The sequence below is a fragment of the Heterodontus francisci genome, chromosome 10 (genome assembly GCF_036365525.1).
Source record: "Heterodontus francisci isolate sHetFra1 chromosome 10, sHetFra1.hap1, whole genome shotgun sequence".
NCBI lineage: Eukaryota > Metazoa > Chordata > Chondrichthyes > Heterodontiformes > Heterodontidae > Heterodontus > Heterodontus francisci.
In genome coordinates this window covers 21,768,421-22,056,778 of record NC_090380.1, presented here as the reverse complement: position 1 = coordinate 22,056,778, position 288,358 = coordinate 21,768,421, and the positions used below count along the sequence as shown (strand labels likewise).

At 41.1% G+C, this 288,358-nt stretch overlaps 4 protein-coding genes across 15 annotated transcripts; 2 read left to right on the top strand and 2 right to left on the bottom strand.

The window, feature by feature from the left end:
- Positions 1 to 86,281: 86,281 nt before the first annotated feature.
- On the bottom strand, positions 86,282 to 94,395 carry rgcc (regulator of cell cycle). Of its 5 annotated transcripts, none has more exons than XM_068040233.1 (5): positions 94,269 to 94,395; positions 92,968 to 93,138; positions 91,943 to 92,020; positions 90,285 to 90,347; positions 86,282 to 87,370 (listed from the first exon to the last, which is right to left on the bottom strand). In XM_068040233.1, the coding sequence occupies exons 1-5, from the start codon at positions 94,300 to 94,302 to the stop codon at positions 87,363 to 87,365; spliced, it is 354 nt and encodes a 117-aa protein (XP_067896334.1). In that variant the 5' UTR covers positions 94,303 to 94,395; the 3' UTR covers positions 86,282 to 87,362. The 5 variants fall into 5 exon arrangements, with proteins under 5 accessions (XP_067896334.1, XP_067896337.1, XP_067896335.1 ...); XM_068040236.1 differs by lacking the exon at positions 94,269 to 94,395 and adding an exon at positions 94,073 to 94,163; XM_068040234.1 differs by lacking the exon at positions 94,269 to 94,395 and adding an exon at positions 93,984 to 94,066.
- A 34,639-nt stretch (positions 94,396 to 129,034) lies between these two features.
- On the top strand, positions 129,035 to 149,142 carry prdx4 (peroxiredoxin 4). 2 transcript variants are annotated; one of them, XM_068040232.1, is made up of 8 exons: positions 129,035 to 129,263; positions 139,500 to 139,617; positions 141,645 to 141,761; positions 142,701 to 142,823; positions 145,965 to 146,095; positions 146,253 to 146,287; positions 146,517 to 146,563; positions 149,040 to 149,142. In XM_068040232.1, exons 1-8 carry the CDS (start codon positions 129,062 to 129,064, stop codon positions 149,041 to 149,043), a joined length of 777 nt encoding a protein of 258 aa, XP_067896333.1. In that variant the 5' UTR covers positions 129,035 to 129,061; the 3' UTR covers positions 149,044 to 149,142. The 2 variants fall into 2 exon arrangements, with proteins under 2 accessions (XP_067896333.1, XP_067896332.1); XM_068040231.1 differs by lacking the exon at positions 146,517 to 146,563.
- Positions 149,143 to 160,431: 11,289 nt separating this feature from the next.
- Positions 160,432 to 254,127, bottom strand: acot9.1 (acyl-CoA thioesterase 9, tandem duplicate 1). Of its 5 annotated transcripts, none has more exons than XM_068040223.1 (18): positions 252,430 to 254,127; positions 232,590 to 232,866; positions 212,632 to 212,732; positions 209,372 to 209,398; positions 208,851 to 208,896; positions 202,439 to 202,609; positions 202,287 to 202,324; positions 200,806 to 200,886; positions 197,139 to 197,242; positions 189,226 to 189,299; positions 188,436 to 188,503; positions 185,841 to 185,952; positions 181,569 to 181,659; positions 177,143 to 177,235; positions 168,246 to 168,331; positions 167,421 to 167,508; positions 163,721 to 163,871; positions 160,432 to 162,459 (listed from the first exon to the last, which is right to left on the bottom strand). In XM_068040223.1, coding segments are annotated over exons 2-18 (1,392 nt in total). In that variant the 5' UTR covers positions 232,592 to 232,866; positions 252,430 to 254,127; the 3' UTR covers positions 160,432 to 162,400. The 5 variants fall into 5 exon arrangements, with proteins under 5 accessions (XP_067896324.1, XP_067896325.1, XP_067896323.1 ...); XM_068040224.1 differs by having other exon boundaries at positions 252,967 to 254,127; XM_068040222.1 differs by lacking the exons at positions 232,590 to 232,866; positions 252,430 to 254,127 and adding an exon at positions 229,545 to 229,646.
- Positions 252,553 to 279,006, top strand: LOC137374333 (diamine acetyltransferase 1-like). Of its 3 annotated transcripts, none has more exons than XM_068040228.1 (6): positions 252,558 to 252,942; positions 260,462 to 260,513; positions 260,602 to 260,685; positions 273,525 to 273,626; positions 275,717 to 275,757; positions 278,367 to 279,006. In XM_068040228.1, the coding sequence occupies exons 1-6, from the start codon at positions 252,877 to 252,879 to the stop codon at positions 278,535 to 278,537; spliced, it is 516 nt and encodes a 171-aa protein (XP_067896329.1). In that variant the 5' UTR covers positions 252,558 to 252,876; the 3' UTR covers positions 278,538 to 279,006. The 3 variants fall into 3 exon arrangements, with proteins under 3 accessions (XP_067896330.1, XP_067896329.1, XP_067896331.1); XM_068040230.1 differs by lacking the exon at positions 252,558 to 252,942 and adding an exon at positions 254,137 to 254,259; XM_068040229.1 differs by lacking the exon at positions 260,602 to 260,685 and having other exon boundaries at positions 252,553 to 252,942.
- Positions 279,007 to 288,358: the final 9,352 nt, after the last annotated feature.

Here is a 288,358-nt window from a genome sequence, read left to right as displayed (position 1 = left end):
TGTATAGAGAGCACACAGTATTTGATCACCATTTATCAAGAGCACACAGTATTTGATCACCATTTATAAAGAACACAGTATTTGATCACCATTTATGGAGAACACAGAGTATTTGATCACCATTTATAAAGAATACACAGTATTTGATCACCATTTTTAGAGAGGACACAGTATTTGATCACCAGTTTTAGAGAACACACATTATTTGATCAAAATTTGCAGAGACTGCACAGTATTTGTTCACCTTGTGTACAGCGCACACAGTATTTGATCACCATTCATAAAGAGCACACAGTATTTGATCACCATTTATGGAGAACACACAGTATTTAATGACCATTTATAGAGAGCACACAGTATTTGATCACCATTTATAAAGAGCACACAGTATTTGGTCACCATTTATCTAGAGCACACAGTATTTGATCACCATTTATAAAGAGCACACAGTATTTGGTCACCATTTATCGAGAGCACGCAGTATTTGATTCCCATTTATATAGAGCACACAGTATTTGATCACCATTTATAAAGAACACATAGTATTTGATCACCATTAATAAAGAGCAGACAGTATTTGATCACAATTTATAAAGAACACACAGTATTTGATCACCATTTATGGAGAACACACAGTATTTAATGACTATTTATAAAGAATACACAGTATTTGATCACCATTTATGAAGAACACACAGTATTTGTTCACCAGTTATAGAGAACACACAGTATTTGATGAAAATTTGCAGAGACCGCACAGTATTTGTTCACCTTGTGTACAGCGTACACAGTATTTGATCACCATTCATAAAGAACACACAGTATTTGATCACCAGTTATAGAGAGGACACAGTATTTGATCACCATTTATAAAGAACACACAGTATTTGATCAACATTTTTGAGGGGACACAGTAATTGATTACCATTTGTAGAGGACAAAGTATTTGATTACCATTTATCGAGAGGACACAGTATTTGATCATTATTTGTGCAGAACACACAGTATTTGATCAACATTTATAACGAACACACTGTATTTGATCACAATTTATAAAGAACACACAGTATTTGATCACCATTTATGGAGAACACACAGTATTTAATGACCATTTATAGAGAGCACACAGTATTTGATCACCATTTATAAAGAGCACACAGTATTTGGTCACCATTTATCTAGAGCACACAGTATTTGATCACCATTTATAAAGAGCACACAGTATTTGGTCACCATTTATCGAGAGCACGCAGTATTTGATTCCCATTTATATAGAGCACACAGTATTTGATCACCATTTATAAAGAACACATAGTATTTGATCACCATTAATAAAGAGCAGACAGTATTTGATCACAATTTATAAAGAACACACAGTATTTGATCACCATTTATGGAGAACACACAGTATTTAATGACCATTTATAAAGAATACACAGTATTTGATCACCATTTATGGAGAACACACAGTATTTGTTCACCAGTTATAGAGAACACACAGTATTTGATCAAAATTTGCAGAGACTGCACAGTATTTGTTCACCTTGTGTACAGCGCACACAGTATTTGATCACCATTCATAAAGAACACACAGTATTTGATCACCAGTTATAGAGAGGACACAGTATTTGATCACCATTTGTAAAGAACACACAGTATTTGATCAACATTTTTGAGGGGACACAGTAATTGATTACCATTTGTAGAGGACAAAGTATTTGATTACCATTTATCGAGAGGACACAGTATTTGATCATTATTTGTGCAGAACACACAGTATTTGATCAACATTTATAACGAACACACTGTATTTGATCACCATTTATCAAGAGCACACAGTATTTGGTCACCATTTATAGAGAGCACACAGTATTTGATCACCATTTAGAAAGAGCACACAGTATTTGATCACCATTTATAAAGAGCACACAGTATTTGATCACAATTTATAAAGAACACACAGTATTTGATTATCATTTATGGAGAACACACAGTATTTAATGACCAATTATAAAGAATACACAGTATTTGATCACCATTTATAAAGAACACACAGTATTTCATCATCATTTATAAAGTGGCGCAGCATTTGATCACCATTTATGGAGAACACACAGTATTTCATCACCATTTATAAAGAATACACAGTATTTGATCACCATTTATAAAGAACACACAGTATTTCATCATCATTTAGAAAGAAGACGCAGCATTTGATCACCATTTATGGAGAACACACAGTATTTAATGACCATTTATAAAGAATACACAGTATTTGATCACCATGTATAGAGAGCACACAGTATTTGGTCACCATTTATAGAGAGCACACAGTATTTGATCACCATTTATGGAGAACACACAGTATTTAATGACCATTTATAGAGAGCACACAGTATTTGATCACCATTTATAAAGAGCACACAGTATTTGGTCACCATTTATCTAGAGCACACAGTATTTGATCACCATTTATAAAGAGCACACAGTATTTGGTCACCATTTATCGAGAGCACGCAGTATTTGATTCCCATTTATATAGAGCACACAGTATTTGATCACCATTTATAAAGAACACATAGTATTTGATCACCATTAATAAAGAGCAGACAGTATTTGATCACAATTTATAAAGAACACACAGTATTTGATCACCATTTATGGAGAACACACAGTATTTAATGACCATTTATAAAGAATACACAGTATTTGATCACCATTTATGGAGAACACACAGTATTTGATCACCATTTATAAAGAGCACACAGTATTTGGTCACCATTTATCGAGAGCACGCAGTATTTGATTCCCATTTATATAGAGCACACAGTATTTGATCACCATTTATAAAGAACACATAGTATTTGATCACCATTAATAAAGAGCAGACAGTATTTGATCACAATTTATAAAGAACACACAGTATTTGATCACCATTTATGGAGAACACACAGTATTTAATGACTATTTATAAAGAATACACAGTATTTGATCACCATTTATGGAGAACACACAGTATTTGTTCACCAGTTATAGAGAACACACAGTATTTGATGAAAATTTGCAGAGACCGCACAGTATTTGTTCACCTTGTGTACAGCGTACACAGTATTTGATCACCATTCATAAAGAACACACAGTATTTGATCACCAGTTATAGAGAGGACACAGTATTTGATCACCATTTATAAAGAACACACAGTATTTGATCAACATTTTTGAGGGGACACAGTAATTGATTACCATTTGTAGAGGACAAAGTATTTGATTACCATTTATCGAGAGGACACAGTATTTGATCATTATTTGTGCAGAACACACAGTATTTGATCAACATTTATAACGAACACACTGTATTTGATCACAATTTATAAAGAACACACAGTATTTGATCACCATTTATGGAGAACACACAGTATTTAATGACCATTTATAGAGAGCACACAGTATTTGATCACCATTTATAAAGAGCACACAGTATTTGGTCACCATTTATCTAGAGCACACAGTATTTGATCACCATTTATAAAGAGCACACAGTATTTGGTCACCATTTATCGAGAGCACGCAGTATTTGATTCCCATTTATATAGAGCACACAGTATTTGATCACCATTTATAAAGAAAACACAGTATTTGATCACCATTTATAGAGAGCACACAGTATTTGATCACCATTTATAAAGAGCACACAGTATTTGATCACCATTTATAAAGAGCACACAGTATTTGATCACAATTTATAAAGAACACACATTATTTGATTACCATTTATGGAGAACACACAGTATTTCATCATCATTTATAAAGATGACACAGTATTTGATCACCATTTATGGAGAACACACAGTATTTAATGACCATTTATAAAGAATACACAGTATTTGGTCACCATTTATAAAGAATACACAGTATTTGATCAGCATGTATAGAGAGCACACAGTATTTGATCACCATTTATCAAGAGCACACAGTATTTGATCACCATTTATAAAGAACACAGTATTTGATCACCATTTATGGAGAACACAGAGTATTTGATCACCATTTATAAAGAATACACAGTATTTGATCACCATTTTTAGAGAGGACACAGTATTTGATCACCAGTTTTAGAGAACACACATTATTTGATCAAAATTTGCAGAGACTGCACAGTATTTGTTCACCTTGTGTACAGCGCACACAGTATTTGATCACCATTCATAAAGAGCACACAGTATTTGATCACCATTTATGGAGAACACACAGTATTTAATGACCATTTATAGAGAGCACACAGTATTTGATCACCATTTATAAAGAGCACACAGTATTTGGTCACCATTTATCTAGAGCACACAGTATTTGATCACCATTTATAAAGAGCACACAGTATTTGGTCACCATTTATCGAGAGCACGCAGTATTTGATTCCCATTTATATAGAGCACACAGTATTTGATCACCATTTATAAAGAACACATAGTATTTGATCACCATTAATAAAGAGCAGACAGTATTTGATCACAATTTATAAAGAACACACAGTATTTGATCACCATTTATGGAGAACACACAGTATTTAATGACTATTTATAAAGAATACACAGTATTTGATCACCATTTATGGAGAACACACAGTATTTGTTCACCAGTTATAGAGAACACACAGTATTTGATGAAAATTTGCAGAGACCGCACAGTATTTGTTCACCTTGTGTACAGCGTACACAGTATTTGATCACCATTCATAAAGAACACACAGTATTTGATCACCAGTTATAGAGAGGACACAGTATTTGATCACCATTTATAAAGAACACACAGTATTTGATCAACATTTTTGAGGGGACACAGTAATTGATTACCATTTGTAGAGGACAAAGTATTTGATTACCATTTATCGAGAGGACACAGTATTTGATCATTATTTGTGCAGAACACACAGTATTTGATCAACATTTATAACGAACACACTGTATTTGATCACAATTTATAAAGAACACACAGTATTTGATCACCATTTATGGAGAACACACAGTATTTAATGACCATTTATAGAGAGCACACAGTATTTGATCACCATTTATAAAGAGCACACAGTATTTGGTCACCATTTATCTAGAGCACACAGTATTTGATCACCATTTATAAAGAGCACACAGTATTTGGTCACCATTTATCGAGAGCACGCAGTATTTGATTCCCATTTATATAGAGCACACAGTATTTGATCACCATTTATAAAGAACACATAGTATTTGATCACCATTAATAAAGAGCAGACAGTATTTGATCACAATTTATAAAGAACACACAGTATTTGATCACCATTTATGGAGAACACACAGTATTTAATGACCATTTATAAAGAATACACAGTATTTGATCACCATTTATGGAGAACACACAGTATTTGTTCACCAGTTATAGAGAACACACAGTATTTGATCAAAATTTGCAGAGACTGCACAGTATTTGTTCACCTTGTGTACAGCGCACACAGTATTTGATCACCATTCATAAAGAACACACAGTATTTGATCACCAGTTATAGAGAGGACACAGTATTTGATCACCATTTGTAAAGAACACACAGTATTTGATCAACATTTTTGAGGGGACACAGTAATTGATTACCATTTGTAGAGGACAAAGTATTTGATTACCATTTATCGAGAGGACACAGTATTTGATCATTATTTGTGCAGAACACACAGTATTTGATCAACATTTATAACGAACACACTGTATTTGATCACCATTTATCAAGAGCACACAGTATTTGGTCACCATTTATAGAGAGCACACAGTATTTGATCACCATTTAGAAAGAGCACACAGTATTTGATCACCATTTATAAAGAGCACACAGTATTTGATCACAATTTATAAAGAACACACAGTATTTGATTATCATTTATGGAGAACACACAGTATTTAATGACCAATTATAAAGAATACACAGTATTTGATCACCATTTATAAAGAACACACAGTATTTCATCATCATTTATAAAGTGGCGCAGCATTTGATCACCATTTATGGAGAACACACAGTATTTCATCACCATTTATAAAGAATACACAGTATTTGATCACCATTTATAAAGAACACACAGTATTTCATCATCATTTAGAAAGAAGACGCAGCATTTGATCACCATTTATGGAGAACACACAGTATTTAATGACCATTTATAAAGAATACACAGTATTTGATCACCATGTATAGAGAGCACACAGTATTTGGTCACCATTTATAGAGAGCACACAGTATTTGATCACCATTTATGGAGAACACACAGTATTTAATGACCATTTATAGAGAGCACACAGTATTTGATCACCATTTATAAAGAGCACACAGTATTTGGTCACCATTTATCTAGAGCACACAGTATTTGATCACCATTTATAAAGAGCACACAGTATTTGGTCACCATTTATCGAGAGCACGCAGTATTTGATTCCCATTTATATAGAGCACACAGTATTTGATCACCATTTATAAAGAACACATAGTATTTGATCACCATTAATAAAGAGCAGACAGTATTTGATCACAATTTATAAAGAACACACAGTATTTGATCACCATTTATGGAGAACACACAGTATTTAATGACCATTTATAAAGAATACACAGTATTTGATCACCATTTATGGAGAACACACAGTATTTGATCACCATTTATAAAGAGCACACAGTATTTGGTCACCATTTATCGAGAGCACGCAGTATTTGATTCCCATTTATATAGAGCACACAGTATTTGATCACCATTTATAAAGAACACATAGTATTTGATCACCATTAATAAAGAGCAGACAGTATTTGATCACAATTTATAAAGAACACACAGTATTTGATCACCATTTATGGAGAACACACAGTATTTAATGACTATTTATAAAGAATACACAGTATTTGATCACCATTTATGGAGAACACACAGTATTTGTTCACCAGTTATAGAGAACACACAGTATTTGATGAAAATTTGCAGAGACCGCACAGTATTTGTTCACCTTGTGTACAGCGTACACAGTATTTGATCACCATTCATAAAGAACACACAGTATTTGATCACCAGTTATAGAGAGGACACAGTATTTGATCACCATTTATAAAGAACACACAGTATTTGATCAACATTTTTGAGGGGACACAGTAATTGATTACCATTTGTAGAGGACAAAGTATTTGATTACCATTTATCGAGAGGACACAGTATTTGATCATTATTTGTGCAGAACACACAGTATTTGATCAACATTTATAACGAACACACTGTATTTGATCACAATTTATAAAGAACACACAGTATTTGATCACCATTTATGGAGAACACACAGTATTTAATGACCATTTATAGAGAGCACACAGTATTTGATCACCATTTATAAAGAGCACACAGTATTTGGTCACCATTTATCTAGAGCACACAGTATTTGATCACCATTTATAAAGAGCACACAGTATTTGGTCACCATTTATCGAGAGCACGCAGTATTTGATTCCCATTTATATAGAGCACACAGTATTTGATCACCATTTATAAAGAAAACACAGTATTTGATCACCATTTATAGAGAGCACACAGTATTTGATCACCATTTATAAAGAGCACACAGTATTTGATCACCATTTATAAAGAGCACACAGTATTTGATCACAATTTATAAAGAACACACATTATTTGATTACCATTTATGGAGAACACACAGTATTTCATCATCATTTATAAAGATGACACAGTATTTGATCACCATTTATGGAGAACACACAGTATTTAATGACCATTTATAAAGAATACACAGTATTTGGTCACCATTTATAAAGAATACACAGTATTTGATCAGCATGTATAGAGAGCACACAGTATTTGATCACCATTTATCAAGAGCACACAGTATTTGATCACCATTTATAAAGAACACAGTATTTGATCACCATTTATGGAGAACACAGAGTATTTGATCACCATTTATAAAGAATACACAGTATTTGATCACCATTTTTAGAGAGGACACAGTATTTGATCACCAGTTTTAGAGAACACACATTATTTGATCAAAATTTGCAGAGACTGCACAGTATTTGTTCACCTTGTGTACAGCGCACACAGTATTTGATCACCATTCATAAAGAGCACACAGTATTTGATCACCATTTATGGAGAACACACAGTATTTAATGACCATTTATAGAGAGCACACAGTATTTGATCACCATTTATAAAGAGCACACAGTATTTGGTCACCATTTATCTAGAGCACACAGTATTTGATCACCATTTATAAAGAGCACACAGTATTTGGTCACCATTTATCGAGAGCACGCAGTATTTGATTCCCATTTATATAGAGCACACAGTATTTGATCACCATTTATAAAGAACACATAGTATTTGATCACCATTAATAAAGAGCAGACAGTATTTGATCACAATTTATAAAGAACACACAGTATTTGATCACCATTTATGGAGAACACACAGTATTTAATGACCATTTATAAAGAATACACAGTATTTGATCACCTTTTATGGAGAACACACAGTATTTGTTCACCAGTTATAGAGAACACACAGTATTTGATGAAAATTTGCAGAGACCGCACAGTATTTGTTCACCTTGTGTACAGCGTACACAGTATTTGATCACCATTCATAAAGAACACACAGTATTTGATCACCAGTTATAGAGAGGACACAGTATTTGATCACCATTTATAAAGAACACACAGTATTTGATCAACATTTTTGAGGGGACACAGTAATTGATTACCATTTGTAGAGGACAAAGTATTTGATTACCATTTATCGAGAGGACACAGTATTTGATCATTATTTGTGCAGAACACACAGTATTTGATCAACATTTATAACGAACACACTGTATTTGATCACAATTTATAAAGAACACACAGTATTTGATCACCATTTATGGAGAACACACAGTATTTAATGACCATTTATAGAGAGCACACAGTATTTGATCACCATTTATAAAGAGCACACAGTATTTGGTCACCATTTATCTAGAGCACACAGTATTTGATCACCATTTATAAAGAGCACACAGTATTTGGTCACCATTTATCGAGAGCACGCAGTATTTGATTCCCATTTATATAGAGCACACAGTATTTGATCACCATTTATAAAGAACACATAGTATTTGATCACCATTAATAAAGAGCAGACAGTATTTGATCACAATTTATAAAGAACACACAGTATTTGATCACCATTTATGGAGAACACACAGTATTTAATGACCATTTATAAAGAATACACAGTATTTGATCACCATTTATGGAGAACACACAGTATTTGTTCACCAGTTATAGAGAACACACAGTATTTGATCAAAATTTGCAGAGACTGCACAGTATTTGTTCACCTTGTGTACAGCGCACACAGTATTTGATCACCATTCATAAAGAACACACAGTATTTGATCACCAGTTATAGAGAGGACACAGTATTTGATCACCATTTGTAAAGAACACACAGTATTTGATCAACATTTTTGAGGGGACACAGTAATTGATTACCATTTGTAGAGGACAAAGTATTTGATTACCATTTATCGAGAGGACACAGTATTTGATCATTATTTGTGCAGAACACACAGTATTTGATCAACATTTATAACGAACACACTGTATTTGATCACCATTTATCAAGAGCACACAGTATTTGGTCACCATTGATAGAGAGCACACAGTATTTGATCACCATTTAGAAAGAGCACACAGTATTTGATCACCATTTATAAAGAGCACACAGTATTTGATCACAATTTATAAAGAACACACAGTATTTGATTATCATTTATGGAGAACACACAGTATTTAATGACCAATTATAAAGAATACACAGTATTTGATCACCATTTATAAAGAACACACAGTATTTCATCATCATTTATAAAGTGGCGCAGCATTTGATCACCATTTATGGAGAACACACAGTATTTCATCACCATTTATAAAGAATACACAGTATTTGATCACCATTTATAAAGAACACACAGTATTTCATCATCATTTAGAAAGAAGACGCAGCATTTGATCACCATTTATGGAGAACACACAGTATTTAATGACCATTTATAAAGAATACACAGTATTTGATCACCATGTATAGAGAGCACACAGTATTTGGTCACCATTTATAGAGAGCACACAGTATTTGATCACCATTTATGGAGAACACACAGTATTTAATGACCATTTATAGAGAGCACACAGTATTTGATCACCATTTATAAAGAGCACACAGTATTTGGTCACCATTTATCTAGAGCACACAGTATTTGATCACCATTTATAAAGAGCACACAGTATTTGGTCACCATTTATCGAGAGCACGCAGTATTTGATTCCCATTTATATAGAGCACACAGTATTTGATCACCATTTATAAAGAACACATAGTATTTGATCACCATTAATAAAGAGCAGACAGTATTTGATCACAATTTATAAAGAACACACAGTATTTGATCACCATTTATGGAGAACACACAGTATTTAATGACCATTTATAAAGAATACACAGTATTTGATCACCATTTATGGAGAACACACAGTATTTGTTCACCAGTTATAGAGAACACACAGTATTTGATGAAAATTTGCAGAGACCGCACAGTATTTGTTCACCTTGTGTACAGCGTACACAGTATTTGATCACCATTCATAAAGAACACACAGTATTTGATCACCAGTTATAGAGAGGACACAGTATTTGATCACCATTTATAAAGAACACACAGTATTTGATCAACATTTTTGAGGGGACACAGTAATTGATTACCATTTGTAGAGGACAAAGTATTTGATTACCATTTATTGAGAGGACACAGTATTTGATCATTATTTGTGCAGAACACACAGTATTTGATCAACATTTATAACGAACACACTGTATTTGATCACAATTTATAAAGAACACACAGTATTTGATCACCATTTATGGAGAACACACAGTATTTAATGACCATTTATAAAGAATACACAGTATTTGATCACCATTTATGGAGAACACACAGTATTTGTTCACCAGTTATAGAGAACACACAGTATTTGATCAAAATTTGCAGAGACTGCACAGTATTTGTTCACCTTGTGTACAGCGCACACAGTATTTGATCACCATTCATAAAGAACACACAGTATTTGATCACCAGTTATAGAGAGGACACAGTATTTGATCACCATTTGTAAAGAACACACAGTATTTGATCAACATTTTTGAGGGGACACAGTAATTGATTACCATTTGTAGAGGACAAAGTATTTGATTACCATTTATCGAGAGGACACAGTATTTGATCATTATTTGTGCAGAACACACAGTATTTGATCAACATTTATAACGAACACACTGTATTTGATCACCATTTATCAAGAGCACACAGTATTTGGTCACCATTGATAGAGAGCACACAGTATTTGATCACCATTTAGAAAGAGCACACAGTATTTGATCACCATTTATAAAGAGCACACAGTATTTGATCACAATTTATAAAGAACACACAGTATTTGATTATCATTTATGGAGAACACACAGTATTTAATGACCAATTATAAAGAATACACAGTATTTGATCACCATTTATAAAGAACACACAGTATTTCATCATCATTTATAAAGTGGCGCAGCATTTGATCACCATTTATGGAGAACACACAGTATTTCATCACCATTTATAAAGAATACACAGTATTTGATCACCATTTATAAAGAACACACAGTATTTCATCATCATTTAGAAAGAAGACGCAGCATTTGATCACCATTTATGGAGAACACACAGTATTTAATGACCATTTATAAAGAATACACAGTATTTGATCACCATTTATGGAGAACACACAGTATTTGTTCACCAGTTATAGAGAACACACAGTATTTGATGAAAATTTGCAGAGACCGCACAGTATTTGTTCACCTTGTGTACAGCGTACACAGTATTTGATCACCATTCATAAAGAACACACAGTATTTGATCACCAGTTATAGAGAGGACACAGTATTTGATCACCATTTATAAAGAACACACAGTATTTGATCAACATTTTTGAGGGGACACAGTAATTGATTACCATTTGTAGAGGACAAAGTATTTGATTACCATTTATCGAGAGGACACAGTATTTGATCATTATTTGTGCAGAACACACAGTATTTGATCAACATTTATAACGAACACACTGTATTTGATCACAATTTATAAAGAACACACAGTATTTGATCACCATTTATGGAGAACACACAGTATTTAATGACCATTTATAAAGAATACACAGTATTTGATCACCATTTATGGAGAACACACAGTATTTGTTCACCAGTTATAGAGAACACACAGTATTTGATCAAAATTTGCAGAGACTGCACAGTATTTGTTCACCTTGTGTACAGCGCACACAGTATTTGATCACCATTCATAAAGAACACACAGTATTTGATCACCAGTTATAGAGAGGACACAGTATTTGATCACCATTTGTAAAGAACACACAGTATTTGATCAACATTTTTGAGGGGACACAGTAATTGATTACCATTTGTAGAGGACAAAGTATTTGATTACCATTTATCGAGAGGACACAGTATTTGATCATTATTTGTGCAGAACACACAGTATTTGATCAACATTTATAACGAACACACTGTATTTGATCACCATTTATCAAGAGCACACAGTATTTGGTCACCATTGATAGAGAGCACACAGTATTTGATCACCATTTAGAAAGAGCACACAGTATTTGATCACCATTTATAAAGAGCACACAGTATTTGATCACAATTTATAAAGAACACACAGTATTTGATTATCATTTATGGAGAACACACAGTATTTAATGACCAATTATAAAGAATACACAGTATTTGATCACCATTTATAAAGAACACACAGTATTTCATCATCATTTATAAAGTGGCGCAGCATTTGATCACCATTTATGGAGAACACACAGTATTTCATCACCATTTATAAAGAATACACAGTATTTGATCACCATTTATAAAGAACACACAGTATTTCATCATCATTTAGAAAGAAGACGCAGCATTTGATCACCATTTATGGAGAACACACAGTATTTAATGACCATTTATAAAGAATACACAGTATTTGATCACCATGTATAGAGAGCACACAGTATTTGGTCACCATTTATAGAGAGCACACAGTATTTGATCACCATTTATGGAGAACACACAGTATTTAATGACCATTTATAGAGAGCACACAGTATTTGATCACCATTTATAAAGAGCACACAGTATTTGGTCACCATTTATCTAGAGCACACAGTATTTGATCACCATTTATAAAGAGCACACAGTATTTGGTCACCATTTATCGAGAGCACGCAGTATTTGATTCCCATTTATATAGAGCACACAGTATTTGATCACCATTTATAAAGAACACATAGTATTTGATCACCATTAATAAAGAGCAGACAGTATTTGATCACAATTTATAAAGAACACACAGTATTTGATCACCATTTATGGAGAACACACAGTATTTAATGACCATTTATAAAGAATACACAGTATTTGATCACCATTTATGGAGAACACACAGTATTTGTTCACCAGTTATAGAGAACACACAGTATTTGATGAAAATTTGCAGAGACCGCACAGTATTTGTTCACCTTGTGTACAGCGTACACAGTATTTGATCACCATTCATAAAGAACACACAGTATTTGATCACCAGTTATAGAGAGGACACAGTATTTGATCACCATTTATAAAGAACACACAGTATTTGATCAACATTTTTGAGGGGACACAGTAATTGATTACCATTTGTAGAGGACAAAGTATTTGATTACCATTTATTGAGAGGACACAGTATTTGATCATTATTTGTGCAGAACACACAGTATTTGATCAACATTTATAACGAACACACTGTATTTGATCACAATTTATAAAGAACACACAGTATTTGATCACCATTTATGGAGAACACACAGTATTTAATGACCATTTATAAAGAATACACAGTATTTGATCACCATTTATGGAGAACACACAGTATTTGTTCACCAGTTATAGAGAACACACAGTATTTGATCAAAATTTGCAGAGACTGCACAGTATTTGTTCACCTTGTGTACAGCGCACACAGTATTTGATCACCATTCATAAAGAACACACAGTATTTGATCACCAGTTATAGAGAGGACACAGTATTTGATCACCATTTGTAAAGAACACACAGTATTTGATCAACATTTTTGAGGGGACACAGTAATTGATTACCATTTGTAGAGGACAAAGTATTTGATTACCATTTATCGAGAGGACACAGTATTTGATCATTATTTGTGCAGAACACACAGTATTTGATCAACATTTATAACGAACACACTGTATTTGATCACCATTTATCAAGAGCACACAGTATTTGGTCACCATTGATAGAGAGCACACAGTATTTGATCACCATTTAGAAAGAGCACACAGTATTTGATCACCATTTATAAAGAGCACACAGTATTTGATCACAATTTATAAAGAACACACAGTATTTGATTATCATTTATGGAGAACACACAGTATTTAATGACCAATTATAAAGAATACACAGTATTTGATCACCATTTATAAAGAACACACAGTATTTCATCATCATTTATAAAGTGGCGCAGCATTTGATCACCATTTATGGAGAACACACAGTATTTCATCACCATTTATAAAGAATACACAGTATTTGATCACCATTTATAAAGAACACACAGTATTTCATCATCATTTAGAAAGAAGACGCAGCATTTGATCACCATTTATGGAGAACACACAGTATTTAATGACCATTTATAAAGAATACACAGTATTTGATCACCATTTATGGAGAACACACAGTATTTGTTCACCAGTTATAGAGAACACACAGTATTTGATGAAAATTTGCAGAGACCGCACAGTATTTGTTCACCTTGTGTACAGCGTACACAGTATTTGATCACCATTCATAAAGAACACACAGTATTTGATCACCAGTTATAGAGAGGACACAGTATTTGATCACCATTTATAAAGAACACACAGTATTTGATCAACATTTTTGAGGGGACACAGTAATTGATTACCATTTGTAGAGGACAAAGTATTTGATTACCATTTATCGAGAGGACACAGTATTTGATCATTATTTGTGCAGAACACACAGTATTTGATCAACATTTATAACGAACACACTGTATTTGATCACAATTTATAAAGAACACACAGTATTTGATCACCATTTATGGAGAACACACAGTATTTAATGACCATTTATAGAGAGCACACAGTATTTGATCACCATTTATAAAGAGCACACAGTATTTGGTCACCATTTATCTAGAGCACACAGTATTTGATCACCATTTATAAAGAGCACACAGTATTTGGTCACCATTTATCGAGAGCACGCAGTATTTGATTCCCATTTATATAGAGCACACAGTAATTGATTACCATTTGTAGAGGACAAAGTATTTGATTACCATTTATCGAGAGGACACAGTATTTGATCATTATTTGTGCAGAACACACAGTATTTGATCAACATTTATAACGAACACACTGTATTTGATCACAATTTATAAAGAACACACAGTATTTGATCACCATTTATGGAGAACACACAGTATTTAATGACCATTTATAAAGAATACACAGTATTTGATCACCATTTATGGAGAACACACAGTATTTGTTCACCAGTTATAGAGAACACACAGTATTTGATCAAAATTTGCAGAGACTGCACAGTATTTGTTCACCTTGTGTACAGCGCACACAGTATTTGATCACCATTCATAAAGAACACACAGTATTTGATCACCAGTTATAGAGAGGACACAGTATTTGATCACCATTTGTAAAGAACACACAGTATTTGATCAACATTTTTGAGGGGACACAGTAATTGATTACCATTTGTAGAGGACAAAGTATTTGATTACCATTTATCGAGAGGACACAGTATTTGATCATTATTTGTGCAGAACACACAGTATTTGATCAACATTTATAACGAACACACTGTATTTGATCACAATTTATAAAGAACACACAGTATTTGATCACCATTTATGGAGAACACACAGTATTTAATGACCATTTATAGAGAGCACACAGTATTTGATCACCATTTATAAAGAGCACACAGTATTTGGTCACCATTTATCTAGAGCACACAGTATTTGATCACCATTTATAAAGAGCACACAGTATTTGGTCACCATTTATCGAGAGCACGCAGTATTTGATTCCCATTTATATAGAGCACACAGTATTTGATCACCATTTATAAAGAAAACACAGTATTTGATCACCATTTATAGAGAGCACACAGTATTTGATCACCATTTATAAAGAGCACACAGTATTTGATCACCATTTATAAAGAGCACACAGTATTTGATCACAATTTATAAAGAACACACATTATTTGATTACCATTTATGGAGAACACACAGTATTTCATCATCATTTATAAAGATGACACAGTATTTGATCACCATTTATGGAGAACACACAGTATTTAATGACCATTTATAAAGAATACACAGTATTTGGTCACCATTTATAAAGAATACACAGTATTTGATCAGCATGTATAGAGAGCACACAGTATTTGATCACCATTTATCAAGAGCACACAGTATTTGATCACCATTTATAAAGAACACAGTATTTGATCACCATTTATGGAGAACACAGAGTATTTGATCACCATTTATAAAGAATACACAGTATTTGATCACCATTTTTAGAGAGGACACAGTATTTGATCACCAGTTTTAGAGAACACACATTATTTGATCAAAATTTGCAGAGACTGCACAGTATTTGTTCACCTTGTGTACAGCGCACACAGTATTTGATCACCATTCATAAAGAGCACACAGTATTTGATCACCATTTATGGAGAACACACAGTATTTAATGACCATTTATAGAGAGCACACAGTATTTGATCACCATTTATAAAGAGCACACAGTATTTGGTCACCATTTATCTAGAGCACAGTATTTGATCACCATTTATAAAGAGCACACAGTATTTGGTCACCATTTATCGAGAGCACGCAGTATTTGATTCCCATTTATATAGAGCACACAGTATTTGATCACCATTTATAAAGAACACATAGTATTTGATCACCATTAATAAAGAGCAGACAGTATTTGATCACAATTTATAAAGAACACACAGTATTTGATCACCATTTATGGAGAACACACAGTATTTAATGACCATTTATAAAGAATACACAGTATTTGATCACCATTTATGGAGAACACACAGTATTTGTTCACCAGTTATAGAGAACACACAGTATTTGATGAAAATTTGCAGAGACCGCACAGTATTTGTTCACCTTGTGTACAGCGTACACAGTATTTGATCACCATTCATAAAGAACACACAGTATTTGATCACCAGTTATAGAGAGGACACAGTATTTGATCACCATTTATAAAGAACACACAGTATTTGATCAACATTTTTGAGGGGACACAGTAATTGATTACCATTTGTAGAGGACAAAGTATTTGATTACCATTTATCGAGAGGACACAGTATTTGATCATTATTTGTGCAGAACACACAGTATTTGATCAACATTTATAACGAACACACTGTATTTGATCACAATTTATAAAGAACACACAGTATTTGATCACCATTTATGGAGAACACACAGTATTTAATGACCATTTATAGAGAGCACACAGTATTTGATCACCATTTATAAAGAGCACACAGTATTTGGTCACCATTTATCTAGAGCACACAGTATTTGATCACCATTTATAAAGAGCACACAGTATTTGGTCACCATTTATCGAGAGCACGCAGTATTTGATTCCCATTTATATAGAGCACACAGTATTTGATCACCATTTATAAAGAACACATAGTATTTGATCACCATTAATAAAGAGCAGACAGTATTTGATCACAATTTATAAAGAACACACAGTATTTGATCACCATTTATGGAGAACACACAGTATTTAATGACCATTTATAAAGAATACACAGTATTTGATCACCATTTATGGAGAACACACAGTATTTGTTCACCAGTTATAGAGAACACACAGTATTTGATCAAAATTTGCAGAGACTGCACAGTATTTGTTCACCTTGTGTACAGCGCACACAGTATTTGATCACCATTCATAAAGAACACACAGTATTTGATCACCAGTTATAGAGAGGACACAGTATTTGATCACCATTTGTAAAGAACACACAGTATTTGATCAACATTTTTGAGGGGACACAGTAATTGATTACCATTTGTAGAGGACAAAGTATTTGATTACCATTTATCGAGAGGACACAGTATTTGATCATTATTTGTGCAGAACACACAGTATTTGATCAACATTTATAACGAACACACTGTATTTGATCACCATTTATCAAGAGCACACAGTATTTGGTCACCATTGATAGAGAGCACACAGTATTTGATCACCATTTAGAAAGAGCACACAGTATTTGATCACCATTTATAAAGAGCACACAGTATTTGATCACAATTTATAAAGAACACACAGTATTTGATTATCATTTATGGAGAACACACAGTATTTAATGACCAATTATAAAGAATACACAGTATTTGATCACCATTTATAAAGAACACACAGTATTTCATCATCATTTATAAAGTGGCGCAGCATTTGATCACCATTTATGGAGAACATACAGTATTTCATCACCATTTATAAAGAATACACAGTATTTGATCACCATTTATAAAGAACACACAGTATTTCATCATCATTTAGAAAGAAGACGCAGCATTTGATCACCATTTATGGAGAACACACAGTATTTAATGACCATTTATAAAGAATACACAGTATTTGATCACCATGTATAGAGAGCACACAGTATTTGGTCACCATTTATAGAGAGCACACAGTATTTGATCACCATTTATGGAGAACACACAGTATTTAATGACCATTTATAGAGAGCACACAGTATTTGATCACCATTTATAAAGAGCACACAGTATTTGGTCACCATTTATCTAGAGCACACAGTATTTGATCACCATTTATAAAGAGCACACAGTATTTGGTCACCATTTATCGAGAGCACGCAGTATTTGATTCCCATTTATATAGAGCACACAGTATTTGATCACCATTTATAAAGAACACATAGTATTTGATCACCATTAATAAAGAGCAGACAGTATTTGATCACAATTTATAAAGAACACACAGTATTTGATCACCATTTATGGAGAACACACAGTATTTAATGACCATTTATAAAGAATACACAGTATTTGATCACCATTTATGGAGAACACACAGTATTTGTTCACCAGTTATAGAGAACACACAGTATTTGATGAAAATTTGCAGAGACCGCACAGTATTTGTTCACCTTGTGTACAGCGTACACAGTATTTGATCACCATTCATAAAGAACACACAGTATTTGATCACCAGTTATAGAGAGGACACAGTATTTGATCACCATTTATAAAGAACACACAGTATTTGATCAACATTTTTGAGGGGACACAGTAATTGATTACCATTTGTAGAGGACAAAGTATTTGATTACCATTTATCGAGAGGACACAGTATTTGATCATTATTTGTGCAGAACACACAGTATTTGATCAACATTTATAACGAACACACTGTATTTGATCACAATTTATAAAGAACACACAGTATTTGATCACCATTTATGGAGAACACACAGTATTTAATGACCATTTATAAAGAATACACAGTATTTGATCACCATTTATGGAGAACACACAGTATTTGTTCACCAGTTATAGAGAACACACAGTATTTGATCAAAATTTGCAGAGACTGCACAGTATTTGTTCACCTTGTGTACAGCGCACACAGTATTTGATCACCATTCATAAAGAACACACAGTATTTGATCACCAGTTATAGAGAGGACACAGTATTTGATCACCATTTGTAAAGAACACACAGTATTTGATCAACATTTTTGAGGGGACACAGTAATTGATTACCATTTGTAGAGGACAAAGTATTTGATTACCATTTATCGAGAGGACACAGTATTTGATCATTATTTGTGCAGAACACACAGTATTTGATCAACATTTATAACGAACACACTGTATTTGATCACCATTTATCAAGAGCACACAGTATTTGGTCACCATTGATAGAGAGCACACAGTATTTGATCACCATTTAGAAAGAGCACACAGTATTTGATCACCATTTATAAAGAGCACACAGTATTTGATCACAATTTATAAAGAACACACAGTATTTGATTATCATTTATGGAGAACACACAGTATTTAATGACCAATTATAAAGAATACACAGTATTTGATCACCATTTATAAAGAACACACAGTATTTCATCATCATTTATAAAGTGGCGCAGCATTTGATCACCATTTATGGAGAACACACAGTATTTCATCACCATTTATAAAGAATACACAGTATTTGATCACCATTTATAAAGAACACACAGTATTTCATCATCATTTAGAAAGAAGACGCAGCATTTGATCACCATTTATGGAGAACACACAGTATTTAATGACCATTTATAAAGAATACACAGTATTTGATCACCATGTATAGAGAGCACACAGTATTTGGTCACCATTTATAGAGAGCACACAGTATTTGATCACCATTTATGGAGAACACACAGTATTTAATGACCATTTATAAAGAATACACAGTATTTGATCACCATGTATAGAGAGCACACAGTATTTGGTCACCATTTATAGAGAGCACACAGTATTTGATCACCATTTATGGAGAACACACAGTATTTAATGACCATTTATAGAGAGCACACAGTATTTGATCACCATTTATAAAGAGCACACATTATTTGGTCACCATTTATCTAGAGCACACAGTATTTGATCACCATTTATAAAGAGCACACAGTATTTGGTCACCATTTATCGAGAGCACGCAGTATTTGATTCCCATTTATATAGAGCACACAGTATTTGATCACCATTTATAAAGAACACATAGTATTTGATCACCATTAATAAAGAGCAGACAGTATTTGATCACAATTTATAAAGAACACACAGTATTTGATCACCATTTATGGAGAACACACAGTATTTAATGACCATTTATAAAGAATACACAGTATTTGATCACCATTTATGGAGAACACACAGTATTTAATGACCATTTATAAAGAATACACAGTATTTGATCACCATGTATAGAGAGCACACAGTATTTGGTCACCATTTATAGAGAGCACACAGTATTTGATCACCATTTATGGAGAACACACAGTATTTAATGACCATTTATAGAGAGCACACAGTATTTGATCACCATTTATAAAGAGCACACAGTATTTGGTCACCATTTATCTAGAGCACACAGTATTTGATCACCATTTATAAAGAGCACACAGTATTTGGTCACCATTTATCGAGAGCACGCAGTATTTGATTCCCATTTATATAGAGCACACAGTATTTGATCACCATTTATAAAGAACACATAGTATTTGATCACCATTAATAAAGAGCAGACAGTATTTGATCACAATTTATAAAGAACACACAGTATTTGATCACCATTTATGGAGAACACACAGTATTTAATGACCATTTATAAAGAATACACAGTATTTGATCACCATTTATGGAGAACACACAGTATTTGTTCACCAGTTATAGAGAACACACAGTATTTGATGAAAATTTGCAGAGACCGCACAGTATTTGTTCACCTTGTGTACAGCGTACACAGTATTTGATCACCATTCATAAAGAACACACAGTATTTGATCACCAGTTATAGAGAGGACACAGTATTTGATCACCATTTATAAAGAACACACAGTATTTGATCAACATTTTTGAGGGGACACAGTAATTGATTACCATTTGTAGAGGACAAAGTATTTGATTACCATTTATCGAGAGGACACAGTATTTGATCATTATTTGTGCAGAACACACAGTATTTGATCAACATTTATAACGAACACACTGTATTTGATCACAATTTATAAAGAACACACAGTATTTGATCACCATTTATGGAGAACACACAGTATTTAATGACCATTTATAGAGAGCACACAGTATTTGATCACCATTTATAAAGAGCACACAGTATTTGGTCACCATTTATCTAGAGCACACAGTATTTGATCACCATTTATAAAGAGCACACAGTATTTGGTCACCATTTATCGAGAGCACGCAGTATTTGATTCCCATTTATATAGAGCACACAGTATTTGATCACCATTTATAAAGAAAACACAGTATTTGATCACCATTTATAGAGAGCACACAGTATTTGATCACCATTTATAAAGAGCACACAGTATTTGATCACCATTTATAAAGAGCACACAGTATTTGATCACAATTTATAAAGAACACACATTATTTGATTACCATTTATGGAGAACACACAGTATTTCATCATCATTTATAAAGATGACACAGTATTTGATCACCATTTATGGAGAACACACAGTATTTAATGACCATTTATAAAGAATACACAGTATTTGGTCACCATTTATAAAGAATACACAGTATTTGATCAGCATGTATAGAGAGCACACAGTATTTGATCACCATTTATCAAGAGCACACAGTATTTGATCACCATTTATAAAGAACACAGTATTTGATCACCATTTATGGAGAACACAGAGTATTTGATCACCATTTATAAAGAATACACAGTATTTGATCACCATTTTTAGAGAGGACACAGTATTTGATCACCAGTTTTAGAGAACACACATTATTTGATCAAAATTTGCAGAGACTGCACAGTATTTGTTCACCTTGTGTACAGCGCACACAGTATTTGATCACCATTCATAAAGAGCACACAGTATTTGATCACCATTTATGGAGAACACACAGTATTTAATGACCATTTATAGAGAGCACACAGTATTTGATCACCATTTATAAAGAGCACACAGTATTTGGTCACCATTTATCTAGAGCACACAGTATTTGATCACCATTTATAAAGAGCACACAGTATTTGGTCACCATTTATCGAGAGCACGCAGTATTTGATTCCCATTTATATAGAGCACACAGTATTTGATCACCATTTATAAAGAACACATAGTATTTGATCACCATTAATAAAGAGCAGACAGTATTTGATCACAATTTATAAAGAACACACAGTATTTGATCACCATTTATGGAGAACACACAGTATTTAATGACCATTTATAAAGAATACACAGTATTTGATCACCATTTATGGAGAACACACAGTATTTGTTCACCAGTTATAGAGAACACACAGTATTTGATGAAAATTTGCAGAGACCGCACAGTATTTGTTCACCTTGTGTACAGCGTACACAGTATTTGATCACCATTCATAAAGAACACACAGTATTTGATCACCAGTTATAGAGAGGACACAGTATTTGATCACTATTTATAAAGAACACACAGTATTTGATCAACATTTTTGAGGGGACACAGTAATTGATTACCATTTGTAGAGGACAAAGTATTTGATTACCATTTATCGAGAGGACACAGTATTTGATCATTATTTGTGCAGAACACACAGTATTTGATCAACATTTATAACGAACACACTGTATTTGATCACAATTTATAAAGAACACACAGTATTTGATCACCATTTATGGAGAACACACAGTATTTAATGACCATTTATAGAGAGCACACAGTATTTGATCACCATTTATAAAGAGCACACAGTATTTGGTCACCATTTATCTAGAGCACACAGTATTTGATCACCATTTATAAAGAGCACACAGTATTTGGTCACCATTTATCGAGAGCACGCAGTATTTGATTCCCATTTATATAGAGCACACAGTATTTGATCACCATTTATAAAGAACACATAGTATTTGATCACCATTAATAAAGAGCAGACAGTATTTGATCACAATTTATAAAGAACACACAGTATTTGATCACCATTTATGGAGAACACACAGTATTTAATGACCATTTATAAAGAATACACAGTATTTGATCACCATTTATGGAGAACACACAGTATTTGTTCACCAGTTATAGAGAACACACAGTATTTGATGAAAATTTGCAGAGACCGCACAGTATTTGTTCACCTTGTGTACAGCGTACACAGTATTTGATCACCATTCATAAAGAACACACAGTATTTGATCACCAGTTATAGAGAGGACACAGTATTTGATCACCATTTATAAAGAACACACAGTATTTGATCAACATTTTTGAGGGGACACAGTAATTGATTACCATTTGTAGAGGACAAAGTATTTGATTACCATTTATCGAGAGGACACAGTATTTGATCATTATTTGTGCAGAACACACAGTATTTGATCAACATTTATAACGAACACACTGTATTTGATCACAATTTATAAAGAACACACAGTATTTGATCACCATTTATGGAGAACACACAGTATTTAATGACCATTTATAAAGAATACACAGTATTTGATCACCATTTATGGAGAACACACAGTATTTGTTCACCAGTTATAGAGAACACACAGTATTTGATCAAAATTTGCAGAGACTGCACAGTATTTGTTCACCTTGTGTACAGCGCACACAGTATTTGATCACCATTCATAAAGAACACACAGTATTTGATCACCAGTTATAGAGAGGACACAGTATTTGATCACCATTTGTAAAGAACACACAGTATTTGATCAACATTTTTGAGGGGACACAGTAATTGATTACCATTTGTAGAGGACAAAGTATTTGATTACCATTTATCGAGAGGACACAGTATTTGATCATTATTTGTGCAGAACACACAGTATTTGATCAACATTTATAACGAACACACTGTATTTGATCACCATTTATCAAGAGCACACAGTATTTGGTCACCATTGATAGAGAGCACACAGTATTTGATCACCATTTAGAAAGAGCACACAGTATTTGATCACCATTTATAAAGAGCACACAGTATTTGATCACAATTTATAAAGAACACACAGTATTTGATTATCATTTATGGAGAACACACAGTATTTAATGACCAATTATAAAGAATACACAGTATTTGATCACCATTTATAAAGAACACACAGTATTTCATCATCATTTATAAAGTGGCGCAGCATTTGATCACCATTTATGGAGAACACACAGTATTTCATCACAATTTATAAAGAATACACAGTATTTGATCACCATTTATAAAGAACACACAGTATTTCATCATCATTTAGAAAGAAGACGCAGCATTTGATCACCATTTATGGAGAACACACAGTATTTAATGACCATTTATAAAGAATACACAGTATTTGATCACCATGTATAGAGAGCACACAGTATTTGGTCACCATTTATAGAGAGCACACAGTATTTGAACACCATTTATAAAGAAAACAAAGTATTTGACCATTATTTGTGCAGAACACACAGTATTTGATCAACATTTATAAAGAACACACTGTATTTGATCACCATTTATAAAGAAGACGCAGCATTTCACATCCATTTATAAAGAAGACACAGTATTTGACCACCATTTATAAAGAATACGCAGAACTTGATCACCTTTTATAAAGAATACGCAGTATTTGATCTCCATTTATATAGAACACTCAGTATTTGATCACCATTTATAGAGAGCACACAGTATTTGATCACCATTTATATAGAGCACACAGTATTTGATCACCATTTATAAAGAACACATAGTATTTGATCACCATTAATAAAGAGCAGACAGTATTTGATCACAATTTATAAAGAACACACAGTATTTGATCACCATTTATGGAGAACACACAGTATTTAATGACCAATTATAAAGAATACACAGTATTTGATCACCATTTATAAAGAACACACAGTATTTCATCATCATTTATAAAGAAGATGCAGCATTTGATCACCATTTATGGAGAACACACAGTATTTAATGACCATTTATAAAGAATACACAGTATTTGATCACCATTTATGGAGAACACACAGTATTTAATGACCATTTATAGAGAGCACACAGTATTTGATCACCATTTATAAAGAGCACACAGTATTTGATCACCATTTATGGAGAACACACAGTATTTAATGACCATTTATAGAGAGCACACAGTATTTGATCACCATTTATAAAGAGCACACAGTATTTGGTCACCATTTATCTAGAGCACACAGTATTTGATCACCATTTATAAAGAGCACACAGTATTTGGTCACCATTTATCGAGAGCACGCAGTATTTGATTCCCATTTATATAGAGCACACAGTATTTGATCACCATTTATAAAGAAAACACAGTATTTGATCACCATTTATAGAGAGCACACAGTATTTGATCACCATTTATAAAGAGCACACAGTATTTGATCACCATTTATAAAGAGCACACAGTATTTGATCACAATTTATAAAGAACACACATTATTTGATTACCATTTATGGAGAACACACAGTATTTCATCATCATTTATAAAGATGACACAGTATTTGATCACCATTTATGGAGAACACACAGTATTTAATGACCATTTATAAAGAATACACAGTATTTGGTCACCATTTATAAAGAATACACAGTATTTGATCAGCATGTATAGAGAGCACACAGTATTTGATCACCATTTATCAAGAGCACACAGTATTTGATCACCATTTATAAAGAACACAGTATTTGATCACCATTTATGGAGAACACAGAGTATTTGATCACCATTTATAAAGAATACACAGTATTTGATCACCATTTTTAGAGAGGACACAGTATTTGATCACCAGTTTTAGAGAACACACATTATTTGATCAAAATTTGCAGAGACTGCACAGTATTTGTTCACCTTGTGTACAGCGCACACAGTATTTGATCACCATTCATAAAGAGCACACAGTATTTGATCACCATTTATGGAGAACACACAGTATTTAATGACCATTTATAGAGAGCACACAGTATTTGATCACCATTTATAAAGAGCACACAGTATTTGGTCACCATTTATCTAGAGCACACAGTATTTGATCACCATTTATAAAGAGCACACAGTATTTGGTCACCATTTATCGAGAGCACGCAGTATTTGATTCCCATTTATATAGAGCACACAGTATTTGATCACCATTTATAAAGAACACATAGTATTTGATCACCATTAATAAAGAGCAGACAGTATTTGATCACAATTTATAAAGAACACACAGTATTTGATCACCATTTATGGAGAACACACAGTATTTAATGACCATTTATAAAGAATACACAGTATTTGATCACCATTTATGGAGAACACACAGTATTTGTTCACCAGTTATAGAGAACACACAGTATTTGATGAAAATTTGCAGAGACCGCACAGTATTTGTTCACCTTGTGTACAGCGTACACAGTATTTGATCACCATTCATAAAGAACACACAGTATTTGATCACCAGTTATAGAGAGGACACAGTATTTGATCACTATTTATAAAGAACACACAGTATTTGATCAACATTTTTGAGGGGACACAGTAATTGATTACCATTTGTAGAGGACAAAGTATTTGATTACCATTTATCGAGAGGACACAGTATTTGATCATTATTTGTGCAGAACACACAGTATTTGATCAACATTTATAACGAACACACTGTATTTGATCACAATTTATAAAGAACACACAGTATTTGATCACCATTTATGGAGAACACACAGTATTTAATGACCATTTATAGAGAGCACACAGTATTTGATCACCATTTATAAAGAGCACACAGTATTTGGTCACCATTTATCTAGAGCACACAGTATTTGATCACCATTTATAAAGAGCACACAGTATTTGGTCACCATTTATCGAGAGCACGCAGTATTTGATTCCCATTTATATAGAGCACACAGTATTTGATCACCATTTATAAAGAACACATAGTATTTGATCACCATTAATAAAGAGCAGACAGTATTTGATCACAATTTATAAAGAACACACAGTATTTGATCACCATTTATGGAGAACACACAGTATTTAATGACCATTTATAAAGAATACACAGTATTTGATCACCATTTATGGAGAACACACAGTATTTGTTCACCAGTTATAGAGAACACACAGTATTTGATGAAAATTTGCAGAGACCGCACAGTATTTGTTCACCTTGTGTACAGCGTACACAGTATTTGATCACCATTCATAAAGAACACACAGTATTTGATCACCAGTTATAGAGAGGACACAGTATTTGATCACCATTTATAAAGAACACACAGTATTTGATCAACATTTTTGAGGGGACACAGTAATTGATTACCATTTGTAGAGGACAAAGTATTTGATTACCATTTATCGAGAGGACACAGTATTTGATCATTATTTGTGCAGAACACACAGTATTTGATCAACATTTATAACGAACACACTGTATTTGATCACAATTTATAAAGAACACACAGTATTTGATCACCATTTATGGAGAACACACAGTATTTAATGACCATTTATAAAGAATACACAGTATTTGATCACCATTTATGGAGAACACACAGTATTTGTTCACCAGTTATAGAGAACACACAGTATTTGATCAAAATTTGCAGAGACTGCACAGTATTTGTTCACCTTGTGTACAGCGCACACAGTATTTGATCACCATTCATAAAGAACACACAGTATTTGATCACCAGTTATAGAGAGGACACAGTATTTGATCACCATTTGTAAAGAACACACAGTATTTGATCAACATTTTTGAGGGGACACAGTAATTGATTACCATTTGTAGAGGACAAAGTATTTGATTACCATTTATCGAGAGGACACAGTATTTGATCATTATTTGTGCAGAACACACAGTATTTGATCAACATTTATAACGAACACACTGTATTTGATCACCATTTATCAAGAGCACACAGTATTTGGTCACCATTGATAGAGAGCACACAGTATTTGATCACCATTTAGAAAGAGCACACAGTATTTGATCACCATTTATAAAGAGCACACAGTATTTGATCACAATTTATAAAGAACACACAGTATTTGATTATCATTTATGGAGAACACACAGTATTTAATGACCAATTATAAAGAATACACAGTATTTGATCACCATTTATAAAGAACACACAGTATTTCATCATCATTTATAAAGTGGCGCAGCATTTGATCACCATTTATGGAGAACACACAGTATTTCATCACAATTTATAAAGAATACACAGTATTTGATCACCATTTATAAAGAACACACAGTATTTCATCATCATTTAGAAAGAAGACGCAGCATTTGATCACCATTTATGGAGAACACACAGTATTTAATGACCATTTATAAAGAATACACAGTATTTGATCACCATGTATAGAGAGCACACAGTATTTGGTCACCATTTATAGAGAGCACACAGTATTTGAACACCATTTATAAAGAAAACAAAGTATTTGACCATTATTTGTGCAGAACACACAGTATTTGATCAACATTTATAAAGAACACACTGTATTTGATCACCATTTATAAAGAAGACGCAGCATTTCACATCCATTTATAAAGAAGACACAGTATTTGACCACCATTTATAAAGAATACGCAGAACTTGATCACCTTTTATAAAGAATACGCAGTATTTGATCTCCATTTATATAGAACACTCAGTATTTGATCACCATTTATAGAGAGCACACAGTATTTGATCACCATTTATATAGAGCACACAGTATTTGATCACCATTTATAAAGAACACATAGTATTTGATCACCATTAATAAAGAGCAGACAGTATTTGATCACAATTTATAAAGAACACACAGTATTTGATCACCATTTATGGAGAACACACAGTATTTAATGACCAATTATAAAGAATACACAGTATTTGATCACCATTTATAAAGAACACACAGTATTTCATCATCATTTATAAAGAAGATGCAGCATTTGATCACCATTTATGGAGAACACACAGTATTTAATGACCATTTATAAAGAATACACAGTATTTGATCACCATTTATGGAGAACACACAGTATTTAATGACCATTTATAGAGAGCACACAGTATTTGATCACCATTTATAAAGAGCACACAGTATTTGATCACCATTTATGGAGAACACACAGTATTTAATGACCATTTATAGAGAGCACACAGTATTTGATCACCATTTATAAAGAGCACACAGTATTTGGTCACCATTTATCTAGAGCACACAGTATTTGATCACCATTTATAAAGAGCACACAGTATTTGGTCACCATTTATCGAGAGCACGCAGTATTTGATTCCCATTTATATAGAGCACACAGTATTTGATCACCATTTATAAAGAAAACACAGTATTTGATCACCATTTATAGAGAGCACACAGTATTTGATCACCATTTATAAAGAGCACACAGTATTTGATCACCATTTATAAAGAGCACACAGTATTTGATCACAATTTATAAAGAACACACATTATTTGATTACCATTTATGGAGAACACACAGTATTTCATCATCATTTATAAAGATGACACAGTATTTGATCACCATTTATGGAGAACACACAGTATTTAATGACCATTTATAAAGAATACACAGTATTTGGTCACCATTTATAAAGAATACACAGTATTTGATCAGCATGTATAGAGAGCACACAGTATTTGATCACCATTTATCAAGAGCACACAGTATTTGATCACCATTTATAAAGAACACAGTATTTGATCACCATTTATGGAGAACACAGAGTATTTGATCACCATTTATAAAGAATACACAGTATTTGATCACCATTTTTAGAGAGGACACAGTATTTGATCACCAGTTTTAGAGAACACACATTATTTGATCAAAATTTGCAGAGACTGCACAGTATTTGTTCACCTTGTGTACAGCGCACACAGTATTTGATCACCATTCATAAAGAGCACACAGTATTTGATCACCATTTATGGAGAACACACAGTATTTAATGACCATTTATAGAGAGCACACAGTATTTGATCACCATTTATAAAGAGCACACAGTATTTGGTCACCATTTATCTAGAGCACACAGTATTTGATCACCATTTATAAAGAGCACACAGTATTTGGTCACCATTTATCGAGAGCACGCAGTATTTGATTCCCATTTATATAGAGCACACAGTATTTGATCACCATTTATAAAGAACACATAGTATTTGATCACCATTAATAAAGAGCAGACAGTATTTGATCACAATTTATAAAGAACACACAGTATTTGATCACCATTTATGGAGAACACACAGTATTTAATGACCATTTATAAAGAATACACAGTATTTGATCACCATTTATGGAGAACACACAGTATTTGTTCACCAGTTATAGAGAACACACAGTATTTGATGAAAATTTGCAGAGACCGCACAGTATTTGTTCACCTTGTGTACAGCGTACACAGTATTTGATCACCATTCATAAAGAACACACAGTATTTGATCACCAGTTATAGAGAGGACACAGTATTTGATCACTATTTATAAAGAACACACAGTATTTGATCAACATTTTTGAGGGGACACAGTAATTGATTACCATTTGTAGAGGACAAAGTATTTGATTACCATTTATCGAGAGGACACAGTATTTGATCATTATTTGTGCAGAACACACAGTATTTGATCAACATTTATAACGAACACACTGTATTTGATCACAATTTATAAAGAACACACAGTATTTGATCACCATTTATGGAGAACACACAGTATTTAATGACCATTTATAGAGAGCACACAGTATTTGATCACCATTTATAAAGAGCACACAGTATTTGGTCACCATTTATCTAGAGCACACAGTATTTGATCACCATTTATAAAGAGCACACAGTATTTGGTCACCATTTATCGAGAGCACGCAGTATTTGATTCCCATTTATATAGAGCACACAGTATTTGATCACCATTTATAAAGAACACATAGTATTTGATCACCATTAATAAAGAGCAGACAGTATTTGATCACAATTTATAAAGAACACACAGTATTTGATCACCATTTATGGAGAACACACAGTATTTAATGACCATTTATAAAGAATACACAGTATTTGATCACCATTTATGGAGAACACACAGTATTTGTTCACCAGTTATAGAGAACACACAGTATTTGATGAAAATTTGCAGAGACCGCACAGTATTTGTTCACCTTGTGTACAGCGTACACAGTATTTGATCACCATTCATAAAGAACACACAGTATTTGATCACCAGTTATAGAGAGGACACAGTATTTGATCACCATTTATAAAGAACACACAGTATTTGATCAACATTTTTGAGGGGACACAGTAATTGATTACCATTTGTAGAGGACAAAGTATTTGATTACCATTTATCGAGAGGACACAGTATTTGATCATTATTTGTGCAGAACACACAGTATTTGATCAACATTTATAACGAACACACTGTATTTGATCACAATTTATAAAGAACACACAGTATTTGATCACCATTTATGGAGAACACACAGTATTTAATGACCATTTATAAAGAATACACAGTATTTGATCACCATTTATGGAGAACACACAGTATTTGTTCACCAGTTATAGAGAACACACAGTATTTGATCAAAATTTGCAGAGACTGCACAGTATTTGTTCACCTTGTGTACAGCGCACACAGTATTTGATCACCATTCATAAAGAACACACAGTATTTGATCACCAGTTATAGAGAGGACACAGTATTTGATCACCATTTGTAAAGAACACACAGTATTTGATCAACATTTTTGAGGGGACACAGTAATTGATTACCATTTGTAGAGGACAAAGTATTTGATTACCATTTATCGAGAGGACACAGTATTTGATCATTATTTGTGCAGAACACACAGTATTTGATCAACATTTATAACGAACACACTGTATTTGATCACCATTTATCAAGAGCACACAGTATTTGGTCACCATTGATAGAGAGCACACAGTATTTGATCACCATTTAGAAAGAGCACACAGTATTTGATCACCATTTATAAAGAGCACACAGTATTTGATCACAATTTATAAAGAACACACAGTATTTGATTATCATTTATGGAGAACACACAGTATTTAATGACCAATTATAAAGAATACACAGTATTTGATCACCATTTATAAAGAACACACAGTATTTCATCATCATTTATAAAGTGGCGCAGCATTTGATCACCATTTATGGAGAACACACAGTATTTCATCACAATTTATAAAGAATACACAGTATTTGATCACCATTTATAAAGAACACACAGTATTTCATCATCATTTAGAAAGAAGACGCAGCATTTGATCACCATTTATGGAGAACACACAGTATTTAATGACCATTTATAAAGAATACACAGTATTTGATCACCATGTATAGAGAGCACACAGTATTTGGTCACCATTTATAGAGAGCACACAGTATTTGAACACCATTTATAAAGAAAACAAAGTATTTGACCATTATTTGTGCAGAACACACAGTATTTGATCAACATTTATAAAGAACACACTGTATTTGATCACCATTTATAAAGAAGACGCAGCATTTCACATCCATTTATAAAGAAGACACAGTATTTGACCACCATTTATAAAGAATACGCAGAACTTGATCACCTTTTATAAAGAATACGCAGTATTTGATCTCCATTTATATAGAACACTCAGTATTTGATCACCATTTATAGAGAGCACACAGTATTTGATCACCATTTATATAGAGCACACAGTATTTGATCACCATTTATAAAGAACACATAGTATTTGATCACCATTAATAAAGAGCAGACAGTATTTGATCACAATTTATAAAGAACACACAGTATTTGATCACCATTTATGGAGAACACACAGTATTTAATGACCAATTATAAAGAATACACAGTATTTGATCACCATTTATAAAGAACACACAGTATTTCATCATCATTTATAAAGAAGATGCAGCATTTGATCACCATTTATGGAGAACACACAGTATTTAATGACCATTTATAAAGAATACACAGTATTTGATCACCATGTATAGAGAGCACACAGTATTTGGTCACCATTTATAGAGAGCACACAGTATTTGATCACCATTTATAAAGAAAACAAAGTATTTGACCACTATTTGTGCAGAACACACAGTATTTGATCAACATTTATAAAGAATACATAGTATTTGATCACCATTTATAAAGAACACACAGTATTTCATTATCATTTATAAAGAAGACACAGTATTTGATCACCATTTATAGAGAACACACAGTATTTAATGACCATTTATAAAGAACACGCAGTATTTGATCACCATTTATGGAGAACACACAGTATTTGATCAGCATGTATAGAGAGCACACAGTATTTGATCACCATTTATAAAGAAGACGCAGAATTTGATCACCTTTTATAAAGAATACGCAGTATTTGATCTCCATTTATATAGAACACTCAGTATTTGATCACCATTTATAGAGAGCACACAGTATTTGATCACCATTTATAAAGAGCACACAGTATTTGGTCACCATTTATAGAGGGAACATAGTATTTGATCACCATTTATAAAGAGCACACAGTATTTGATCACCATTTATAAAGAACACACAGTATTTGATCACCATTTATAAAGAGCACACAGTATTTGATCACCATTTATAAAGAACACAGAGTATTTGATTACCATTTATGGAGAACACACAGTATTTGATCACCATTTATAAAGAATACACAGTATTTGATCACCATGTGTAGAGAGCACACAGTATTTGATCGCCATTTATCAAGAGCACACAGTATTGGATCACCATTTATAAAGATTACGCAGTATTTGATCACCTTTATAGAGAAAACACAGTATTTGATCACTATTTGTGCGGAACACACAGTATTTGATCAACATTTATAAAGAACACACTGTATGTGACCACCATTTATAAAGAAGACGCAGCATTTCACAACCATTTATAAAGAAGACACAGTATTTGACCACCATTTATAAAGAATACACAGTATTTGATCACCATTTATAAAGAATACGCAGTATTTGATCACCATTTATAAAGAATACACAGTATTTGATCACCATGTATAGAGAGCACACAGTATTTGATTGCCATTTATCAAGAGCACACAGTACTTGATCACCATTTATAAAGAATACGCAGTATTTGATCACCATTAATAAAGAGCAGACAGTATTTGATCACAATTTATAAAGAACACACAGTATTTGGTCACCATTTATCTAGAGCACGCAGTATTTGATCACCATTTATATAGAGCACACAGTATTTGATCACCATTTATAAAGAACACATAGTATTTGATCACCATTAATAAAGAGCAGACAGTATTTGATCACAATTTATAAAGAACACACAGTATTTGATCACCATTTATGGAGAACACACAGTATTTAATGACCATTTCTCAAGAATACACAGTATTTGATCACCATTTATAGAGAACACACAGTATTTGATCACCAGTTATAGAGAACACACAGTATTTGATGAAAATTTGCAGAGACCGCACAGTATTTGTTCACCTTGTGTACAGCGCACACAGTATTTGATCACCATTCATAAAGAACACACAGTATTTGATCACCAGTTATAGAGAACACTCTGTATTTGTTCCCATGTAAAAGAGAACACACAGTATTTGATCACCATTTGTAGAGACCGCACAGTATTTGTTCACCTTGTGTACAGCGCACACAGTATTTAATCACCATTTATAAAGAACGCACAGTATTTGATCGCCATTGATAAAGAACACAAAGTATTTGATCACCATTTATAAAGAGCACACAGTATTTGGTCACCATTTATAGAGAGCACACAGTATTTGATCACCATTTATAAAGAAAACACAGTATTTGATCACCATTTATAGAGAGCACACAGTATTTGATCACCATTTATAAAGAGCACACAGTATTTGGTCACCATTTATAAAGAGCACACAGTATTTGATCACAATTTATAAAGAACACACAGTATTTGATTACCATTTATAAAGAGCACACAGTATTTGGTCACCATTTATAGAGAGCACACAGTATTTGATCACCATTTATAAAGAAAACACAGTATTTGATCACCATTTATAGAGAGCACACAGTATTTGATCACATTTATAAAGAGCACACAGTATTTGATCACCATTTATAAAGAGCACACAGTATTTGATCACAATTTATAAAGAACACACATTATTTGATTACCATTTATGGAGAACACACAGTATTTCATCATCATTTATAAAGATGACACAGTATTTGATCACCATTTATGGAGAACACACAGTATTTAATGACCATTTATAAAGAATACACAGTATTTGATCAGCATGTATAGAGAGCACACAGTATTTGATCACCATTTATCAAGAGCACACAGTATTTGATCACCATTTATAAAGAACACAGTATTTGATCACCATTTATGGAGAACACAGAGTATTTGATCACCATTTATAAAGAATACACAGTATTTGATCACCATTTTTAGAGAGGACACAGTATTTGATCACCAGTTTTAGAGAACACACATTATTTGATCAAAATTTGCAGAGACTGCACAGTATTTGTTCACCTTGTGTACAGCGCACACAGTATTTGATCACCATTCATAAAGAACACACAGTATTTGATCACCATTTATGGAGAACACACAGTATTTAATGACCATTTATAGAGAGCACACAGTATTTGATCACCATTTATAAAGAGCACACAGTATTTGGTCACCATTTATCAAGAGCACACAGTATTTGGTCACCATTGATAGAGAGCACACAGTATTTGATCAACATTTAGAAAGAGCACACAGTATTTGGTCACCATTTATAAAGAGCACACAGTATTTGATCACAATTTATAAAGAACACACAGTATTTGATTACCATTTATAAAGAGCACACAGTATTTGGTCACCATTTATAGAGAGCACACAGTATTTGATCACCATTTATAAAGAAAACACAGTATTTGATCACCATTTATAGAGAGCACACAGTATTTGATCACATTTATAAAGAGCACACAGTATTTGATCACCATTTATAAAGAGCACACAGTATTTGATCACAATTTATAAAGAACACACATTATTTGATTACCATTTATGGAGAACACACAGTATTTCATCATCATTTATAAAGATGACACAGTATTTGATCACCATTTATGGAGAACACACAGTATTTAATGACCATTTATAAAGAATACACAGTATTTGGTCACCATTTATAAAGAATACACAGTATTTGATCAGCATGTATAGAGAGCACACAGTATTTGATCACCATTTATCAAGAGCACACAGTATTTGATCACCATTTATAAAGAACACAGTATTTGATCACCATTTATGGAGAACACAGAGTATTTGATCACCATTTATAAAGAATACACAGTATTTGATCACCATTTTTAGAGAGGACACAGTATTTGATCACCAGTTTTAGAGAACACACATTATTTGATCAAAATTTGCAGAGACTGCACAGTATTTGTTCACCTTGTGTACAGCGCACACAGTATTTGATCACCATTCATGAAGAACACACAGTATTTGATCACCATTTATGGAGAACACACAGTATTTAATGACCATTTATAGAGAGCACACAGTATTTGATCACCATTTATAAAGAGCACACAGTATTTGATCACAATTTATAAAGAACACACAGTATTTGATCACCATTTATGGAGAACACACAGTATTTAATGACCATTTATAAAGAATACACAGTATTTGATCACCATTTATGGAGAACACACAGTATTTGTTCACCAGTTATAGAGAACACACAGTATTTGATGAAAATTTGCAGAGACCGCACAGTATTTGTTCACCTTGTGTACAGCGTACACAGTATTTGATCACCATTCATAAAGAACACACAGTATTTGATCACCAGTTATAGAGAGGACACAGTATTTGATCACCATTTATAAAGAACACACAGTATTTGATCAACATTTTTGAGGGGACACAGTAATTGATTACCATTTGTAGAGGACAAAGTATTTGATTACCATTTATCGAGAGGACACAGTATTTGATCATTATTTGTGCAGAACACACAGTATTTGATCAACATTTATAACGAACACACAGTATTTGATCACAATTTATAAAGAACACACAGTATTTGATCACCATTTATGGAGAACACACAGTATTTAATGACCATTTATAAAGAATACACAGTATTTGATCACCATTTATGGAGAACACACAGTATTTGTTCACCAGTTATAGAGAACACACAGTATTTGATGAAAATTTGCAGAGACCGCACAGTATTTGTTCACCTTGTGTACAGCGTACACAGTATTTGATCACCATTCATAAAGAACACACAGTATTTGATCACCAGTTATAGAGAGGACACAGTATTTGATCACCATTTATAAAGAACACACAGTATTTGATCAACATTTTTGAGGGGACACAGTAATTGATTACCATTTGTAGAGGACAAAGTATTTGATTACCATTTATCGAGAGGACACAGTATTTGATCATTATTTGTGCAGAACACACAGTATTTGATCAACATTTATAACGAACACACTGTATTTGATCACAATTTATAAAGAACACACAGTATTTGATCACCATTTATGGAGAACACACAGTATTTAATGAGCATTTATAAAGAATACACAGTATTTGATCACCATTTATGGAGAACACACAGTATTTGTTCACCAGTTATAGAGAACACACAGTATTTGATCAAAATTTGCAGAGACCGCACAGTATTTGTTCACCTTGTGTACAGCGCACACAGTATTTGATCACCATTCATAAAGAACTGATTCCCTAGCCAGCGGAAAAGCCCCTGGGAAGGACAGCATTACCCCTGAAATAATCAAGAGTGCCAAGCCTGCTATACTCTCAGCACTACATGAACTGCTATGCCTGTGCTGGGACGAGGGAGCAGTACCCCAGGACATGCGCGATGCCAACATCATCACCCTCTATAAAAACAAAGGTGACCGCGGTGACTGCAACAACTACCGTGGAATCTCCCTGCTCAGCATAGTGGGGAAAGTCTTTGCTCGTGTCGCTCTGAACAGGCTCCAGATGCTGGCCGAGCGCGTCTACCCTGAGGCACAGTGTGGCTTTCGTGCAGAGAGATCGACTATTGACATGCTGTTCTCCCTTCGTCAGATACAGGAGAAATGCCGTGAACAACAGATGCCCCTCTACATTGCTTTCATTGATCTCACCAAAGCCTTTGACCTCGTCAGCAGACGTGGTCTCTTCAGACTACTAGAAAAGATCGGATGTCCACCAAAGCTACTAAGTATCATCACCTCATTCCATGACAATATGAAAGGCACAATTCAACATGGTGGCTCCTCATCAGAGCCCTTTCCTATCCTGAGTGGTGTGAAACAGGGCTGTGTTCTCGCACCCACACTTTTTGGGATTTTCTTCTCCCTGCTGCTTTCACATGCGTTCAAATCCTCTGAAGAAGGAATTTTCCTCCACACAAGATCAGGGGGCAGGTTGTTCAACCTTGCCCGTCTAAGAGCGAAGTCCAAAGTACGGAAAGTCCTCATCAGAGAACTCCTCTTTGCTGACGATGCTGCTTTAACATCTCACACTGAAGAATGCCTGCAGAGTCTCATCGACAGGTTTGCGTCTGCCTGCAATGAATTTGGCCTAACCATCAGCCTCAAGAAAACGAACATCATGGGGCAGGATGTCAGAAATGCTCCATCCATCAATATTGGCGACCACGCTCTGGAAGTGGTTCAAGAGTTCACCTACCTAGGCTCAACTATCACCAGTAACCTGTCTCTAGATGCAGAAATCAACAAGCGCATGGGTAAGGCTTCCACTGCTATGTTCAGACTGGCCAAAAGAGTGTGGGAAAATGGCGCACTGACACGGAACACAAAAGTCCGAGTGTATCAGGCCTGTGTCCTCAGTACCTTGCTCTACAGCAGCGAGGCCTGGACAACGTATGCCAGCCAAGAGCGACGTCTCAATTCATTCCATCTTCGCTGCCTTCGGAGAATACTTGGCATCAGGTGGCAGGACTATATCTCCAACACAGAAGTCCTTGAAGCGGCCAACATCCCCAGCTTATACACACTACTGAGTCAGCGGCGCTTGAGATGGCTTGGCCATGTGAGCCGCATGGAAGATGGCAGGATCCCCAAAGACACATTGTACAGCGAGCTCGCCACTGGTATCAGACCCACCGGCCGTCCATGTCTCCGTTATAAAGACGTCTGCAAACGCGACATGAAATCGTGTGACATTGATCACAAGTCGTGGGAGTCAGTTGCCAGCATTCGCCAGAGCTGGCGGGCAGCCATAAAGACAGGGCTAAATTGTGGCGAGTCGAAGAGACTTAGTAGTTGGCAGGAAAAAAGACAGAGGCGCAAGGGGAGAGCCAACTGTGCAACAGCCCCAACAAACAAATTTCTCTGCAGCACCTGTGGAAGAGCCTGTCACTCCAGAATTGGCCTTTATAGCCACTCCAGGCGCTGCTTCACAAACCACTGACCACCTCCAGGCGCGTATCCATTGTCTCTCGAGATAAGGAGGCCCAAAAGAAAAGAAAGAGTATTTGATCACCATTTATAAAGAACACACAGTATTTGATCAACATTTTTGAGGGGACACAGTAATTGATTACCATTTGTAGAGGACAAAGTATTTGATTACCATTTATCGAGAGGACACAGTATTTGATCATTATTTGTGCAGAACACACAGTATTTGATCAACATTTATAACGAACACACTGTATTTGATCACCATTTATCAAGAGCACACAGTATTTGGTCACCATTGATAGAGAGCACACAGTATTTGATCACCATTTAGAAAGAGCACACAGTATTTGATCACCATTTATAAAGAGCACACAGTATTTGATCACAATTTATAAAGAACACACAGTATTTGATTATCATTTATGGAGAACACACAGTATTTAATGACCAATTATAAAGAATACACAGTATTTGATCACCATTTATAAAGAACACACAGTATTTCATCATCATTTATAAAGTGGCGCAGCATTTGATCACCATTTATGGAGAACACACAGTATTTAATCACCATTTATAAAGAATACACAGTATTTGATCACCATTTATAAAGAACACACAGTATTTCATCATCATTTAGAAAGAAGACGCAGCATTTGATCACCATTTATGGAGAACACACAGTATTTAATGACCATTTATAAAGAATACACAGTATTTGATCACCATGTATAGAGAGCACACAGTATTTGGTCACCATTTATAGAGAGCACACAGTATTTGAACACCATTTATAAAGAAAACAAAGTATTTGACCATTATTTGTGCAGAACACACAGTATTTGATCAACATTTATAAAGAACACACTGTATTTGACCACCATTTATAAAGAAGACGCAGCATTTCACATCCATTTATAAAGAAGACACAGGATTTGACCACCATTTATAAAGAATACGCAGAACTTGATCACCTTTTATAAAGAATACGCAGTATTTGATCTCCATTTATATAGAACACTCAGTATTTGATCACCATTTATAGAGAGCACACAGTATTTGATCACCATTTATAAAGAGCACGCAGTATTTGATCACAATTTATAAAGAACACACAGTATTTGATTATCATTTATGGAGAACACACAGTATTTAATGACCAATTATAAAGAATACACAGTATTTGATCACCATTTATAAAGAACACACAGTATTTCATCATCATTTATAAAGTAGACGCAGCATTTGATCACCATTTATGGAGAACACACAGTATTTAATGACCATTTATAAAGAATACACAGTATTTGATCACCATGTATAGAGAGCACACAGTATTTGGTCACCATTTATAGAGAGCACACAGTATTTGAACACCATTTATAAAGAAAACAAAGTATTTGACCATTATTTGTGCAGAACACACAGTATTTGATCAACATTTATAAAGAACACACTGTATTTGACCACCATTTATAAAGAAGACGCAGCATTTCACATCCATTTATAAAGAAGACACAGTATTTGACCACCATTTATAAAGAATACGCAGAACTTGATCACCTTTTATAAAGAATACGCAGTATTTGATCTCCATTTATATAGAACACTCAGTATTTGATCACCATTTATAGAGAGCACACAGTATTTGATCACCATTTATAAAGAGCACACAGTATTTGGTCACCATTTATAGAGGGAACATAGTATTTGATCACCATTTATAAAGAGCACACAGTATTTGATCACCATTTATAAAGAACACACAGTATTTGATCACCATTTATAAAGAGCACACAGTATTTGATCACCATTTATAAAGAACACAGAGTATTTGATTACCATTTATGGAGAACACACAGTATTTGATCACCATTTATAAAGAATACACAGTATTTGATCACCATGTGTAGAGAGCACACAGTATTTGATCGCCATTTATCAAGAGCACACAGTATTGGATCACCATTTATAAAGATTACGCAGTATTTGATCACCTTTATAGAGAAAACACAGTATTTGATCACTATTTGTGCGGAACACACAGTATTTGATCAACATTTATAAAGAACACACTGTATGTGACCACCATTTATAAAGAAGACGCAGCATTTCACAACCATTTATAAAGAAGACACAGTATTTGACCACCATTTATAAAGAATACACAGTATTTGATCACCATTTATAAAGAATACGCAGTATTTGATCACCATTTATAAAGAATATACAGTATTTGATCACCATGTATAGAGAGCACACAGTATTTGATTGCCATTTATCAAGAGCACACAGTACTTGATCACCATTTATAAAGAATACGCAGTATTTGATCACCATTAATAAAGAGCAGACAGTATTTGATCACAATTTATAAAGAACACACAGTATTTGGTCACCATTTATCTAGAGCACGCAGTATTTGATCACCATTTATATAGAGCACACAGTATTTGATCACCATTTATAAAGAACACATAGTATTTGATCACCATTAATAAAGAGCAGACAGTATTTGATCACAATTTATAAAGAACACACAGTATTTGATCACCATTTATGGAGAACACACAGTATTTAATGACCATTTATAAAGAATACACAGTATTTGATCACCATTTATAGAGAACACACAGTATTTGATCACCAGTTATAGAGAACACACAGTATTTGATCAAAATTTGCAGAGACCGCACAGTATTTGTTCACCTTGTGTACAGCGCACACAGTATTTGATCACCATTCATAAAGAACACACAGTATTTGATCACCAGTTATAGAGAACACTCTGTATTTGTTCCCATGTAAAAGAGAACACACAGTATTTGATCACCATTTGTAGAGACCGCACAGTATTTGTTCACCTTGTGTACAGCGCACACAGTATTTAATCACCATTTATAAAGAGCACACAGTATTTGGTCACCATTTATCTAGAGCACGCAGTATTTGATTACCATTTATATAGAGCACACAGTATTTGATCACCATTTATAAAGAACACATAGTATTTGATCACCATTAATAAAGAGCAGACAGTATTTGATCACAATTTATAAAGAACACACAGTATTTGATCACCATTTATGGAGAACACACAGTATTTAATGACCATTTATAAAGAATACACAGTATTTGATCACCATTTATGGAGAACACACAGTATTTGTTCACCAGTTATAGAGAACACACAGTATTTGATCAAAATTTGCAGAGACCGCACAGTATTTGTTCACCTTGTGTACAGCGCACACAGTATTTGATCACCATTCATAAAGAACACACAGTATTTGATCACCAGTTATAGAGAGGACACTGTATTTGATCACCATTTATAAAGAACACACAGTATTTGATCAACATTTTTGAGGGGACACAGTAATTGATTACCATTTGTAGAGGACAAAGTATTTGATTACCATTTATCGAGAGGACACAGTATTTGATCATTATTTGTGCAGAACACACAGTATTTGATCAACATTTATAACGAACACACTGTATTTGATCACCATTTATAAAGAAAACACAGTATTTGATCACTATTTGTGCAGAACACACAGCATTTGATCAACATTTATAAAGAACACACTGTATTTGACCACCATTTATAAAGAAGACGCAGCATTTCACAACCATTTATAAAGAAGACACAGTATTTGATCACCATTTATAAAGAGCACACAGTATTTGGTCACCATTTATAGAGGGAACATAGTATTTGATCACCATTTATAAAGAGCACACAGTATTTGATCACCATTTATAAAGAACACACAGTATTTGATCACCATTTAGAAAGAGCACACAGTATTTGATCACCATTTATAAAGAACACAGAGTATTTGATTACCATTTATGGAGAACACACAGTATTTGATCACCATTTATAAATAATACACAGTATTTGATCACCATGTGTAGAGAGCACACAGTATTTGATCGCCATTTATCAAGAGCACACAGTATTGGATCACCATTTATAAAGATTACGCAGTATTTGATCACCATTATAGAGAAAACACAGTATTTGATCACTATTTGTGCGGAACACACAGTATTTGATCAACATTTATAAAGAACACACTGTATGTGACCACCATTTATAAAGAAGACGCAGCATTTCACAACCATTTATAAAGAAGACACAGTATTTGACCACCATTTATAAAGAATACACAGTATTTGATCACCATTTATAAAGAATACGCAGTATTTGATCACCATTTATAAAGAACACACAGTATTTGATCACCATGTATAGAGAGCACACAGTATTTGATTGCCATTTATCAAGAATACGCAGTATTTGATCACCATTTATGAAGAAAACACAGTATTTGATCACAATTTATAAAGAATACGCAGTATTTGATCACCATTTATAAAGAACACACAGTATATGATCACTATTTGTGCAGAACACACAGTATTTGATCAACATTTATAAAGAACACACTGTATTTGACCACCATTTAAAAAGAAGACACAGCATTTCACAACCATTTATAAAGAAGACACAGTATTTGACCACCATTTATAAAGAATACGCAGCATTTGATCACCATTTATAAAGAATACGCAGTATTTGATCACCATTTATAAAGAACACACAGTATATGATCACCATTTATAGAGAGCACACAGTATTTGATCACCATTTATAAAGAGCACACAGTATTTGGTCACCATTTATCTAGAGCACACAGTATTTGATCACCATTTATAAAGAGCACACAGTATTTGGTCACCATTTATCTAGAGCACGCAGTATTTGATTACCATTTATATAGAGCACACAGTATTTGATCACCATTTATAAAGAACACATAGTATTTGATCACCATTAATAAAGAGCAGACAGTATTTGATCACAATTTATAAAGAACACACAGTATTTGATCACCATTTATGGTGAACACACAGTATTTAATGACCATTTATAAAGAATACACAGTATTTGATCACCAGTTATAGAGAACACACAGTATTTGATCACCAGTTATAGAGAACACACAGTATTTGATCAAAATTTGCAGAGACCGCACAGTATTTGTTCACCTTGTGTACAGCGCACACAGTATTTGATCACCATTCATAAAGAACACACAGTATTTGATCACCAGTTATAGAGAACACTCTGTATTTGTTCCCATGTAAAAGAGAACACACAGTATTTGATCACCATTTGTAGAGACCGCACAGTATTTGTTCACCTTGTGTACAGCGCACACAGTATTTAATCACCATTTATAAAGAACACACAGTATTTGATCACCATTGATAAAGAACACGCAGTATTTGATCACCATTTATAAAGAGCACACAGTATTTGGTCACCATTTATAGAGAGCACACAGTATTTGATCACCATTTATAAAGAAAACACAGTATTTGATCATCATTTATGGAGAGCACAGAGTATTTGATCACCATTTATAAAGAGCACACAGTATTTGGTCAACATTTATAGAGAGCACACAGTATTTGATCACCATTTATAAAGAGCACACAGTATTTGATCAACATTTATAAAGAACACACAGTATTTGATCACCATTCATAAAGAGCACACAGTATTTGATCACAATTTATAAAGAACACACAGTATTTGATTACCATTTATGGAGAACACACAGTATTTAATGACCATTTATAAGGAATACATAGTATTTGATCACCATTTATAAAGAACACACAGTATTTCATCATCATTTATAAAGAAGACACAGTATTTGATCACCATTTATGGAGAACACACAGTATTTAATGACCATTTATAAAGAATACACAGTATTTGGTCACCATTTATAAAGAATACACAGTATTTGATCAGCATGTATAGAGAGCACACAGTATTTGATCACCAGTTATAGAGAGGACACAGTAATTGATTACCATTTGTCGAGGACACAGTATTTGATTACCATTTATCGAGAGGACACAGTATTTGCTCAGCATTCATAGAAAGCACACAGTATTTGATTAACATTTACAGAGAGCACACAGTATTTGATCACCATTTATAAAGAGCACACATTATTTGATCACCATTTATAAAGAGCACACAGTATTTGATCACCATTTATAAAGAACACACAGTATTTGATCACCATTTATAAAGAGCACACAGTATTTGATCACCATTTATAAAGAACACACAGTATTTGATCACCATTTATAGAGAGGACACAGTAATTGATTACCATTTGTAGAGGACTCAGTATTTGATTACCATTTATCGAGAGGACACAGTATTTGATCACTATGTATAAAGAACAGGCAGTATTTGATCACCATTTATAAAGAACACACTGGTGATCAAATATTGGGTGCTTTTCATTAACGTTAATCAAATACATTTAAAGAGAGGGCACAGTATTTGATCACCATTTGTAGAGAGGACACAGTATTTGATCACCATTTATAAAGAACACACAGTATTTGATCAACATTTTTGAGGGGACACAGTAATTGATAACCATTTGTAGAGGACAAAGTATTTGTTTACCATTTATCGAGAGGACACCGTATTTGATCATTATTTGTGCAGAACACACAGTATTTGATCAACATTTATAACGAACACACTGTATTTGACCACCATTTATAAAGAAGACGCAGCATTTCACAACCATTTATAAAGAAGACACAGTATTTGATCACCATTTATAAAGAGCACACAGTATTTGGTCACCATTTATAGAGGGAACATAGCATTTGATCACCATTTATAAAGAGCACACAGTATTTGATCACCATTTATAAAGAACACACAGTATTTGATCACCATTTATAAAGAGCACACAGTATTTGATCACCATTTATAAAGAACACAGAGTATTTGATTACCATTTATGGAGAACACACAGTATTTGATCACCATTTATAAAGAATACACAGTATTTGATCACCATGTGTAGAGAGCACACAGTATTTGATCGCCATTTATCAAGAGCACACAGTATTGGATCACCATTTATAAAGATTACGCAGTATTTGATCACCATTATAGAGAAAACACAGTATTTGATCACTATTTGTGCGGAACACACATTATTTGATCAACATTTATAAAGAACACACTGTATTTGTCAACCATTTATAAAGAAGACGCAGCATTTCACAACCATTTATAAAGAAGACACAGTATTTGACCACCATTTATAAAGAATACACAGTATTTGACCACCATTTATAAAGAATACGCAGTATTTGATCACCATTTATAAAGAACACACAATATTTGATCACCAGTTATAGAGAACACTCTGTATTTGTTCACCTGGTGCACAGAGCACATAGTATTTGATCACCATTTATAAAGAACACGCAGTATTTGATCACCATTTTGAAGACCACTCTGTATTTGATCACCATTTATAGAGAGGACACAGTAATTGATTACCATTTATAGAGGACACAGTATTTGATTACCATTTATAGAGAGGACTCAGTATTTTATTACCACTTGTCGAGAGCACACAGTATTTGATCACCATTTCTAAAGAACAGGCAGTATTTGTCACCATTTATAAAGAACATGCTGGTGATCAAATATTGGTTGCTTTTCATTAACGATGATCAAATACATTTAGAGAGTGGGCACAGTATTTGATCACCATTTGTAGCGAGGGCACTGTATTTAATCACCATTTATAAAGAACACACAGTATTTGATTGCCATTTATAAAGAACACGCAGTATTTGATCACCATTTATGGAGAACACACAGTATTTGATAACCGTTTATAAAGAACACACTGTATTTGACCACCATTTATAAAGAGGACGCAGCATTTCACAACCATTTATAAAGAAGACACAGTATTTGACCACCATTTATAAAGAATACGCAGAATTTGATCACCTTTTATAAAGAATACGCAGTATTTGATCTCCATTTATATAGAACACTCAGTATTTGATCACCATTTATAGAGAGCACACAGTATTTGATCACCATTTATAAAGAGCACACAGTATTTGGTCACCATTTATAGAGGGAACATAGTATTTGATCACCATTTATAAAGAGCACACAGTATTTGATCACCATTTATAAAGAACACACAGTATTTGATCACCATTTATAAAGAGCACACAGTATTTGATCACCATTTATAAAGAACACAGAGTATTTGATTACCATTTATGGAGAACACACAGTATTTGATCACCATTTATAAAGAATACACAGTATTTGATCACCATGTGTAGAGAGCACACAGTATTTGATTGCCATTTATCAAGAGCACACAGTATTGGATCACCATTTATAAAGATTACGCAGTATTTGATCACCATTATAGAGAAAACACAGTATTTGATCACTATTTGTGCAGAACACACAGTATTTGATCAACATTTATTAAGAACACACTATATTTGACCACCATTTATAAAGAAGACGCAGCATTTCACAACCATTTATAAAGAAGACACAGTATTTGACCACCATTTATAAAGAATACGCAGCATTTGATCACCATTTATAAAGAACACACAGTATTTGATCACCATTTATAAAGAGCACACAGTATTTGATCACCATTTATAAAGAACACACAGTATTTGATCACCATTTATAAAGAATACGCAGCATTTGATCACCATTTATAAAGAACACACAGTATTTGATCACCATTTATAAAGAGCACACAGTATTTGATCACCATTTATAAAGAACACACAGTATTTGATCACCATTTAGAGAGAGGACACAGTAATTGATTACCATTTGTAGAGGACACAGTATTTGATTACCATTTATCGAGAGGACACAGTATTTGATCACTATGTATAAAGAACAGGCAGTATTTGATCACCATTTATAAAGAACACACTGGTGATCAAATATTGGGTGCTTTTCATTAACGTTAATCAAATACATTTAAAGAGAGGGCACAGTATTTGATCACCATTTGTAGAGAGGACACAGTATTTGATCACCATTTATAAAGAACACACAGTATTTGATCAACATTTATAGAGGGGACACAGTAATTGATTACCATTTGTAGAGGACAAAGTATTTGATTACCATTTATCGAGAGGACACAGTATTTGATCATTATTTGTGCAGAACACAGAGTATTTGATCAACATTTATAACGAACACACTGTATTTGATCACCATTTATAAAGAAAACACAGTATTTGATCACTATTTGTGCAGAACACACAGTATTTGATCAACATTTATAAAGAACACACTGTATTTGACCACCATTTATAAAGAAGACGCAGCATTTCACAACCATTTATAAAGAATACACAGTATTTGACCACCATTTATAAAGAATACGCAGTATTTGATCACCATTTATAAAGAATACGCAGTATTTGATCACCATTTATAGACAACACACAGTATTTGATCACCATTTATAAAGAGCACACAGTATTTGATCACCATTTATAAAGAACACACAGTATTTGATTACCATTTATGGAGAACACACAGTATTTGATCGCCATTTATCAAGAGCACACAGTATTGGATCGCCATTTATAAAGAACACAGTATTTGATCACCATGTATAGAGAGCACACAGTATTTGATCACCATTTATCAAAAGCTCACAGTATTTGATCACCATTTATAAAGAACACAGTATTTGATCACCATTTATAAAGCGCACACAGTATTTGATCACCATTTATAAAGAACACACAGTATTTGATCACCATTTATAGAGACGACACAGTAATTGATTACCATTTCTGGAGGACACAGTATTTGATTACCATTTATAGACAGCACACAGTATTTGATCACCATTTATAAAGAACACACAGTATTTGATCACCATTTATAAAGAACACACAGTATTTGATCACCGTTTATAGAGAGGACAGAGTAATTGATTACCATTTGTAGGGGACACAGTATTTGATTACCATTTATAGAGAGGACACAGTATTTGATCACCATTTGTAGAGAGCACACAGTATTTGATCACTATGTATAAAGAACAGGCAGTATTTGATCACCATTTATAAAGAACACACTGGTGATCAAATATTGGGTGCTTTTCATGAACGATAATCAAATACATTTAAAGAGAGGGCACAGTATTTGATCACCATTTGTCGAGAGGACACAGTATTTGATCACCAATTATAGTCAGCACTCAATATTTGATTACCATTTATAGAGAGGACACAGTGATCCCCATTTGGAGAGAGCACATAATATTTGATCACCATTCATGAAGAACAGACAGTATTTGATCACCTTTTCCACAGAACTCACAGTATATGATCACATTTATAAAGGAAACACAGTATTTGATCACTATTTGTGCAGAACACACAGTATTTGACCAACATTTATAAAGAACACACTGTATTTGACCACCATTTATAAAGAAGACGCAGCATTTCACAACCATTTATAAAGAAGACACAATATTTTACCATCATTTATAAAGAATACGCAGTATTTGATCACCATTTATAAAGAATACACAGTATTTGATCACCATTTGTTGAGAACACACAGTATTTGATCACCATTTATAGAGAGCACACAGTATTTGATCACCATTTATAAAGAGCACACAGTGTTTGGTCACCATTTATCGAGAGCACACAGTATTTGATCACCATTTATATAGAGCACACGGTATTTGATCACCATTTATAAAGAGCACACAGTATTTGATCACCATTTATAAAGAGCACACAATATTTGATCACAATTTATAAAGAACACACAGTATTTGATTATCATTTATGGAGAACACACAGTATTTAATGACCATTTATAAAGAATACACAGTATTTGATCACCATTTATAAAGAAGACACAGTATTTCATCATCATTTATAAAGAAGACGCAATATTTGATCACCATTTATGGAGAACACACAGTATTTAATGACCATTCATAAAGAATACACAGTATTTGGTCACCATTTATAAAGAATACACAGTATTTGATCACCATTTATAAATCCACAGTATTTGATCACCATGTATAGAGAGCACACAGTATTTGATCACCATTTATCAAGAGCACACAGTATTTGATCACCATTTATAAAGAACACACAGTATTTGATCACCATTTATGAAGAGCACAGAGTATTTGATCACCGTTTATAAAGAATACACAGTATTTGATCACCATTTATAGAGAGGACACAGTGTTTGATCAAAATCTGCAGAGACCGCACTGTATTTGTTCACCTTGTGTACAGCGCACATAGTATTTGATCACCATTTATAAAGAACACACAGTATTTCATCACCATTTTGAAGACCACGCTGTATTTGATCACCATTTATAGAGGACACAGTATTTGATTACCATTTATAGAGAGGACTCAATATTTGATTACCACTTGTCGAGAGCACACGGTATTTGATCACCATTTCTAAAGAACAGGCAGTATTTGTCACCATTTATAAAGAACATACTGGTGATCAAATATTGGGTGCTTTTCATTAACGATGGTCAAATACATTTGGAGAGTGGGCACAGTATTTGATCACCATTTGTCGAGAGGGCACTGTATTTAATCACCATTTATAAAGAACACAATATTTGATCGCCATTTATAAAGAACACGCAGTATTTGATCACCATTTATAAAGAGCACACAGAATTCGGTTGCCATTTATAGAGAGCACACAGTATTTGATCACCATTTATAAAGAGCACACAGTATTTGATCACTATTTGTAGACAGCATACAGTATTTGATCACCATTTATAGATAGGACACAGTATTTGATCACCATTTATAAAGATCACACAGTATTTGATCACCATTTTGAAGGCCACACAGTATTTGATCACCATTTATAGAGAGGACACAGTATTTGATCACCATTTAGAGAGAGGACACAGTATTTGATTACCATTTGCAGAGAGCACACAGAAATTAATCACCATTTATAAAGAACAGGCAGTATTCGATCACCATTTATAAAGAACAGGCAGTATTCGATCATCATTTATAAAGAACATACTGGTGATCAAATATTGGGTGCTGTTCATGAACGATGATCAAATACATTTAGAGAGTGGGCACAGTATTTGATTACCATTTGTAGAGAGGACACAGTATTTGATCACCATTTATAAAGAACACACAGTATTTGATCACCATTTATAGAATGCACACAGTATTTGATTACCATTTATAGAGAGGACACAGTATTTGATCACCATTTGTAGAGAGCACACAGTATTTGATCACTATGTATAAAGAACAGGAAGTATTTGATCACCATTTATAAAGAACACACTGGTGATCAAATATTGGGTGCTTTTCATTAACGATAATCAAATACATTTACAGAGAGGGCACAGTATTTGATCACCATTTGTAGAGAGGACACAGTATTTGATCAACATTTATAGAGAGGACACAGTGATCCCCATTTGTAGAGAGCACATAATATTTGATCACCATTCATGAAGAACAGACAGTATTTGATCACCTTTTCTACAGAACTCACAGTATATGATCACATTTATAAAGAAAACACAGTATTTGATCACTATTTGTGCAGAACACACAGTATTTGATCAACATTTATAAAGAAGACGCAGCATTTCACAACCATTTATAAAGAAGACACAGTATTTGATCACCATTTGTAGAGAGCACACAGTATTTGATCACTATGTATAAAGAACAGGCAGTATTTGATCACCATTTATAAAGAACACACTGGTGATCAAATATAGGGTGCTTTTCATTAACGATAATCAAATACATTTACAGAGTGGGCACAGTATTTGATCACCATTTGTAGAGAGGACACAGTATTTGATCATCATTTATAGAGAGGACACAGTGATCCCCATTTGTAGAGAGCACATAATATTTGATCACCATTCATGAAGAACAGACAGTATTTGATCACCTTTTCTACAGAACTCACAGTATATGATCACATTTATAAAGAAAACACAGTATTTGATCACTATTTGTGCAGAACACACAGTATTTGATCAACATTTATAAAGAAGACGCAGCATTTCACAACCATTTATAAAGAAGACACAGTAGTTGACCACCATTTATAAAGAATACGCAGTATTTGATCACCATTTATAGATAGGACACAGTATTTGATCACCATTTATAAAGATCACACAGCATTTGATGACCATTTATAAAGAACACACAGTATTTGATCACCATGTATAGAGAGCACACAGTATTTGATCACCATTTATCAAGAGCTCACAGTATTTAATGACTATTTATAAAGAATACACAGTATTTGATCACCATTTATCAAGAGCTCACAGTATTTGATCACCATTTATAAAGAACACAGTATTTGATCACCATTTATAAAGCGCACACAGTATTTGATCACCATTTATAAAGAACACACAGTATTTGATCACCATTTATAGAGACGACACAGTAATTGATTACCATTTCTGGAGGACACAGTATTTGATTACCATTTATAGACAGCACACAGTATTTGATCACCATTTATAAAGAACACACAGTATTTGATCACCATTTATAAAGAACACACAGTATTTGATCACCGTTTATAGAGAGGACAGAGTAATTGATTACCATTTGTAGGGGACACAGTATTTGATTACCATTTATAGAGAGGACACAGTATTTGATCACCATTTGTAGAGAGCACACAGTATTTGATCACTATGTATAAAGAACAGGCAGTATTTGATCACCATTTATAAAGAACACACTGGTGATCAAATATTGGGTGCTTTTCATGAACGATAATCAAATACATTTAAAGAGAGGGCACAGTATTTGATCACCATTTGTCGAGAGGACACAGTAATTGATCACCAATTATAGTCAGCACTCAATATTTGATTACCATTTATAGAGAGGACACAGTGATCCCCATTTGGAGAGAGCACATAATATTTGATCACCATTCATGAAGAACAGACAGTATTTGATCACCTTTTCCACAGAACTCACAGTATATGATCACATTTATAAAGGAAACACAGTATTTGATCACTATTTGTGCAGAACACACAGTATTTGACCAACATTTATAAAGAACACACTGTATTTGACCACCATTTATAAAGAAGACGCAGCATTTCACAACCATTTATAAAGAAGACACAATATTTTACCATCATTTATAAAGAATACGCAGTATTTGATCACCATTTATAAAGAATACACAGTATTTGATCACCATTTGTTGAGAACACACAGTATTTGATCACCATTTATAGAGAGCACACAGTATTTGATCACCATTTATAAAGAGCACACAGTGTTTGGTCACCATTTATCGAGAGCACACAGTATTTGATCACCATTTATATAGAGCACATGGTATTTGATCACCATTTATAAAGAGCACACAGTATTTGATCACCATTTATAAAGAGCACACAATATTTGATCACAATTTATAAAGAACACACAGTATTTGATTATCATTTATGGAGAACACACAGTATTTAATGACCATTTATAAAGAATACACAGTATTTGATCACCATTTATAAAGAAGACACAGTATTTCATCATCATTTATAAAGAAGACGCAATATTTGATCACCATTTATGGAGAACACACAGTATTTAATGACCATTCATAAAGAATACACAGTATTTGGTCACCATTTATAAAGAATACACAGTATTTGATCACCATTTATAAATACACAGTATTTGATCACCATGTATAGAGAGCACACAGTATTTGATCACCATTTATCAAGAGCACACAGTATTTGATCACCATTTATAAAGAACACACAGTATTTGATCACCATTTATGAAGAGCACAGAGTATTTGATCACCGTTTATAAAGAATACACAGTATTTGATCACCATTTATAGAGAGGACACAGTGTTTGATCAAAATCTGCAGAGACCGCACTGTATTTGTTCACCTTGTGTACAGCGCACATAGTATTTGATCACCATTTATAAAGAACACACAGTATTTCATCACCATTTTGAAGACCACGCTGTATTTGATCACCATTTATAGAGGACACAGTATTTGATTACCATTTATAGAGAGGACTCAATATTTGATTACCACTTGTCGAGAGCACACGGTATTTGATCACCATTTCTAAAGAACAGGCAGTATTTGTCACCATTTATAAAGAACATACTGGTGATCAAATATTGGGTGCTTTTCATTAACGATGGTCAAATACATTTGGAGAGTGGGCACAGTATTTGATCACCATTTGTCGAGAGGGCACTGTATTTAATCACCATTTATAAAGAACACAATATTTGATCGCCATTTATAAAGAACACGCAGTATTTGATCACCATTTATAAAGAGCACACAGAATTCGGTTGCCATTTATAGAGAGCACACAGTATTTGATCACCATTTATAAAGAGCACACAGTATTTGATCACTATTTGTAGACAGCATACAGTATTTGATCACCATTTATAGATAGGACACAGTATTTGATCACCATTTATAAAGATCACACAGTATTTGATCACCATTTTGAAGGCCACACAGTATTTGATCACCATTTATAGAGAGGACACAGTATTTGATCACCATTTAGAGAGAGGACACAGTATTTGATTACCATTTGCAGAGAGCACACAGAAATTAATCACCATTTATAAAGAACAGGCAGTATTCGATCACCATTTATAAAGAACAGGCAGTATTCGATCATCATTTATAAAGAACATACTGGTGATCAAATATTGGGTGCTGTTCATGAACGATGATCAAATACATTTAGAGAGTGGGCACAGTATTTGATTACCATTTGTAGAGAGGACACAGTATTTGATCACCATTTATAAAGAACACACAGTATTTGATCACCATTTATAGAATGCACACAGTATTTGATTACCATTTATAGAGAGGACACAGTATTTGATCACCATTTGTAGAGAGCACACAGTATTTGATCACTATGTATAAAGAACAGGAAGTATTTGATCACCATTTATAAAGAACACACTGGTGATCAAATATTGGGTGCTTTTCATTAACGATAATCAAATACATTTACAGAGAGGGCACAGTATTTGATCACCATTTGTAGAGAGGACACAGTATTTGATCAACATTTATAGAGAGGACACAGTGATCCCCATTTGTAGAGAGCACATAATATTTGATCACCATTCATGAAGAACAGACAGTATTTGATCACCTTTTCTACAGAACTCACAGTATATGATCACATTTATAAAGAAAACACAGTATTTGATCACTATTTGTGCAGAACACACAGTATTTGATCAACATTTATAAAGAAGACGCAGCATTTCACAACCATTTATAAAGAAGACACAGTATTTGATCACCATTTGTAGAGAGCACACAGTATTTGATCACTATGTATAAAGAACAGGCAGTATTTGATCACCATTTATAAAGAACACACTGGTGATCAAATATAGGGTGCTTTTCATTAACGATAATCAAATACATTTACAGAGAGGGCACAGTATTTGATCACCATTTGTAGAGAGGACACAGTATTTGATCATCATTTATAGAGAGGACACAGTGATCCCCATTTGTAGAGAGCACATAATATTTGATCACCATTCATGAAGAACAGACAGTATTTGATCACCTTTTCTACAGAACTCACAGTATATGATCACATTTATAAAGAAAACACAGTATTTGATCACTATTTGTGCAGAACACACAGTATTTGATCAACATTTATAAAGAAGACGCAGCATTTCACAACCATTTATAAAGAAGACACAGTATTTGACCACCATTTATAAAGAATACGCAGTATTTGATCACCATTTATAAAGAATGAGCAGCATTTGATCACCATTTATCAAGAGAACACAGTATTTGATCACCATTGAAGGGAACACACTATATTTTATCACCATTTATGAAGAGCACACAGTATTTGTTCACCATTTATAGAGAGCACACAGCATTTGATCACCATTTATAAAGAGCACACAGTATTTGATCACCATTTATAAAGAACACACAGTATTTGATCACCATTTATAGAGAACACACAGTGTTTAATGACCATTTATCAAGAATACACAGTATTTGATCACCATTTATCAAGAACACACTGTATTTGATCACCATTTATAAAGAATACACAGTATTTGATCACCATTTATAAAGAAAACACAGTATTTGCTCACTATTTGTGCAGAACACACAGTATTTGATCACCATTTATAGAGAGCACACAGTATTTGGTCACCATTTATCAAGAGCACACAGTATTTGGTCACCATTTATAAAGAGCACACAGTATTTGATCACCATTTATAGAGAGTACACAGTATTTGGTCACCATTATAGAGAGCACACAGTATTTGATCACCATTTATAAAGAGCACACAGTATTTGGTCACCATTTATAAAGAGCACACAGTATTTGGTCACCATGTATAGAGAGCACACAGTATTTGATCACCATTTATAAAGAGCAAACAGTATTTGGTCACCATTTATAGTGAGCACACAGTATTTGATCACCATTTATCAAGAGCTCACAGTATTTGATCACCATTTATAAAGAACACACAGTATTTGATCACCATTTATAAAGAGCACACAGTATTTGATCACCATTTATAAAGAACACACTGTATTTGACCACCATTTATAAAGAATACGCAGCATTTCACAACCATTTATAAAGAAGACACAATATTTGACCATCATTTATAAAGAATACGCAGTATTTGATCGCCATTTATCAAGAATACACAGTATTTGATCGCCATTTATCAAGAATACACAGTATTTGATTATCATTTATAGAGAGCACGCAGTATTTGATCACAATTTGCAGACAGCACAGAGCACTTGATCACCATTTGTAGACAGCACACAGTATTTAATCACCATTTGTAGACAGCACACGGTACTTGATCACCATTTGTAGACAGCACACAGTATTTGATCACGATTTGTAGGCAGCACACAGTATTTGATCACAATTTGTCGACAGCATACAGTCTTTGATCACCAATTGTCAACAGCACACAGTATTTGATCACGATTTGTAGGCAGCACACTGTATTTCATCACAATTTGTAGACAGCACACAGTATTTGATCACAATTTGTCGACAGCACACAGTATTTGATCACCAATTGTCAACAGCACACAATATTTGATCACGATTTGTAGGCAGCACACAGTATTTGATCACAATTTGTCGACAGCATACAGTATTTGATCACCAATTGTCAACAGCACACAATATTTGATCACGATTTGTAGGCAGCACACAGTATTTGATCACAATTTGTCGACAGCATACAGTCTTTGATCACAATTTGTGGACAGCATACAGTCTTTGATCACAATTTGTAGACAGCACACAGTGTTTGATCACGATTTGTAGGCAGCACACTGTATTAGATCGCGATTTGTAGACAGCACACATTGTTTGATCAGGATTTGTAGACAGCACACAGTATTTGATCACAATGTGTTGACTGCATACAGCAAAAGATCATAATTTGTAGACAGCACACAGTATTTGATCACGATTTGTAGGCAGCACACATTGTTTGATCAGGATTTGTCGACAGCACACATTGTTTGATCAGGATTTGTCGACAGCACACATTGTTTGATCAGGATTTGTAGACAGCACACAGTATTTGATCACAATGTGTTGACTGCATACAGCAAAAGATCACAATTTGTAGACAGCATACAGTGTTTGATCACCATTTGTGGACAGCACACAGTATTTGATCACGATTTGTAGATAGCACACAGTATTTGATCACCATTTGTGGACAGCACACAGTATTTGATCACCATTTGTGGACAGCACACAGTATTTGATCACCATTTGTGGACAGCACACAGTATTTGATCACCATTTGTGGACAGCACACAGTATTTGATCACCATTTGTGGACAGCACACAGTATTTGATCACGATTTGTAGACAGCACACAGTATTTGATCACCACTTGTGGACAGCACACAGTATTTGATCACCATTTGTGGACAGCACACAGTATTTGATCACGATTTGTAGACAGCACACAGTCTTTGATCACCATTTGTAGACAGCACCCTGTATTTGATCACCATTTGTAGACAGCACACAGTATTTAATCACCATTTGTAGACAGCACACAATATTTAATCACCATTTGTAGACAGCACACAGTATTTGATCACGGTTTGTCGACAGCACACAATATTTGATCACCATTTGTGGAACAATCACAATATTTGATCACGATTTGCAGACAGCATATTGTATTTGGTCACCATTTGTAAACAGCACACAGTATTTGATCACCATTTGTAAACAGCACACAGTATTTGATCACCATTTGTAAACAGCACACAGTATTTGATCACCATTTGTAAACAGCACACAGTATTTGATCACCATTTGTAGACAGCACACAGTATTTGATCACAATTTGTAGACAGCACAGAGCACTTGATCACCATTTGTAGACAGCACACAGTATTTGATCACCATTTGTAGACAGCACAGTATTTGATCACAATTTGTAGACAGCACAGAGCACTTGATCACCATTTGTAGACAGCACCCTGTATTTGATAACAATTTGCAGACAGCACACAGTATTTGATCACTATTTGTAGACAGCACACAATATTTGATCACCATTTGTGGAACGCACACAGTATTTGATCACGATTTGCAGACTGCATATGGTATTTGGTTACCATTTGGAGACAGCACACAGTATTTAATCACCATTTGTAGACAGCATACAGTATATGATCACTAATTGTAGACAGCACACAATATTTGATCACCATTTCTGGAACGCACACAGTATGTGATCACGATTTGCAGTCAGCATATGGTATTTGGTTAACATTTGGAGACAGCACACAGTATTTGATCACCATTTGCAGACAGCATACAGTCTTTGATCACCATTTGTCAACAGCACACAGTATTTAATCACGATTTTTAGGCAGCACACAGTATTTGATTACAATTGGTAGACAGCACACAGTATTTGATCACGATTTGTGGACAGCACACAGTATTTGATCACGATTTATAAAGAACACACAGTATTTAATGACCATTTATAAAGAATACACAGTATTTGATCACCATTTATAAAGAACACACAGTATTTCATCATCATTTATAAAGAAGACGCAGTATTTGATCATCATTTATGGAGAACACACAGTATTTAATGACCATTAATAAAGAATACACGGTATTTAATCACCATTTATAAAGAATACATAGTATTTGATCACCATTTATAAAAAACACACAGTATTTCATCATCATTTATAAAGAAGACACAGTATTTGATCACCATTTATTGAGAACACACAGTATTTAATGACCATTTATAAAGAATACACAGCATTTGGTCACCATTTATAAAGAACACACAGTATTTGATCACCATTTATAAAGAATACACTGTATTTGATCACCATGTATAGAGAGCACACAGTATTTGATCACCATTTATCAAGAGCACACAGTATTGGATCACCATTTATAAAGAATACACAGTATTTGATCACCATTTAAAAAGAAAACACAATATTTGATCACTATTTGTGCAGAACACACAGTATTTGTTCAACATTTATATAGAACACACTGTATTTGACCACCATTTATAAAGAAGAAGCAGCATTTCACAACCATTTATAAAGAAGACACAGTATTTGACCACCATTTATAAAGAATACACAGTATTTGATCACCATTTATAAAGAATACGCAGTATTTGATCACCATTTATCAAGAACACACAGTATTTGATCACCATTTATAGAGAGCACACAGTATTTGGTCACCATTTATAAAGAATACACAGTATTTGGTCACCATTTATAGAGATCACTCAGTATTTGATCACCATTCTGAAACAGTGCACAGTATTTGATCACCATTTATAAAGAACACACAGTATTTGATCACACTTTATCAAGAACAGACAGTATTTGATCACCATTTATAAAGAGCACACAGTATTTGATCACCATTTATAGAGAGCACACAGTATTTGATCACCATTTATAAAGAGCACACAGTATTTGATCACCATTTATAGAGAACAGACAGAATTTAATGACCATTTCTAAAGAATACACAGTATTTGGTCACCATTTATAAAGTACACACAGTATTTCATCATCATTTATAAAGAAGACACAGTATTTGATCACCATTTATGAAGAGCGCACAGTATTTGGTCACCATTTATAGAGAGGACACAGTATTTGGTCACCATTTATAAAGAATACACAGTATTTGGTCACCATTTATAGAGAGCACACAGTATTTGATCACCATTTATAGAGAGCACACAGTATTTGATCACCATTTATAAAGAGTACACAGTATTTGGTCACCATTATAGAGAGCACACAGTATTTGGTCACCATTTATAAAGAGCACACAGTATTTGGTCACCATTTATAAAGAGCACACAGTATTTGGTCACCATGTATAGAGAGCACACAGTATTTGATCACCATTTATAAAGAGCAAACAGTATTTGGTCACCATTTATAGTGAGCACACAATATTTGATCACCATTTATCAAGAGCTCACAGTATTTGATCACCATTTATAAAGAACACACAGTATTTGATCACCATTTATAAAGAGCACACAGTATTTGGTCACCATTTATAAAGAGCAAACAGTATTTGGTCACCATTTATAGTGAGCACACAGTATTTGATCACCATTTATCAAGAGCTCACAGTATTTGATCACCATTTATAAAGAACACACAGTATTCGATCACCATTTATAAAGAATACGCAGTATTTGATCACCATTTATAAAGAATACGCAGTATTTGATCGCCATTTATCAAGAATACACAGTATTTGATCACCATTGAAGGGAACACACAGTATTTTATCACCATTTATAAAGAGCACACAGTATTTGGTCACCATTTATAGAGAGCACACAGTATTTGATCACAATTTGTAGACAGCACAGAGCACTTGATCACCATTTGTAGACAGCACACTGTATTTAATTACCATTTGTAGACAGCACACAATATTTGATCACCATTTGTGGAACACACACAGTATTTGATCACGATTTGCAGACTGCATATGGTATTTGGTTACCATTTGGAGACAGCACACAGTATTTAATCACCATTTGTAGACAGCATACAGTATTTGATCACTAATTGTAGACAGCACACAATATTTGATCACCATTTCTGGAACGCACACAGTATGTGATCACGATTTGCAGTCAGCATATGTTATTTGGTTAACATTTGGAGACAGCACACAGTATTTGATCACCATTTGCAGACAGCACACAGTATTTGATTACAATTGGTAGACAGCACACAGTATTTGATTACAATTGGTAGACAGCAGACAGTATTTGATCACCATTTGTAGACAGCATACAGTCTTTGATCACCATTTGTCAACAGCACACAGTATTTAATCACGATTTTTAGGCAGCACACAGTATTTGATTACAATTGGTAGACAGCACACAGTATTTGATCACGATTTGTGGACAGCACACAGTATTTGATCACAATTTGTGGACAGCATACAGTCTTTGATCACCATTTGTAAACAGCACACAGTATTTGATCACAATTTGTAGACAGCACTCAGTATTTGATCACGATTTGTAGGCAGCACACAGTATTTGATCACGATTTGTGGACAGCATACAGTCTTTGATCACCATTTGTAAACAGCGCACAGTATTTGATCACAATTTGTAGACAGCACTCAGTATTTGATCACCAATTGTAAACAGCACACAGTATTTGATCACTATTTGTAGGCAGCACACAATATTTGGTCACCATTTGTCGACAGCATATAGCATTTGATCACGATTTGTAGACAGCATATAGTATTTGGTCACCATTTGTAGACAACATACAGTATTTGATCACCATTTGTAGACAGCATATAGTGTTTGGTCACCATTTGTAGACAACACACAATATTTGATCACCATTTGTAGAATGTACACAGTATTTGATCACAATTTGTAGACAGCATACAGTGTTTGATCACCATTTGTGGACAGCACACAGTATTTGATCACGGTTTGTCGACAGCACACAGTCTTTGATCACCAATTGTAAACAGCACACAGTATTTGATCACTATTTGTGGACAGCACACAGTGTTTGATCACCATTTGTAGACAGCATACAGTCTTTGATCACCATTTGTAAACAGCACAGTATTTGATCACCATTTGTATACAGTGCGCAGTGTCTGGTCACCATTAGTGGACAGCGCACCGTATTTGATCTCCATTTGTCGAGAGTGCTCTGTATTTGATCACTTTCTGTACAAAGCATACAATACTTGATCACCATTTGTAGAAAGAACACAGTATTGCAATAGTCAACACTGTCTATTTATTTGTGCAATGGTTTGCCACTGGCTCCTATGTGAACTCGAATAGAGCTTGGGAGAAATTTGTTCATGATGCTCAGCAGAACTGATTCAACTTCTAGCCGGTACTTGTGCTGCTGGTGCCTCCCACTTCTCACCTGCTAATGGTTCCTTCCTGATCCTTTGATCCTGCCATATTTGATACGAGTTAATAACCAACTACATAAATGAGAAAACAAGCGGGAAGACTTTGATACATGTAACTATAGGGCAAGAAACTCAACAGGATGCTGTCAATGATTCATCTGAGTGGTTGTAAGGAAAGACTGCACATGCTTACTTATTCTTCTGTCGGTTAAGTGTTTATCATGTTCAATGTATTTAAACGAAAATAATAATTAAAAGTCATTTGCACACACATATATCAGAAACACTGCAACCTTTTAATTAACTCAGTTTAACTCATGAGCGGGGCAATTCTGCTCCTGAACACTTACCAAGTACTAAACAGACATGGCTGATCTGCAGAATATGTTCGGAGTTCCCTTGTGTTATTCCAACTCCCTTTGCAAATTGACTGTAAATCTTAATTCAGTCACTTCAGATGTGAAATGGCCAGAAATCAGAAATGAGATAAGCAACAAAATTTAGATGAATGTATCTCTGATCCCAGCATAGAAATCCCAAATACTATTCCTATATCACGCAAGGTCTGATCCCTGTTACCTCGCCCGATATCCTTACTGCCAACTTACCATGAACTTCTGGTCCATCTCAGGGTGGACAGCAGTAGACATAGGGTTACCAAGCCTCCAGGATTTAAAGATTAATTTCCAGAACACTTGCTGCACTCTGGAGAAAATCAGAGGGGCATTTAAAAAAGTTTTTTTTTTCATTTTCTTTGAGCACTTTCATTTATTAGTTGTTCACGTATTGGAGATGGGAAAGAAGTCTGTTTGACTGAAGGTCATAAATCGTCCAGCTGGATAACAAAGAGTCTGTACATTTTATAATTGGCCAGGGGAAGGCGAGGCATAGCGAGGATGGACATGTCTGCCAGGAGAGTTGTGATCAAACCTCCAAGAATAGATGCAACCAGAATTGGCAACCCAAAGTAGAAGGGATGCAATAGCCCCAAACCTCTCCCACTCCTCCACCAAAATCCAGAAGTGATGTCGATGGTTTGCCTGGAATCAGCTGGTTGCTGCAGTTGTGAAAAGAGGAGGCCGGGGCTGAAGGCAGCAGGAGGTGATGGTTTGATTTCTGCTCTGTGTCGCCATTCCTCGTAAATCCCCATGGATAGTTTTAGTGTGTACCATTTACAAGCTGCATTGCAGCAACTCATCAGGGATCCCTCAAAAACCGCAATATCTGCCAAAAAAGAAAATCTTTCATGACCACTGGATGTCCCAAAGCACTTTACAGCCAATGAAGTACTTTTGCAGTGTAGTCACTGTTGTAATGTAGGAAATGCAGCAGCAGTAACCATTGCACACAGCAAGCTCCCAGAAATGTGATAATGATCAGATAATCAGTTTCTTTTTGTAATATTGATTGAGGAATAAAAATTGGCCAGGACACAGGGGAGAACTCCTCTGCTTGTCTTCAAAATAATGCCATGGGCTCTTTTACTGGCGAGGGCAGACAGGTCTTGGTTTAACATCTCATCCGAAAGACAACAGCACTCAGAACTGCACTGGAGTTCCAGCCGAGATTTTGTGCTTAGGTCCTGAAGTGGGACTGATCTCTATACTGGAGACAAGGCACCATCTCACAACACAATTCTGTAAAACGACCCTTTCATAATCTACAGCAAAGAAGGCTCTTAGCTATTAGCTTGGGTCAGTGGGTAGTACATTTGCTTCTGTTTGAATCCCACTTCAAGAGACTAGAGTGTAAAATCTAGGCTAGCACTTCCAGTGAGAGAGTGCTGTGCTGTTGGAGGTGCTGTCTTTCTGACGTGTCATTAAACTGAGGCCCTGTCTGCCTTCTCAAGTGGTAATAAAAGATTTCTTGGCATTACTTTGAAGAAGAGCCGGGACGTTCTATCTGGCGTCCAGGCCAATATTTGGGCACCAACTCTAAAACAGATTATCTGGTCATTACCTCATTGCTGTTTGTGGGATCTTGCTATGTGTAAATTGGCTGCTGTGTTGCCGACATTACAATGGTGACCACACTTTGAAAAGCACCCAATTGGCTGTAAAGTGTTTTGGAATGTCCTGAAGTTGTGAAAGGTACTATAGAAATGTAAATTCTTTCTTTACATGAGGTTTTGCTGGAGACAAATACTTTTCGGTCTGCTCAGCTAGAGTAAATTAATCCAGCACTAATGGTGCCTTATCTGCATCAAGTCTCCACATCTGCATCGGATAGAAGTTTCTCCTCACATCACTAAATTGCATGCAGATGGTATGGGAGCCCATAAACCACTGTGATTTATCAATTTTACATGCAGTCTTTCCCAGTTAATCCCACTATTTTCCCAGCCTGTGAACGGATGATGGGATAGTCCATTTGCCCAATCATGCTGCTTTAATGAGATCTGCAGCCTTCTACAGTCGAGTGATGAGCTGTGAATTTCTGTTGGACTGTGTTGGTACACAGTGGCCAAGCAAGAGGATGCCAGGGTCAGCCAAAGTTGTTTTCTGGAGGCTCATATTGTGCCTCTCTACAGTAGTTAGTGCTAACATTTTGTTGGAAGTCATTCTGGGATTTCTCTGTGGAATATGCATGCTGACCCCCACCATTTCCTATAAAGCTGAGATTCTGAGCTCAGTATAGTGTAGAAACAAGCTGAGGGGAGAGTGAAAGAGAGAGTGTCACTTGAGACCAATCTCAGGCATTTCTCGGCTCCTAGCTTCTGTGTGAAGTTGATGCAACCTTGGGAACTAGATCAACCACTCAAGTGTAGATTATGTGTGACATTGGAAAGTGAGACTGAGAGTGACAGAGAGCAGAAAGAGGGAAAAAATGATGCACATCATTCTCCTCGCCACAGATCTTTGTTTCTCGGATGCTTAGAAGGCCATTCAAAGCTCAAATATTAAATCAAAGTAAGGAAAGAAAGAGCTTTCTATCTAATGCAGATGTGGAGACTTGATGCAGTCAGGCACCATTAGTACTGGATGTTGAATTAATTTACTTTAGCCGAGCAGACCGAAAAGTATTTGTCCAGCAAAACCTCATGTAAAGAAAAAATGTACATTTCTATAGTACCTTTCACAACCTCAGGACATTCCAAAGTGCTTTACAGCCACCGAAGTACTTTTTGTGTGTAGTTACTGTTGTAATGTAGGAAATGCAGCGGCCAATTTGCATGCAGAAGATCCCCACTAACAACAATGTGATATTGACCAGATAGTCTTTTTTGTGTTGTTGATTGAGGGATAAATATTGTCCAGGACACTGGGGAGAACTCCCCTGCTCTTCTTAGAAACTGTGCCATGGGACCTTTTACATCCACCTGACTGAGCAGATAAAGCCTCAGTTGCCATCTCATTCCAAAAGATAGCACCTACAACCGTGTAGCACTCTCTCAGTGCAGTAGTGGAGTGTCAGTATAGGTTATCTGCAGTCTCTGAAGTATTGCTTGAACCTATGACTTTCTGACTGAGTGATGTAAGTTTTACCCACTGAGCTGCAGCTGGCAGGTCAAGCAGGAGCTCGATCATTCATGTCCCATCTTTGACCCTTAGTGAGTGTGATCCCATTAATACTCAGTGGGAGTTGCTCTTGGGATATTCCTGGTATATCTGGGCTCAGATTACAGTTTCTTGTTTACACAGATGATTGACATAACCTCGTGGTTGAAGAGACATTTCGAACTAGTGACTAACACGGATGCAGATTACAAGATGCTGAGTTCTCTGGAATTCCAGTTGACGCCTGATCAGTGGGCCTGATTTATGGGGACACTTGGAGGGGGGAGCTTAATATTCCTAGTGCATTACAAAGAAAAAAACTCTTGAATAAAGAGTTGTGTGACGTCAGCAGAAAGCACCAATGGAAAACTTGTGGTTTATGTTTAGCTGAGCAGTATATCCTTCAGAAGTAGAAGTGAGCCAGTGAAATTTTTTTCACAAATAGACTAATATAATTTACCTGTGCAACAACAACAAAACAACTTATATATCCACAGCAGTTTTAACATATCCCAAGGCACTTCACAGGAGTGTGATCAAAATTTGACACAAGCTACATAAAGAGATATTAGGACAGGTGACCGAATCGTGGCGAAAGAGGTAGGTTTTAAGGAGTATCTTAAAGGAGGAGAACGCAAGGCGGAGGGCCCTAGGCAGCTGAAGACATGGCTACCAAAGGTGGAGTCAAGGGGATGTAAAAGAGGCCAGAATTGACAGATGAGTATTTTGGCTAGATTTTATGTCCATTGATCGAAGTGAAAATCAAGGGAGAAGTTGTGAGTAAGAACTTACATTTGTATAGCACCTTTGGTGACCTCAGGTCATTCCAAAGCCCTTTACAGCCAATGAAGTACATATGAAGTTGTAGTTACTGTTGGGTGTAGGAGAAGCACAGCAGCCAATGTACACGTGAATCCGACAAATAAGATAATTAATTTAAATGATGTTGTTGAGGGATAGATATTGGCCTGAACATTGGGGCAAACACCCCTGTTCTCCTCCAGGATAGTGCTGTAGAATTTTTCAGATTCACCTGAGAGGGCAGACAATATTTCCAACAATGCAGGCCTCCTTTACTACTACACTGGAATATTAGCTTAGATTTGTGCCTGGAATGAACCGACAACCTTCTGAAATAGGAGTAGCAATGCAACTGCTAAACTCAGGTTGATACATTGCAACAGATTTCCACAAGATTTTGTTGACACAGAATATAGGTGACCTGCCAGTGTGAGGAAGGAGTTAGGAGAACAGGGGGCATCAGAGGCACTTTAGTCATGTTATCAGCTATAGCTCAATAGTAGTATTCTTACACCTTAGTCTACAGGTTCCAGTCCCGCCCGAGCATAAATTTAGGCTCTAGTGCAGTACTAAGGGAGTGCTGGGCTGTGTGTTGGATGAGATATTAAATCAAAATCCTATCTGCTCTCTCAGGTGAAATAAAAGATCTAATGCAATATTTCAAAGAGGAGCAGGGGAGTTATCCCTGGCCCCCTGGCCAATATTTATTCCTCAACAACATCACTAAAGCAGATTATCGGGTCATTATCACATTACTGTCAGTGGGAGCTTGTTGTATGCAAATTGACTGCTGCATTTCCTACATAACAACAGTGACTAACTTCAAAAGTCCTCATGGTACATTGGGGAGGTAATTGAGGATCGAAAAAAAAAGGATAAGGAGGAGGTTTTTAAAACGTTAGAAATACTCCAGGTTGAAAAGCCACTCAGTCCTGATGGGATTCCTCCTAGGTTGATGAGAGAAGTAAGGGTGGAAACAACAGAGGCTCTGGTCACACTCTTTCAATCCTCTTTTGATATGGGAGTAGTGCTGGAGGACTGAATGATTACAAATGTTGCACCCCTGCTTAAAAAGGGCAAGAGGAATAAACCGATAACTGCAGGCCAGTCAGCTTAACGTTGGTGATGGGGAAACTTTTAAATCGAATAATCTGGGACAAAATTGGGACTTGGATTTACAGGGCACAATTTCAAACTTTGCAGATAACATGAAATTTGGAAATGTAGTGAACAGTGAGGATGATAGTTGCAGACTCTAGGAGGACGTAGACAGACTGGTGAAATGAGCAGTCACACAACAGATGGAAATCTATTGCAAAGAAGTGTGTAGTGATACATTTTGGCAGGAAGAATGAGGAGAGGTAATATAAAGGTACATGGGACAATTTTAAAGGGGATGAAGGAACAGAGAGACCTAGGGCTTTAAGTACACAAATCTTTGAAGATGGCAGGACATGTTGAGAAGGCTGTAAAAAAAGAATATGGGATCCTTGACTTTAAACAGAGGTATATTGTACAAAAGCAAAGCAGTTATGCTAAACCTTTATGAAGCACTTTTTCACGCAGCGAATTATTGAGACCAGGAATGCAGTACCTGAAAGGATGGTGTTAGCAGATTAAACAGTAACTTTCAAAAATGAATTGGATAAATACTTGAAGGGGAAAGTTTTGCAGGGCTATGGGGAAAGAATAGTGGGACTAATTGGATAGCTCTTTCAAAAAGCCAGCATAGACGTGATGGACTGAATGTCCGCCTTCTTACTGTATGATTCTATGATTTGGCACTGTGTACTAAATTTCCATGAAGATTTCACACAGTGTATTATGTTTCCATCACGGTGTTTTTATGAGGTGATGAAGCCAATACAGGGCCAACACCTCCTGATTTGCCAACCAGATGATTGAGCCGATTTCTGCCATCAGACTGATCTGGGGAGGATCACTGACCCAGTCATAAATCAGGCTTGAAGTGACAGTATTAGTGCACAACAGGGTATGACTGCCATTAAGATAGTTGGTAGACGATGTCTTGAGTGTCAGCACTTATGTGAGCATTGGTCATTTCTGGTTGGTGATTGTGATTTCTAGACTGTATGGGGAATACAGCCCTGGTTTGACCTGACTCGTGTGTCACACCAGAAAGGCTGGTGTTAGCCAGATGGTGCACCCAGTTCTGACATAAATCTCATTCCCAACTAATGGTCATTCACATTGTTAGGGGAAGAGATCATGCAATGCAGCCAAATTAAACTTCTTTCTATCGTGGCACATTGCAAACCAAATCATTTCCTTTCAGATACTCAGGCCATGCAGATGTAGGTGATCAATCTGGACTGGCAGAGAAGCTTTCCCACACGACCGATTAACTGGCACTAATGTACATCACATGATAGAAATCAAGGGCACTGCATCCTTTTCATGCAATTGCGATTCAGTGACAAATAAAAATCCCCGGTTTCTCACACCCATTGCTTTATGTTCAAATCTGAGAGAATGATATTATGGTGCTGTTTATCTGACACTGGGAGAGGAAGCAAAGCGTAAACATCTGACTGTCCTGATGCACTGGTCCTCCATCATGCCCAGGCAGTTGACCTTATTGCAGCAGACACGCTACCTGGGGTAGTACTGCCTTTACCCTTCACACTCCCAAAATCACCCTCCTTTTCTCCTTCTCTACTGCTAGTGGACAGAAAACAACAACAGCAGCAACAATTCTTGCAATTGTATAGCATCTTTAAGATAGAAAATCATCCCAAGGCTGTTCCCTGAGGCTTAATCAGTATAAAATGAACAAGGGGAAGTGTGAGAGGTGAAGTTTAAGAGGGTCTTAAAGGAGGAAAGGAAGCCAGAAAAACAGAGGGGTTTATGACAGGAATTCCAGAGTGTGAGGTTTAGCCAATGAGTTATTGTGATCTGCAATGCACTGCTTGAAAGGATGGTGGAAGTAACTTGCAAAAGGTAATTGGATAAATACTTGAAGAGGAAAATTTTTCAGGGCTAAGGGGAAAGAGCAGGGGAGTGGGACTAAATGGGTCGCCCTGTCATAGAGCAGGCAAAGGAATAATGAGCCACATGGCGTCCTTCTGTGCTGTATAATTCTATGATGCTAAATAGGATATCTGCCAATAGTGGGGGAAAGGAGGGGTGCACAAGAGGCCAGTGATGGAGGAACGGAGAGTTCTCAGGGTTGTAGGGCTGGAGGACGCTACAGAAAGTTTAAGGAAGGGGTGAAGCCATGAAGGGACTGATATCAGAATTTTAAATTTGAGACAATGGGGGGAATGGGAGTCAATGTAGCTTAGCAATTAGTTTTGAACACCCTCAGGGAGTTGGAGAAGAATTTCCCAGATTTTTCTTTCCACCAGATTGACCTGTGATTTTATTTGCTTTTCACCTTTGCCAGGAGATCATGTGGTTTCAGCTGGACTGGGGAGTATATATATTGTGATGCACAAGCAAGCACAATTGTGTGGGACAAGCTGCAGGGACCAGAGGATCTTTTCCTGTCGGTCATTGTTCATACAACCATAATGGCTGGGGTGAAGGGCGAGTGGCACTTGGTGCAGGATAGGGTACAGGCAGTAGACCTCTAGATGAACTGATGTTTATGGAGGTTGGGAGGGTAACCAGGAGAGCACTGGAATAGTCGAATCTGGAGGTGAGATAGGCAGGGATAAGGGTTTCGGTAGCTGACGGGCTGAGACAGGGGGCGAGGAGGGCACTGCAATGAAGGTGGAAGTAGAGAGTCTTTGTGCTGGAGAGGATATGGGTTTCAGCCAAGAGGGTGGATGGGTAACTTGCTGCCCTTGAGCCAGTCATTAGACACAAAAATGGATCAGTTAAAGCTTGCTTGGATCAGTACTATCGATGGATTACTGAATATCAGTAATAGCTTTCTTGCTCCTCATCTTCATCCTTCACCCTGTGGTAGATGCTTGACTTTCATCTGGTGCCTTCTCCCAGGGCATGACTGAGACTGGGAATTCAGTGAAATGAAAGCTCTAAGCTGAACCCCTTCAACGGATACAGCAAGCCAACAATCCATTCAGTTCCATAGTGTTAATGTCTCCCACAGAGATGAAACTTCAAAACCTTCAGTTTCTTTAAGCTCTTAAATACTGGAGGAGATGGGTGGGGGGGGTGGGGGAGGTGGGTGGGAATGCGTTAGATTTTTGATTGGGATTCTCCCAATCTCCCACTATAAACTTAGTGGAACCAAGCACCCACCCCCCACCCCCCCCAATTCCCCCACCAAGAGAAACTGTGTAAGCAGCTGTTCTTGGGAGGTGCAGTCAAGAAACCTCTGCAGAAGGTTTTATTCCCAGATCTGACCTGACTGAAATGCTCACTGTTTGATTGTGGCCCACAATTCCAACTCCATACTTCCTGAGCAGGTTCCTCATTCATCACCTTAACCAGGACTTCTATACTTTTAACCATTTTTTGGAGCTCAGGAATTCCCAGAGCAGCACCATCTCTATCAACAGGACACTTCAGTCAAATCTACTCCTTGAAAATTAGCAAAAGACTGGGAAATTAGCCTCCATTATCTCTTTTAATCTGAACTCCCTCGGCTCCTGCAGCTGAAGGTTGTAGGCTTGGAGTTCAGCAGGGCATTGTGGGTCACTGCCCTCCATAATTGTGCAACAGTTCCAATTACTGTGAATGTTATCTCATTTACAACGTGTTCTAGTATTGTGCACTCCTATTGCAGTTAACCGTAAGGCTAGCTTTAATTATAACTCAACACAGACCAATTAAGTCAGCCAGGTCCAGTGATTCTTGCTCTGTGCGATTAAAGTATCACACTACATGGCCCATTTAGCCGTTAAGTTATTCGGGGATCCCTGCTAGGCACTTTCGGGGGTGAATTTCCTTCACCAGAAGTGTAAACAGGCTTGGGGCCAAGCAATGATTTCAGAGTAGGAGCTGCTCCAAGGAAATTCTCAGCCTTTATCATGAAGGCAGGGAAACTGGTTGAGGCCTGGGAGTAGAACAGTAACCTTGTCCTTTCTGCAGTAGAATGGTGCTATGTTTGGGAAGGGGAGAGGAAATTAAGTTAAAGTAAAGTACCCCACCCCACAGTGACTGAGGGAATAGCTGAGCACCACAGACCAGGAAGACCCCAGGTTCACCATCCCTTTAAGTCTACATTGCCTCTCCCTATCCCTTCTGCCAAAATGCATCACCTCACACTCCCCGTATTAAATTCCATCTGCCACTTGTCTGCCCACTTTGCCAGCCTCTCTATGTCCTTTTGCAATCGATTGGTTTCATCCTAAATTCTGCCACTCCTCCAGGTTTGGTATCATCGGCAAATTTTGAAATTTTACTTTGTATTCCAATATCCAAGTCATCTAGATTTTTTTTAAAAAGCAGTGGTCCTAGCACTGCCTCTTGGGGAACACCACTGTCTACCTCCTCCAGTCTGAAAAACAACCATTTACCATGATTTGCTGTTTTCTGGCCTTAAGCCAATTTTTTTTTACCCAAGCTGACACTCACCTTCCTATTTTATGAGCCTCAATTTTGTTAACCAGCCTTTTATGTGGTACTGTGTCAAATGTTTTCTTAAAATCCATATAGACAACATCCATTTCATTTCCCTCATCAACCTTTTCTGTTACTTCATCAAAAAATTCTATTAGATTAGTCAAGCATGATCTGCCTTTTACAAATTCATGCTGGCCCTCTTTAATTAACTCAAACCTCCCCAAGCTCCTGTTGATTTTTTCCCCTGATTATTGTTTCTAAAACCTTACCCATCACTAATGTTAAACTGACCGGCCTGGAGTTACTAGGACTGTCCTTACACCCTTTCTTGAACAAGGCTGTCACATTTGCCACTCTTCAATTCTCTGGCACCTTCCCCATATCTAGGGAAGATTGGAAGATCTATCTCCACTTCCTTTAGCAACCTGGGATGCAAGCTATCTGGACCAAGTGATTTATCCACTTTAAGCGTAGCCAGCCTTTCCAGTACATCCTGCTTTTCAATTTTCACCACATCCATTATCTCTACCATCTCCGCTCCTACCGATATTTTATCAACATCCTCTTCTTTAGTAAACACCAATACAAAGTATTCTAGTCCCAAATAGGCCAAACCCTGCTTCTTATGACCCTCTTACTAATAATGTGCCGGTGCAAGATTTTAGGGTTCCCTTTTATGTTAACTGCCATTCTATTCTCATATTCTCTCTTCGCCAGTCTTATTTTCCTCTTCACTTTCCCTCTCAAGTGGCAAGCATTCCATCACATTCTTGACTTGTACGTTGTAAATGGTTAACAGGGTTTGGGGAGTCAAGAGGTATGTTGCTTGCTGCAGAATTCCCAGCCTCTGACCTGTTCTAGTAGCTTGTAGCTCACACTGAGAGAGACAAGGCCAAATACAAATAATTCCATGGTTTTATTTTGCATCAGGTAGATAGAATGGTGAAGAAGGCATATGGAATGCTGTCCTTTATTGGCCAAGGTATAGAATACAAAAACAGGGATGTGATGCTGGAACTGTATAAAACACTGGTTAGGCCATAGCTGGAGTATTGCGTACAGTTCTGGTCACTACATTACAGGAAAGGCATAATTGCTCTGGAGAGAGCACAGAGGAGATTTACAAGAATATTGCCAGGGTTTGAAAGTTGCAGCTGTGAGGAGAGATTGGATCAGCTAAGGTTGCTTTCCTTAGAACAGGGGGGTGATTTAGTTGAGGTGTACAACATTGTGAGGGATCTAGATAGAGTAAACAGGAAGGACCTGTTCCCCTATTGGAGAGGTCAATTACCGGGGGCACAGATTTAAGGTGGTTGGTAAAAGGATCAGAGGAGACATGAGGAAAAACTTTTTCACCCAGAGGGTGGTGGGTGTCTGGAATTCACTGCCAGGAATGATCGTGGAGGCAGAAACCCTCAACTCATTTAAAAGGTACCTGGACATGCACCTGAAGTGCAAGGCTAGGACCAGGTACTGGAAGGTGGGATTAGATTGGGCGGCTAGTTTTATCAGCTGCGCAGACATGATGGGCTGAATGGCCTTTTTTGGTGCCGTAATTCTTCTATGGTTTTAAAGCACACACACACACACAAAGTACCCGTTATGACTACACATTCAATTCAATCCATATAACTTATTTTCATACAATAATGCAGAATGAAGAACTTCCCACTCCCCCACCAGTGAATCATCTTTCTTGACTTATACAAGGTAGCTTCTGATTATCTCCCAGCTTTTCAAAGTCTCTCTGCTTCAGTGAAAACCCACATTGCGTTTTGTTTAACAAACCTGATTGCCCTCACAGCCTTTCTATTTCCAAAAACCCCACTGCCAGTCTGTGGCCCAGGCTCTATCTTATATCATGGAATTTCCAGTACAATGGGTGTAAGATAATTTTTGATTGCTAAGACAAATGAACGAATTGGTGATTTACAGGTTATGGGGAAAAAACATCAAAGCTGCCTCATTAGCATCTCAACCAGCAATCATCTCACTCTTTCTTTCAACTTGATTGAGTGAAGTATACTATTAAAAATTCAACATTTAAAGTAACTTTTTATTCCAAATCTTTTCTGTGGAAAAATGGTCAAAATATTCCAAAGCATGATGTCGTGGGAGAGGAGGGGAAGGAGGGAAGGGAAGGAAAGGTGAAAGGAGAGATAGGGAAGGGGGAGGAAAGGAAAGAAGAGGACAGGTGGGAGGGGAGGAGAGGAGGGAACGGATGTTGAGAGGAAATTGAGAATAGGGATGAGAGGAAAAGAGAGCAGAGGAAGGAAAGGACAGGAGACAAGAGGAAGGAGGGAAGGATAGGAAAGGAGATGGAGGAGCAGGGAAAGAGTGGGGAGAGGAAGGGAGAAAAAAGCAGAGAAACTTGGTAAGAGAGAAAAATGAAAAATGTAATAAAAGAGATGACAGCCCCAAGTGTTGAGTGACAACAGATTAATGGATTTCCTTATTGGAGACAAAACGGGAAACCTGGTTCATCCATGGAAGAACAGTAAAGTATTATTTGGAAACAAAGAAAGGAAACCTGCAGGAGCAGTGACATTGGCACAGGTCAATTAGAAAACATCCAGATCTAAAGCAGCTGGAATGAGGGCCTCGGGAGAGTTACTGACAGCTTTCCAGAAGCAAGAGCCCTCAATGACATTGCATTGAAAGGCAGTCATTTAGGAGATAACAATATTAGGGCAATTACCTTTGCAGCTATAACCTGGCTCTGACCTCTCTAACAAAAGGCCTGGCCCATTAGTCGGTGAATGCAGGCGTTTTTCACACAGGCTGCTTGTGATCGTGGAGGAGGTAGCGTAGGAAAACAGCAGTCTAACCACAACAGATATTGCTTTCTAGCTCACATTCCCTTGGAGTGGGTTCATTTTGCCTTAGCCCAATTTAATATCAACAAGAACTTGTATTTATATAGCGTCTTTAACATAGTAACACAGCCAAAGTCACTTCACAGGAGTGAAACAAAATGTGACACCGCAACACGTAAGGGGATATTAGGAGAAGTGAACAAAATCTTTATCAAAGGGGTAAGTTTTCAGGAGCATCTTAAGGGAGGAAAGAGAGGCGGAGAGGTTCAGGGAAGGAATTCCAGAACTCAGGGCCCAGGCAGTTGAAGGCTCGGCCACCAATAGAAGAGCAAATGAAATGCACGAGAGGCCAGAATTGGAGGGTTGCAGATATATCAGAGGGTTGTAGGGTTGCAGGAGATTACAGAGATAGGGAGGAGCAAAACCATGGAGGGATTTGAAAACAAGTGTGAGAATTGTTAAATTGTGATGTTGCCAGGAGCCAATGTAAGTCAGCAAGCACAGAGGTGACAGGTGAACAGTAAAGGCCTGCTCGGGTCTGCAAATGAGACCCAACCCGAGCCCGACAGAACCACATCTGACCCCAAGCCCAACCCGGCCCAAGTCCTTCCATTTTTTCCCGCACCCGACCCTACCCGATCCAACCATCAGTTAGTTAACCTACCTTCTGTTTTTCACTTTGTTCCTTACCTGTACAAACTTAAAATAACTGTAGCAAAACCACCTTTAAAGTCCAAAAAGTAAATTAACATTAAAGTCACTTACCTGAGGTGGTGATAGAGTGTGTCCGATCCAGCCCAGCCCGAACCAAGCCTGAATGCCGGACCTGGAAGTGCGACCTTACCCGACTCGAACCCGACACATGTCGTCGGGTCCCGTCGAGTTCAGGTCGGGTAGCAGGCCTTTAGCGAACAGGACGTACTGTGAGTTAGGATATGGGCAGCAAAATTTTGGCTGAGCTCAAGTTTCCAGAGGGTGGAAGTTCACACTTAACCTGTTGACTTGCAAATGAGCGCACATCACATAAGCACAGAGAGAAGCACTGGATGGAGCAAACTGACACTTTCAACAGGCCCAATAAAGAATCTCAGCACAGGAAAAGGACTTGCTTTTGTTTTGATCAATGCAGTAGACAGAGAGATGTTAAAATGGTTCCTGATAGACCGGGCGCCAAATATAATTTGTTTAAATAAGGAGCATTAGGTACAGAAATTTTTGGAAATAATAGAAGTTAACAGGTTATCTGGAGATCAAAAATGGACTGTGTCTGCAGGGACACAATGTTTAAACCTCGAGATAAACGAGACCCACCCCGACCAGAATGTATGACCCCACCCCGACTGTGAGACCCCCCGACCGTGTGACCCGCAGCACCCATTGGTTCCATTGCCAGGTAATGTGTGTCAATGTCGCAGTGTGAACCCCGGATCTCTGAAGATGAGGTCCCAGAGGGCAAAGTTCATCCAGGATGGGGAGGAATATTATAGCAATATCTCAAATCGTCCCTTCTTCGCTCACAGCTCCTGGTGACTGCGTAAACAAAATATTAATAGTTGCAAAATGACCCGGTGGTTGAGTTTGCCCCTGTGAGGTGACATGGCGATTTGGAAATTTGAAATTAACATGATTCAGAGAGCACCTTGTGAGCAGAACCCTACCTGGTGAGACTGAGTGATGAGCCGAGTGGGAGATCTAATTAAACAGGATAAAGGATTTAATGGAACTAAGGAAGGCTATCAAGGTAATTGTAGGGAGAGGATGGGTTAAAGAGAGGTTGTAAAGGACAGTGTTTCATTCTCAGGCTACTGCAAAGTATTTAACCTAGTGAACAGACCGAAGACAGACCTGAACCATATCACTTTGAGCCTTTAGGGAGCAGTCGCAAATGGTTCCATTTCCACAGGAGAACAAAGCATTTTATCTTCATACTTTAATTAAAGTATGATGTATAAGATGGGGGTGCAGTGTATAGAAAAAAAGGGGCATTGGTTCAAATGGGCAAGAAAGAGGATTCCTCATCAAACAGAGAGTGATTGACATTTGGAATGGAGTCTGTGTCCAATATTAAGAGTGAAAATCCTGAAACAATGACGAGTCAATTTGATGCTGGGCTGACAGGTTCTCCTGGATGGATGGGCTGAATGGCCTTCTTCATCTGTAACGACTCAGTGAAGAGAGTAAAGCAGAAACTTGGAGCACAGAAATGTTACAAGTTTTGAAGATGAATTTCTTCTTAGAAAAGTTGCTATAAATAATCTTAACACGTGAGAAAGGAAATAAACTGAACAAAAGACTCCCTGTAAAGTATGTATCATAAAGGCCTCCAGTTTACATTCTTCCTTACCCACAGTCCCATTTCGCCCACCACATCCAAAAAAAGCACAATATTCAGAAGTTCCATTTGCTCAAATCCCATCCTGAGGGGGAATCCAACATACACGTTGTACTTAAACTAATCCAAGCACAGTGACATCTGGTAACAGATTTTAAACAGCCCGGTGTTGTTCTGGAATATTTTGCATCAGGCTTGCTTGGAATCTGTGTCATAAACAGTATGCAGTGGAAAACAACTTTATGATTTTTAATCTATTAAAAGTCTTCTATGATGTAAAGCTATATGATCTGATCTGTCTGCTGATCCAACACAAATGCCAGTTTGCTAGTTCCTGGTCTCAGTTTACCCAGGTTGGCTCCAAACTCAAAAGACACTAGAAATACTATGTGCTTGTACATGGACTGACAGCAACTGCAGGGTGGGTTTTGGTTGTCACTTTATAAACCCCTGACACTGTTAATGACTTGACTCTGCTTCTTCTCCTGTAAGACAAAGCAGCATATAACAGAAAAGACAGACTTCATTCTCTCATTTCTGGCTTCCAGTTAGGCCATTCACATGAGATGGTGTAATTTCTACATCCAAAGCACAAAGGGAGGAGGCCCATACTGCAAGGCCCCTGAGTTTGTTCCAAGTGGCCACACTGGGAATCATTGGCTTGGGGAGGGCATGAAAAGAACATTAGAGCATAAGAAATAGGAGCAGGAGTAGGCCATACGGCCCTGCGAGACTGCTGCACCATTCAATAAGATCATGGCTGATCCCCGACCTCAATTCCACTTTCCTGCTCCATTCCCATACCCCTTGATTCACTTAAAGTCCCAACCTTATTGATTTCAGCCTTGAATGTACCCAGTATTGAGTATTCACAGCCCTCTGGGGTAGATTCACAATCCTCTGAGTGAAGAAATCCAATGCCAGTGGCACTGAAGGTCACTGTTGCACTGAACCTCTACATAAGCCAACTCACCCCTCATGCCTATGAAATTGGCTTTTAAGTTTAATATACTAGTTTCACACTTATGTATGACACTCCTGAACTCAATATGAAATTCTATCATATTATGATCACTCTTTCCCAGAGGATCCCTTACTATGAGATTACTAATTAACCCTGTCTCATCAAGAGGCATCTTGACAGATACATGAATAGGATGGGAATAGAGGGATACGGTCCCCGGAAGTGCAGAAGGTTTTAGTTTCAGCAAGCATCAAGATCGGCGCAGGCTTGGAGGGCCGAATGGCCTGTTCCTGTGCTGTACTGTTCTTTGTTCTTTGTACACAAAACAAGATCTAAAATAGCCTCTTTCCTGGTTGGTTTTATGACATATCGTCTAGGAAACCATCTTCAATGTATTCCATGAACCCGACCTCCAAATCATTTTTGCCAGTTTGATTTGTCCAGTCTATATGAAGATTTGAAGACCCCAATGATTATTCGTTTGCCTTTGTTACAAGCTCTTCTTATTTCTTAATTAATACTCTGTTCAACAATACGGCTACTGTTAGGGGGCCTATAAACCACTCTAGAGAGCGGGTGAGGGTGAGGCTGGAGGCCTTCCCTAATCTAAGGCTCAAGTGCTTCCTTCCTGCTCACACACTGGCCCATAATCCACAACAGGTTATCTTGTCCAGTTTCAACATGCTAAGGGAATCAGATGGAGAGATGCCTCTATGAGACGTCACAATCCTTATGTATGAAGACTGTCATGTCTGCTTTCACCCAGGAGCTTAGCTTGAAGAGGTTGCTGCCTCTCAAAATGGAAACTACAATTGACCGGTTGAAAAGGGATTAACCAATATTAATCAAATTCTGAGATAAACCCGAATCGACTTCAACGTTATTAATGTGGCTGAGCTAACTCAGCACAGAACAAAGATCAAACTCTGCTCTTTCTGGTCTATATAGCTCAGCTACTCACTGAGTACCTCCTCCAGAGATAACCCTCAAAGACGCAGCGGTTATAACTGCAGCCTCTCAGCTCTAGCGACCCGGGTTCGATTCTGGGTACTGCCTGTGCGGAGTTTGCAAGTTCTCTCTGTGACTGCGTGGGTTTTCGCCGGGTGCTTCGGTTTCCTCCCACAGCCAAAGACTTGCAGGTGATAGGTAAATTGGCCGTTGCAAATTGCCCCTAGTGTAGGTAGGTGGTAGGGAATATGGGATTACTGTAGGGCTAGTATAAATGGGTGGTTGTTGGTCGGCACAGACTCGGTGGGCTGAAGGGCCTGTTTCAGTGTTGTATCTCTATAATAAAAAAAAAATCTCTGCACTACTTTAATTCTGGCCTCTTGCATATCCCTCTCACACTGAAGAGTGCCTGCAGAGTCTCATCGACAGGTTTGCAGCTGCCTGCAATGAATTTGGCCTAACCATCAGCCTCAAGAAAACGAACATCATGGGGCAGGACGTCAGAAATGCTCCATCCATCAATATTGGCGACCACGCTCTGGAAGTGGTTCAAGAGTTCACCTACCTAGGCTCAACTATCACCAGTAACCTGTCTCTAGATGCAGAAATCAACAAGCGCATGGGAAAGGCTTCCACTGCTATGTCCAGACTCGCCAAGAGAGTGTGGGAAAATGGCGCACTGACACGGAACACAAAAGTCCGAGTGTATCAAGCCTGTGTCCTCAGTACCTTGCTCTATGGCAGCGAGGCCTGGACAACGTATGTCAGCCAAGAGCGACGTCTCAATTCATTCCATCTTCGCTGCCTCCGGAGAATACTTGGCATCAGGTGGCATGGCCGTATCTCCAACACAGAAGTCCTCGAGGCGGCCAACATCCCCAGCTTATACACACTACTGAGTCAGCAGCACTTGAGATGGCTTGGCCATGTGAGCCGCATGGAAGATGGCAGGATCCCCAAAGACACATTGGACAGCGAGCTCGCCACTGGTATCAGACCCATCGGCCGTCCATGTCTCCGCTTTAAAGACGTCTGCAAACGCGACATGAAATCCTGCGACATTGATCACAAGTCGTGGGAGTCAGTTGCCAGCATTCGCCAGAGCTGGCGGACAGCCATAAAGGCGGGGCTAAAGTGTGGCGAGTCAAAGAGACTTAGCAGTTGGCAGGAAAAAAGACAGAGGCGCAAGGGGAGAGCCAACTGTGTAACAGCCCCGACAATCAAATTTTTGTGCAGCACCTGTGGAAGAGCCTGTCACTCTAGAATTGGCCTTTTTAGCCACTCCAGGCACTGCTCCACACACCACTGACCACCTCCAGGCGCTTACCCATTGTCTCTCGAGATAAGGAGGCCAAAGAAGAGCTGCATATCCCTAATTTTCAGCGCACCACCATTGGCAGCCAGCTCTTCAGTTGCCGAGGCCCTAAGATCCAGAATTCCCCCCAAACCTCTCTACCTCTCTCTCCCACTTCCTCTAAGTAACTCTTTAAATCCTACCACTTTAACCAAATTTTTGGTCACCTATCCCAATATCTCTAAGTGGCTCAGTGTTAGATTTTGTCTGATATACTCTTGTGTAGCGAATTTAGGGCATTTTAGTATGTTAGGGTTGGGTTGGAAGCCTTCCATCTACAAAAGATGATGAACATGCAGCAACAATCCATTTAGGTGGGGTGTCTTCTCTTAGTGCACCTTTGCTGATGGCTGTGAAGGCCAATCATTGAGAGGCAGGTTCTTCTACACGTGCCACATATGAAGCAAATGACACTGTGAGTTGTTGTTTTTGACATTGGCACCTGTTGCCAAGCTGCTGTAGCAACTGGTCATCATGGTAATGCACACCAGTCCACAGGATGTGTCACCATTTTCCTCGTTTGCCAGTTAGTGACTCCCAAGTGTGAAAGGCGACATTTAGGGCCTTCATGTCACACTTACAAGCATCCTTGAAGCAGAGCTTTGGGTGCCCCACTGGTCGTCTGGCCCCGGCTACCTCACCATACAGAAAGTCCTTGGATATACGACCATCTTCCATCCTGAAGACGTGTCTGATCCACCGAAGCCGCCCCTGTTTGATTAGTGCCAACACACTTGGGAGCTCTGCCTTTGAGAGGACTATTACATTTGTGATCTTGTCAGGATATACCAATAATGTGCCGCAAGCAGCGAAGATGGACATTATTGAGCTTCTTTTCCTGGTACCTGTAAGTCACCCATGTTTCATAGCCATACAGCAAAGTGCTGAGAACAGAGGCCTTATAAACCATTATCTTGGTCCTAAGGTTCAGCTTGGTGTTATCCCATGCAAATTTTGCAAGTCGGCCAAAGGTGGTAGCTGCTTTCCCTATGCGTGTATCGAGTTCTGTATCAAGGGACAGATTGTCTGTCACCATGGACCCAAGGTAACAGAATTTGCTAAGCACTTCCAGTGGGGTGTTATTTAAAGTGATCTGGGGCGGAGATGATCACGATTTTCTTGATGCTTATAGTCAAAGAGAACAAGTTACAGGCAGGGGAGAGACAGTCTATGAGTCTTTGTAGCTGGGTTTCGGTGTGAGAGACTAGTGCAGCATCATCAGCGTAGAGGAGTTTTCTGATCAGGATGTGATGTGTTTTTGTCTTTGCTTTCAGCCTTCATAGATTGTAGAGCTTATCATCTGACCTAGTGTGCAAGTAGCCTCCTTCCATATCAGCAAGAAAGGCAAAGGTCAGGAGATGGAGAAGAAGATACCAAACAGAGTGGGGACTAGGACACAGCCCTGTTTCATTCCATTCTTCTCTCCAAAACTGTTGGAAGTGGAGCCATCAAACTATACAGTGCAGTGTATGCTGTCATGACAAGAGCAGATGAGACTGAGGAACTTTGGTGACAGCCAATTTTTCCCAAAATCTTGTAGAGCCCTGCACTGCTGACGGTGTCAAATGCCTTAGTGAGATCGACGAAAGTCAGTTAACGGGGTATACTCTGTTCCCTACACTTCTCTTGTAGCTGGCGTATGGAGAAGATCATATCCACAATAGGTCTGCTGGCACGGAAACTGCACTGCGGTTATGTTAAAGGTGCTACATAATTGCAAGTTGTTGTTGATTGAAGCATTGAAGTTCCTGTCTGTGTTAATTAGCCTTATAGTCTGGAACTACAGTCTTGATAAGCAAGGGGGTGAAAGGTTATTGGGGGCATGCGGGAACGTAGAGTTGAGGTTACAATCAGATCAGCCACGATCTTATTGATTGGCGGAGCAGGCTCGAGGGGCCAATTGCCTACTCCTGCTCCTAATTCATGTGTTCGTGTATGGAACTAAATGCTAGAGCAGGGTTGTCCAACCTTTTCGCGTCGGGGGTGGGCACATTACAATTTTTGTCTTACATAGGGGGCAGGCGAGATAATTTCAGAACAATAAAGGTATTAAAAATTTATCTTACTATTAATCAAAACAACAAATGTACTTTTGTGAAGCTTTAAATCAGAAAAGTAATTATTGACTTACTTTCTCTTCTCTATGTTGGACACTGATATAGTGAGATACCTGGCATTTTTTTGCTTGCACAAGTAGCCAATGTCTGCCCGCACAATTTTGTAGCAATGTGGAGCATTCCAGATAGAAGTCCATCAGTCAGGAGTGATCTTGATCACTCTCTTTCCCTCAGTGTTGTGCCCCCCACCCATGTCATCCTTACTGTCATCCTCATTCTCCGTCCCCCACTTTCTCTGTCCCCTCTTCTCTCTCTGTTCCCCTCTTTATCACACTCTCTGTCCCGTTCTCTGACAGTTGCAGAGAGCAGATGATTGGTCAGCTTTTTAAAAAAAGATCGTAAGTCAGTTTCACAGCTGGTAGGCACTGACATTGGGAACAACAGTTTCTGAACTTCAGACAGATTTGGGGTTTTCCGGTGGGTTCTGACTTTTTTTTTAATAAAAGCCCACCAGAAAACCCCTGAATCTATCTGAAGTTGGGAAACTGCTGTCCCCGCTCCCAGCATCTGTCAGCTGTGAAACTGACTTGCGACTTTTTATAAAAGCCAGTCTGCAAGAAGACGACAAAGGGAAATTTCTCATCTACAGTCAGAGACCACTGGTGAGGATGAGGAACAGCCCCGGTAGTTTACATCGGCGAGCAGTTGGGAACCTTTGGCGTGCCAGATTCTGGCCTGCAGGCCGTATATTGGACAACCCTGCTCTAGCCTCATAATTAGGGTTTACTGGCTATTTCACATTGGAGGGATTTTCATTTTTAAGCTGCAGGCTTTTGATAAATGAATTCAGATTTGAAAATTTGAGGGTAAATGCACCAAGATTCAGCCTCTTCCAGCTGTTTTTAAACATAGGGAATTATTGGTAGTGCAGTGGTTATACCACTGGACCACTATGTCAAGTAATCCAGAAAATGCAAGCTCAAGTTTTACCAATTGAAAATTAGAATTCATTTTTAAAAAATAATTTGCAAATTAATAGACTGCTATTAGTATCAGTAAAAGTGACCACAAAGCTGTTGGGTCGTCATTAAAAACTCAACTGGTTCAATAGATAAGGCAAAATGCTGCCCTTACCTGGTTCGACCCATGTGACTCCAGTCCCAGATTAGACTGCACTGTCAGAGGTGCTGCCTTTGGACAAAGTCCTGTCAGCCCTCCCAGGTGCATGTAAAAGATCCCATGGCACTATTTTGAAGAGGAACAGGAGAATTCCAATATTTATCCCTCAAATTAATGTCATTAAAAAAGATTACCTGGCCATTTTCACATTGTTATTTGTGGGATCTTAGTGTACAAATTGGGTGCTGAGTTTCCTACACTATAACAGTGACTACAGCTCACAAGTACGTCATTGGTTGTAAAGTGCTTTGGGAAATCTGGAGGTTGTAAAAGGCACTATATAAATGCAAGTCTTTCTTTATAATGGGACATCCAAACATGCATGCAGCATTCTAACTGTGGCTTACAAAATAGCAAATATGCTTATAATCCCAGCTCAGTTAAGAAAACATTTTTTGACAGCAATATGATATGTTTTGACACCTTAAAATAGTTTGAATGAAGTGATTTTCTTATTCCTACATTATTCCTTCCTTTGCCACACAAGGCAAGCACAGTAATATCTGATGTTAGGAATGCTGATAATAGACAGACTTTGACTGGCAGGAAGTATTACTAGCTGTGAATTTGAAATATTGAAAATAACTCAGGGCAGTAACACTTTACAGTATTGACAGAGCATAGAGCCCTTCAGTGCAGCAGGAACCTGATACTTTGCACACCATATTAACAGTTTAACCACAGATCTCAAACTCGATAAGAAACAGCTTCACCTGACAGACAGCATTTTATGTTGCACTCCGATGGAAAAAATGAAAAACAAAATTTTCAAACAAATATAGAAGTTTATTTAATGTTCAGTACAGAAATCAGGAAGAGGAAGAGCAACACAACTGAAGGTTGGTTATCAAAATGCATTTCATTTTGCAACAATTTGCACTGGACATAGCAGGCTGGCTTATGGACGTGTACAAAGACTTCTAAAGCTTGTAAAATGTTTCAATATATAAAACATACATTTCAATGTGAAACAATCACTAGTCACAAAATTTGTAATTTACGACTATAAAATGGCACATTTTTATTTTCATTTTGCTGTGCTGTCAGAGATATCAGCCCAGAAATTGGTTCACGCAGTGTCCGTTCTTTAGGCGCTACTCGGAATACCAAGGCCCCAATATGTGGGCAGGAAGTGCGTGCACATATCCGTCTGCTATACTGAGTAAGGATAAACAAGACGCATACTTTATCCACACCTGAAGCAGGTGTTAGGCCCCTTTTTTACATATAAAAGGGCCGAACATATGTTTGAGGCTCTCTCTCCAAGATTGGACAGCCAATGCCATCACAGACTGAACTCAGGGAAACCAGGTCTAGGATTGCCCACAACAAAAGTTGGCAAGTAACTTAACTCAATGCAAGCAGTCCTGTTCCTCCCAACTCCAAATTTAATCTCCTTCCTGATAGTTGCTGTTCCCAACCCCCGATCCACACCTAGCCTCCTCTCCCAACCCGCAATCCTGCCCCATCCGCCACGAGGCACCTCTCCCAACCCACAGTAAAACCCCTGCCTGATTGCCACCACTCCCAACCTTCAAAATCAGATTCCAAAACCTCCATCCATTCCTCTGCCCGCTAACACCCCCATCCCTATATAAATGCATACTATACAGTATTTCTATACTGTTGAAATTAGATTCTAAACTTTAATTTAGTAAAAAATATATAGCATGCAAATATTAAAATGTATTTGAATAGAAATTGTTCTGAAAAGTATTTACTGATTGAGACCTGTCCCAAAGTCAATATGAAAACATGGTCATTCAGTAATGTCGGCAGATTGTAGACGTTCGTGTATTTTCTTCATGTGGCTGAACAAGACCATGGCCCAGACTTGCACCCTTCCTCACATACCTGCGAACCAATGCAATGCAGGCAACATAATTAGCTTTAGGATGAGATATGCGCGTTTGTCGATGTATTTAGAAGGCGACAGCATCACGATCTGTCTATCTGCTTTTTAGTTTTAGTTTTAGAGATACAGCACTGAAACAGGCCCTTCGGCCCACCGAGTCTGTGCCGACCATCAACCACCCATTTATACTAATCCTACACTAATCCCATATTCCTACCACATCCCCACCTGTCCCTATATTTCCCTACCACCTACCTATGCTAGGGGCAATTTATAATGACCAATTTACCTACCAACCTGCAAGTCTTTTGGCTTGTGGGAGGAAACCGGAGCACCCGGAGGAAACCCACGCAGACACAGGGAGAACTTGCAAACTCCACACAGGCAGTACCCAGAATTGAACCCGGGTCGCTGGAGCTGTGAGGCTGCAGTGCTAACCACTGCGCCGTCCTTTTATATGATTCTGGTAGCTGGCTTCTGGTATTTGTGCTGTTAAATCCCTTTGCATAGCCTGGCAGATTGGACTCATCATTACCCACGTCCATGAATTTGCCACTGGGAACTGCCTCAAAAGACAGGTCTCCAAAGCCAAAACAACAAACATAAAAGCAGCTGTCACATAATCATGGCAGCAGATTACAAGCATATGTATTACACATATGCACTCAATGAAATTCTGAAGGAATAAATCCATTTGTCGTTCGATTACATTTTCTTTTATTCATTCATGGGATGAGGGCATCACTGGCCAGGCCAGCATTTATTGCCCATCCATAATTGCCCTTGAGAAGGTGGTGGTGAGCTGCCTTCTTGAACCACTGCAGTCTGTGAGGTAGGGACACCCACTGTGCTGTTAAGGAGTTCCAGGATTTTGACCCAGCAAAAGTGAAGGAACGGTGATATAGTTCCAAGTCCTTCTAGTTGTCCTTCCAGTTGGTGGAGGTTGCGGGTTTGGAAGGTGCTGTCTAAGGAGCCTTGGTGCATTGCTGCAGTGCATCTTGTAGATGGTACACACTGCTGCCACTGTGCATTGGTGGTGGAGGGAGTGAATGTTTGTGGATGGGGTGCCAATCAAGTGGGCTGCTTTGTCCTGGATGGTGTCGAGCTTAGAGTATTGTTGGAGCTGCACCCATCCAGGCAAGTGGAGAACATTCCATCACACTCCTGACTTGTGCCTTGTAGATGGCGGACAGGCTTTGGGGAGTCAGGTGGTGAGTTACACACCGCAGGATTCCTAGCCTCTGACTTGTTCTTGTAGCCAAGGTATTTATATAGCTACTCCAATTCAGTTCCTGGTCAATGGTAACCCCTAGGATGTTGATGGGGGGGGATTCCACGATCGTAATGCCATTGAATGTCAAGGGGAGATGACATTCAATGGCATTACGATCGCTGAATATATATTGGAACCAATACAGTTTTGGGAGAGGACATTCTTGTGTCTTAATTCGTCCCCCAGAATTACTCCCATTACAGGCCCATACCCATCACAATACTTCACTCCAATGTTCCAAAGTTCAAAACGCTTCTGCTAGACAACCCAATTTGATAGTTCAATCTAGAATTGTACTGTTGGGTCTTTTCCACAGTTCAAGGGGATAGAGAGAATATTACTGCTTTGCATGAAATGGTAAACAAGATGTTTACAATTTGATTCATATGGTAAACAAGAAAAATCTTCTCCCGACATAAGTTTCACACACACCTGTCATGCTTTATTGAATTTTAGTGACAAATGTGTTCGATATATGTAAACTGTTAGTCATATATACAGTCTTATTGTAAACAATTTTTATCCATCCCAGCCTATTGCCTATAGTGTTAATATATTGTCAAGTGTGGTTATGAAAGGGACTAATGTGCTGCTATGTTCCACAAATTTGATGCACATGCAAGTAGCTAATGGGCAGTGGGCCAGTAGGTAGGTAGTGAACACGGAGCTAATGGGCAGTCAGAGTGAGCTATACAGCGAGCATCCAGCTGGAGGGAGCTGTCCTCATAGAAGGGCAATTCTGTGCAAACTGTTGAGCATAAGCGAAGCAGAAACAGGACAGGCATCATCCATTGAGAAAACATTTAGTTCTGAGGACAGGTCTGTACCTGAAATGTGGACTGACTCATGTTCTCTTCACAGATGCTGCCTGTCCTGCTGAATGTCTCCAGAATTTTCTGTTTTTTCTTTTAGATTTTCATCTTCTGCAGTATTTTATTTTTTGCCTAGAATCAGTATTGCTTGAAGTCCAATCTGCCTGATCCTCATTTTATTAAAAAGCGACTTTCTGATTTTACTAATATATGGTTTGCAAATATTTGATGCTCACATCTTTCATGAGATAGGTTAACCAGTTATGTGGATACTAGATTTTAAAAATCACTTGGCCTCAATAGTATCATGGTCCATTTAGGGTTTCTGGTGCAGCTGATGTAACATTCTTGATGAATGTGGTTTAACAGCATTAAATGGAAAACAAACTGTGGTGGTGCATACATACACATACAGCATCAGTTGTGTACATTCCAACCATGCTGCACTCAAAGTGCTGGGCTGGAATGTGCCAGTAAATAACACTACCAGTGTCCAACTAGTAGTCCAGACAACTCAGTGAATACAAGCTAACTGATCTCAAAATATAACAGAATGCTCTTTCATTTGGCAATCTCATTGAAACAGTCTGGTAAGGGGTTGGGTGGCGAAAGAAGTTTGCTGAAGCTTATTTTTAAGCACTTGGATCAGGTTAATATGGGGAGAATTGTGCAAAGCAATTAGTCATTTAACATGTGACTTGGAAACTGGAAAATGCTTTATCGCCTGCAGAGTCGTGGCTTCTATTCATCAGCATACTGCATGCACACAGTAGAAATGTTTTAGGACTTATTTCAGCTGCAGCGTCTAAAACCAGGGATGATACTCACTTTCTAACGTTCTGTCCAAATCAGCAATAAAGTCTTCCAGTTCCTTTGTATCTCCAAGCTTTGCTGTAAGGAAAAAACAACATTTGGAGCTTTTTATTGGAGTTTGGCAATTGCTAGTCTCTCCTGTTCATAAGAAGAGTTGCTGATTCAAATCCTCACTTGTTTAGAGAGATTATTGGTTATGGTACTAGAACCAGCAGCCTCAAAAAATAAATGACCATGAAGGCTGCCAGCTTATTGTAAAAACACAAATGGCCCACTATTGTGAAACAAATTTGCCATCCCTACCTGGTCTGGTCGACACAACTCCAATCCCACATCCTGCCAGTTCCGAAGAAGGGTCACTGACCCGAAACTTTAACTCTGCTTCTCTTTCCACAGATGCTGCCAGACCTGCTGAGTGGTTCCAGCATTTCTTGTTTTTATTCCAATCCCACATAAGTTGACTCCAAAGTAAGATTCATTTTTTTTTTTTTATAAAGTTGACCACTGGGAAGATCTAGTAAGCAACTAACTGCTGCATGAAACGCAGGTTGAAGTAAGGACGTACCTGCCAAGAATGTGCAGTCACTTGAACATCAACTACTGGCTTCATGCATCTGGCTGGGACCTTGCCTGTTACCAGGGTAAGATAACATCAGGACAGCAATCTGAGAAACAGAAGGCTGTCCTGAGAGGCCCGCCCTTGGCCAAATATTGGCAAGAGAAAGAGGGGGATGGTCATTTACATTGGCGCTGGTGACATTTTGCTCTTGGAGTTAGAAATTGAAATGACTTCAGCCTTAACCATGCATGCTAGTTCAGCTATGTCTACACTGCTTGTAAGTATGTTGCACAGCACACTGTTGTTACACAACCAAGTCATCACAGGCACAATCTCAAAATGTTTCTAGCATAAGGCACTTGCTAAAAGTAGCATCAAATTGTTATTAAATGACACAAGTTGCGCCATAGGACCCAGTTTTATTTTTAAATAGAGTCTACTTCACCCAACAGGAGCACTACATCCATAGGCCCTGCGATTCTCTACAAACTACAATGATAGCTGACCTTTCATTGTGGAGAGCTCCCATCTGGAAACATCTCTCCTACACCATGCTATCCTCCCAAACAAGTGAAGAGGGCTACAGGTTTCTTAGAGAAGAGAGGTCAGGCAGCAATCTACAGAGGACTCAGTCAGGTCAAACTCCTGCACCAGAACCTAAGAGTGCCACTTGATCCTGACTGATTGGTGAGAACAGCAGCCAAAGAGGCCCTCTACAAACACACAATCCTTCTAGATAAAGATCTGGTAAGCTACCAGGAGCACAATGGGACTCACCATCCCCTCTATTTGTCCTACTCCCTTTCAGAGAAGGATCTCCCACAGTATGTAAACTCACCCATACAGGTCAGGAGATTAATCCTGCATGCCAAAGCAACTGGGGGATACATCACAATCTCAAAGAAGAAAGCATGTAGTGTGAAAATACTACTGCAGTGAAAATACTTCTAACATTCACTATCTAGTGACAATTTCAAGTCTAACCCCTTGTTACTGATGGACCAATTTTATATTGTATTTTTCTGACACATATTGCTAGCGTGCAAGGCTCAACACAAACTCTGGAAATCAACCCTTGATTAGTCAGATAAGTGATAAGAGAAAGCAACAGTACCTTTGGAAGATGAAAGTGTGGAACTGTTAAGCTTCTCGTCGCTGAAGCTGAAACTGTTTCTCCGAAGTGAATCTGTACCTGTTGTTTTAAAAGTAAAAAACAGGAACTAATGCACTGAAACCACATGGGTGGAACATGTACATCAAAGATTTCAAACAGATGAGGAAGTTGAGGCTGGTTGTTGTGTCAAAGGTTCAAATCTCCACAAAGGCATCATGTAATTAGAAAAAGTTTAGCACATTTTGTATGCAGCAAAGAATTATTAATTTCACATTGAGTTTGATATTTGATTCTATTGTACACAATGTGAACAGTGGACAGATGGGAGGCCAATGCACAGCAACAATCTACTAAAGACATTACAATGTTGACCTACATAAGCCAAACAGTCAGAGGAGGTAGTGATCAGGGACATTAAAGTATTGGAGGCAGTACAGAATAGAAACATGAGGATGATCCCTTGTGTCAAGTTTGAGTTTTAAAGGAGGGCGGGAGAAACTTGGACTTTTCAGCTTGGAAAGGAAGGGTCAGAGAAGTGATCTTACAGGAAGTATACAAGAAAGTCAAGTGAGTGGAAAAGGTAAACCCAGCATATTACTTGGAGGATAAGGGTACACAAGTCCAAACCAGTAAAAAGTCAATTTAGGATTGATATTAAGAAATTCTTCATGTAGTGTGAACACTGTAAGCAACCAGTGGTGGAGTCACAAATGCTGGAATCATTTAAGAAACAATTAGATGCTGCAATTGGAGGTGGGGGGTTGGGGGGTGGGGGGAATGGGACTTTGGGACCTTTCTGGATAGATGAATTTAAATGGGCTCCATCACCTTCCTCATCCATAACTATCTTGTGATCCTGTGTGCACCATCAAGGAAGAAATTGTGTCAGATGTGTAATCAAGGTTCTGTTTGCCAAAATGATATAATCATTCAAAACTCAGTGTGGCACATCAATTCTGACCTCGCTCCAAAGATTGGGGATCGTCCCAACATTAGAGGCACCTTCCTCAGTATTCAATACTCACTGTCTGAATCACTAATGCCACAGTCACTGATGCTCGTGCTGCTCCTCCTTTTCATGCATCTCAAGTGTTCGTCATATCTGAAATGTCTCTTGTTCAGAGGAGAACTGAAATCCTCAATCACTGCATTAAATTCACATAGGACAGCACTCAGATCTTCATCTTCCATCCGTGCTGCAACACAAACAAGACATGGGTCAAGTTATAACCATTGGTATGGTGCTCAGAAAGGTTCATATTAGCAAAGCAGCCAAAGTCCTTGTCCAGTTACTATGGGTGCCTCCAATGTGGGATAACCAAATGATAAACTGCAAATATGGCAACTCTGAAACAAATGCAGAAGATTTGGGAGGTATAGAGCAGTATGTAAAAAAAAAAGAAATCCTTCAGGTGCAACTCATCGACCAGGGTCTACACCACAAATATTAATCCGTCACCTCCTTACTTCTCAAATAGCTTGGCACCCTTACTTCCAAATCAGAAGTTTGAGAGTTCAAATCCCACTCTAGGGCTTGAGTTTATAATCTTGGCTAAAACTTCAGTGCAGCACAGAGGGAAGTGTCCATTAGAGGGCTTATTTTATAGAGAAGATGTTAAATCAAATGTCAACCACCTGTTTAGATAGATGCAAAAGATCTCATAATATTAACCCGTCATCTCTCTCACTCCTTACAAAACATCACCTCCCCAAACATTAACCCGTCATCTCTCTCTCTCGTTACAAAACATCACCTCCCCAAACATTAACCCGTCATCTCTCTCTCGTTACAGATCACATCGCCTCCCCAAACATTAACCCGTCATTTCTCTCTCGTTACAAAACATCACCTCCCCAAACATGAACCCGTCATCTCTCTCTCTCGCTCCTTACAGAACATCACCTCCCCAAACATGAACCCGTCATCTCTCTCTCTCGCTCCTTACAGAACATCACCTCCCCAAACATTAACCCGTCATCTCTCTCTCTCGTTACAGATCACATCGCCAAACATTAACCCGTCATCTCTCTCGCTCCTTACAGAACATCACTGCCCCAAACATTAACCAGTCTTCTTTCCAAAGATTAGCCCGTCCACTCCTTCCACGAGGTCTACACCCCAAACATTACCCTGTCCTTTGCCAGTGGAGATGTTGCCCGATCTCCTGTGTATTTCCAGCAGTTCCTGTCTCTACAGTTACCCACAGCAGTCGCTCGCCGCCAGGCGGTGACGGAGCAGCAGCAGTAACCGGCAGAGTGAGCTTGCGAAGGGGCACGGGGGTCCTGCTCACCGCGCCCTGTCATGGCACTAGATACTGTCACTTACATCTCGCTGCAATCCTGCTGTTATGTGACTTCATCTTAGTGGCTGTGCTGGTAGCAGTGTGCAGAGCTGGAGCTGCCACGACCCTCAGCAGCTCTCTGCTCCGTGCTTGTAACTTTACCCTCTTTTATAGGTGACTGGCCGCCTCTCAATACGTCACCCAGGAGTTTCCCCCCGCCGCCAATGACGTGGGGGGAGGGATTTCCCTTTCGGCTTCAGCCACCTGCTGCTGCCCATCTGGTTGCTGAGGAGTTCGCACCTTAACCAGGAATAGTTCCACCAGGGCTCAGTGTCTGGCATTACTCAAGTGCTTCTGTAACCTGACTGGAGCACACGCTCAAGGGCTGATGTCCACAGCTTACAATGCAAACGACATAGTAACACTGCACAACATCGTGGCTGGGAGCTACTGCAACATTATTAACACTAATAAATAGCGGCACAACTATCAAGACTGAACAGATTGGGGCTCTTTTCTCCAGCAAAGTGAAACCCGAGAGGTGACCTGATGGTCTTTAAAATTATGCAGGGGTTCCATAGGGTGGAACTGGAGAAGATATTTCCTCTTCTGGAGAAGTCCAAAACTCGCGGCCATAAACATAGAATAGTCAGTAATAAATTCAGTAAGGAATTCAGGAGAAACTTCTTGACATAGGGGGTGGTGAGAATGTTGAACTTGCTACCACATGGAGTGATTGAACCAATAGTATAGATGCATTTAAGAGGAAACTAGATTAGCACTGGTAGGAGAGAGGAATAGAAGGATATGCTGATACAGTGAGATGAGGCCTGGTCAGAGGAGACACATGTGGAGCCGAAAGACCGACATAGACCTGATAGTCTGAAAGGCCTGTTTCTGTGCTGCAAAATTGTATTTAACTTTATGGTGAATCTACATAAAACCTTGCTTCTTCTTTATTTGAGAATCATCCACGAATTTCTATTCATATTAAATAAGAAGAATTGAGATTCGTGAAAAATAAAACAGGGACGAGTAAATGAGGCTCAAGAAACTAGGAACAACCACAACTGCCTCATTTCCATGTGAGTATTTTTGTTTATTTGTTCATGGGATGTGAGCATTGTTGGCAAGGCCAGCATTTATTGCCCCTCCCTAATTGTCCTTGAGAAGGTAGAGTGAGCCACCTTCTTGAACTGCTGCAGTCTGTGTAGTGTAGGTGCACCCACAGTGCTGTTAGGTAGGGAGTTCTAGGATTTTGACCCAGCAACAGTGAAGGAAGGGTGATATAGTTCCAAGTGTGCGACTTGCAGGGGAACTTGCAGGTGGTGGTGTTCCCATGCATCTGCAGCCCTGTTCTTTTAGGTGATAGAGGTCATGGGTTTGGAAGATGCTTTTGAAGGAGCTTTGGCGAGTTGCTGAAGTGCATCTTGTATATGGTGCACACTGCTGCCACTGAGCACCAGTGATGGAGGGAGTGAATGTTTAAGATGGTGGATGGGTGCCAATCACATGGGGTGCTTCATCCTGGATGTTGTTGAGATTCCTGAGTGTTGTTGGAACCACACTCATCCCGGTAAGAGGGAAGTATTCCATCATACTTTTGACTTGTGCCTTGTAGATGGTGGACAGGCTTTGTAGAGTCAAGAGGTGAGTTACTTGCCGCAGAATTCACAGCCTCGAAACTCGTCTTATAGCCACTGTATTTTGTGGCTGGTCCAATTATGTTTCTGGTCAATGGTGAACCCCAGGATATTAATGGTGGGGAATTCAGCATTCGTAATCATAGGTGCAGCCCTAGATATGCCCTTTTGAAGAAACACCAGAAAATCCTAGAAACAACATAACAGGGATAGAGACCCCACATTACACATCTCTTCCCTTATCTCCTGTCATTAGTGCCCATGCAATAGGTTCCCAAAGGCTACTGATAGAAAATTCAGCCCCTTAATCTTCATGTTATGGACAAAATGGCATCTACCTAAGGGTGGTGAAAAAGGTAAGGAAGGAAACGTACAAGGTGATGAATATAGCAATGGAAGTTACATTAGGTACTGGAGAGGGTCTGCAGGGTTATAATCAGATAAATGGAGTACCTGTATTTATAAAGGGGAACACCTGAGCCAGGGAATGACACTCTTGAGAAGCATCCTGCAGCATAGGGAGGGAGTTTCTAAATTCAGAAATATGGGAATCCTGGAACACATGTCAGAGTCTCAAAATCACGGAGCATGGGAATCTTGAAGTATTTGAGGCAGTTCCTGGAATATAAGGTATGCAACTACATCTCTAAGCAACTGTATATACATATGTATAAAAAAACAATTGGTCAGGTTAAACAATTGATTGATAAAGATGCAGGAAAAGCCAGTGCAAAAGACAAGGTTGAAACTTTTGCAATCATCTTTAGCCAGGAGCGCCGAGTGGATGATCCACCTTGGCCTCCTCCTGAAGTCTCCAGCATCATAGATGCCAGTCTTTAGCCAATTTAATTCACTCCACATCATATCAAGAAATGGCTGAGTACCCTGGAAACAGCAAAGATCCCAAGAACATCCTGGCTGTAGTACTGACGACTTGTGTTCCAGAACTAGCTGTGCCCAGCCAAGCTGTACCAATACAGCTACAACACTGGCATCTACCCAACAAGGTGTAAAATTGCCCAGGAATGCCCTGTCATAAATAGAACAAATCTAATCCGGCCAATTACTGCCCCATCAGTCTAGTCTCAATCATCAACAAGGTGATGGAAGGTGTTGTCAACTATGCTATCAAGTGGCACTTGCTCAGCAGTAACTTTCTCACCGATGCTCATTTTGGGTTCCGCTAGGGCCACTCGGCTCCAGACCTCATGACAGCCTTAGTCCAAACATGGACAAAAGGGCTGAATTCCAGAGGTGAGATGAGAGTGACTGCCTTGATATCAAGGCAGCATTTGACTGAATGTGGCATCAAGGAGCCCTAGAAAAATTGAAGTCAATGGGAACCGGGGGAAAACTCTCCACTGGTTGGAGTTATACCTAGCACAAAGGAAGGTGGTTGTGTTTGTTGGAGGCCAATCAATTCAACCCCAGGACATCGCTGCAGGAGTTCCTCAGGGTAGTGTCCTAGGCCCAACCATCTTCAGCTGCTTCATCAATGACCTTCCCTCCAATATAAGGTCAGAAGTGGGGAAGTTCGCTGATAATTATACAGTGTTCAGTAAAACTCACAACTCCACAGATACTGATGCAGTCTGTGCCCATGTGCAGCAAGACATGGACAACATCCAGGCATGGGCTGATAAGTGGCAAGTAACATTCGCACCATACAAATGCCAGGCAATGATCACTTCCAACAATACAGCATCTAACCACCTCCCCATGACATTCAACTGCATTACCATCACTGAATCCCCATCATCAATATCCTAAGGATTACCATCGACCAGCCCTATAAATACTGCAACTGAAAGAGCAGGTCAGAAACTGGGTATTCTGCGGCGAGTAACTCACCTCCTGACTCCCCAAAACCTGTCCACCATCTACAAGGCACGAGTCAGGAGTGTGATGGAATACTCTCCACTTGCCTGGATGGATGCAGTTCCAAAAGCATTCAAGAAGCTCAACATCATTCAGGATGAAGCAGCCCATTCACCACCTTAAATGTTCACTCCCTCCACCACCAGTGCACAGTGGCAACCATGTGTACCATCTCCAAGATGCACTTCAGCGACTCACCAAAGCACCTTCCAAACTCGCAACCTCGCCTATCTAGAAGAACAAGGGCAGCAAATGCATGGGAACACCACCAGCTGCAAGTTCCCCTGCAAGTCACACACCATTCGGACTTGGAACTATATTGCCGTTCCTTCATTTTTATTGGGTCAAAGTCCTGGAACTCCTTCCCTAACAGCACTGTGGGTGTACCTACACCACATGTACTGCAGTGGTTCAAGAAGGTGGCTCACCACCACCTTCTCAAGGGCAATTAGGTATGGACAATAAATGCTGGCCCAGCCAGTGCCACTTAGATCCCATGAATGAAAAAAAAGGGCCTGGAAACTAGTCCAATACAGCTTCCATTTTTGGGTGCTGCTTGGTCTACTAAGGCCACAATACAGTGGGCAGGAAGCATACACACATTTCCGTCTGGACTTGGGTAAGGGCAAAGAAGAGGCATCCTTTATGGCTGTTGGGGTAGGTCAAATAATGACTTAATTGACATGCTGCTGTTCTGCCTGTCCCGCAGACCATCCAACCTTAGAAAGTTCCCAACCACTATTGTAACTTGCATCAAGTCCAGTTTATTCATCACCCTCATGCTTGCTGATCTTTAATTCCCAATCTGCTTTTACTTTAAAATTCTCATCTGTGTATTTAAATCCCTCCATGATCTCGTTTCTCACAACCCTCTGAGATCCCTGTGATACTCCAATTTTGGCCTCTTGTGCATTCCCGATTTTCATCGTTCCACCATTAGTGGCCCTGCCTTCAGTTGCTTAGGTCCTGAGCCTTGGAAGTCACTAAAATAAAAGCAAAATACTGTGGATGCTGGAAATTTGAAATAAAAACAGGAGTAACAGCCTCTCAGCATATACCCTGTCAAGCCCTCTAAGAATTTTATATGTTTTGATGAGATCAGGGGAGGCGGTGGCATAGTGGTATTGTCACTGGACTAGTAACCCAGAGACCCAGGTTAATGCTCTGGGGACAAGATAAAAGGTGGTATGGCCAAATCTAGAGTCCCCTGCTTATCTAAAAGCATACAGGGTAAGTTAAAGCAGAAGAGGAAAGCAAAAATTTTAGTACTTTAGAAAGCCTAGAGGAGTACAGAAAGTGGAGGGGTGAAGTAAAAAAGGAACTTAGAAAAGCAAAGAGAGGACATGAAAAATTATTGGCAGGTAAAATCAAGGAAAACCCAAGATGTTTATCAATACATTAAGAGCAAGAGGATAACTAAGGAAAGGGTAGGGCCCATCAGAGATGTATAAGGGAACTTATGCATGGATGCAGAAGATGTGGGCAGGGTTCAGAATGTGTTTTTTGTCTCTGTCTTCACAAAGGAGAGGAATAATGCAGACAATGTAGTAAAAGAGGAGGAGTGTGATATATTAAATACGATAACCATAATGAGAGAAGAAGTACTAGAGGGCCCGATGTCCTTGAAAGCAGATAAATCGCCAGGGCTGGATGGATTGCATCCCAGGTTGTTAAAGGAAGCCAGGGAGGAAATTGCAAACGCGCTGAGGATTATCTTCAAATCCTCACTGGATATGGGCGAGATGCCAGAGGATTGGCCAATTAATTATAAGCCAGTCAGTCTGACCTCAGTGGTGGGTAATTTATTAGAATCAATTCTGAGAGACAGTGGGGAGTAATGCATTTGGGGAGGGCAAACAAAGCAAGGGAATACACAATAAACGGGAGGATATTGAGAGGGGTAGAAGAAGTGAGTGACCTTGGAGTGCATGTCCACAGGTCCTTAAAGGTGGCAGGACAGGTAGCTAGAGTGGTGAAGAAGGCAAATGGAATGCTTTCCTTTATTGGCCGAGGTATAGAATACAAAAGCAGGGATGTAATGCTGGAACTGTATAAAACACTGGTTAGGCCGCAGTTGAAGTATTGCATACAATTCCACATTACAGGAAGGCCATAATTGCTCTAGAGATAGTACAAAGGAGATTTACAAGAATGTTGCCAGGGCTTAAAAGTTGCAGCTATGAGGAAAGATTAGATCAGCTAGGATTGTTTTCCTTAGAACAGACGGCTGAGGGGTGACTTAATTGAGGTGTACAAAATTATGAGGGGCCTAGATAGAGTAGACAGGAAGGACCTGTTTCCTCTAGCAGAAAGGTCAATTACCAGGGAGCACAGATTTAAGGTGATTGGTAGAAGGACTAGAGAGGACATGAGGAAAAACTTTTTCACCCAGAGGGTGGTGTGGGTGTGGAATTCACTGCCAGGAACGGTGGTGGAGGCAGAAACCCTCAACTTATTAAAAAGGTACCTGGACATGCACCTGAAGCGCTGTAACTTGCAAGGCCACAAACCAGGACCTGGTCTGGCCTACAGGTGACTCCAGACCCACAGCAATGTGGTTGACTCTTAAATGCCCTCTGAAGTGGCCTAGCAAGCCACTCAGTTGTATCTAACTGCTACAAAGTCAATAAGCATTGAAACCGGACGCACCACCCAGCATCAACCTAGGCACTGGAAATGACAACGGCAAACCCAGCCCTGCCGACCCTGCAAAGTCCTCCTTACTAACATCTGGGGGCTTGTGACAAAGTTGGGAGAGCTGTCCTACAGACTAGTCAAGCAGCAGCCTGACATAGCCGTACTCAGGGAATCATACCTTACAATGTCCCAGACACCGCCATCACCATCCCTCGGTACGTCCTGTCTCACCGGCAGGACAGACCCAGCAGAGGTGGCAGCACAGTTGTAAACGGTCAGGAGGGTGTTGCCCTGGGAGTCCTCAACATCGACTCTGGACCCCATGAAGTCTCATGGCATCAGGTCAAACATGGGCAAGGAAATCTCCTGCTAATTACCACATATCGCCCCCTCTCAGCTGATGAATCAGTACTCCTCCATGTTGAACACCACTTGGAGGAAACACTGAGGGTGGCAAGGGCGGCAAGAATGTATTTATGGGTGGGGCGTCAAGGTCCATCACCAAGAGTGGCTCAGTACCACCACGACTGACTGATCTGGCTGAATCCTAAAGGATCCATCGCATTGTGTGGCACTATCACCGTACTAAATGGGATAGATTTTGAACAGATCTAGCAATACAAAACTGTGCATCCATGAGGCGCTGTGGGCCATCAGCAGCAGCAGAATTGTACTCAACCACATTCTGTAACCTCGTGGCCCGGCATATCCCCCACTCTACCATCACCATCAAGCCTAGAGACCAACCCTGGTTCAATGAAGAGAGCAGGAGGGCATGCCAGGAGCAGCACCAGGCATGTCTCAAAATGAGGTGTCAACCTGGTGAAGCTAAACCCAGGAATACTTGCAAGCCAAACAGTGTAAGCTACATGTGATAGATAGAGCTAAGCGAAACCATAACCAACGGATCAGATCTAAACTCTGTAGTCCTGCCACATCCAGTCGTTAATGGTGGTCAACAATTCAACAACTAACTGGAGGAGGTGGCTCCATTAACATCCCAGTCCTAATGATGGGGGAGCCCAGCACATCAGTGCAAAAGATAAGGCTGAAGCATTTGCAACAATGTTCAGCCAAAGGTGCCGAGTGGATGATCCATCTTGGCATCCTCCTGAAGTCCCCAGCATCACAGATGCCAGTCTTCAGCTAATTTGATTCACTCCGCATGATATCAAGAAATGGCTGAAGGCACTGGATATTGCAAAGGCTATGGGCCCTGACAACATTCTGTCAATAGCACTGTAAATCTGTGCTCCAGAACTTGCTGTGCCCCTAGCCAAGTTGTTCCATATACAGCTATAACATTGCCATCTACCCGGAAATGTGGAAAATTGCCCAGGTATGTCCTGTACACAAAATGCAGAACAAGTCCAACCTGGCCAATTACCACCCCATCAGTCTACTCTCAATCATCAGTAAAGTGATGGAAGGTGTTGTCGACAGTCCTATCAAGCGGCACTCGTTTAGCAATAACCTGCTCACTGACGCTCAGTTTGGGTTCCGCCAGGGCCACTCAGTTTCAGAACCTTGCTTCAAACATGGACAAAAGAGCTGAACTCATGAGGTGAGGTGACAGTGACTGCCTTTGACATCAAGACAGCACTTGACTGAGTATGGCATAAAGGAGCCGTAGCAAAACTGAGGTCAATGGGAATCAGGGGAAAACTCTCTGCTGGTTGAAGTTGTACCTAGCACAAAGAAGATGGTTGTGGTAGTTGAAGGTCAATCATCTCAGCTCCAGGACATCACTGCAGGAATTCCTCAGGGTAGTGTTCTAGGCCCAACCATCTTCAGCTGCTTCATCAATGACCTTCCTTCAATCATGAGGTCAGAAATAGAAATGTTCACTGATAATTGCACAATGTTCAGCACCATTCGCGACACCTCAGATACTGAAGCAGTCTGTGTAGAAATGCAGCAAGACCTGGACAATATCCAGGCTTGGGCTGATAAGTGGCAAGTAACATTTGCGCCAAACAAGTGACAGGCAATGATCACCTTCAACGAGAGAATCTAACCATCTCCTTCAACATTCAATGGCATTACCATCGCTGAATCCCCCACTATCAACATCCTGGGGGTTACCATTGACCAGAAACTGAACTGGAGCAGCCGTATAAATACCGTGGCTACAAGTGCTGGTCAGAGGCTAGGAATCCTGCGGCGAGTAACTCACCTCCTGACTCCCCAAAGCCTGTCCACCATCTACAAGACACAAGTCAGGAGTGTGATGGAATACTCTCCACTTGCCTGGATGGGTGAAGCTCCAACAACACTCAAGAAGGTCAACTCCATCCAGGACAAAGCAGCCCACTTGATTGGCACCCCATCTACAAACATTCACTCCCTCCACCACCGACGCACAGTGGCAACAGTGTGTACCATCTACAAGATACACTGCAGTAATGCACGAAGGCTCCTTAGACAGCTCCTTTCAAACCTGCGACCTCTACCACCTAGAAGGACAAGGACGGCAGATGCATGGGAACACCACCTGCAAGTTCCCCTCCAACCCACACACCATCTTGATTTGGAATTATATCACCGTTCCTTCACTGTCGCTGGGTCAAAATCCTGGAACTCCTTCATAACAGCACTGTAGGTGTACCTATCCCACATGGACTGCAGTGGTTCAAGAAGGCAGCTCGCTACCACCTTCTCAAGGACAATTAGGGATGGGCAATAAATGCTGGCCTCGCCAGCAATGCCCACTTCCCAGGAACGAATAATAAAAAAAATCTTACTCTTCTAATCTCCAGAGAATATAGCCCCCTTATACTCAATCTCTTCATTGGGCAACAACCTCATCCCAGGAATCAATCCCGCGAACCTTTGTTGCATCTCTTCCAGGCACATGTGCCTTAGGTAAGGAGACCAAAACTGTACACAGTACTCCAGGTGTGGTCTGACCAAAGCTATATATAATTGCAGCAAGACATCCTTACTCCTATACTCTAACCTCCTTGCAATAAAGGCTGAGACTTTTTGTCTTCCTAATTAATTAATTGCTGTACCTGCATGTTACGTTTTTGTGATTTATGTACAAGAATTTGCAAACCCCTCTGAATATCAGCATTTACGAGTCCCTAACCTCTTAAAAGATATTCTTCTTTTCCATTCTTCCTACCAAAGATAATTTCACACTTCCCCACATTATACTCCATCTGTCACTTCCTTGCCCAATCACTTAACCAGCCAATATCCCTTTGAAGCCTCTTTTCGTCCTCTTCACAGCTTACTTCCCCATCTAGCTTTGAATCACCAGCAAATTTGGATACATTATGCTCGATCCCCTGATCTAAGTCATTGCTCTAGATTCTATATAGCTAAGGACTAATCTCTGATCTCCATTAATTACACTCTGCCAACCTAAAATGCCCTGTTTATTCCTACTCTGTTTTCTGTCCGTTAACGACCTCACAATGTCTGTTAATATATTATCCCCGATCCCATGAGCCCTAATCTTGATTAACAGCCTCTTGAGTGCGACGTTATCTACTGACTTCTGAAAATCCAAATATATTGCATCCATTTGTTTCCCCTTATCTACCCTGCTAGTACACCCTCAAAAACTCCGAAAGATTTGTCAAATGCAACATCCTTTTCATAAAACCGTGTTGATTCTGCCTAATCATATTATGATTTTCCAACTGCTCTGTTACCACATCCTTAATAATAGATCCTAGTACTTTCCTTACTACTGGTATCAGACAAACTGGCCTATAGTTCCTTGTTTACTTTTTCCCTCCTTTCTTGAACAGCAGGGTTAAATTTGCTACCTTCCAAACCACAGGGACCATTCTAGAATCTAGGGATAAAAGCAAAATACTGCGGATGCTGGAAATCTGAAATAAAAACAAGATATGCTGGAAATACTGGAGAGAGAAGCAGAGTTCACGTTTCAGGTCAGTGACCCTTCTTCAGAACTGGCAAATATTAGAAATGTGAAAGGTTATAAGCAAGTAAAGCGGGGGTGGGGCAAGAGATAATAAAGGAGAAGGTGTAGATAGGACACGGTCACAGAATAGCTGACCAGAAGGTCATGGAGCAAAGGCAAACAATATGTTAATGGTGTGTTGAAAGACAAAGCATTAGTACAGATAGAGTGTTAACGGACTGAAAATTGAACAGCTGCAAGTACAAACATGAAAAAAAAGTGGGGAAGCAAACTGAACAAACTAAGATGAAATAAAATAAAATAAACACACAAAAAAATATAAAAAGGAAAAAGAAAAAGAACTAAAAATAAAAGTAAAATGGGGCCCATCATGCTCTGAAATTATTGAACTCAATGTTCAGTCCGGCAGGTTGTAGTGTGCCTAATCGGTAAATGAGATGCTGTTCCTCAAGCTTGCGTTGATGTTCACTGGAACACTGCAACAATCCCAGGACAGAGATGTGAGCATGAGAGCAGGGGGGAGTGTTGAAATGGCAAGCAACCGGAAGCTCGGGGTCATGCTTGCGGACTGAGCGGAGGTGTTCCGCAAAGTGGTCACCCAGTCTGCGTTTGGTCTCCCCAATGTACAGGAGACCACATTGTGAGCAGCGAATATAGTATACTACATTGAAAGAAGTACAAGTAAATCGCTGCTTCACCTGAAAGGAGTGTTTGGGGCCTGGGATAGTGAGGAGAGAGGAGGTAAATGGGCAGGTATTACACCTCCTGCGATTGCAGGGAAAGGTGCCATGGGAAGGGGACGAGGTGGTGGGGGTAATGGAGGAGTGGACCAGGGTGTCGCAGAGGGAATGATCCCTTCGGAATGCTGACAGGGGAAGGGAGGGGAAGATGCGTTTGGTGGTGGCATCACGTTGGAGGTGGCGGAAATGGCGGACGATGATCCTTTGGATATGGAGGCTGATGGGGTGGGAAGTGAGGACAAGGGGACCCCTGTCGTGGTTCTGGGAGGGAGGGGAAGGGATGAGGGTAGAGGTGCGGGAAATGGGCCGGACACGGTTGCGGGCCCTGTCAACCACAGTGGGGGGGGGAATCCTCGGTTGAGGAAAAAGGAAGACATATCAGAAGCACTGTCCTGGAAGGTAGCATCATCAGAGTAGATGCGTCAGAGATGGAGAAACTGAGAGAATGGAATGGAGTCCTTACAGGAGACAGGTTGTGAAGAAGTGTAGTCAAGGTAGCTGTGGGAGTCGGTGGGCTTATAATGGATATTAGTAGACAGCCTATTCCGAGAGATGGAGACAGAGAAGTCGAGGAAGGGAAGGGAAGTGTGGGAGATGGACCATGTGAAAGTGAGAAAAGGGTGGAAATTAGAGGCAAAGTTGATAAAGTTTTCCTAGAATCTAGGGAGTTCTGGAAGATCAAAACCAATGCATCCACTATTTCTGCAGCCAACTCTTTTAAAATCCTATGATATAGGCCATCACATCCAGGCTTTTAGTCCCATTAATTTCTTTAGTACTTTTTCTTTACTAATATTAAATAGTTTAAGTTTCTCACCTTCATTAGACCCGTGGTTCCCCACAATTTCTGGTATGTTCTTTGTGTCATCTACTGTGAAGACAGACATAAAATATTTGTTTAATGTCTCTGCCGTTTCCTTATTCCTATTATAATTTCTCCTGTCTCTGGTGCTTAGGTTGGAAATCACCTGTCAGTACACAGCTGGTGGGGTGGTCTGCACCCCTGGGGTCTACCTTTCTTCCACCACGTTACTGGGCTGCATCAACCCTCTGTTTCCCAGATTTTATAAGCTTCCTTCTTCCTTTGCTGGAACCATTTACACCTCCATCGGACCACCTTTTGTTTCTTTACTGGAAATAGAGTTAACATTTCAGGCCTGTTTCTTTTTGTCAGAACTGGAAAATGTTACAGATATAACAGTTTTTAAGTAAGTACAGCGATGGAAAAGGCCGAGAGGAAAGGAAAAAGCAAAAGGGAAAACCTGTGATGGGGTGGAAGGTAGGAGTGATTAAATGATAAAATGGATGATGGTTTAAGGCAAAAGGGGAAGTAATAGGACAAGAAACAAAAGAGCTGTGTAAGGGAGCTGTTAATGGAAACAGCAGAACCTGCACCTGCTGTCTGAAAAAATGGGCAATGTTTATGATCTGAAATTGTTGAGCTCAATGTTGAGTCTGAAAGGCTGTAAAGTGCCTAATGAAAAGATAAGGTGCTGTTGCTCAAGCTTCATTGAAACAGTGTAGGAGGTTGAGGACAGAGAGGGAGTGGGATGGAGAACTCAAATGGCTAGTGACCAGAAGCTCTACAATTTCAGATCAACAACAACATGCATTTATCAAACAATATGTCACACTGAGCCACATACAACAACAACTTATATTTTTATATGTGATGTGAAAGTGGAAAGGAACAAAGCTGGTGGCATGCATTGGGATGAAAATTGAGGATGACCCAGATGAAACTCCTCATAGTTTTAATTTGGCAAATAATATACACTTGGTACTTAAATTTAGCGAAGAAGGAGTAGAAATATACTTTATGTCATTTGAGAACATTGCCATGAATCTGGAGTGGCCTAAATCATCTTGGCCAATACTTCTACAGAGTGTTTTTGTGGGAAAAGCTTTGAAGGTTTACTCATCTCTTTCAGATGAACACTCAGGAGACTATGACAGAGTAATGATTGCTGTTCTCAATACCTATGAGTTGGTACCAGAGGCTTATAGACAAAAATTCAAGAAGTGAAAAAAAAGGGCCAGATATATAAGGAATTTTCTATGGAGAAGGAAATGGTGTTTGATAGATGGTATAGATCGATGAAGATTGTGCAAGATTTTGAGAGCCTTAGCAAAGTAATTCTGATGGAAGAATTCAAAAATAGTCTTCCTTCAGGAATAAGGTCCCACCTGGAAGAACATAAAGTTGGTAAAATAAGGGATGCTGCAGTAAAGGCACATGAGTAAGAACTAACCCACAAAAGCAGTAGTTACAAGCCCAATTTGAAAACTTTCAAAGAATATGACCATCGAATTAGGAGCAGGAGTAGGCCACTCGGCCCTTCGAGCCTGCTCCGCCATTCAACAAATTCATGGCTGAACTGATTACTCCACATTTCCACCTACCCCTGATAACCTTCTACCCCCTTGCTTATCAAGAATCTATCTCCCTCTGCCTTAAAAATATTCAAAGATTCTGCTTCCACTACATTTTGAGGAAGAGAATTCCAAAGACTCATGACCCTCTGAGAGAAAAAAACTTCTCCTCATCTCTGTCTTAAATGGGCAACCCCTTACTTTTAAACAGTGACCCCTAGTTCAAGATTCTCCCACAAGGGGAAACAACCTTCCCCATCCACCCTGTCAAGACCCCTCAGGATCTTATATGTTTCAATCAAGTCGCCTCTTACTCTTCTAAATTCCAGCGGATACAAGCCTAGCCTGTCCAATCTTTCCTCGTAAGACAGCCTGTCCATTCTAGGTATTAGGTCTAGTAAACCTTCTCTATACTGCCTCCAATGCATTTACATCCTTTGTTAAATAAGGAGACCAGTGCTGTACACAGTAGTCCAGATGTGATCTCACCAATGCCCTGTATAGCTGAAGCATAACCTCCCTTCTTGTGTATTCAATTACCCTCGAGATAAACGATAACATTCTATTAACTTTCCTAATTACATGCTGTACCTGTATACTAACGTTTTGCGATTCATGCACTAGGACACCCAGATCCCTCTGCATCTCAGAAGTCTGCAATCATTTACCATTTAGATAATATGCTTCTTTTTTATTCCTCCTGCCAAAGTGAGCAATTTCACACTTTTCCACATTATACTCCATTTGCTCGGTCTTTGTCCACTCACTTAATCTATCCATATCCCTTTGTAGTCCCCTTATGTCCTCTTTACAAGTTACTTTTCTACCTATCTTTGTTTCATCAGTTTTGGTCCCTTCATCTAAGTCATTTATATAAATTGTAAGAAGTTGAGGCTCCTGTGGCACACCACTCATTACATCTTGCCAATATGCCAATACGTTACCCCCTGCAGCATGAGCTTTTATTTTCTGCAATAACCTTTGATGTGGCAACTTATCAAATGCCTTCTGGAAATCTACGTACAATACATTCACTGGTTCCCCTTTATCCACAGCAGATGTAACTCCCTCAAAGAACTCCAATAAACTGGGTAAACATGATTTCCCTTTCACAAAACCATGTTGGTTCTGCCTGATTACTTTGTATTTTTCTAAATGCCCTGCTATAACATCTTTAATAATAGCTTCTAACATTTTCCCTAAGACAGATGTTAAACTAACTGGCCTGTAGTTGCCTGCTTTCTGTCTCCCTCCCTTTTTGAATAAAGAAGTTACATTCGCTATTTTCCAATCTAACAGAACCTTCCCCGAATCTAGGAAATTTTGGAAAATTAAAACTAACGCATCAACTATCTTACTAGCCACTTCTTTTAACACCCTAGGATGAAATTCATCAGGACCCGGGGACTTGTCAGCCCGCAGCTCCAACAATTTGTTCAGTACACTTCCCTGGTGATTGTAATTTTCTTGAATTCCTCCCTCCCTTCCATTTCCTGACTTACAGCTAATACTGGAATGTTACTTGTACCCTCAATAGTGAAGACCGATGCAAAACATCTATTCAATTCATCTGCCATTTCCTTATTACCCATTATTAATTCCCCAGACTCACTTTCTATACTCTTTTAATGCTTTTCTTTTTTAAATATTTATAGAAACTCTTACTATCTGTCTTTATATTTCTAGCTAGCTTTCTCTCGTACTCCAATTTTACCTTCCTTATCAATCTTTTAGTCATTCTTTGCTGATTTTTATATTCTGTCCAATCTTCTGACCTGCCTCCCATCTTTGTGCAATTATAGGCTTTTTCTTTAAGTTTGATACTATCTTTAACTGTTTTAGTTAATCATGGATGGCGGGTCCCACCCTTGCAATTTTTCTTTCTCATTGAAATGTATCTATTCTGTGCATTCTGAAATATCCCCTTAAATGTCTGCCACTGCATCATTTTTTTTTATTATTCATTCAAGGGATGTGGGCATCGCGGCTAGGCCAGCATTTGTTGCCCATCCCTAATTGCACATGAGAAGGTGGTGGTTAGCTGCCTTCTTGAACCGCTGCAATCCATGTGGGACAGGGACACCCGCAGTAATGTAACAAAGGGAGTTCCAGGATTTTGACCCAGCGACAGTGAAGCAACGGTGATATAGTTCCAAATCAGAATGGTGTGTGGCTTGGAGGGGAACTTGCAGGTGATGGTGTTCCCAACCATTTGCTGCTCTTGTCCTTCTAGGTAGTGGAAGTCGCGGGTTTGGAAGGTGCTGTCTTAGGAGCCTTGGTGTGTTGCTGCCATGAATCTTGTAGATGGTACACACTGCTGCAACTGTGCGTCGGTGGTGGAGGGAGTGAATGTTTGTGGATGGGGTGCCAATCAAGCGGGCTGCTTTGGCCTGGATGGTGTCGAGCTTCTTGAGTGTTGTTGAAGCTGTACCCATCCAGGCAGTAGATGGGAGTTGAGAATATTCCATCACACTCCTGACTTGTGCCTTGTAGATGATGGACAGGCTTTGGGGAGTCAGGAGGTGAGTTACTCATCGCAGGATTCCTAGCCTCTGAGCTGCTCTTGTAGCCACTGGCTACTTCAGTTCAGTTTCTGGTCAATGATAACCCCCAAGATGTTGATAGTGATGGATTCAGCGATCATCATGCCATTGAATGTCAAGGGGAGATGGTCATTGCCTGGCACTTGTGTGGCATAAATGTAACTGGCCACTTATCTGCCCAAGCCTCGATATTGTCCAGGTCTTGCTGTATTTCTACACGGACTGCTTCAATATCTGAGGAGTCGCGAGTGGTGCTGAACATTGTGCAATCATCAGCAAACATCCCCACTTCTGATCTTATGATTGAAGGAAGGTCATTGATGAAGCAGGTGAAGATGGTTGGGCCTAGGACACGACCATGAGGAACTCCTGCAGTGATGTCCTGGAGCTGAGATGATTGACCTTCAACAACCATCTTCCTTTGCACTAGGTATGACGCCAACCAGTGGAGAGTTTTCTCCATGATTCCCTAGTTTTGCTAGCATTCCCTGATGCCATACTCGGTCAAATGTTGCCTTGATGTCAAGGGCAGTCACTGTCACCTCATCTCTTGAGTTCAGCTCTTTTGTCCATGTTTGAACCAAGTCTGTAATGAGGTCAGGAGCTGAGTGGCCATGGCGGAACCCATACTGAGCATCACTGAGCAGGTTATTGCTAAGCAAGTGCTGCTTGATAGCACTGTCAATGACACCTTCCATCATTTTACTGATGATTGAGTGTAGACTGATGGGGCGGTAATTAGCCAGATTGGACTTGTCCTCCTTTTTGTGTACAGGATACACTTGGGCAATTTTCCACATTGCCGGGTAATGCCAGTGTTGTAGCTGTACTGGAACAGCTTGGCTACAGATGCGGCAAGTCCTGGAGCACAGATCTTCAGTATTATTGCTGGAATGTTGTCAGGTCCTATAGCCTTTGCAGTATCCAGTGCCTTCAGTTGTTTACTGACCTATCCCTTAATTTGATTTGCCAGTTCACTTCAGTTAGCTCAGCTTTCATGCCCTCATAATTGCCCTTATTTAAGTTTAAAATACTAGTCTGGACCAATTCTTCTCTCCCTCAAACTAAATGTAAAATTCAATCATATTATGATCGCTGCTACCTAGGGGCACCTTAACTATGAGGTCATTAACTAATCCTATCTCGTTGCACAATACCAGGTCTAGTATAGCCTGCTCTCCGGTTGGCTCCAGAATGTATTGTTCCAAGCAATTATCCCAAAAACATTCTATTTACTCATCATCCAGGTTACCTCTGCCCATCTGATTCTTCCAATCTATATGTAGGTTAAAATCCCCCATAATTATCGCCGTACCTTTCTGACAAGCTGCCATTATTTCTTCCTTTATACCCCGTCCTACAGTGTGGTTAATGTTAGGTGGCCTGTACACCACTCCCACAAGTGACTTCTTGCCTTTATGATTTCTCATGTCTACCCAAACTGCTTCTACATCCTGGTCTCCTGAACTTAGGTCATCCCTCTCTATTGTGCCAATACCATCATTAATTAACAGAGCTACCCCTCCACCTTTTCCTAGCTTCCTGTCCTTCCTAAATGCCATGCACCCTTCAACATTCAGAACTCAATCTATGTCGTCCTGCAGCCATCTCTCAGTAATGGCTATCAGATCGTACTTATTTATTTCTATTTGTGCTTTCAGTTCAACTGTTTTGTTTTGAATGCTACATGCACTCAGGTACAGAGCCTTTAGTTTTGTCCTTTTATTATTTTTGTAACCTCTAGCCTTATCTATTGATTTACTCTTAGATTTGTATGATCTGTCCCTTCCGTCACAGTCTGTTTATCATTTTCCATGTTAATACCTTTCTCTCTTGCCTTGTTTCTATTCCTTGATTTACCATATCTTCCCAAATTTGATCCCTTGCCCCCACTATTCAGTTTAAAACCCTCTCTACTTCCCTAGTTATGCGGCTCACTAGAACACCGGCCCCAGCACGGTTCGAGTGTAGACTGTCCCAACAGTACAGCCACTACTTTCCCCAGGTACTGGTGCCAGTGCCCCAGGAACCGAAACCCACTTCGACCACACCAGAATTTGGAGAGATAAGAAGGTTGATAATGAAGAGAAATTTGGTTCTATTGAGAAAGATGACAAAAGTAATGACATACATACCTCAGGTTCGTAAAAGGGAAAGCCAGGAGCTAAGTTGTGATTGAGGGGTTGATTCAGCTTTTCACTTGGTATGATTGAAATTCAGTCTGACCAGGCATCATATTTCATGTCGGGTATATTTCAGGAGGTCATGTGTGTGAAGCAGCTCAAATTGTCTGCTTATCACCTGGGTCCCAGGGTTCTTTGGAAAGATATCACCAAACCCTAATGAGCATTGTTTTGAGTTTCCCCATGATTGTGATAAAGGGATATAATTTCTACTATTTGCAACCAGGCCATATCAAATGAGTCTGCTGGTTTCAGTCCATTCAAATTGATGTGTGGGCATGAGGCTAGGTATCCCCTTAAACTCATTAGGGAGAGATTTTGGCATGGGAGGAGGAAACTACCATCGTGGACTATGGCCTGAATCTTACTGGCATGCTGCAAATCGCGGCGGCGCGCTCTGATCTTGGTGGCCCGCCCGCGCGGAGTGGCTGTTTCTGAGCCCCCGCGATATTTAAATGGAGGGGTGGAGCAGCCACTGCACAGGCGCCAGTGCCATTTTTAAAAGGCTTCAAGCCCTTAGAAGACATATGAATTTTTAAAGGCACATTATTTGACATTGTTCTCAAAAAATTAGATAAAAGCTGGAGGCCCTTTCCCACTACCCCTGCCCCCCAAAGTTTGTCTTTGGGCCTGTCGAACCAAAATAAATTTTATTCCCAACCCGAACTTCCTCCCACCCCCTCACCTCGTTACCTTTGCCCTTCAACCCCTTTCCACCTTCCCCTCAGCCAATACAAAATGTTTTCACCACTTCCCCTCCCCGCCCCGCCCTGATAATTTCATTCTTCTCCCCTCCCAATCAGTGCCACACCTCGGAACTCTGTACAGCAGCCAGAATATCGGCATGGGACAGCTGCCAGGATAAGGTAAGTTAATTTGCATGTTTTAAACTAAATTTTAATATTAAATGAAGACCCCGCCAGGGGCGCCACACTGCAGCCTCGCCGTCACTGGTAAAATGCGGCGGTGCCTTGTCGGTGTCGGTGCCGGAGGGCTAGTAAAATTCAGCCCTTTGTGTCAGAATTTCAAGAGAGAGTGTCAAAAGTTTGCGAAATGACCAGAGAACATCTCACGTCTTCTCAGCAGCTGATAAAAACCCAAGTGGATGGAACAGCTAAGGCACGTAGTTTTCAACCTGGAGATAAGAAGCTAGTTTTATTGCCTTGGCCGAGTGAACTACTTGGTTAGTATCCCAGACAGATGGAAAAGTCAAAGGGTGTGTCATGTGAATATGCTGAAGAGGTACTATGATCGTGAACATAGTCAGCCAGTAGGTGTAGCATAGGTGGTAGAGAATATAGATGCTGGTTCAGGTGCCCATGATAAATGAGAGGACGAGTCTGAGACTGTGTTCATGGATTGAGTTTCCTGTGGTGAAGCTGGCAAACATAGCTGACCTATCGAGGGAGTATAAGCCTGTCTGCGCAAGTAAACCAGGTCATACTTCTCTGGAGATTCATGAGGTTGATGTAGGGGAAGCTAAACCCATTAAACAAAAGTACTGTCATATTGTGTAATGAAGCAGGGTTAATTAGCAATGTTGTAGTAAAAGATCCACTGGGAGACAGTGATCATAATACCATTGAATTTCATGGTAAGTTTCACAAACAAGAATCTTAAACTTAAACAAAGCCAATTATGAAGGCATGAGGGGAGAACTGGCTAAGGTTAAATAGACTGGAAGGTATGGTGGTAAATGAACAGTGGGAAACATTTAAAAAAAACAATTCAAAAGGTTCAACCAAAGTACATTCCATTCAAAAACAAAAACTCATCAAGAAAGACCCATCTGTGGCTCACTCAGGAAGTTAAGGAGAGTATTAGACTCAAAGAAGAGGCTTACAATGTTGCAAAAAAAGTAGCAAGTCTGAGGATTGGGAGTGTTTTAGAAACCAGAAAAGGGTCACCAAAAAGTTGATAAAAAGGAAAAAAATAGAATATATAGCCAGCAATATAAAAACCGATTGTAAGAGCTTTTATAAATACATAAAAAAGGAAGAGAGTAGCTAAATTTGACATTTGTCCCTTAGAGGCAGAGACAGGAGAAATGAGGAAATGGCAGAGGAATGCAGAAATGGCAGAGGCATTGAACAAATATTTTGTGTCTGTCTTCACAGTGGAAGACACAAGTTCCATACCAGAAATAGGCAGTAATCTAGGGCTAAAAAGAGTGAGGAAATTAAGGAAATTGATATCAGCTGAGAAAAAGTATTGGAGAAACTTGAGGGACGAAAATCTGACTAGTACCCCGGACCAGATGGCCTACACCCTAGGGTTCTAAAAGAGATAGCTGCAGAGATAGTGGATGCACTGGCTATGATTTTCCAGAATTCTTTAGATTCAGGAATGGTCCCATCAGATTGAAATTTGGCAAATGTTACACCGCTTTTCAATAAAGGAGGTAGAGAGAAAACAGGGAACTACAGGCCAGTTAGCCAACATCAGTCGTTGGGAAGATGCTGGAAACAATTATTAAAGAAGTTGTTATGACCAGGTGAGAAAGGAGTCTAGGGGTTCCCTCTTCAACCTTTGCCTGGTTTAACCATAACAGGGTTTAATTTTAAAAACACCATGTTTTAGCTCCCCCTCAGTGAATCATTGTTCACCGCTTTCCAATTGTAAGGCCAAGAAATCAATTAGACATGTTTTTTTAGATTTAAACAAGAAAGGTGGAAGTTTATTAGCCTCAAACTCTAATCTAGTTAATGACTATGAATAGGCGTCGCAACCACATTAGCATGCATACGCAATAAACACACATGCAGATCGAGACAGGAAAAGTAGAAAGAATAAAGGGGACAAGTTTGAGGCAATAGCTGGGTTGTATTTACAGTCCTTTGAGTTCAATGTGGAGTCTTTGGTTGCCAGTAAGTCTTGCTGTTCATTGGGGCCCAGTGCACACTTCAACTTGTTTCGATGTAGGAGTCTTTTCTCTCTTGAGGTTTAAGCAACTTCAGGCTTGTGGGAAAGCGAGAAAGAGCCAGCCAGGAGAGAGGCTCTCTTGTTCCAGGTTCAGTTGCAATCTGCAGTCTGTCTTCAAACTGTCCTGTATCTAGTTCAAAAAAAGCCTGGGCCAGCCGGTTAGTCATGTGACCAGCTGGTTTAACCACTCCTGCGTTTGTGGATTCTCCATCTTAGCAGACACTGGAATGCGAGCTTCCTTACACCTTCAATGTCTAGTGATCAAAATCCATTTGGATTAATTGGACCAGGGATAGTTGCTTTGTCTCTCCAAGCACCATCTCTTAGTGTGCAAATATCCTCCAGCCAAATGTCTAGTGATCTCTTTAAACAAGTCATTTCTTCACTCCAGCAACAGTTTAAAATTAATATTCATATGACAAAATTAATATGTCTCATTCATGGCAGGTGGGGGTCTTCATGACAAAGTCTTAGCATTGCACTTGGAAAAGCACAGTATGATTAAAAGAAGTCAGCATGGCTTTACTAAAGGGAGATCCTGTTTGATAAATTTATTAGAGTTTTTTGAGGATGTAACTAGGAGGGTAGATAAAGGGGAACCAGTAGATGTAGTACACCTGGATTTCCAAAAGGCATTCGATAACGTGCCACATAAAAGATTAATAGGCAAGATAAGGGCTCATGGTGTTGGGGGTAATATATTAGCATGGATAGCAAATTGGTTAACAGACAGGAAGCAGAGAGTGGGCATAAATGGGGCAGTGAATAGTGGGGTTCCACAAATAGCAGTGCTGGGGGCCTCAGCTATTTACACTCTATATTAATGGCTTGGATGAAGAGACAGAGGGTAATGTATCTAAGTTTGCTGATGATACAAAGCTAAGTGGAAAGGTAAACTGCGGGGAGGCTGCAAAGAGATATAGACACGTTAAGTAAGTGGGCAACAAGTTGGCAAATGGAGTATAATGTAGGGAAGTGTGAAGTTGTTCACTTTGGTTGTAAAAATAGAAAAGCAGAATTTTTTTTTAAAAGGCGTGAAACTGGTAAGAGTTGATGTTCAGAGAGACTTGGGGGTACTCGAATAAGGAATACATAAAGTTAACATGCAGGTGCAGCAGGCTATTAGGAAGGCAAATGGCATGTTGGCCTTTGTTGCAATGGGATTGGAGTACAGGAATAAAGAAGTCGTACTAAAATTGTACAGGGCTTTGGTGAGACCGCAGCTAGAATACTGTGTGCAGTTTTGGTCTCCACATTTAAGAAAGGATATGCTCGCACTGGAGGCAGTGCAGCGAAGATTTACCAAATTGGTCCCTGGGATGAGGGGGTTATCCTATGATAAGAGACTGAGTTAATTGGGCCTATATTCTTTGGGGTTTAGAAGAATGAGAGGCCATCTAATTGAGACATATAAGATTCTGAAAGCACTTGATAGGATAGATGCTGAGAGATTGTTCCCACTGGTTGGGGAATCTAGAACACGGGGGCACAGTCTCAGGATAAGGGGCCGATCATTCAGGACTGAGATGAGAAGAAATTACTACACTCAAAAGTTGCGAATCTTTGGAATTCTCTGCCCCAGAGGGTTGTGGATGCTCCATCGTTCCATCCAGCTGCTCACAATATGGATAAATGATTTGGATATGGGGACCAGATATAGTATGTCCAAGTTCGTGGATGACGATGACACAAAACTAGGTGGGAATATGTGTTGTGAGGAAGATGCAAAGCTGCTTCAAGGGGATTTGGAAAGACCTAGTGAGTGGGCAAGAATGTGGCAGATGGAATATAATGTGGAAAAATGTGAGGTTATCCATTTTGATAAGAGGAACAGATGTGCAGAGTATTTCTTAAATGGTAAGAGATTAGAAAGTGTAGATGTACAAAGGGACCTGGGTGTCCTTGTCAGTAAGTCACTGAAAGCTAAAATGCAGGTGCAGCAAGCAATTAAGAAGCCTAATGGTATGTTAGCCTTTATCGCAAGAGGATTTGAGTACAGGAGTAGTGAAGTCTTGCTTCAATTGCATAGAACCTTAGTTAGACCGCACATGGAGTACTGTACGTAGTTTTGATCCCTTACCTTAGGAACGATATTATTGCCATAGAGGGTGTGCAACAAAGGTTCACGAGACTTGTTCCCAGGATAGCAGGATTGTCCTATGAAGAGAGATTGGGGAAACTGGGCTTGTATTCTCTAGAGTTTTGAAGAATGAGAGGTGATCTTATTGAAAACTACAAAATACTTAAAGGGATAGACAGGGTAGATGCAGTTAAGATGTTTCCCCTGGTTGGGGTGTCTAGAACCAATTTCAAAATAAGAGGGAAGCCACTTAGGACAGAAATAAGGAGAAATTTCTTTACTCAGGGTGTTGTGAATCTTTGGAATTCTCTACCCCAGAGGGCTGTGGAAGCTCAGTCCTTGAGTATGTCTAAAGCAGAGATTGACATATTTCTGAATACAAATGACATAAGGGGTTATGAGGATAGTGTGGGAAAAAGGCATTGAAGTGGATGATCAACCATGATCGTATTGAATGGCAGAGCAGACTCGATGGGCTGAATGGCCTACTCCTGCTCCATTTCTTGTGTGTTCTTGTGTGTACTACAGACTCAATCCCAATAATTTGGCTAAAGTCAGGGAGGAGGTTCATTACATGATGAGTAATGATATAATTGAACCTAGTCAAAGTAGTTGGAGTTCTCCTGTTTTGGTACCAAAACCAGATGGCTCTCAAAGATTCTATATTGATTACTGAAAGGTTAATGCGGTAACTAAGACGGATTCCTATCCACTCCCAAGGCTTTAGGATTGTATTGATAGGGTGGGGAACTCGACCTCGTCCTTTGTTAATAAGATTGATTTACTTAAAGGATACTGGCAAGCCTATTGACCGACCAGGCTGAAGAAATATCTGTTTTTGCTACACTTGATGGTCTGTTCCAGCATAAAGTCATGCCATTTGGTATGCAAAATGCACTGGCCACATTTCAAAGATTGACCAATCAGTTAATTGCCAAATTGAGTAATTGTGTTGCGATGACCTTTTGATGTATAGCAACACGTGGAGTGATCATGTCCAACATTTAAAAGCTATATTTGACAGGCTGGCCAAAGCTAACCTTGCATTAACCTGGCAAAGAGCGAGTTTGCCAAGACCAAGTTGACTTATTTAGGACATATCATGGGCCAAGGTCAAGAATTACGAGAGGCCAAGGTTCAGGTGGCAATAGATTTTCCTAAACCCAAGACAAAGAAAGAAGTGCTATGGTTTCTGCATATGTATGGGTTCGACAGGGAAGTTATCTGTAATTTCAGCACAGTAGTCACCCCATTGACTAATCTGTTAAAGAAGAACGTGAAGTTTGAATGGTCAGAGTCATGTCAAACAGCATTTGAGATTTGAGAAGTTAATAAAAGAACCAGTTCTTGCAGTCCCAGACTTTAACAAACCATTCAAAGTGGCTATTGTTGCCAGTGATGTAGGGGTAGGAGTGGTACTGCTGCAAGATGATGCTGGTATTGAATGGCCTATTAGCTACTTCTCTAGGAAGCTTAATAAACATCAAAGTACTTGACCATCGCAAAAGGTACTGGCTTTACAAACATACATAGGAACATACGTATTAGGAGCAAGAGCAGGCCACTTGGCCCCTCGAGTCTGCTCCACCATTCAATAAGATCATGGCTGATCTGATTGTAACCTCAACTCCACATTCCCACTTACCCCCAATAACCTTTCACCTCCTTGTTTATCAAGAATCTATCTACCTCTGCCTTAAAAAGACTTTGCTTCTACTGCCTTTTGAGGAAGAAAGTTCCAAAGACTCACGACCCTCTGAGAGAAAGAATTTCTGCTCATCTCTGCCTTAAATGGATGACCCCTTATTTTTAAATAGTGACACCAAGTTCTAGAATCTCCCACAAGGGGAAACATCCTTTCCACATCCACTCTTTCAAGACCCCTCAGGATCTTATATGTTTCAATCAAGTCGCCTCTTACTCTTCTAAACTCCAACAGATACAAGCCTAGCCTGTCCAAGGTCAAGTATTGACTGCACTCCTCTGAGGAACCATCACCCTCACCAGTATCCAAAATGGAAAACCGATTAGCACGTGAGATCATATCAGGGGACGCCTGCATCACCTGCCTGGTTCTCTTAGACTGCCTGGCAGTCACCAATCCCTATCTGCCTGCATGCTCCTAACCTGCGGTGTGACCACGTCCCTAAATTTTGGCAGGAAGAATGAAAAAGAAGCAGTCAGAGCCAAGTTTGTGGCACCACAGTTGGATCAGCTGCACAGGAGGGGAGGAAGAAGAGTGGAAGAGCAGTAGTGATAGGGGATTCATTAGTTAGGGGAACAGATAGGCGTTTCTGCACAGTAAACGTGACTTCAGGATGGTATGTAGCCTCCCTGGTGCCAGGGTCAAGGATGTCACAGAGCGGCTGCAGGACGTTCTTCTGGGGGAGGGTGAGCAGCCAGAGGTCATGGTCCATATTGGTACCAATGACATAGGTAGGAAGGGGGATGAGGTCCTGAAAGCAGATTTTAGGGAGCGAGGAAGGAAATTAAAAAACATGACCTCAAAAGCAGTAATCTCAGGATTACTTCCAGTCCCACGTGCAAGTGAGCAAAGGAATTGGAGAATTGAGTGATTGAATACGTGGCTGGAGAACTGGCGTAGGAGGGAGGGCATCAGATTTCTGAGACATTGGGACTGGTCTTGGGACAGGTGGGACCTGTACAAGATGGATGGGTTGTACCTTAGCAGGACTGGGACGAATATTCTCGCAGGGAGATTTGCTAGTGCTGTTTGGGAGAGTTTAAACTAAATTGTCAGGGGGATGGGAACCTGAGAGGGATTTCAGACTGGAAGAAAGCAAAACTGGTAACTTGTCAGTGATGTGAGAACCAGGAGCAAGTATCAGAGAGGAATACCAATGTGCACAGAATACTGGGGGAGATAGATAGCACAGGAATAGTAAGTTATTAGGTGGGGTCAGAGTAAGGGAGAAAGTAATAAAAGTCTGAATCAGGGTTAATGTCCATGCATGTGAATGCATGGAGTGTGGTTAATAAGTCTGGTGAGGTACAAGTGCAGATTGCCATGTGGAAATATGATGTTGTGGCTATAACAGAGACCTGGCTCAAAGAAGGGCAGGACTGGGTGTTAAATGTTCCTGGATACAAGTTGTTCAGGAAAGATAGGAAAGGGAAAAGGGGGGAGGCGTGGCAGTATTGATTAAGGAGAGCATTGCAGTGCTGGAGAAAAAGGATGTCCCAGAGGGGTCAAGGACAGAATCAATTCGGCTAGAGCTCTCTCTTTCTTTTTGGCCTCCTTGTCTCGAGAGACAATGGGTAAGCGTCTGGAGGTGATCAGTGGTTTGAGAAGCGGCACCTGGAGTGGCTATAAAGGCCAATTCTCGAGTGACAGACTCTTCCACAGGTGCTACAGATAAAATTGGTTGTCGGGGCTGTTACACAGTTGGCTCTCCCCTTGTGCTTCTGTCTTTTTTCCTGCCAACTGTTAAGTCTCTTCGACTCGCCACACTTTAGCCCTGCCTTTATGGCTGCCCGCCAGCTCTGGCGATCGCTGGCAACTGACTCCCACGATTTGTGATCAATGTCACAGGACTTCATGTCGCATTTGCAGACATCTTTAAAGCGGAGACATGGACGGCCGGTGGGTCTGATACCAGTGATGAGCTTGCTGTACAATGTGTCCTTGGGGATCCTGCCATCTTCCATGTGGCTCACATGGCCAAGCCATCTCAAGTGCCGCTGGCTCAGTAGGGTATATATGTTGGGGATGTTGGCCGTCTCGAGGACTTCTGTGTTGGAGATACGGTCCTGCCACCCGATGCCAAGGATTCTCCAGAGACAGCGAAGATGGAATGAATTGAGACGTCGCTCTTGGCTGACATACGTCGTCCAGGCCTCGCTGCCATAGAGCAAGGTACTGAGGACACAGTCTTGATACACACGGACTTTTGTGTTCCATGTCAGTGCGCCATTTTCCCACACTCTCTTGGCCAGTCTGGACATAGCAGTGGAAGCCTTTCCCATGCGCTTGTTGATTTCTGCATCGAGAGACAGGTTACTGATGATAGTTGAGCCTAGGTAGGTGAACTCTTGAACCACTTCCAGAGCTTGGTCGCCGATATTGATGGATGGAGCATTTCTGACGTCCTGTCCCATGATGTTCATTTTCTTGAGGCTGATGGTTAGGCCAAATTCGTTGCAGGCGGCCGCAATCCTGTCGATGAGTCTCTGCAGACACTCTTCAGTGTGAGATGTTAATGCAGCATCGTCAGCAAAGAGGAGTTCCCTGATGAGGACCTTCCGTACTTTGGTCTTCACTCTTAGACGGGCAAGGTTGAACAACCTGCCATCTGATCTTGTATGGAGGAAAATTACTTCTTCTGAAGACTTGAACGCATGTGAGAGCAGCAGGGAGAAGAAGATCCCAAACAGTGTAGGCGCGAGAACACAGCCCTGTTTCACACCACAGGATAGGAAAGGGGTCTGATGAGGCTGAAATTGTGCCTTTCATATTGTCATGGAATGAGGTGATGAGGAACAAAAAAGGTGCGGTTACATTGCTCGGTGTTGTCTATAAGCTAATGGGAAGGACGTGGACGAACAAATTTGCAAGGAAATTACAGAGAGGTGCAAAAATTATAGGGTAGTTATAATGGGTGACTTTAATTATCCAAACATAGACTGGGATAATAGTAGTGTAAAGGGCAGTGAGAGGCAAGAGTTCCGAGAGTATGTTGCTGGTCCAACGAGAAAGGATGCACTGCTAGACCTTGTTTTTGGGAATGAGGTGGGACAAGTGGATGAAGTATCAGTAGGAGAGCATTTAGGGGATAGTGATAATTGTATCACAAGGTTTAGGCTGACTATGGAAAAGGACAAAGAGCAATCCAAAATAAGAATAATTAACTAGGGAAAGGCCAACTTCAATGGGGTAAGAATGGGGCTGAGGCGAATAACTTGGAGAAAAAACTGGCGGGAAAACAGGTAGATGAACAATGGGCTACCTTTAAAGAAGAGATAGTTCGGGCACAGTCAAGGTATGTTCCCTCGAAGGGGAAAAGTAGGGCAAACAAATCCAGAGCTTCCTGGATGACAAAAGAGGTAGAGATTAAGATAAAGAAGAAAAAGTGTGCTTATGACAGATGCCTGGTAGAAAATACTATTGAAAACCAGGCTGAATATAGAAGGTCCAGAGGGGAAATGAAAAAGCAAATAAGAGAAGCAAAGAGAGAACATGAAAAGAGACTGGCAGCTAGCATTGAAAGAAATCCCAAAGTGTTCTAAAGGCATATAAATAGTAAAACGGTGGTAAAAGGAGGAGTGGGGCCAATTATGGACTAGAAAGGGGATTTACACATGGAGGCAGAGGGCATAGCTGAGGTATTAAATGAATACTTTGCATCTATCTTTGCCAAGGAAGAAGATGCAACCCAGGCAATGTTGAAAGAGGAGGTAAGTCAGACACTAGAGGGGTTTAAAATTGATAAAGAGTAAGTATTAGATAGGCTGTCTGTACTTAAAGTGGATAAAGCACCAGGACCAGATGAGATGCACCCAAGGATACTGAGGGAAGTGAGTGTGGAAATCGCAGAGGCACTGACCATAATTTTTTAGTCTTCCTGAAGACTTGGGGGTGGTGCCAGAGGACTGGAAAGTTGCAAACATTACACCCTTGTTCAAAAAAAGGGTATAAAGATAAGCCCAGCAATTAGAAGCCAGTCAGTTTAACTTCGATGGTGGGAAAACTTCTAGAAAAAAAAAAATGCGAGTTAATTAAGGAAAGCCAGCAGGGATTTCTCAAGGGAAAATCATGTTTAACTAACTTGTTGGAATTTTTTAAGGAAGTAACAGAGAAGGTTGATGAGGGCAATACCGTTGATGTGGTGTACATGGACTTCCAGAAGGCATTTGATACAGTGCCACAGACAGACTTGTGAGCAAACTTGTAGCTCATGGAATAAAAGGGATGGTAGCAACGTTGATATGAAATTGGCTGCCTGACAGGAAATGAAGAGTAGTGGTGAATGGATGTTTTTCGGGCTGGAGGAAGGTTTGTAGTGGAGTTCCCCAGGGATCAGTGTTGGGGCCCTTGTTTTTCCTGGTATATATTAATGACCTAGACCTTGGTGTACAGGGCACAATTTCAAAGTTTGTAGATGATACGAAACTTGGAAGCATTGTGAACTGTGAGAATGACAGTGTCGAACTTCAAAAGGACATAGACAAGTTGGTGGAATGGGCAGACAGATGGCAGATGAAGTTCAATGCAGAGAAATGTGAAGTGATTCATTTTGGTAGGAAGAACATGGAGAGACAATATAGAATAAAGGGTACAATTCTAAAGGGGGTGCAGGAGCAGAGGGACCTAGGTGTATATGTGTATCAGTCATTAAAAGTGGCAGTACAGGTTGAGAGAGTGGTCAATAAAGCATACAGTATCCTGGGCTTTATTAATAGGGGCATAGAGTACAAGAGCAAGGAAGTTATGTTGAACTTGTTTAAGACACTAGTTTGGCCTCAGTTCTGGGCATCGCACTTTAGGAAAGACATGAGGGCATTTGTGAGAGTACAGAAAAGATTCATGAGAATGGTTCCAGGGATGAGGAATTTCAGTTATGAAGATAGAGTGGAGAAGTTAGGACTGTTTTCCTTGGATAAGAGAAGGCTGAGAGGTAATTTGATAGAGTTATTCAAAATCATGAGGGTTCTGGACAGAGTAGATGGAGAGAAACTGTTCCCACTCGTGAAAGGATAGAGAACGAGAAGGCACGGATTTAAAGTATTTGGTAAGAGAAGCAAAAGTGACATGAGGAAAACCTTTTTCACGCAGCGAGTATTTAAGGTCTGGAATGCGCTGCCTGAGAATGTGGTGGAGGCAGGTTCAATTGAAGCATTCAAAAGGGAATTAGACTGTTATATGAAAAGGAAGAATGTGCAGGGTTATGGGGAAAAGGCAGGGGAATGGAACTGAGGGAATTGCTCTTTCGGAGAGCCAGTGGTGGGCTGAGTGGTCTCCTTCTGCACTGTAACGATTCTGTGATTCAGTGAAAATGGACCGTTTCACATTTTCCCACATTATACTCCATTTGCCAGATCTTTGCCCACTCAATTAACTATCTATATCCCTTTGTCGCCTCCATATATCCTCTTCACAATTTAATTTCCTACCTACCTTTTGTGTCATCAGCAAATTTAGCAACCATACCTTCAGTCCCTTCATCTAAGTCATTTATATAAATTGTAAAAAGTCAAGGCACCAGCACTGATCCCTGCGGCACATCACTCATTACATCTTGCCAACCAGAAAATGACCCATTTATGCCTACTCTCTGTTTCCTGTTAGCTAGCCAATCTACTATCCATGCCAAAATATGTTACCCCCTACACCATAAGCTTTTATGTTCTGTAATAACCTTTGATGTGGCACCTTATCAAATGCCTTCTGGAAATCTAAGTACAGTACATCCACCGGTTCCCCTTTATCCACAGCAGATGTTACTTCTTCAAAGAACTCCAATAAATTGGTTAAATATGATTTCCCTTTCACAAAACCATGCTGATTCTGCCTGATTACCTTGAATTTTTCTAAGTTCCCTGCTACGATGTCTTTACAAATAGCTTCTAACATTTTCCCTAAGACAGATGTTAAGCTAACTGGCCTGTTGTTTCCTGTTTTCTGTCTCCCTCCCTTTTTGAATAAAGGAGTTACATTTGATATATGTAACCAATAACCAGAAAAAGATATTGGTTTATACAGATCACAATCCACTTGTGTTCCTGGAGAGGTACAGAACAAAGAAACTCAGATTGTTCTGCTGGAACTTAATGTTAAACCATTTACACTGAATATTGTGCTGTACACAAAAAGCAGGACAAGTCCAACCCGGCCAATTACTGCCCAATCAGTCTACTCTCAATCATCAGAAAAGTGATAGAAGGTGTCATCAACAGTGCCATCAAGCAGCACTTGCTTAGCAATATCCTGCTCAGTGATACCCAGTTTGGTATCCAACAGGGCCACTCAGCACCTGTCCTCATTACAGCCTTGGTTCAAACATGCACAAAAGAGCTGAACTCAAGAGGTGAGGTGAGAATGACTGACCTTGACATCAAGGCAGCATTTGACCAAGTATGGCATCAAGGAGCCCGAGAAAAACTGGAGTCAATGGGAATCAGGGGGAAAACTCTTTGCTAGTTAGAGTCATACCTAGCACAAAGGAAGATGGCTGTGGTTGTTGGAGGTCAATCATCTGAGCTCCAGGACATCACTGCAGGAGTTCCTCAGGGTAGTGTCCTAGGCCCAACCATCTTCAGCTGCTTCATCAATGACCTTCCTTCAATCATAAGGTCAGAAGTGGGGATGTTCGCTGATGATTGCACAATGTTCAGCACCATTCACGACTCCTCAAATACTGAAGCAGTCTGTGTAGAAATGCAGCAAGACCTGGTCAATATCCAGGCTTGGGCTAAGAAGTGGCAAGTAACATTTGCGCCACACAAGTGCCAGGCAATGACCATCTCCAACAAGAGAGAATCTAACCATCTCCCCTTGACATTCAACAGCATTACGATCGCTGAATCCCCCACTATCAACATCCTTGGGGCTACCATTGACCAGAGACTGAACAGGAGTAGCCATATCAATAGCGTGGCTACAAGAGCAGGTCAGAGGCTAGAAATCCTGCGGCGAGTAACTCACCTCCTGACTCCCCAAAGCCTGTCCACCATCTACAAGGCACAAGTCAGGAGTGTGATGGAATACTCTCCACTTGCCTGGATGGGTGCAGCTCCAACAACACTCAAGAAGTTCGACACCATCCAGGACAAAGCAGCCGGCTTGATTGGCACTCCATCCTCAACATTCACTCCCTCCACCACCGACGCACAGTGGCAGCAGTGTGTACCATCTCCAAGATGCATTGCAGCAACACACCAAGGCTCCTTAGACAGCACCTTCCAAACCCGCGACTTCTACCACCTAGAAGGACAAGGGCAGCAAATGCATGGGAACATCACCACCTGCAAGTTCCCGTCCAAGTCACACACCATCCTGACTTGGAACTATATCGCCGTTCCTTCACTGTCGTTGGGTCAAAATCCTGGAACTCCCATCCTAACAGCACTGTGGGTGTGCCTACCTCACATGGACTGCAGCGGTTCAAGAAGGCAGCTCACCACCACCTTCTCAAGGGCAATTAGGGATGGGCAATAAATGCTGGCATAGCCAGTGACGCCCACATCCCATGAATGAATAAAAAAAATCATGTTGCAGGAAAAAGCAATGTAATTGCTGATGATCCAGGGTTTAAGAAAGGGTGTAAGAGTGAAAAAAAAGCTCTGAAATGTGAAAATTTTACAATCTGAATGCCTTTAACTTTAATGTTGTTTTTGGTTAAGCCTTATAATTGTGTAAATATCATGTGTAATTGTAACCTAGGAAAGTGTTACCTGTACAGTATACAATAAGCTATTTGTGAAAAAATTTTTTTATTCATTCATGGGATGTGGGTATCGCTGGCCAGGCCAGCATTTATTGCCCATCCCTTATTGCCCTTGAGAAGGTGGTGGTGAGTCTTCTTGAACCGCTGCAGTCCATGTGGGGTAGGCACACCCACAGTGCTGTTAGGAAGGGAGTTCCAGGATTTGGACCCAACGAGAGTGAAGGAACGGCGATATAGTTCCAAGTCAGGATGGTGTGTGACTTGGATGGGAACTTGCAGGTGGTGGTGTTCCCATGCATTTGCTGCCCTTGTCCTTCTAGGTGGTACAAGTCGCGGGTTTGGAAGGTGCTGTCTAAGGAGCCTTGGTGTGTTGCTGCAGTGCATCTTGGAGATGGTACACACTGCTGCCACTGTGCGTCGGTGGTGGAGGGAGTGAATGTTTGTAGATGGGGTGCCAATCAAGTGGACTGCTTTGTCCTGGATGGTGTTGAGCTTCTTGAGTGTTGTTGGAGCTGCACTCATCCAGGCAAGTGGAGAGTATTCCATCACACTCCTGACTTGTGTCTTGTAGATGGTGGACAGGCTTTGGGGAGTCAGGAGGTGAGTTACTCGCCTCAGGATTCCTAGCCTCTGACCTGCTCTTGTAGCCACGGTATTGATATGACTACTCCTGTTCAGTTTCTGGTCAATGGTAGCCACTAGGATGTTGATAGTGGGGGATTCAGCAATCGTAATGCCATTGAATGTCAAGGGGAGATGGTTAGATTGTTGGAGATGGTCATTGCCTGGCACTTGTGTGGCGCAAATGTTATTTGCCATTTATCAGCCCAAGCCTTGATATTGTCCAAGTCTTTCTGCATAAAAATGTATATGATGTTAAGAATTTATTATATTTTTGTGCACTGTTCGAAAGAAGACCTTACTACCAGTGAGGGGGGCAATTGTGATATTATACAGCTTGTGTTTGTGTTTTTGAGATGGTCCCTGGTTTAGGGCTGGGGCTTTGCAGGTTGGTAGTCAAAACCAGGTTAGACAAACAGTTCTGTGATTGAAAACAAAGTTACTTTTTTTAACCAAGGGCATGTGACCAGAAGTTTATAGTTTCAGTTTGTCAAGAAAACACCAGAGAGGGTTAAGCCAACAAAAGAGCTGGGAGTGATTTTAAAAGTAGGCTTTCAGAATTGTGAAGGTTTGTAGTAGTTGTTTAAAGAAGCCTACATTGAGGGCTGACCATGGGTTATCTATAGTGCTGTGCTGTCAGGATGGTGGTGTGAAGGCCGAGGTGCTTCAAGAGGTGACAAGACTAAATCGTTAAAGGAAAGATTGCATTGCTCGCCATCGACAATACATCATTACTTCCATATCTGCAACCTAATGGAGCAGGTTCCAGATCTTGTTGTACAGTGGAGGTGTTCAATGCCACCTGGCTGATAAGACGGTCCAGAGGATCTGTGAAGACTTTTCCTTGATGCATCTGCTCACCTTTGAGGTACATATATCGACTGGTATTTAACGTTGGTTTCAGTTTGAGTGTAAGTAAAATTTATAAAAGTGAAATCTTGTCCATTTGGTGTTTGTTTGATAAATTGGGGTCATTCAATGGAATCAATTTTTTTCATTTGTTGGTGGTCTCCACAGGGATAACATATAGAACCTTTAAAGTAATAAAATGTCCCAAGGCGCTTCACAGGAGCATTATGAAACTAAATTAGACATCGAGTCACATAAGCAGATATTAGGGCAGATGACAAAAAGCTTGGTCAAAGAGGTAGGTTTTAAGGAGTACTTAAGGAAGTGAGTTGGAGAATCAGAGAGGTTTGGGGAGGGAATTCCAGGGCTTAGGGTCTAGGCAGCTAAAGGCAAGGCCACCAATGGTGGAGCAATTAAAATTGGGGATGCTCAAGAAACCAGAATTAGATGAGCACAGATATCTAGGAGGGTTAAAAACAAGAAATGCTGGAAATACTCAGCAGGTCTGGCAGCATCTTTGGAGAGACAAGCAGAGGTAACATTTCAGGTCTTTGATCCAAGTCCTCAAAAAAACCCTTAACCCATGTTTTGATGAAGGGTCACTGACCTAAAACGTTAACTCTGCTTCTCTCTCCACAGATGCTGCCAGACTTGCTGAGTATTTCCAGCATTTCTCGTTTTTATTTCAGCTTTCCAGCATCTGCAGTTTTTTGCTTTTATTATCTAGGAGGGTTGTTGGGCTGGAGGCAAATACAGAGATAGGGAGGGGAGAGGCCATTGAGGGATTTGAAAACAAGGATAAGAATTTTTAAATCCAGACATTGCCATACTGGGAGCCAATGTAGGCCAGGGAACATAGGAGTGATGGGTGAACAGGACTTGGTGCCAGTAAGAACAAGGGCAGCAGAGATTTGGATGAGCTCAAGTTTACACGAATAAATAAATGCATTTTTAAATCTCTCACTCAATGTTTTTGACTGCCCGGCGCTGAAGGGGTTATCTAACCTTTGCCCTCCCTCCAGCGGGTCAGAGTTCAAGGGGAAACGCACGCGCACTAGCCAGCGAAATGGAGCCCAGGAGCCCTCACTGGTTGCGTGTTGCTCTTCATTTGGTGGTTGTCGGTCTGTTGGCGCACGCCATTACCTGTGATAAAGCCAGCAAGGAGCAGCAGCAAGAGTGCCACCGCTACGCGGGAGGCCATGTGTATCCGGGAGAGGCTTTCAGAGTGCTGGGCTCCGACCACTCGCTGCATCTCAGCAAAGCCAAGAGTGAGTAGCGCTGCTCGGTGGCGGGCGTTTTAAATCGCAACCGTTGCGCGGTGGAACGTCGGCTGAAGCGCGCGGCGCAGCACGTGGGGGGTGGAAGAGGGAGAGCTGGACTTGTCCCTCTTCGGGCTGCTTTCTGAGGGTTTTAATTACGGGGCGGGAGAGAAGCCCAGGGCCCTGTAGTGCTGACCGTGCGCCTATTAGTTTGTTTTTTGCGGAGGTGGGGTTGTGCCTGATGCATTGCTGAGGACACGTTGCACACCGCTGACTGGTCCAGGCGCTTCCCTCCTACCGAATGGATTTCCAGTTAGGAAATTGATCATTCAGCCCGATTGGTCCATGCAGGCGTTTTATGTTCCACACCCACCTCCTCCCACCTGCCATGTCTCACCCTGTCAGCGTATCCAGACGCTCTTTTCTCACTCATGTATTTATTTAGTTTCCCCTTAAATACATCCCTGTACTTTTAAAATCTGCAAACTGGGTCTCTCAAATCCATGCCCATCTTTCCTACAATTCCATGTTTAAATCACTGCACTCTTGTTTTCACCCATCCTATAGTACTCAAACAGCTCTTATCAAGAGTGACGGTCTATGCGACTGTGATAAAGGTAAATTATCTCTCCTTGGCCTATCTGCAACTATTGACACAGTTGACCACATCCACTGTCATCCAATTTCACTCTTATCCAGCTAATCATAGCCAGAGTATCACTTGTCGTGGCTTCTCCTCCTGCTCCTGCACAGTTACCTCTGGAGCCCCCATGGAAATATCCTTGACACCCCCCCCCCCCCCCCTTCCTATTTCTCATCTACATAATGCCCCTCAGCAACACAATCTTAAAAACACAGCATCAGTTTCCACGTGTATGCTGAAGGTACCCAGCTCTACCTCACCTCCACCTCTACTGTTTGATTTGTTATGCTCCAGTAGTGGGTGAACAGAAACCACCTCCAACTAAGTATTGGGAAGACTGAAGATGTCTTTGGTCCCCATCACAAACTCTGTTTGCTAGCTACTGACTGCATCCCTTCCCCCCTGCAACTGTCTGAGGTTTAACCAGACTGCTCGCAACCGTGGTGTCATATTGGACCCCCAATTGAGCTGCTGACCACAATCCACTCCATCCCGAAGACTGCCTACTTCCACCTCTGTAACATTGCCTGATTCTACCTGTGCTTCAGCTTGTCTGCTGCTGAAGCCCTCATCCAAACCCTTGTAACTTCTAGACTTGATTATTCTAATTCTCTCCTGACCAGCCTCTCGTATTCCACCCTACATAAACTTGAGCTCGTCCAAAACTCTGTATTGCCAAGTCCTCTAATTTGCACCAAGTCCCTTTCACCTATCACCATATTGCTTGCTGACCTACATTGTCTCCCTGTCCAGCAGCATTTCCGTTTTAAAATTTTCATTTTTGCTGGGGAGGTGGAGGAAGTGGGGGGGGGGGGGGGACAGCGGGGTTGGTGTGGGAGGGATTGATTTATGATTGTAAAAGATCGAAGAGATTTGGCCGTGTTGTTCTAATGTGCGTAACTCACTTGTGCCCAAAATTCTGCGATCTTTTAGGCCACGCATTTGATTTGTCCCCCTGATTGCACATCTATCTGGGATAAATACTCTGGAAATTGCAGGCCATAATGTCATAACATAATTGGGAACTAATTTCAATTAATTAACTCCACATTGAGAGTGCTTGTCATACCAGTACAAAATCCATACCTGCCAACCTACAAAACTCAGAAAAACTGACAATTCAAATAGTAATTGCACAGCTGAAAAATGTCCTGAATAAAGTCCGAGGACCAACTCCACTGCTTGATAGTGACGGAATAAGTTAAATTTGTTTTCATTAAATTGAATTCAGAACTTTTACTGGTTTGGGATCGTAATCTAAAATTCATAATTTTATGTGAAAATTGAAACCCATTGATTTATGTGTGATATATGAAAAGTTGCAATTTGACATAAAATTAACATGATTTTAAGCTGCTGCTTTAGACTGTAATCTATTGTATTATGGAGGGCAAAAAATGTATCGAGTGTAATTTTGCAGTGGTGCATTTAGAATTGTTTGAATACTGAAATAAGGAATCAAGAAAGAGGATCATACAGACTCAGAATGATAGGCTGGATGTACTTGCTGTAGAGTGAATGCAATGAAGGCTCACTAGACTGATTCCTGGGAAGAGGGAATTGATTTGTCCTAAAGGAGAGGTTTAGTAGACAAGGCCTATATTCCTAGAATTTAGAAGAATGAGAGGTGATTGCATTGAAACATATAAAATTCTTAAGGGACTTGATGGTGTAGACGCTGGGAGGATGTTTCCCATGGCTGAGAAGTCTAGAACCAGAGGCGGGGAGGAGAAATTTCTTTACAGAGTTGTGAATCTTTGGAATTCTGTATGCCAGAGAACTGTGGATGCTCAGTCGTTGAGTATATTCAAGGCTGAAATGGATAGTTTTTTTGGGGCAATAAGGAATTCAAGGGATATGAGGATAAGTGCTGGAAGGTGGAGTTGACGTAGAAGATAAGTCAGTGCTCCGATGAAGCCCCTTGGCATGTTTAACTATGTTAAAGGTGCTACATAAATGCAGGTTGTTTAAAAAGTGGTCGAGGAACATGTACATTTTGGCCCTCTTAATAGACTTGTCTGTCTTTTTTTCTTCACACAAGAACGTCAATAGAAGCAGGAGTAGAACATTCGGCCCCTCTAATCTGCTCCATTATGAAGTTAGGTCGCAGATCAGCCATGATCATAATGAATGGCGGAGCAGGCTCAAAGAGCTGAATGGCCTACTCCTGTTCCTATTTTCTATGTAGATCAGCTCTGATCTCATTGAATGGCGGAACAGGCTCAGGGCTTAATGTCTGACTGCTGATTCTAGGTTCCTAATAAGATCATGGCTGATCCTGAACCTCGATTCCACTTTCCTGCCTGATACCCATATCCCTTGATTCCCTGAGAGTCCAAAAATATTGATATCAGCCTTAAATGTGCTCAACAACTGAGCATCCATAGCCTTCTGGGGTAGAGATGTAAAAAAAATTCACAACCCTCTGAGTGAAGAGGTTTACAATATTATGAGGGGCCTAAATAGAGTAGACAGGAAGGACCTGTTTCCCCTAGCGGAAAGGTCAATTACCAGGGGGCACAGATTTAAGGTGATTAGTAGAAGGGTTAGAGGGGACATGAGGGAAAAACTTTTTCACCCAGAGGGTGATGTGTGTCTGGAATTCACTACCAGGAATGGTGGAGGCAGAAACCCTCAATTCTTTTAAAAGGTACCTGGACATGCACCTGAAGTGCTGTAACCTGCAAGGCTATGGACCAGGTGCTGGAAGGTGGGATTAGATTGGGCAGCTAGTTTTTTCAGCCAGCACAGGCACGATGGGCTGAATGGCCTCCTTCTGTGTCTGAAATGGCTATCTGCTTAACCTGACACTATATTCCCTAGTTCTAGACACTGGCTGTAGGGGAAACAGCCTTTTGGCATCTGCAATGTAAAATCCTCTCAATCTTGTGTTTCATTGAGATCACCTCTCATTCTTCTAAACTCCAGAGAGTACAGGCCCATTCTACTCAATCTCTCCTCATAGGACAACCCACTCATCCCAGGAATTAATCTAGTGAACCTTCGTTACATCCTCTCTAAGGTGGGTATATTTTGGCAATACCGAAACTACACACACTACTTTAGATGTGGTCTGACCAAAACCCTGTACAATTGCAGCAAGGCTTCCTTCCTCTTTACTCTAACCCCTTTGCAATAAAGGTCAACATACCATTTGTTGTCCTAATTGCTTGCTGTACCTACATGTTCACTTTGTGTTTCCTGTACAAGGATAACCCAGATCCCTCTGAAGACCAACATTTAATAGTTTCTCATTTTAAAAAAAATATTCTATTCTTCTTACCAAAGTGAATTACCTAATTTCCCCACATTTCCTCCAGTTGCCACCTTCTTTCCCACTGACTTAACCTGTCTATATCCCATTGCAGCCTCCTTGTATCCTCCTCCCTGCTTACTTCCCCACCGAGCTTTGTATCGCCAGCAAACTTGGATGCATAGGCTTTCTCTCCACATCTAAGTCATTAATATAGATTGTAAATAGCTGAGACCCCAACACTAATCCTTACAGCATCTCACTAGTAACAGTCTGCCAACCTCAAAATGATCTTTTTTCTCTATCCGTGCAAATATATTGCCCCCACTTCCACAAGCTCGAATCATGTGGTGAATTATCGAATGCCTTTTGAAATCCAAATATACTACATCCACTGGTTTACCCTTTATTTGACCTGCTAGTTACATCCTCAAAAATTTCTTAACAGATTTGTCAAACATGATTACCCTTCCATGATGATTCTGCTTAGTTGTATTGTGATTTTCTAAGTGCCTTGTTACCATGTCTTTAATAATGGATACCAGCATTTTACTGACAGCTGATGCAAGGCTAGCTGGCCTGTAATTCCCTGTTTTCTCTCCCTCCTTTTTTAAATAGCCATGTTATATTTGCTATCTTTCAATCCACTGACACCATTCCACAATCGAGAATTTTGAAAGATCGCAGTCAGTACATCCACTGTCTCTGCAGTGACCTCTTTTAGAAGGCAAGAATGTTGACTGTCAGGTCCATGGGATTTGTCAGCTTTTAGTCCAGTTAATTTCTTCCACCTCCCCTGCAAAAGAAAACTGCTTTGTTGCCAATTTCATTATTTCGGTCAAAAATCCTTGACTCTTTTAAGACAATTCAGCAATTGTGTGGAATCTAGTTTATTGTACCTTTGTAAGAAAATACCACTATCCAGCAAAAAAACAAAATTCTGGAACAAACGTTTCAGAGCTTAAGTGTTCTGACAATGGGATTTGAGATTCAAAATATTAACCCTTCCTTCCTCTCCACAGATAGCTGCCTGTCCAGCTGTGTTTCCAGCATTTTCTGTTTTTATTTCAAATTTCTAATGTCTGAGGTATATTTTTTGAACTATCAACTAGCAACCAAGATTGACCTGGTAGAAATACGCACAAACACTCTGCTGCATCTGATGGTTGCATTTATGCATTTTTTTGCTTAAGAAAAGATCGTGCTGCTGCCAGCTGGATCTAAACAGATTTGCACACATATATTGCACATCACAAAGACTTCATATACAATGAATTCTTTTAGTATAGTGACTGTTATATAAGTGACCTGGCAACTGTTTTCACAACAACATCACAGTGTGGACACTGCGTCTTAAGTCTGCCTGAGCTCATTGCTCCTGAATATCAACCTTGAATCTACTTGTTGCTTGGAGAACTCAACCATTCATTCTGACAACACATTCTGGTTGATGACTCTGCCCCTATCTCAGCCCAGCTGTTGCTGAAGCTTCATCTGTGCCTTTGCCACCTCCAGACTGAATTATTCCAATGCTGTTCTGGCTGACCTTCCATTCTCCACCTTTGGATAAACTTCAGCTCATTCAAAACTCTGCGGCTGTATCCTATCCCATGCCAAGCCTCATTTACCCATCATCCCTGCCCTCACTAAGCTGTATTGCCATTTAGTGTGCCTCAAATTTTAAATCTTTGCCTTTGTGCTTGGATCCCTTTGTGCCCTTCTCTATCTCTGTAACTATGACCCTCCCACGCCACAATTTCTCCCCCTCCCCTCACCAAACTTTCTGTACCTCCTACTCCAGCCTTTTGCTTGTCCAGCCCCCTCTGTTTGCCCCACCATTAGACACAGTGCCTTCAGCCACCTAGGCCCTTACCCTGTTATTGCCTTTCAAAGCCTCTTCATCTTTCTGTTTTCCTTTCGAGTCTCCTAATGGCACCTGTTTGACAAACGTTTGGTTACTCCTCCTTTTCTCTGCATTCATTTATTTCTGATTACATTTTAACTACATTGGGATGTTTTTCTACAATGTAAGTTGCTATATACATGCAATAACAAGTTGTTATTCATCACCCTTTTATAAGGGAATACTTCTGATATTTGTCCCACATTTGATTAGATTCCTTATTTGCTTCGTCACATGCAAGTTTGGCTGTTCTTCATTGGGTTTTCCCTTAAAGAATTAAAATTGGGGATGTGAAGAAGTTCTTGATCAGTCATATTCTTCCATTGCTGTCAAACAGGTGACGTATTCCTGCAGGAATTGCAGATGTCGAATGATGCCGTTAATTAGTATGAAAGCAAGTAACAGCTTTTGCCAGAAGGATGCTGCTTGGTTGTTGAGTTACATAAAATCAAAGATTGCAAAAGGGTATTCAGTTGTTCAAAAGAAGTCCACCATATAGGCAAATTTAGCCGACAATATTGCCTTTTTAAAAAAAAAAAGGGATGCGGACATTGCTAGTGATTATTGTCCATTCCCAGTTGTCATGGATGTGGTGGTCAGCTGCTGTCTGTGCTGTGAAGATGCTCCCATAAATGCTATTAGGAAGGGAGCTCCAGGATTTTGACCCAGTGATGATGAAGGAATGGTGATTATATGTCCAAGATAGTATGGTGGAGGAGAACCTGGAGTTTGAGTTCCCATGCACCTGCTGTCCTAGTCTTAGGTGGTGGAAGTCATGGGTTTGGGAGGTGCTGTCAAAGGAGTCTTGACAAGTTGCTTTTTGAGAGTACAACTGCAGAAATCTAAGGACGGAATGTTGCATTTTGCCCTGCAATAACCACTGAACGTGGCTGTGAAATAGGAGATCTCTCGTTATAGCTCCTAACTCTCATACCCAGTTGCTTGCAAGGATTTGACTTTGACACTCATCTATACCAGCACTAAAACAATATTGTGCAGGAATCTTCCATCTAATTATCCTGCTTGTATACTGTGTAGTTTGCACAAACTGATGACTTTGATGCATGTGGATGCTTCATGTGTGCACATGGAACCGCATTTGTTGCTGTCCAACCTTTTAGAGTGATGAAAGTTATCCTCTGTTGCAAAGAACCTCTGGTCTTCTGGAAAAACAACAAATCCTTTCTAATACTTCTCTATGTGTGGCACACGAACTCCATTGGCTGGCCATTGCCTGCAATGCCCGCCAAATCATCTGCCTGTATCATAGCCTTCACACCCTTTCAGGCAGCTTAGTAGCTGATTTCTGGATTTCTTTCAACATGGTTTTGATCCTCTGTGAGATGATATCATTGAGTGGATGCTACTTGGTTTTCAAGGGATGGGATTGTTGTGTTGAAGCTTAGAAGCAAAGAAGATTGGCCTCCTCCTGAAGTCCCCAGTATCACAGATGCCAGACTTCAGCCAATTCGATTCACTCCGCGTGATATCAAGAAACGACTGAAGGCACTGGATACTGCAAAAGCTATGGGCCCTAACAGTATTCCAGCAATAGTACTGAAGACCTGTGCTCCAGAACTTGCCGCGCACTTAGCCAAGTTGTTCCAGTACAGCTACAACACTGGCATCTACCCTGCAATGTGGAAAATTGCCCAGGTATGTCCTGTACACAAAAAGCAGGACAAATACAACCTGGCCAATTACCGCCCCATCAGCCTACTCTCTATCATCAGTAAAGTGATGGAAGGTGTCATCAACAGTGCCATCAAGCGGCACTTGCTTAGCAATAACTTGCTCAGTGACGCTCAGTTTGGGTTCCACCATGGCCACTCAGCTCCTCACCTCATTACAGCCTTGGTTCAAACATGGACAAAAGGTCTGAACTCGAGGTGAGGTGAGAGTGACGGCCCTTGACATCAAGGCAGCATTTGACCGAGTATGGCATCAAGGTGCCGTAGCAAAACTGAGGTCAATGGGAATCAGGGGGAAACCCTCAGCTGGCTGGAGTCATACCTAGCGCAAAGGAAGATGGTTGTGGTTGTTGGAGGTCAATCATCTGAGCTCCAGGACATCACTGCAGGAGTTCCTCAGGGTAGTGTCCTCGGCCCAACCATCTTCAGCTGCTTCATCAATGACCTTCATTCAATCATAAGGTCAGAAGTGGGGATGTTTGCGGATGATTGCACAATGTTCAGCACCATTCACGACCCCTCAGATACTGAAGCAGTCCGTGTAGAAATGCAGCAAGACCTGGACAATATCCAGGCTTTGGCTGATAAGTGGCAAGTAACATTCGCGCCATACAAGTGCCAAGCAATGACCATCTCCAACAAGAGAGAATCTAACCATCTCCCCTTGACCTACAACAGCATTACCATCGCTGAATCCCCCACTATCAACATCCTAGGGGCTACCATTGACCAGAAACTGAACTGGAGTAGCCATATAAATACCGTGGCTACAAGAGCAGGTCAGAAGCTAGGAATCCTGCAGCGAGTAACTCACCTCCTGACTCCCCAAAGCCTGTCCACCATCTACAAGACACAAGTCAGGAGTGTGATGGAATACTCTCCACTTGCCTGGATGAGTGCAGCTCCAACAACACTCAAGAAGCTCAACACCATCCAGGACAAAGCAGCCCACTTGATTAGCACCCCATCTACAAACATTCACTCCCTTCATCACCGACGCACAGTGGCAGCAGTATGTACCATCTACAAGATGCACTGCAGCAATGCACCAAGGTTCCTTAGACAGCACCTTCCAAACCCGCAACCTCTACCACCTAGAAGGACAAGGGCAGCAAATACATGGGAACACCACCACCAGCAAGTTCCTCTTCATGTCACACACCATCCTGACTTGGAACTATATCGCCGTTCCTTCACTGTCGCTGGGTCAAAATCCTGGAACTCCCTTCCTAACAGCACTGTGGGTATACCTACCCCAAATGGACTGCAGCGGTTCAAGAAAGCAGCTCACCACCACCTTCTCAAGGACAATTAGGGATGGGCAATAAATGCTGGCCTGGCCAGCGTTGTCCACATCCCATGAATGAATAAAAAAAGTGGTCAACTCTTACAGATGAGGGATGCAGAAACTCACTAACCCTATAACTGGAGCCTCCCTGGCAGGCCAATGGCAGCAGTGAGAAGTCAAGCCTGGGTGATTTTGGTCAATGTTTAACTTCTAAAAATCATATCCAATTGAAAGTAAGGAGCACTAAACACCGGAAGACGTTCAGATGATGCATTTTGTTCTTGCGTTTCAATGTTTGCACTTTTTCTTGTGTTTAATGCACACAACTCATGGCAATAGATTTCCTGATGGCTCAATGTCAAGCTGAGCCATTCAGACCAGGTAGGCCCAAGATTTGAGCTCAACTGAGAGTTAATCTTCACTGGGCCAAATTCAGGGACACTGCAGTTCTCACTTGGTGTGTCTGGTTCAGAGAGAGGAAAATTGGTCACGGTCCCTGGTGTGATTTTATTTTTGTGATCGGAAGGATTTTCAATATTTCAGTATGAACTTTTAATCCGTGTTTAAAGAAAACTAAAAAGATGGGTTAGAAAGTCTGGATTACTTGCAAAAAAAGCAGAATTTGGTTATAAGTATTAACAATAATTAAAACTGCTAAACTTGACTGAAATTAGAAGGCATGCTGGGCAGTTGACCAGGTTCAAAAGCTTTAATAGATATTATTGCTTCAGACTGTTGAAAGCTAACTGCTGTGCTCAAGAGACTTGCTGTACTTTTGGTGAGATAAGGGCAAGGTTATAGATAAAGTAAACAATAACAAAGACAGCTATCTTCAAGGATTGAGAAAGGGAAAAAAAAAGCAAGCTGTTATGCTGTAGCAAAGAGAAATATAAATACACCTATTTTTATAAAGATTTCTCGGAGACTGAACAAGAAGCACCTTAACGGAGACTCAATCTCCCAGAAGAAAGGAGTGAACATCCTTGCTTCTGTGTTTTATTTCCGTATAATGCAAGCATCTTTATAAAACAGTTTTGTCTTAAAGTCAATAAAACTAATTATGTAGAAAAAATTATGATTTTGGTTGCTTCTTGCCTCTCATACCCTACTTTGGCTGAGATTAACTCTTCCCCTGCTTTTCGTTCCCTCCTCCTTAGTCAAATAGCCAGCCCTCATACTCCATTGAGATTCAATCATGATTTAATGGCCACTCTAAATGAGATATCAGAGGACCCCAGGTACACGTAGAACTGTATTTTAGTAAGGCATCAATATAAAGACAAAATTGAGGCTTTCTTTGTGTACATTGCATGTAAGTTCATTGTTGGAGAAACAAAAGTGGACATGAATTTTATACTGAAATGAGTAATGACTATAAATTGTGTGTTGAATTTTTGAAATTCCACTAAAGCAGTTAACCTGAATTGTGTGCAAAATGAATCACATTTGTCTTTTTTAAAATTTTAGTTTCAAAGCCTGCACCAGACTGGGAAGGGACAGCAGTAATAAATGGAGAATTCAAGGAACTGAAGCTTACAGATTATCGAGGCAAATACCTTGTCTTCTTTTTCTACCCGCTTGATTTGTAAGTATTAAGATTCATACTCAAGAAAGATCAGTGAATCAGTGATAGCTGTTCCGAAGGGAAATTGCAAGCAGTCGCCATAAGACACATTCGGATATGTCACTGGTTAAACTATAGTTTAAAGCTCAGTCCACACTGCTATCTTGTATAGTCTTAACTCAGCACTATTGTCACTTTCTGCCTGACTTGTAATTGTTTGAAGAGAGTAATTGGCTGTTTATTTTCAATTCTCGAGCATTTTTGCCAGCTTACAAGTATGGTTGCTGGGGTTGAGCAGTCACTCCTGTTTTTCTGAGGTTTCTCCATATATACTTCGATGTTTCCAATTCTTGATGTCATCAGAGCAGCCCAGTGGGGCCTGAGGACTCTTTTTTTTTTAAACGTGGTGGTGCGTCCAGAAGAAAAGAGATGCTTTGAAGCATTCACCCTCCCATTCTTCCTGTTTTTTTGTCTCCCCTCAGGCCTGCCTTCCACTTTACGGTCTGCTTATAGACTCCAACCATCAGTATTTAGGAATTTTGGTTCAGAGAATGTTACTGTTCATGCTGAGTCTTAACTTGACAATGCCCCCACATTCCCCCCACCCCCCCACCCCATCCCTCCCTTGAGGGTGACTACAAGGTGGGAATCAACCAAGAACTTGGATTTTACAACCCCATGGCTCCCCTGCATACCCTCAAACATGAGAAAAGATTATTTTCAATTCCTTCTCCTACCTCACCTCCATCCAATTTCCCACCTTTACTTAAATTCTTGTGGACTGGGTGGGGAAATGATGTGGGTGCTTTGTCCAAACTTGCCAGTTTCTTTCAGTGGGTTTTAGTCTGTAGCTGTGTCATGTGTATTTTTCAAAACTGCATGCAATACTGAAACTGTGGTCTTACTAAGGTTCACCATTGCATCTTGACTTTTATATTCTACACCTCTTGCCTTAAAATTGATATTTTAATAGCTTTATTATGCCACTTAAGGTGCTGCTTTTAAGGTATTGTCAATCCCTCTGCTCTTGCACGTCAACCAGCTTTCCCCCATTTGAAGTATAATTATTTAACCAAAATGAACCACCTCATATATACTGACATTGAGTTCCATTTTGCCCATTCCACCATCTTACCAATATCCCTTTGTAGCTTCCTTTTGGTCCTCAGAATAATTCACTCCCTCCTATTTTAGTGTCTGAAAATTTGCACACCACTCCTTCTGGACCTAATATCTGAATTGTTGATGTACATGGTGAACAGAAGTGGTTCCAGAATAGAATTCCCTTGGGCATCGGTACCCACCTCCAACCATTTGGAGAAACTGTTAAGGGGGTGGAGAAACTTCCCTTGACACTTACTGTACAAAATGATGGACGGGCCTGTTACAGCACTGTGCAGATTTAGGAGCCCCCTTACAAAAGCATATTTAAAACATAGAGAACGTACAGCATAGATTCACCAGATTAATGAGAGGGATGGGAATCCATAGTTGTACGGTGAGCCTTGAATACTGGAACTGTTTCCATTGGAGCAGAGAGGCTAAGAGAATAATTAATAGAATTTTTAAATTATGATTATTACTCAAGATTGTGAAAAAGAAATGTTTACTGTACATGTTTTGTCAGCTGGTAGTTTTGCCATCCTACTGGGAGTGTAGTGCCTTTTCCTTGCCAGGAAAATGTGGTATTGGATTTTGTAGCTCTGTTTTACTGAGTTACCAACAATGAAGATTTCTGATTTTGTTATGAAGTGCTGTAACATGAACATATTGATTTGATAAACTTGTCAAAAGGCTTTTAAAACATGCTTCCTTTGAATTGGCACCATGATGCCAACCCGAACTATTTTAATGTGATAGATTTATTTTTGTAGTAATTGAGTGCTTTTCACATGCAATGCTCTTCCCCTTTGTCTCCTTTTTAAATAAAAAATCTGCAGTACTGCTTCTGTCTGTGATCCCTTACCATTTAGATGTGTTCTTGAAGCAAAGGTCTGAATCTATAAATGATCCATCATTCATAATTGCTTTGTTTTCTTAATTCACAGCACATTTGTTTGTCCCACTGAGATAATAGCCTTTGGTGACAGAATTGAGGAGTTCAGATCTATTAATACCGAAGTAGTGGCTTGTTCTGTTGACTCTCAGTTTACACACTTGGCATGGTAAGTAGGTGTGGTACCTGGTATAATGTAAACATCTCACTTTTAGAATAATTCATAGTTTACAACACTTCAATTCATCAACTGTAATGTTATCCTGGGCTTTTTACAGTAAATAATGTTCCAGATTATCTTTTCATTTAAGTAAATTCCCAAACAGCATAATTTTATAATCAAGGATAATTAAATTCATGAGCTAATACAACTGATTTTATTAAATAATATTTTACAGCACAGAAATAGGTCATTCAACCCATGCCAGTGTTTATGCTCAAGTCTCCTCCTACCATCATCTCATTCTATCAATATCCTTTTCTCCATCAAGTACTTATCTAGCTTCCCCTTAAATGCATCCAAGCTGATCGCTTCAGCCACTCCGTGTAGTACCAAGTTGCACTTTCCTACCACCAACCTCAAGTGAAATGGTCCCTGAATTTTCTATCTCCCTTTTTGAATATAGGAATAACATTAGCTGTCCTTGGTATTTAAATTTGTCTAATTTATCAGTTATCTCCCTCCAGTCTATCTTAATGATTTCTAATTATCCTACATGACCTGTTAGTTTGGCATGCCAATGTTCCTGTCCAGGAGTAAGCTGTGTGCATGGGTGCATACGTGCCTGCACAGAGCTCCTCTCTGGTTTTTGAATCTAACTGCAGGCAGGCTTAAGTGCTAAAAAGGGATCCCTGAGTACCTCTAAAACCTGGTTTGACCTGTATAGATTCCCTAAAATGTCAAATAAAGTAGAGTGAAATTTTATCCCCTCCAGAGAATCTTGTTTCATTTCTCCAATCCATAGTTGAGTCTCTACTTTGCACTTCTAGGTGCTTATCTGTGCTGATGAATTGCAGATATAAATAGTTTGTGCAAACAATTGTTTCAATATTGTCCTTTTAAGTAAAAGAGTACACTTCTTAAGGAGATCCTTTTGCTTTTATAAAGGATAAATACGCCAAGGAAACAAGGTGGACTAGGACCAATGAAGATCCCACTGCTGTCAGATCTTACACATCAAATTGCAAAGGATTATGGTGTGTATTTGGAGGACCAAGGACACACACTTAGGTAACCGGAGAAAATCCACGCTAAAAAACCTAGTATCCGTTTGTAATTTACCGCTATATACCACAACATGGTGTGAAAATGTGAAAACTACAAATAAGAATGGACTTGTAAATGCAATAAAACTTTATATATTTGTATTTATTGTGGTACAGGTATGTTAGAGATTTGTTGTGCAGTTTTGAAATTACTTTTAATGCTTCTAATAACATGACTATCTAAAGTGTTCTCTTGCTAAAGTGTTTAGAATTTTCTTTTGTTTCAACTCCGAAAGAACATTTAACCCAGGACTTCAGTGATTAAGTAATTTGTTAATGCATTTGGGATCGGCTGAACATATAACTACTGTGATTTTAATTGCAAGATGTAAGATCATTCTCTTCTGCAGTCTGTCCAACTGATGTTTACCTATTTAATGTAAGCAGATTTGCAGAAAGACAGTATGAACTTGTACAAATTCTATTCTGTATAACAATTTGTATTTGTGTAGCATTTTTAACCTGAGGAAATATCCAAGATGCTTCAAAAATAAGTTTTAAGAGATGTTACCAAAACATGATTTGAAGAGATTGTTTTGAAGGTGGAAAGAAGTGGAGAGGTTTAGCAGTTCCAGTGAGTTGACAAAGGTAGCTGAAAGCCCAGCCACCATCAATGATGGGATGATCATCAGGGCTTTTTAGAAGACTGGATACAGATAAATAGAGTTCCTGGAGGAGCAGCAGGGTGAGGTTTCATTGATAGAGGACTGAGGTAAGGGTGCAGATGGGTAATATTGTGGAAGTGAAACAAAGTGATCTTGGCGATAGATGGGATGTGAAATTTAAAGCTGAGCTCTTGGTAAAACAGGATGCCAAAATTGAGAGACCAGCTTATGGCCAGGGAAGGAGATGGGGTCTAGTGGTGACTGGAGTTGTGGTGGGGACCAAAGACAATGGCTTTGGGCTTGAGCTGAGAAAGTTGTGCCTCAACCAAGACTTGATGTCTGACCAGTAGGCTGACAGCATGGAGACAGTCAAGAGATCGAGAACTGGGTTGGAGAAATGGAGCTGGATATCGTCAGCATCTATGTGGAAATTAGCCCTGTTCCTGCAGCTGATGTCACGGAAGGGCATTGTGTATTCATGCATTGTGAAGGTGGTTAAGTGAAAATGTATGAGCAGGAAGAGCATGAGGTACTTTTTTTAAATTCAGTGTTATAGATGCATCTGACTGGTCAATGGAAGTTTAATCCTTGTAAAAATGGTTCATCTTTCTCCAGTGTACTGGTATGCCATCAGCAGTTACCTGTTAACTTCTACTTACAGATTTTTCCTCTTTCAGGCTTCTGCAATATAAAACAAAACTCTCTTCCCCTTTTAAATTTAATAAATACATTATCTGGATTAAAACAGCACTTCAGGAATTCTGACATCAATCACTGAAGTTGGAGTTTTTACTAAATTGTGCAAATACCACACTATCTCTCTGCTATCACTATATTTTACTTCAGCATCAGTTTGAAAGTTATCACCTTGCCTGTTAATAAAATCAATGTCCAAAATAATTCAGCTCGGGTTCCTTATTACGCCATAAAGCAGAGGTACTTAAATTCTTAACACTTTTCATAAACTTGCATCTTGCATATTAAGGTTTGCTGCAAAAAATTAAGTTAACCATTTTCTTGTATTGTTTCCTAATTTAGTTCTCTGTACCATTTTGAGAATCCCACTTCTTTCTGGGACATTGCATACCTTGCATTACAAGTGCTGTCTTTTTTTTTTCCTGTTTCTTTTGCTGTCTACTAGATTTTCTGCCGTGTCTGTATCATGAGGGTAGTTGATACTGGCTGATTACTTGCTGCATTTTAAAATTATAATCCATTTATAAATATATATACCAACCTGTTTTAAGTGTTCAACCTAGAGGAAATTATTTTGTCTCTTGGAAGTTAGGACAGGAATTCTGAGGAGTGTGTCAGTCTTTGCTGGGGATTCCCCCATGCAGAATGGTGTGAAACCTTGTTTTTGAGTGATAAGGAGTATATTATTCTGGTTCAATGGGTCTGTCGTCCATTGCAATTTCAAATGCATTCCTTCAACCCGATTGGCTGACATGAACAGAATTAGTTTTAAGATGGTCCCTTTCTATATTTTTGTTTTATCCTCCATTTTAATATTTGCCTCTGAGTTTCGTTACTATCCTTTGGCTGAATACTCAATCAAAAATGTGAGCCTAAACTGGTTAAATTTTACATTCGTGTTCTTGCAGTTGCTTGCGTTACTGTCCGTGTATACTGGATCACAACTGCTGTTTGATTCTGTGCTAACAGCACAAGATGAGCAAAGAGAACAATTAACTTTTTTTTTTAGATGTAATTGTACATTTACACCTAATCATCAGCTCTGCTGACTAAAATTTATAATGCTGCCTTCTGAAAGAAATTCATGCCAGGGCTATTGCTTAATTTTGTCTTGACCTTTTTATGTTGCTATTGGGACAGCAGAAGAGAGAACGTTGAGCTGAGGCCTATGACTGGGCTGCTCTTCTAATGTCCTTGTAGAATGCAGGTGTTCTCAATGTAGGTTTATTGGAGGCCCATGTTTTGTGCCTTTAATGCTTGTTCTCAGAACCCTTAAATTCATTTATACTGTAAGAGGTTCATAATTGGGGAGTTTTTATTGCCAGATCTGCTTCATTGATGGGCATCATCGACATACAATTTTTGTTGCTAAGTGTCCAGATGGAGCATACCTAATAGTATAATTAGAACTGTTTGAGTGGAAGAGGAACTGTGAAATGATGATCTATGTAGGTTATGGAGGATTATAATGCCAAAACTCCTGATTGCTGCCAGAAAGATTTTGCCCAATTTCGTAGCTGAATTCGGAAGAATTTGTCCTAACATCTGCTCATGTGGTTCAGCATTATATTTTGTCTGACGTTCCTATGAAGCGCCTTGAGACATTTTATTATGTTAAAGACACTATATAAATGCAAATTATTGAAGTAATATACCGAGAACAGCATGCCTCCAACAAAACAAATGCTTCTATAGCTCACCCTTGCCTTTTCTCATGTTTATTTTGTATACATAAATTACATTAAACGTACAGCTTCACCCGTCATGGAGAATAAAGTTGACAATACGTGCACTTTTTCTTTCAGAGGCCTTTTTATCATTGATGACCAAGGAATACTGAGACAAATTACAATGAATGATCTTCCAGTGGGCCGTTCAGTGGATGAAACACTTCGTTTAGTTCAAGCATTCCAGTATACTGATGCACACGGTGAAGGTACGCTGGATCTTCTTTGAGCTAAATGCGTGAAGCTTATAAATTGGCAAAAATAAATAACTTCTACTAAAATTTTTAGAAGTGCGGAGCAAATAGTTGCTCAGCTGCAGCCTGAAGTCATGTGCATTTTTTGATGGTTGGTCTTTGGTTTTTATAGTTTGCCCGGCTGGTTGGAAACCTGGAAGCGAAACGGTAAGCTGTAATTTAACTCAAAACCTTTCCTGACCTTGTCTTCATGAAAAGGAAGATTTAATTTAACATACATTTGCTACAAATATCAAATTACACATAAATATGAACATACTTTTGTATTTGCCTTGTCAAATCTATGGTGTCACTGACTTTAAATATAGCCCAATTTCAAGCTTAAAGTCAAACTGCATTAACATCTGTAATCATGCTGCTGATGTATTTTAATTAGATTAAACCAGAAGATGTCATGAAAAAGTGGTGGCCACGAGAAGACTTGTAAGTAAATTCAATACGAACAGGCATGATTACAGATGTTAAATTGCTGTGTACATTAAAATTGAAGGTTTGCAAAATGTGTTGTACTTAATAACAGAAAATCCTTTTGTACTGGTATATTTAATAGCTTATCTTTTTAATCCCATGCAGTCAGCAGCTCCCTCCACACTGAATGGAGCAGAGTTGACAACTTTTATGTGCTGTTTAGATTCTGTATTAAAATGAGCAGTTCCTGCCCTATCAGCACTGCAGACTAAATCACTGGAAGTGAGTTACCTGCGAGCTAGAACTTCCTACTGGAATTGGGAATGTCTTGCGCAGGTTGACATCATAGGAGGATACTGAGAGAATCTGTCAGCAAGATTTAAAGTTAATAACCGAACATCACCATTTTTGTGGAAATCACAAGCAAATCTCTGTTTTTCCAAACTAACAATCTTATCAATTGGCTTGATATTTACTTTGAGCATACTGGAAGGAATTTTTACTTCCTTAGATCTTTTACAAGGTATTCTACAACTTCACAACATTGCCCCGAAGTTCAAGCAGATGCTTGCAAAGGCAAGTATCTTTTCCAGATGTGCGTTCCCTTTTCAAAAGTTTGACTTTCATTAATTGAAAATTGCCAAAATCAAAACTTTGAGCTTTCATCACAGAATTTCATAAGATGTGAAGCATGTTTGCTGGCTCAAACATCTGGATTAAAAACCAAAAATTTTCTAACTCATCTCCTTTTGATAGAGAGCAACCACCACAAAATCAACCAATCAAAATCCTAGAGAAAAGTCAAACTTGGTAGTAGCCATGTTCATTTCCCAACCACCTCCCTACATGTCCTAAAAATAAAATCTACACCTGGCATCTAAATCTGAAAATAACCTTAGAGCTGACCCTCCCATATTGTAAATCCATGTGGCCTCTCTTCTCTTTGGCCTCAACTTTATGTGCTGTTCCTTTCTTGAAACTACCTTTTTCTTTCAAAACCTGGGTCTCCCATGATGGACAGTGTTGCATGTATGCCCAGTTGATACTTAATGCCTTTTTTTTTAAGGTGAATGGCTGCACCCCAACTCTCCTGAAGTGTTCCCAAACTTAAACACTCCCAAACCCCAATCCTTTCAACCTGATGTGTCCCACAATCTTTTTCTTTTCTGTTCCATTCATTCCCACAATGAATCTTCCCACCTGATTCCCATAGTTATTGGGTCACAGCTTGGGTTTGTGTGTTTTTTTTTCTTTTAAAAAAAAAATTAAAATTTGGTACATCATTAAAGGAATACATTAAAGAACTACAGATTGAGCCATCCAAAAGAGGGAGGAGATAGAGAGAAAATGACAAGACAGGTACAGATAGTGGCCCTTTATCCCATTTGTTCATGCATCCTGGACAAGAAAAAGCCATTGTGTCCATGCAGCCCCACCATCCCTATGGTTACTGTATCATCTTGACCAACACTTATCCCCATCCTCAGTACTAATGTCTTCACACCGCTAGTTCCCCGCTGCCTTCCCTTAAGCACTTGCAACGGCCTCACTGGTTTCCCCGCTCCATCAGCCGGTCACTCCACACCTCACCACTGCTCTCACCCCCCTGTGCTCCGGCTGCTCGCTTCCCATCCCCCACCCCGCTCTCCGGCCCCTTGCTTTCCTCAGCCCACCCCTCCATGCGCCAGCTCTAGGCCGCGCCACTTCCCTCCTCTCGGAAATCGCTCCCACGTTCAATCGTTCTCTGTGCACCACCCGAAGAAGCAAGGCGGGTCGCAAGGGCTAATGGGACGACGTAGGAGCGAGTGGCTGAGAGCTAGCGGTTGGGGGCGGGGAGTGAGTGGCTGGAGAGCAGGTTGGGGGATGGGGAGGAAGTGAGGAGCAGGAAACAATCGGCCAAGGGGAGTGGGGGAGGTGGGGGCAATGGTGAGGTCTGGAGCGAGCAGAGCAGCAGAAGTGGGGCGGGGGTTGCAGAAAGTGTTGTGGCCTGGAGTGAGTTGCCGAGGGGGCAGTGGGGTGGGAGAGAGTAGCTGAGTTGGAGGAAGTGAGTGGCAGGGATCATTTTCCCGCAAATGCACCATTTAGTCCTGGCAAGGGCTGAGACAGTAGGCTGCACATGCGCAGCATCTCAGAGCAGGAGACCGTTTGCGCGGCTTGGAAGACTCTGATGACGTTGGCGGGCGGGCCACTGCGTTGTCAGGAGTCATTTTGTTTGTATTTTGCCTAAAACAGGAAATTAAATGCTCCAAGGTTCTTTGAAAGGAAACCCTTTCATTTGCTGGATGAGTATGAAGTCAAATTGTGATTTAAAGAAATAATAGTATCACTTAAAGGGCAACCGTTTCTTTCATGTTTAGATTTAATTGCTTAAGGTTGTAGCTTGCACACCTGGCTATCAACAGTTAACCTGAAGTTGTTAAAACGTTTTTAGTAGTTGTTTTTGTTAAATATCTTGATTTTAATTTCTGCTCTTTATGCTCTTTTCCTTCAGATAATTCCGGATCCAGCTGGAAAACTGAAGTATTTTGATAAAAAACATTCAACCTAATTATAATCTCAGGTTCCTGACTTAAACAATAAAACTGATAATTCTTTGTGTGTGGTATGTTTTACTGCAGTTATCATTACAAGTGGTTTTGATAACTTTGGAAGAATTTTTCTCGAGCAGATGGAGAATGAGAAATGTGAGTGTGTAAGTTGTTCCCCACATCTGGAGTTGACATAATTATACTGTGCCTTCTACCAGGGCAGCAAATTCTAACCTTTTGTCAGTTTGACCATGAACCATTTTTAGTTTTCATAATGCTGGTTCCATTTACATCATAACAATATTTAATCTTAACTGAAGCAATTTTCAAATGTCTTCTGAAAATCCAGTAAATTCTATCTAGTGGATAACCCATGTGCACTAGCTTAATACTCTCAATTTCAGTGTATTTGTGAAGCATGACTTGTAGCTTCCAAATCCATACTGTCATTCTTTTTTGCTCTGTGCTGCTTCAGATGAGCACTAGTATCACAGAATGTTCTTGAGCATTTCCCCAGTATTGATTTTTGGAGTTACCTAGCCTTTTTTATCTTTGGATACGGTGGTGCAGGTAAGGTTCCACACTAAGACCTAGGGCTAGAATTTCATTGATGGAGGCAGGAGCCAGGTTTGGTTTTGCGTCAGAAACCTGCCTCTTGGGAAAGTGGTTTACATTCAGGTTTTCAAATGGGTAAGCCTTTAACTGGTATGGAGATGGGGTTCCTGTCCACTGACAACCAGTGGTGTGCTGGTTGTCCTGAGGGAGAGATCTGTGTTTTGTGCCAAGATCTTCCACTGCACCGGAGAGAAGCAAGCTGTCGAGGGGAGCTGGAGGCCTGCCAGTAGGGACAGGGAAAACTCCCGCTTCATCGATGCCGACCTAGATCCAACACTCGATTCCGTGAGGGAGGTCCTCTTCCGGATCGTGGCAGGAGAAGGCCACCTTGTTGTGCAGCAGGGGCATCTTTCTGTTCAGTATTATGCTCCTCCACCTCTTCCTTTTTCTCTTACCTCCTGCTCCTCCCCTGATGAGCTGTCTCTTTCCAGGGCCTCGCTGTCCTCAAGGTCCATACCTCTGGAGGGCCATATTATGGCAAGAGCAGCAGGCCACCACAATGACAGAGATCCTTGCAGGAGGGTATTGGAGGACACCACCAACCTAGTCTAGGCACTGGACTCACATCTTCAGAAGCCCGATGACCCACTCAATGGTTGGCCTGCTGAGCAGGTGGCATCAGTTGTATCGTCTCTGGCCGGAGTTCCAGCAGTGGGGTTAGTAGTCATCTCATCTGATTGGGTGACGAGATGCCACCTACGACTGCAGCTGATGCCTGTTGCATAGAAATTTGGGCAACAGTGACCTTGACAACTGTAGCTAAGGGACTGCCATGGGGGTTGTGATGCCTCAGGTCATCGTGGATCAGAGCAAAAATGTCTCAGACCATCTTCCTGGATAGGTGCAGCTCCTACAGCAATGGTGCTCTGTCATTTGCAGGTAGCTGACTCTTGGGCAGTAGACCTGACAGCTAGTGCCTTCTTCCTCTTGCAGACCCCCTCCCCCGCAATGCTCCTCTGCCCTCCTGCTGTCCAGAAGATTGCACCTGCTCAAGTTCATCCTGGCTGCTCTGTCCAATGTCAGAGTAGCCTGCCCCCATCTGATCTCCCTCAGCTGGGCTTTTTGTGTTCACTCTACTTTTCCTTGCCAACCACAGCTGCCCAGTGATGCCAGCAGGCTCACATCCCTGTGCAGATTCCTACCACTCACCACTGAGAAAAGCTCCAGCAGTGGCTACTCTGACACTTTTGGAGTAGCTGAGCTTTTTTTGGACCTCTGCATCATGCTAATCAGCCTTCCCATAACCCTCATGCGCCCCCCCCGCCCCACAATGTTCACATCTAAATGCCACTGTAGTCCAGATATGGTGTTTTCCCTGTGCCCTTCCTTGGAAAATCTCAAACTGCTGCTGACAAGCCTGTTAATGAGCTCAATAGGCAATTGGAGGCATGTGAACATCCCTTCTTCCCAGCGTCCCTTTAAAAATTGCTTCACATTCGCAGGTGGTAGGACCCAGTCTCAACCTCCAAGAACACGATCTTCAAACTGTGCACACACCTAGTTCCAATTGCGGGCTTGAAAATCCAGCCCTTGGAGTTTTGATTTTTTTTTTGTTGTGCTTTAGTTGTGGAACTCATTCTGATTATTCCCTGCTGACCTGCCTTGCACTCTACAAATTCACAAGATCATTTGTCATCATTTGCTGTCCCTCGATTCGAGGACTATGTCTACTTAGGGTCATGAGTTTCTGGCGTGGGTCTTCATATGACTGAGGAAGCTGATTTTTGACCCATAGATCTTTGGGTACATGGGGCAGGTATTCCATGAAGTAGTGCAGGATTTGCTTCCTTCTATGCGTTGCTCTGCCTCATCATTGCGGTGTTGTGACTTGAAACATAGTGCAGCTTGGAGGACAGTTTGTCACTGTTCTGAGTAAGCTCCTCCCAGTCATTAAGTTCAATGCAGCTGCACTTCAAGGAGAGCTTCAGAGTAAAGTGTTTACTTTGTCCTCTCCAGAACATTGGTCATTTGAGAGTTGTGAGAAAAGGACCTGGCAGGGGGTGATGACCTTCAGCCATGTGGACACAGTAGCCAGGCTATCGGAGTTGATTTTGTAAGAGTTTGCCTGAATACTTGTGGATCTGGCTTCAAGAAGCACACTATCGTTTATTCGATGGTCTTCCCATGGAATCCAGGGGACGAGGTGTAGACATTGCTGATGGAATTTCTCCAGTGCTCTTATGTGTCGATGACGCACAGACCAGGTCTCGCTGCAGTCTCACTTGGAACTATATCGCCGTTCCTCCACTGTCGCTGGGTCAAAATCCTGGAACTCCCTTCCTAACAGCACTGTGGATGTACCTACCTCACATGGAATGCAGCAGTTTAAGAAGGCAGCTCACCATCGCCTTCTCAAGGACAATTAAGGATGGGCAATAAATGCTGGCATAGCCAGTGACGCCCACATCCTAGAATGAATTTTTAAAAAGTACAGAAGTGTGATGACAACTGCTCTGTACACTTAAGATTTTTGTGGAGGTCTTCGTTGTCAAACATTCGCTGCTGTAGTTTGCAGAAGGTTGAAATGGCACAGCTGATCCGGTGTTGGATCTCATCAATGGTGGTTGTTTGAGAAAGATAATTGCCAAGGTATGAGAAGTGCTTAGCAAATCCCAGAGTATCTCCTTCAATTTATATCAGAGGTGGAATATTTGGCTGATCAGGTGTGGGTTGATTAGAGTTGTGTTTTGGCAATATTCAAGGACAGGCCAAGTTTCCTGTATGCAGCTCTCCCATTGCTGGTGGTTCACCCATGAATTTTGCCACAGGATACTGGGGGATAGCCTGGGATATCAGCTGTTATTGCAGATTCACAATTGAGTCATAAAATTATACAGCACAGAAGCAGGCCCTTCAGCCCATCATGTCTGTGCCAACCATCAAGCACCTAACTGTTCTAATCCCATTTTCCAGCACCTAACCTGTAGTGCGTTCCAGATTCCAACCACCCGCTGTGTGAAAAAAATTTCCTCAAATCCCCCCTAAACCTCCTGCCCCTTACACTAAATCTATGCCCCCTGGTTCTTGACCTATCAATGCCCCTCATAATCTTGTATACCTCAATCATGTCCCCCCGCAGTCTTCTCTGCTCCAAGGTAAACAACACTAGCCTTTTCAGTCTCTCTTCATAGATGAAATGCTCCAGCCCAGGCAACATCCTGGTGAATCTCCTCTGCACCCTCTCCAGTGTAATCACATCCTTCATATAGTGTGGCGACCAGAACTGTACATGGTACTCCAGCTGTGGCCTAACTAGCATTTTATACAGCTCCATCAAAACCTCCCTGCTCTGATATTCTGTGCCTCAGCTAATAAAGGCAAATATCCCATATGTCTTCCTAATCACCTTATCTACCTGTGCTGCTGCCTTCAGTGATCTATGGAAAAGTACACCAAGGTCCCTCTGACCTTCTGTACTTTCTAGGGTCCTACCATCCATTGTAGATTCCCTTGCCTTGTTAGTCCTCCCAAAATGCATTACCTCACACTTTTCAGGATTAAATTCCATTTGCCACTGCTCTGCCCATCTTACCAGCCCATCTATATCTCCCTGTAATCTAAGGATTTCCTCCTCACTTTTTACAACACCTATAATTTTCGTGTCATCAGCGAACTTACTGATCATACCTCATATATTCATGTCTAAATCATTAATGCACACTTTAAACAGCAAGGGTCCGAGCACCGATCCCTGTGGTACACCACTGGTCACATGCTTCCAATCGCAAAAACAACCCTCGACCATCACCCTCTGCCTCCTGCCACTAAGCCAATTTTGGATCCAATTTGCCAAATTGCCCTGTATTCCATGGGCCGTTACTTTCTTAACCAATCTCCCATGTGGGACCTTATCAAAAGCCTTACTGAAATTCTTGTATACTACATCAACTGCGTTACCCTCATGGACACATCTAGTAACCTCCTTGAAAAATTCAATCAAGTTAGTTAGACACGATCTCTCCCTGACAAAGCTATGCTGACTATCCCTGATTAATCCCTGCCTCTCCAAGTGGAGATTAATCCTGTCCCTCAAAATATTTTCCCAACCACTGGTGTTAGACTCATCAGCTTGTAATTACCTGGTTTATCCCTGCTACCCTTCTTGAATAATGGTACCACATTCGCTGTCCTCCAGTCCTCTGGTACCTCTCTTGTGGCCAGAGAGGATTTGAAAATTTGTGTCAGAGCCCCTGCTATCTCCTCCCTTGCCTCACCTAACAGTCTGGGCTTGAGGATTTATCTACTTTTAAGCCCGCTAATCAGCTAATACTTCCTCCCTTTCAATGCTAATATGTTCAAGTATATCTCAGTCCCCCTCCCTGATCTCTACACCTACATTGTCCTTCTCCATAGTGAACACTGATGAAAAGTAATCATTTAAAATCTCACCTATCTCCTCCAGCTCCCCACACAGATTGCCACTTTGGTCCCTAATGGGCCTTACTCTTTCCCTGGTTATCCTCTTACCCTTAATATACTTATAAAATGCCGTAGGATTTTCCTTTATCTTGCCCGCCAGTGTTTTTTCATGTCCCATCTTTGCTCTCCTAATTACTTGTTTAAGTGCCACCCTACACTTTCTATACTCCTCTAATGCCTCCGCTGTTTTCAGCGCTCGGGATCTGCCATAAGCCTCCTTTTTTGTCCTGATCCAATCCTCTATATCCCTTGACATCCAGGGTTCCCTCAGCCTGTTAGTCCTACCCTTCAGCTTAATGGGTACATGTTGGCTCTGAACTCTCACAGTTTCCTCTTTGAATGACTCCCACTGATGTGCTGTAGACTTTCCTACAAGTAGCTGCTCCCAATCCACTTTGGCCAGATTCTGTTTTATCATATTGAAGTCTGCCTTCCCCCAATTCAGTACCTTTATTTCTGGTCCATCTATGTCCTTTTCCAGAACTACCTTAAATCTTAGAGTTATGGTCACTATCCTCGAAAAGTTCCCCAACTGACACTTCTACCACTTGACCGGCTTCATTCCCTAGGATTAGGTCCAGTACTGCCCCTTCTCTTGTAGGACTGTCTACATACTGGCTCAAAGAGCTCTCCTGTATGCATTTTAAGAATTCCACCCCCTTTAAGCCTTTTGCACTAAGACTATCCCAGTTGATATTAGGGAAGTTGAAATCTCCTTCTATTATTTTTACACCTCTCTGAGATTTACCTACATATCTACTCCTCTATCTCTTCCTGACTGTTTGGAGGCCTGTAGTGCACACCCAGCTAGGTACTTGCCCCCTTTTTAAGTTCTACTGAAATGGCCTCATTTGAGGAACCTTCTAAGGTATCATCCCTCCTGACTGCAGTAATTGACTCCTTGATCAACAGTGCAATGCCACCTCCTCTTTTATCCCCTCCCCTGTTGCACCTGAAGATTCTATACCTTGGAATATTGAGCTGCCAGTCCTGTCCCTCCCTCAACCATGTCTCTGTGATAGCAATAATATCATAATCCCATGTGCTAATCAACGCCCTCAATTCATCTGCTTTATTAGTAAGACTCCTTGCATTGAAATAGATGCAATCCAACATTGCATTTTTCACGTGCCTTACCAGGTCTATATTTACTCTGCCTTCCAGACAGACTCACTTTCTGTTCTACATTACCCCCTACTGCATCTCCACTCTATCCCATCCCGCTGCCAAATTATTTTAAACTACCGCACCACCCCCCCCCCCACCCCCACCAACAGGACTAGCAAACCTCCCAGCAAGGATGCTTGTCCCATTCCGGTTCAGGTGCAACCCATCCAACTTGTACAGGTCCCACCTTTGCCAGAAACAGACGCAGTGATCCAGGAAACTAAAGCCCTCTCTCCTGCACCATCTCCTCAGCCACGCATTCATCTGCTCTATCCTCCTATTTCTAAACTCATTAGCACATGGCACCGGGAGTAATCCAGAGATTACAACCTTAGAAGTCCTGACTTTTAATCTGCTACCTAGGTCCCTAAATTCTTGTTGCAGGACCTTATCCCTTTTTCTACCTATGTCATTGGTACCAATGTGTACCACGACCTCTGGCTGCTCACCATCCCCCTTCAGAATGTCCTGCAGCCGCTCCGTGACATCCTTGACCCTAGCACCAGGGGGGCAACATACCATCCTGGAGTCACGTTTGCAGCCACAGAAACACCTATCTGTACCCCTTACAATAGAATCCCCCTACTATTGCTCTTCCTCTCCTTTTTCTCCCCTGCTGTGCAGCAGAGCCATCCTTGGTACCACAGACTTGGCTGTTGCTGCTTTCCCCTGGGAGGCCGTCCCTTTTGTGCCTGTGCCGCCATTACCTGCTGTGTGACCACCTCCCTAAACGTGCTATCCACAACATCCTCAGCATCGCAGATGCTCCACAGTGAATCCACCCGCAGCTCCAGCTCCATAATATCGGTAGTCAGTAGCTGCAGATGATACACTTCCTGCACACATGGTTTTCAGGGACACTGGAAACATCCCTGATTTCCCACATAGTGCAGGAGGAGCATACCACGGGTGCTGCTTTAACATCTCACACTGAAGAGTGCCTGCAGAGTCTCATCAACAGGTTTGCGGCTGCCTGCGATGAATTTGGCCTAACCATCAGCCTCAAGAAAACAAACATCATGGGGCAGGATGTCAGAAATGCTCCATCCATCAATATTGGCGACCACGCTCTGGAAGTGGTTCAAGAGTTCACCTCCCTAGGCTCAACTATCACCAGTAACCTGTCTCTAGATGCAGAAATCAACAAGCGCATGGGAAAGGCTTCCACTGCTATGTCCAGACTGGCCAAGAGAGTGTGGGAAAATGGCGCACTGACACGGAACACAAAAGTCCGAGTGTATCAAGCCTGTGTCCTCAGTACCTTGCTCTATGGCAGCGGGGCCTGGACAACGTATGTCAGCCAAGAGCGGCGTCTCAATTCATTCCATCTTCGCTGCCTCCAGAGAATCCTTGGCATCAGGTGGCAGGACTGTATCTCCAACACAGAAGTCCTCGAGGCGGACAACATCCCCAGCTTATACACACTACTGAGTCAGCGGCGCTTGAGATGGCTTGGCCATGTGAGCCGCATGGAAGATGGCAGGATCCCCAAAGACACATTGTACAGCAAGCTCGCCACTGGTATTAGACCCACCGGCCGTCCATGTCTCCACTTTAAAGATGTCTGCAAACGCGACATGAAATCCTGTGACATTGATCACAAGTCGTGGGAGTCAGTTGCCAGCGTTCACCAGAGCTGGCGGACAGCCATAAACGCGGGGCTAAAGTGTGGCGAGTCGAAGAGACTTAGTAGTTGGCAGGAAAAAAGACAGAAGTGCAAGGGGAGAGCCAACTGTGTAACAGCCCCGACAAACAAATTTTTGTGCAGCACTTGTGGAAGAGCCTGTCACTCTAGAATTGGCCTTTTCTAGCCACTCCAGGCGCTGCTCCACACACCACTGATCACCTCCAGGCGCTTACCCATTATCTCTCGAGATAAGGAGGCCAAAGAACATTTGATCCCATTGTTCTGGAATTTAGTTGGATGTGAGAAGATTTTTCAGATTAGTCATGAGGACGTTTTAGAACCATCTAAGCAGTCCACAAACAACAACCTGTATTTATATAGCACCTTTTTAATGGAATAAAATGGCCCAAGGCACTACACAGAGGCGTTATAAAACAAAATTCGACGCTGAACCACAATCTGGACAGATCCCCAGCTTGTTCAATCGGTGGTGAACATCCACCTAGCATCAAGATATCACAAGGCCCAATATTCCAAGAGGAAGATTGATGTCTCAGCCCTAAAAAGCCTGACCAAAGAGTGGAATTCCAAGTGTAGCTCATTGTTTCAGCAGACTGATCCTAGTCACACACTCCCTTGTACCATGTAACTTGCTGAATGGTTCAGAAGTTTAACAGTTATTTTTAGGTTTCAGGCCATAAGAAGTTGCCTGTACATCATGATCTAACCTTGCACTTAGGTCAAAGGATTTGGATTCTGATTACTGACTACATTTGTTCAGTTGCCAAGAATAGGAAATTTGAAGAAATCCTTAGGTAGCAATTTGCTTAAATTTGAGCTCTCCAATCACATATGATCCTTTACTTGGGATCTCAATCATGCACTTGTGAATTTGAGTTCAGATGTCTCCATGTAGCTTCGTATCTCTACTCTTTACAACCACTCATAGAGATCATGATGAAACACAAACAAAGTATGATGCATGTCAGGTGAATTCTTCAAGTGAGAACCTGGCCAAATACAATTATTTGAGAGGGGAGGTAAAGAGGAAAATAAGAATGGCAAAGAGAGAATATGAGAATAGAATAGCAGTCAAAAGGGAACCAAAAGTCATCTTCTGGCATGTAAATAGAAAGTGGGTAGTAAGAGGTGGATTGGGATCTATTAGGGACGAAAAGGGTAATATATGCAACGATGATATACTTAGAATACTTTGTATGAGTGTTCACTAAAGAAGTGGAATCTGACAAAATATTGGTTGAAGCAGAGTGTAGAGGAAATGGATAGGGGGAAAATAGAGGGGGAGGTACTAAAAAGGCTGGCTATGCTTAGGGTAGATAAGTCACCTGGTCTAGATGGCTTGCATTCCAGGTTGCTAAAGGAAGTGAGGATGGAGACAGTGGAAGGGCTTGCCATAATCGTCCAATCTTCCCTCGATATGGGGGAGGTGCTAGAGGATTGGAAAATGGCAAATATTCAAGAAAGGCTGTAAGGACAGTCCTAGCAACTATGGCCAGTTAGTTTAACATCAGTGGTGGGCAAAGTTTTAGAAACAATAATCAGGGAAAATATCAACAGACACTTAGAGTTTGAGTTAATTAAGGATAGCCAGTGTGGATTTGTAAAAGGCAGATCATGCTCGAGTAATCTAATTGAATTTTTTGATGAAGTAACAAAGAAGGTGGTTGAAGGGAATGTGGTGGATGTTGTTTATATGGATTTTAATAAAGCATTTGATAAAGTACCACATATAAGGCTGGTGAACAAAATTGAGGCTCATGGAATAGGAGGGTCAGTGTCCAATTGGATAAAAATTTGGCTTAAGGACAGAAAACAGTGAGTCATAGTAAATGGTTGTTTTTTAGACGGGAGGATGGTAGACAGTGGTGTTCCCAAGGAGCAGTGCTGGGACCACTGCTTTTTTACTATATATAAATGACTTGGATCTTGGAATACAGAGTAGCGTCTCAAAATTTGCTAATGACACCAACCTTGGAGGTGCGGCAAAGAGAGAGGATGATATGAACCACCTGCAATAGGACGTCGATAGGCTAGCAGAATAGGCAGACAGAATTTTATACTGACAAGTGTGAGACGATGCATTTTGGCAGAAGGAATAGAGAGAGAGTGGCAATATATACTTAATGACACAGTTATAAAGAGCGTGCAGAACAGAGACACCTGGGGTACACGTGCATCAATCTTTGAAGGTGGCAGGACATATTGAGTGGCTCGTAAAGCATATGGGATTTTGGATTTCATAAATAGAGGCATGGAGTACAAAAGCAGGGAAGTTATGTTGAACCTTTCTAAAGCTCTGGTTAGGTCCCAACTGGAGTATTGCATCCAGTTCCGGTCACCACACTTTAGGAAGGATCTGAGGGTTCTTGAGAGGGTGCAGAGGAGATTTACCAGAATGGTCCCAGGGACGGGGGATTTTAGTTACAAAGTTAGGTTGAAAAAGCTCGGATTGTTCTCGTTAGAACAAAGGAGATAGAGGGGAGATTTAATAGGAGGTGTACAAGATTGTGACAGGCTGAGATAGGTTCGACGAGAAAAAACCATTACCTAAGGGTACAAGGACGAGGGGACACAGATTGAAGGTTTTGGGCAAGAGATGCAGGGGGAATGTGAGGAAGAACTTTTTTATGCAGCTGGAACTCACTGACCACAAGGGTGGTGGAAGCAGAGACAATCAATGACTTCAAAAGGAAATCGGCTGGCCACTCGAAGGAACTAAACTTGCAAGGCCTTGGAGCTCGCATCAGGGAGTGGGATTGACTGGATAGCTCCATGGAGAGCCGGAATGGACTTGATGGCCCGAATGGCCTGCTTCTGTGCTGTATGTGACTATAAATCACAATGAGTGCTTAGATGGATAGTTGAAATAAGAACTCCAATGTAGATTCACCATTGCCACTATTTGAGAGCTTGTCCTGTGTGACATGGGACACTCAGACTCAAATTGTGCAGCGTCATCAACTAACCATTTATAATCTCATGTAATCCTTGATTTTTTTTTTATTCATTCATGGGATGTGGGCGTCGCTGGCCAGGCCAGCATTTATTGCCCATCCCTAATTGCCCTTGAGAAGGTGGTGGTGAGCTGCCTTCTTGAACTGCTGCAGTCCATGTGGGGTAGGTACACCCACAGTGCTGTTAGGAAGGTTTGCTAGGCCATTTCAGTGGGCATGTAAGAGTCAGCCACATTGCTGTGGGTCTGGAGTCACATGTAGGCCAGACCAGGTAAGGACAGCAGATTTCCTTCCCTAAAGGACATTAGTGAACCAGATGGGTTTTTACAACAATCGACAATAGTTTCATGGCCATCATTAGACTAGCTTTTTTTAAAATTCTAGATTTATTAATTGAATTCAAATTCCACCTTCTGCTGTGGTGGGATTTGAACCCATGTCCCCAGAACAATACCACTATGCCACCGGCTCCCCAGATTGGATTTAAAGAACATTTTTTAAACAGTTGCAATGCAACTTTAACCCAGAAAAATCAGCTTTTATACATATCACTTTTCCATGACTGAAAAACACCTTTATTCATTTTACTTTCACATACAAAAGATAATCATCCCTCTTCTGACACCATCCAGGAACTATTACTGTAAACTAAAACAGGACTGAGATAAAATGTGCATAATCCAAGATTGTTTTATTAAGAGGCACCAGTCTTAATATGACAATGACAGTGTGAGGATTGTGAAAATGATAATTGAAATAATTTACATTTTCTTTTGTGTTCAGCAGAGCAAGAAATAGAGAATGCAACAGTAGTGGGTTCTAAGATCAGGTACTTGTATACAGAGCCAGTGTAAATCTCACTTTGCTCTCTCCAACGTCTATCAGCTCCTGACCTTGAACAGCATTTCCTGCTGTATGAGTACTGCTTCCAGACGTCTCAAGTTAGAATGTCAATTTAGTGTTTTGTGGAATGCTTTGCAACGATTATGTTGAAAATGCCCAAAGTCATTTGACAGCAGGCCTTTACACAGATTTGTATTCCACCAATTTTATTAGATTTGAACCCAGATCCCAGACATGAAAAGACAGTCCAGCTTTATTTTTAAGAGAAATATCAACACAGAGCTGGGACAGTAAGGTAATTTGTGAAACTTTCACTAATTCATGGGAACAGCACAGAAGCAACTGTTAAGGGACAACGATTTTATAAGGAAATCCGTAAATTTAAGTTGTGACTGAAGAGCGTAAAATCTTTTAATGGCACAGGTGTGTGGAGGACAGCCTGAATTACACTACCCAAGTAAGTTTACAGTGAGAACCTTTTGGTGAATTTCACAATCTACAGCATAATGTATTGTATTTTACACAGCAAAGATTGAAGTTATTATAGGCGCTATAGGCAGTTGTTTCAAATCATTAAGACAGGTAACCCGAAAGATCCTACTTGGCATTACTTTGACACCAGAGGCAACCCATACATTTTAAATGAATGGGTTACTGTGGCACTAATGTAAACAAATCTCTTTTTAAACACTGTACCTGCACAGGGAACTTTTTTCCCCCATGCCACCAGTATGTAGCTAGCAAAGAAAATATCTTGTGTAAGTATATTTGGATATATATGAAGAGTAAAAGAAAACCCAGCAAGCTTATGTTTCAATTCCTATGCATGAATTCTCTTTGACTAAACAGAAACCAAAATAATTGTACCTACAACTTTTTTGATTATATGATTTGATTTTCAAGTAAAAAAAAAATAAACAGTACCATGACATTTTACCCATGCACATTTAACAGACATTTAACAAAAATAAACCGTGCACCAATATCACACATGACATGGCTTCTCTTCCACCCTGTACTAATACACACATGTAACACAGCTTCTCTTACATCCAGCAGTGGCCCTTGCAGCCAAATTGAACATGGACAAATAAACATGGTCAATAGACTACAAGGTCGAAAGAATCACTTGCTGATAATGGTGAACGGATACCTAATGTGTTCATGCTGTGGTCCCCTGTCTGCTGGCTTAATGTGTTAAAATAGAAGGGGAATGTCATAGAAACACATTAGGCTCTCATGCACTGTGACCACCAACAGTCACTTCTACCCTTTAAGCGGTGGTATAATGGAGGTTTGTCAAAGAGCTATGTTGCTAAATACATGTGTCTACTACAAATTGTATACAGTAAACAAAAAACTTTAAGCATTGTCGTACAATTAAAGTTAGTGAAGTAACTGGAAGGTCTGTAAATATTGTTAGAAAGTATAAATGCACTTTAAAAAAAACAGCAAATATGCAAAAACCAAATATCTTTAATTGACCCGACATTTCAGGCTGACATTATTTTCTAAAATAAAAGTAAAATACCGCAGATGCTGTAAATATAACATTAACTCTTTTTCTCTCTCTCTCCACTGCTTTGCTGCCAGACCTGCTGAGTATTTCCAGCACTTTTCTGTTTTTATTATATGGCATTATTTTCTGGCTAATTGGCTGGAGGAAGCTGGCCAGACTTTAGTTTCTGATGGTGCGTGCTTTAAAGTGTCGTTTTCCATCCAAGTAAAGCATAGATTCTGTAAGTAGAAACCAGAATATCAGACTGCCAGATATTTTTTTTTTTAGGAGCAGATGCTCAACATCTCAATTTTAGCAGCACAGCTTTTTAAAACAAGTAAACAGGAAATAAAAGTTACAGCCACAGGAACCTTCTTGATGGTAGCAGGACAACATCACTGTAAAGTCAGCCCTTTTTTATTTGGGAATGAACTCCCCGTATTTTCTTTCTCTAGTCACCTAGCGCAATGTTCTGAGTGCAGTTGAAGAGACTGGCAGCCAGTGCTGCCCTGGACTGGACAAGCTGATGTGCATAAGAGCAAGCTGGAGGTTACTCTTCTGTTCATCGCCTTCCAGCAGGCACCCTTCTCATTCCGGGCCCTGAACCCCCTTGAGTTGCATACTTCTGGGAGCATCATACTCTATTATATAGGCGTGAGTTAAGATAGAATGGGGGCCGGTGGGGGTGGGGGTGGGGGGAGAAATCTTTGGTGCATTTTTTTGGGGGGGTGGGGTTGGAGGAGTGAGAGGTTAGATGGAGAGTAGATTTTGTACAGAAGTTGTCAGGGACATGCTGGGTCATAGCCTGGAATCTGGCCTATGATATGTCCCTTCTTTACTGCCCAGTAGTAATATCAGAGATTCAGAAAGTCAAGTTTCTCTCTCCGTGTCAACCGTTCAAGATGTATTCAGTTCGAGGAACACAAAGGTTGCTCCAGTCCCACATCACATTGTTGACTCTGAAGTGGCCTAGCAAGTGCAAAGTTGATGAGGATGGAGAATAAACATCCTCTTGCCAGTTTCATCCATAACCAGAGAGCAGAAAAATAATTTATAATGTCTAAGAAACCACAACACCATTTATTATATTTATGGAGACCAATAGACCTCATTACTCACGAGTTATCCAGTCCCAACCTATTTCAGAAAAAAAGTTTTAAATTCCATGTATAGTATTTCCTCCATATTCTCTCACTATTAAATAGCACATTGATGTACATGCAACATGGATTATAGCCTGTAGTACAGTCCCCACAGTTTATAGGGGGCATATTGGTACTGACACAATTTTACCTGTTATACACAGTGGGTGGTAAAACCAAAAAGGTAAGTAACCAACATATAATAAACAGGAAATCTCACTTAGCAACTGCCTCTCTTAATTGTTAGCAGCTGCAGCCAGAATCTCATCACTAAGCTATTTGCACTTTAACCGAGTGTGAACAGCTGACTGAAGCTGCTCTTAGATCAGAAGCCTGGATGAAATCAGAAATGCATTACCTCCATAGGTCTTTGGGATAACCTGCATCACTTCTTTCTCAGAGCCAAAGGTGAAATGAAAGATATTGGTGGTACTGTGCTGTTTTGTGAGTGGGTCTACAACCTCACTGTGCACTCTGACCTGGATAAAGTTGCTTTCAGTGTAACAAACCTGTGGAGTGTGGAAAGGACATTGTTTATGAAACACACAACAGCTGGTTCATATTTTTTATTTTATTTTTATTTTAGAGATACAGCACTGAAACAGGCCCTTCGGCCCACCGAGTTCCGACCAACAACCACCCATTTATACTAACCCTACAGTAATCCCATATTCCCTACCACCTACCTACACTAGGGGCAATTTACAATGGCCAATTTACCTATCACCTGCAGGTCTTTGGCTGTGGGAGGAAACTGGAGCACCCAGCGAAAACCCACGCGGTCACAGGGAGAACTTGCAAACTCCGCACAGGCAGTACCCAGAATCGAACCCGGGTCCCTGGAGCTGTGAGGCTGCGGTGCTAACCACTGCGCTGTGCCGCCCAAATAAGGCATTAACATTCTTAATTTTATCGATTACTATTTCATAACGTCGCTGGAATAGGTAAAACAAAGAGACTATAGAACAATAAGTAAACATGAATAAGTTGACAACTAAGCACAGTGCTTCAGTGCAGTAACGACCCTGTTGAATGTGCAATCGAGCAAGTTGCTCTATTTTGAGATGAATACTCAGGGGACACATTATGAATGCATTGTACCAGCGAGGAGCCTTGAGATAGTGGAGGTGCTGCCCGCTTCTTTCTGTCCGTTCTAGATAAAGTGGCCAGTAGGTATCATGTATTTGTAAAAGCAGCCTTCCAGCATCTTGCATTCCATCAGAATTTTCAATTACAATATGTTTGAAGCTCTCTTGTGCTGTTGTTCATGGGTAGCCTGGAACACAACTTCTGGCCAGTTGTGTGGGAAATGCTATGTTGTTTTATAACAAGACTGAGCAGTCATAGAACATGCCAGGACTTGCACTTTGTAAAAGTGTTGTAAGGAATAGGAGGTTGGGAAGCACAGCGGTTGAGTCCAAAATACAACATAGAGCGAGAGTGGAGCAGGCAGGCACATGTCGAAGCGTAGATGAAACAAGCTCAGAGTCTTGTACTCAGTAACTGGGAGTTACAAAGTGGAGAGCCTGAAGCAGGCAGAGGCTAGGGATGGGAGTGGAGGGTGGGTAAAAGCTGCACTGTAGTTCATCAGGCATCACAAGCCCCTATGCATTGTCAGTTATATGTTTTTTCCTGTCAGATTTATCCCAGTTAAAGCTCATGCTTTATTCTGTTTCACATCTACCTTCAAAAGAGGTTAACTAGTCCCAATGATGGCTTGTGTTGTATTATTTACGACCCACCGGCCGTCCATGTCTCCGTTATAAAGACGTCTGCAAACGCGACATGAAATCGTGTGACATTGATCACAAGTCGTGGGAGTCAGTTGCCAGCATTCGCCAGAGCTGGCGGGCAGCCATAAAGACAGGGCTAAATTGTGGCGAGTCGAAGAGACTTAGTAGTTGGCAGGAAAAAAGACAGAGACGCAAGGGGAGAGCCAACTGTGCAACAGCCCCAACAAACAAATTTCTCTGCAGCACCTGTGGAAGAGTCTGTCACTCCAGAATTGGCCTTTATAGCCACTCCAGGCGCTGCTTCACAAACCACTGACCACCTCCAGGCGCGTATCCATTGTCTCTCGAGATAAGGAGGCCCAAAAGAAGTCCCAATGATGGCTTGTGTTGTATTATTTACACTCAGTTGGGAGGCAGCCTAAATCTGTAGTCGAGGAGCTACATTCTATAGTGTTTGCACAGAATGAGTGTGATGCCCTTTAAGTTGTAGCCTACTTCATGGTTGAGGCTGATCATTTAGGGTAGCTGACAGTGATAACTGTAGGAAGCCTGGAGAACACAATCCCAGCACCCAAAAGGAAGTCAGGTCTCCAAAGGGAGACAAAGTTGGTGAGATTACAAATACAAACAGGGCACTGATTGGGAAAGTTTAATGGTTTGGTTGTGAATTATGGCTTTTAAGAAATATTTATTTTATTGAAAAAAATTTAGCAGCATAAGCTCTGGTTACTGGCAAAACAAGGTAGACAAAAACATTTTCAAAATATACATTGAGTGATTTCATTGATGCTTTTCCTCCTCGCCCTTTTTTTAAGTAACTGGTTTCTGACTGTGGATTTTGAGTCAAGATTATTTGTTTCTCAGGGTTTGATTGTTATTTAGTCAGGAGACTTCTGCAGACTGGAATGTACTCATTAGTTTCAGGTTCACTAGCACCCAACATCTCTTAAACCTGTAGCAATGTGTGGCATCAGATGTGTGCTAGATGTACCTTTTAAAATATATTACCATGACAATGTGCACAGTAAATAAAGACTTGCATATATATAGTGCCTGTCACAACCTCAGGATGTCCCAAAACGTCTTACAGACAATGAACATAAGAAATACGACCCTTCAAGCCTGCTCCAGCATTCAATAAGATCATGGCTGATCTTCTACTTCAACTCCACCTTTCAGCAGTATCTCCATATCTCTTGCTTCCTTTCGCATCCAAAAAAAGTGCAACGTAGGAAATGCAGCAGCCAATTTGTGCACAGCAAGCTCCCACAAATAGCAATGTGATAATGATGAGATAATCTGTTTTAGGGATGTTGACAGAGGATGAAATGGGCTGAAATGTTAATTTATAATAGGAATATTACACCATGTAATACACAATGTATTAGAATTAGAACATTACAGCGCAGTACAGGCCCTTCGGTCCTCGATGTTGCGCCGACCTGTGAAACCATCTGACCTACACTATTCCATTTTCATCCATATGTCTATCCAATGACCACTTAAATGCCCTTAAATCATCTTTGAGAGACTGGAGAGGAATTTTTGATAAAGGTTCATGAACCGGCTGTAGGTCCTTTTTTTCCCTCTCCTAGAGGATTAGTGGAGAGAAAGAAAGGGCAATGGAAGGATGGGGATATGGGTCAAACACATCTTGGTCAGATTGCCTTTTCTCATACTGATTACACAACATAACTTTGCTAAGGTGTTTAAGTTGACCTGTTCAATTAAGGTCAGAAAGTCTTAATTGTTAAATGTAAATACAGCCTGAACTCACTTAGAGTCTAACTGTTGTTTGGTCAGGCACAACTGCTATTAGTTATACTCATTGCTGTGTGGATCCAGGGTACATCTTGGGAAAGGAAAAAAAAATTGGTGGAAGGGTAGAAGATATAAGAACAAAGATAATTACAGCACAGGAACAGGCCCTTCGGCCCTCCAAGCCTGCGCCGATCCAGATCCTCTCTCTAAACATGTCGCCTATTTTCTAAGGTTCTGTATCTCTTTTCTTCCTGCCCATTCATGTATCTGTCTAGATACATCTTAAAAGACTCCATCGTGCCCGCATCTACCACCTCCGCTGGCAATGCGTTCCAGGTGCCCACCACCCTCTGCGTAAAGAACTTTCCACGCATATCCCCCCTAAACTTTTCCCCTTTCACTTTGATATGTTGATATGAGAGAGGGAAGGGTACATAGTGAGGTGCACCAGAGCTCAGTTTTGGGTTTTTCTGGATGGATCAACTGAAATGGGGTGAATAATCTTGCAATCAGCAAGACACATTAAACTAGACTGACACTTCATCCTGTAAATGTATACATTACCTGTGATGAAAGGTACAACAGGGAACCAATCTCAACTGGTTTCTGAAACAGGATGTCATCTACAGCAATTGCATAAGGTCTTGAACCCCTGAAAGAAAATAAACAAGGATTTGAGAAAGTTCCAGATAGAAAACAGAGGACTTCAGCAACAATGTATTTAAAAACTCAGTTAAAGATATATTAACCCACTTTGTGCATACAAGGGTAATGTTCCCTTCATTTCTTCCTGCCCTAGTTGCTGTACTGCCACACACTGACTGTCGTTAAGAGAGAGAATTATTCCAAGCCCTCAATCAAGATCACTCTGACCCAGCTGTGTGGAGAAATACAACTGTGATGGCACTGAACCAGCAACCTGAAACATCAAGAGGGCTGCACTGGTTTTGCTGGTAACAGTGGACAGACCTTTTCCACTCTACATTGCAAGCTTTTGGTGATGTTGATGGGCACACACAGCCAAAGAGTGAAATCTGCCCATAAAGACAGATTATCCACCCAAGGTTAGACTTTCTGAAAGACTACTGATAATGTAGGGCCATGGTTAAATGAGTGGAGAGAAAACAGATAAATATGAGTTTCCTGGAAACACTTGCATTATTACAGCCCATTTGATTGTCTATCTAGTGCCTGGAAGCAGAGTTTTGGAGAAACAGGGTCAAATCAGTCAAATAGAAAGTGAAATGTAAAAAAAACAGTAGTACCAATAATATGAGGGGGGAACCCTACATTATATATAACTATCAATGAAGAAATGTAATGAGAGTGTTCAAATTCCCAAACTCATTAATGCATATGCACAATATACACACAATACAAGGTTCTTACCCATAGACACAAGCATTTGCCCATGCCAACTCAAAGGCTTTCCTCATCAGAAACCCGCCAAAGATTTTGTTGAAAATATTACGTTCCTGATTTTAAGAAAAGGACAAGTTACTGTACTGTTCACCTATATAGTGCACCAACAGTTCAATAATAGATCTACACATCTTTTATAAACATACACTTCAATACAAAGGGCAAAACCTCAACTTTTAATAGGCAGAAAGGTAAAAAAATTTAAAATAATTTTAATGAATTGTTTTATTTAAAAATAATGCTTGAGACAATGTAGTATTCTGCAGTAGATGGTCGCATAAGAACACAATGCAAACACCACAACAGTTGTCTAGAAGGTTTTAACACTTTATAAATATCAGATCTTCTATGGCATTGCTCAAGAGGTTATTTGGTTGCTTATGGATGTTGGGGAGGAGACGCAACTCCAGCTAAAACATTCAGAAAAGTCTGCAAGAGATCTTCCAGAAACAGTGAAAATATTCTTTAATTAGCTCCTGGAGAATCAACGTACAAGGAGATAAATTAATACACACAGTTACAGTAACTCATTTGTGTATATAATTTGGCACTGCCTAAAGTTGTGTTATGCATGTAACTCTTTGAATATAGCAACACATTTTCAGGAAAATCACCTCAAAAAGCTTCATACAAAAACATCATTGCTGTCACAAAAATGGTTTGCTTCAGGGAGGGGGACCATTTTCAGTAATTTTCCATTGAAAGGTTGATCTTACAAACAAATAGTGGATAATTAGTTGATGGCCAACCTGCCCCTCTAGCTATTTAAATAAGACCTTGAAAATTTATCTCAATCAAAAAAAGGTTTCAAAGTTTATGCTTTTTAAAAAATATTCATCCATGGGACATAGGCATCGCTGACAAGACCAGCATTTATTTCCCATCCCTAATTCGCCTTGAGAAGGTGGTAGTGAGCTGCCTTCTTGAACTGCTGCAGTCCATGTATGATTAGTTTTAATGTGTCTTTTTTTCCTACAACAGTGACTACGCTTCAAAAGTACTTCATTGGAAGTATTGTGAACCATAAGGAGGATAGTGCTGGACTTCAAGAGGTCACAGACAGGCTGGGGGAATGGGCAAACAAATGACAGATGAAATTTAATGCAGAGAAATGTGGTGATACATTTTATTAGGAAGAACGTGCAGAGGCAATATAAACTTAAGTGTGCAATTCTAAAGGAACCAAGACACTTGGGGTATATGTGCACAAATCATCTAAGGTGGCAGGGCAGGTTGAGAAAGTGGTTCTAAAGGCATATGGGATCCTGGACTTTATAAATCAAGGCATAGAGTACTAAAGCAAGGAAATTACAATGAACCTTTACAAAAACACTGGTTTCAGCCTCAACTGGAATATTGTGTCCAATTCTGGGCACCATACTTTAGGAAGGATGTGAAGGCTTCAAAGAGGGTGCAGAAAAGATTCACGAGAATGGTTCCAGGGATGAGACACTTCAATTATGAGGATAGAATGGAGAAGCTGGAGTTGTTCTCTTCAGAAGGAGGAAAGGAGATTTGATAGAGATATTCAAAATCAAGATGGATCTTGGCAGAGTAGACGGGGAGAAACTGTTCCCATTGGCGGAAGGATTGAGAAACAGAGGACACCAATATAAAGGTGATTGGCAAAAGAAGCAGAGGCGACATGAGGAAAAACTTTTTTTTTTTTTTTTACACAGTGAGTGGTTAGGATCTGGAATGCACACTGCCTGAGAGGATGGTGGAGGCAGATTTCATTGTGGCTTTCAAAAGGGAATTGGATAAGCAGCTGTAGATAAAAAAAAATTGCAGAGTTACAGGGAAAAGGGCACGAAATTGGACTAGCTGAATTGATCTTGCAGACAGCAGGCACGAACTCAACTGGCTGAATGGCCTCCTGTGCTGTAACTATTCTATGATTGACTGTGAAGCAGGTTGAGATATTCAAAGGTTGTGAAAAATGCCATATAAATGCATGTTTTTCTTTCTTTATACTTGAGCACAAACTTGAGACAGTTTTCATCATAATGACATGTTATTTCACAGACATTATACAAGCACCAAATGGCCCAGAGGGGAGCAACAAGATAGATGCCAAATATAAAAGAGTTGAACTCGGAATAAAGATTGCTGAAGCTAAGTATTACAGTCTGGAAAAGGGCAAATCAAGGGGAATGCTTGCTGAGATAGACATAACACTACCTTGGGTAAACGAGATTATTTAAATAAAGCCAAAAAGCAGGACAAGAAGGAATGATTTCTTTACTAAAAGTGTGATAAAAATCTGAACAATTTCCCAAAGGGGGCAGCAGAGGCAAAAACATTAGGCAATTCAAAAATCAGACTGGTAGCTATAATGGAAGAGCTATGATACAGGAGGGAGAGCCTTGTTGAGGCAATGGTCTTTACTGCACATTGTGACTTTCAAAAGGGAATTGGATAAGCACCTGAAGATAAAAAAAAATTGCAGGGTTATGGGGAAAAAGGGCAGAGTGGGACTAGCTGAATTGATCTTGCAGACAGCAGGCACGTACTCAACTGGTCGAATGGCCTCCTGTGCTGTAATCATTCTATAATTGGCTGTGAAGCAAGTTGGGATATTCCAAGGTTGTGAAAAGTGCCATATCTTCACATTCCTTGTTGGAAGTTCAAATTTCTCTGCAGCAGCCAGTTAGCCATGTGACTAAAACTGGTCTGACCACTTCTCTGTACTGGAGAAGCAACTGCTGAGTCCCCATTGTTTCAACATTGTCTAGTACTATGTAAATGTCCTTCCAGTCAGGGTTTGCAATTTTTAACTTTTTGTTCATGTGGCAAAATAATGTGTGCCTCAGTCTTGGCAAGTGGGGTTTGCCTGACACTACACATGTGGTGAACTTGGCCACTCTCATTCAAAGCCTCATTTTGAAGCAGGCCTTAAGAACATAGGACCAGAAAGAGGCCCTTTAGCCCCTCGAACCATTTCCACCATTCAATTAGATCATGGCAGATCTATGGCCTAACTCCATATGGGCCTTTGCCCCATATCCCTTAATACCTTTAGATAACAAAAATCTATCAGTCTCAGTCTTAAAATTAACATTTGATCCAGCATCAATTGCCATTCGTGGAAGAGAGTTCCAAACTTTTACCACCCTTTGCACGTAACTTCACTCCTGAAAGACATGGCTCTAGTTTTGATGCTATGCTCCCTAATCCTGGAATCCCCAACCAGAATAAATAGTTTGTCTCTATCCATGCTATCTATTCCCTGAATACCTTGAAAAATATATCAAATCACCCCACTTCTAAATTCCAGAGAATACAACACTAGTTTGTGTAATATCACCTCGTAATTTAACCCTTGGGGTTAAGGTATCATTATGGTAAATCTACACTGCATTCCCTCCAAGAGCAACATATCTTTCCTCAGCTGGTGCCCAGAACTGCTCACAATACTCTAAGCGTGGTCTAATCAGGGCTTTATATAACTGAAGCATGACTTCTACCCCCTTGTAATCTAGATTCTAGACCATTAGCATTTTTGATAATTTTCTGTACCTGTTCATGGCATTTTAATGATCTATGTATTTGGAACCCGAGTCTCTTTGGATCTCACTGTTTCTAGCTTTTTATCATTTAGAAAGTACACCTTTCTATCTTTTTTAGATCCTAAGTGGAGGACCTCACATTTGACAACACTGAAAACCATTCGCCATAGTTTTGCCCATTCACTAAACCTATCATTTTTTCTGTAATGTTACGCTTCAATCTAGAATACTTACAATGCCACCTATCTTTGAGTTGTCTGCAAATTTGGATATGTGACTTTCTATCCCATCAGTTAAGTCGTTCAGTTTTCCACCTAAAGACTGTCTCCACCACTTAATGGTATTGCTTTCAGTTACTGAGGACCTGCTAGTTTTTATAATTGTATTTAATATCACTTGAGTTTTTTGGGGGAAAAAAATTCAAATTGAACTAGTGAATTGTTTACTTGCGTCATACTGGATCAAAGTTTACTTGGCCTTGGATAACCAATTGGTACATGATAATCAACAGAACCAGAGGTTGATTTAGTACCCAGCTTTGAAACCAGTGTTGGATGACATGCGTACAAAGACCTGTCTCCATTATCTGCAATTGTCCCACAATTTTTCCACAACATGTGAATCTATTCCAAATTCAGTTAAAGGGTTTAATACCAATGCTTATACCAGAACATGCACACAAAACACCACCCAGTATAGGTTCACCTCAGAAACTGCTGTACCAAAAAAACCTTCAACTCCGAAGACAAAGAGTTCAAGCATAAAGAATGTGGTGGCAAGATCAACTCAAGAGATGCACCTGTTAAACTATGTTTACGTTACCTAGCAGGGCATCCCACTCACTGACGGGAGTTCCCGGGGCCTCCCAAACGCCGGCCAGTGCTCCCAGGGCATCCCCATCCCCGGCCAGTGCTCCTGGGATCTCCCAAACACTGGCCAGTATTCCCAGGGCCTCCCAAACCTCAACCAGTGTTCCCAAGGCCTCCCAAATCTTGACCAGTGTTTTTACAGTCTCTCAACCGTCAACCAGTTTTCCCAGGGTCTTTCCAATTCCCGACCAATGTTCCCAAGTAGATGGGCACACCTCCCTGTGACAGGTAGATTAGAACATAAGAACTAGGAGCAGGAATAGGCAATTCAGCCCCTCGAACCTGCCCCACCATTCAATACAATCATGGCTGATCTCATCTCAGCCTCAACTCCACTTTCTTGCCTATTCTCCATAACCTTCAACCCATTACTAATTAAAAATCTATCTATCTGCTCCTTAAATTTACTCAATGTCGCGGCATCCACTACACTCTGGGGTAGTGAATTCCACAGACTCACAACCCTTCGAGAGAAGTAATTTCTCCTCATCTCTGTTTTAGATCTTCCATCCCTTATCCTAAAACTATGACCTCTCGTTCTAGATTGCCCCACCAGAGGAAACATCCTCTCTACGTCTACTTTGTCAATCTCCTGAATCATTTTATGTACCTCACTTTGATTTCCTCTCATTCTTCTAAACTCGAGAGAGTAAAGGCCTAAACTGCTCAATCTCTCTTCATAAGACAAACCCCTCATCCCTGGAATCAATCTAGTGAACCTCCTCTGAACTGCCTCCAATGCAACTACATCCCTCCTTAAGTAAGGGGACCAAAACTACACAACACTCCAGGTCTCACTAATGCCTTGTACAGTTGCAGCAACACTTCCCTACTTTTATACTCTATTCCTTCAGCAATAAATGCCAAAATTACATTTGCCTTCCTTATTATCTGCTGTACCTGCATTCTAGCTTTCTGCGATTCATGCACGAGGACACCCAGATCCCTCTGCTCTGAAGCACTCTGAAGTTTCTCTCCATTTAGATAATTTGCCTTTCTACTCTTCCAACCAAAATGGACAACTTCACACTTCTCCACATTAAACTCCATCTGCCAAATTTTGGCCCATTCACCTAACCTATCCATATCCATTTGTAAATTTCTTATTTCTTTATTGCAACTTACTATCCCACCTATTTTAGTGTCATCTGCAAATTTGGCTATAGTACCTTCTATCCCCGCATCCAAGTCATTAATATAGATTGTAAATAGTCGGGGCCCAAGGACCGAACCCTGTGGCACCCCACTTGTTACATCTTGCCAACCAGAAAAAGACCCATTTATCCCAACTCTCTGTTTTCTGTTGGTTAGCCAATCCTCTATTCGAACTAATAAATTGCTCATAACCCCATGTGATCTTACCTTGTGTATTAACAAGGTTTTTTTTATTCCTTATATGGGATGTGGGCATCGATGGCTAGTCCAGCATTTATTGCGCATCCCTAATTGCCCTTCAGAAGGCTGCCTTCTTGAACTGCTGCAGTCCTTGGGGTGTAGGTACACCAACAGTGCTGTTAGGAAGGGAGTTCTATGATTTTGACCCAGTGGCAGTGAAGGAACAACGATATAATTCCAAGTCAGAATGTTGTGTGACTTGGAGGGGAACCTGTAGATGGTGATGTTCCCATGCATTTGTTGCTCTTGTCCTTTTAGATGGTAGAGGTCACGGGCATGGAAGGTGCTGTCGAAGGAGGTTGCTGCAGTGCACACTGCTGCCACTGTGCATCGGTGGTGGAGGGAGAGAATGCTTATGGATGGGGTGCCAATCAAGTAGGCTGCTTTGTCCTGGATGGTGTCGAGCTTCTTGAGTGTTGACGGAGCTGCACCCATCCAGGCAAGTGGAGAGTATTCCATCACACTCCTGACTTGTGCCTTGTAGATGGTGGACAGGCTTTGGGGAGTGAGGAGACGAGTTACTCGCCACAGGAGTCCTGGTCTCTGACCTGCTCTTGTAGCCACGGTATTTATATGGCTACTCCAGTTAAGTTTCTGGTCAATGGTAACCCCCAGGATGTTGATAGTAGGGGATTCAGTGATCGTAGTGCCATTGACTGTCAAGGGGAGATGGTTAGATTCTCTCTTGTTGGAGATGGTCATTGCCTGGCACTTGTGTGGTGCGAATGTTACTTGCTACTTATCTGCCCAAGCCTGGATATTGACCAGGTCTTGCTGCATTTCTATACGGACTGCTTCAGTATCTGAGTTGTGAATGGTGCTTAATATCGTGCAATCATCAGCGAACATCCCCACTTCTGACCTTATGATTGAAGGAAGGTAATTGATGAAGCAGCTGAGGATGGTTTGGCCGAAGACACTAACCCGAGGAACACCTGCAGTGATGTCCTGGAGCTGAGATGATTGACCTCAAACAACCACAGCCATCTTCCTTTGTGATAGGTACGACTTCAACCAGCGGGGAGTTTTCCCCCTGATTTCCATTGATTCCAGTTTTACTAGGGCTCCTTTATGCCATACTCGGTCAAATGCTGCCTTCAAGGCAAGGGTGGTAACTCTCACCTCACCTCTTTAGTCCATGATTGAACTAAGGCTATAATAAGGTCAGGAGCTGAGTGGCTCTGGCAGAACTCAAACTAAGCGTGACTGAGCCGGTTATTGCTAAACAACTGCTGCTTGATACCACTGTCAGTGCTTCCTCCAAGTGCTGTTCAACACGGAAGAGTACTGACTCATCAGCGGAGGGAGGGCAGTAGGTGATAATCAGCAGGAGGTTTCCTTGTCCATGTTTGACCTGATGCCATGACTTCATGGGGTCCAGAGTCGATGTTGAGGTCTCCCAGGGCAACTCCCTCCTGAATGTATACCACTGTGCTGCCAAGTCTGGTGGGTCTGTCCTGCCTGTGGGACAGAACATACCAAGGAATGGCGATGGAAGAACCTGGGACATTGGCTGCAAGGTATGATCCGGTGAGTATGACTATATCAGGCTGTTGTTTGACGTCTGTGAGACAGCTCTCCCAATTTTGGCACAAGCCCCCAGATGTTAGTAAAGAGGACTTGGCAGGGTCGACTGGGCAGAGTGTGCCACTGTCATTTCCAGTGCCTAGGTCATGCCCTGTGGTCCATCTGGTTTTATTCCTAATGAATCAATCCTTGGTTTTTCCCCGAGTCTGCTGATCCAATCAGCAGAGTAGTTGGAGCAATACAGACAGGGAAAAGGAGCATTAGGTTGGGTTCTTGATGATCAGAAAACCCTTTTGGGAGGTGTATATTTCTGGACACCTGGTAAAGGTTGAATTTAATGATGATGGCCCTCATGCTTACTGCCCATGCACATAAAGTATATGAGTGAAATAGTGGAGGACTGCCATCACTACTGAACCTGAGAGTATGAGTTACTGCTTTCAGAAGTGAAATAAAGGGGAAAAACAGGGAGAGGGAAAGGAATTGGAAGGAAAGGGTTCATTCATTGTTATTTTTAGCTTTTGCCTGTCAAGTAAGTTTCTTCTCAAAGGCTGGAAATATCAGCTTCCATTTCATTTCCAGTGAAATGAAAAGGAAATATGGGGACATGTAGCTGATAAGATAAGTACCACACAAATACTGTGGCTACAAGAGCAGGACAAAGGCTAGGAATCCTGCGGCGAGTAACTCACCTCCTGACTCCCCAAAGCCTGTCCACCATCTACAAGGCACAAGTCAGGAGTGTGATGAAATACTCTCCACTTGCCTGGATGGGTGCAGCTCCAACAACACAGGAAGCTCAACACCATCCAGGACAAAGCAGCCCCCTTGATTGGCACTCCATCCACTACAAACGTTCGCTCCCTCCATCACTGGTGCACAGTGGCAGCAGTGTGTACCATCTACAAGATGCACTGCAGCAGCTCGTTAAGGCTTCTTTGACAGCACCTACCAAATCCAGAACCTCCAGCACCTGGACAAGGGCACCAGGAACTCGATCACCTCCAATTTCCTGTCCAAGTCACACACCATCCTGACTTGGAATAATAGTACCATTCCTTCATTGCTGCTGGCTCAAAATCCTGGAGCTCTCTCTCTTACAGTACTGTGGTGTACCTACACCACAAAGTCTGCAGCAGTTCAAGGCAGCTCACCACCACCACCTTCTCAAGGGTAATTAGGAATAGGTGATAAACTCCAGTCTTGCCAGTAACACTCACATCCCACGAATGAGGGGCAAAAGCAGATTTACTTTGTTAGATGGCTGCAATGGTCTCCATATGTGTAGCAGCTGTGAGATAATTGACAGGTAAATGGTGCCAGCCATTTAAGAAGTTGCAGTTGGTTAACTCCTCTGAGAACACTGATGAGGAATGTGGTCAAGTGATGACTAAAGTATTGGGCCTCTGTAATTGCCTCCAACTGAATGATTTGAGTGACAGCTCAGTCAAGGTAAACCCATTATCAAATGATTTCTGTTAAACCTGGAATAATGGTAGTTAACTGTATGAGGTAATGTGAAAGCCAGCAGGTGAAATGTAGCTAGAGTGAAAGAAATGTTTACAAGTTGGGTGATTAGAATAGATACTTCGGGATCCGATTCACGTCCGACTACACCAAGCTTGGAACTGTAGCAAGGATGAATTCTCTGGTAGCCCTGTAAGTAAGTGTGCAGTTAAGAGTAGTATGAGTAATCACTGCCATTACTTTTTCACTGTATTCTTAATACTATGTAAACATCAACAATTGCCTTTGAACCCTATTATTTTGAGGAGTAACTTACAAGATCATTTCCCAACAGAACGAGTAAACCAAAATGAGGAGAAAAGCGTCAAAATATTTTTCAATGAACAGTGAAACCTCCTGAAAGATCACTCGAGGTTTTATTCAGTCTGCATAAAGAGGGGTGTCATAACTTTTGAGTTTCAACCTAGATATTCTGTCAGTCATAGAGAATCACAATCATTTACAGTACAGAAGGGGGCAATTTAGCCCATCGTGTCCATGCCAGCTCTCTGTAGAGTAATCTAATCAGTCCCATTCCCCCACTCTATCCCTGCAAGTTTAATTCCCTCAAGTGCCCATCAAATTTCCTTTTGGAATTATTCATTGTCTCTGCTTCCACCACCTTCGAAGGCAGAGTGTTCCAGGTCATTACCACACACTGCATAAAAAAGTTCTTCCTCTGCATCTCTTGCGTTCCCCAGTCCTTGTACCATCAGCTAATGCAGACAGCTTTTCTTTGTCAAATCTCCCCTCAATTTTCTTTGCTCCAAGGAGAACAAACCCAGTTTCTTCAACCTCACCTTGCAGCTAAAATCTCCCATCCCTAGAACCATTCTGGTAAATCTCCTCTGCACCCTCTCAACGGCCCTCACATCCTTCCTAAAGTGTTGTGACCAGAACTAGGTGCAATACTCCAGTTGAGGCCTAACCAGAGCTTTATAAAGGTTCAGCCTAACTTCCCTGCTTTTATATTCAATAACCCTATTTATGAAGCCCAAGGTCCCACAGGCTTTGCTAACTACCTTCTCAATATGTCCTGCAACCTTCAAAGATCTATGCACATGCACCCCCAGGTCCCTCCGTCCAAGTACACTCTTTACTAACACACGAATCTGGAGCAGGAGTAGGCCCCTCGAGCCTGCTCCGCTATTCAACAAGATCATGGCTGATCTGAATGTATCCTCAACTCCAGGGTGGTGGTGATAGGAGATTTTAATTTTCCCAACATTGACTGGGATTCACTTAGTGTTAGAGGTCTAGATGGAGCAGAATTTGTAAGGAGCATCCAGGAGAGTTTTCCAGAGCAGTATGTAAATAGTCCAACTCGGGAAGGGGCCATACTGGACCTGGTGTTGGGGAATGAGCCGGGCCAGGTGGTTGATGTTTCAGTAGGGGACTACTTTGGGAATAGTGATCACAATTCCGTAAGTTTTAGAATACTCATGGACAAAGACGAGAGTGGTCCTAAAGGAAGAGTGCTAAATTGGGGGAAGGCCAACTATACCAAAATTCGGCAGGAGCTGGGGAATGTAGATTGGGAGCAGCTGTTTGAAGGTAAATCCACATTTGATATGTGGGAGGCTTTTAAAGAGAGGTTGATTAGCGTGCAGGAGAGACATGTTCCTGTGAAAATGAGGGGTAGAAATGGCAAGATTAGGGAACCATGGATGACAGGTGAAATTGTGAGACTAGCAAAGAGGAAAAAGGAAGCATACATAAGGTCTAGGCGGCTGAAGAAAGACGAAGCTTTGAAAGAATATCGGGATTGTAGGCGCAATCTGAAACGAGGAATTAAGAGGGCTAAAAGGGGTCATGAAATATCTTTAGCAAATAGGGTTAAGGAAAATCCCAAAGCCTTTTATTCATATATAAGGAGCAAGAGGGTAACTAGAGAAAGGATTGGCCCACTCAAAGACAAAGGAGGAAAGTTATGCGTGGAATCAGAGAAAATGGGTGAGATTCTAAATGAGTACTTTGCATCGGTATTCACCAAGGAGAGGGACATGACGGATGTTGAGGTTAGGGACAGATGTTTGATTACTCTAGGTCAAGTCGGCATAAGGAGGGAGGAAGTGTTGGATATTCTAAAAGGCATTAAGGTGGACAAGTCCCCAGGTCCGGATGGGATCTATCCCAGGTTACTGTGGGAAGCGAGAGAGGAAATAATTGGGGCCTTAACAGATATCTTTGCAACATCCTTAAACACGGGTGAGGTCCCGGAGGACTGGAGAATTGCTAATGTTGTCCCCTTGTTTAAGAAGGGTAGCAGGGATAATCCAGGTAATTATAGACCGGTGAGCCTGACGTCAGTGGTAGGGAAGCTGCTGGAGAAGATACTGAGGGATAGGATCTATTCCCATCTGGAAGAAAATGGGCTTATCAGTGATAGGCAACATGGTTTTGTGCAGGGAAGGTCATGTCTTACCAACTTAATAGAATTCTTTGAGGAAGTGACAAAGTTGATTGATGAGGGAAGGGCTGTAGATGTCGTATACATGGACTTCAGTAAGGCGTTTGATAAGGTTCCCCATGGTAGGCTGATGGAGAAAGTGAAGGCGCATGGGGTCCAAGGTGTACTAGCTAGATGGATAAAGAACTGGCTGGGCAACAGGAGACAGAGAGTAGCAGTGGAAGGGAGTTTCTCAAAATGGAGACGTGTGATCAGTGGTGTTCCACAGGGATCCGTGCTGGGACCACTGTTGTTTGTGATATACATAAATGATTTGGAGGAAAGTATAGGTGGTCTGATTAGTAAGTTTGCAGACGACACTAAGATTGGTGGAGTAGCAGATAGTGAAGGGGACTGTCAGAGAATACAGCAGAATATAGATAGACTGGAGAGTTGGGCAGAGAAATGGCAGATGGAGTTCAATCAGGGCAAATGCGAGGTGATGCATTTTGGAAGATCCAATTCAAGAGTGAGCTATACAGTAAATGGAAAAGTCCTGGGGAAAATTGATGTACAGAGAGATTTGGGTGTTCAGGTCCATTGTTCCCTGAAGGTGGCAACGCAGGTCAATAGAGTGGTCAAGAAGGCATACGGCATGCTTTCCTTCATCGGACGGGGTATTGAGTACAAGAGTTGGCAGGTCATGTTACAGTTGTATAGGACTTTGGTTCGGCCACATTTGGAATACTGTGTGCAGTTCTGGTCGCCACATTACCAAAAGGATGTGGATGCTTTGGAGAGGGTGCAGAGGAGGTTCACCAGGATGTTGCCTGGTATGGAGGGCGCTAGCTATGAAGAGAGGTTGAGTAGATTAAGATTATTTTCATTAGAAAGACGGAGGTTGAGGGGGGACCTGATTGAGGTGTACAAAATCATGAGAGGTATAGACAGGGTGGATAGCAAGAAGCTTTTTCCCCAGAGTGGGGGATTCAATTACAAGGGGACACGAGTTCAAAGTGAAAGGGGAAAAGTTTAGGGGGGATATGCGTGGAAAGTTCTTTACGCAGAGGGTGGTGGGTGCCTGGAACGCGTTGCCAGCGGAGGTGGTAAACGCGGGCACAATAGCGTCTTTTAAGATGTATCTAGACAGATACATGAATGGGCAGGAAGCAAAGAGATACAGACCCTTAGAAAATAGGCGACAGGTTTAGATAGAGGATTTGGATCGGCGTAGGCTTGGAGGGCCGAAGGGCCTGTTCCTGTGCTGTAATTTTCTTTGTTCTTTGTTCCACATTCTCGCCTACCCCCAATAATCTTTCACATTCTTGCTCATCAAGAATCTATCTCCCACTGCCTTAAAAATATTCAAAGACTCTGCTTCCAGTCTGATTCAGCTTAAATCACAATTCCCATCAACACAAGCAACTCCCATTATATGGAGTGGTTCACTGCCCAATATCTGGTTTAGAAGTAGCACTGCTAGGGATTCTAACAGGACCCTTAATCTCCATACTAGCAACTGGAACATCACACATGTATTCTCCTCTTTTTACAGAAGATGGATTGAAACATTGCTTCACTGTTGGCACTTCACTGGGGCACAATGAAAATACCTCAGTCAATTTTCCTCACCCTTTGTGGAGAGATACGACCTGTCTCCTTGACCTTCTGAGACCCCAAACCCAGACCTGAGGTTGGGGGGGGGGGGGGGTGCAAGACTCAGCCTTAGCCCCTTCTACTCCATACTACTTAGGCTCAAGAGCTAAAGAAGAAAATGATTTTCTGTATCTAGCTGCATCAGACCCAAAGTAATCACATCCAGAGTACCTCCAACTGGCAGTTTTCATTATGAAAATTATGCAGTCCTCTGCTAAAACTAGTTCAGGAACTCTTATTTATGGAGTACCTTTAATGTAGGTAAACAGCTCAAGACATTTTACAGAGAAGGGAGAAAATGGGAATAGTGAATATAAGTGACAAGTAAGCAACACTCAGGATAGCTGTAGTTTTTTGAACAGATTTAACATATTATAACAAGAATTGAGTTTTAATATACATAAAATGGTTGCATTGAATGCTTACAGTTATCACATACCTCTGGATGACATATCTCTAGACTTTTGAGCTTTGTATGTTCCATCCACATTGAATTCTCTGGTAAGATCCGACTACTGAAGCTTACTGTCCTAAAAATATCAGTCAGTGGTTAGTTTGTGATGAGCAGCAATTAAGTATTTTCTAGTTCTCTCTCCTTTCAATCACCAACCTCCACAACAGTCTGCTATGTTTCCAAAGTCAGTGCCACTTTAAACTCAGCATATTGATTGTGCCAATCTTTATGCTTATCTTTGAATATCCTGTTCAAATCCAAAAGCCAACAAAAAAATTACTGCAGATTTTATCCTAGAACTGGTGTCAGCCTTGGCTCAGGACTTGAGCACATAATCAAGACTTGCTGTAGGCTTTAGGAATAATAATAGAAAATGACTTGTGGTAGGAGAACTTGACATGAACAGAAGGTAGCATAGGTTAACGAGTATAGAGGGTACATGCTGTAACTTAGATGATAACTGTATCACAAGACTTCATGAATGTATAAATTTAAATTAGTTATGCAAAGTTGCCATGTATACAGAAGTATAATGGAGAACACACTGAACAGAGAAACCTTCAAAGATTGAAGGGATGAGGCCTACTGTTTGAACTACAGAAACAGTTTCTACCATTTTTCAAACAAAGAGAACAGCATATGGTGCTATGCTTACATCATATCTGATGATCAGAAGTAAAGATGCGTAAAGATTTATGTGTAATCTTGTGGCCTGGTGGGTGCAACTTGGACTTAAGACATTGGTGATCAACCATAGGGTGTCTAAGGCTCCATCCTGTGAGCTGGCCTGGTGTAAATTACTGTGGAAGTGCCGGACTTGCATGTTTACAATGTTATATCAATACAATATTTCCTAATGAAGTATTATATTCGACTCGTCTATGGACTTTCAAAAGGCGTTTGATAGAGTACCGTATATTAGGCTTGCTAGCAAAAATGAAGCCCATGGGATAAAAGAGGTGGTAGTAGCATGGATATAAAAATTGGCTAAGGGATAGAAAACAGCTGTTTTTCAGACTGGAAGGAGGTATACAGTGGCATTCCCACGGTTTGCTATGAGGATCACTGCTATTTTTATAATAAATGAATGACTTGGACTTGGGATATAGGTGGCACAAAACTTGGAAGTGCAGTAAACAATGAGATAGATAGTAATAGATTTCAAGAGGGCAGGTTGGTAAACAGCGGACATAAGGTAGATGAAATTCAACACCAAGTGTGAGGTGATATATTTTGGTCGGAAGAATAAAGCGTGATAACACAAGCTAAATGGTACAATTTTAAAGGGGGTGCAAGAACAGAGGCACCTGAGGGTGTTGTGCACAAATATTTGATGGTGACAGAACAGGTAAACAAAGCATATGGGCTCTATAAATAAAGTACAAAAGCCAGGAAGTTATTCTAAACCTATATAACGCACTAGTTCAACCTCAGCTGGAGTATTGTGTCCAATTCTGGGCACCACACCTTAGGAACGATGTGGAGAGGATTCAGAAGAGATTTACTAGAAATGGCTCCACGGATGAGGGATTACAGTTATGTAGTTAGACTGGAGAAACTGGGCTTGTTTACAGCAAAGGCGAAGAGGAGATTTGATAGAGGTGTTTAGATAGAGTAAATAAAGACAAACTGTTTCCAGTTGCTGAAGGGACAATAAACAAAGGGCATAGATCTAAGATAAATGGAAAGAACCAGCGACATGAGAAAAAAAACTTTTTACGCAACAAGCTGTTAGGATTTGGAATGCACTGTCTAATAGGGTGGTGGATATAGATTCAATAGTAGCCTTCAAAAGGGAATTGGATAAATACTTGAAGGAGAAAAGAATTGCAGGGATATGGGGAAAGAGTGGAGCAGTGGGACTAACTGGATTGCTCTTCAAAACAGCCAGTGCAGACTCAGTGGGCTGAATGGCTTCCTTCTGTGCTATACTATCCTATGTATTTCTGTAAACAGTAAGATTAGTCAGAGTAGCTAAAATCTGATAAATGTGGTAAGTAAAGCCAGGAGTTTAAAAGTGACTTGTTAAGTATTCCATATCTATTTTGGGAAGGATCAGCCTTCATCGGCAGAAGATTAATTACAAGTAAATATTGCTGGTATTAGCTAGCGACTAAATTGGATAAGGTGTCAGAACAATCCAGTAAGTAGTAAGTACCTGGATTAACATTGGATGGGAGTGCGGGGGTGGGGGTGCAGGGGAGAAAAAATAAATAAATCGGTCCTTAAAGTTGAGGAATTACTAGCACCAGCAAACCCAGCTAAGGCCATGATACAGTGCTTGGTAGGCTTACTCAGTTACAAAGCCCACTATGGTTCGAGGTCTATTCTTTGTGCTTCAGAGGGCAGGCCAGGGAAAAACCAGACTAAGAAAAATAGCCAACTTACAACTCAGTATACAGAGCAGTGGCAAAGGCTTAAACAGCTGCAAGAAGTGAAATGTAGGAAGCTTAGGGACTGTTCAGAAGCTGTACCGAAAATGTTTCTGTAGAAAGGGACCTTCTTCAAACCAAGAATGAAATATTGAAGAATCAGGTTAACAGTGCCAGAGGTAGGGAATAAAGAATTGTAATCTAGTCATGACTCATCGATATCTGAAGGATTATGAACGATGAAAGAATTAAATGATAAAACAGAGGGCACAAAACTGAAGTTGTGGAGAGGCTCCAATGTGAACAGTGAGAGAAGGAATGTGAGGTGCTAAAACATAGTCTAGAAGAATTGGGAATAGAAGAGGCAGAGCTCAGAGGTGTGTTTAGCCTAACCCAGAGGATATTACAGGCTGAGACTAACACAGAGAAAGTCAGAATGGTTCTGAAAATTGAATTGAGTAAGGAGCTAGAATCTTGAGTTTTCCCCAGCCTCCCATGCATGGTGTCACCTCCCAAATGTGTGCCCATCTTTCCCACAACTTCATGTTTGAACCTCTCAAACTGGGTTTCTGCCCCTTGCACAGTGCCGAACTAGCCCTAATCAAAGTCACAAATGACAACACCTCTCATCCTTCTTGACCTGTCTGCAGCCTCTGGCACAATTGATCACACCAACTTCCTCCAAAGTCTTTCCATTGTCCAGCTGAATGGGACTGCCCTCGCCTCATTCCACTCTTACCTATCCAGGTAAGCCACAGCATCCCCTGCACGAGTTCTTTTCCTACCCCATTACCTCTGAAATCCCCTGAAGGATTTAACCCTCCAATTCCCCATCTACATGCTGCCCCTTGGCAACAATATCCAAAAACACCCCACAGGTGCGCTTGTGATACCCAGCTCTATTTCACCACTTCTCTCCATCCCTCCACTGCTTCTGTGCTGTCAAACTGCTTGTCCAAGATCCAGATCAAGATGAGTCAAAATTGCTCCAACTACACGTGGGGGTGACTGAAGCCATTGCCTTCAGTCACTGCCACAAACTCAGTTCCCTAGCAACCAATTCCACCCACCTCTTGACTACTGTCTCAGGCTGAACCAGACTGACTGCAACCTCAGTATCCTATTGACCCTGAGCTGACCCTTTGACCCCATATCACCTCCATCACCAGGCCTACCTAATTCCAATTTTGTCCTTTTCCGCTCCTGTCTAAGCCATCTGTTGCCAAAACCATCATCCATAATTTGCTACCTCCAGACTCTAATATTCCAACGCTCTCCTGGCTGGCATCCCATCTTCCACCCTCCATAAACTTATTCTGAAAGGAAACCACTGCACATAAATTACAAACGTTAAACAGGAAGAATCATTTTCCATACGGATTTTGATATCTAGCTGTACCAAGCTTAAGCTAATCACCTTCAGTTGGAAGTTTTATCATAATGCAAATCAGTTCCATTCTTCCATTACACCAACTTATATTTATAAAGTGCCTTTAAAGTAGAAAACACGTTACACCATTTTACAAATAAAGGAGCCAAGAAGAAATCGATAGAAAGGATGGATGCCAAACCATAGGAAGGAGAGCTTAGGAGGGCTCACAGAAACCTTCTGTGAAAACATGGATTCTGAGGTGATTCTTGAAGGTGGAAAAAGTTGAGAGTCAAAGGGTTTTACAGAGGAAGGTCCAAAGAGTGGCACCAAAGGAGCTGAAGGCTTTGCCACCAATGGGGTGATAATGTGGAAATGCACACAAGTTCAGAGTTGGAAGATTGAAGGGTGTGGGAGGGAATACAAGACTGTTGTGGGTTGTGAAACTAGGCTGACAGGAGGCTATAGAGCAGCCTTGCAGTTTACCTGGAAATAAATTCTATAAATTCCACTTACCGCAAATCCAGAGTCGCAAGGAACATTTCATGTATAATTTTTCTCTCTTCTTCATTTGGTGCTGCTCTCAATAATGAGGTCTCCTTTAGCTTAGCTCGTTTTGCTTTGTTTACTAGAATATGAACATAAAAAATGTGATTTTGGTAAATTCACTGCCAACATCAAAAGGTGAGAATGTAAAAATAACCTTCATCCCTTAAAGAAACCGAAGATAAGTTTTCTCCTGATAAAGGAAGGTGAGGGAGAAAACTTCTACACCATGATGGGGGTTAGTAACTTAATGTGGTAATAGAAAGAGTTCATCCCAGGCAATGAACATCAGAAAATACCTCGGATTAATGATAAGTAATGCCACAAGAGATGTATAAGTTTACTTTTGCCAAGTTCAGAACTGGGCAAGCGGTGAAATGGATCCACAAAATGCATTAAACCATAAATAAAGGATGAAAGAAACAAATTTTAAAAGGAGTTAACTTCAAACTATATTTCTCAAGATAAATAGTTTGTCCAAATAGAATACAAAGAACACTGGACTACACAGCTCTTATTTTCCAAGCTTGGACAAACTTCATTTTTAAATTAAAATCCGATAGACATGACAGTTTTGTACTTCAACATTACAAATATCAACAGGTAGACAGACGAAACCAAACTCTGTCTTTCAGTTCACGCTTGGATGGTGCACATAGGCCCAAGCATGTCCTTCCACTGCCTGCCTTGGAATTATGTACCAGGAAAGATGGTTGTAAACAAGCTCTTACTCTAAGAGTTTACCTGGCATTGGGACAAATACATGGAGATTTCAAAACACGACAGAAACTAAAACTATTCTAACTATCTTTGGCCTTTCTAGCAATTGTAGCAATGACAGGAATCTTCTTTGCCTCCTTGTCTCGGGAGACAATGGGTAAGCGCCTGCAGGTGGTCAGTGGTTTGTGGAGCAGCACCTGGAGTGGCTATAAAGGCCAATACCAGAGTGACAGACTCTTACACAGGTGCTGCAGATGAAATTGGCTGTCGGGGCTGTTACACAGTTGGCTCTCCCCTTGCGCCTCTGTCTTTTTTCCTGCCAACTGCGAAGTCTCTTCAACTCGCCACACTTTAGCCCCACCTTTATGGCTGTCCGCCAGCTCTGGCGATCGCTGGCAACTGACTCCCACGACTTGTGGTCAATGTCACAGGACTTCATGTCGCGTTTGCAGACGTCTTTAAAGCGGAGACATGGACGGCCGGTGGGTCTGATACCAGTGATGAGCTCACTGTACAATGTGTCCTTGGGGATCCTGCCATCTTCCATGCGGCTCACATGGCCAAGCCATCTCAGGCGCCGCTGACTCAGTAGAGTGAATAAGCTGGGGATGTTGGCCGCCTCGAGGACTTCTGTGTTGGAGATACGGTCCTGCCACCTGATGCCAAGGATTCTCCGGAGGCAGCGAAGATGTAATGAATTGAGATGTCACTCTTGGCTGACATACGTTGTCCAGGCCTTGCTGCTGTAGAGCAAGGTACTGAGGACACAGGCTTGATACACGCGGACTTTTGTGTTCCGTGTCAGTGCGCCATTTTCCCACACTCTCTTGGTCAGTCTGGACATAGCAGTGGAAGCCTTTCCCATGTGCTTGTTGATTTCTGCATCGAGAGACAGGTTACTGGTGATAGTTGAGCCTAGGTAGGTGAACTCTTGAACCACTTCCAGAGCGTGGTCGCCGATATTGATGGATGGAGTAATACAAGGTGATAAACCATGTACAAATTACTGGGCTTGTTTTGGCACAACTCCATCAGTACAGCTTACTTCATCAGGTTTAACTTCCAAGAAAAGTCAGAAAATGCAGTTTTCTGTCTTTGACCCCTGCTCAATTACAGCAACTGGTTGCCTTCTCCAAACCTAGCAATTCAAAATCTAAACTGATACTTCAATGCAGTCACTTCAATTTTTTGAAGGAGATGATAAACCAAGTGATTGTAAAAGCTTTCACAGCATTAGTCAAAGGAAAGCAGAGAGTTCTCTCAGTGCTCAATTGTTATCCCAAACCAAGCAATTTAAAAAAATTAGCAGATCATTTATTTAATTGCTGTCTTTTGGACCTTGCTGTGGACAAACTGGCTCCAGCATTGTCCTACAAAACAAACAGTGAGTACACTTCAAAATAACACATTGGCTGTGAAGAACTTAGGCAGCTTAAAGACATAAACATGCTGTATATTTCTTTATTTTTATTTTATTTATTTATTTAGAGATACAGCACTGAAACAGGCCCTTCGGCCCACCGAGTCTGTGCCGACCAACAACCACCCATCTATACTAACTCCACAGTAATCCCATATGCCCTACCTACACTAGGAGCAATTTATAACAGCCAATTTACCTATCACCTGCAAGTCTTTGGCGGTGGGAGGAAACCAGAGCACGCGGAGGAAACCCACGCAGACACAGGGAGAACTTGCAAACTCCACACAGACAGTACCCAGAATTGAACCCGGGTCCCTGGAGCTGTGAGGCTGCAGTGCTAACCACTGAGCTGCCCTGATTATAATTGCAAGCTCTTTCTTTCATTGGGATAGTTCAGACAGCGAAGGCTCAATATGACTTACAATCTCCTTGTTTAAAGAGATGCTCCTCCTCTGGACCTTCGGGTTTCAACGGATTAATCAAAGCTGCACTGTGAGAGAAAAAAACAATTAATTTTCCAGCTATTAACAGTACTTTAAATTCCTACATATCATGGAATGTATAATATAGGAAAAGGCCATTGAGCCAAACCAGTCTATCCTGGCCTTTATGCTCATTCCAGCCTCCTCCCATCTTTCATCTAACTATCAGCATAACCCCTTATTCCTTTCTCCCTCGTATAACCTCTCCTTTAATGCATCAATACTATTTGCTTCAGCCACTCTGATAGCGAGTTCCAAATTCTCACCAATCTCTGGGTCAGCAAGTTTCTTCAGATCTCCGTATGATTTCTTGGCAACTGTCTTACATTAGCAGGGTTCAGTTTTGCTCTTCACCGCAAATGGAAACACCCTCTCTGTCTGCTCAATCAAACCTTTTCATAATTTTAAAGGCTTTTATTAGGTCACCCCTCTTTAAGAGAAGAAATCCAGCTTGTTCATCCTTTCCTGATAGGTATAACTTAACAGTTCTGGTATCATCCTTATAAATCTTCTTTGCACCCTCTCCAGTGCCACTATATCCTTTTCACAATATGGCGACCAGAACAGTCCACACCAAGGTTTGACATAAGTTTAGCATATCATCTCTACTTTTCAACTCTTATCTCCCTAGAATTAACCCCTAGTGCTTGGTTTTGCTTTTTTGTGGAAAGAGAAACAGAGTTAACGTTTCGGGTCAGTGACCCTTCTTCGGAACTCCAATATTGGTTACCTTTGATTTCCAGGATCTCGCGCTACCATCACGAAAGTAGCGTCTAAGACAGGATTGTAGATATTATCATGATACTTGAAAGACAAAATAACAGTTAAATTAAATTACCTATACAATCTCATTCTACTGAACCAATTTAATTCATGGCAAGATTTCTTTTGTTTTATGACAAACAGGAAATACGAGGCCAAATCAATATTCCCGCTGGCAATCATTCTGAAGCTTGTACAAATCAGTAAATGAGAACCTTTTTACAGCATTGTTCTGCCATTGTCATCCTGTTGGATGGTTGCCTTTTGTCTTCAGTGAAACATCAATCAACTTTTGATGTCTCAGAACACTTGTCTTAATGCATAATCATGAGAACCAACAACTATTGCCCCCTGCATCTCGAATCAGAGTGTGGGGCGGGGTGGGGGGGGGGGGGGGGTGTTAATCTGTTAACTGTGTGTCAATAGTTTATTTATATGCAGGTGAAGGGTGTTTACTGGGGTCTTACTTGAGCACTTCTTAGCAGACACTCAGAGACTGGTGGAGGGTTTGTGTAAGGAGCTACTTGTTTGTAATCCTTTTACACTGCAGAATAAATGTAAAACTGAATAAACAGAGGCTCCAGCATTATCCTTCCAGAACAAGCTTTCTGGAATTTAACAGGGGGTGTGATGACATTCCAGTTTCTTATCATTTATGTTGTCAGTTGGTAAACAGCACAATTTTTTGAGTCAACTAGGGGGAAAATCATCCTCTCTAGTAAAGGCCTGCTACCCGACCTGAACCCAACACGTCGTCGGGTCCCGTTGGGTTCGGGTCGGGTTGCACTTCCGGGTCTGGCTTTCGGGCTCGGGTCGGGCCGGGTCAGACACGCTCTATCACAGATAAGTGTCTCCACTGTTAATTTAATTTTTGGACTGGAAAGGAGGTTTTGTTACAGTCATCAGCAACAAAGTGAAAAATGGAAGGTAAGTTAACTGATGGTCGTTCGGGTGCGGGGGAAAAAAATGAAGGACTCAGGCCAGGTCGGGCTCGGGTTGGGTTTTTTTTGCAGACCTGAGAAGGTCTTTACTCTCTGGCACTTGTGGTGAAGCATGACTTGGGTGGGACACATATAGGAAAATCCAATTGGGAGGACCACATGTCTGTAACGTAGTCCACCCTAAAATGGACAGCAGATTGGATAGGCTGCATTACACGTGTGTAATCCTTTTTACAAAACTTTCCAATATATGCTCATGCAAAGCCTCATATCCAAGTACCACAGAGGTAAATCTGCCCCAAATCTGGTCAAGACAAATCAATAGTCATCATACCATTCAATAATAAGGCCAGAGACCATATACAGATTCAATTTTGTGGAACCTATCATCCAACACTGTCAAATCCTCATCCAAGGGGGCAAGAAATGAATAATCACTGCCGTATGTCCAATGTTATCATTTGCATGCAAACAAATGATAACAGCACTTTCAGGGTTAAGAAGACTACCTCAACATCCCATTTATTCACTGTTACTATGTAAGGGTATCAGATGATCTTGTCACAAATACCTAACTCCTCAGCTTGATAATCAAATAAATTAGCACGTGAATGGTCAAGAAACTTCAGCTCAGTTTGTCACTGCTATCAATACCAGTTTTCTACAGACTGATAAATTACATCAGTCTTGTTTTCACAGGCCATGGAGAACCATCTTGGATCCAGTTTGGTCAAAGCCATGTTGACCATAGCATTTTAAAAGAATGACCTACTCTATACTAAAGTCCATTTTGAACAACAGAAATGGAACCAGGCTGTCATGTCTTCTAAATCAGGAACAAAGCAGCATAAGAATTGGTTGCAATCAAGCCAGTATTCCATGTTTCCATTAGGAGCACCAGAGCTATTACACTGCTTTCCTCATCAATACAATAAATCATGCAATATTAGCAACAAACTCCAATTTCTGTTGATGTCATCACCTTCTGGATATTTTTACTGCCTGTCATCCCAAGGCTTGTTTATAAAACTTGCAATACAGAACTTCCACAACTCATGGATAACACCACCCTTCTGGATCCTTCTTAGCCTTCCCTTCCCTCTGACCTCATCTCTTCTGCAAAACTCACTCCTTGCCATGTATTCATGATACCCTCCAGCCTTCCTCTCTCTGTCTCTGAATAATCTGTCCTCAGCAAAGGCCACAACTTCATTCCCTTACGCCCCCACCTCAATGAATTTCGAGCTCGGCATGATGCTGAGCTCTTCAGTCACCTCTGCCTGTGTACCACTTCTTTGGCCAGGATTTTGATTTCTTTTTTTGATTTTTGATTTAGAGATACAGCACTGAAACAGGCCCTTCGGCCCACCGAGTCTGTGTCGACCATCAACCACCCATTTATACTAATCCTACACTACTCCCATATTTCTACCACATCCCCACCTGTCCCTATATTTCCCTACCACCTACCTATACTAGGGGCAATTTATAATGGCCAATTTACCTATCAACCTGCAAGTCTTTGGCATGTGGGAGGAAACCGGAGCACCCGGAGGAAACCCAAGCAGACACAGGGAGAACTTTCAAACTCCACACAGGCAGTACCCAGAATTGAATCCGGGTCGCTGGAACTGTGAGGCTGCGGTGCTAACCACTGCGCCGCCCTCCCTCCGCTCAGTGGACCCTTGTACTCATCTCCAATACGGTCCCACTTACCCTCCCTCGATATTTTCATTGAGAGCTGCCTGTGGGTATCAGCCGTCTCAATTTCTCTGTTCCCCTCACTTGCTCTAATCTATCTCCCTCCGCACTTACTACATTTCGTTCTCAGGTCCAACTCAAACATTGTCATCAAATCTACTGACAAGAGTGGTACCATTGTTGTCAGGCGTACCAACCTCTACCTAGCCAACTCTGACACTTCCTCCTACCGCCACCTGGACCATAACCCCAGCCACTGTATCCAGGACTATCACTGATCTCATCTCCTCTGGAGATCTTCCCTCCATGGTTTCCAAATTCATAGTTCCCCAACACCGTACAGCCTGCTTCTACCTCCTTCCCAAAATCCATAAACAAGGCTGCCGTGGTAGACTCATTGTTTTAGCCTGTTCCTGCCCCACTGAACTGATTTCTTCCTATCTCAACTCTATTTTTAAACCCCTTGTCTAGTCTCTTCCCACCTGCATCCATGACTCTTCAGTGCCTTCCGTCACTCAGGCCCTCACCATCTCCAGTTCATCATGGATGTCCAATCCCTCTATACCTCCATCCCCCACCAGGATGATCTGTGGGCTCTCCATTTCTTCCTTGAACAGAGGCCCACCCACCACCACCATCTTCCTCCATCTGGCTGATCGTGTTCTCTCATTGCACAACTTCTCCTTTAACTCTACTCACTTCCTCCAGATGAAAGGTGTTGCCCTAGTTATGCCTGCCTTTTGTGGGATATGTGGAACATTTCTCAGGCTCCTTCCCTCACTACTTCTTCCTGTAAATTGATGACTTTATCAGTGCCATTTCCTGCTCTCGCCTTGAACTGGAAAATTTTATTGACTTTGTTTCCAATTTCCACCCTTCTCTCACCTTCATATGGTCCAACTTTGACTTTTCCTTTCTTTTCCTCAATTTCTCTGTCTCCATGTCTAATATTTACTCTAAGTCCACGGACTCCCACTGCTACCTGGACTACAAGTCCTCACCTCCCACTTCCTACAAGGACTCAATTCCATTCTCCCAGTTTCTCAGACTTCCTTTTTCCTCTACAGAGGATTCTCCCGCACTGTGGTTGACAGGGCCCTTAAACGTGTCTGATCTATTTCATGTACTTCCGCTCTCACCCCCTTCTCTCCCTCCCAGAACCATTATAGGGTTCCCCTAATACCTTCCATCTTGTAGCCTCCGTATTCAATGATCATCTTCCATCAGTTCTGCCACCTCCAACATGATGCCACCAAACACATCTTTCCATCACCGTCAGCATTCCATAGGGACAAATCCCGCCACAACACCCTGGTCCACTCCTCAGTCACACCCAACACCTCCCCACTTTCCTGCAGCACCTTTCCATGCAAGTGCAGGAGAATCAACATCTGCCCTTTTCCCTCCTCCCTTCTCGCCGTCCACTGCCCTAAACACTCCTTCCAAGTGAAACAGCCATTTACTTATACTTCTTTCAAATTAGTATACTGTATTTACTGCTCAGTGGCGCAGTGGTTAGCACCGCAGCCTCACAGCTCCAGGGACCCGGGTTCAATTCTGGGTACTGCCTGTGTGGAGTTTGCAAGTTCTCCCTGTGTCTGCGTGGGTTTTCTCCGGGTGCTCCGGTTTCCTCCCACAAGCCAAAAGACTTGCAGGTTGATAGGTAAATTGGCCATTATAAATTGTCACTAGTATAGGTAGGTGGTAGGGAAATATAGGGACAGGTGGGGATGTTTGGTAGGAATATGGGATTAGTGTAGGATCAGTATAAATGGGTGGTTGATGTTCGGCACAGACTCGGTGGGCCGAAGGGCCTGTTTCAGTGCTGTATCTCGAATCTAATCTAATGTGGTCTCCTCTACATTGGGTGACCAGTTTGTGGAACACCTCTGTTCAGTCCACAAGGGTGACTCAGAGTTTCCTGTTGCTTGTCATTTCAATTCTCCACCTTTCTCCCACACTGACCTTTCTGTCCTGGCCTGCTACTGTGTTCCAATGAAGCTCAAGGAACAGCACCTCATCTTTTGACTGCGCACTTTACAGTCTTCTGGACTCAACATTGAGTTCAATAATTTTTGATCATAACCCTGCCCCGTTTTTTTCTTTTTTTGTGCTTTTTTTGCTGTTTTCTCCCCCACCCTTCGTTTCTTTCTTAATCCCTGTGTTCGGATAGCTGCTATCCTGTCATTGAGATCTCATGCAGACACACCTTTTGTGTCTTCACTTGTCCCATTACTACCCGCTTTGGCTTTGTACCATGAAACCTTTTGTCAATTTAATCTCGCCTGCTCTCCATTCCATCACAGACCTTCCCTTTTGTTCTTCGTCCGCCTTCCTTGCCTTTCACTTGCTCAAAGGCTGTTAACACTTCTAATTTTTGCCAGTTCTGATGAAAGGACACATAGACCTAAAACATTAACTCGTTTTTTCTCTTCACAGATGTTGCCTGACCTGCTGAGTATTTCCAAAATTTTCTGTTTTGCTATACAGAAACAGCCATTAGTTGCTAAACTAGCGTTGGTTAAACCAATTCATTAGACTGGGAAATCTGAGAGTTGCTGGGATAATCAAGAGCAATTTCAAATCTTTGTGCTTCCAACAACCATCAGGATTAATTTCTTGAGGCATATGCATATTAGAATCATGGAATGGTTACAGCATACAAGGAGGCCATTCAGCCAGTCGTGTCCATGACAGCTCTCTGCAAGAGCAACTCAACTAATTGCACTCCCCCACCCTTTCCCTGTAGCCCTGCAATTTTTTTCCTCTACAGGTGCTTATCAAATTACCATTTGAAAGGCACAATTGAATCTGTCTCCACCACACTCTCAGGCAATACATTCCAGCTCCTAACCACTGGCCGTGTAAAAAAGTTTTTCTTTATGTTGCTGTCATATACCATTGCCGTTTTGCCATTTACCTTACATTTGTGTCCTCTGGTTCTCTACTCTCCTGCCAGGAACAGATTCTATCTACTCTCTCTCGACCTCTCGCCATTTTGATCACCTTTATCAAATCTCCTTTCAAGCCCAGCTTCTCCAGTCTATTCATGTAACTGAAGTCCCTCATCCCTGGAACCATTCTCGTAAACCTTAACTGCACCCTCTCTAAAGTCTTCATATTCTTCCTGAAGTGTGATGCCCAGATTTGGACACAATACTCCAGTTGAGGCCAAACCAGTGTTTCATAAAGGTTCATCACATAACTTCCTTGCTTTTGTACTCAATACTGCTATTTATAAAGCCCAAGATCCCTCATGCCTTTTTAATCACTTTCTCAACCTGTCCTGCCACCTTCAATGATTTGTGCACATAAATCCCCGGTCTCTCGGTTCCTGCACCCTCTTTAGAATTTCACCCTTTATTATATATTGCCTCTACTCGTTCTTCCTACCAAAATGAAGCACTTTACATTTCTCTGCATTAAAATTTCATCTGCCACATGTCTGCCCATTCCACCAGCCTATTTACATTCTCTTGAAGTCTATCACTATTCTCCTCACAGATCACAATACCTCCAAGTTTTGTGTCATGTGCAAATTTTGAAATTATGCCCTGTACACCCAAGTCTAGACCATTAATACGGATCAAGAAAAGCTGAGGTTCCAATACCAGTCTCTGGGGAACCCCACTGTAAACTTTCCTCCAGTCTGGAAAAAAAAACCTTCACTAATACTCTTGGTTTCCTGTCACTTCGCCAACTTCATATCCATGCTGCCACTTTTCCTTTTATTCCATGAGCTTCAACTTTATTGGCAAGCCTATTATGTGGCATCTTATCAAATGCCTTTTGGAAGTCCACGTACACATCAACCACATTTCCCTCATCAACCCTCTTCTGTAAACTCATCAAAAAAAATCATGTTAGTTGAACACAATTTGCCTTTAACAAATCTGTGCTGGCTTTCCTTAATTAATCTACATTTGTCCAAATGATTGTTAATGTTGTCCTGGATTTTCATTTCTAAAGGCCTTCCAAGGTTAAACTAACTGGCCTGTAGTTGCTGGGTTTATCCTTACACCTTTTTGAACAAGAGTCTAACAATTGCAATTCTCCAGTCCTCTGAAACCACACCAGTATCTGAGAAGGATTGGAAGATTATGGCCAGTGCCTCTGCAATTTCCTCCCTTACGTCCCTCAGTATCCTTGGATGCAGCCCAACCGGTCCTGGTGACTAATCAACTAAGTACAACCAGCCTATCTAATACCTCTTCTTTATCAATTTTTAGCTCATCCAGCATCTCAACTACTCTCTTAGCTCTCGTTGTCTGCATCCTCTGGTCAGACCACTTCAAAGACTCAATTCACAAACATGAACAGAATTAGGTAGAAAATCTGCATGCCCGTGAGACAAGACCTCCCAATTTAGAGAGTTTCCACCCCCTATATTGATGGGCCTTGCAGGGGCTCACCCTACAAGGGGTGGGGGGGCAAAGGAAGAGAAACAGAAAACCTCACCGTATGGCTGGGGCCTGACATATCGGGGTCCCAGAGTTTGTGGCTGTCCCAAAGTTACAACAGGAGTTTTTTTTCTAATTCATTCATGGACTGAGAGTGTTGTTGGCTAGGCTAGCGTTTATTGTCCGTCCCCAAATGCCCTTGAGAAGGTGGTGGTGAGCCACTTTCCTGGACCGCTGCAGTCTGTTTGATGTAGGGACACCCACAGTGCTGTTAGTGAAGGAGTTACAAGATTTTGACCCAGTGACAATGAAGGAACGGTAATTTATTTCCAAATCAGGACATAGGTTTAAGGTGCGAGGGGCAAAGTTTAGAGGGGATGTGCGAGGCAAGTTTTTTTTTCCCACACAGAGGGTGGTGAGTGCCTGGAACTTGCTGCCAGGGGAGGTGGTGGAAGCAGATACGATAGCGACGTTTAAGAGACATCTTGACAAATATATGAATAGGAAGGGAATAGAGGGATATGGGCCCCGGAAATGCAGAAGGTGTTAGTTTCGGCAGGCATCAAGATGGGCGCAGGCATGGAGTGCCGAATGGCCTGTTCCTGTGCTGTACTGTTCTTTGTTCTTTGTGTGTGACTTGGAGGGGAACTTACAGGTGGCGGTGCTTCTTTGTCAGAAGTCACTTATTTTCAGCTCCGAATGTTACCAGAACAATTTCATTAAGCATCTAGTAGCTAAAAGTAGATTAAATCAATTCCTCAATAGAAATATGTAAGAAAGAAAAACTCCTTGCCCTCTAATGGGGCAACTGGCAATTTTTTTTTGAAGAGCGAACTAACCTGAGATACATGCATCTGGACTTCCATGGAACTTTTCCCTACCCAGGTGACATTACCAGTGAATCTCAGGTCACAGTCCGGCCGTATAATCTTTTTAACCAGATCTAGAGAGAAAAGAAAGAGCAATTTGAAATCTTTGTGCTTCCTACAGCCATCAGAATATGACAGTACCAGCAAATTCAACAAACAAACAGTAAATAAAGTACAAAAGCAAAATACTTCGGATACTGGAAATCCAAAATAAAAACCGAAAATGCTGAAAATACTCAGCAAGTCAGGCAACAGAGAGAAACAGAGGCATGAATTTTATTAACACGCCACCGCAGAGCACACTTTGAACTCGGTAGCCTTCCGACACGGAAGTGCAGCCGAGGAGCACCCGCGATATTACATGCAGGGGCTTGTTTAAATGGAGGGGGCGGAGCGGCCACCCCCGATGGTGTGTAGGGGGCGGCCTCCACGTCCCAGACAACGGCATCTGGCACCACCACGCAGGCGCGGTGCAATTTTTAAAGGGCTTTCAGTCCTTAGAATTAATTTGAATTTTTACAGGTACGTAAATTGAAATTTTTTTATTAACAATTAATAAAGACATGGAGGCCTTTCCCCAACCCCCTAATGGTCATTTAACTGGCAATTATTGATAAAAAAATACTTTATTCCCTTCCGAATCGTCCCCCGCAACCTTCTAACATTTGGCCTCTAACCCGTACCCACCATTCACACAACCAATTCAATTTATTTTCCCCGCTCCCCCACCTCTCCCGACCTGAAAATTTTATTCCGCCCCCCACCCCCTGCCCACCAGGTTCCATACGGAGTTCCGAAGGTTGGCGAAGCACGAATGGTGGCCATAAAATCGGCGTGGGATGACCGCAGCCTGCAGGTAAGTACATTTAGATATTATTATTGTTAATTTAAATATGCAGGTGAAGGGCGCGCCGCCAGGTGGTGGGGAGGCCGCACCAAGGTCTCCCCGTCGTCAGTAACATGCGGCAGGCCCTTCTCGACGTCACGGGTCAAGACGGGCCCCTCCCTGCAAAATTTTACCAGCCCCCGCGCCGCGACCCATGGCACGAGGGCCGGTAAAATTCAGCCCAGAAGGTTAACGGACCGGATTTTCAAATGCAGGTGGGGTTGGGACCAGGTGCGGATGCAATTTGAAAACCATCTCCAGAACCTGACACTTCCGAGACAGTCCACAATTTTTACTGTGAGGGCGGTGGGGGAGGAACGGGGAAGCTGCTTGCCTCTAATTAAGGGCCTATTAAGCTCCCAGCACCATACTGTCCAGTAAAGACTGGACAGTAGACATATACAGCTCCTTTTCAGATGCTGAGATAGATCTAAAGCCAACTGCTAGCATGTTCTCGGCTAGCACTGATACACTGGAGCAAGATGTAGACTATTGTGGATTTCCAGAAGGCATTTGACAAGGTGCCACTTAGTTATTGCGCAAAGTAGGAACTCATGGTTTAGGAGGTAACATATTAGCAAGGATAGAAGATTGGCTAGCTGGCAGAAAGTTTGCATCAATGGATCCTTTTCTGATTAGCAGGATGTGACAAGTGGATCCCGCAGGGGTGTGTGCTGGGGCCTCTTTTTACAATTTATATCAATGACTTACATGAGGGGAGTGACTGCATGGTAGTTAAATTTGCAGATGACACAAAGAAAGATAGGAAAGTATGTTGTGAAGAGGACATAAGGAGTTGCAGACCGTAATAGATAGCTTGTGTGAGTGGGCAAAAATCTGGCAGATGGAATATAATGTAGGAAAATGTGAAGTTGTTCATTTTGGCAGGAAGAATAAAAAAAGCAGAGTATTACTTAAACGGAGAACGACTGCATAATTCCGAGGTGCAGAGGGATCTAGATGTTCTAGTGCATGAGTCACAATGGGTTAGTATGCAGGTACGAGAGGAATTGAAAATAAAAGTAAGGATGTTATGCTTCAGTTACACAGGGCATTGGTGAGACCACATCTCGAATACTTTGTGCAGTTTTGGCCTTCTAAGTCAAGGAAGGATGTAAATACATTGGAGGCGGTTCAGAGGAGGTTTACTAGATTGATACCTGGAATGAGCGGGCTGTCTTATGAGGAAAGGTTGGACAGACTGGGCTTGTTTTCACCGGAGTTTAGAAGAGTGAGGGGAGACTTGATTGAAGTTTATAAGATTCTGAATGGTCTTGACAAGGTGGATGTGGAAAGGATGTTTCCTCTTGTGGGTGAGTCCAGAAATAGGGGTCACCCTTTTAGGAAAGAGATGAGGAGAAATTTTTTCTCTCAGGGTTGTGCAACTTTGGAACTCTCTGCCTCAGAAGGTGGTGGAGGCGAGGTCATTGAATATTTTTAAGGCGGAGGTAGATCGTTTCTTGTTAGGCAAGGGAATCAAAGGTTATTGGGGGGTAGATGGGACTGTGGAATTCAAGACACAAACAGATCAGCCGTGATCTTATTGAATGGCGGATCGGGGCTAAATGGCCTACTTCTGCTCCTTATTCATATGTTTGTACGTAAATGTAGTTGTGACGATCTCATGAAACTTGCATTCTTGTTGGGGGGGGGAGGGGGGGGCGGTGAGGGGAAAGAGTTGTGTACCCAAATTCCTCATGTGTCATTAGGCCTGTCGAAGATCATCCTTTGTGCTTTTCAGATCTCATTTCTCCCCTTGAGCAGCAAACTAAAGGAACAGAGAGATGAAGAGGCAGAGGGGTTTCGGGGGGGAATTCCAGAGTTTTATTTTCAGTCTTTCATGGGATGTGGGTATTGCTGGTAAGGCCAGCATTTGTTGCCCTTCCCTAATTGCCTTCGACAACTGAGTGGCTTGCTAGGCCATTTCAGAGTCAACCACATTGCTGTGGGTCTGGAGTCACATGTAGGTCAGACCAGGTAATGACGGAAGATTTCCTTCCCTAAAGGACATTAGTGAACCAGATCGATTTTTACAACAATTGATGACAGTTTCATGGCACCATTACTGTGATTAACTTTCAATTCTAGAATTTATTAATTAAATGTTTATTAATTAATTGAATTTAAATTCCAACAGCTGTTTTGGTGGGATTCGAACTAGTGGGATCCCCATGGCATTTTCCGGAATCTCTGGATTATTAGTCCAGTGACATTACCACTATACCACCATCTCCCCATTTGTTGCCTAGACAGCCGAAGGCACGGCCACCAACGGAGGAGTGAAGGAAATCGGGGATACACAAGAGGACAGAATTGGAGAAGTGCAGACATCTAAACGTTGTAGAGCTGCATGAGGTTAGAAAGAGAGGGAGGGCCATAGGGAGAGGATCGGAGCACAAGGATGAGAATTTTCATATCGAGGTGTAGACAGACTTGGAGCCAATGGGACTTGGTGTGCCAGGAACATTTAGAATTAGGGCATTTCTTGCAACCCAGTGGACAGGCTAGTGTCATACAACACGATCTACAAAGCTTAGAGAGTGTGCATTTCACTACCTGTTGGAAATGGTCTCAATTCAGCACCAAAATACTCAGAAGTCAGATCCCCATCCTGACCCTTGAGTTGGTCTATCACTGACAGTACATCAAAAGTTACAGAAAACATGGTGCAATTAAAACATTTTTGGATACCATAAGACTTTTACAAACAGCATTCATACTTTGACAATTTTGAGAAAAATGTAAACGTACCTATTTCATCAACAAGGGCAGTAACAATAGAAAAAGGGCTTCTAGGACTATCAGTTTTGGCATGAGTATAACAAATTAAAACTGCAAAACAAAAAGGAAATGTTAATTTTACCACACTGAATTTTCAACAATTAATGCTCTGGAACATTAATTCTGTTGAAATGGGAATTATTTCTAGTTGTGTGCTACTAGCCCATAACAGACACCTTTCCATTATTTGCCACTCACCTCCTGCACCTTTAACTTTCACCTTCGCTTCAAACGCCTGTTCCACCTCTGGATCTCTCTTTCTGTACTCTACCCCAGCATTACGTCTCCATCTCCTATCCCCTTTCTCCAAAACATTTATTTTAATTCATTCATGGGATGTGGGCGCGCTGAAAAGGCAAGCATTTATTGCCCATTCCTAATTACCCTTGAGGAGGTTGTGGTGAACCGCCTTCTTGAACTGCTACAGTCCATATGGTGAAGGTACACCCACAGCGTGGTTAGGATGGGAGCTCCAGAATTTTGACACAGCGATAATGAAGGAACAGTGATATCGTTCCAAGTCAGGATGGTGTGACTTGGAGGAGAACCTTTCAAACTACTAAAAACTGCAAGCTGGAAAGAATGTTTAACACTTAATTGAATGCTCCATCCTGAGATATGCTAGGATAAAAAGAAAACTATTGTAGGAACTTCAGGTATCAAAGATACTTCCAATAAGCTCTTTCTTTGCAAATACATCATCTCCCACTAATTGCTTTCAACTCTTTGTAATGCCCAAGCTCATGTAAAAGTTGTAATATAGCTGTCACACCAGGGCATGCTCTTTTGATACTTCCCTCACATTCCTTGACTGGATAAAAGAAAACCTCATCACCAGCTAATCTCCAACTAATAACTCTTTATTTTAACACTTTTCGTCTCTCTATCTCTTGCTGGTCCTCCTCTGACCCTTGACGTTCTGGTCCTGCTAAGCTGTAAAAAGGTCATGCTGTTTCCTACTCTTAATTCATTCTCTACCAGGACCTTGAAACTTACCTCCTCCAGTCTTGCCACCTTCCCACTACAATCCCAAACGTTATCATGCTTTCCTGATTTGCTTCATCATCTACTCATTTCAAACTAGGCCTTGGCCTCTCATACATTCCACACACTCCAGATAGAACTGTGGTGTTTCTACATCCAGAATCAACATCCCCTAATATTGCTCTACACACATCTCCCATGTAGCGTTCAATATATTTCCAAATTTGACGATTTTAAAAATGACCATCACTGAGCAGAATCACAAGCTGATAATTGGGATTTAGAGTCTGAAGACACGTTTTGGGATGTCATGTATCTTCGACTCCTGTACTCTCATTATCATTTAGGTCATCATCTTCACTATGCTTTCATACATTGCGCACGATCTTTGCCATTCTTGCTATGCCTCTTGCTTAAGCAGACAAAATGTAAATAGCTTTTTAAACTGTTGTATGTCAGAGTTTTACCTCCAAATGAGTCAAGGTCTTCAAGAATCCTGCCAAATCTGCGTAAGGAAGAAGACATTGAGATTCAATATAAAAATATTGCATGTAAAAAGTTTGGCACCAAAGTTAAAAGGTAATTGAAACTATAAATCATAATTGATCAGTTGCTGTACCTTACATGCTTATGTACATTCAGGTACTTTTCTCTCAAGTCAGGCTGACTTCCCAGTGGTAGATAAGCCTCCAGATAACTATCCTTCATGCATCGATATGGCAAGTTGGCCTGGTCGCTGACCAGTGGAGACTTTAATGAAGCTCTTTCCTTTACAGATTGGAGATGTTCACTGGAAAAGAGTTAAGAGAAAACTAAAAATGTAATCAATGCGAATATCCAGTAAAGGTTGAATGGAAAGACATGGTGATAATGGTGTGGGAGAGGACAGAATAAGCAGAGGGAGAACTGGAGCAATAGTGAAAGGAGGGGGTGAGGTGAAGGGGATGGGGAGAACATTTTCCCTAACAACCCACAGCTATCAAATCCCCATCTTTCTTCCACTCTTAATTGGGCCTTTCACTAGATGCAACTGCTCATGCTGGTTGGTGTTTGTGGTGGAGAAAGGATGATGGGAGTGAGTGAAGGAGGAGACAGAGATTGAGGGAATAGCAAAGAGAGGTGATAGGGAGGGAAGGACATAGGCCTGGAGAGATGATGCAAAGGTGCAGGGATAAGGAAGACAATGGGGTATGGAGCCAGCTGGGTGGATGGGATGCTAGGTGAGAGTGAGAGGAGGAGACATGGGAGGCAAGGGCAGAAGAAGCAAGCTGAAATGGGGAGAAAATGCTGCAGGGCTTTTGAAGCAGATATTGGGCAATGGGGCAGGGTAGTGACTGAGCTGCATTGCTTTTCAATGCTGCTCTGTGGATCTCCAAGCCACCAACCCCAGCCTGTGTCCTGAACAGATCCCTCCCCAAACTGCAACTAGAAACCAGCCTACAGTTCTAACCAGCTCGCCACTTACCATCAATGAAAAGAGGTGTCAGAGAGAGGGAAAAACAGAAGACAGCACAAAGAATGGGTCAGAAAGAAAGAGCCTCTCACCACCCCTCACCAACACCCCCCACAAGTCTACGTCTCCCCCACCACACCTAATCTCCCTCCCCCACCCGCCTTTTCCCATCTTCTTCCTCTCTGCACCTGCACCTCTCCCCCCCACAATACTGCATCAACCACTTCACCTCCAGCCCCACCCTGCCCCAGTGTCTCCTTCTTCCCCCACTACCATCTTCCTCTTCCTCCCTCCCACCCCACACCCACTGGTGTCACCCTCTTCACCCCCACACCTCCATCTGCCCCAGCTTTCAACCACCACCACCACCCCCTCCCCCCGCATCTTTCTCTCCCAAACCCCTCTTTGGTGTCTCCACCTCACCCCCACATCCCCGCTCCCACCTCAGTATCTCCCTCTCTCTACCCTGGCCACCCCCCAATTCACACTACCCCCACAGCTCCCCCCAGCCCCAGCATCTCCCTTTCCCAACCAGCACCGAACCCCCACCCCACCCTCGCCGACCAGCATCTTCTTTTCTCTCTCCCTCACCAGCAGCACCCACCCCGCACCACCCCCCCCAATCCCCACAGTCTACATCTCACAGTATTACATAATACTGGAAAGAAGATCACCATTTCCTCTTTATCAGGTTAGCTATATAGCTGAGTATTCTGTTGGTTGCTGCTCAGCATTGGTTGGACAGATTTAGTGTAAAGTGCAGCAAGACTGCCTAGCTTCTTCCAGTTCCCGGTTTAGCTATTTGAATTCCATTCGCGTGGTACGTGTGTTGCCTATTTTTACTTCATATAGAGTCATAGAGTTTTACAGCACAGAAACAGGCCCTTCGGCCCAACGCACCTGCGCCGACCATCAAGCACCCGTCCTAACTAATCCCATTTCCCCGCACTTGGCCCGTAACCTTGTATGTTATGGCGTTTCAAGTGCCCATCTAAGTATTTCTTGAATGTCGTGAGTATTCCTGCCTCTACCACCCCTTCAGACAGTATGTTCCAGATTCCAACCACCCTCTGGGTGAAAAAATTCCTCCTCAACTCCCCTCTAAACCTCCTGCCCCTTACCTTAAATCTATGCCCCCTAGTTACTGACCTCTCCGCTAAGGGAAAAAGTTTCTTCCTATCTATCCTATCAATGCCCCTCATAATTTTGTATACTTCAATCAGAACCCCCCCTCAGCCTTCTCCACTGCAAGGAAAACAACCCCAGCCTATCTAGTCTCTCTTCATAGCTGAAATGCTCCAGCCCAGGCGACATCCTGGTGAATCTCCTCTGCACCCTCTCCTTTGCAATCACATCCTTCCTATAGTGTGGCGACCAGAACTCTACACAGTACTCCAGCTGTGACCTAACCAGCGTTTTATACATCTCCATCATAACCTCCCTGCTCTTATATTCTATGCCCTGGCTAATAAAGGCAAGTATCCCGTATGCCTTCCTAACCACCTTATCTACCTGTGCTGCTGCCTTCAGTGAGCTATGGACAAGCATCCCAAGTTCCCTCTGACCCTCTGTACTTCCTAGGGTCCTACCATCCATTGTATATTCCATTGCCTTGTTAGACCTCCCAAAGTGCATCACCTCACACTTCTCAGGATTAAACACCATTTGCCACGGCTCCACCCATCTTACCAGCCCATCTATGTCGTCCTGTAGTCGAAGGCTTTCCTCCTCACTATTTGCGACACCACCAATTTTCGTGTCGTCTGCGAACTTACTGATCAGACCTCCTATATTCATGTCTAAATCATTAATGTACACTACAAACAGTAAGAGTCCCAGCACCGATCCCTGCGGTACACCACAGGTCACAGGCTTCCAATCGCAAAAACAACCCTCTACCATCACCCTCTGCCTCCTGCCAGTAAGCCAATTTTGGATCCAATTTGCCAAATTACCCTGGATCCCATGGGCCTTTACTTTCTTAACCAATCTCCCATGCGGGACCTTATCAAAAGCCTTACTGAAGTCCATGTAGACTACATCAACTGCTTTACCCTCATCTACACCTCTAGACACCTCCTCGAAAAATTCAATCAAATTTGTTAGACACGATCGCTCCTTGACAAAGCCATGCTGACTATCCCTGATTAATCCCTGCCTCTCCAAGTGGAGATTAATCCTGTCTCAGAATTTTTTCCAATAATTTCCCTACCACTGATGTTAGACTCACCGGCCTGTAATTACCTGGTTTATCCCTGCTACCCTTCTTGAATAATGGTACCACATTCGCTGTCCTCCAATCCTCTGATATCCTCTCCTGTGGCCAAAGAGGATCTGAAAATTTGTGTCAGAGCCCCCGCTATCTCCTCCCTGGCCTCACATAGCAGCCTGGGATATATCTCATCTGGGCCTGGGGATTTATCCACCTTCAAGCCCGCTAATACAGCTAATACCTCCTCCTTTTCAATGCTAATTTGATCAAGTATATTACAATCCCCTTCCCTGATCACTACACCTACATCGTCCCTCTCCATAGTGAACACAGATGAAAAGTAATCGTTCAAAACCTCACCTATGTCCTCCGTCTCCACACACAGATTGCCTCTTTGATCCCTAATAGGCCCCACTTTTTCCCTGGTTATCCTCTTCCCCCTAACATACTTATAAAACGCCTTGTGATTTTCCTTTATCTTGTCTGCCAGTGATTTTTCATGGCCCCTCTTCGCTCTCCTAATTACTTCTTTTAGTACTCCCCTACACTTTCTATACTCCTCTAGGGCCTCCGCTGTTTTCAGCACACTGAATCTGCCATAGGCCTCCTTTTTTTTCCTTATCCAATCCTCTATATCCCTTGACATCCAGGGTTCCCTTGACCCTGTTGGTCCTACTCTTCACCTTTACAGGAACATGCTGCACCTGAACCCTCACAATTTCCCTTCTAAATGACTCCCACTGGTCTGATGCAGATTTTCCTATAAGAAGCTGCTCCCAGTTCATTTTGGCCAAATCCTGTTTTATCATATTGAAATTTGCCTTCCCCCAATTCCGGACCCTCTATGTCCTTTTCCATAACAACCTTAAATCTTAGAGTTATGGTCACTATCCCCAAAATGCTCCCCCACTACCACTTGTCCGGCTTCATTCCCTAGGATTAAGTCCAGTACCGCTCCTCCTCTTGTTGGACTCTCTACATGCTGGTTCAAAAAGCTGTCCTGAATGCACTTGAAGAATTCCGTCCCCTTTAAACCTTTTGCACTAATACTATCCCCTCTAACATAGGGGAAGTTGGAATCCCTTACTATTATTACTGCACCTCTCTGAGATTTGCCTAAATATCTGCTCCTCTACCACTGCCTGACTGTTTGGAGGCCTGTAGTACACTGCCAGCCAAGTAACAGCCCCCTTTTTGTTTTTAAGTTCTACCCATATGGCCTCATTAGAGGAACCATCTAAGATATCATCCCTCCTTATTGCAGTAATTGTCTCTTTAATCAACAGTCCACCTCCTCTTTTACCTCCTTCCCTATCACGTCTGAAGATTCTATACCCTGGGATATTAAGCTGTCAGTCCTGCCCTTCCCTCAATCATGTCTCAGTAATAGCAATATCATATTCCCTTATGTTAAGCAGCGCCCTCAATTCATCTGCTTTACTAGTAAGACTCCTTGCATTAAAATAGATACGATCCAGCCTTGCATTATTTGCCTGAGCCTTAACAGATCTACATTTACTCTGTCCTCTGGACTGACTTAGCTTCACATTGATATTTGATTGTACATCACCCCTACTGTGCTTCCACTCTGTATCCCATCCCCCTGCCAAATTAGATTAAAAACCCCCCAACAGCACTAGTAAAACTCCCAGCATTGATGCCGGTCCCGTTTTGGTTCAGGTGCAACCCGTCCATCTTATACAGATCCCACCTTTGCCAGAAACAAGCCCAGTGATCCAAGAATCTAAAGCCCTCCCTTCTGCACCATCTCCCCAACCATGCATTCATCTGCTCTAACCTCCTATTCATATACTCACTGGCCTGTGGCACTGGAAGAAACCCAGATATTACAACCTTTGAGGTCCTACTTTTTAATCTACTGCCTAGCTCCCTAAATCCTTTTTGCAGGGCCTCATCCCTCTTTCTACCTATGTCATTGGTACCAACGTGGACCACGACCTCCGTCTGTGCACCCTCACCCTCCAGAATACTTTGTAGCTGCTCAGTGATATCCAAGACCCTTGCACCAGGGAGGCAACATACCATCCTGGAATTGCGTCTACGACCACAGAAACGTCTATCCGTTCCTCTAACCATAGAATCCCCTACCACTATTGCCCTCTTGTCTCTTTTTCTCCATCCCAGCACAGCTGAGTCAGCCATGACATTCCGGTTATGACTCGGAGCATTCTCCAGAGGAACCATCTTCCCCCATCGGTACTCAGAACTGAATACCAGTTAGAAAGTGGAATGTCCTCTGGGGACTCCTGCACTACCTGCCCTGACTTCTTTGTCCGTCCAGCATCCACCCAGTCACCCCCCGACTGTGCTCGCCTAGGCACCAGCTTGACTACCTCCTGAAACGTGTCATCCACATAGTCCTCCACCTCACGGATGCGCTACAGTGACTCCAGCCGCCGCTCGAGCTCCGAAACCCGAAGCTTTCTGCAGACATGTTTACCAAGGCCCCATAGCACTTCCACAACTTTCCACATCGCACAGGAGGTACATACCGTTTGGCCAAACTGCCCTGTCATTAATTACTTTTACGATGAGAAAAAAAAACTTGCTAGTATAATAACTTACCAGCTATTTACAATCAACTTTCATCCCCTGTACCTTTGAGGCTGAGAAAGAAAAAGAGCAAAGAGCACCTACCACTGCCCCCAGCAAATGGAAATACCCACATTTAACTTACAGCCTCACTCCATGCAAACAGCACTAGAATAGCCAGTAAATACTAAAAAATTACAGATAGCTGTCCTAGGACTTTAATTTAAAAGGAACCTTTTTTTTTAAAACTCCAATCAATCACAGTTATCCCCAGGCAATAACAGGTGCCGCCCACCGACCAATCAGCGCACAGAATTTCAGTGATGTCACTATTCTTATTTTTTTACTAATTCCAAACAGAGCGCGCGTAAGAACAGTCAGAGAGTCCGCCGCTGCCCCAGACGTCAGGTAGGTGAAGGGCCTCAAGCCCCGCTCTTTATATGTTTTCAGCCCTGTTCCTTATACATTTTGCACTTATCAGCATTAAAATTCTGCCCACATATATATTCTGCCCAACCTGCTCTGTAATTCCTCAACTGCCTCATCAGATTAGGTGGCCGCTCCTAGTTTATCAATTGAAAATTTTACCACTTTGAATTAAGTTTCTTAACCGCAGGTTATTTAAATTAGAAACAATGAGACTAGGGCCACCCCACTTACTACCACCCCAACAGTTAGCAAAACATCACTCAGCATCCAAAGGCCGCCAATTACTACAGGAGAAAAATGCACACTATATTCTCATATTCCCATTAATAGTACATACGCTTAAAATAACGTCACAACTATTTAAGAACTGGACAATCAACATACCTCCAGTTTTTTGATGCACCGACAATTTTCTCTAGCTTCTTCCGTACTGAACAAAAAGAGGGACTTAATTATCAAATCAGATTTGCATTTTGTTTTGAGAAAGCATTTTTGCTTCAAGTACAATTTTCTTTTGCTGAACAGATAACTGTGAAAACACAGACACAAAAATCAACATTTTTAGACTAATTCTATAGATAAGAGAAAACAAAAGCAAAATACCACAGATGCTGGAAATCTGATATGAGCAGAAAATGCTGGAAACAAAGTAGACAATATCTGTAGGGAGAAACAATTAACGTTCCAAGTCAATGACCTTTCATGAGTTCTGATCATAATCGACTAGAAACGTTAACTGTTTCTCTCTCCCCAGATGCTGCCAGACCTGCTGAGTGTTACCCAACAATTTTGTTTTTCATTCTATAGATAAGAGGCTTATTCACTCAAGGATACAGCTACAATATCAATTAATGCACTAACTTTAAGTCATTTTATTCTACCAATCTTCAAGTTGTGTCACTCACCATCATTCATGAACTGTTTGGAGTGCCCTGTGGAGGGAAATTACAAAGAAGGACTAAACTTTGCAGTCAAGGTGACTAAAGATCCCCAGTCACAGATTTACAACTACAACTGAATACTAGCTAAGCAAATGTTGTAATAAAACTAAATACTAACCAAATATTTTAATCTGCCTTTTTAACAACACATTGTAGACTTTTTTTATATAACGTAATCCCTGAGGGAAACTATGTTAACAGCAGTGTGCAAATTATGGTCTGATTAGTGCCACATTCTCAGACAAGTCCAGCAGTACTGACTTCAGCTACTCTCATTCTTCCTCAGGATCTAAAACTTGTACTGAGCAAGAATAGTGTGAATAGACTTCATTGCGTGTTAAAGGTTTCTTCAGACTGAAGATCGTCGGTGCTTCACAATCAAAGATTAACAACAACTGAAATGGCCTCCAGAGTTAAAGATATCCAATGGCAATTCTCCTGGAATTTTTTTTTATTCATTCATGGGATGTGGGCATCACTGGCAAGGCCAGTATATATTGGCCAGCCCCAATGCCCTTGAGAAGGTGGTGGTGAGCCACCTTCTGTGCAGGTACATCCACAGTGGTGTTAGGAAGGGAGTTCTGTTTCTAAGGAGGTGGCAACAGGGCACTTGGAAATTCACAATTTTAGGCAGCAGAGTCAACAAAGATTTATGAAACAGAAGTCGTGTTTGTCAAATTTAATGCAGTTTTGAGTGTGCAACTAGCACAGTAGATAAAGAACATGTGGATGTAGAATATTTGGATTTTCAGAAGGCATTTGATAAAGTGCCACATCTTGTTACACTAAACTAGGGCTGATGGGATTCGGGGCAATATATTATCATGAATTAAGGATTGGTTAACAGACAGAAAACAAAGCGTATACAAGAGGTTTGAGAGGAGATTTAATAGAAGTGTTCAAAATCATGAGGAGTTTGGACAGACTAAATAGGGAGAAACTGTTTCCATTGGCAGAAGGGTCGAGAACCAGAGGACACCAATTTAAGGTGATTGGCAAAAGCAGCAACCACGACATGAGATAAATTTTTTTTACGCAGTGCATGGTTAGGATCTGAAATGCACTGCCTGAGAGTATGGTAGAGGCAGATTCAATCAAGGCTTTCAAAAGCAAATCGGATAAGCACCTGAAGACAGAAAATTTGCAGGGCTACGGGGAAAGGGTGGGAGAGTGGGACTAGCCAAGCCGCTCTTGCAGAGAGCTGGCACGGACACAACAGGCCGAATGGCATCTTTCTATGCTGTAACCATTCCACGATTCCATAGAAATAAATGGGTCATTTTTATTTTGGCAGAATGTAATTAGTGGAGTGCCGCAAGGATCAGTGCTTGGGCCTCAGCTATTTACAATCTGTATCAATGACTTCAGTGAGGGGACCAACGATCAAGTTTGCTGACAATAAAAAGCTACGTAGAAATGTAAGTTGTGAGGAGGACACAATGGAACAGTGACAGCCTCAGTGATTAAGCAAAAAGATGACAGATGCAGTATAATGTGGGGATTTGTGAAATTATCCACTTTGTTAGGAAGAATGGAAAAAAAGAATATGTTTTAAAAAGGTGAAAGACTGGTAAATGTTGGTTTTCAGAGGGATTTGGGTGTCCTTGTACACGAATCACAAAATTAGCATGCAGGTACAACAAGCAATTAGAAAGACAAATGGTGTGTTTGCCTTTATTGCAACCGGGTTGGAGTATAAAAATAAGGGGGTGTTGCTGCAATTATATAGGGCTCTGGTGAGACTCTGGAATATTGCACACTTTTGGTCTCACTATCTAAGGAAAGGGGGTGCAATAAAGGTTCTCAGTCGCTGAGTCCTGGGAAGAGAGGATTGTCCTATAAAGACAGATTGAGCAGAATGGGCCTATATTCTCTGGAGTTTAGAAGAAAGAGAGGTGATCTCATCAAAACGTAAAATTCTTTGAGGGATTGGCAGAGCAAGTACTGTTTCCCCTGGCTGTAGAGTCTAGAACTAGGGGCCATAGTCTCAGGATAAGAGGGTAGCCGTTTAGGACTGAGATGAAGAAAAAAAAATTTTCTCAGAGGGTTGTGAGTCTTTGGAATTCTCTACCCCAGGGAGCCATGGATGCTCAATCATTGAGTACATTCAAGACGGAGATTGATAGATTTTTGGGCACTAAGAAAATCAATGGATATGGGGATATGGTGGAAAAGTGGAGTTGAAGACGACTTCAGCCATAATCTTATTGATTGCCAGAGCAGGCACGAGGATCCTACTCCTTCTATTTCTTATGTTTTTATAGAAAAGGAATTTAAAAAGGGATTTTAATATGTAATTACACTTTTTTAATGAAGACATTGAAAAATTACTTCTCTCCCCACAACAACTCACTGGTATTTGATTCTTGTCAATTACTATCTCAATAGCTTGCAGAAATGAGCCATGTCGCAGGAGATTCCTATATAGCCGCAATAGAATCTTGAATGCATCAAGAATGAAGTTATCTGTTGCATACAAAAAAAAACTGCTCATGCAGTAGGGTGAGTAACCAGAAAATATGGATTGAACGTCCTTGGCAGAAAAGTCAGGAGCAAACTGAATTTTTTTTTAATGTAGTGAGTAATAATGATGAAAATGCACTGCCTGAAAGAGTAGCGAAAGCAGATTCAAAAAACTGTAACTTCCAAGGAGGAACTGGATAATTTCAGGGCTATGGGTCAAGGACAAAAGAGTGGGACTAACCAGAACGCTCTTCAAAGAGCTGGAACAGGCAGGATGGGCTGAATGGCCTCCTACTGTGCTGTAAGATTCTATTCTATGATGCTGTTATACCCATAGCCACTAATGACACAAGATAAAGTTTTTAAGCAGTGGCCAGTGTCAAACTAAATCCTCCCCGCCACCATGCAGACCATTACTTGGACTCGATCATGGTTCTGACAGCCTGTTGCCACTTTAAGTGCTGACAAAGATGCCCAGATGGCATCCGAACTGCCACTTTCTCCCAACTGGCCTACATTTACCAGGATTGTCCCAGAGCACTGATTAAAGAAAGATCAGGTTGGTTATGTGCTTACCAGCAACCAATAAGGTTGCCAGAAAGTGACATAAATATAATGGTCATGTGACAGTAATTGGCAGAGCTCATGTGATCTGCACCGGCCCAGATGACTGAAAAAGGAAAACATCAATATTTATACCCAAGATGATGAGACATTTAATTATTTCTATCACAGGAAACCTCAGATTACTGGTTCAATACCTTCAGCCAAATCTGGGGAACATCCTTCAAGATGCAAACTCGCAGATAGAGGGGTACATGACCGGACGAGAATGGAAGACACACTTCGAAGCATCCAATACCTATTAAACAAAAAAAAAAAAGAGTATTTTGCAGTTTTAGAAAAAAATTGTAAGTTTTAACCTCTCTCCCCACTCCCTTTAAAGACACTCCTTAAAAATATCTCTTTGACCAAACTTTTGGTCACCTGTCCTAATGTCTTCTCCTTTGACTTGATGTCAATTTTTTGTCTGATTACATTGCTGTGAAGCACCTTGAGAGGTTTTGCTATCTTAAAGGTACAATATGAAGGTAAATTGTTATTTTATGGGTATACATAGAAATTGGCATTGTAAGATACCCTAATTGTGTATACATGTGGGTCAGGTTAAGATTTGGTTTAAACTCATCTGATTACATTTTTGCTTCCTTTTTATTTATTAATGCTTTGCGATATCGCACTGGAGCTAAAAATAATGAAATGGTTGAAGTTGCTCAATCCCAGGAATACTTTGGGGTTTAATGTATCAGGGTACAATATAACTGACACTGTTTAGTGTCTGCTGAGGTGCAGGGCGTCGACTGCAGAATGTGAGATTCATGCCTTTTGACTTATTCTGTGGCCCTTTTTACAAACAAGACACCCAAGGCATTCTTGAGATAGGAAGTGAAGCAATGGAGCTCAGGATAATTGATTAGATAGTAAACTTGCATCTGCTGTTTTAAAACAACCATATTTTGGCGATCTTGTTCACGATAGCACTTTTCGTTCCATAATGAATCAAGGAAGGACAATATGAGAGACTAAGAGCCGATAAAAATCTTAAGGATTCCTACGTTCACTGCTCAAAGACATTGCGTGCATCCGGACTGGGTCAAACACAATAAACAGATTTTGTTGCAACCATATTTGATATCTTACAAATCCAGACAGCAACAGGATCTGATTGGCAATACTCCTGATAATCGTGGGCACATGGCATCACACAACTGGGACTTGTACAAAACAGAATTTCGTTTAGGTAGGAAACTGATTCAGCAGGTTTTTGGGTATAGCCCTCCAGTAGTTCAAGTAACCATGGCAACTATCATGTAATGTAAATTAAAATTTTATGAGTTTAAAGGCACTGAGGAACTGTAGCCTCTGATGGAGGGACAGTAGCTGTTTAAAACAGAGATCATGTGGATGGTCCAGTACCAAATAAAAAGTTCTTTGTAGAGAATGTATGGAAGCAGTTGTGCTCTGCTACACACTTCTGTACAAAGAAAACTGCAAATAATGTGGTCAAGCTGTGGCTGCATATGCAAAAATCCGCACTGGAAAATAATATAGTCTGGGACAAGATAAAATCTTAGTTAGAAATAGCAGCAAGAGATGGAAATTCAGAGATTGAAAGATGAGATTATTGACCATCAAGCCGCAGGGGTTTGTTCAGGAGCATTTAAAGTTTCTGTAATAAGGGACAATTAGCCCATCTGCAGCAAACTTTGGCTGCAAAGTGGTTCAGTAGAAATTCCTTTGCTAGATATGAGAAAAACAGAACAGATTTGAATGTTTAAGGAAACAGGATAGAAGTAACAGGATAACAGATTTTCTTCTTTGCAGCATATACTTTAAATGTTTTTTCTCTTTAAAAGTGCATTCTGCTTTCAGTTGTTTTATCTTTTACTGTTTTACAGAATTAAAAGCAGTTTAACCCTTTCTAATCTGGTTGTTGCTATTAACAGAAATGGAAGCATTTTGATTAGTGTCTTTTCAATGAGCATATGCTGACTTATGTTTAACTATTTTCTCTGTTGTTTTGCGATATTGAGTTCTTCAAGTTGTAGGCTTGAAAACTGAAATTAACAGGCCGAGTGTTTGATCAAATTATCAAAACTGATTTCCATCAATGGCCACTACAAGCGGTAATGTAAACTAAATTTATACGCCTTATGAGTATGACTTGGGATTGTTACATAAAATTTGGCACTCGAGTTAATAAATCTGTAACAAAGAATTCATATTTTAAGGTGGATGAAAATAATGTTTGAATGATTGAGTGTGTTTAAGGTACCTGGAGTTATGAGTGTGAATGTAGCTGTTATATACAGTGTGGTTAAGAATTTGCCAAAGAAATGGGAGATTTAAGGGAAGCCATTGAGCTTTCATAAAAAGAGTTTGTATATTTTTTGGATTAAGGTCATGTAGTAAGGATTTATTTTGACTAATTTACATTATGCCACTGTTCAAAGGGTTTTCTTTAGAAAAGGTAAAAACAGCTTTGGAGAATTATCAAGTTACATTTTGAACATTTTCAAAGTTTTTTTTTTATTGACTTAGTAGCACCTCAGCAACTGCTGTTATAACTCCTCCCAAACTCCAATTATCTTCCCCCACCTTGGTAAAGGAATAATTAACCCCTTACTTCCATTTGCCACGTTACAATGCTGAATGCAAAGATATACTGCATTAATTTATTTAAGTATCAGCTTAAAATGATACCAGTCTGCTTACTACTGTGAAAGTATTGTGGAACAAAAGCAAATACTGCAGATCCGGGAAATCTAAAAGGTCATCGACCTGAAACTTTAACTCTGTTTCTCTCTCCACAGATGCTGCCAGACTTGCTGAGTATTTCCAACATTTCTTGTTTTTATTTCAGATTTCCAGCATCTGCAGTATTTTGCTTTTATGACATTACCATTCTGCTACTGTCTCCAGTGGACAAAGTTTTTTTCTTTTCAGATTGAAAGGATGGCATAGATGTTACTTGCTGTTATGAGGAAGGAGATACTTAAATACTTCTCTTCCTAATGACAATCCACAGAATCACTGAAATGTTACAGCACAGGAATCCATTCGACCCATCGTGTCTATGTGGCTCCCCGAAGGAGCAATTTACATAGTGCCACTCCCCTGTCTTTTCCCCGTAGCCCTGCACATTCTTCCTTTTCAGATGGCAAACCAATTCCCTCTTGAATACCTCAACTGAACCTGCCTCCACCACATCGGCGGCACAGTGGTTAGCACCGCAGCCTCACAGCTCCAGCGACCCGGGTTCAGTTCTGGGTACTGCCTGTGTGGAGTTTGCAAGTTTGCATGTTATGCAAAAATTGGCCACGTGGCTGATCTTGAGGAAGAAAGCTGCAGACTGTAGGAAGATATCAGTGGGCTAGGCAGATGGGCAGAAATGTGGCAAATAGAATTCAATCCAGAGAAGTGAGGTAATGCCTTTAGGGAAGGTTAACAAGGCAATGAAATGCACAATAAATGGTAGGATACTGAAGTGTAGAGGAACAGAGAGACCTTGGAGCGTGTCCACAGATCCCCTGAAGGTAGTTCAGAAGGCATACAGCATACTTTCCTTTATTAGCTGAGGTGCAGTGGTTAGCACCGCAGCCTCACAGCTCCAGTGACCCGGGTTCGGTTCTGGATACTGCCTGTGTGGAGTTTGCAAGTTCTCCCTGTGACCGTGTGGGTTTCTGCTGGGTGCTCCGGTTTCCTCCCACAGCCAAAGACTTGCAGGTTAATAGGTAAATTGGGCATTGTAAGTTACCCCTAGTGTAGGTAGGTGGTAGGGACTATGGGATTAATGTAGGATTAGTATAAATGGGTGGTTGATGGTCGGCACAGACTCGGTGGGCCAAAGGGCCTATTTCAGTGCTGTATCTCTCTTTGACACTATGACTCTCAGGAACTGCATTCCAGATCCTAACCACTCACTGCGTGAAAAGGTTTTTCCTCAAGTCACCATTGCTTCTTTTGCCAATTACCTTAAATCTGTGCCCTCCGGTTCTCGATCCTTCTACCAAAGGGAACAGTTTTCCCTATCTACTCTGTCCAAACCCCTCATGATTTTGAATAGCTCTATCAAATCACCTCTCAGCCTTCTCTTCTCCAAGGAAAACAAATCCCAACTTCTCCAATCTATCTAGGTAACTGAAGTTCCTCATCCCTAGAACCATTCTCATGAATCTTTTCTCCACTTTCTCCAATGCCTACCCAGAACTGGATGCAATACTCCAGTAGAGGCTGAACCAGTGTCTTATACAAGTTTAATCTAACTCCCTGGCCTTTGTACTCTATGCCCCGATTAATGAAGCCTAGGAAGTTGTATGCTCTTTTAACTGTGCCCTCAACCTGTCTTGCCACCTTCGATGATTGATGCACAAATACACCCAGGTCCCTCTGCTCCTGCACCGCTTTTAGAATTGTACCCTTTATTTTTTATTGTCTTGCCAAGTTCTTCATACCAAAATGGATCACTTCACACTTTTCTGCATTAAATTTCATCTGCCACTTATCCACCTGTTCCACCAACTTGTATATGTCCTTTTGTAGTTCAACACTTTCCTTCTCATAGTTCACAATGTTGCCAAGTTTCATATCATCTGCAAATTTTGAAATTGTGCCCTGTACACCAAGGTCCAGGTCATTAATATATGTCAGGAACCGCAAGGGCCCAACACTGACCCTTGGGGAATTCCAATACAAATGTTCCTCCAGTCTGAAAAACATCCATTAACTACTACTCTCTGTGTCCTGTCACTCAGCTAATTTTGCCATCTATGTTGCTACTATTCCTTTTATTCCATGAGCTATAATTGTTGTGCAGCACTTCATCAAATGCTTTTTGGAAGTCCATGTACACCACATCAACAACATTACCCTGATCAATTAGTGGTACAAGGTGGGTTGATGTTTATCTGGCACAATGATTCACCCAAAATTTTTTAATTTTTCATTCAACGGCATGTAGGCAAATAAACTAACACTCATCAATGTAGTAACTGTTTGAACTGTGGACTCATATTATGGACAATGGCAAGATAACAAAACCAGAACTGAACCTGGATAAATCAATTAAATGTCTAAGATAAGAAGGATCACAAAATGGACTGATAGCAATTTGGGAGATTTCCTCCTACTACTTTCTTTTTCTATCCTTGCCTTCCAATTTATATAATTGTATGGATTTAAAATTTAAAATGCACTAAGAGAAATGATATGCAACTTTACGAAGAACAATTTGGGAAGAAAATCAGGTAAATTGTCAAAGGAATGTGGCCAAATGATAAATCAATTGTGCAAGTAATTAAATGGATTGTTTAAAAAAAAAAATCAGCTGACAGAATATTATACAAGAATCACTATTAAGAACTGATCTCAAGCATGATTATGTCTTTTTTAAATAACAAGAAATGTTGGAAATACTCAGCAGGTCTGGCAACATCTGTGGAGAGAGAAGCAGAGTTAACATTTCAGGTCAGACCCTTCATCAGAACTGGCAGAGGCGAGAAATGTAAAAGGTTTTAAGCAAGTAAAGCGGGGGTGGGGGCAAGAGATAACAAAAGAGGTGTTGATAGGACAAGGTCACCGAGAATAAGTGACCAGAAGGTCATGGAGCAAAGGCAAACGGTACGTTAATGGTGTGGTGAAAGACAAAGCGTAAATACAGAGAGGCTGTTAACTGACAGAAAACTGAACAGCCTGCCCCCAAGCACAAACATGAAAAAAGTGAGTAGGCACAGTAGAAACAAAGTAAAATAAAATATACACAAAAAATAACAAAATAAAAATAAAATGTCTTTTTTAAAACTTAAGATTCAAAAAAGGTACAAAGAACAAAACAGCTCAGGAACAGGCCATTCGGCCCTCCAAGCCTGCGCCGATCTTGATGCCTGCCTAAACTAAAACCTTCTGCACTTCCGGGGACCGTATCCTCTATTCCCATCCTATTCATGTATTTGTCAAGATGCCTCTTAAACGTCATTATCGTACCTGCTTCCAGCACCTCCCTGAGCAGCAAGTTCCAGGCACTCACCACCCTCTGTGTAAAGAACTTGCCTCGCACATCCCCTCTACACTTTGCCCCTCTCACCTTAAACCTATGTCCCCTAGTAACTGACTCTACCACCCTGGGAAAAAGCTTCTGACTATCTACTCTGTCCATGCCACTCATAACTTTGTAAACCTCTATCATGTCACCCCTCCACCTCTGTCGTTCCAGTGAAAACAATCCGAGTTTATCCAACCTCTCCTCATAGCTAATGCCCTCCAGACCAGGCAACATCCTGGCAAACCTCTTCTGTACCCTCTCCAAAGCCTCCACGTCCTTCTGGTAGTGTGGCGACCAGAATTGCACGCAATATTCTAAGTGTGGCCTAACTAAAGTTCTGTACAGCTGCAGCATGACTTACCAATTTTTATACTCCATGCCCCAACCGATGAAGGCAAGCATGCCATATGCCTTCTTGACTACCTTATCCACCTGCGTTGCCACTTTCAGTGACCTGTGGACCTGTACGCCCAGATCTCTCTGACTGTCAATACTCCTAAGGGTTCTGCCATTTACTGTATACGTCCCACCTGCATTAGATCTTCCAAAATGCATTACCTCACATTTGTCCGGATTAAACTCCATCTGCCATTTCTCCGCCCAAGTCTCCAACCGATCTATATCCTGCTGTATCCTCTGACAATCCTCATCATTATCCGCAATTCCACCAACCTTTGTGTCGTCTGCAAACTTACTAATCAGACCAGCTACATTTTCTTCCAAATCATTTATATATACTACAAACAGCAAAGGTCCCAGCACTGATCCCTGCGGAACACCACTAGTCACATCCCTCCATTCAGAAAAGCACCCTTCCACTGCTACCCTCTGTCTTCTATGACAGAGCCAGTTCTGTATCCATCTTGCCAGCTCACCTCTGATCCCGTGTGACTTCATCTTTTGTACCAGTCTGCCATGAGGGACCTTGTCAAAGGCTTTACTGAAGTCCATATAGATAACATCCACTGCCCTTCCTTCATCAATCATCTTTGTCACTTCCTCAAAAAACTCTATCAAATTAGTGAGACACGACCTCCCCTTCACAAAACCATGCTGCCTCACGCTAATAAGTTAATTTGTTTCCAAATGGGAGTAAATCCTGTCCCGAAGAATCCTCTCTAATGATTTCCCTACCACTGATGTAAGGCTCACCGGCCTATAATTTCCTGGATTATCCTTGCAACCCTTCTTAAACAAAGGAACAACATTGTCTATTCTCCAGTCCTCTGGGACCTCAGCTGTAGCCAATGAGGATGCAAAGATTTCTGTCAAGGCCCCAGCAATTTCTTCCCTTGCCTCCCTCAGTATTCGGGGGTAGATCCCATCAGGCCCTGGGGACTTATCTACCTTAATGCTTCGCAAGACACCCAACACCTCCTCCTTTTTGATAATGAGATGACTGAGACTATCTGCACTCCCTTCCCTAGGCTCATCATCCACCAAGTCCTTCTCTTTGGTGAATACTGATGCAAAGTACTCATTTAGTACATCGCCCATTTCCTCTGGCTCCACACATAGATTCCTTTCTCTGTCCTTGAGTGGGCCAACCCTTTCCCTAGTTACCCTCTTGCTCTTTATATATGTCTCAAAAGCCTTGGGATTATACTTAATCCTGTTTGCCAATGACTTTTCATGACCCCTTTCAGCCCTCCTGACTCCTTGCTCAAGTTCCTTTCTACAGTCTTTATATTCCTCAAGGGATTTGTCTGTTCCTAGCCTTCCAGCCCTTATGAATGCTTCCTTTTTCTTTTTGACTAGGCTCACAATATCCCGCGTTATCCAAGGTTCCCGAAACTTGCCAAACTTATCCTTCTTCCTCACAGGAACATGCTGGTCCTGGATTCTAATCAACTGACATTTGAAAGACTCCCACATGTCAGATGTTGATTTACCCTCAAACAGCCGCCCCCAATCTAAATTCTTCAGTTCCTGCCTAATATTGTTATAATTAGCTTTCCCCCAATTTAGCACCATCACCCGAGGACTACTCATCCTTATCCACAAGTACCTTAAAACGTATGGAATTGTGGTCACTGTTCCCGAAATGCTCCCCTACTGAAACTTCGACCACCTGGCTGGGCTCATTCCCCAATACCAGGTCCAGTATGGCCCCATCCCTAGTTGGACTATCTACATATTGTTTCAAGAAGCCCTCCTGGATGCTCCTTACAAATTCTGCCCCATCTAAGCCCCTAGCACTAAGTGAGTCCCAGTCAATATAGGGGAAGTTAAAATCACCCACCACTACAACCCTGTTACCTTTACATCTTTCCAAAATCTGTCTACATATCTGCTCCTCTACCTCCCGCTGGCTGTTGGGAGGCCTGTAGAAAACCCCAACATCGTGACTGCACCCTTCCTATTCCTGAGCTCCACCCATATTGCCTCGCTGCACGACCCCTCCGAGATGTCCTCCCGCGGTACAGCTGTGATATTCTCCTTGACAAATGGTATTATAAATAACTGGATATCAGATTTTATATTGATCAAAAAATGGAAATCTGGAATTCAGGCAGGAATATATGTTTGATATAAAGAAGAAATTTGGATTGGTGTTTTATGCTAGGAAGTCTTGCAAACAAAATGACATTATTTTGTGATTGTTCCTGTGGTAGTGGCAAGACTATCATCTGTTGAAGTATGTTGGAGTATTCAAAGTGGAATCAAAATGCTTGTTGGAGGTTATGATGCACAAGGAACGTGAACCATCTGAAGAGATCAATGAGCGGAAAAGAAGGGATCTGGATTACACCAGACACTTCATGCACACTTCCAGGATAAGCAGTACCTGCCTATGCAGCTGTGATGTTTTGTAGAGTTCATTATCAGTATGTGGTTTCACTCTGGATAAAGGATTTCCTAACTGCACCTTACAGGTTGATCAATGGAATTTAATGTTTGGAGCAAGGAAGATGCTGCATTATACACCACTTGTCTGATTTGGTAGTTAACAAATGACTAAATTTGAGGATAGCGTATTGGCACCTGCTAGAGTCCACAACAATACAGAAATTCAAGTAAAGCTTACACCCCCATACAAGCCATACGGGTGTTTGTAAATTTTGGGCGTAGAATTATGGGCATTTAAATACTGAAAGTAAAGATAAAGCAGATTACTTAGCACTTGCTAAATTGATTACAAATGATAAAAGGAGGAAAATGAATGTTTGGAGCTCACAAGAGAAACATTTTGGGTGAAGTTTTTGTCTCAACTGAATGTCATTGACAATGCTACAATTGCTCCCATCTGAACAATTAGTATTTGGTGGGTTCAAAGTCTAGTGAGAAGTTCAAAACTCTAGTCTGAACAATAAAAAATGGTGGGTTTGTTGAATTTTAAGTGAGGGATCAGAAAGGGATTCTTCACCCTCAAAAGAAGGGACTGTAGGATACCTTAGTCATGTATAACATATACACGAAGGGTTAGGATTTGGTTTAATCCCATATGATTAAGGTTATTGCTTCCTTTTTACTTATGTAAACTTGTATCATAGCTATAAATAATGAAATGGTTAAAGTTGTTCATTCCCAGGATGCTTTAGGATTTAATGTGTCAGGGTACAATTTAGCCAAATGTATTTAGCTTCTGCTGAGGTGCAGGACATGGATTGCAGGATATGTGATTCATGCTTGTTGACTTATTTTTGTGGCTGTTTTGTGAAATAACATTGTCAAGGCAGTCTTGAAATAGTAAGTGGGACAATGGAGCTCATATGATTGAAAAAGACATAACACTTTTCATGAGTTCAGGAGGTCCCAAAGTGCTTTACAGCCAATGAAGTAATTTTTGGAAGTGTAGTCACTGTTGTAATGTAGGAAACGTGCCCACCAATTTACACACAGCAAACTCCCACAAACAGTAATGATGATCTGATAATATGTTTTTGTGATATTGATTGAGGGATAAATATTGGCAAGACAGTAAGGATAACTCAAAAGCAAAATACAGCAGATGCTGGAAATCTGAAATAAAAACAGGAAATGCTGGAAATACTCAGCAGGTCTTCCAGCACCTGTGCAGTGAAACAGAGTTAACATTTCAGGTAGATGACCTTTCATCAGAACTTCTGTTTATTTTTACAGCAAGAGGTGAGATTAGAAGGAGGGATGGGGTCAGACGGAAGCAAAGGGGAAGAAAGATCTGGAGGGGCATTGGTACCCATAGGTTGCTGTAATTGTTGTTCTGATGAAAGGTCACAGACCTGAAACATTAACTCTGCTTCTCTTTCCATAGGTGCTGCCAGACCTGAGTACTTCCAGCACTTTGTTTTTATTTCAAATTTCCAACATCTGCAGCATTTTGCTTTTATTTTAGTGCTGACGAAATATAGTCAGGCATTGTTGCCAGCACAAAATAACTTCTGTCCAAACATCTGAAAAGAGATATAAAATGGAAATTAGCTGCCTCACAAAGTAACATCTCCAGCAATGGGTGAAAGGGAAAACTTAAAAAAACATTTAAAAACAGACAGCATCTGCATCTGGCCTGTTATAGGCACAACACTGTTCCCCACACCATGTAGAATGAGCACAATGGCCCTCCTAAAAAATATTTTTTTTTTTTGAACGGTCTCTGACCACAAATGAAGTCAGCACAGTAATAGGTTCCACTTTGATCATCCAAAAAGGTATAAAAAGCAGCCACAATGCAAATGTATGGTAAACATGATAAACTGTCCTGAAAGCAAGACTAAGGCAAGAGTGCCATAAAGAAAAAGCATCCAAAAGAAACAGTATTAACAAAAAGCTACTGCAGATGCTGGAATTCTGTGAAAGCAAAACAGAAAGTGGTGGAGACGCTCAGCAAGTCAAGCAGTATCTGTGGACAGAAAGAAACAAACAATATCCCAAAGCATTTCACAATGAAGTATTTTTGAAATGTAATCACTCATGTACTGTAGGATAATACAACAGCCAAATTTCACAAAGCCCGATCCCATAAACAAGATAAATGAGCAGATAATCTACTCTAGTGATAACAAATATTGGCCAGGACACCAAGTAAATTCCATGTTCTTTTTTGAATAGAGGGTTGAACTTAAAACAAACACATCCTAAGGATCTTTCACATCCCACCTGAGGGGGCAGACTCAGTTTAACCTCTCTTCCAAAAGACAGCACCTCCAACACTCCCTCTGTACTGGATTGCCAGCCTGGATGGCCTGTACAAGTCCTGGGGTGGGGCTTGAACCCATGAGCTTCTGATTCAGCCAAGGTTCACTATCAAAACTCAAGGTCCACACAACAGTAATCTCATTTGTTCTCTCTGCATTTGTTGCCTGACGTGCTGAGTGATTCCAGTTTTTGCACCAAAAACAGTTTTGATTACTCTTTCCATATTTGCCAAGGGCTAATCATGTACTCAATTCTAAAGGGAGACCGTCCTAAAACAGGCTGTATACTGTGGTGAAATGCAGTGTGAGTGCCTATGTATTAGAATGGGTATTGATCCATTGGCAGCCTGCCTCTGTGTCAACTGTGGCTCAGTTGGTAGCGTTCTTGCCCGAGTCAGAAGGTTCAAGTCCCAAGCCAAGGCTTGAGCACAAAAATCAAGGCTAAAACTCCAGTGCAGTACTGAGGGAGTGCTGCACTGTTGAAGGTGCTGTCTTTCAGATGAGATGTTAAACTGAGGCTCCCTCTGCCTGCCTGGGTCGATGTAAAAGATCCCATTGCACTATTTTGAAGCAATGCAGGGGAGTTATTCCTGGTATACAGGAAGAAATAATAGTGGCTTGTCAGAAAGGTACTGCAATAATCACAGGTGATTTTAATCTTCATATAGATTGAACGAATCAGATTGGCAAAGGCAGCCTGGAAGATGAGTTCATAAAGTGCATTTGGGTCAATTTCTTAGAGCAATATGCTCTAGTGTGAACCAGGGAGCAGGCTATTATAGACGTGGTGATGTGCAAACGTCTGAGTGTATCAAGCCTGTGTCCTCAGTACCTTGCTCTATGGCAGCGAGGCCTGGAGAACGTATGTCAGCCAAGAGCGACGTCTCAATTCATTCCATCTTCGCTGCTTCCGGAGAATACTTGGCATCAGGTGGCAGGACCGTATCTCCAACACAGAAGTCCTCGAGGTGGCCAACATCCCCAGCTTATACACACTACTGAGTCAGCGGCGCTTGAGATGGCTTGGCCATGTGAGCCGTATGGAAGATGGCAGGATCCCCAAAGACACATTGTACAGCGAGCTCGCCACTGGTATCAGACCCACCGGCCGTCCATGTCTCCGCCTTAAAGACGTCAGCAAACGCGACATGAAGTCCTGTGACATTGATCACAAGTCGTGGGAGTCAGTTGCCAGCGTTCGCCAGAGCTGGCGGGCCGCCATAAAGGCGGGGCTAAAGTGTGGCGAGTCGAAGAGACTTAGTAGTTGGCAGGAAAAAAGACAAAAGCGCAAGGGGAGAGCCAACTGTGTAACAGCCCCGACAAACAAATTTTTCTGCAGCACCTGTGGAAGAGTCTGTCACTTTAGAATTGGCCTTTTATAGCCACTCCAGGCGCTGCTCCACACACCACTGACCACCTCCAGGCGCTTACTCATTGTCTCTCGAGATAAGGAGGCCAAAGAAGATGTGCAATGAGACAGGATTAATTAATAGTAAAGGAGCCTCTAGGTACCAGTAATCATATTATAGAATTTAACATTCAGTTTGAGGGTGAGAAGTGTGGGTTTCAGACTAGTGTCTTAAACTTAATTAAAGGCAATTACAAGGGTATGAGGACAGAGTTGGCTAAAGTGAACTGTAGTTCAGTAGCGATATTAAGCAGATAATTCATAACTCTCAGCAAAGATATATTCTAGTGAAAAAGACTGAGGTCACACCATCCGTGGCTAACTAAGGAAGTTAAGGATAGTATCAAATTGAAAGAAAAAGCGTACAAGTCTGAGAAGTAGGTAAGATTGGACAGATTTTAGATAACAGCAACGATTGACTTAAATATAATGATAGAAAGCTAACTAGAAATGTAAAAACAGATAGTAAGAGTTTCTACAACTATTTAAAAAGGAAAATAACTAAAAGTGAGCATTGGTCCCTTAGAGAGTGAGACTGGGGAATTAATAATGGGCAACAAGGAAATGGCAGAAATACTGAACAAGTATTTTGTGTCTCTCTTCACTGTAGAAGACACAAAAAACATCCCAAGAATACTTGAAAAATCAAGGGATAAAACAGAGAGAGGAACTTAAAACAAACACAATCACTAGGGAAACAGTACAGGGAAAACTATTAGAACTAAAAGGCTGACAAGTCCCCTGGACCTGATGGCTTGCATCCTAAGGTCTTAAAAGAAGTGGCTGCAGAGATAGTAGAGGCATTGGTTGTGATCTTCCTAAATTCCCTAGACTCGTGAAAGGTCCCAGCGGATTGGAAATCCACAAATGTAACATCAGTATTCAAGAAAGAAGGGAAACAGAAAGCAGGAAACGATAGGCCAGTTAGCTTAACATTTGTCATTGGGAAATGCTGGAATCAATTATTAAGGAGGTAATAGCAGGACATTTAGAAAATCACAATACAATCAGGCAGAGTTGAAAGGGAAATCGTGCTTGTCTAATTTATTAGAGTTCTTTGAGGAAGTAACAAGCATGGTGGATAAAGGAGAACCTGTAGATGTGGTGTACTTGGATTTCTAGAAGGCATTTGATAAGTTGCCCCATCAAAGGTTACTACACAAAGTAAGAGCTCATGGTGTAAAGAGGTAACATATTAGCATGGATAGAGGATTGGTTAGCCAACAGGAAGCAGAGAGTAGGGATAAATGCAGCATTTTCAGGGGGTGGCAAGCTGTTATTAGTGGAGTGCCACAGAGATCAGTGCTGGAGCCTCAACTATTTACAATCTATATCAATGACTTGGACGAAGGGACCAAATATATGGTAGCTAAATTTGTGATGATACAAAGATAGGTAGTAAAGTAAGCTGTCAAGAGGATATAGAGTCTACAAAGGGATTTAGATAGGTTAGATGAGTGGGCAAAAAATAGGCAGATGGAGTATAATGTGGGAAAGTGTGAACTTGTCCACTTTGGCAGGAAGAATAGAACAGTACACATTATTTGAATGGAGAGACTCTGCAGAACAGAGGGATCTGGGTGTCCTGGTACACGAATCACAAAAGGTTAGTTTGCAGGCACAGCAAGTGATTAGGAAGGCAAATAGAATGTTGGCATTTATTGCAAGGGGAAATAGAGTATAAAAGAAGGGAAGTTTTGCTACAGCTGTACAGGGCCTTAGTTAGGACCACATCTGGAGTACAGTGTACAGTTTTGATCTTCTTACTTAAGAAAAGATATAATTGCATTGGAAGCAGTTCAGAGACGGTTCACTTGACTGATTCCTGGGATGAAGGGGTTATTTTATGAGGAAAGGTTGAGCAGGTTGGGCCTATACCCATTCGAGTTTAGAAGAATGAGAGGTGATCTTATTGAAACACATGAGGGAACTTGACAAGATGGATGCTGAGAGAATGCTTCCCCTTGTGGGGGAGTTTAGAACTAGGGGACAGTTTAAAAATTAGGGGTCTCTCACTTAAGACTCAGATGAGGAGAAATGTTTTCTCTCAGAGGGTTGTTAATCTTTGGAATTCTCTTCCCCAAAGAGCAGTGAAGACTGGGTCATTGAATATATAGAGTTTTGATCGACAAGGGAGTCAAGGGTTATGGCGGGCAGACAGGAAAGTGAAGTTGAGGCCACAATCAGATCAGCCATGATCTTATTGAATGGCAGAACAAGATCGAGGGGCCTAATAGTCTACTTCTGCTCCTAATTCTTGTGTTTCTTGAATTCACATGGAGTGAATCGAACTGGCTGAAGACTGGCATCTGCCATGCTGGAGACCAAGACAGGTCATCCACTTGGCACTTTTGGCTAAAGATAGTTGCAAATGCTTCAGCTTTTTCTTTTGATGTGCTGGACTCCTCCATCATTGAGGATGGGGATGTTTGTGAAGTCTCCTCCTCCTGTCAGTTGTTTTATTGTCCACCACCATTCATGACTGGATTTGACAGGACTGCAGAGCTTAGATCTGATCCGTTGGTTGTGGGAATCACTTAGCTCTGTCACTTAGCATGTTGCTTCTGCTGTTTGGGATGCAAGTAGTCCTGTGTTGTAGCTTCACCGGGGCTTGACACCTCATTTTTAGGTATGCCTGGTGCTGCTCCTGGCATGCCTTCCTGCACTCTTTACTGAACAAGTGTTGATCCCTTGGCTTGATGATAATGGTAGAGTGAAGGATAGCTGGGCCACGAGGTTACAGATTGTGGTTGAATACAATTCTGCTGCTGATGATGGTCTACAGCGCCTCATGGATGCCCAGTTTTGAACTGCCAAATGTGTTCTGAATCTATCCCTTTAGCCCGGTGGTAGTGGAACACAACACTATGCAGGGTGTCCTCAGTGTGAAGACGGGACTTTGTTTTCACAAGGATTGTGCAGTGGTCACTCCTACCAATACTGTCATGGATGCATCTGCAACAGGTAGATTGGGGAGGACACGGTCTAGTAGGCACTGGATAGTGAGGAGAAAGGAGGTAAATGGATCTCCGCGACACCCTGGTCCACTCCTCCATTACCCCCACTGCCTTGTCCCCTTCCCGCGGCACCTTCTCCTGTAATCGCAGGAGGTGTAATACCTGCCCATTTACCTCCCCTCTCCTCACTATCCAATGCCCCAAACACTCCTTTCGGGTGAAGCAGCGATTTACTTGTACTTCTTTCAATTTAGTATACTGTATTCGCTGCTCACAATGTGGTCTCCTCTACATTGGGGAGACCAAACGTAGATTAGGTGACCCCATTGCGGAACACCTCCGCTCAGTCCAAAAGCATGTCCCCGAGCTTTCAGTTGCTGGCCATTTCAACACAGCCCCCCTGCTCTCATTCCCATATCTCTGACCTGGGATTGCTGCGGTGTTCCAGTGAACATCAATGCAAGCTCGAGGAACAGCATCTCATTTACCAATTAGGCAAGCTGCAGCCTGCTGGACTGAACATTGAGTTCAATAATTTCAGAGCATGACGGGCCCCCGTTTTTATTTTTAGTTTTCTTCTTTATTTGTTTATTTTATTTTAGTTTGTTTCTACTGTGCCTACCCACTGTTCTTTTTCATGCTATTCTTGGGGCCAGGATGTTCATTTTCAGTCCATTAACACCCTCTCTGCATTAAGGCTTTATCTTTCAACACACCATTAGCATACCATTTGCTTTTGTTACATGACCTGCTGGTCAGTAATTCTCTGTGACCTTGTCCTATCAACACCTCTTTTGTTATCTCTTTCCCCACCCCCACTTTACTTGCTTAAAACCTATTACATTTCTAATATTTGCCAGTTCTGATGAAGGGTCACTGACCTGAAACGTAAACTCTGCTTCTCTCTTCACAGATGCTGCCAGACCTGCTGACTATTTCTAACATTTCTTGTTTTTATTTGATTTCCAGCATCTGCAGTATTTTCCTTTTATGACATTACCATTCTACTACTGTCTCCAGTGGATGTTTTCTATATGGATTTTAAGAAAGCTGGTGAACAAAACTGCAGCTCATGGAATAGGAGGGTCAGTGTCCAATTGGCTAAATGACAGAAAACAGTCAGTCATGGTAAATGGTTATTTCTCAGAGTGGAGGATGATGGACAGTGGCTAGTGCTAGGGCCACTGCTTTTTTGTTTTGCTATACCTGAACGACTTGGATCTTGGAATACAGAGAAGAATTTCAAAATGTATTGATATCAAACTTGGAATGGCAAACAATGGAGGGGGATCAGGAATGCTCAGGATAGGACCGGGAAGGCAGAGTGGAGTGGACAAGACAGAAAATTGGTGAACTGGACAGGGGGAGGTCAGGTCCCCCCAATTCCCCACAGCCCTCTGCAGATTGCTGGCCCTGACCCACAGAAAGGCGCAACTACCACACCCATCAGTAGCCCAATCCTGAGCAGAGCATCGGTGAGTGGCAGCTGGAACAAAGAGCTTTTGAGCGGTCAGTGGGTCCATTTAAGGTGGGGCGGGGCAGCGGCCCAGAGATACACAACCATATCCCGCCGGCCATGATCCCACATACCCACCTGTGCTTCGGATACATGATGCCGTGTCAACAGGCCCTCGACTCTTCCACTTTCTCCTCCTGGCTTCCGCGACAACAGGAACCGCCCAGCTGGCGTCATTGCGCAGCCTCCACCCCACGCCTGTCACGTCATCACGTCACCCAGACGCACACGCAGATCCCACCAATCACGCGGGAGAATCAAACTGGCCGACGTTTATCTATCACCCAACCCCATCAGGTTAAAAGTTTACTCACTTCTCTGTATACTGTTGGGATTTCCCGGCACAATAGTACTAGCTGCTCTTCAGATAGATAATTTATTGGCTGTGCCTGGCTTTTTGGACCTCCTGACTTTCCAATCTTTCATAAAAACAAGAAATGCTGGAAATACTCAGCAGTTCTGGCAGCATCTGTGGAGAGAGATCTCCAGGGCATTTCCACAGGTGTTGCCAGACCTGCTGAGTATTTCCAGCATTTCTTGTTTTTATGAAAGATTGCCAGCATCTGCAGTATTTTGCTTTTATTTCCATTCTTTCACTTTATTCTACTTTTTAAAGTTGTATTTTAAATGGTATGTTTTATTGTTGGGACCCCCTTCTCCCCACTGTAAGCACAAGGTAAATTCCATCTCATCAGCAACAAGGGCGACAATTTGGAAATCATCAGACCATTTAAAAATAATTCTTTTTTTTGAAATAATTTTGAAAATAATTTTTTTGAAAAGAATAACTTGCAACAAAATTTTTGGATGCCAGACCTCCCCCTCCCCAGGATATATCATCTCATATCACCCCGTGCCCCTTGTTGTCCCTCGCTGCCCTTAGAACTCAGCTGCATTATGCTCCTACTCTCCCTGTTACCCCTTCCCCATCATTTCTCTTCTGATCCTCCTCCTCAGCCCACAATTCTGCCCCTTTCCTCTCTGCCATTCTCCCTCCTGTCCTCCCATCCTCCCACATTTCTCCCCAGCTCCTTCACTCACCCATCGTACTATAGCTTCCTGCTTTGACCTCTTCTGACCTACCTTGTCACATTAATTTTGTCATGAACATTGACTTTAAATTGTTACTGAATGAAGAAAGGACTTGTTAAACAGATCAGCCGTGGCTGGAAAAGACATTTGCATATTAACAGGCAGTGATTGGAAGGACAAAGGACCATTCCCTAACATATTCAACCCACAATGGACCTTGATCACTGGGTATTGTGTGTAAGAGGAACATTCCCGAGACTGCTAAGGTGATACAATCCAAAATGTGGTCAGACCAGTTAGTCACATGACTTACCTGCTTGGCAACCTGGGGGATTTCTGAATTGTACAAACAGTTTGAACTGGGAGTGTCTGTTTGCTCCTGGACTGAGATCTCTCCTGTCTGCTCCCATCTCTTTCACACAAACCTCTGAATCCATTGAAGATGCATGAACCCCAAGACAGAAAAGTCTCCTACAGCAAACAAGGTTTAAGAAGAATACTGGGCCCCAACGAATAGCAAGATCGACCTACAATCAAGGACTCTACAGTAAGCTCGTAGAACCGTAACAAAAACTCTTCAGATATTGCCTCAAACTTTTCTGTCTCTATTTGCATATCTATTTGTGTATCGCGAATGCATGCTAGCGTGGGAGCATCGTGTGTCCGTAGGCTTCAGTAAGGCTTTTGATAAGGCAGAGGGTGATGGTCGAGGGTTGTTTTTGCGATTGGAAGCCTGTAACCAGTGGTGTACCGCAGGGATTGGTGCTGGGTGCCTTACTGTTTGTAGTGTACATTAATGATTTAGACGTGAAAATAGAAGGTATGATCAGTAAGTTCGCTGATGACACGAAAATTGGTGGTGTCATAAATAGTGAGGAGGAAAACCTTAGATAATAGGATGATATAGATGGGCTGGTAAAATGGGCAGAGCAGTGGCAAATGGAATTTAATCCTGAGAAGTGTGAGGTGATGCATTTTGGGAGGACTAACAAGGCAAAGGAATATACAATGGATGGTAGGACCCGAGGAAGTACAGAAAGTCAGAGGGACCTTGGTGTACTTTTTCATAGATCACTGAAGGCAGCAGCACAGGTAGATAAGGTGGTGAGGAAGGCATATGGGATACTTGCCTTTATTAGCTGAGGCATAGAATATAAGAACAGGGAGGTTATGATGGAGCTGTATAAAATGCTAGTTAGGCCACAGCTGGAGTACTGTGTACAATTCTGGTTGCCACATGATAGGAAAGATGTGATTGCACTGGAGAGGAGATTCACCAGGATGTTGCCGGGGCTGGAGCATTTCAGCTATGAAGAAAAACTGGATAGGCTACGGTTCTTTGCCTTAGAGCAGAGAAGGCTGAGGGGGGACCTGATTGAGGTATACAAAATTATGAGGGGCATAGATAGGATAAATTGGAAGAAACTTTTTCCCTTAGTGTAGGTGTCAATAACTGGGGACATAGATTTAAGGTAAGGAGCAGGAGGTTTAGAGGGGATTTGAGAAAAAAAAATACACCCAGAGGGTGGTTAGAATCTGGAACACACTGCCTGAAGGGGTGGTAGAGGCAGGAACCCTCACAACATTTAAGAAGTATTTAGCTGAGCACTTGAAACGCCATAGCATTTAAGGCTACGGGCCAAATACTGGAAAATGGGATTAGAATAGTTAGGTGCTTGATGGCAGGCAGGCCGTAGGGCCTGTTTCTGTGCTTATAACTCTATGACTCTAACCGAATTAGAGTTTAAGTTTAATAAATTTCAACTTTTTTTCTTTAAACCTAAGAAACCCTATTTGTGCTGGTTTCTTTGTCTTATAATTGGAAAGCGGTGAACAAGGATTCACCAAGGGGGAGCTGAAAACAAGATGTGTTTAAAATTAAACGCTGTAATGGTAAGACGAGGTAAAGGCTGAGAGGAACCCCTTGACACTTTTCTCACCTGGTTGTCACAGAAATTTGGGTGCAAGCATCTGGAATTGACCCACAGACAAACAAAAGAAATTAGAAGTGGGAAGCCAAATTGTTCTCAATCAAAAAGAGCAAGATTTCAATACAAGTTTTCTTGTGGTTGTGTGTGCTTGAATACTAACATGTCTGCAACTGAAGCTAGTAGCTCTCCACGCCAGGGTGAAGTAACTTGGGATAAGTTGTGGTTGTTGGAGGTCAATCATCTCAGCTCCAAGACATCATTGCAGGAGTTCCTCAGGGTAGTGTCCTAGGCCCAACCATCTTCAGCAGCTTCATCAATGACCTTCCTTCAATCATGAGGTCAGAAGTGGGGATGTTCGCTGATGATTGCACAATTTTCAGCACCATTCGGGACTCCTCAGATATTGAAGTAGTCTGTGTTAAACAGATCAGCCGTGGCTGGAAAAGACATTTGCATATTAACAGACGGTGATTGGATGGACAAAGGACCATTCCCTGACACATTCAACCCACAATGGACCTTGATCACCAGGTATTATATGTAAGAGGAGCATTCCTAGGTGGTACAATCCAAGACGTGGTCAGACCAGTTAGTCACATGACTAACCTGCTTGGCAACCTGGGTTTTCTGAATTGTACAAACAGTTTGAACTGAGAGTGTCTGTTTGTTCCTAGACTGAGAAGATCTCTCCTGTCTGCTCCCATCTTTTTCTCACAAGCCTTTGAATCTGCTGAAGACACATGAACCCCAAGAGAGAAAAGTCTCCTACAGCAAACAAGGTTTAAGAAGAATACTGGGCCCCAACGAATAGCAAGATCTACATACAATCAAGGATTCCACAGTGCTCAAAGAACCATAATAAAAACTCTTCAGATATTGCCTCAAACTTTTCCACTTTATTTTTCTTCTGCCTCTATTTGTATGTGTGTATTGCGTATGCATGCTAGCGTGGGCATGTCATGTATCCATAGGTGTCAAGTGAATTGGAGTTTATGTTTAAGTTTAATAAATTTCAACTCTTCTTCTTTAAACCTAAGAAAGCCTGTTTGTGCTGGTTTCTTTGCCTTATAATTGGAAAGCGGTGAACAAGGATTCACCAAGGGGGGAGCTGAAAACACGGTGTGTTTAAAATGAAACCCCGTTGTGCTAAGACCAGGTGAAGACTGAGAGGGAACCCAAGACACCTTACTCACCTGGTCGTAACAACGGATGGCAGAGCAAAATAAGGTGCAACAGATCGAAAATATGGGGACTTTCACTTTTTGATACATTGTAACTAGAAATATATAGTATATAAATATACTAGTAAATTGCCCAAAGCAATGCCAGTGGTCAGTTGATGAATATGTTTTGTTTTTACAAACAAGAAGGTGATGGAGTTGGGAAAAACTGACTCCCCAGAGCCAGATGCTGCAACTGTATTGTGACCATTAGCAGAGCAAACAATTGAACAGCAACAACAACATGCATTTGTATAAACTCCTTTAACACAGTAAAAACATCCTAAGGCTCTTCAGAAGAGCATTACAAGACAAAATTTGACACCAAGCTGCATAAGGAAACATAAGGACAAATGTCAACAAAATACATTTTAAGGAGCATCTTCAAGGAACAGAGAGAGGCACAGAGGTTTATGGAAAGAATTCCAGAGCTTAAGACCTAGGCAGCTGAAAACATAGGCTCCAATGATGTCGCAATGAAAACTAGGAATGTGCAAAAGGACAGAACTGGAAGAGCACAGATTTCTCAGAGGGGTGTACAGCTGGAGGAAACAACAGAGACAAGAATGGTGAGGCTATGGCAGCATCTTTTAATTCATTTGTGGGTCGGCCAGCATTTATTGCCCATCCCTAATTGCCCTTGATAACTGGGTGGCTTGTTAGGCCATTTCAGAGGCCAGTTAAGAGTCAACCACATTGCTGTGGATCTGGAGTCACATGTAGGCCAGACCAGGTAAGATCAGCAGATTTCTCTCTCTATAAGACATTAGAAAACCAGATGGGTTTTTACAACAATGGGTTTATGATCACGATTAGCTTTTCAATTCTCATCTTAATTGAATTCAAATTTCATCACCCACCATGATGGGATTTGAACCCATGTCCCCAGAACAGCAGCCTGGGTTTTTGGGTTTTTAGTCCAGTGACATACCACTACACCACCACCTCCCTGTATTTGAAAACAAGGGTAAGGATTTTAAAATTACATCGTTGCTGAACTGGGAACCAGTGTTAGTTAGTGAGCATAGAGGTGATGTTTGCACAAGACTCGGTACAAGCCAAGATGTGGGCAGCTGTTGGGAAATGTTGGCAGATTTGAGTAAGCAAAAATTGTGTCGATAGCGAATAAGGCTTATAGACGGAAGCACATGCCCTGCACAATATATATAGATATATATTATTTATTGTTTAATTCTTCCATCTATGTAAGAGCACAAGAATAGGCCATCCTGCCCCTCAAGACTGCTCCGCAATTCAATAAGATCAGGGTTGAGCTTCCACATCAACTCCACTTTCCAATCCGATCCCCACATCCCTTAATTCCCCTCGTTCCCCTTAATTGATATATTTATGTATAATTTTCTTACTGGTTAAGATAAGGGGCTCTGAAATTGCTCAGCCAATTCAAGTGAATGTCTGTCGTAATTCCAGTGGGAGTCAGCGGGGGCAGGATCTGGACACTCTGGGTCCTTAAGTTAAGTCTGAGAGCCTGGCTGTTTTGTTTAAGGGCTGGCACCTTCACTTGTCCCAAATAGTAGCCAAGGAGGGTGTTGGAGTCACTGGCAACGGTATAGGGTTTGTCATGCAGCTTAAGATGATACCTTCAAAATTCATAGTAACATAGAAAATAGGAGCAGGAGTAGGCCTTCATTATGATCATGGCTGATTATCCAACTCAGTAACCTGTTCCCGCTTTCACTCCATACCCTTTGATCCCTTTAGATCCAAGAGCTATATCTAACTCCTTCTTGAAAACATACAATGTTTTGGCCTCAACTGCCTTCTGTGGTAGCGAATTCCACAGGCTCACCACTCTCTGGGTAAAGAAATTTTGTCTCGTCTCAGTCCTGAAAGGTTTACCCCGTATCCTTAGACTATGACTCCTGGTTCTGGACTCCCCCACCATCGGGAACATCCTTCCTGCATCTACCCTGTCAAGTCCTGTTAGAATTTTATAGGTTTTTATGAGATGCCACCTGACTCTTCTGAACTCCAGCGAATATAATCCTAACCGACTCAATCTCTCCTCATACGTCAGTCCCGCCATCCCAGGAATCAGTCTGGTAAACCTTCGCTGCACTCCCTCTATAGCAACAACATCCTTCCTCAGATAAGGAGACCAAAACTACACACAGGCCTCACCAAGGCCCTGTATAATTGCAGCAAGACATCCCTGCTCCTGTACTCGAATCCTCTCGCTATGAAGGCCAACATACCATTTGACTTTTTTAGTGCCTGTTGCACCTGCATGGTTACCTTCAGCGACTGGTGAACGAGAACACCCAGGTCTCACTGCATATTCCCCTCTCTCAGTTTATAGCCGTTCAGATAATAATCTGCCTTCCTGTTTTTGCTAACAAATGGATAACCTCACATTTATCCACATTATACTGCATCTGCCATGCATTAGCCCACTCACTCAACTTGTCCAAATCTCCCTGAAGCCTCTCTGCATCCTCCTCACAACTCACCCTCCCACCCAGTTTTGTGTCATCTGCAAATTTGGAGATATTACATTTAGTTGCCTCATCTAAATCATTAATGTATATTGTGAATAGCTGGGGTCCTAGCACCGATCCCTGCGGTACCCCACTAGTCACTGCCTGCCATTCGGAAAAAGACCTATTTATCCCTACTCTTTGTTTCCTGTCTGCCAACCAATTTTCTATCCATCGCAATACAGTACCCCCAATCCCATGCGCTTTAATTTTACACGCTAATCTCTTATGTGGGACTTTGTCGAAAGCCTTTTGAAAGTCCAAATAAACCACATCCACTGGCTGTCCCTCATCAACTCTACTAGTTACATCCTCAAAGAATTCTCGTCGATTTGTCAAGCATGATTTCCCTTTCGTAAATCCATGCTGACTCTGTCCGATTCTACCATTGTTCTGTAAGTGCTCTGCTATAAAATCTTTGATATTGGACTCGAGAATTTTCCCCACTACCGACGTCAGGCTGACTGGTCTATAATTCCCTGCTTTCTCTCTACCTCCCTTTTTAAATAGTGGGGTTACATTCGCTACCCTCCAATCTGTAGGAACTGTTCCAGAGTCTATAGAAGCTTGGAAGATGACCACCAATGCATCCAATATTTCTAGGGCTACTTCCTTAAGTACTTTGGGATGCAGACCATCAGGCCCTGGGGATTTATCGGCCTTCAATCCCATCAATTTCCCCAACACCATTTCTCTACTAATACTGATTTTCTTCAGTTCCTCTCTCTCACTAAGCCCTGTGTTCCCCAACATTCTTGGGATGATATTTGTGTCCTCCTTTGTGAAGACAGAACCAAAGTATGCATTTAGTTGGTCAGCCATTTCTTTGCTCCCCATAATAAATTCCCCTGTTTCTGACTGTAATGAACCTACATTTGTCTTCACCAATCTGTTTCTCTTCACATACCTATAGAAACTTTTACCGTCAGTTTTTATGTTCCCCGCAAGCTTGCTCTCGTACTCTATTCCCAGTGTAGAAACTGCACCTCATCCAAGACTTAATAAATTTTGTGTTTCAAATCATACCAGTAGACTTTTGTCGACATTTGCTGTGTTAATCAATAACATGCATGAAATCAGTCCTTTTCCATTGTTTTCTAGTGGTGTATCAGACTAACACCAAGCCACTTCAGATGCTAACCACTGGCTCACCAGACTGAGCTTAATTATTTGAACATTGATAATCATATCCCTTGCCAAGAATGCATATTAGATAAGTAGTGTGATATTACAGTGGCAGTTGAGTGATTGAGAGAAGTTATAGAGAGGTTGAGCTGGGTATCATCAACATACATGTGGAAGCTGACCTCATGTTTATGGCTGATGTCATTAAGGAATAACATGTAGGTGAGGAAGTGGGTGCGAAGAAGGGGTACCCCAATCCTGGTGAGATTAGAGGCAACAGTTGGGGACAGGAAAAGAATGTACTGCTTAAGATGCTGTTGCTATCCCAGATAGGTAAGAGTGGAACTGAGCAAGGGCAGTCCCAATGAGTTGGACACCGGAGTAGAGGTGTTGGGGGAAGATGGTGTGGTTGATCATGACAAAGACTGCAGAGATGTCAAGGAAGATGAGGAAGGATAATCTACTATGGTCATTGTCATAGAAATTGTTATTTGTAACTTTGATTAGGGCCATTTTAGTGCTGTGGGACGGTTGAAAACCTGTTGGAGAGATACAAACAGGGAGTTGCAGGAAAGATGGACATGGATTTGGGACATACTCATGGATCTTTGTATCTTTGTAACTTCCTCCAGCCTGTAACTCTTTGAAATCTCTGTACACCTCCAATTTTCGCCTCTTGTGCATGCCCAATTTTAAGCACTGCACTATTGGTGGCTGTGCCTTCAGCTCCCCAGGCCCTAAGCTCAGGAATTTCCCCCGAACCACTCTCCCTCTCCAACTCTCTCACCACCTTTCAGACACTCCTTAAAACATACCTCTTTGGCCAAACTTTTGGATATTTGTACTAGCATCTCCTTATGTAGCTCAGTGTAAGATGTTATGTGATAACATTCCTGTGAAGTGCATTGGGAAGTTTTATAATGTTAAAGGCATTATATAAATGCAAGTTGTTGTTTTAGGACACAGGTTCCTAAATTGGGAGGCTGGGGGACGGGGTGAGCATGGTGCAGTGTGCAGTACACCAAGATTATCAGGGGCCACGAGGAGCATGTAGTGGCCAGGAAATTTCTTCAGCCTACTTGTTATTCACCACTAACTTTAGATCTGTGTGACATAAGAACTAGGAGCAGGAGTAGGCAATTCAGCCCCTCGTGCCTGCCCCGCCATTCAATACGATCATGGCTGATCTCATCTCAGCCTTAACTCCACTTTCCTGCCCATTTTCCATAACCCTTCAACCCATTACTAATTAAAAATCTGTCTATCTCCTCAAATTTACTCAATGTCCCGGCATCCACTACACTCTGGGGTAGTGAATTCCACAGACTCACGACCCTTTGAGAGAAGTAGTTTCTCCTCATCTCTGTTTTAAATCTACTACCCCTTATCCTAAAACTATGACCTCTCGTTCTAGATTGCCCCACCAGAGGAAACATCTCTGTGTCTACTTTGTCAATCCCCTTAATCATCTTATATACCTCAATTAGATCTCCTCTCATTCTTCTAAACTCGAGAGAGTAAAGGCCTAAACTGCTCAATCTCTCTTCATAAGATAAATCCCTCATCCCTGGAATCAATCTAGTGAACCTCCTCTGAACTGCCTCCAATGCAACTACATCCCTCCTCAAGTAAGGGGACCAAAACTGTAGGCAAGACTCCAGGTGCGGTCTCACTAATGCCTTGTACAGTTGCAGCAACACTCCCCTACTTTTATACTCTATTCCTTTAGCAATAAATGCCAAAATTCCATTTGCCTTTCTTATTACTTGCTGCACCTGCATACTAGTTTTCTGCAATTCATGCACAAGGACACGCAGATCCCTCTGCACTGAAGCACTCTGAAGTTTCTCTCCATTTAGATAATAATTTGCCTTTCTATTCTTCTGACCAAAATGGATAACTTCACACTTATCCACCTTAAACTCCATCTGCCAAATATTGGCCCATTCACCTAACCTATCCATATCCATTTGTAAATTTCTTATTTCTTTATTGCAACTTACTATCCCACCTATTTTAATGCCATCTGCAAATTTGGCTATAGTACCTTCTATCCCTGCATCCAAGTCATTAATATAGATTGTAAATAGTTGGGGTCCGAGGACCGAACCCTGTGGCACCCCACTAGTTACATCTTGCCAACCAGAAAAGGACCCATTTATCCCGACTCTCTGTTTTCTGTTGGTTAGCCAATCCTCTATCCAAGCTAATAAATTGCCCCTAACCCCATGTGATCTTACCTTGTGTATTAACCTTTTGTGCGGCACCTTATCAAATGCCTTCTGGAAGTCCAGATATACTACATCTACAGGATCCCCATTCTCCACTTTACTTGTTTCATCTTCGAAGAACTCTAGCAAATTAGTCAAACACAACTTACCCTTCATAAAACCATGCTTTGACAGTTTTGACTTTCTAAATGTTCTGTTATTACTTCCTTAATAATGGATTCTAACAATTTCCCTACGACAGATGTCAAACTAACTGGTCTATAGTTTCCTACTTTCTGCCTCCCTCCCTTTTGAATTTGGGCGTTATGTTAGCATTTTTCCAATCCACTGGAACCTTCCCCGCATCCAGGGAATTTTGGAATATTATTAGCAATGGATCCACTATCTCCACTGCCACCTCCTTTAAGACCCTAGGATGTAGGCCATCAGGCCCTGGGGACTTGTCTGCCTTCAATCCAAATCGTTTGCTCAGTACTTTTTCCCTAGTGATGATGTTTGTTCTAAGTTCCTCCCTTTTTATAACCTCTGCATTACCTGTTACTATTGGGATGGCACTAGTGTCCTCCACTGTGAAAACTGAGACAAAATACTGATTTAGTGTCACCGTTGTGGGCTATCTTCAAAACCAAATTACATTTTAGCAAGAAAAATAAAGTGATCACATATTACTTGAAATATAAGAATCTAAAGAGGACCCAACGGATCTGGAAGTACAAGTACACAAATCTCTAAAAGTAGCAACGCAGTTTAATAAGACCATAAAGAAAGCAAACCAACCAATAGGGTTTATTTCTAGAGGGCTATAATTGAAAAATATAGAAGTTATGCTAAAACTCCAGCAGACATTGGTTAGACCACACTTGGAATACTGTGTACACTTCTGGTTGCCATATTGTGAAAAAGACATTAGAGACGCTGGAGAGGTTGCAAAAAGATTTAAAAGGATGACACAAGGAATGTGAGGTTATACCTATCAGGAAAGAATGAACAGGATGGGCCTTTTTTTTTTCTTGAAAAGAGAAAGTCTTTAAAATTATGAAAGATTTTGAGGGAATAGTCACAAAGAGCATTTCCATTTGAGGGCATCCGTATAAGATAGGCACAAAGATATCAAATAGGGAATTCAGAAGAAAATGCCTTTACCCAGAGAATGGTGGGAATGTGGAAGTTGTTGAGGTGAATTGTACAGATGTAGGAATATCATGTAGTGGCAATAACGGAAACGTGGCTTAAAAATGGTGAGGAATGGGCACTTAATATACAAGGATATAAAGTGTTCAGAAAATATAAAGAAGGAAAAAAGGAAGGTGGGGTGGCAGTACTGATTAGGGAAGACTTTTTTTATACTTTCATGGGATGTGGGCATCACTGGCAAGGCCAGCATTTGTTGCCCAACCCTAATAGCCTTTGATAACAGAGTAGCTTGTTAGGCCATTTCAGAGGACAGTTAAGACTCAACCACATTGCTTTGAGTCTGGAGTCACATGTAGGCCAGACCAGGTAATGACAGAAGATGTCCTTCCCTAAAGGACATTAGTGAACCAAATGGGTTTTTATGACAATTGATGATAGTTTCATGGCACCATTACTGAGATTAGCTTTCAATTCCAGATTTTTTTATTAATTAATTGAATTCAAATTTCACCAGCTGCCATGGTGGGATTTGAACCTGTATCCCCATGGCATTAGCCTGGGCATCTGGATTACTAGTTCAGTGACGTTACTACTATGCCACCATCTCCTCCATTGTAGTGTTGGAAAGGGGGGATGTCCTTGAGGGGGCAAGGACAGAATACATTTGTTTAAGAGTTGAGAAGCAAAAATGGTATGAACATGCTACTCAGGGTATTCTGTAGGCCTTCAAATAGTGGGAGAGCGATAAAGGAGCAAATCTGCAGGGAAATCACAGTGATACGAATGTGCAAGAACTATAGAGTGGTGATATTGGGGGACTTTAATTACCCAAATATTGATTGGGATAATGTTAGAGTAAAGGGTAAGACGGGGGAGGAATTTCTGAAATGTGTTCAGGAGAATTCCTTGACCAGTATGTTCTCGGCCCAACTCAAAAGAAGGCATTGCTGGATCTGGTGCTGAGAAATGAGGTGGGCCAAGTGGACCAAGTGTCTGTGGGGGTGCATTTGGGTACGAGTGATCATCGTATTATAAGGTTTAGACTTGTAATGCAGAAAAGCAAGGAACAGTATAATGTAGAATGGCTGGATTGGAAGAGGGCTAATTTCAATGTGATGAGAAGGGATCTAGCCAGGGTGAAATGGAACCAAAGACTGACAGGCAAAACTGTAATGGAACAATGGGTTATCTTTAAGGAAGAGATGCTTCAGGTACAGGCTAGGTATATTCCAACAAGGGTGAAAGGGGAACCAAAAACAGGGCTCCTTGGATGTCGAGGGCGAAAGAGATTATGATGAAATAAAAAAAAAAGAGGGTGTATGCTGCATGCCAGGTGAATTCTTCAAGTGAGAATCAGGCCAAATACAATAAGTTGAGAGGGGAGGTGAAGAGGAAAATAAGATTGGCAAAGAGACAAAATGAGAATAGAATAGCAGTCAACATAAAAGGGAACCCAAAACTCTTCTACCTGGTCGTAACACAGAGTATTTCATAAATGGTGAGAGGTTTGGAAGTGTTGATGTCCAAAGGGACCTGGGTGTCCTTGTTCATGAGTCACTAAAAGCAGGTATGCAGATGCAGCAAGCAATTAAGAAGGCAAATGGTATGTTGGCCTTCATCGCAAGGGGTTTTGAGTACAGGAGCAAAGATGTATTGCTGCAATTGTAATTGCTGCCTTGGTGAGACCACACCTGGAGTATTGTGTACAGTTTTGGTCTCCTCATCTAAGGAAGGATGTACTGGCCATAGAGGGAGTGCAACGGAGGTTCACCAGACTAATCCCTGGGATGGCAGCATTGTCTTGTGAGGAGAGATTGAGGAAACGGCGTGTGTTCTCTAGAGACTCGACGAATGAGAGACGATCTCATTGAAACTTACAAAATTCTTACAGGGTGTGACAGGGTGGATGTAGATAAGTTGTTTCTTCTGGCTGGTGAGTCTAGAACTACGGGATATAGTCTCACAATAAGGGGTAAGCCATTTAAAACTGAGATGAGGAGGAACTTCCTCACTCAGAGGTGAATCGTTGGAATTCTCTACCCCAGTGGCTGTGGAAGCTCAATTATTGAGCATGTTCAAGACAGAAATTCATAGATATCTGGATATTAATGACATCAAAGGATATGGGTATCACACAGGAAAGTGCCATTGAGCTAGATGATCAGTTATGATCTAATTGAATGGTGGAGCAGGCTCAAAGGGCTGAATGGCCTACTCCTCATCCTAAGTTCCTATGTATTGGTATTTATTAAAGAAGAGGAATCTGACAAAATATCGGTAGAAGCAGAGAGGCAATGGATAGGGTAAAAATTGAGAAGCAGGTGGTACTATGATTAGGGTAGATAAGTCACCTTGTCCAGATGGCTTGCATCCCAGGTTGCAAAAGGAAGTGAAGGTGGAGATAGCGGAAGAGCTTGCCATAATCTTCCAATCTTCCCTACATACGGAGGAAGTACCAGAGGATTGGAGAGTGGCAAATGTGACACCCTTATTCAAGAAAGGGTGTAAGGACAGTCCGATGAAACTACAGGCAGTTAGTTTAATGTCACTGGTGGGTAAGGTTTTAGAAACAATAATCAGGGAAACGAATCAACAGACACTTGGAGAGGTTTGAGTTAATTAAGGATAGCCAGCATGAATTTTTTTTTAAAGAGATACAGCACTGAAACAGGCCCTTCAGCCCACCGAATCTGTGCCGACCAATAACCACTCATTTATACTAACCCTACAGTAATCCCATATTCCCTACCACCTACCTACACTAGGGGCAATTTACAACAGCCAATTTATCTATCACCTGCAAGTCTTTGGCGGTGGGAGAAAACCAGAGCACCTGGCGAAAACCCACACAGTCACAGGGAGAACTTACAAACTCCGCACAGGCTGTACCCAGAATCGAACCCGGGTCCCTGGAGCTGTGAGGCTGCGGTGCTAACCACTGCGCCGCCCAGATCATGCTTGACTAATTTAATTGAATTTTTTGATGAAGGAACAGAGAATGTTGATGAAGGGAATGTAGTGGATGTTGTTGATGTGAATTTTAAGAAAGCATTTGATAAAATACCACATAAATGTGTGGTTAACAAAATTGAGGCTCATGGAATAGGAGGGTCAGTGTCCAGTTGGATAAAAAAAATTGGCTTAAGGAAAGAAAACAGTGAGTTGTAGTAAATGGTTGTTTTTCAGACTTGAGGATGGTAGACAGTGGTGTTCCCCAAGGCTCAGTGCTAGGTCCACTGCTTGTTTTGTGATATATAAATGACTTGGATCTTGGAATACAGAATAAAGTATGAAAATTTGCTGATGATACCAAACTTGGAGGAGTGGCAAACAATGAGGATCATACGAACCGCTTGCAACAGGACATAGATAGGCTAGCAGAATGGGCAGACAAGTGGCAGATGGAATTTAATACAGACAAATGTAAGGTGATGCATTTTGGCAGAAGGGATAGGGTGAGGCAATATAGACTTAATGGTGCAGTTCTAAAGAGTGAACAGGAACAGAGGGACTAGAGGTGCATGGTGCATTGATCTTTGAAGGTGGCAGGACATATTGAGAGGGTGATTAGCGAACCATATGAGATCTTGGCCTTTATCAATAGGGACATAGAGTACAAAAGCATGGAAGTTATGCTGAATCTTTATAAAGCTCTATTTAGGATCCAAATAAAGTATTGCATCCACTTCTGGTCACCGTACTTTAGGAAGGATGTGAGGGTCCTTGAGAGGGTGCAGAAGAGATTTACCAGAATGGTTCCAGGGATGGGGGATTTTAGTTACAATGTTAGGTTGCAGAAGCTGGGGTTGTTTTTCCTGGAACAGAGGAGATTGAGGGAGATTTGATAGAGGTGTACAAGATTATAACAGGCTTAGATAAGTTAGACAAAGAAAACCTGTTCCCATGAACTGATGGCACAAGGACTGGGGGACACAGATTGAAGGTTTTGGGCAAGAGATGCAGGAGGAATGTGAGGAAGAAATTTTACACATCAAATGGTACTGACCTGGAACTCACTGCCCACAAGGGTGGTGGAAATGGAGACAACCAATGATTTCAAAAGTAAATTGGATGGGTACTTGAAGGAAATAAACTTGCAGGTCTGGGGGATTGAGCGGGGAGTGGGACTGACCGGATAGCTCCATGAAGAGCCAGCTTGAAGTTGATTGGGCCGAATGGCCTTCTTATATGTCGTAAGTGACTCTTAGGTTCATCCAACTTCCTCTTAAATCACAGAGTCAATGAGGGAGAAGGAATTAAAGGGTTTTGCAAGAGGATTGAGTAAGCATAAATGCTGGAATAAACTAGTTGGGCAAAATGACGTGTTTCCCTGCTGTATATTCTATGTAAATTCTGTGTAAAATTTATTGTAATAGTCTATAGTTGAATGTTTCCCTTCCTTTGAAAATAGTACCAACGATCATCTTACTCAACTTAAAGAAAGGCTTGGATTTATATGGTGCGTTCATGACCTCTGGGCATCCCAACGTGCTTTCCAGCCACTGAAGTACTTTTTGAAGTGTAGTCATAGTTGTAATGTTGGAAATGTGACAGCCAGTTTGCACACAGTAATGTCCCACAGCAATGAGTTACCTGGCCAGGTAATCTGTCTTTTCGTGATCTTGGAGGGATAAGTATTGGCTAGGGCACTGGGGAGAACAACACTGTTCTTCAAAATAGTGCCATGGGATCTTTTACATCCACCTGAGAGATTAGATGTAGCCTTGGTTTAACTTCTCCTCTGAAAGAAAGCACCTCCAAGGCTGCAGCACTCCCTCAGTGCTGCATTGGAGGGTCACCCTAGATTACGGGTTCAAGTCCCTGGAGTGGGATTATTGTGCGAGCAATCAACAGTTACATGTTACTCAGAAGTATGTGTTTGCAAATTGTCCTCTTTATCTCCATAGACAATTACCACACCATCCTCCACCAAAGCCTCTCCTTCATTATCCAGGTCGGTCAGACTGCACTCGCTTGGTTCCATTCTTATCTATCAAGTCATAGTCAGAGAATCATCTGCAGTGGTTCTCCTCCTGCTCAAGCAACATTACATCTGGATCATCCTTGGCCCTTTCTTAATTCTCATCTACATACTGTTCCTCAGCGACATCATCCGAAAATATGCCAGGTTCCACATGTATGCTGACAACACCCAGCTCTACCTCATTCTCACATCTTTTGCCCCCTTCACTGCTTGATTGCCACACTGTTTGTCCAACAGTGTTTGATAAGCAGCAGTCTCCTCCAGTTGAACACTGGGGAGACTGAAGCCATTGTCTTCGGACCTCAACACCGATTCTATTCTGGCCACTGCCTGAGGCTGAACCAGACTCTTCACAACCACGGTATCCGATATGACCCTGAGCTGAATTTCCGATCCCATGTCCTCCCTATCACAGCAACTTACTTCCATCTCTGTAACATTGCCGTCTGTGCCCCTGCCTCAGCCCATCTGCTGCTGAAACCCTCATCCTTCTTCCAGACTCAACTATTCCAATGCTTTCCTGGCTGACCTCCTGTCTTCCACTCTCTGTAAACTTGATCTCATTTAAAACTGTGCTGACTGTACTCTACGTCGCACCAAGTCTCGTTCTTCCATCACCCCTGCGCTTGCTGGCCTTCATTAGCTCTGGATCCAGCAATGGCATAAATTTAAAATTCTCATCCTCAAGTTCAAAACGTTCCATAGCTTCGCCTTCCCTATCTCTAATCTCCTCCAACCCTACAACCCTCCGAGATCTCTGCACTCCGCCAATTCTGGTTTCTTGTGCATTCCATAGTTCCATTGCTCCATCATTGGTGACCATGTCATAGAGTTATACAGCACAGAAACAGGCCCTTCGGCCCATCGTGTCTGTGCCGACACTCAAGCACCTAACTATTCTAATTCCATTTTCCAGCACTTGGCCCGTAGCCTTGTATGCTATGGCGTTTCAAGTGCTCATCTAAATACTTCTTAAATGTTGAGGGTTCCTGCCTCTACCACCTCTTCAGGCAGTGAGTTCCAGATTCCAACCACCCTCTGGATGAAAAGGTTTTCCTCAAATCCCCTCTAAACCTCCTGCTCCTTACCTTAAATCTATGCCCCTTGGTTTTTGACCCTTCCGCGAAGGGAAAAAGTTTCTTCCTATCTAACCTATCAATGCCCCTCATAATTTTGTACACCTCAATCTTATCTCCCGTCAGCCTTCTCTGCTCTAAGGAAAACAACGCTAGCCTTTTCAATCTCTCTTCATAGCTGAAATTCTCCAGCTCAGGCAACATCCTGGTGAATCTCCTCTGCACCCTCTCCAGTACAATTACATTCTTCCTATAGTGCGGTGACCAGAACTGTACACAATACTCCAGCTGTGGCCTAACCAGCGTTTTATACAGCTCCATCATTATCTCCCTGCTCTTCTGTGCCTCGGCTAATAAAGGCAAGTATCCTATATGCTTTCCTAACCACGTTATCTACCTGTGCTGTCGCCTTCAGTGATATTTGGACAAGTACACAAAGGTCCCTCTGACCCTCTGTACTTCCTATGGTCCTACCACCCATTGTATATTCCCTTGCCTTGTTAGTCCTCCCAAAATGCATCATCTCACACTTCTCAGGATTAAATCCATTTGCCACTGCTCCGCCCATCTTACCAGCCCATCTATATTGTCCTGTAAATTAAGGCTTTCCTCCTCACTATTTACGACACCACCAAGTTTCGTGTCATCTGTGAACTTACTGATCATACCTCCTACATTCACTCCTAAATCATTAATGTACACTACAAACAGTAAGGGTCCCAGCACCAATCCCTGCGGTACACCAATGGTCACAGGCTTCCACTTGCAAAAACAACCTTCGACCAATACCCTCTGCCTCCTGCCACTAAGCCAATTTTGGATCCAATTTGCCAAATTGCCCTGGATCCCAGGGGCTCTTAGCTTCTTAACCAATCTCTCATGCGGGACCTAATCAAAAGCCTTACTGAAGTCCATTATAGACAACATCAACCGCTTTACCCTCATCTACACAATTCGTCACCGCCTCAAAAAATTCAATCAAGTTAGTCAGACACGATCTCCCCCTGACAAAACCATGCTGACTATCCCTGATTAATCCCTGCCTCTCCAAGTGGAGATTAATCCTGTCCCTCAGAACTTTTTCCAATATTTTCCCTACCACTGATGTTAGACTCACCGGCCTGTAATTACCTGGTTTATCCCTGCTACCCTTCTTAAATAATGGTACCACATTTGCTGTCCTCCAGTCCTCTGGTACCTCTCCTGTGGCTCTCTTGTGTCTTCAGCTGTCCAGACCCTAAGCTCCGAAATTCCCTCCCTCAACATCTCAGCCTCCCTACCACTCTCTCCTCCTTTAAGTCACTCCTTAAAACCTCTTTGACCAAGCTTTTTTCCTAATAGCTCTTTATGTGACCAGGTATCAAATTGTTTTGATAACACTCCTGCGAAGCCCCTTGCGACTTTTTCCTGCATTAAAGTTGCTACTTAAGTGCAGGTTTTGTCATTGTTGTGTAATTTATCTTTTAGAGCTAGTGTGCATCTCAGGTGGCATTTGAGAAGGAACATGTAGTGACCACACCACAACTGGCAGACATGGCTGGGGACTCATGTATTGTAGATCATTGCTGCAATGTACAGGTGTAAATACCTAGAAACTTTTTAGACAAGGTAGGGTTTTAGGAGCTTGTCATGAAAATGTGCTATGTCGAATGATGATATTTTTAATACACGGGCTGGAAACCTGAATTAAATTTAAAAGGAAAAGAAACAGATAAAAAGTGACTCTACTAGCAGCTAAGATGGCCACCCCAATTTGCATCACGGTATTCCACATTGCAATACATTGAGGTGGAGATGAATTCTCTGCCCAGTCCCAGCAAGAACAATGACCTGGGGAATCTGCGTGAACTACCTATCCTGCTCTCATTAGCAAGACATGAAGACCATCACTTGGACATTAGACTGGTGGAGATGAACCACTCAAACCTAATCACTTGAACAATGGGACCCTGGTTGTGAGAAGGGAATTCCTAGACATGGACTGATTAAGTTGCAAGAGGGACTACACACTGGTAACCACCATGTTGAATCACTGGGTGGCAGTCATGTGACAGGCCCATCATCTGTGTGCTTAAGTTGGTGTTTTATCTGCAGCAATCAGACAAGCAGCTAGAGACGGACATGAGAAGACCCAGGTGGGGTCCCTCCTCCCTCTCTCTCTCCAATTCACTTTGCAAGTTTTGAACCCTGCCTACTGGCTGAAACCACATAGGCCTATCACTGCTGGGTGGTTGTTGGTCGGCACAGACTCGGTGGGCCGAAGGGCCTGTTTCAGTGCTGTATCTCTAAATAAAATAAAAAAATAAAATAAATGGAACCCCTGGAAAGAAATCATCAATATCGCTGTCTCCAGGAGAATCACTGAATCAACTGTCCACATCTTCAAACCAGAAGCCTCAGGATCACTGAATTCAGCTTGAAGCCAGCCGAGTCACCAACCTCCATAGACTGTAAACCCCTTTTTATTTCTCTGGACTCTAATTCGAACAATCTATCCTTCCCCAGTCAGTAACTTATTTTTGTGTAGATGTGAAAGATCAGTTTAGGTACAATAAAGCTAATCTCTTTCTTTGTTAAACTCAAGAAAACCTGTCCGATTGGTTCTTTCTATGACCATAACATGGAAATAGCTAAACACTCACTGAATTGGAAAGTATATCCACATTAAAAAGAAATAAACATGTCCTGGTCAAACAAGAAGAGGGAAAAGAGGGGAGCCCTTCGACTCCTCCTCACCTGGTCGTAACAAAGTTGCAAGCGAGAAAAGTGCTGGTGTTAGCCTTGGCTTAGAGGTAGCTTGCACTATCCCCTCGGTGTCAGAATATCATGGGTTACGAGGCACAGTAAGTTGTGAAGGTGGAATCATTAGGTTACAAGGGAATATAGATGAAATAAGGGAATGCAAAAAACTGTGGCAAAAGGAGTTAAATGTGTGCAAATGTGAGGTCATCCACTTTGGATCTAAGAAATGCAAATCAGAATATTTTCCCATTGGTAACTAAAAACTGTGGAGTAGCAAAGAGGATGGCTATGTACACAAATCACTAAAAGCTAGTGGCCGGGCACAAAAGATAATCAAAAGTCTAATAGATTTTTTTTATTCATTCACGGGATGTGGGCATCGCTTGCTAGGCCAGTATTTATTGCCCATCCCTAATTGCCCTTGAGAAGGTGGTGGTGAGCCGCTTTCTTGAACTGCTGCAGTCCTTGGGGTGGAAGGGAGTTCCAGGATTTTGACCCAGCGACGGTGAAGGACCAGCAATATAGTTCCAAGTCAGGGTGGTGTGTGGCTTGGAGGGGAACTTACAGGTGGTGGTGTTCCCATGCATCTGCCGCCCTTGTCGTTCTAGGAGGTAGAGGTTGCGGGTTTGGAAGATGCTGCCGAAGGAGCTTTGGTGAGTTGCTGCAGTGCATCTTGTAGATGGTACACACTGCTGCCACTGTGCATCGGTGGTGGAGGGACTGAATGTTGAAGGTGGTAGATGAAGTGACAATCAAGCGGGCTGCTTTGTCCTGGATGGTGTTGAGCTTCTTGAATGTTGTTGGAGCTACACCCATCCAGGCAAGTGGAGAGTATTCCATCACACTCCTGACTTATGCCTGGTAGATTGTGACTAGACAAGCTTTGGGGAGTCAGGAAGTGAGTTACTTGCTGAGAATTCCCAGCCTCTGACCTGCACTTGTAGTCACAGCATTTATGTAGCTGGTCCAGTTCAGTTTCTGGTCAATGGTGACCGCCGGGATGTTGATAGTGGGGATTTCAGTGATGGTAATGCTGTTGTATGTCAAGGGGAGATGCTTAGATTCTCTCTTGTTGGAGATGGTCATTGCCGGGCACTTGTGTGGCACGAATGTTACTTGCCACTTAGCAGCCCAAGCCTGGAAATTGTCCAGGTCTTGCTGCATACGGATATGGGCTGCTTCAGTATCTGAGCAGTCGCGAATAATTTTGAACATTGTGCAATCATCAGCGAACATCCCCACTTCTGACCTTATGATAGAGGTAAGGTCATTGATGAAGCAGATGAATTGTGGCCTTTACCTCAAGGGGGCTGATATACAAAAGAGTGGAAGTTATGTTACAGGTGTACATAACTTTCGTTAGACCACGTCTGGAGTATTGTGTTCAGTTCTGGGCACCGCACCTTAGGAAGGATATGTTGGTCTTGGAGAGTGTACAGCAGATTCACCAGAAAGTCAGCTAAAAGGGTTAAATTATGAGGACAGGTTGCATTCACATGGTTTATATTCCCTTGTGTTTGGAAGGATGAGGGGTCATATGGTGAAGGTGTTTAAAATGTTGAAATGTTTTGATAGGGTAGGTACAGAGAAGCTATTTCCTCTGGTGTGGGAATCCAGAATGAAGGGCCATAATTTTACAATTAAAGCTAGCCCATTCAGGAGTGCTGTAAGTCCTGTTCTAGAGACTTGAGCACATATTCTCGGGTGACACTTCAATGCAGGACTGAGGGAGTGCTACACTGTCGGAGATGCTGTCTTTCAAACGTTAAACTGAGGTTAAGATGAGGTTGGTGTAAAAGATTTCATGACACTTCAAAGAAGAGCAGGAGAATCCTCCCAATCCTTAATCAACATTCCATCTGGTCACTTATCTCATTGCTGTGTGTGAGACCTTGTGTTAAAATTGGCTACATTACGCCTACATTTCATTGGCTGTGAAGCGCTTGGTCATCCTCAGGTTGTGAAAGGCACAAGTCTTTTTTTCATAGCCTATTGCATACAGCAAGGTCTCACAAGCTGCAATGAAATAAATCATAAATAAAAACAAGAACTGCTGGAAATATTTCTCTGTGGAGAGAAGCAGAGTTGTTTATGTTTTATGTTTAGAGATACAGCACTGAAACAGGCCCTTCGGCCCACCGAGTCTGTGCCGACCATCAACCACTCATTTATACTAATCCTACACTAATCCCATAATCCTACCACATCCCCACCTGTCCCTATATTTCACGACCACCTACCTCTACTAGTGGCAATTTATAATGGCCAATTTACCTACCAACTTGCAAGTCTTTTGGCTTGTGGGAGGAAACCGGAGCACCCGGAGGAAACCCACGCAGACACAGGGAGAACTTGCAAACTGCACACAGGCAGTACCCAGAATTGAACCCGGGTCACTGGAGCTGTGAGGCTGCGGTGCTAACCACTGCGCCACTGTGCCGCCCTGGTGTTAACGTTTCACACCAGTGACCCTTCATCAGAACTGGCAGAGGCTAGAAATGTAATAGGTTTTAAGCAAGTAAAGTGGTTGTGGGGCAAGAGATAACCAAAGAGGTGTTGATAGGACAAGGTCAAAGAGAAGAACTGACCAGAAGGCCATGGAGCAATGGCAAACGGTATGTTAATGGTATGGTGAAAGACAAAGCGTTAGTACAGATAGGGTGTGAATTGACAGAAAACTGAACAAGCATAAACATGAAAAAAGTGGGTAAGCATAATATAAACAAACTAAAATAAAATAAACACATAAAAATGAAAAAGGAAAAAGAAAAAATAACTAAAACTAAAAAGGGGGGCCCGTCATGCTCTGAAATTATTGAACTCAAATGTTCAGTCTGAAATAAATCATAATGTGTTTTAGAAGTATTGGTTGAGGGATAAATACTGGCCAGGACACCAGGGAAAACTCATATACTTATTAAAAACATAATGTTAAGGGATCTTTTACATCCACCCGAGAAGATAGACAGGGTCTTGGTTTAAAGTCTCACCCAAAAGACGGCACCTGTGACAGTGCAGCACTCCCTCAGCACTGCTCTGCAAGTGTCAGCCTGGATTCTGAGCTGGAATCGAAGTGGGACGTGAATCCACACCTTCTGTCTCAGAAAGGAGAGAGCTGCCACTGTCATAAGCCTTTTCTCTCCTGAATGATTGATGCGTTGCGCTGGAAGTTCCTGCAATTCCAACTTGGTTTTTCTTGGTGTCAGTGCTGGGGCAGGAGGTGGGAGCTGTTGTTGGGAGGAGCCGGCTCTGCGGTTCACACTGCGCCTCTGGAAGCTGTTTATAAGCGGAGCTCACACGGGGAGTGGGACCAGGAGTGGGAGCGATCCCAGGCAGAGCGGCAGGCTGACTAGCGGGACGCGGATGAAGAAAACCCTGCTCCTACTCTACAAATACCGGGGCCTCCACAGAAAGGGAAAGAAGAGCAAGAGGCGAAAATGGCCAGTTACACTGTCCGGCCAGCCACTCCCCGGGACTGTGCCGACATCCTCCGCCTCATCAAGGTTAGCTCTGGATCCACACTCAACTCGGCTTGCTTCGCATCCCGATTCGCTCCGGTCCGACTGCTTTACTCGTTTCACTGGCCCCGATTGTGCTGTTGCTCCGGTTCCGTTGTTGATCCACTTCACTTGGCCCCAGTTCCGTTGTTGACCCGGTTCTGTTGCTGATCCAGTTCATTTGGCTCCGGTTCTGTTGTTGATCCAGTTCACTTGGCTCCCGTTATGTTGTTGATCCACTTCATTTGGTCCCAGTTCTGTTGTTGCTTCGGTACGATTGTTGATCCACTTCTCCTGGCTTCGGATCCGTTGTTGCTCCAGTTCTGTTGTTGATCCATTTCTCTTGGCCCCGGTTCTGTTGTTGCTCCAGTTCTGTTGTTGATCCGGTTCTGTTGTTGATCCACTTCACTTGGCCCCGGTTCCGTTGTTGCTCCGGTTCTGTTGTTGATCTACTTCACTTGGCCTCGGTTGTCATTGATCCGGTTCTGTCATTGATCCGGTTCTGTTGTTGATCCACATCACTTGGCCCCAGTTCCGTTGTTGCTTCAGTTCTGTTGCTGATCCGGTTCTATTGTTGATCTACTTCACTTGGCCCTGGTTCTGTTGTTGATCCACATCACTTGGCCCCAGTTCCGTTGTTGCTTCAGTTCTGTTGCTGATCCGGTTCTATTGTTGATCCACTTCACTTGGCCCCGGATCCGTTGTTGCTCTGGTTCTTTTGTTGCTCCGGTTCTGTTGTTGATCCACCTCACTTGGCCCCGGATCTGTTGCTGATGCACATCACTTGGCCCCAGTTCCGTTGTTACTTCAGTTCTGTTGTTGATCCAGTTCTGTTGTTGATCTACTTCGCGTAGCCTCGGTTCCGTTGTTGATCTGGTTCTGTTGTTGATCCACTTCACTTGGCCTCGATTCTGTTGTTGATCCACTTTACTTGGCCCCAGTTCCGTCGTTGCTCCGGTTCTGTTGTTGATCCACTTCACTTGGCCCCGGTTCTGTTTTTGATCCACTTTACTTGGCCCTGGTCTTGTGTTTTGGAACTGGGTTGCTAAGTTATAACCATTTTGATCCGGTTTGATACTGTCCATTCCAGTCCTGCTGGAGCCGCTTTAATCCGGGCCAGGGGAGATTGAACTCACCCTGTAGGAACCGAGCTCTGTCTTTCAATTATATCAGACTGGAGAGAATCAGACAGGCAGCTGACATCAAGGAGGGGACAGACAGCTGACATCAGCGACAGACAGGCAGCTGACAACACGGACAGAGGGGGCAGACAGACAGTTGACATCAAGGAGGGGACAGACTGCTGACAACAGGGACTGAGAGGTGAGATGGACGGACAGGCATCCAACAGCAGAGACTGGAGGGGTGTCAGTGGGGAGATAAATGGGTGGGTGGATACCCCACATCAGACTGAGGGCAGGGAGAGACAGACAGGCAGAGAGAAAGACAGAGAGACCCAGCCTGACAGAAGGAGCATGTTCACAGCACTAAACTCCACTCTCTGCCAGGGCTGTTCTGCTGATGGTCTATCCTGTTTACTTTGATTATACTTTATCCATAATCCATACTGTAATTTTCAAACATCCTGTCTGTGGATTTATGTTTAAGGGGTGTGATTTTCAAAGATATTTGTTCTCCTTTCAGGCTTGGGTAGGCCCCTGTGCTGTTTGAGTGAAAACAAAAAGAAAGAATTGCATTTTTATAGTGCCTTACATGATCTCCGAACATCCCAAAGCGCTTCACAAGAGTGCAGCCTTCTGTCTTAACTGTGGATGTCAGCAGATTAACAGTGCCAGAGAGCTGTTACATTGACTGCACTTTAAGATAAATATTTACCTAATACAATCATGTTCTGGAGCAACTTGTGAAATAGTTTCTGCACGTTAGTATGTGGTTAATGATTTCAAGGCAAAGAAACATTGTTGGCATATGGAGCACAACTTTGTTCAAGTGTTGCACAGTCCACATTGCAACAAAATAGGTGGTTGCTTTGTGATGGTGCAGTGTTCTACCTGATAATTGCATACAATTTACAATGCAGAAACAGGCCAGCTGGTGTTTATGCTCCACGCAAACCTCCTTGCATCTTAGCACCATATCCTTCTAATCCTTTCTTCTTATCTAGCTTTCTCTTAAATCTGTCTATGCTATTCACCTCAACTATGTCCTTGGTTGTGAAACGCTGAAGGACATACCAAGGATATGAAAGGTACTGCATAAATGCAAGTTCTGTCTTGAGCTGAGTTATTTGATTCTAGTCCCCAGTTTAGTAAACATGTACAAACTACTGCTTGAACTTTTCAACATCCTTTTGTGTTGTAATTTCTGGGGGGAAAATGTCCCCTTTTTGACACAGCATTTCCTAGTATAGATGAAAATATCTTGTCTGTTGTAATTAGTACCAGAGGAAGAATTGAGTTCTAGTTAGAAGTACTGAATGAAGAAAGATTCAGAGATAGATCTTGCACTTGTACAGCGCCTTTCCTGTTCTTGGTATGTCCTATAGTGCTTCACTGCCAATTAAGTACCTTTGATATATATTAACATATTGTTTGCCTTTGCTCCATGACCTTTTGGTCAGCTATGTGGCCTTGTCCAATCTACACCTTCTCCTTTGTTATCTCTTGCCCCACCCCCACCTCACTTGCTTATAACCTGTGACATTTCTAATATTTGTCAGTTCCGAAGAAGGGTCACTGACCCGAAACGTTAACTCTGCTTCTCTTTCCACAGATGCTGCCAGACCTGCTGAGTGGTTCCAGCATTTCTTGTTTTTATTTCAGATTTCCAGCATCCACAGTATTTTTCTTTTATATTTGATATGCAGTCATTGTTTTTGTAGGCAAATGCAGCCAACAATTTGCAAACAGCATGGCCCCATTGACAGCAATGAGATAAATGACCATTTGAAGAATGAATATTGGCAGGACACTGGGTAACTCCCTTGCTCCTCTTCTAATAATGCTGTGGGATCTTTGCATCCACCTAAGCAGGGAACTAGAGCCTCAATTTAGTATCTTGTCAAAAAGGCAGCAGCTGTGACAATGCAGCACTCCCTCAGTACTGTACTGAATTTCCAGTGTAGGTTGTGTGCTCAAGTGGGGGGAGGGGTGGGAGCTGGGGAGATGAGGAGACTTTTTTATGCAGCAAAGCTGTTATGGTTTGGAATACACTGCCTGAAAAGGTGGAGGAAGTTAAAAAGGAAAGCTTTGCGGGGCTATGGAGAATGATTGGGACTATTTGGATAGCTTTCAAAGAGCTGGCATAGGCAGGATGGGCCAAATGGCCTCCTTCTATGTTGTATGATTCTAAGTTCTGGAATGGAGCATGAATCCGCAACCTTCTGAACACTAAGCCAAGCCTAGTACTTAGCCGAGTTAGTAACCTGGATTTTGTGTTGGATAGCCTCATCGTTATTCCTATCAGTGCTCATCCGTTATTGAGGAGTAAATTGGACAGCAGCTTCCAGCGTCTGCACTTGTGCAGTTAAATGTGAAAATTGGGAAATTGCTGTCTGATTTTTCTCTCCTCCTCCTTCACAAGCTTCGCTGTACAGGTACGCCACCAAGAAATTCGACATGAGAACACATGAAGGGCGTGAAACTGCAGTGTTTACCCACTGGTTACTCACTAAACATGCCAAAAAAGTTGGGGTTTGTCCATTCAAGTGTAAATAAATTTTAAACAACGTGATAAGTCCTAATTTCTGCTAAACACATCTGGCACTGAAAATTTACTTTTAACAGTGTGGAGTCTCATCCCTTCAGATTTTAATTGAATTAAGTGAAGTTTAAATGAAGTTCAACACAGATAGATGTGAGGTAGTACATTTTGATAAGAAGACTAGAGGGGTCACTTATTACTTGGAAGGTGCGAGTCTAGATGGGGTAGAGGAACAAAGGGATCTCGGAGTACAAATACACCAATCAATAAACGTTGCGCCACAGGTTAGGAAGGCCACAAAAAAACCAAGTACTCGGCTTTATTTCTAGAGGGATAAAATTGAAAAGTAGGGAAGTTATGCTAAACCTGTATCAAACCTTGGTTAGACCATACATAAGAGTACTGAGTGCAGCTCTGGTCGTCATATTATAGAAAGGATATCGAGGCACTGGAGAAGATGCAGAGAAGATTTACAAGGATGATACCAGAAATGCATGGGTATACATATCAGGAAAGGATGAATAGGCTGGGTCTCTTGTCTCTTGAAAAAAGAAGGCTGAGGGGTGACCTAATATGGGTCTTTAAAATTATGAAAGGTTTTGATCAAGTGGATACAGAATGTTTCTACTTGTGGGGAAGAGCACAACTAGAGGCCATCAATATAATAAAAGCAAAATACTGCAGATGCATTCCTGGAAGAGAAGTGGCATTCTCCCAGTTTCTCTGTCTCCGACGGATCTGCTCGGATGATGCAACCTTCTATGACAGCGCTTCTGATATGTCTTCCTTTTTCCTCAACCGAGGATTCCCCCCCAGTGTGGTTGACAGGGTCCTCTACCGTATCCGGCCCATTTCCCGCAACTCTACCCTCACCCCTTCCCCTCCCGCCCAGAACTACTCCAGGGTTCCCCTTGTCCTCACTTTCCACCCCACCAGCCTCCACATCGAAAGAATCATCCTCTGCCATTTCCGCCACCTCCAGCGTGATGCCACTACCAAACGCATCTTCCCCTCCCTTCCCCTGTCAGCATTCCGAAGGGATCGTTCCCTCCGTGACACCCTGGTCCACTCCTTCATTACCTCCACCACCTTGTCCCCTTCCCACGGCACGTTCCCCTGCAATCGCAGGAGGTGTAATACCTGCCCATTTACCTCCTCTCTCCTCACTATCCAGGGCCCCAAACACTCCTTACAGGTGAAGCAGCGATTTACTTGTACTTCTTTTAATTTAGTATACTGTATTTGCTGCTGACAATGTGGTCTCCTCTACATTAGGGAGACCAAATGCAGACTGGGTGACCACTTTGTGGAATACCTCTGCTCAGTCCGAAAGCATGACCCCGAGCTTCTGGTTGCTGGCCATTTCAACACACCCGCCTGCTTTCATGCCCACATCTCTGTCCTGGGATTGCTGCAGTGCTCCAGTGAACATCAACGCAAGCACAGCCTGCCGGACTGAACATTGAGTTCAATAATTTCAGAGCATGACGGGCCCCCCTTTTTATTTTTATTCTTAGTTATTTTTTCTTTTTTATTGTTTATGTGTTTATTTTGATTTAATTTGTTTAGTTTGTTTCTACTGTGCCTACCCACTTTTTTCATGTTTGTGCTTGGGGCCAAGCTGTTCAGTTTTCTGTCAATTAACACCCTCTCTGTACTAACGCTTTTGTCTTTCACCACACCATTAACATATCGTTTGCCTTTGCTCCATGACCTTCTGGTCAATTATTCTCTGTGACCTTGTCCTATCAATACCTTCTCTTTTGTTATCTCTTGCCCCACCCCCGCTTTACTTGCTTAAAACCTATTACATTTCTAGCCTCTGCCAGTTCTGATGAAGGGTCACTGACCTGAAACGTTAACACTGCTTCTCTCCACAGATGCTGCCAAACCTTCTGAGTATTTCCACCATTTCTTGATTTTATGTTAGGCCATCAATATAAGATAGTCACCAAGAACTCCAATAGGGAATTCAAAAGAAACTTGTTTACCCAAAGAGTGGTGAGAATGTGGAACATTCTGTGGAACAGCAAGCACAGGGAGTGGTTGAAGTGAATAGTCTTGATGCATTGAAGAGGAAGTTAGACAAACATATGAGGGAGAAGGGAATAGAGGGCAATGATCGATTTTGATGAGGAAAGATGGGAAGAGGCACGGCTGGAGCATAAAAGCCAGCATGGACTGGTTGGGCCAAATGATCTGTTTCTGTGCTGTATATCCTATGTAATATGTAATTCTACATACTCATTGTTGGAGATTTAAAAAAATTTAAATAAAATATTTGTGCTCCTTCTTTCTGTCTTTGTCTCTCTATCTCGGCTATGGGGAGAAGGCGGAGGAATGGCGCTAGGTAAACTGCTCTTTCGGAGAGCTGCACAGACATGATGGGCCAAATGGCCTTATTCTGTGCTGTAACAATTCTGTGATTCTGTCTTTCAGATGAAACGTTAATCTGAGGCCTTGTCTGCCCCCTTAGGTGTGCGTAATAGATACCATAGTACTATTTGAAGAAGAGCAGAGGAGGTCTCCGTGGTGTCCTGCCCAATATTTATCCCTCAACCAACACCTTAAAATCAGATTGGTCATTATCACATTGCCGTTTGCTGGATCTTGCTATATGCAACTTGGCTGCCATGTTTCCTATGTTACAATAGTGACTACACTGCAAAAGTACTTCATTGGCTGTAAAGCATTTTGGGACATCCTGAGGTTGTGAAAGACGCTATATAAATGCAAGTTTCTTTCCTGAGTCTTGAGAGGAGTTGAATGAGTGGGGCCTTTTATAGAGCAATTTAATGAGCAGGATTTGAAAAAAAGTTAATCATGACCACGGTTTCAAATGAAATCATCATTACACAATAAGGATGCGGGCTGTAGATAGTAACTAATATACAAGGTCATGGCTGATGTCAGAAAGCACACAGCAGTGACTAATATCTGGAACAATGTAACCGGCAGGACAGTGATTGTTAAATCTTTGAAATTATTAAAGGGGATCTTAGATGTAGCAATGGGGAGAAATCGGAGGATTTTTTAAAAGGACTAGCAAGATGGGCTGAATAGCCTCCTGGTGAAACTTGATCTGCTAACCTGTCGGTGAAAAGATTTAATGTGTTTGGCATCAGTTAAAACTACATTAGCAAATTAGCTACAATAATTAGCAACACTAACTGCACTTATGTTGTGTCTGATCTCTTGCACGCATCACCAATTTTCAGCTGCCTAGACCTTAAGCTTTGGAGTCCCTTCCTGAACCTCTGTAGCTCTCACTTCCTTTATGGTGCTCTTTAGAATCTAACCTTTTTGACCAAGCTTTTGGTCATCTTCTCTAACCTCCTGTGTGGCTCAATGTCAAATTTTGTTTGATTTCACAGTCCCATGAACTACTTTGAGATGTTTTATTACATTAAAGGGACCAGATAAATTCATGTTGTTGTTGGACACAGATTCCCAAACTGGGGAGTGTGGAGTGGTGGGCGGCACACCAAGATATTGGGGCACCAGGAGCACATAGTGGCTAGGAAATTCCTCGAACCTGCTCCGAGTTCACCGTAACTTTTGATTTGTGTTGTTGGCTATCTTAAATTAGGGAAAAAAATTGTCTGCAAGATTAGTAAGCAGTAGGAGTTAGAGATTGAAATGGTGGCAGGACAAGTACATTAATATGACTGTATTTTAAAATATGAGAACAAAGTGATTTATTTGCAGCTGCAGTGATTTTCTGTTCTTGTACTATGCTAGCTATCCACAAGTCATTCCTCAAGAATGTAAAACTGAATGTAAACCCTTTGCATTTCTGAAATAGAATAATTGAGGTGTTTGAGGTTAAATATTCACCCCTCCTTTTGTGGTTATTTTCTAGGAGCTTGCAAAATATGAAGAAATGGAAAAACATGTGAAGTTGACTGAAAAAGGTAACAGTAATCGAGTATACAACATCTTGTGGCATTTTCCCCATAAAATCCTCGATGTATTGTGATGTGCCGGCAATTCATTTTGTAGATTTACTAGAAGATGGCTTTGGGGAACGTCCATTTTATCACTGCCTTCTTGCAGAAGTACCAGCAGAACATGTGACTCGTCAAGGTAGAATTTACTTTGTTTTGCTTGGCACAACTGAAGTTTTGTGCTTTCGGTGTGGCCTTTGCATTTATTTGGTTATCTGTTTCAGTAAATCCATTAAGGAAGCATGACTTTATATAACCCTGGTGCAAAGCATGTATTATCAAAAAGGCTTCTAGAAATTTGTGTTGACATCAATATTGGATGCGCTATTTCTCTACACATGCTGGCTGTATGTGATTTTGGAAAGGTTATCATTTCTAACATTGTTTCCAAAAAGGTCCATAAATGCTGCGTATCAAATCAGTTCTTAGCTTGTCTAGTGAGAATTGATTTTTTTTTTCTGATTAACAAAAACGGTTTTCTTTTTCAGATATCTACACAAAGGATAGATATATTTAATGTATTAAAGGAAATTGTTGGTTAACTAGTTGAGAGGCTACCAATTTTATGAATGCATTCGTAGACCAGACTAGATAAACACTGTGGTGTTGTACCCTGGCCGTTCCTAGTTCTGGTGTTAATATTGTTTTGCAAATATGTTGGGGCCTTTCATATTGGTCTTTTAAATCGGCATCTGGATCCAGTTTCCATGGCAACTTTGAAGGCCTTATTTGGGTTGGGTCTACAGGTCTGCTGTAGGGTTAAGGAAACTGGATTTAACAGCATGAATGCGGAGTACCAACTTCTCAATCTGCCTTAAGACCAATCTGAAAGCAGCTTTGTGTGGCAGTAGAAGATTCCTGTAAAGGTTTGTGCATGCTGTATAATCAAGTATTGTGTTCTTGTAATCAAGTCAAGTTGACTTGGTCCAAAGGATGAGCTCGATGAATTGAAATTACTTAAATATGACATTTACCTTTTTTAATATCTGGTTCTTGTTTTTAATAATGTTGAATGTATTCTCTTTTAATTTATCCCCAATCTTCAGGTTACAGTCTTTAGCTTCGCCATGTACATGGCCGTTGGCGTGTACATGGGTAGGCGGGCTGGTAACTGAAAGATCCATTAAACATTAGATGATCTTGATAATGGAGGTAAGGCCCAGAGGTACATGCTACCTGCAATTTTTTTTTTTAAAAAGAGGAAGAAGGATAGCGAAAGCATGGTAGATCAGAACTGTTGCATACATTCCACTTCCAAAAGTGCCCTTTAAAAAGTCGGCAAAAGTGTTCAATGAGGTATTCTGCCTTTTGTGAAATTAAGCCGTCGTGACTAATTACAGTTTTGTCAGAGTGAGGAACTCTGTAATTGGCATAATTGTGACTGAGATGGACTCATGGCATCCTTCTGATCTGCCATGTTAGAACCAAAATGTTAGTTAAACAATAGTTTTAAATACTTGTTTAAATAATGAATTATTTTAATCCATGGTTGAACAGTATTTGTCGAATCCTTTTGATGGCATGTATGTGCCTGAACTATACTTGTTACAGGTTTCGAGCTGTTGTTCCAGTGGCTAGTCACATCTTGATATATGTTTGCTGAGATGCTTAAAAAGAATTATCTGCTGTTTAGTGGTTTCTAAACATATATGTTTTAAAATTAATTTAGTAAGTGGTTATGTTATTGAACTAGTAATCGAGAGGCCTGGACGAATAATAACAGGGGATAGGAGTTCGGATTTCATCATGGCGGTTTGAGAAATTGAATACATTTCATCTGTATAAAAATCTGGAAATTAAATACCTCCTATCAGTAAACATGGCCACGAATCCATTGGATTGTTGTGAAAACCGAAATGGTTCACTAATCTTTTTCAGGAAGGAAACTTGCTGTCTTTACCTGAGTCTCACCTATGTCTGACACTAGTTCCACACCAACATGGTTGATGCTTAATTGTCCTCTAGGGTGGCTTAGCAAGCCACTCAGTTGTATCAAACCTTAGGCCAATTAGCAGTGGCAATAGATGCCTGCCTTGCCAGCAACATTACGTTCCATGAAGTTTTTTAAAAACGTTTTTGAGGTTGAGATCCAATAAAATAGGATGTTGCCTTAAACTGCCTGCCCTCTCATGTGGATCTAAAAGTTCCCATGGCATTATTTGAAGAAGAGCAGGGTAGTTTTGGCAAATATATCTCCCTCAAGTAAAAATGATTAATCTGATCACTTACCTCATGGCTGTTTGTGGGACTCTGTTGTGATCACATTGACTGCATTTCCTACATAACAGTTGTTACGACAAATGCAGGAGGACTGCACTGTTTATTCTAGTCCCACTTCTCCACAGGTCACAGCATATATATTTTAAAAAAAATTTCCCACTTACTGTTACGGTCAATCATGTACTCTATTTTTCCCAGAATAGAACACACTAAACAGGTTTCTTTAATGAACAACAAAATTATCAATTTATTATAAAAGAAGTCTTAACTAGTAGTGAAGTAAAGCATAAGCACACAGATTAAAATTTTAAAGTCCCCCTTTTTTACCTTAGCCCTGCACACTCTCTCTCACTCACAAACACACACACTGTGTCATACATGGCCCCCACCTGCCAAGAATGAGGCACATTAATTTCACCACATGAACATTGATTTTAAACTGTTACTGGAGTACAGAAAGAACTTGCTTTAAAAAAAAAACAGACCCTTGACTGGAAAGACATTTGCATATTTACAGACAGTGCTTAAAAGGGATAAAAGACCACTCCCTGCCACATTCAATCCACAATGGACTTTTGATTACCAGACGTTGAAGGTGGAAGAGCTAGCATTCCAGGTTGACTGCTAAGATGCCGAATACACAAACAGATGTGGTCACACCCGCTAGTCACATGACTAACCTGTTGAGCCACCTGAGCTTTTTGAATTTGAACTTGCCACAGAGTTTTGAACTGGCAGAAAGCTGTTTGCTCCTAGATTGAAAAGACCTCTCATGTTTGGCTCGCCGCAGCCTCTCCTGTCTGCTTCCATCTCTTTCTCATGGAAGTGAAACTCACTGAAGGTACATGAACCCCAAGAGAGAAAAGCCTCCTACGCTGAACAAGAATTCACCAAGGGAGCTCAAAACACGGTGTGTTTAAAATTAAATCCTGTTACGGTAAGACCAGGTGAAGGCTGAAAGGGACCCCTAGACACCTTTCTCACCTGGTCATAACAACTGGTTAACCGGAAAAATAAAAGGGATTTTTTAAAATTCAGAGCTCTGTTACAGACAAAACAACACTTGGGCTGAATACTTGCTCATTCCTGAAGAAATCAGCAGATGAGATATGTTGTGTTCCAAAACTGGCATACAGTCTAACTTCCAAGAACATGTAGACACGTCACTGGGATCTATTAGAACAGTTCTGTTCAGGCAGTGTTGAGAATTAATTTAGTAGGCTTTCTTCAGAGACAGGAGATGAGATGAATTGACACAGTGAACTTCTCAGGGTCTTTTTAAAGGGTTGCTGGAAAGCGAGCTGGGTTGTGGTCTTCTGTATTTCCTTAACACTTCTTCAGCAGACTTGACTTTATCTCACTCCGGAAGGTAAAACACACTGACACAAAAGCTTGTGAGTTTTCTGCCCTTTCAGGCGCGCGCTGCTGCTCTTGGACTTGTCCAATCAAGGGGCGCCTGTCATTTCTCTGCCCACTTCTTCCCCTGTTACCAGGATTTCTGTTCTATTTTTAACTTGAATCATATGAAACCAGTAAACATTGTGGCCAAACCAGTTCCTTCAGTGTCTTCTTAATAACTCTTTAAAAAAAAACTGATCCAACATTTATTCAGTTTGACTATTAATTCCTTAAAAAAAGTTTTATCAAAAAACACAACCACCTTCATAACACCTCCACCCTTGGAGAAATGATGTGCCATTTTTAAATGCTTTTTCATTACAAAGTGTATGAAAAATAGAAGATAAAAAATTTTAAAACAGATTTTCACACATACTCATTCACTCTTTTCTTGTAATTGATACAATTCTGCTCTGTACCCTCTTTCATTCAGATAACCCGAACAACATTAGATTCTCAATAAAGCATCTGCAGTAACATTATTTTTGCCCGCAATGTGGACAATCTTCAAGCAATATGGTTGTAATAGTAAACTCCTTCGGAATAGTCTGGCATTCCGGTTTTTAAAGTTTTACACGAAGCTTATCACCAAATCAGCCAACTGCAACTTTCCAAACTGAGCCCCCCCCCCCCCCCCACCCACCCCACCCAGTTGTTCCAAGTGAGGAATTGGGTAGGATTCTGCCTTTGTTACTGCATTAACTTTTCTGTAGTCTATACAGAGTCTAGTTGAACCATCAGGTTTAGGCACTAATACTACTGGTGAACTCCAGCTGCTTTGACTGTGTTCTGTAAGGTGGTTTTCCAACATGTATTGGATTTCTGCTTTTATTTGGGCCCGTTTGTCTGGACTTAAGTGGTAAGGATGCTGTCTTATAGGAATGGATTCCCCTACATCCACATCATGTGTGGCTAAGGTTGTACATCCTGGCTTATCACTACAGACTCTTTTAAATGCTGTGAGTAGCCTTATAAGGTCTTCGCAATGGTCTGCATCTAAATATGAAAGCATAGTGTCCAAGCTCCCTAGCAATTCAGTATTAGCTAATCAGATAGTAGAAGTTTCAATTTGAGAATTGTCTAGGCCTCCTGCCTCATCCTCTCTATCCCTTTCATCCTTCACTGTCCCTACTACATGACATACATGTGCTGGCTTATCCTCCTCCCGGTGGTGATATTGTTTCAACATATTGATATGACTCAGCCGATTCTTTTTCCAGTAATCTGGGTGTCAATCCAATAATTTACCAATCCTTTTGACGACTCTATATGGTCCACTAAACCGTGCTTTCAGCGGTTCACTCTGTAAAGACAGTAATATCCTGGTTGAAATGTTTGGGTCTTGGCATGCTTGTCTGCCCATTTCTTCATGGTTGTTTGGAAAGCTTTTGGGTGTTCCTGAGCCACTTTGCAGGCTCTCATGAGCCGTTCCGGAACACGTATATATAATCTAACACAGAAGATTCATCCCTCTGTTCCAAAAACTTTTCTTGAATTAGTTTTAGAGGACCTCTTCCCTCACGTCCATAAACTAATCCAAAAGGACTAAAACCGGTAGACTCATTAGGTGAATCCCTAGTGGCAAACCAAAGAAATTCCAGTCCTTTATCCCAATCATGGGGATATTCATGACAGTATGCCCTGATCATTGTTTTGAGGGTCTGATGGTACCTTTCTAAAGCTCCTTGTGTTGGTGGGTGGTAGGCTGAAGACTTCAACTGTGTTATACCCATAACTTACTGAAAATATTTTAGACATAAAATTGGAACCTTGATCCGACTGAACCTCAATTGGTAATCCATATCTCATGACGAACTGGGTTAACGTTTCTACCACTAGCCTAGCAGAAATTGTTCTCAAGCGAATGGCCTCTGGGAACCGAGTAGCCATATCCATGATAGTGAGTAAAGGTCCTACACAGTCTATCAACACCCTACGAAATGGTTCCCCAATAACTGGTATGGGAATTAGAGGTGCCGGTTTTATGGCAGGTTGCGGTTTTCCCACCATCTGGTACGTTTTACAAAACTGCACCACGTCCTTGGAAAGACCTGGCCAGTAAAAATGTGATTGATATGTGATTTGGTTTTCCAGATCCCCACATGTCCCACCATATGAATTTAATGCGCTAACCTTATTAGTTCCCGGCGATACTTTGGCAGTACCACTAACGTATGAACAACCGTCCATTCTTCATCCACAGGTCTGTGAGGAGGTCTCCATTTCCTCATCAGAATCCCACTTTTAATATAATAGCCTTCTGAAAGTCCTTTTCCTTCAGCTTCTGTTAGAGCTGATTGTGTCACTTTATTTAATTCTGCATCAGCTTGCAGAGCTGTGATCAGAGAAGACTTATTAAACATTTCCTTTGGATTGTCCAAATCCCCAAAGAAAGTTACAGATATTTGGCTATCTGACGGTGGTGCCGATTTTACCTCCAACAATGGCACTTGTTTAGCCATTGCTCAGATTACTACACATGAAGGAAAGTTCCTGAAACCTTTTCCTGTAACTGTTCTGTCTCTTTAACATCACTTGGTTTTCCCATGACGACTGGAAAAGCTACTACTTTCGCTCCAGCCAAATCATTCCCCGGGAGTAGATCAACTCCATCTATTGGCAAACTGTGGACAACTCCTATAGTTACCGTCCCAGACATTAGGTCACACTCTAAGTGGACCCGATACAAAGCTACCGGTATATACTCCCCGTCAATACCATTCACGAAAACTTTAGCGTTCAGTGCGCTGTCTGGTGGAAATGTTAAAAGGGTTTGGGTGGCTTCGGTATCCCTAATTATAATTATCAGTTTGCCTGCCTCACTTGAGGGATAAGGAGTTACTTTTCCTTTTGACAAGAATTCCTTATAACTCTCAAGTATCTTGTTCACAACCCCTGTACTCACATTGGTTTTTGTATTTGGCCTTGCACCTGCAGTCAGAGCTACAGCCTGATCTGTCATACTCCCAGTCAGGGCCCCTTTCACTGCATTGGCCTTGCGCACCCCAATAAGTCCCATGGGTTTACCCCACAACTTACAACATTCTGCACGAAGGTGACCTACCTTGTGACATTGCTAACATTTAGGCGTGCGGACCTTACTTCCACCCTTAGCACCTTCCTTTCTGACCTGAGGAGGAGATCCCAGGGCATTCCCAGCTGTCCCTTCTTGTCCCCAGCTACTTGCCTTCCTTTCACCCTCCCAAGTTCTATCCTTCTCAGGTTTGTGGGGATGATGGACAAAGGGTTTGGTTTTATACACAAGCTCATAAGGATGAGCAATTTCCGCTGCCTGTTTGGCCGTTGAAACCTTCTGGTTCTCTACATGGGTTCTTACTAATGGATGGAGTACATTTTTAAAATCTTCCAGGACAATTAGTTCCCTAAGGTTCTCATATGTGGCCTCCATCTTTAGTGCCATATCCAATGATCAAAATTAATTTGTTTTACCCTCTCAAATTCTATATAAATCTGCCCAGTCTGCGGAGATTCTGAAATTTCTGTCGGTAAGCTTCAGGGACTAACTCATAGACAGTGAGAATAGCCTTTTTTGCCATCTCCTCATAATCTGCCGAAACCTCCTCAGAAAGCATGACATAAACTTTAGGAGCTCTGCCCGTCAACTTGCTTTGCATAAGCAGTGTGCAGCTTTCCTTTGGCCACTTCATCTGTTTGGCTATCTTTTCAAAAGAAATGAAATATGCCTCTATATCCCTTTCCTCAAACTTAGGGAGGGCTTGCACAAATTTAAACAGCTCTCCATTGGGTCCTGAGCTAGAGACAGATCTTTCCCCACCAGAACTTTCATTGGAGTCAAGATCACTCTTTTGTCTTAGTTCCATCTTTTTTAATTTGAATTTCTTCTCTTTCTTTTTCCCTTTCCTTGTCCTCAAGTTCAAGTCCTTTTATTGTCAATTCTTTTTCAAGCTCGTGTTTTTTGAATTTTTTTTCCTGCTCAAGCTGCTTCATCTCTAACCGAATTTTAGCTAATTGAACTGCACGACCCTCTGGTTTACTTTCTTCTTTGTTGAATTGTAAATGCTATGCTATTACTTCAATTATGTCTGCTTTCTTAGCTCCTGGTTTTAAATCTAACACCAACAGTTCTGCCAGATCCTTTAGTTTAACCTTGGTTAAGTTCCTCAAATCGCTCAGGGATACATCCTCCTTCCCCAGAAAAGTCACAGCAACTATTAAAGACATGCTGGTAGAGTAAACTTTATTCTGTTGCACAAGAAACCTGGTTCTTTTTATTTTTCTTTTTTCTATTATTACTACCCCACTTACAATTGTATGTTGTCAGCGTTGGGTTTATCCCGGCAAGAGAGCCCCCAATTAATATGTTGCGACCAAGGTGGGAGGAGTGCACTGTTTATTCTAGTCCCACTTCTCCACAGGTCACAACATATATATATTTTTTTAATTCCCACTTACCGATACGGTCTATCATATACTCTATTTTTCTCAATGGAACACACTAATCAGGTTTCTTTAATGTACAACAAAATTATCAGTTTATTATAAAACAAGTCTTAACTAGTAATGAAGTAAAGCATCAACACACAGATTGAAGTTTTAAAATCCTTTCTTTTTACCTTAACCCTTCACGCATGCATGTGCACACACACACACACACACACACACACACACACACACACACACACACACACACACACACACACACACACACACACACACATGGGTTAACCAGGAAAATAGAAGGGATTATTTTGAAATTCAGAGCTCTGTTATAGACAAAAAAACACTTGGGCTGAATACTTGCGCATTCCTGAAGAAAACAGCTGATGAGATATGCTGTGTTACAAAACTGGTATACATTTTAACTTCCAAGTATACGTAGACAGGCCACTGGGATCTTTTAGAACAGTTCTTTTCAGGCAGTGTAGAGAATTAATTTAACAGGCTTTCTTCAGAGACAGGAGACGAGATGAATTGACACAGTGGACTTCTCAGGGTCTTTTTAGAGAGTTGCTGGAAAGCGAGCTGGGTTTAGGATTAGAACATTAGAACATTACATTACAGCGCAGTACAGGCCCTTCGGCCCTCGATGTTGTGCCGACCTGTGAAACCATCTGACCTACACTATTCCATTTTAATCCATATGTCTATCCAATGACCACTTAAATGCCCTTAAAGTTGGCGACTCTACTACTGCTGCAGGCAGGGCGTTCCACGCCCCTACTACTCTCTGAGTAAAGAAACTACCTCTGACATCTGTCCTATATCTATCACCCCTCAACTTAAAGCTATGTCCCCTCGTGTTTGCCATCACCATCCGAGGAAAAAGACTCTCACTATCCACCCTGTCCAACCCTCTGATTATCTTATATGTCTCTATTAAGTCACCTCTTCTCCTCCTTCTCGCTAACGAAAACAACCTCAAGTCCCTCAGCCTTTCCTCGTAAGACCTTCCCTCCATACCAGGCAACATCCTAGTAAATCTCCTCTGCACCCTTTCCAAAGCTTCCACATCCTTCCTATAATGCGGTGACCAGAACTGCACGCAATACTCCAGGTGTGGTCTCACCAGAGTTTTGTACAGCTGCAGCATGACCTCGTGGCTCCGAAACTCGATCCCCCTACTAATAAAAGCTAACACACCATATGCCTTCTTAACAGCCCTATTAACCTGGGTGGCAACCTTCAGGGATTCATGTACCTGGACACCAAGATCTCTCTGTTCATCTACACTACCAAGAATCTTCCCATTAGCCCAGTACTCTGCATTCCTGTTACTCCTTCCAAAGTGAATCACCTCACACTTTTCCGCATTAAACTCCATTTGCCATCTCTCAGCCCAGCTCTGCAGCCTATCTATGTCCCTCTGTACCCTACAACATCCTTCGGCGCTATCCACAACTCCACCGACCTTAGTGTCATCCGCAAATTTACTAACCCACCCTTCTACACCCTCTTCCAGGTCATTTATAAAAATGACAAACAGCAGTGGCCCCAAAACAGATCCTTGCGGTACACCACTAGTAACTAAACTCCAGGATGAACATTTGCCATCAACCACCACCCTCTGTCTTCTTTCAGCTAGCCAAAGCTCTAAATCACCTTCAACCCCATACTTCCGTATTTTCTGCAATAGCCTACCGTGGGGAACCTTATCAAACGCCTTACTGAAATCCATATACACCACATCCACTGATTTACCCTCATCCACCTGTTTGGTCACCTTCTCGAAAAACTCAATAAGGTTTGTGAGGCACGACCTACCCGTCACAAAACCGTGCTGACTATCGCTAATGAACTTATTCTTTTCAAGATGATTATAAATCCTGTCTCTTATAACCTTTTCCAACATTTTACCCACAACCGAAGTAAGGCTCACAGGTCTATAATTACCAGGGCTGTCTCTACTCCCCTTCTTGAACAAGGGGACAACATTTGCTATCCTCCAGTCTTCCGGCACTATTCCTGTCGATAATGACGACATAAAGATCAAGGACAAAGGCTCTGCAATCTCCTCCCTAGCTTCCCAGAGAATCCTAGGATAAATCCCATCTGGCCCAGGGGACTTATCTATTTTCACACTTTCCAAAATTGCTAACACCTCCTCCTTGTGAACCTCAATCCCATCTCGCCTAGTAGCCTGAATCTCAGTATTCTCCTCGACAACATTTTCTTTCTCTACTGTACATACTGACGCAAAATATTCATTTAACGCTTCCCCTATCTCGTCTGATTCCACACACAACTTCCCACTACTATCCTTGATTGGCCCTAATCTAACTCTAGTCATTCTTTTATTCCTGATATACCTATAGAAAGCCTTAGGGTTTTCCCTGATCCTATCCGCCAATGACTTCTCGTGTCCTCTCCTTGCTCTTCTTACCTCTCCCTTTAGATCCTTCCTGGCTAGCTTGTAACTCTCAAGCGCCCTAACTGAGCCTTCACGTCTCATCCTAACATAAGCCTTCTTCTTCCTCTTGACAAGCGCTTCAACTTCTTTAGTAAACCACGGCTTCCTCGCTCGACAACTTCCTCCCTGCCTCACAGGTACATACTCATCAAGGACACGCAGTAGCTGCTCCTTGAATAAGCTCCACATTTCGATTGTTCCCATCCCCTGCAGTTTCCTTCCCCATCCTACGCATCCTAAATCTTGCCTAATCGCATCATAATTTCCTTTCCCCCAGCTATAATTTTTGCCCTGCAGTATATACCTGTCCCTGCCCATCGCTAAGGTAAACCTAACCGAATTGTGATCACTATCACCAAAGTGCTCACCTTCATCTAAATCTAACACCTGGCCAGGTTCATTACCCAGTACCAAATCCAATGTGGCATCGCCCCTGGTTGACCTGTCTACATACTGTGTCAGAAAACCCTCCTGCACACAGTGGACAAAAACTGACCCATCTAAAGTACTCGAACTATAGTATTTCCAGTCGATATTTGGAAAGTTAAAGTCCCCCATAACAACTACCCTGTTACTCTCGCCCCTGTCGAGAATCATCTTCGCTATCCTTTCCTCTACATCTCTGGAACTATTCGGAGGTCTATAAAAGACTCCCAACAGGGTGACCTCTCCTCTCCTGTTTTTAACCTCGGCCCATACTACCTCAGTAGACGAGTCCTCAAACGTCCTTTCTGTCGCTGTAATACTCTCCTTGATTAACAATGCCACACCCCCCCCCCCTTTTACCATCTTCTCTGTTCTTACTGAAACATCTAAATCCCGGAACCTGCAACATCCATTCCTGCCCCTGCTCTACCCATGTCTCCGAAATGGCCACTACATCGAGATCCCAGGTACCAACCTATGCTGCAAGCTCACCCACCTTATTCCGGATGCTCCTGGCATTGAAGTAGACACACTTTAAATTAAGTTCTTGCTTGCCAGTGCCCTCTTGCGTCCTTGTAACCTTATCCCTGACCTCACTACTCTCAACATCCTGTACACTGGCACTACAATTTAGGTTCCCATTCCCCTGCTGAATTAGTTTAAACCCCCCCGAAGAGCACTAGCAAATCTCCCCCCCAGGATATTGGTACCCCTCTGGTTCAGGTGAAGACCATCCTGTTTGTAGAGGTCCCACCTACCCCAGAAAGAGCCCCAATTATCCAGGAAACCAAAACCCTCCCTCCTGCACCATCCCTGCAGCCACGGGTTGTGGTCTTCTCTCCTTCCTTGACACTTCTTCAGCAGACTTGACTTTATTTCACTCCAGAAGGTAAAACACACTGACACAACAAACAAAAGCTTGTGAGTTTTCTGCCCTCTCAGGTGCGCGCTGCTGCTCCTGGACTTGTCCAATCAAGGGGTGCCTGTCATTTCTCTGCCCACTTCTTCCCCTGTTACCAGGGTTTCTGTTCTATTTTTAAGTTGAGTCATATGACAACCAGTAAACATTGTTGCCAAACCAGTTCTTTCAGTGTCCTCTTAATGACTCTCTTGAAAAAAAACTGGTCCAACATTTATTCAGTTTGACTATGAATTCCTTTAAAAAATATTTTTAACAAAAAACAGAACCACCTTCATAACACAGTGATTACACTCATTGGCTGTGAAATGTGTTGGGATGTCCTGAGGATGTGAAAGGTGCTTAAAATGATGATCATTGTGTTTAAATCCCTTTATGGCCTTGCTGCTTTTTTCCTTTGTAGGCACTTCAGTCCTACAACATCCACCTCACTCACCCCAAACTGTCCATTACTCTCTCTGGTCTTTTGTGTAAACCCACCCTCACCCCCATCTCTTTGTTCTGTCTTTGGCGGCAGTGCCTTCATCCATCTAGGCCCCACAGTTTGGATTTCCCTCCCTAAATCTCTCAAAGGTAGCACTCTTTTTTTCTGAGTCAGAAGGCCGTGGGTTAAGTCTGACTCAAGACATGAGCACATGGTCTAGCTTCAGTGCAGTTCTGAGGGAGTGCTGTACTGTCATAGATGCCGTTTTTTGGATGAAAAGTTAAACCAAGGCCCGTCTGTCCTTTTCAGATGGATGTGAGAGATCTCAGAGCACTATACAATGAAGAGAAGTTCTGATGTCCTGGTGAACTTTTATCAGTCCAACCAACATCAGTAAAATAGATGATTTGGTCATTCATCAAGTTGCTGTTGGTAAGACATTGTGCAAATTGGCTGCAGTATTTTCTACATTACAAAAATGACTAACTTCCAAAGTACTTCATTGGCTGCAAAGAATTTGGGACATCCTAAGGACATGAAAGACAATATCGAAATGCAAGTTTATTCTTTATTTCCCAAAAGCTGCATATATTTTACTGAGTGCATACAAAGGACTATAGGGACTCAGTGTAGCGTTCTGTCTGTGTTTTGGTGATGCATTATTCAACCCTTGAAACTGATGTATCTGATATCCTTTTTTAGGACACAATATTATTGGATATGCTATGTACTACTACACATATGATGCTTGGATTGGAAAATCACTATACCTTGAAGATTTCTATGTAATGGAAGAATTCAGAGGTAAAATAAAAATTATATTTTTTGGCAAAGAGGCTTGCTAAGTAAGGCTAATGCTTGTTTGCAACAGGTGCACACTTTTAATCTTCGTATGTCATTCAAATTGTTTTGTTAACTTCAACTACAATATGCATTTATAAAGCGCATTTCATGTAAATTAATGTTCAGAATATAGTACAGGTACTTATACCATTTCCTAGTTGTAGATCTAAAGAGTCCAGCAAGGAAAATATGTTGTTTCTGCTTGTGATACGTTTACCTCTGAGTCAGAAGGTGTTGGGATCAATTGCCAGTGCAGGGTAATAAGTGAATTAGACTAATGGAGGTGCCGTTTTTTTCAGATCAGATGTTAAACAGAGGCCCTGTCTGCCTGCTGAGGTGGATGTGAAAAAGATCCCATGGCACTATTCAAAAGAGCAGAAAGTCCTGGATGATACCACCAAAAGCAGATTAACTGCTTGTTGGACTTACTTGCTGTTTGTGGGGCCTTGCTGTGCGCAATATGGCTGCAGTTTTCGCTTTATGTAGCGGTGACTGCACTTCAAAAGTAATTCATTGACCATTAAGCCCTTTGCCTGGGGACATTTTTTTTATTTGTTTCATGGAATGTGGGCGTTGCTGGCAAGGCCAGCATTTGTGGCCCATTGCTAATTGCAGTTGAGAAGGTGGTGGTGAGCTGCCTTCTTGAACCGCTGCAGTCCACCTGGTATGGGTACACCCACAATGCTGTTAGGGAGGGAGTTCCAGGATTTTGATCTAGTGACAGTGAAAGAACGGCGATATATTTCCAAGTCAGGATGGTGTGTGGCTTGGAGGGGATCTTGCAGATGGTGGTGCTCCCATACGTCTTTCTTTCTAAGTGGAAGAGGTTATGGGTTTGGAAGGTGCTGTCAAAGGCAGCGTGGTGAGTAGCTGCAGTGCATCTTGTAGATGGTACACACTGCTGCCACTGTGCATCAGTGGTAGAGGGAGTGAATGTTGAAGGCGGTAGATGGGGTGCCAGTCAAGCGGGCTGCTTTGTCCTGCATGGTGTTGAGCTTCTTGAGTGTTGTTGGAGCTGCATTCATCCAGGCGAGTGGAGAGTATTCCATCACACTCCTGACTTGTGCCTTGTAGATGGTGGACAGGCTTTGGGGAGACAAGAGGTAAGTTACTCGCAGCAGAATTCCCAGCCTCTGACCTGCTCTTGTAGCCACAGTATTTATGTGGCTAGTCCAGTTCAGTTTCTGGTCAATGGTGACCCCCAGGATGTTGATAGTGGGGGATCCAGCGATGGTAATGCCGTTGAATGTCAAGGGGAGATGGTTAGATTCCCTCTTGTTGGAGATGGTCATTGCCTGGCACTTGTACGGTGCAAATGTTACTTGCCACTTATCAGCCCAAACCTGAATGTTGTCCAGGTTTTGCTGCATTTCTACACGGACTGCTTCAGTATCTGAGGAGTTACAAATGGTACTGAACATTGTGCAATCATCAGCGAACATCCCCACTTCTGACCTCATGATAGAGGGAAGGTCACTGATGAAGCAGCTGAAGATGGTTGGGCCTAGGACAAATGTTTAAACGCTGTATAAATGTAAGTTTGTGTGTCAGTAGTTGAACTGAATGTCACAACTCAGATAGCCAGATGTGAAAGATAGAACTGGAGCCTCATCTTTATACACTTACAAGCTTCTGTTTGCAGAGCCATACATTACTTATCATGCATCTCTAATCCAACAACACCTCTTTCAGTCTGCTCCTGTTTATGTGAGCACAGTTGAGTCGCCAGTTAATGCCCACTACCTGAATACAATTAAATACACAATTGATATACAATTAACACTGAAGACCTTTTGGTGCAAACTCTTTGACTCATGGACAAGGTTTCTGAATGTATAATCAGTCAATCATAGGTCATACATCCGGTCGAGTGCTAGTTTATTATTCTCTGGTAAATATCCCAGGGAACAACAGAAAGTAAACAAAATAACTATTGAGGCTTTCAGAGGAACAAAGTCCCAATGTGACCAACTGTTTGTGCATTCCCTGTTTAGTCAGTTTTATTTGGACAAATTGGATAGCTTCTCATGATGTTTTGGATTCCTTTGCAGGGTATGGAATTGGTTCAGAAATTCTGAAGAAGATCAGTCAGGTAAAAAAAAATCTTACTGATTATCTTTCTCACTAATAATGAGAAAGGCAGTAGGAAACCTCAGACTTACCTTTTCGTCCCGTGTACTTTCCTTTTTTTCTTTCTGGCTACATTTTGCTTCAAGGGAAGAGAAGGCACAAGCAGTGCTGTTGGGGGATACAGCTATCCAAACCTCCTTTTTGATGTGAGAGCAGTCTGTTGTGCTTTTGAGATTAGGCTGATTTTAATGTTGACAAGGAAGACTGGAGTAGCTTTGCCTCTCATTGACTGTTGTTGCCAGTGAGAAAAGGCGGTAGCAGAAAATCGTCACTGTTCTGGTACACAAACAGCTACAATAAAGCCTTAGACCTATACTAAGTAGAATGGGAGATACACTGGGATTGCAGTAGTTGGAATAAGGAGTGTGGCAAACCAGAAGCATGAAATATTGGAAGTAGATGGAAGACGTGGCAGAATAATGAGTCCATTTTCTCCTCCTCTTTTGCCCCCTACCCCCACTCCAATCACACAAACGAAATGTCATGGTTCAATTACAGCTCTAGATTCGAGGCCTGCTACCCAACCTGAACCCGACGGGACCCGGCGACATGTGTCGGGTTCGGGTCGGGCTGAGTCCAGATTGAGCCGGGTCAGATCGGGCCGGACACACACGGTAAGTGCTCTGCTGGTAAGTATTAAAAATAAAAAAATTTACCTGAGCTGGGAGTCCAGGCCGAAACTGAGTCTGCACAGTGAGCGAGTGACGTCACTATGACGTCTCGCGCATGCGCTGCAGGTTCGACGTCAGGAATGTAAGTAAAGGGATGGTCGGGTCGGGCTGACTAGTGGCGGGTTTGGGTTGGGTCGGGTCGGGATCAGGTCAAAATCGAAGGGACTCGGGACGGGCTCGGGCCCACTGTGGTTCGGTCGGGTTCGGGTCGGGTTCTTTTTCCTGACTTAAAGCAGGCCTCTACTCTAGATACTCTTGGGATAAGACTGTACTGTCTTTAATATACAAGTTCCTTTTTTTTTCTCCCAAGGTTTAATTTTCCAAAGTAGGAATGTTGATGTTGAGCAACTGAAACTTGGTGTTCTATTGAGCTTTCCTGGGTTATGTATCGCTTGTGGCAACTGCAGAGTAACACTCTCTCCTATCTGTCTCAGTAATAGTTATCACTGTGATGCAGTACATTTTGACCAACTACGTGATTGACCAAGGTTGCCAATTATGTGGTGGACTCAAAGATACCAAGGGCCAGATTGAGACCAGCTGGACTCACTTCATTTGGGGTCCTTGCATTTGGCAGAGAAGTTTCCATCCCATCAATCTGGGTTGAAATGCTAACCCAAGTGCTACCCAGTCTTTTCTTTTTTTAATGCTAAACAGTCAGTTGGTCATATAACCTTTGATCAGCAATCACCTGAAGGTCATTTTTTTTATTTATATAAAGAGTGGTGGATTGGTGGAAGACATAATAGAGTCACAGACAGCACAGAAGGAGGCCATTCGGCCCATTGAGTCCACACCAGCTCTCCATGATTCATGAAGGATGGAAGAATGAGGAGAGTCAGTGTTAATTAAATGATATTATTTTAAAGGAGGTGCAGGAACAGAGCCCAAGGTTTAAAGTAGAGAAATCTTTGAAGGTGTCAGAACAATTGAGAAGGCATACAGGATCCTTGGTTTTATCAATAGAGGTACAGAGTACATAAGCAAGTAAGTTTTGCTAAACCTTTATAAAGCATTGATTAGGCCTCAGTTGTTCAATTGGCAGATATCCATTCACCAAAATCAGGAAGCAGGCTATGATCCACAACTGTTTTATTCTCAATCCACCCATTCAGTGCAAATACCAGTTTCTACTCTTCCTCTATGGACTAACTCCCTATCCAAAAGTAACTGCCTGATTGGGGAAAAACCCAACCCTTAAATACAAGCTGCAATGAGCATCACCTTTTCTCTATTAACTCTGAAGTAAGTCCTGGTTAACTAAAGGGGCCAGCATTTTCAACATTGTTATCAGCTGCAGTATTGTGTTCAATGCTGAGCACTCTTCTTTAGGAAGGATGTTAAGGCCTTGGGGGCAGGTGCAGAGGAGATTTACTCGAACGGTACAAGGGATGAGGGACTTTGGTTACATGCAGAGGCTAGAGAAGCTGAGGTTGCTCTCAATGGAGCAGTAAAAGGTTAAGAAGAGATTTAATGGAGGTGTCCAAAATCATGAAGTGTTTTAAGTTAAATAAAGGGAAACGTATTCCACTAGCAAAATGGTTAGTGGCTAGATGACACTGATTTAAGGTAATTAGTAAAAGAGCCAGTGGGGAGATTTGGAGAATTCTTTTGACGCGAGTTATTATGAGCTGGAACAGACTGTTTGAAAGAGTGTGTAAGCTGCAGCAATAGTAATTTTCCAAAGGAAATTGGATAAAAACTTGAAGGGAAGTAAATTGCCAGGCTGTGGGGAAAGGGCAAGGGAGTGTGACTAATGGATAGCACCACCATAGGCACAATGGGCTGAATGGCCTCCTTCTTTTGTGTGAATTTTTGATGGAGCCGTAGAATAAATTGCCACATGATTGTGCTTGAGGGAATGAACTAATGTTAAGAGTAAGCTTTGCTCTGTTTTCAGACTGCTGTGCAGGACCACTGTGGTAGCATGCATTTCATCGTAGCAGACTGGAACCACCGCTCAATCGACTTCTACAAGAAGCTTGGTGCTGCAGATCTGTCCAAAAAGGAGGGATGGCATCTGTTTGAGATTCAGAAAAAGCACTTGGTTAAAATAGCAACTGAGGAATGAGTGCTTCTTTGAAGAGTGAAGTCCAAATATGTTCACATGACTCTTCCCAAAGAAACTTAATTGAAAGTTTTACATTGTTTTTGTAGATTTAAAACCTCAAATTTAATTGTTTCTCTGCATAATATAGACTCACGTTCTGAAAGGTAATCATTTAGCAATGTTCTTTTTATTAGAATCCGTATTGCAGTCACTTTATGTCATTGAACTTGAGCTAATCAGTTGTCTTCTGGTCCAATATGGTATATTGTTGCGATGTTTATAAATCCTGTAAAAAGAAAATTAGTAAATTGCAGATCAACGCTGCTTATGCTGATCAAGAGTTTTTCTGCAGTTAGGAAATGACATGCTATGATATAAGCCATGTTTTAGTATGTATAGCTTTGTATGGATACAGTGTCAATATGGAGGAATGTTGTCCATTTCTGAGTGTGTATATATAAATAAAACAACGGGCTTATGTTTTACCAAACTGCTGCTTGTCTCCAGTCCAAGGAGACTCTTCCTATTATTTTAACTGTAATTACATTATCTTTTGATGAGGATCTAGATATTCTTACTTAACAGCATGAAGAATAAAATTCAGAAGTTAAGCACCTCCAAAATATGTATTTTAGAGGGAAATTAGTGCATAATGTCACTTTGGATCAGGAGCACACTTGCTTCTGAGCCAACGCATCATATGTTCAAACCTTACTCCAGGATTTGAATGCATAATCCAGGATGGTGCTCCAGTTCTGCAGTCAGATGAAATGCTAAACCAATAAATCTTTGTTTGGAGATGTTAGTTGAGGGATAAATGTCAAAGTCATAGAGTTATACAGCACAGAAACAGGCCCTTCGGCCCATCATATCTGCGCCGGCCATCAAGCACCTAACCTAAGCCCTTTTTCCAGAACTTGGCCCGTAGCCTTGTAGGCTATGGCATTTCAGCTGCACAGGGAGAACTCACCTGCTTTTCAAAATAGTGCCATAGGATCTTTCATATCTAGCTAAGAGGGCAGTTGGGGCCTTTCTTTAATGTTTAATCTGAAAGACTGTGCCTCTGACAGTGCAGCACTTTCTCAGTACTGCAATGGAGGGTCAGTCTAGATTTCGTGCCCAAGTCTCAGGCGTGGGGCTTGAACCATGACCTGACTCAGGTGAGAATGCTACCCACTGAGTCACACCTTACACAAATTTCAGTTTGATTTGTGGGTTACTTCTTAATATTTGTTTTGGAGGCTTGGATATGGTTCAAGGCTACTTGCCTAATTTTTAATAACTATAAGAAAATTGCACAACAGTATATCAATTTGCAATTTGCAGTGCATCACTAATTTACAGCCTATTTCAGAAAATAATGTAGAGAAATCTCTCTCATATTTTGTGGTAGGATTAGAGTTCTCCCACCTCCTAATAAAGATCCATTATTACAGTATGCTGTACACACAGGGCTGCATTAAAATAGCCATATCAAAATAACAAGATGTTAACTTGCATTTATTTTTGTATCGTGCCTTTAACATAATAAAATGTCCCAATGTGTTTCAAAGGAGTTATATTGGACAATATTTTACACCCAGCCACGTAGCGATATTAGGATGAGTGGGAGAGAAAGGAAGGACACAAAAGGATGATGACCTGTAATAGCACAGGCACTAACTGCATGGCGATTAATCACTGACAGAGTACATTGCCAAGCTATCACTGACCTGGTGAAAATAAGGAACAAATTCTCTGGTTATAAGGAAGAAGTTAACAGTTATGTATGCACTCATTTCCTGTGGCACCAAGCCCAACTTGGGAGCTGTCTGTTTTCAAGGTGCATTGAAGGCTTGGATCACTACAAAAGTATTTAGAGAAACAAAACAAAAATTAAAGAGATGCTGCTCACGAAACAAAGGTACAGGCTTTTGCTTATTGCTGTTTATGAATTTAAGTATTGGCAGTAAGCATGACCTTAACATTTCTCTGATTTGTCAGACTGCTTGTCCGATATCCACTGGTGGATAAGTAGAAATTTCATCCAATTAAATATTGGGAGTACTGAAGCTATTGTTTTTAGTCCCACCATAAACTCTTGTTCCCTAGACACTGACTGCATCACTCTCACCGGTCGCTGTCTTGAGGGTGAACCAGACTGTTCACAACCTTGGTCCGCACCATCGTTAAGACAGTCTACTTCCACGTATAACATCGCCTGACTCCACCCCTGCCTCAGTTCATATGTTGCTGAAACCCTCATCCATGCCTTTGTTACCTCCAGACTCATCTATTTTCTTTAGCCCGACTTTCCGCCTTCCGTCTTCTGTAAACTTGAGAGCATCCAAAACTCTGTAGTCCATTTGCTAACTCAAACTATGACCCATTCACCCATCACCCCTGCCTGTGCTCCCTAACCTACATTGGCTGCTGGTACAGCAACGTCTCAATTTTAAAACTCTCGTCCTTTTGTTCATATCTCTCAATGGCCCTCCCCCTCCCTACCTATGTAACCACCTCCAGTCCTACAATCTTCAGACATATCTGCACTCCTCCAGTCTGGCCTCTTGTTCATCCCAATTTCCTTCCCTTGAATACTGGCAGCTGTGTCTTTAACTACCGATATTCTAAGCTTTGAGGTTCCCTTCCTGAACCTCTCTACCTCTGTTTAAACCTACTTCTTTGACTAAGCTTTTGGTCACCTGACCTAATATCTCCTTATGGGTCAAATTTTGTTTGATTAACACTCCTGTGAATTATCAGAGATGGCTCAGTGGGTAACATTTTCACCTCTGAGTCGGAAGGTTGTGGATTCAACTTCCACTCCAGAGACTTGAACATAAAATCTAGGCTGACAGTCTAATGCCATGCTGAAGGAGTGCTGCACTGTTGGAGGTGCCAGCTTTCTGGTAAGGTGTTAAACTGAGGCGCTGTCCTCAAATAAAGAGGCCCGAAGCCAGTATGGCCATCGGGGTGGAGGGGAAACGCTTCTGCAGGAGTAGTGACAGACACAGTTGGATGAAAAAGATCAATGGTGCTATTTTGAAGAGCAGCATCCTAACCGATATTTATCCCTCAATCAACAATGAGGGGCGGCACAGTGGCGCAGTGGTTAGCACCGCAGCCTCACAGCTCCAGGGACCCGGGTTCGATTCCGGGTACTGCCTGTGTGGAGTTTGCAAGTTCTCCCTGTGTCTGCGTGGGTTTTCTCCGGGTGCTCCGGTTTCCTCCCACAAGCCAAAAGACTTGCAGGTTGATAGGTAAATTGGCCATTATAAATTGTCACTAGTATAGGTAGGTGGTAGGGAAATATAGGGACAGGTGGGGATGTTTGGTAGGAATATGGGATAAGTGTAGGATTAGTATAAATGGGTGGTTGATGTTCGGCACAGACTCGGTGGGCCGAAGGGCCTGTTTCAGTGCTGTATCTCTAATCTAATCTAATCTAATAACTAAAAAGTAGCTATCTGGTGATTAACACGTTACTGCTTGTGGGATCTTGCTGTATGCAAATTGACTTACCATTCCTACAGTACAATAGAGACTACACTTCAAAAGTATGTAATTGGCTGTAAAGCATTTTGGGATGTTCTAAAGTTGTGAAAGGTGCTATATGAATGCAAATTCTTTCTCTTTAATGAATTTTGGCGGTATGATGCAAGCTTGGGTGGGGTCCCATCCTGGTGGTTTACAATGTTAAAGGTGCTGGACGAATGCAAGTTGTTGTTGACATGCTTAGTGATACTGATGCCAATGCTTAGTGTTCATGTGGACTATGTGGTTCATCTATTAACACCTGTGCACTCTTGGGAAGTCTATCATGAGGTGAAGGTTCTGTTCCCTCTCCAGTTAGTATGACTTTTGTACAGGAAAACACGGCCTCAGTCAGTTGCTTTATGCAGGATGATACGCAGACTGGCTTATCTGGCAGTTTTGAAGCTTAATGTGGTGATGACCTTGATAGTGATGAGAGAAGCTCTCCCAGACATTGAGGGTGTCTGCAGGTCAGGCTGCAGCAGAATGCCAAGAGTAATTGTCTTCAGAGTAGCAGATGTCCCATCATAAAATCGATATCCACCTGGAGTATTGCGTGCAGTTCTGGTCACCGCATTATAGGAAGGATGTGGAAGCTTTGGAAAGGGTGCAGAGGAGATTTACTAGGATGTTGCCTGGTATGGAGGGAAGGTCTTACGAGGAAAGGCTGAGGGACTTGAGGTTGTTTTCGTTGGAGAGAAGGAGGAGAGGTGACTTAATAGAGACATATAAGATAATCAGAGGGTTAGATGGGGTGGATAGTGAGAGTCTTTTTCCTCGGATGGTGATGGCAAACACGAGGGGACATAGCTTTAAGTTGAGGGGTGATAGATATAGGACATATGTTAGAGGTAGTTTCTTTCCTCAGAGAGTAGTAGGGGCGTGGAACGCCCTGCCTGCAACAGTAGTAGACTCGCCAACTTTAAGGGCATTTAAGTGGTCATTGGATAGACATATGGATGAAAATGGAATAGTGTAGGTCAGATGGTTTCACAGGTCGGCGCAATATCGAGGGCCGAAGGGCCTGTACTGCGCTGTAATGTTCTAATTCTAATTCTAATTCTAAATCAAGCATTGGAGCTGACCCAACAAGTGCAATTTGTGTAGCACAGCACAAATAAATGGCAACACTTAGGGAACTGTTACGACCGAGGTGGGAGGAGTGCACTGTCTTTTCTAGTTCCACTTCTTCATAGGTCACAACATATATTTAAATGTTTACCCTGTTACCGATACGTAAAGGCCTGCTCAGGTCTGCAAAACAAAAACCTGACCCGAGCTCGACAGAACCACATCTGACCCGGTCCGAGTCCTTCCATTTTTTCCTGTGCCCGACCCAACCCAACCCAGCCATCAGTTAACTTACCTTCCGTTTTTCACTTTATTGCTGATCTGCACAAGCTTCAAATCATTGTAACAAAACCACCTTTCTACTCCAAAAATTAAATTAACAGTGGAGCCACTTACCTGTGATAGAGCGTGTCCAACCCGGCCTGACCCGAGCCCGAATGCCGGACCCGGAAGTGCAACCCGACCCAACCCAAACCAAACACATGTTGTCGGGTCCCGTTGGGTTTGGGTCGGGTAGCAGGTCTTTACCGATATGGTCAATCATAGACTCTACTCTTTATCCCAGAATAAAATACACCAACCAGGTTTCTTTAATAAACAACAAAATTATCAGTTTATTATAAAACAAGACATAACCACTAACAAAGCAAAGCATTAACACACAGATTGAAATATGAAAGATCCCTTTTACTTTAGCCCCTCATACACATACACACCCACACACACCGGTTAACCAGAAAAAATAGATATTCTTTTTAGAGCTCTGTTACAAAAAAAAGACAAAAAAGAATACTTCGACAAATACTTGCTAATTCTTGAAGAAAAAAAAGAGATGTGGAAAGATGTCAGTTGTCCCTTTTTTGGTTGGGTGTCCCAAATACATGTAGACAGCTGTCACTGGGATCTTTCTCTGGAGCAATTCGTTCAGGCAGTGTTGAGAATTTATCTGGCAGGTTTCTCCAGCATCTCAGGAGAAATTTGGCAACCGGATTTTCAGGCAGACCTTTCAGGCGGAATGCATCACCAATTTCTCTATTTCTTACACTCGCTTCTAAGAGCTTCTCACAGAAATGGAAAAACTGGCAAGCTTTTCAAAGAGATGGAATAGGCTGAACTGGGGTTTTGTCCTTCAGGTTGATTTTTAAAACTCCAACTGACTGTCCAAAGCAAAACCAAAAACAACCTCAAGAGTCAAGCCTCCTGACCACTATAAATCTTGACCTGTCACTTCTCTGTAAACATCTCCCCCAACTCAAAAAGCCCCTGCTGGGTATTTATCTTAAGACAGGTGACTTCCAGTACATGTTGCTGCAAACGTGATCTCTCAGTCCTTTTAATGACCCCAGTGAAAAGAACATGGAATCCTTTTCAGTTTTCCCAAATAAAACAGAAGTCCTCAAAATTTAACAAAAAATGGAAGTACTTTCATTACAGAATGAACAAAAATGTTCAATGCAGAAGTAGCAAAATGCTCTGAGTCAAAACAATTGCTTTTCAAAGGCGCCTATACAACAGCTACCTTAGGGAATCTCTCCTAAGCAGGCCTCACCTGCTCATCACTCAGACTCCCAGTTCTGCTGGCAAGGGTAGCAGCGTGGGGGAAGTCTTGTCCACACTTGTGAAATTAGGGTTGGAGCACTTTTTTGCATGTGTCACCTCTTGTCATTGAGTCCTGTGCGTGCCATTACTAAGCCCTCGCTTTCAAACTCCAAAATGCCAATTGTAATATCAGCTATCTTGAGAACCAAAACGGCATGCCATGAAATAAAAACACTGGAAATCACTCAGCAGGTTAGGCAGCATTTTCAGTTTTTCAGCTGAGTTAATTGACTAGATTTACTGGTCGGTGTCAGGCCCTTGACGTCGGCCCCATATAGGGGTCCCGAGCTCACCCATGTCATCAACACACCCGCCGGCGCAACCTTCCGGGAGTCAGCCTCATAATTGGTTGCCTCCGTGTTCGTCATCCTATTGGGGCAGCAGGCAGTTTCCCGAGGCTGTAGGCCCAATCAGAGGACCCGCAGTGATGTCAGGCCAGCAGCCCCACTAGAAGAGGTGGGTACTGATGATTCAGGCAGCTGAGCGCGAGGACGCCTCAACATGGAGGCATTCTTGGTTGCCTGCATTGAAGTCCTCAAATAAAGAGGCCCGAAGCCAGTATGGTCATTGGGGTGGAGAGGAAACCCCTCTGCAGGAGTAGTGATGGACACGGTTGTGGCCTTTCATCCCTGCAGCCCCATCATTGGGGCATGGAGCCTCCTGCTCCGATGGCCGCCCAGCCTGCTGCTGGCAGGCCACCTCCATTGAGTTGGCGGCCTCTGCCCATGGCGGGTGCCGTTCCGACAGTGGGGAAATACATCGCAAAATGGCCCCTAAGTAGGGCTTTAATTGGCTGCCCGCCTCCGTGGAGTGGGCAGCTGAACCGATTCCCAGCCTGGCCCTGAGAAAGTCCCCCGGAGGTCCTGACGTAGCTGCCCCCATTTTCCCGCACCCCCCCCGCCCGGCGGCTCCCCGCCTCCAAGCCCTTCTCCACGGGGCTTGGAAAATACAGCCCAATATTTCAGGTTGATGAACTTTCATCAGAAGAACCATGATGCCTTCTTCCCCTGCAGTTACTAATAGATGTACAATTTATGAAGGAAAATCCTTGTATTTAAATAACACCTTTCACTTCCTCACGATATCCTAACAAAGTCAGCAGCAAGGTCCCGCAAACTGAAATGATGTAATGATCCAAAATTCTGTTTTTCAGTGATGTTGGTGAGGGCTGAATGTTGGCCAGGAAACTGTGGATAATTCCCCTGCTCTTATTCCAATAGTGCCATGGATCTTTTACATCCACTTGAGATGGAGGATGGGACCTCAGTTTAACTTCTCATCTGAAAAATGACGCCTCAAACAGTGCAGAACTCCCTCAGTACTGCACAGAGGTGCCAGCATGGATTACATGTTCAAGTCTTTGGAGTGGGACCTGAATCCATGACTTTTTGACTTGGAGATGAGAATGCTACCAATGAGCCAAGGCTGATATTTTTAGCATGCAACTGAGTTTTTATTACACTTGTATGGATACTATGGAGCTGTGCAACACTGAAAGTTCTAACGAGGATGTGTTACAAATTAAGGATGAACTTGTGTCAATCATTGCAATAAGACAATCACTGTTCAAACTTTTTATAGTTCATTAAGCTCCGCCACCGTGAATACTTTGCGTATTTTATCTTCACAGTATTCCCCACACATAACCATATAATTGGTGATTAAGCCAATATTTTGACCTGCTTCTCAGTAACATTTCAGGCCCCGATATTCTTCCGCTCCACACCCTATCATGGTCAAGTGGGATCTTCCCCAAATCATCTCCACCTAATCTGAGACATCCCATATTTGCAGGTTCAGGTCATTTAAGTCAGGCTGATGGGCCTCAGGCGTAGGCTCGTCCCTTGGCAGGGCCTTGAGTCTTTCAGGGGCAGGAAAATCCAGCAGTAATAATGGCCGCCAGTTTTTGGGTCCTCGCCACCAGCACACTCTTCCAAATCATAGATTCATAGAACAGTGCAGCAAGAAGGAAGCCATTCAGCCAAAGAAGGAGCAATTAAAATTGGGGATGTCCAGGAGGCCAGAACTGGAGGAGTGCAGAGTTCTCGGAGTGTCATAGAACTGGAGAAGATTACAGGGATAGGGAGGGGCGAGGCTATGGAGTTCTTCTCACAAACATGAGAATTTTAAAATTGAGGCATTGCTGGACCAAGAGATAATGTAGATTAGCAATGACGGGTGAATGGGACTTGGTGTGAGCTGGAACATAAGTTGCAGAGTTTTAGATAAACTCAGGTTTCTGGAGTTGCAAACTGGAAGGCCGGCCTGGGGAGCATTGGAATATTCGAGTCTTGTGGCAACAAAGGCATGGATGAAGGTTTCAGCAGCAGATGTTCTGAAGCAGGGGCAGGAACAGACAATGTTACGGAGATAAAAGTCGACAGCCTTGATGATGGAGTGAATATGGGGTTGGAAGCTTTATGCCAGCACAACATAAACCGATTGTATACGCAGAGTCTGGAATTTCTTAAGTGGTAATTTTCCCAGTTTGTGCTACATAATCCACCCCCACAACCTCCTCCCCATATTGTAATTTTCTGTTGCCAGGCAAACAATGGGAAAGACTGCCAACCAGCAGCACACATTCAAGCAATGAGCCTCGTTATTCATGTTCATTGGCATCATTAGAGATTGTCTTTGAATTTGCTTCAATGGCACCTCCCCTCCCTGCGCCTGCTACCACTGAACAAAAACATGGGAGCACCGTGTCACACCCCAACCTGATGTGGATGTACATCAATGTTCCTTCATCATCACTGGGTCAGTGTCCAGCAATTCCCTACCTAACACCATTGTATCACTATAGGGGCTGCAGTGGTTCAAGAAGAAGCTCCACCAGCACCATCTCAGGGCATCCAGGGGTGGGCACTAAATGTGGCCTTGCCAATGCCACCCATGTCATGAGAACAAACATTGCCTGTGGACTCCTGGAGGCTGCCAGGGTTTGAATCCACTGTCTGACTTGAGGGAATTTTATTTATGCTACAATTTTTATCAGTGAAGAAAATCTGTCACTTAGTATTGAGAACTTGGAGCTGCTACAGTTTTCTTCTGCATGTGCTTATGAGCATGGAAAGTTAAAATAATTGTGTAACAATGTGACGCAGTTGAAATAATTATGTTTCACTTCCAAATGATTATCTTTGGCAGCCCTCCTTGTGTTCCTCAAGCTGAGAGCCTTTGGCACAGAGCAGATCTCTGACTCTTGTTGTTACACAGTGTTCCTCTGCTTATGATCTATTGCTTTGAGGGATGGTCTTGATCAACAGCCATTCCGGTTCCTTGAGTGCCTGGTATGCAGTTAAGCCCTTGGCACTATTTAGATCTTATTCTGCACACAGACAAGAGGTAAATCAATTACTCATTGTGAAATATTAGGAATGTGGGCTTAGCTCCCAACTGATTAACGCTCCAATGGAAGGTTCTGTACATGGGAGTCTTCTCCTGCACCATTGGGGAATAGAGGTGGAAAGTGTGGCACTGAGCTGCCATGGGCAACTGTTTTGTAAGCAGCTTCACAGATTCCCAGGCTGCGTGCAATTTTTGTGGCCTACAGGGCTCCAGGCATGCCAACTCTCATGGTTTATTGCAAGAGATACGGTTTCTAAGTAAAATTAGGCCTCACTTGCAATCTTGGGATTTTGCAAAAACGCACT

Coding starts and splice junctions, on each gene's coding strand:
- rgcc (XM_068040233.1), bottom strand. CDS start 94,302: ATGAAGTCACATAACAGCAGGATTGCAGCGAGAT. Junction 93,139..94,268: donor CAGCAGGATTGCAGCGAGAT/GTAAGTGACAGT, acceptor TTTGTGTTGCAG/CACGGATGGAAGATGAAGAT. Junction 90,348..91,942: donor CACACTTTCATCTTCCAAAG/GTACTGTTGCTT, acceptor TTTTCCTTACAG/CAAAGCTTGGAGATACAAAG.
- prdx4 (XM_068040231.1), top strand. CDS start 129,062: ATGGAGCCCAGGAGCCCTCACTGGTTGCGTGTTGCTCTTCATTTGGTG. Junction 129,264..139,499: donor GCATCTCAGCAAAGCCAAGA/GTGAGTAGCGCT, acceptor TTAAAATTTTAG/TTTCAAAGCCTGCACCAGAC. Junction 139,618..141,644: donor TTTTTCTACCCGCTTGATTT/GTAAGTATTAAG, acceptor CTTAATTCACAG/CACATTTGTTTGTCCCACTG.
- acot9.1 (XM_068040222.1), bottom strand. Junction 185,953..188,435: donor TCTCTTTAAACAAGGAGATT/GTAAGTCATATT, acceptor TTCATATTCTAG/TAAACAAAGCAAAACGAGCT. Junction 163,872..167,420: donor TGTTGTACCTTTCATCACAG/GTAATGTATACA, acceptor CACACTCCACAG/GTTTGTTACACTGAAAGCAA.
- LOC137374333 (XM_068040228.1), top strand. CDS start 252,877: ATGGCCAGTTACACTGTCCGGCCAGCCACTCCCCGGGACTGTGCCGAC. Junction 252,943..260,461: donor ACATCCTCCGCCTCATCAAG/GTTAGCTCTGGA, acceptor GTTATTTTCTAG/GAGCTTGCAAAATATGAAGA. Junction 260,686..273,524: donor AGAACATGTGACTCGTCAAG/GTAGAATTTACT, acceptor ATCCTTTTTTAG/GACACAATATTATTGGATAT.